The 288,358-nt window shown below is 37.7% G+C and overlaps 1 protein-coding gene, 2 long non-coding RNA genes, 1 other non-coding gene and 1 pseudogene across 12 annotated transcripts; 3 read left to right on the forward strand and 2 right to left on the reverse strand.

Annotated features, from left to right (window-relative positions):
* The first annotated feature begins 236 nt into the window (after positions 1-236).
* On the forward strand, positions 237-52,990 carry LOC143648579 (uncharacterized). Of its 2 annotated transcripts, XR_013158636.1 has the most exons (4): positions 237-389; positions 936-1,111; positions 50,513-50,938; positions 52,816-52,990. It is a non-coding gene; the product is annotated as an uncharacterized LOC143648579 (long non-coding RNA). The 2 variants fall into 2 exon arrangements; XR_013158637.1 differs by lacking the exons at positions 50,513-50,938; positions 52,816-52,990 and adding an exon at positions 2,291-2,481.
* A 40,097-nt stretch (positions 52,991-93,087) lies between these two features.
* On the forward strand, positions 93,088-185,956 carry BACH1 (BTB domain and CNC homolog 1). 8 transcript variants are annotated; one of them, XM_077118804.1, is made up of 7 exons: positions 93,088-93,171; positions 93,402-93,569; positions 114,212-114,375; positions 158,739-159,034; positions 162,110-163,444; positions 164,758-164,964; positions 182,401-185,956. In XM_077118804.1, exons 4-7 carry the CDS (start codon positions 158,801-158,803, stop codon positions 182,857-182,859), a joined length of 2,235 nt encoding a protein of 744 aa, XP_076974919.1. In that variant the 5' UTR covers positions 93,088-93,171; positions 93,402-93,569; positions 114,212-114,375; positions 158,739-158,800; the 3' UTR covers positions 182,860-185,956. The 8 variants fall into 8 exon arrangements, with proteins under 8 accessions (XP_076974919.1, XP_076974917.1, XP_076974914.1 ...); XM_077118800.1 differs by lacking the exons at positions 93,088-93,171; positions 93,402-93,569; positions 114,212-114,375 and adding exons at positions 135,440-135,460; positions 145,751-145,881; positions 155,743-155,787; XM_077118799.1 differs by lacking the exons at positions 93,088-93,171; positions 93,402-93,569; positions 114,212-114,375 and adding exons at positions 127,087-127,181; positions 155,743-155,787.
* On the reverse strand, positions 176,904-177,822 carry LOC143648577 (UDP-N-acetylglucosamine transporter pseudogene; annotated as a pseudogene).
* A 57,756-nt stretch (positions 185,957-243,712) lies between the features above and the next one.
* Positions 243,713-246,838, forward strand: LOC143648033 (uncharacterized). The gene is made up of 3 exons (XR_013158333.1): positions 243,713-243,798; positions 244,909-244,983; positions 246,774-246,838. It is a non-coding gene; the product is annotated as an uncharacterized LOC143648033 (long non-coding RNA).
* A 13,220-nt stretch (positions 246,839-260,058) lies between these two features.
* Positions 260,059-260,249, reverse strand: LOC143649014 (U2 spliceosomal RNA). Its single transcript, XR_013158896.1, has one exon. It is a non-coding gene; the product is annotated as a U2 spliceosomal RNA (small nuclear RNA).
* Between the last annotated feature and the right edge of the window lie 28,109 nt (positions 260,250-288,358).

The following is a 288,358-nucleotide window of genomic DNA, read 5'->3' on the forward strand; positions in this document are numbered from 1 at the left end:
GAATGAAAGAAACATGGGTACTGGTCTCAAAGAGTCCTTAGTCTAGTGGGAGAGTAGATATTTGCCTAATTAACCACACTGGATAATTTTAAAACATGCCCCCAAATTCCCTCAAAAGTTGGAGCCTTATTATTCTCTCCTTGATTATGGGTTGGACTTAAAGGTTTGTTTCTAACAAATGAAGCAGAAGTGACTTCAAGACAAGGTCATAAAAGGCATTGGAATCTTCTTCTCACCTATTCTCTCTTGGAACACTCACTCTGGGGTGAGCTGATTGCCATGTTGTGAAAAGACTCAAGCAGGCCATGGAGAGGCTCATCTGGTGAGGAACTGAGACCTTTGGCCAATGGCCACATGAATGAACTTGGAAGCAGATCCTCCAGTGCCAGGCAAGGCTTCAAATGACTGTAGACCTGGTTAAGACCTTGAGCGCATATTCATGAACATCCCTGAGCCAGAACCATCCCGCTAAGTCATTCCTGGTTCCTGATTCTCAGAATCTTTGTGCTAATAAAAGTTTGTTATTTGAAGCCAACAGGTTTTGAGATATTTCCTTATGCAGTAATAGATTTTAAAAAATACACCAAACAAGTGAAATAAGTGCCCAAACAAAAAGAAACATGGCTTATGAATTCACATAAAAAGAGGAATCTGACTGAGATGAGGAATCTGTGATGGCTTCCATAACGTGGTGACTGCTGAGCTAAGATCTGATGGACGAGCATCAGCTAAAGAGGCAAAGTGAGAAGGTGGAAGAAGATGATCTAGATAGAGCAAAAACATATATGTAAAGTTCCTGTGCCATGTTAAAAGACTCCATAGGAGGGCAGTGTGGCTGAGTATGAAGTGATAGGAGAATGTGGTAGACCCTGAGCTTGTAGAAGAAGGAAGGAACTAGAAGTTCATATTAGAAATTTGGGCCTTCATTTCAACAGTGATGGGAAGTCATTGAAGAAGTGTAAGCACAGGGGTAAGATGACCAGAACTGCATTTTGGAAAGACTACTCTGGAGGACGATAACACTAAGACTTCCAGTCCAGGTGACTGAAAAATGATTACGTCAAAAGAAGAAAAAGGGAAATCAGGAAAAGGAGCAAGTTTGGAGATAACGGTAATTAGTTTTTATATCTCTTTAATTGTCTGTCCATCTTTCTATCTATCCATTCAAAATGTCTTTATTTTGCACTCCATACATGCTCTTCTGTTAGATTCAATATATACGAGGATGAACATAACATGGTTCCTGCCTTCAAGAAATTTATAATATGTGGAGATATTTGTAACTAACTGTAATACAGTGTGGCATCACTGGGGTGTGACTAAGTGCCAAGGAAGGGTGGAGACCAGAGACTTTAAATTATGCCTGGGAGGCTCAGGGCCACTTTGGGGTGTTGGCAGGACTTCGAGATTCATTATTAGAGGCAACAGGATACATGACTCTAGGAGTCTGGGAGAGTGGCTGGAACTGAAGATATGGATTTGGAAGCCATTTTAAAAACTGTTTATTATGGAAAACTTCCAAACATAAAAGTAGAGAAAATAGCAAGATGAACCAGCTAAACTCATCATCCAGCTTCACCAACTCTCAACTCACAGCTAACCTTGTTTCATCTATCTATGCCCCAGAGACTCTTGCACCTTCTCTCTTTTTTATATCAGCTTTATTGAGATTTATTTCACATACCATAAAATGCATCTTTTTAAAGTATATACAATTCAGTGATTTTTAGTATATTCATGAGTTGTACAATCATCAATGCTATCATTTATATATTATGATTATATATCATTTATAATTTGCAATCACTTTAATAATTATAATTTATGATCATTATAATTTCAGAACATTTCCATAACTTCCACATGAAGCCCTGTGTCCACATTCTCCTGTTCCCCCCCATCCCCTAGCAACCACTAATCTATTCTCTATGGATTAGCCTATTCTGGAACATTTCTTATAAATGGAGTGGTATAATATGTGGCTTTTGTGACTGCCTTCTTTCACTTAGCGTAATGTTTTCAAGGTTTAACACATTGTAGAGTCTATCAGCACTTCATTCTTCTATATGGCTGAATAATATTCCATTGCAAAGATATTTCATATTTTGTTGATGGCACCCCACCTTTTTCTTTGAAATTATTTTTTTAAAGGAATTCTCAAAGTCAATTCTGCATTGTCTTGTAGAATGGCCCACATCCCAGATTTTCTGTTCCTCTGATGTTGTTTAACCTGGGTCTCTGTCCCCTGTATTTCCTTTAAACTGGTAGCTGAATCTCAACTCCTTTGCAGGTAGTGGTGTCTGCTTTGGAAGCCAGGTGAATTGCTGTCACATGAGAGTCAGGAGAGCGGATGGGGTTACCAAGGTGACACTGAACAGGGCGAAGAAGAGAGCATCTAAGGTAGAAGGTCGGCAGCTTACATTTAAGGCCAGAACATCAGCTCTGGGCTTGATGACTTTGAAACATGAGGCGAGGATTAGAGAACAGGTAGGTTATAGCAGTTTTTATGAGAAGGAAAACTGTGAGTGTCACCAAATTAAAGATGTTAATGAAAACAACAGAGCTGACCCAGTCTGCCTTTTATGCCACAGACAATTTGATACTGCTGAGGGTTTACTGATTCTATCAGGAGAAAAAATATTCATTAAAATGGTTCTGGGTGTGCCCTGGTGGCTCAGCAGGCAGAGTTCTCACCTGCCATGCCAGAGGCCTGGGTTTGATTCCTGGTGCCTGCCCATGCAAAAAAAAAAAAAAAAAAAATGGCTTTCCATGTGAAACACTCTATATAATTTAAGATAAATATAAATTATAAAAGGCTACTATTAAAACAATATTTTTTAATGCCTTGGATATTTTTAAAGAGTGGTAATAATCAGAAATGGGGACGCAGATCATGTCAAACACCAACGTAGAAAGGTAGACATACGAAGTCAGATCTTAACTCATGATGCTGACGGAACAAACATTCAGATTCTCTTCCAGCTTTAACATTCTATGTTTTCATTAACTGGGAATATGTTCTTACATTTCTCCCTGAAAGAAAAAATACATTCTAGCCAGGGGAATTTTAGGCTACAGTGTTAAACTCACACCCATTTCATTTTACCACTGGAAACTTGGACATTGCCAGGATTGAGTCCTTGTATGTGGACACTTCCCAGGCTGCTTTGAGGGCAGAGAGATAAAGGGGCAGTTTTTAAGAGTGTAGATTATTGAGGTTATGATAATGACCACGAGGTGGTGGCCTGAGTCACGCAAAGCTGAAAAGCAAGGTTTTTCCCTAAGGAGTTTTAAAAACCATTTATTGGCTGCCTTTGATCTCAGGAGTTTAGGGCGAGCATTCTGAGCAGAAGGGCTGAGTCAGTGTATGAAAGAGGAGCCACATTTTTTAACCGCCAAGAGAGGAGGAATTTGCAATTGCAAACTGCCGCACTCTATTTTATCTGTCACTGAACATGTTTGGGCAGTGGCTATTTTCTCACGTCTGAATCCTGAAAAGGGAAAGATAAGAGATAATGGAACATGGTAAAATGAAATATGAAACAGCTTTCCCCCCAGCTTCTTAATTGCCTGCTCACTTCTCATATGATCACTTCTCATAAACAGTAAATGCTGAACAAGCTTCCTTTCCCCCAACATTCCTGTAAATAAGGATATGACTCACAAACCCTGCAACCTCCCAAATGCCATAGACGGGATAGTAATATGACTACATAAAAATGGCTGGAAAAAAGAAAGAAATTGATGGTGCATGTTTTTTTTTTTTTAATTTTGTTTTCATTTAAATTGTGATTGTGTCTATTCCTAAGTATTCTGAGAAAATTTGGCTTGCCAATCAAATCTTCGAGATTGGTGATTTCTGGGAACTAACAGCATGAACACAGAGGTCAGATCCCAGATCCCTGGCAAGAAACAAGACTCAAGACTCATTATGGAATCACCATGGGCTGCGGGCAAATAGCTATTTGGTTGTTCTTTCTCTTTTTTGATAGAGTTGAGGGAGCTGAGCATTGGTGGCATCTCTGGCATCATCTGGCAAATCCGGGTTTGAGTTTGTGAGTTAGAATTAAGATCCAGGCACAGATTCTCCATTTCCCCTAATGGAGAAATTACCTTCTATTAGTTGAGATGCTGGTAGGAAACAGAAACACACTCAAAAGGGGGGAATTAAAGAGAGTTTAATGAAGAGACAAAGCTGGGCCAGAGTTACAGGAAACCAAAGGGGAAAGTGAAGCATTTTGGGAACAGTCACCTCAGGAAACCCTCCCCCAGGCCTTCGTGGATAAGGGAGGGAGAGAGGGAGGGTAGTTACTGGAACCTGGCCTGGGCTGGGGTGGTGTGAGAGGCTTCCCCAACGGCTGACCTTTGGTGGAGGACCCAACTCCTTACCCAGGGCTTGGTAAGGAGAAGGTAGGAGAATAAGCAAATAGCTCAGATTCTCTGTCTTTCCATCCTTGTATGTTCTGAATGGTTGACCATACCCAACTGCATGCCACAGAGCTGGGGACCCTGTTTGGTGCAGTCCATAGAGGCCAGTCTCCCAGGACACAGAGAGGTGGAGAAGGATAGAGAGTGGATCTAGAGGGACAAATGAAGAGTCACCAGCATAGACCACTAACCAGCAAAAGAGATGGGCATGCTTCAGAAGCTAATAAAGATATCAGGATGACCAGGCTTGTGCTTTTAATTCCGTGATTTTTGCCTACTAGTAAATCCCCATTAAATATCTAGAAGCCTGAAACAGGAGTACCAGCAACTCATCTTCCCTGGAGGTTGACCAGGTACAGAGTTGTCAGATAAAATACAAGATGTCCAGTTAAAATGGAATTTCAGATGGCAGATGTATATCTAATAATTTTTAAATATATGTCCCAAATGTGGAGTTTACTTTTGTTACATGAAACACAGATGGATCTCAAAAACCATTATGCTAAGTGAAAGAAACCAGGAACAAAATAGTATATACCATATACTTCTATTTATCTGAAATTCCAGAAAAGCAAATTGAAGCTGTAACAGAACACAGATCAATAGAAGGGAAGGGGACCAACCAGGATGAGGCGTGAGGGGACTTTTTAGAATTATGGAAATATTCAATATTTTGATTCTGGTGGTGATGATGTGGTCTATTCAATTGCCAAAAACTCATCAAATTGTACATTTTAAATGAGTGCATTTTATTTTACGCAAATTATTCCTCAATAAAGTTGACTTAATTTTTCTTAAAGTTATCTGACATTCAATTTTACCTAGGAGTGCTGTATTTTTTATTTGCTAAATCTGGCAAATCTTATCAGGGAGATGGTGTGGGAGAAAACTTTGCATGTTTGTCAGAATAAGCCACCCACTCCATGCCTTGATCTCCACTACAGTATGTTGGGTGGGAAGGAAAGTTCTCTGGAAGTAGAATATGGTACAGCATTTCTAAAACCATGAGCTTTTTTTTCTTTTCTTTTCTTTTTTTTTTTACATGGGCAGGCACCAGGAATCGAACCCGGGTCCTTGGGCATGGCAGGCAAGCACTCTTACCTGCTGAGGCACCATGGCCCACCCAATGATCTTTCAACTCTGGTGTTTGAAACATCAATAAGTATTCCTACAAAAAAGGAAAGAAAAAAAACAGTTGGTCATGTCAAATAAATTAGAGAAACACCTGGACCAAAAAAAAGTTAGAGATCTCTCAATTTAAAGATTTCCCTTGGCATTTAATGCTAACAGGCACTGTGATGCCATTAATAGTGTTTCCTTGCTTTATTTAAAAAGCACCACAACAAACAGGCTCCTAATATCCCTTTGTTCCACTGAGACCATAGTTTCTATTTAAATGCAGCATAAGTTTAACAGGCATTTTAGTGTTTATCATTTGAAATAGAATTTTATTTTTATCTCATAATCTTGCTTCAGGGCTTAATTTGCATTTATAAAGATGTTTTAAAGCTCCCCATGTAGGTTTGCAAAGTGATAGCGTTATATTTAATATGATTTTAGATTGTTCACTTCATAGTGGATAATTTTGCTCATCTTAATATGAGGAATCAATTTAAGACCAAATTATCATCCAAGCAGTGACAATCCCAGATTATTCAGAGAGAAAAAATTTGGATAAAACATCAGCTTTCTCTGCTTCACAAGGTTATTTTTAGAAACACATGATGTACTATTGTGAAAGGCTGTTCAAACCATTGCGGGCTGCACTAAAGTTTTAATATTGTTACCCTCACTGTAGCGTTGGTGAGTTACACAGGTCTTATGATTTTCTATATTTCTTATTTTAGTCAATTTGTTGCCTGATATGTAAATCTAACTGATAGTGTATAAAGGAAAAAAAAACGAGGTGTATCAATTAGGATTAGAATTAGCCATGAGGAGGAGAAAAATCCCAAAATAATAGTGATGTTTTAGTTGCTAAAGCTGCTGAAATGCAATATACCAGAAATGGATAGGCTTTTATAAAGGGGACTTATTAAGTTACAAGTTTAAGGTTCTAAGGCCATGAAAATGACTAAACTAAGGCATCCAGAGAAAGATACTTTGTCTTTGAAGAAAGGCCTGGATAGCATCTGGGTTTTATCTGTCACATGGGAAAGCATATAGTTGGCATCTTCTGGTCCTTTCTTAACTTCTCTGGGGTGAATGATGAATTTCTTTACTTCGCTTCCCTTGGCTCTCTCCAGGTTCTGGCTTTTCAGTTCTGTGAGTTCTTGTTTAGCATCTCATGGTAGGGCATATAGCAATGTTTGCTGGGCTTCTCTCCGAGCTTCTGGTTTTAAATGTCTCTTGCAGATCCTGTGGGTCTTTTTGGCATTTTCCTTGGCATCTCTACACATCTATGTCTATTTCAGTTCTCCAAGCATCTCCAAATGTCTGAACTTTCTTCAAAATGTTTACCCTTTGAAGGATTCCAAACTAATTAAGACCCATCTTGAATGGGTGAGATCACATCTCCATCTAATCAAAAGTTCACCCCATAATTGGGTGTGCCATATCTCCATGGAAACAACCTAATAGAAGAAGTCCCATCCTACAATACTGGATCAGGATTAAAAGAGCTAAGCTGCCCCTACAAGATTGGATTAGTATTAAAAGAGCATGGCTTTCTGTGGTACATAACAGTTTTACACTAGCACAAGTGGTTTAAACAAACTGGATTCTGCCATCACACATCAAAAGTGTGTGAGTCCTGGGCTGATGCTTAGGCTTATGAAGTCTTCAGGGCCTCAAACTTCTCTGCCATTATTGAAATATTGTCTTCATTCTCATGGTATAGGATGGTGGCTTCATGCCCCAGAGAGGAGAAGAAAGAGTCAAAGAAGAGGAGGGGGCCACAGAGTGGTCTGGCTCTCCTAGAAGCTGCTGCAAGATGCTTGCATGTATACCCTCTAGTATAGAACTTAGTACATAAGAAAGAGAGAGAGGACATGAGGTGAATTTCTTTTCTGCATCCGTTTTAATAATCATACAATTTTTCCTTTAATCAGTCAATATTATAATACTACTACACTTTTTTTTAAATTAAGAACAAACAAAAACATTAACATATAATTCTGTTCTACATATATATTCAGTAATTCTCAATATTATCACATAGTTACATATTCATCATTTCTCAGAACTTTTGCATCAATCCAGAAAAAGAAATAAAAAGACAATAGAAAAAAGAAATAAAACAATAATAGAAAAAAAAGATTATGCATACCATACCCCTCACCCCTCACTATATTTTTCCCACGCACTACTACACTTTTCTAATATCAAATCATTCTCATTTTCTTGGATAAATCCACATTTTCATAATATATATAACCCTTTTTCAAAAATATAAAACTGGGTTGGGACGATCATTTTGCTTACAATTTTTGCATCTTTGATCATGGTTGAGATTGACTATAATTATCCTTTCTCATATTGTCATTGCCTGGTTTTGTTACCAAGTTTAGCTTAGCCTCAGAATGAGATGAGATTGAAGTGTTTGAAGGTCTGTTACTTTAGTTGATTTCTTTGTCATGGTGGCTTATTTGACATATTGGTGAATTTTGATTTGGGGTTTGTTGGGATTTTACCCGTGGGGATTCTGGAATTCCTTAAGGCATGGATTTGAGGGTGCCCTCCTCCAGAAAGGAATTGTATTTACCTCAGCAAAGTGCACAGAGCACTGCAAATAAATTTTTCAGTTTGGGAGTTTGGTGGTCATGAAGCCAGTATGAATTCTCAGGTGAGATTTTTGTTTTTCTTCCCAGAGTCAATGCTGAAATAAAGACATTTCCTTGCTATTAGCTTTTGTAAGACTGATTCCTTTCTTTCTTTTTTTAACCAGGAATGTATTCTTTCAAGGAACTAATTTGAATTCATGTTCTCAGTGGGCCTAAGACATTGTCTCCAGTCCCCTACGCATGACATTTATTTTAACCTTGGCAAGTTCTACCCCAAATGTGACCTTGGGACCAACAACTTTGTCATCACCAAGGCACTTGTTAGAAATACCAATTTATGGGTCCCACTCCGACTTATTGAATCAGTATCTATGGGTTAGGGGCCCAGGAATATGTTTTAAATCAATCTTCAGGTGATTCTCTGTACAATAAAGCGTAAGAATCACTACTCGAGATCATTGCAGTTGGTAGATGATTTGGGTAGGGCTTCAATCCTTATGGATTCCTACTTGTGTGTCATTCCCAGAAGATTTTCCTTGTTTTCTTGCTTAATCAAACTTATAAAAAAAACTTTAAAAATATTGTATGTAGCAGTTTTATGTATTTGTAGCAGAATGGCTTAAGGATATTTGGTCTGCTTTAATGCCTGGAAAGGAAGTAAGGATGATTACTTTCGTATAGTAAGTAATAAACTCCCCAATTATTGGCATTTTCTTTTTCTTATACCAGGTCAATTTTGTCAAGGGTGAAGGATGACAAAGGGAGGTTATGACAATTATTTGGTTCCTAGATTGGAGATTTTGAAGTCACTTCATAGGCCAGGGGCAGAAAATATTACCCTATTGTAAGAGGTCTAGTCCTTGACTATAGAAGTCATTATCCAGTTCTTGTAAAAATCACCAATAGGAACTTGTCTCTCAAAATCCCCACAAAGATCAATTGCAAATAGCTCCTAAAAGTTATTGCTCAAAATCATTCCTTTCTTGTTTTCTTCCACGCATTGGAGAGAATGAGAGTGAGGACTCCCTATATAGTCTACTGGTCTTTCTTGGATTCCAATATTAGGCCATCAGACTAATCACTGAGCAGAAAGTTCTATAGACTTTTACCTTTAGCTTTTACTTGATTACTGGATTTAATACAAGCTTACTAAGCATCAGGAACAACTACATAATTTGCAGGTCCCAAAGAAAAATGAAAATTTACGGCCTCTTATTAAAAAAAATTATTAAGAATCTCAAAGTGGTGACTATAGAGCATTAAACCCAGTTCAGGGTCCTTCTGAGCTGGAATCCTGTGTGACCATGAAGCCTGCTCAGGTTAGGATATTACTTTGCACCAGCATGTCCTCACAAAAATCTCACCTAACCCCCTCCCACACACCCCAAGTCATTGACATTGGTTTCTTCCATAATCTTTATTTTTGTACAGCACTATGTGACATAACAGGGTCTGATAAGAAATAATAAATTGGCTTTAACCTAAGTTTTTTCTTAATTTATTTTTTATTCCTGATTAGTAGAGGTCATAATCATTTCCTTGTCTTCTAATATATTCTAGTAAAATTCAGTATTTTAGGTCAGCTTCATAGTTCTGTTTATACATGTGGTGAACATCTGTGTGACTATTTTTATGGGAATGACTACTATCAAACCGATTAGGAAAATTTTTCAAAGTGATCTGAAAGAATTGAAGTCATCCACATAGGATATTGTATTAGTCAGTGTTCTTCAGAGACACAGAATCAAGAGGATATATATGTAAATAGTATGAGATTTATTATAGGAATTGTCATATGCAACCGTGGAGATTGGCAGGTCTTGATTTTAAAGGACAGGTTTCAAGCTGCAAACTCTGATGAAGATTTTAATGAATTCCCCAATAGAAGCTGGCTGGCAGAAGTAGAGACAGACTTTTTGACTGCTGAAATTATTGGTTCTCTGTTTAAAGCCTTCAACTGATTAGATGAGGCTTGTTTCATTGATGAGGACAATCTCTTTTGTTGATTGTAGATGTAATCAGCCATTGGTGCAATCAATTGACTTAATCCATGTAATGCCCTCACAGTAACAACTGGGCCAGTGCTTGCTTGGCAAAGCAACTGGACACCATAACCTAGCCAAGTTGACATAAGAAATTAGGCATTACAGCTACAGAGTGAATTATTTAACCAAGGAGATGTGATATGCCCAGATCATGAAATATTTATAAGGCAAATTAAAGGCATGTATTGTAATGAAAGTAGCTTCTGATTGCCTTATTTCGTATATATACTGTCTTCACAAACTGCATATAACTTAAAATTCCTGCCTTCACACTTGGTACAGAAAGTTACCAATAGCTGACAATTTGCTCATTTCTATAAATGAAGATTCAGCTAGAAAAATGGTAAATTCTTATACTAACAATCTTACTGATTGATGACTTTGTCCTACAAAGATGACTGAAAAGATATGATTATTACAGAGGAAATTGATGAAGCAGCTTTATTCAATAGATTTTCCCTGAGACTTCCTTCCTTGGATTTTTATGCCTCTCACCAGAGATGTGATCTTTTTTCTCATGTTGGCTCTTTTAGGATTGGAATCCTACAAATATTATCATTACTACTATAGGATATGGTTTGGTTGTAGAGGAAATACAGAATGACAGGTGGTGGAATCACTCAAAGTTGATCAGAAAGTAGCTCTGGTCACAAACCATCAGTCTCAGGGAGCATTAAGAGTTGGAAAAAGTAGTTAGAGTGCTAAAAAAACGACTCTCTGATGGAACAGAGGGAGCAGTACTGAATGGGAGAGAGGCAAGTCTTGCTGAGACAGTAGGTCACATTCCACTCAACAATCTTATAAAGATACTTAGACTACTGAGAAGAGAAAAGAAACCAGCTCAGAGGTCAGAGAAGGCTGATGTAGTGAGGAAAAAAACAGCTATTATCACTTAACACCTTGAGGGTAAAAAAACTGTTAAGAAGAAACTGATGATATCAAAAGACAGTGGTCCTGCCCTTGTGCCCTGTGCATACAGCCACCCGTGTCCCACCCCCCTGCATACCCACACTCCCTGCCCTCATCCCCCTGAACCCCTTAGCCACCCTGTGCCCCACACACCTGCACAGCTCCCACAATCAGCCTCCCATCATGCCCTGCTTCCATGTCCACTGTGCTGTGACCTGCCCCACACATGAGGTCTACTTACTGTGCACCCTACCCCCATGCCCCTTTGTGCATCTCCCATGACCCCGTAATCTGCACCCCACACCCCTGATTGCCAGCTTGGCACTCCTGCCCCATACGTAACCCTGTATTACGCCCCACCAATGCACTGCTGTGCCCGCGCCTTGTCCTGCATCCTGCCTCATGCCTGTTCTGCAAATACAAAACCTTAGATAAATGAGGGAAATCAACTTCCAAAGTAACCCTATTGAGATAATTAAATGTCTCAAAGTCAACAGAAATTCACAAAGCATATGAAGTTGCAGACTTCATGTTAGCCCTGCCTAATGACCAAATTCAAACACTGGAGGAGACACAGATCTTGGAACAACTAATCAAAGATGTTTATACAGCTCTAGTAAATAAATCCAGTGGATTGGCTTATGAGATAAAGGATATCAAAAAGACACCAGAAGAGTGTAAAGAAGAATTTGAAAGTATAAGCAGAAAAATAGCAGATATAACAGAGATGAAAGATACTGTAAATCAAATGAAAAATATACTAGAGACACACAAAAGGAGATTTGAAGAGGCAAAAGAAAGAATAAGTGAACTAGAGGACAGATAATTGAATTTGAATACACAAAAGAACAAAGGGCAAAAAAAAGATGGAAAAATTTGAATTGGATATCAGGGAAATGATAGATAACATGAAGCGTGCAAAGTTAAGAATCATCACTGTCTCAGAAGGAGAAGAGAAGAGGGTTAGGAAGATTAGTTGATATAATGGGGGATAACTTCCTGACCCTTGTAAAAGATATAAATATGTAGATCAAAGAAACCCAACAAACCCCAAATAGAATAAATCCAAATAGGCCAACTCCAAGCCACATTCTAATCAGTCTGTTAAATATTGAAGAGAAGCAGAAGATCCTGAAAACATCAAGAGAAAAACAACTCACCATATACAATGGAAACTACATAAGACTGAGTTTGGACTACTCAACAGGCACCATAAAGGAAAGAGGGCAGTGGTATGATATATTTAAGACCCTGAAGAGAAAGACTCCCAGCCAAGAATTCTATATCCAGCCAGACTGTCCTTCAAAATTGATGTAGAGGTAAAAAATTTCACAGACAGAAGAAGGCTGAGAGAATTTGTCATAAGAGAATGGCTTTACAAGAAACACTAAAGGGAGTTCTGTTGGCCAAAAAAAAAAGGAGAAGGAGGTCTGCAGGAGGTCACAGAATTGAAGAATACCACTAAGGGTAACTTAATGGATAAAAAGAGAAAGAGGGAAAATAATATTTATATCTGTGGCTTACAAAGACTCATCTTAGACCCAAGGATATGAATATATTGAAAGCGAAAAGAATCAAGTATATAGGAGTACGCTTAACCAGGGTTGTAAAGGACCTATACACAGAAAACTATGTAACATTGCTAAAAGAAATCAAAGAATATATAAATAGGTGGAAAGATATTCCCTGCTCATGGATAGGAAGCTTAAATGTAGTTGAGATGTCAATTCTACCCAAATTGATCTACAGATTCATTCAATATATTGAATACCAATCAGAAATCCAACAGCCTATTCTGAAGAATTAGAAAAGCTAATTATCAAATTCATTTGGAAGGAAAAGAGACCTCAAATAGCCAAAAATATCTTAAGAAAGAAGAAATCAGAGGAATAACACTGATTTTAAAGCTTATGATAAAACCTCAGTGGTCAAAACAGCATGGTACTGGCACAAAGATAGAAGTGTTGATCAACAAAAACAAATCGAGAGTGCAGAAATAAATTATCAAATCTATGATCAGCTATTCTTCAACAAGGCCCACAAATCCAATGAACTGGGACAAAACAATCTTTTCAATAAATAGGCATGGAAGAACTGGATATCAATATCGAAAAGAATGAAAGAGAACCTTTACCTTACGCCCTATACAAAAGTTAAATCAAAGTGGATCGAAGACCTAAATCTAAGAGCCAGTACCATAAAACTCCTAGAAAATATAGGGAAACATCTTCAAGACCTAGTATAGGAAATAGCTTCTTAAACTTTCCACCCAAAGCACAAGCCACAAAAGAAAAAAAAAATAGATAAGTGGGAATGCCTCAAAGTCAAATACTGTGTTAATTTGCAAGTTGCTGAAATGAGATATACCAGAACTGCAACAGTTTTTAAAAGGGGAATTTAGTAAGTTACAAGTTTACAGTTTTAAGGAAGTGGAAGTGTCCAAATTAAGGCACCAATAAGAGGTTACCTTCATTTAAGAAAGGCCAATGAATCAGAAACACTTCTGTCAGCTGGGTAGTCACGTAGCTGGCATCTGCTGATCCTTTGCTCTTGGGCTCCACTGCTTTCACCCTCTGTTCCTGTGGGGGTTCCTCACTTTGCTTCTCCAGGGCTGGCTTTTATCTTTTGGCTTCCCTTGGCCCTCTCCAGGTTCTGGCTTTCTTAACATTTTGTTATGATGTCTGCTGGGCTCCAAGTATCTCCATACATCCGTGTCTCTGTTCTCTATGTCAGCTCTGCTGTGAAGTTTCTGTCAGCTCTGAGGCTTCTGTTGTTTCTGTAAGCCCTGTAGCTTCTGTCATTTTTTTTTTCTCTCCAAAATGTTTCCTCTTTCAAAGGATTCTGGTAAACTAATCTAGATGCACTTGGAATGGGTAGAGTCACGTCTCTACCTAATCAAAGGTCATACTCACAATTGGATGAGTCACATCTCTCTGGAGATAATCTAATCATGCTTTCAACCTACAATGCTGAATAGGGATTAAAAGAAATAGTTGCTCCCACAAGGTAGGTTCAGGATTATAACATGTCTTTTCTGGGGTACATAATACTTTCAAACCAGCACAAATGCTTCTGTATCTCAAAAGAGTTTGTCAAAAAGGTGAATAGGCAGTCAACTCAATGGGAGAAAATACTTGCAAATCATGTATTGGATAAAGGTTTGATGTCCTGTATACATAAAAAAAATCATACAACTCAACAACAATAAACAAACAACCCAATTAGAAAATGGGCAAAAGATATGAATAGACATTTTTTCTGAAGAGCAAATACAGATAACTAAAAAGCACATGAAGAGATGCTCATTTTCATTAGCTATAAGGGAAATGCAGATCAAGACTACAACGATATATCACCTCACACCTATAAGAATAACTGTTATTAAACAAATAGGAAACTACAAATTTGGAGAGGATGTGGAGAAATTGGAACACTTACATACTGCTGATGGGAACGTATAATGGTCCAGCTGGTACGGAAGACAGTTTGGCATTTCCTTAGAAAACTAAATATCAAGTTGTCCTGTGACCCAGCAATACCACTACTTGGCATATACCTGGAAGGGCTGAAAGCAGTGACTCCAGTAAGCATTTGCACACCAATGTTCATGGCAGTATTATCTACAATTGCCAAAAGATGGAAACAATCAAGTGCCCATCAACAGATGAGTGGATAAACAAAATGTGGTATATACATACAATGGACTATTATGTAGCAGTAAGACAAATTGATATCCTGAAGCACATGACAAGATGGATGAGTCTTGAGGACATAATGCTGAATGAAATAAGCCAGACACAGAAGGATAGATGCTGTATGACTCCATTTTTATGACCATGCTAAAGGTAAAATTAGAGGCTCATAATAGAGAAAATAGGGGAGTTAGAGATACAGAGAAGCTAGAGATGGGTGAACAGTTAGCTAATGAGGCTGAACTTTAAGGTATGGGAAGGTATAGAAGTGAAGGCAGATCATTAGTGGGTCTATAAGTAATATTGCCATGTTGAAGGTGAACATGATTGAAAGGGGTTGTATAGACCCATGTGTCCCACCGATTAACACTACAAATAAAATAAGTTATTGCATGAATTACTTCAACAGTATGAATCTTCTACAAAGAGTGTATAACATTAGAGTATAGAGGGAAAATTGCTAATGCATGCTATGATCTATATTTAACATAGCAGTACCAGGGGTAAATAATTGGGGCAGCGGGGAAGGACAAGAGTTAAGGATAGGTTTGATTTCCTGTTTGGTGAAGGTGTGTTTATCAGTTGTTTTTCCCTTGGGACCAATGAAAATTGTCTAAAATTGAGAGTGTTGATGACTATACAACTAAGTGAGGATAATGTGGGACATGGATTGTTAACTTTGGACATTATATGTGATGTTCAATGAACGGAGGTGACTGACGAATACACTGAGAAGTAGAATGGCAAGCTGTGATGTATACATATGATCGAACATTGTGCAGCTACAGAAAGGAATGACGTCATGGGGCATGTAACAAGGTGGATGAACCTGAGGATATTATGTGATGCAAAATAATCTAGAAACAAAAGAACACATATTGTATTGTCTCTTAGAAAATAACTAAGAGAAAATCGGGGTCTAGATTGTAAGCTCTTACACCAGTCACATTTAGTCCACAGCTGTTATTGTTATTTTCATATTTTGTGAGGCTGTGCTATATATGTATAACCTGCCCTCCCCTCTATGTGGAATGTGATGTACAGGGGTGAGAAGGAGCAGGGAGGGAGCAGGTACCATGGGATCAACAATGCCATCCTGACCAAATGAGGGAAAGGAACTGTAGTAAAATAAGGTATCAGTGTCCAAAAGAGTTCAAATAGTGTCTAGAGGCTATTCTGGAGGCTACTCTTACATGAGCTTCAGCTAGATATTGCTACTTACCATGGTTTGCCAACCCCCAACCAAAACCATTCATGTTAACCCTAAAGAACAACTAGGGCTCTATCTGAGATTCTACAAAATTTCCATGCACTATGATTACTTTCCAGAAACCTATAACCTCCAGATGGGTCTTAGGCCAGATAAGTCCTGAAACCCAGAGGGGCCAGCCTCTCTAGAATATCAAATAGTTCCATCCTCTCTTCCCATATTATCGACAGCCCTTTCTAACAAGAAAAACTTAGAATAGGCATAGCACAAATACCCCTAACGTTTGGGAGAAAGATCAAAGGAGAAGGAGGAGTTATAACAGAGAAGATAGGAGTTAACAAATGAGTATGACTACTGAAACATTCTATTAATATTTCTTTTAGTCTGCAGTTCTTGAACAGCTAGAAGGAAAAAACAAAATTGTGGAACAGTGACCCAGTGACCAGACTCTTAAATCTGTTCTATAACTGCTTGCTGCAATGTACTTTGAAATTTATTGCTTTTTTTGTAGATATGTTATATTTCACAATTAAAAAAATCAGAAAAAAAGACAGTGGCATCATTGGATCAAATAAGGTTGAACTAAATGAAAGAGTTTATTAATTAACTAAACATTTCTTGGACACTGACTATGTTTCAAGTACTATGGTAGATCCTGGGAAAATGAAGATGAATGAGGCAATATACTTTCTGGCTTCTGATTGCTACTCTAATCATATCACTGCTCCCCTCCTCTCCTGGAATTCTACACTCATAGTGCGAAGTGAGAATGTCATGTTCTCTCTTACTTTAAGATCTTATACATGCTGTTCTTGCTGCCTGGAATGTTTTCTCTCCCTGACATCACCTGGCTAACTCCTATTAATCATTTAGGTCTCAGTCCAGATGTTATTTCCTCCTAAAAGATTCCTTCGACCTGTGAAGATGGGTTTGGTGACTTTCCTCTGTGTTCTCAACTCACCCTATTTTAGAACTTATCCTCCTGAGTAACATTGCTTTCTGACATGCCTGTTTTCCAGAATGAGCTGGGAACTTCTTGATGACCATGGCTGTGTCTTGTCCATGAACCTATGTCAATATCCGGCACCTGGCAGGCACTGAATAACTATTTAGTATAAAAGAAGGAATAAAAGAATTAATAGGGCGGGCCATGGTGGCTCAGCAGGTAAGAATGCTTGCCTGCCAAGCCCGAGGACCTGGGTTCGATTCCCGGTGCCTGCCCATGTTAAAAAAAAAAAAAGAAAAAAGAATTAATGAAGATCCTGTATCTGTTCTCCTAAAACATTTATTGAAAATTAATGATGCATGGAACAATGTGCTGGGTGTTTAACAGTCGAGTGGAGGGAAGGGTCATGTGTGAGTTGTGGTGGCACAGAAAGGAAGTAGCCACTATTCATGGTCTCACAGAGCCTACAGTCTGCTAACACTTGTGACTAATGTAATATAAGACAAGTGGCATGAAGCTATGGCTTTAATCCAAGATGAGACAGTAGGGATTCCAGGTTTAACAAATAAAATAAAGGGCACCCAGTTAAATCCAAATTTCAGGTAAAAAACAAAATAGCATATATATGTCTCATGCAATAGTGGGGGCACACTTTTACTAAAGAATTATTTGCTGTTTATTAAAATTCAAATTTGACTGGGCATCTTGTATTTTAATTTGTATCCCTAAAAGAGAGGGATATGGACTAAAAGAGATTACTTGTTTTCTGAGGGATTCAGATATGGATATTAGAGAAAGGTAGATGATTTAGGGAAGAATTTCTGGAAAAGATAGGAACTGAATAGGTTCACAAAGGATGGGAAGACAAAAACATGAGGAAATGCAGTTTAGGTTATCAGAACCTCTCAGTGGTGGCAGATTCAGTGAGTAGAGTAAATCTGGTTTGGCCAGCAAGTAGAAGATATGAATGGGGGCGATAAGAAACTAAGTGATTGGGCAGAGTAACACCATATGTTCCAAAGTCTTAATCCTGTGAGTATTCCAACCCTTTCACCTTGGCCACACTTTGTAAACAGGCAGAAAAACCAGATCTCTTTGCCTGGGCAAATGTCTCATCCTCACATAGTTAAGCAGGCTTGGACATTAATCCCTTTCTGTAAATTGTGAAGATGAACATCAGAAACACTTTGCGAGGGTCATCAGTTCCTCAACTGCTTGCTTTTTCTCAAACATCTGTGTCAAAACAGCATCTCTAGCCAAGTCAAGGAAAAAGTGAGTACTAGTAGTGATGACTTTTCAAAATATTATTGTCTTTCTTTTTTTTTCACGTGGACAGGCACTGGGAATCGAACCCGGGTCCTCCGGCATGGCAGGCGAGCATTCTTGCTTGCTGAGCCACCGTGGCCCACCCAAAATATTATTAACTTTTATGGCATTTGTAATTTTTGTCTTTTCCAAATTTCTGGAAAAGGTAGGAACTGAATTGATTAATGCATGGAATATTAAATTTGTGATAAACAGATACAAATAACTGATTTATGATCTAGGAAAAGATGGCGAAGCTTCTATAAACTTTGTTGAGCACCTACTATGTTCCAGGAGGCAACATATGTAATTTCTCATAATCTTTATGAGACTACTATAATGTAAGAATTGTTATGTGCAACTTGCTGAGGCTCACAGAGTTTAAGTCACTTGTCTATGATCACACAACTAGCACGTGATTAGTTTGGAATTCAAATATGGCCTGATCCAACATCAATATTCTTTCCATTACACCCCTCCTACAGATACAGATCCATAGGTAACTAAAAATTATTGCACACCTACGGCAGATGCATTTTGGGAATCGAAAGGAAGGAGCATCTAATTCTGATTTGTGGGCATCAAGATGCTTCCTAGTGGAAGTGATGCTTGAGTGATGAATGACAAAATTATCTCATCTTTTAATGGGGTTGATAGCAGGCAATTTATGTAAAATATTCACAGGTAAAAGAAGCACTAATAGCCAAAAATACTGAATATTGTATTTCATCCTAAAAATCTCTTAGGTTTCTTTAAACTTTTATTAAATTTCTCACATTGATGACATACATTTAAATTCTCATACTTGCTCCCTTTATCATTAAACACCTACTAACATCAGTCATATTCATTAAATGGTTATTATTTATAATTTTTTACTACTTATATGATTATAAGAAACACTACACGTTCACATGGAATTGTGATTTAAACTTTATACGTCTATAACCAGCATGAATTGTTGAATACATTTGGGTTGACAAAATTCCTCCCACAAAATTATTTCAATCATGTAAAATGTTACTTACATAATTGAAATGGTATTATAGTTGTAAAATATTCAATTTTGTTATTATGTAAGATTAAAGTAAGTAAAAGAAGGACTTTAGCAGCATACTCCCTAGAGAAAAACTGAAACATTTCTGTTCATATAATTTTAAAATACAACTTTAATGAAAAAAGGAAGAACAAATGGTTTTACAATGCTTTGATTTCTTAAAGTACATTACACACATTTAAATTGAAAACATCAAAGAAGTTGTCTTGAATTTGCCCTTATAAAGTGAGCCAATATTCCTGCCCTTTCAATCCAGACCTAGCTTCTATAGCCTCTCTCTAGAAAGCTTTCTAGAAGGACCTTACCCTTTGGTTAATGCTTGCCTATTTTCTCTCAGCAATTATTTGTATGTTGCCTTAGATGTTTTGTAGTTTTACCTTATGTAAAAAAAGCCATTCAAAAATGCCCAGGGCACTGTCTTCACTCAGCAAGCTTATGCAGCCATCTTTGACTAACTGATTTTCTGACAATGACTATCCATTAGGCACGGAAAGAAAGATGTGATTCTGGCCTTGGGGAGAAAACCTGTGAAGGAAAGTGTTTTCATTTCCTAGCCTGCACAAGCAAATATGATAACATGGTTTGGGTTAAAAAATGGGAATTTATTTGCTTAAGTTTTGAGGCTGTGAAAAAGTCCGAATCAAGGCATCATCAAAGTGATGCTTTTTCCCTGAAGACTGTGGAGTTCTTGGGATGGCTGCTGGTGATCCTTTGTCCTTACTTGTCACGTGGCAAGGCACATGGTGGCATCTCCTAGTCTCTTCCTTCTCTTCGGGTCCTGTTAATCAGCTTCTTGTTTCTTATGGCTTTCTCTCTGTGTGACTTTCATTCCCCACTTATAAAGGACTCCAGTAATTGGATTAAGACCTATTCTGATTGAGGTGGGCCACACCTTCACAGAAGTACCCCCTCCAAACGTTCCTACTTACAATGGGTTCACCCCCATGGGAATGGAATAGGCTTAAGAACATGTTTCTCTGAGGGTACATACAGCTTCAAAACACCCCAGAAGGTAACATGTTTGAATTTCAGATCTATTCCTCAGTAAATCATAAAAGTTAATGCTTATATTTACTAAAGGATGAATTTTAAATGAGGATTAAATCATGGCTTTCATAGCTTATAAAGTGAGCACGTACTGATAATTAGAAAAATTTTAGCTACTATGACAAATTTAAAATAGAACCCCAATTTATAATCAAATAAGGAATGCAAAATGAACTTACAAACTGATACAAAACTGGCAAAATTGCTCAATATCTACATGGACACGATTTGCATTTTTCTTGCTGGGGATTATTTGCATTTTTAATTTTCTCCAGGTTAACTTCTATTTCTAGAGGGTTGTGAAAAGAGTATAGTTAGAGGCAAATAAAGGCTATATATAACCCAGATGGATGAGCTAGACAGGACATCCAGTAAATTTCAAAGTCTTTCACATTTTTTCCTTACTTATTCTTCCCTTCTTACAAAAGCATCCTTAAAGGGCATTTGACGTCTTTGTAATGATAATCAAGATCCAGGAATTAATTAATGAATAAAGTTAGTTGCTGTGGAAAAAACAGTCATATATAGGAATTTTGAAATATTTACAATTCATTTTGTATAAAAAGCATAAAAATCAAGGGTCTTTTTGAGGATCTGGCATTAATTAACCATTATTTGTCTTAAAAACTGAAATATCCTATTTTTCTGTACATATTCCATGACATAAATATAAGCACTCCAGATACTTTGGATTAGTTGTCCAGCTACCAACAATCTCGCTGTAACTCACAGAACTGCCTCTATGATAATACAATGATAACAATAGTTATAATAAAATCTGACAGCCAATATTTATTGATCTCTTACATGTGCTAGATACTGGGCTGGGTGTTTTTCCTATAATATTTTAAATGTAATTTTCATAGCACCAGTGCAATGGGTATAATTATCTTACTTTATGGAATAGCAATTTATGCCTTTCTTACCCTGTCCCTTTTTAATAAAGGAAAAGAAATTTTAACCAAATAACTCTCATTGAACAATTCTGAATTGTAATGTTTTAAAAGCAGCATAGTTTGGTTAACTAAACAGTCATCATCTGTTGGCTCCTGTTCCCTCAACAACTTGACTTCTTTCCCCTCAGTTTTGAGTTATGGAGAGCTTAATATAATTGCTGACGTTTAATCTCTGTGCAATGCTTTGAAAAATCTCTCAAGTTAAAAAAACCTCAGTTAACCATGAGTGGAGAGCCTTGAAAAGGATTTGAGTGTTTGCTTTCACAGACAGATTTAGGGTCTGTTAACTCTTGACTTCTGGCCATTTAGAAAGAAAACTTCTGACAGCGTAATGCAATGAAATTACAAAACAAACACTATTTGGGGACCTGAGATAGTATCTACCTACCTAGGAAAACTAATTTATGTTCACCCTTATCCTCTTCTGTGGACTCAATTCTTGCCTCTTTTCTTCTTTGTCCTTGTTCTCTTTATCTGCTTTGTATGTTTAAAGATTAATTTAGTACCTGACAGCACAAAAAAGATATATACTATTTGACTTTTTTTTTTTAACATACACAAGGGAACTAATTTTAGTATATATACTGCATTTGGTTTATTTTACAGATAAATCTTTCTTTTTGTCCTATAGTTACAGTTCTGAACTCACATGGCTACTCTCTGCATTTCTTTATTTACCAGTTTTGCTTTGTGGCAAAAAAGGAAATCAGAAAGCAATCACTGGGCAGGCCATGGTGGCTCAGCAGGCAAGAATGCTTGCCTCCCATGCCAGAGGACCTGGGTTCATTTCCCGGTGCCTGCCTATGAAAAAAAAGCAATCACTGCATCAAGGGCACCTCTAAATAAAAGATGGCTTCCTCCAGGCCTGACTTTCTTCACCCCACTAATGGAAAGGGTTAGGACAAGGAAGTTGTACGAGTCATTACCATTGCCACATCCCCAGGAAAACCCCTACTCAATCTTCCTTCTGTACTGTGTCGTCTCTCTCTCCAGCCAAGTTCCTGGGTTACAGGAGCTGTTTTCAGAACACACATTCAGTGTTTTTCTGTAGGAATGTCGCATCAATTGGATTAAAAACAGCAGAAAGAAAGCCAGATGCAAAAAAAATTTTTTTTGACAGACAGAAGAACAGATCCTGATCCAAACATTCATTTCCAAGCTGGTTGTTTGGAAGTGGGAATGCAGTTTCAATTTCTTAGCTATCCTCTGGTGCCCAAGCACATCCTACCACCAGCACAGCATTTGATGGCTGTCTTGGAAGCTGTCTTAGTTTCCCAGCTGCTAAGACAAATACCATGCAATGGGTTGGTTTAACAACAGGAATTTATTGGCTCGTGATTTCAGAGACTAGAACACTTGCTTCCACCCTGGGTGGGTAGCTTCTGGCCAGTGGGCACTCCTTGGGGTTCCTTAGCTTTTTTCTGCATCACATGGTGATGTTCTCTCCTTTCTCTTCTGGATTCTGTTGACTTCCAGCTTTCTGTTTCCCTGTGTTTTTGTTTTTCTCTGTGGCCTTCTCTATAAGTCCTCCAATAATAGGATTGATACTGTTCTAGCTTGCTAGCTGCCAGAATGCAATATACCAGAAATAGAATGACTTTTAATAAGTTGCTAGTTTACAGTGCTAGGGCCAGGAAAATGTCCCAATTGAAACAAATCTATAGAAATGTACAATTTAAGGCATCTGGGGAAAGATACCTTGGTTCAAGAAGGCCGACGACGTTCAATTTTTCTCTCTCAGCTGCAAGGCCACGTGGCAAACATGGCAGCATCTGCTGGCTTTCTTGTGGCTCTACCAAAAGGGACTCTCTCCAAAATGTTTCCTCTTTCAAAGGATTCCAGTAAGCAACTCCACCTTCAGTGGGTGGAGACACACCTCCATGGAAATCAAAAGTTACCACCCACAATTGGGTGGGTCATATCTTCATGGAAACAATCAAAATGCTCCCACCCAGCAATATTGAATGAGGATTAAGGGGCATGGCTTTTCTGGGGTCCACCACAGATTCAGACCAGCACAGATACCTATCCTGGTTCAGTTGGCCACACTTTGATAATAACATCTTCAAAAGGCCTTATTTATAATGGGTTACACCAGAAGAAATGGACTAAGATTAAGAACAATTTTTTCCTGGGGTACATAACTCAATCTAGCACAGAGGTCAAGCCATCTCCACATGTGATATTGACTACCTCAGACAGTCTTCCCCATCATACAACTGTGGTTTGAACAGCTGGTGGAAGACATCCCTCTAGCCACGGGAATGGGACTTTTCCTAGAGATGAAGACACCAGCCATAGAGAGGGGGCAAGAAAGGGGGACAGGAAGATGCTGAATCCTGTTGTGGGGGCCTTAGGTGATTTGGGGCACCTGACCATTTCTTCTCTGACACTAGGTGTTTTAGTTTGTTAAAGCTGCCAAAATAATATACCAGAAAAGGAATGACTTTTTAAAAGGGGATTTATTAAGTTGCAATTTTACAGTTCTAAGGCCATGAAAATAACCCAATTAAGGCATCAATAAGAGGTTACCTTCATTCAAGAAAGGCTGATAGGGCGGGCCACGGTGGCTCAGCAGGTAAGAGTGCTTGCCTGCCATGCCCAAGGACCCGGGTTCGCTTCCCGGTGCCTGCCCATGTTAAAAAAAAAAAAAAATGCTGATAACATCTGGAAAACCTCTGTTCAGCTGGAATGGCAAGTGGCTGGTCCCTATTGAGGTCTCTGGCTTGTGGACACCTCTCTCAGCTGGGAAGGCACCTGGTGATATCAGCTAGCTTTCTCTTCTCATTTCAGAAGGCTTCACCGGGGGTGTTTTCCTTATGCATCTACAAAGATCTCTGGTGTGCAGGCTCTGTTGGCACCAAAGCTTTTTCCAAAATGGCTCTCTCTTAAAAGACTCCAGTAAGCAACCCCACCATGAATGGGTGGAGATACATCTCCATGAATGTATCTCCAAAAGGTAACTTTTGATTACCACCCACAATTGGGTGAATCACATCTCTATGGAAACAATAAAAAAGATCCCAACCAGCAGTATTGAATGAGGATTAAAGAACATGGATTTTCTGGGGTACATGACAGTTTCACTCCAGCATACTAGGGATGGGGAAAGGAGGGGAGAGGCAGGGGGAAATATGGGATAGTGGAAGGGGTCGGTCTTGGGAAGGAACACAATGAAAGGTGTTCTAAAGCCCCACCATCTAGGAAAGTGGGGCCTGGCTTGGCAGTGGGTGCAGGAGAGAGGGATGAGGCTATTTATCTGAGGTCATTCTTGGTTTAGCCTTTAGAAATAGGGCAGCCTTGCACACTGTGTTTACTTATTACTTATTTAGCAAGCTCTTTGTCCTATATGTAAAAGAACCCGAGCATGTGGGGCATTTATTTATTTTACTCATATGTATGACATGCACCATGGTACCATGGCTTGCCTTTGGCCTCAGTATATAGTTCTACCTGGGTAACACTTAGTTTTCTAATTTTATAGTAAGGGAAGGGATGATTTGGAAAATGATCTTAAAGTTTCCTTCAAAATACAAACTTTGATTCTTATATATGTACATATAGTTTTTCAGTGACTAGATTGATATGATTTCAAGAAACTGAAGCTTTAGAGATTTTGCAATATATGTTACTATAGTTGTTTTTAACTGCAGCTCAGTGGCTATCATGGAAAGAAAATCTAGCTTAAAATAACCAAGTTGAGGGCTGTGAAGAAGGAGGCTGCATCTTTTTAAGTTTGTCTTTTTAAATAATTGTTTTATTGATATATAATTCACACACTATAAAATTCATCCTCTCAAAGTTGGCCTTGTTGAGTGGAAGTCCATGTTGCTGAGCCCATGCATAATGTCCATCCCTACAACCATGACTTCGTTGTTCATGAGCCCATTGGATAGTGACATGAGCGGCTGGGGAAAGAGGCTGACTGGTATCTACAGGCTGGATCATCTTATCTACTTGATTATTAAAACCTTCCTCTGCCAAAGACACTCTCTGTGTACATTCACATGGGACACAAATAACTTCATGTTTCTTGCCCACTCATAACGGTCTATCCAAATACCTCTTGCCCAGACCTCTTTGTCACAATCTTCTAATCATGCTCCTTCCAAGTCCCTGACCGCTCAGCCAAACCATTAGTAACAGCCCATGAGTCAGTATACTAATGCACTTCCTCCTAGTTCTCCTTCCAAGCAAACTGAGCAATCAGGTGTGCTGCTCAAAATTCTACCCACTGGGAGGATTTACTCTCACCACTGTCCTTCAGGGATATCCCAGAAAAGGGCTGCAGTGCTGCAGCTGTCCACTTCTGGTGGTACCTGCATATCATGCAAAATCATCTGTAAACCAGGCCTGAGTTTTTTCTTCCTTGGTCAACTGACTGTAAGGAACTCCCCAAGAGACCATAGCTCTGGACTGTGAAAGAGAAGGTAATGTGGCAGGAGTGGGGGCCATGGACATTTGGGCCACTTTCTCATATAACTTACTTGTGCCTTTAGGACCTGCACATTAGTATTAGTTCCAATACTAATTAGTTCTAATACTAATAGCATACCATTAGTATTAATTCCCAATACTAGTAGTATTAGTATTACAATATTAATAATAATTAGTATCACTATACTAATACTAAAGGATGATAGTGCTAGTCTCATAGATTTATTCCTCACAGGTCTGATAAAAGGTGTATCCTCTGGACATTCCTGGGGCTGTGTGAGCATGTCTCCCATGATAAAGCTACTGTGACATTCCAACCTATTTAAGCATTTGTATCCCCCCCATCTACATTATACCAGGGCAGTTCTGGCATTTCAACCTCAGATAATGTCAGCCACCTTTTGATCCATTTTTCAGCCAGCCACCCAAACTGTTAATGCCCTTTCTAACCCCTCAAGCTACAACATTGAATGCAGAATCTTTGCTTAGTGGGCCCATATCAATAAATTCAGCTTGGTCCAACTTTATATTCCTTCCACTGTTATCCCACACCCATAATATCAATTTCCACACATATTCTCCTGATCTCTGTCTATATATATCGGAAAACTCATGCTGTTCTTTGGTGGTATAGCGTACCTCCTCATGGGTCACGCTGTGTACTTCACCTTTTGGGGCCTGTTGGAACTTTAGTCTAGTTGTAGGCCTGGGAGAAAAAAGGAGGTGGGGGTGGGTCATGGAAAGAATTAGAAGTGTCTTTCAAGTCAATTACTTTAGGGCATTTCCTTGTAGCTTCATTTGGTGAAACAGGATTAATCTCTCCAGGCAGAAGAGTGAGGGCTGTTTTCCCAGGAGAGATGGTTATAGGTTTGGCATGCACTGAAGGGCTGCTCTCTTCAGGTGGATGTTGATGGCATACTCCTTAGGACTGTCAGAGGCCAGCAAGCTGTTTCCTCAAGGATGCCTGGGCATTGTCTGGTATCTGTCTCCTCAAGGCAGTCTGGAGATTGGATGGCTGCTTCTTCAGGACAGACCATTACAGCTTTATCTAGGAAAGACTCAGCAGAATCTTGAGTTTCCATGTCCCCATTGACATCAATCCATATGTCTCCATCCCAATTTTCAGTATCCCACTCCTTTCTGATCAATGCACTTGCTTTAAAAGCAGACACCCTGCAAGGTTGAGATTTCAGTTTACTGAAATCTGCTACTCAAACGATGAGAACCTAAGGGTTTTTCAGAGATCTCACATCTGCAGCCACAGAAAATAAGGTTTTCCTTCAGTGTACACATAGAAACTTTTACATCTTTCATGCAGTGCCTAAGCTGCAAATTTGATGTCTTCAATTCATCTCTTTCCCTCATAACTGTATCTGGCATAGCTAAGAACAACCAACCAATATCATTATACCTTTTAACTCCACAAAACTCTGTTAAAGTGTCAAAAATACTGTCATCCAGAGCCTTGCCTTATATCAATGTACAATTAGCAAAATCAAATGGAGATATTTTGTGTGCCTCTATTGCTAATTCATGCCATGGACTGCCAGTGCTATCTTTATTATTGTAAATGGAGTCATTAGCACCTTTGAATCTAATCAGAGTAGAAACCAATTATAAAAACACATTTTAGGATTCTGTTTCTCAAGAACCACTCCTGGTACCAAGCTGTATTAGTCAGGGTCCTCAGGGAAACAGAACCAACAAGAGATACCTATAAATAGGAGATTTATAAAAGTGTCTCATGCAACCCTAGGGATGGAAGAGTCCAAAATCTGCAGGACAGGCCATAAGCTGGCAACTTTGGTGAAGGTCTTCAAGGAACTCCCAGGAGAAGCTGACTGGCTGAATCAAAGAGAAAGAGATTCTCTCTTCTGTATTCTCCTTTAGAGCCTTTGGGTAATTAGATTAAGTTTCACTACTCTTAGCCAAATGCAGCTGTAATCAGCCATGGATACAACCAATGTGCTCATGATTTAAATCCACAAAATGTCCTCACAGTAACAGATAGTCCAGTGCTTGCTTGACAGATAACTGGGCACCATCGCCTGGCCAAGTTGACACATGAACCAAACCATCCACGTATATATCTTATACCTTTTTTCCCCCTCTAATTCTCCACTACTGCCTTCTTCTAGTATACTATTTTAATTTCCTTGTTGTTTGTGTTGCTTTTTATTTTTAGTGGTTGCCTTGGGAATTACAATTAACATCTTATCTTGAAACAATTCCATTTGTTAATTCAATGGTTAATTTCAATAGGGTACAAAAATCTGGGCTGAAATAGCTCTGTTTTGTCTTTCCTCTGTTGTCCTATTATTGTCTTACAAATTATATCTTGATACATTTCAAGCCCCTCAACAGTTTTATAATTATTGTTTTATGCAGTTACCTTTTAAATCAAATAGAAAAAAACTATAAACAAAAATATATTTCACTTTTTTAAAAATTTATCTCTGTAACTTGCTGGTGTGATGGTTTGAAGCTCCATGTATCCCAGAAAGACATGCTCTTAATTTTGATCCATTACTGTGGATGTAGACTTATATGTAGGATCTTTTGATGAGGTTACTTCAATTAGTGTGTGGCCCATCTCAATCAGGATGGGTCTTAATCTTCTTACTGGAGTCCTTTATAAACGGGATGAATACAGAGACTGTGTGAGAAAGCCTTGAAAGCAAGAATATGAAAGAAATGAAACCTAGAAAAGAAGGGAGACAACAACAGATGCCATGTGCCTTGCCATGTAACAGATGAGCCAAGGATCACTGGGTGGTCTTCAGGAAGAAGGCACTGCATTATTGATACCTTGATTTAGATATTTTTACAGGCTCAAAGCTGTAAGTTTGTAAGGTAATACATTCCCATTGTTTAAAGCCAACCCATTTAATAATATTTGCTTTGAGCAGCCTAGGAAACTGAACACATGGTAATGCAGGTTAATAGATTAAGACTGCTGTCTACTGTCCTGCCATTTTCAGCTTAAATTACTTTCTTTTGCATTTCTTGTAGAACTCTAATAGCAAACAATTATCCCAGGCTTTGTTTATCTTGGAATTTCTTGATTTCTTCTTCATGAAAGATAGTTTTGCCAAATGTAGAGTACTGGATTGGCAGATTTTTTCTTTCAACTCTATGAATATGTCATTCCACTGTCCTCTAGCCTCTATGATTTCTGATGTGATATCAGATGTTAATCTTATTGAAGATCATGTGTATGTAAAGAACCACTTCTCTCTTCCTTCATTCAAGATTCTTTCTTTTTCTTTGTTTTCTGACAGTTTAATTATAATGTGTCTTGATATAGTTTATGGTACTTGGAATTTATTGAGAATCTTAAATGTGCAGATTAATGTGCAGATTCATCTGATATGGGAAGTTTTCAGTCATTATGTCCTCAAATAGTCTTTCTGTCCTTTTATCTCTCTCCTCGCATCTAGGGCTCTCATTATGCATGTGTTGGTACCTTTATAGTATCCCACAGGTCTTTGAGGTTCGTTAGTTTTTTTCATTTTTTCTTTCTGTTCTCATTGGTTAATCTCAACTGATCTAGCTTCAGTTCTGCTAATTCTTTCTCCTGCCAGTTCGAATTTGTTAATAATACTCTCTAATAATTTTTTTATTTCAGTTATTGTACTTTTTTTACTCCGGATTTTCTCTCTATATATAATTTTTATATATTGCTATGTCTTTATTCATTTTCTCTATTTAGTGGAGACATTCTGGTACTTACATTCAATTCTTTAGACATGATTTTCTTTGGTTGATTAGGTGATTTAAAGTCTTTGTTTAGTAAATACAAAGTATGGGCTTTCCTCATGGCGTGTCAACTGCTTTTTGTCTTTGGGTGGGCCATGGGTTCTTATTTATTTGTGCGCCTTATAATTTTCAGTTTGAAACTGGGACATTTAAAATAATATAATGTAATCTGGTAATCAGCTTTGCCTCCCTTCTCAGGGTTTGTTGGTGTTGCTACTTTTGTTTTGTTTTGTTATTGTTGCAGCTGTTTGTTTGCTGACTCACTTCGCTGCATTAATTATAGGAAGTTTATATTATCTGTCATGTGCAACCACTGGGGTCTCTACTTGATTATTTTAGTGGTCAGCTAATGATTGGAAAATATTTCCTTAAATGCTTTGAACCAGTAAGTTCCCAATCCTTGCTGAGAGGTTCTATGTGTATATCAGGCATATCTCCAATGTTCCTGCGGGCAGTTTAAAACTCAATGCCACTGAAGGCTAAGAAAGTCTTAGTCTTCACTTTCAGCTTGTTCTGAGCCTCAAGGCCAGCCAGAAGAGAGAAGTTAATTTTGTCTTAGGTGTTTTCTGGTACTGCCTACAGGCCTGCAACCATGCGTAGCCTCCTCAATTCCTAGGAATATGGCAGAGTTTTTCAAAACCCCTTATAAATATCTCTTTCCTTAGTTTTTCTTTTTTAGTTTCTTTTGGTCATCCTTTTGATAACACTGTCTCAGTCAATGTTAAACATTTTCTACTGTTTTTTTTTTTTCCAACAAATGCCTTATAAATAGGGCTGTTTTCACAGGGCATGTTTTGAGTCAGGTCAAATAAAAACAAATCCCTGAGCATGTAACTTTTCAGTGAATTGCCAGACATGTCAAATTTTAAAATTTGGGAATTTGGGGGAAGCTCCAAAACCATCCTGATATGTCCAGTGGCTACTAAGCTGCTCTTTTTCAAAGGTGCCATACTAGTGAGTTGATTTTCAAGGCTACCACACAAGTGGGGAGAAGGGCATGGGATTAAAGCAAGTTAAAATGTCACAAAGCAGTTCACTATTCTTATCAGGTTTCAGCTATTTTTCTTGAATAAAAATTCCTTCAAATTTTTCAATCCTTTTGTTATTTTCCAGAATAATGAAAAAGTTAGTTTTTATAATTTTTTCCATTGTCCATTGCTTTTATGTAGAAGCAGATTTTTGAAAATGCTATTCTGCTATTTCAGAAGCACTCTCCATTTTAGGATGTTAAAGGACATCTAGATAGATATAGATATAAATAGACAACTGGAGACGCTGGAATAGTTTTATAAATAGATGCAAATTTGCTCAATATCTACATCATAATAATGAATTGTATCCCACTGGACACAATTTATTTTCATATCTTCCAGAATCATTTGCATTATTATCAGTTTTCTACAACATATAGTGTTGTAAAACAGTTTAAAGAAAACTAAACTCAGAGGTACACTGGAAAAGTACATAGAGAGGGCATAGGGATATTTTTTTGCTCATATCAAAGTCTTTTGAAATTTTCCTTACAAGGCAGCAATAAGTAGGAGAGTATAGGATGGGAGTATATAACATTTTGATAGATTAAACATGCCATTGAAATAGTAGAGGAGACCTAAACATGTTGCAGGGTTGGTACACAGGATTTATAGTTAAGGTACTGTTACTGTCCTCACTTTGAGCAATCAGTTTTCCTCTGTGCCTCAGAGTCTTTATCTGTAAGATAAGGGGGTTGGACCAGCTGGATCACTAGGGTTCCTTCCATTCCAGTAATGCTCCTCAAAGTGTTGTCCTTGGATCAGCAGCATTATCATCACGTGAGAACTTGTAAGATATGAAAACTCTCAGGCTCCAACACAGACTAATAAAACCATATGGGTAGGGCCAGCAATCTTTGTTTTGACAAATGCTCCAAGTATGATTCTGATGCAGCTAAACTTTGAGAAACACTATATCCCAGTTTCCAATGAGATGTAACTTTGATGCCAGTGAGACTCATTACCTATTGTGAGATCATTTTTGCCACCTCCTCCTATAATTTGAAGGCATAAAATTCTGCATACATATAAAAAAGAAAGTCTGTTTGGTTAAAGCTCTTTTCACTTTTTATATTAAAAGGAATGAGTTCATTGCTTACTCAGAAGTCACCCCATTAGAAGTGGCCCACTTGCTGTAGGCAAAACCTCAATCTTCTATTATTTCAACAAAAATTGTCCAAAAAGAGGCCATAGAAGGATTCCTTAAAGCTTCTGGTTTTCGCATATTTTATATGGTTAGAAGCCTCTCTCCCAGTCATCACAGTGGGCAAGAGTGAGATCAGACTTATTAAGTCTCATGTTGGAAAAATTTGTTCTTGCTCTTCATATGCAAAGGCAGTGATCACAAGGCACTGTGGAATTTGAACTGGAGGACTTCTGTATCAATCAGTCCCTGAGTTGGGCACATTTTACTTATAATGACCCATTCCATTTCTTTTTGATATACAGAAGAATGGTCTATATCAGGTTCTTATGGTTATGGCTAAGCTGAACCACTTGAAATGATGGTTTTCAAAATCCTTATTCTGTAAACTGTCTTTTGTGCATTATCAGTGTGATGCTCTTTCAGCCATTTTTGGTTCAACTTCCTGATCAACTAATGCAAAGGTAACTATTATTTCTAACTTGATGTCCTGCCTGTTTTCAAAACCGTCTTCTCAGTTAAGAGAGTTATACTTAAATATGTCACTGGTTTTACTAAAGTAGCATCTATGAAATTAAGAACAATGAAACCTTGTAAATAACTAGTATTTAAAACTATATTGTTCACAGATAATGGTGGCTTCTCCAGAAGATATTATTAGATTTCCATGAAAAAAAACTTATGTCTGCGGTCAAGTCTCCTTTTGAAGATTCACAATTACACTTGTGGTAAAGGCTCTATGAAGTCTTATAGTAAAGAAACATGTAACTGTATTAAATTTAACATTTTCCAAATGCTGAGCATGGAACAACTTTATCACTAGTATATTTAAAAACATCTACATTGGGAAAGATTTGAGATTATGTTCAGAACTTGTTGTAAGGTGAGTTTTTCTAAAAACCTGGGATTGTGGTGCAGTGTTGAATCCTTGAGAATCTAACATAGATGAAATAAGTATAGATGTTTCACTAAATTTTGTTCTATTCATCTGATGATCAAATGAAGTAAAATACGTGAGGGGAGTCCTAGGCTAGAAAGCCTCAAAGTAAAGTGATTATAATAATTCAGTCTATCACAGCCTAACTACTGAAAATGTGGCCCATGGGGTGTATGGGTAGTTCATACCTGCGAACTCTCATCTGCCATGCAGGAGCCTTGGGTTCAATTCCTGGCCCATGCACTCTCTCCCCATCCCAACAGAAAAAAGAGTCAACAAATGCAGTAAAAGGATATTTACATGGAAAAGAATGAAATGTGACCTTCCACCGCACAGCCTATGTTGCCCCGAAAAAAAAATGGGTCCATGGAAGTACAGATTTAGCATTACCTTGAAGCCTGTACAGAATCTTGGGCTCCAGTCCAGACTTATTTTATCAAAATCATCATTTTGGCAAGATATGATTCCTCTGCACTTTAAAGTTTGAGAAGCACTTATTACAGAACCCTACTCATCCTAAGAGGTCTTAGGCTCATTCCTGTTACCTCCTTTCTCTTACTGCTTACCCCATGTGGAATTTCCTACCATGTTCCCCTCATGGCAGTTCAAAATCTTTTACCGTCCATTTCAATCTGAACCTCTGTGTTCTAGTTTAATATGTGGTTTATTTTATAGTACTATTATGACTGGGTTTGGGAAAATTCTAAGAGGATGATAGACAACTTTAAAAAATCCCCTAAACTATTGAACACAGTCACTTAGTTTGTCAAAGTTAGTCTAAATCTTCAACTGTAGGAAGAGGAAGGTGTATCAATGATTGCCATTCATTCAGTGAAGGTTTTTTTTTCTTAAGTTTACACAGATTTAATAAATCATGCTTCCATGTGGTAATTGCATGTTTTCCTTAATAATATATATATATATATATATAAAGCAACAAATTTCAAAGCACAGCACAGCAATTAATTGGAGAAGAGATTTCAGAGATTGGTATGGGTTACCGTTCCGCAATTTTGGATTTTGACTTGAAGCTGCTCTAAGATACTGTAGACTAAAAGAAATATCGATATAATGATTCAGCAATCATACTCATTTATTAAACCCTACCTCAGTAAAGGTTTTTTTTCTTTTTAAGCTATTTTTTTATTAATTAAAAAAAATTAACTAACACAACATTTAGAAATCATTCCATTCTACATATGCAATCAGTAATTCTTAATATCATCACATAGATGTATGATCATCATTTCTTAGTACATTTGCATCGATTTAGGAAAAGAACTAGCAAAACAACAGAAAAATATATAGAATGATAATATAGAGAAAAAAATAAAAATAATAATAAAAATTAAAAATAAAAAATATATAAAAAAGAAAAAACAAAAAACACAAACAAACAAACAAACAAAAAACTATAGCTCAGATGCAGCTTCATTCAGTTTTTTAAGATAATTACATTACAATTAGGTAGTATTGTGCTGTCCATTTTTGAGTTTTTGTATCTAGTCCTGTTGAACAGTCTGTATCCCTTCAGCTCCAATTACCCATTATCTTACCCTGTTTCTAACTCCTGCTGGTCTCTGTTACCAATGACATATTCCAAGTTTATTCTCGAATGTCGGTTCACATCAGCGGGACCATACAGTATTTGTCCTTTAGTTTTTGGCTAGACTCACTCAGCATAATGTTCTCTAGGTCCATCCATGTTATTACATGCTTCATAAGTTTATCCTGTCTTAAAGCTGCATAATATTCCATCGTATGTATATACCACAGTTTGTTTAGCCATTCTTCTGTTGATGGACATTTTGGCTGTTTCCATCTCTTTGCAATTGTAAATAATGCTGCTATAAACATTGGTGTGCAAATGTCCGTTTGTGTCTTTGCCCTTAAGTCTTCTGAGTAGATACCTAGCAATGGTATTGCTGGGTCGTATGGCAATTCTATATTCAGTTTTTTGAGGAACTGCCAAACTGCCTTCCACAGTGGTTGCACCATTTGACATTCCCACCAACAGTGGATAAGTGTGCCTCTTTCTCTGCATCCTCTCCAACACTTGTCATTTTCTATTTTGTTGATAATGGCCATTCTGGTGGGTGTGAGATGATATCTCATTGTGGTTTTGATTTGCATTTCTCTAATGGCCAGGGACATTGAGCATCTCTTCATGTGCCTTTTGGCCATTTGTATTTCTTCTTCTGAGAGGTGTCTGTTCAAGTCTTTTTCCCATTTTGTAATTGGGCTGGCTGTCTTTTTGTTGTTGAGTTGAACAATCTCTTTATAAATTCTGGATACTAGACCTTTATCTGATATGTCGTCTCCAAATATTGTCTCCCATTGTGTAGGCTGTCCTTCTACTTTCTTGATGAAGTTCTTTGATGCACAAAAGTGTTTAATTTTGAGGAGCTCCCATTTCTTTCTTTCTTTCTTCAGTGCTCTTGCTTTAGGTTTAAGGTCCATAAAACCTCCTCCAATTGTAAGTTTCATAAGATATCTCCCTACATCTTCCTCTAACTGTTTTATGGTCTTAGACCTAATGTTTAGATCTTTGATCCATTTTGAGTTAACTTTTGTATAGGATGTGAGATACGGGCCCTCTTTCATTCTTTTGCATATGGATATCCAGTTCTCTAGGCACCATTTATTGAAGAGACTGTTCTGTCCCAGGTGAGTTGGCTTGACTGCCTTATCAAAGATCAAATGTCCATAGATGAGAGGGTCTATATCTGAGCACTCTATTCGATTCCATTTCGATATATCTATCTTTATGCCAATACCATGCTGTTTTGACCATTGTGGCTTCATAATATGCCTTAAAGTCTGGCAGCGTGAGACCTCCAGCTTCGTTATTTTTCCTCAAGATACTTTTAGCAATTCGGGGCACCCTGCCCTTCCAGATAAATTTGCTTATTGGTTTTTCTATTTCTGAAAAATAAGTTGTTGGGATTTTGATTGGTATTGTGTTGAATCTGTAAATCAATTTAGGTAGGATTGACATCTTAACTATATTTAGTCTTCCAATCCATGAACACGGTATGCCCTTCCATCTATTTAGGTCTTCTGTGATTTCTTTTAACAGTTTTTTGTAGTTTTCTTTGTATAGGTTTTTTGTCTCTTTAGTTAAATTTATTCCTAGGTATTTTATTCTTTTAGTTGCAATTGTAAATGGGATTCGTTTCTTGATTTCCCCCTCAGCTTGTTCATTGCTAGTGTATAGAAATGCTACAGATTTTTGAATGTTGATCTTGTAACCTGCTACTTTGCTGTACTCATTTATGAGCTCTCATAGTTTTGTTGTGGATTTTTCTGGGTTTTCGACGTATAGTATCATATCGTCTGCAAACAGTGATAGTTTTACTTCTTCCTTTCCAATTTTGATGCCTTGTATTTCTTTTTCTTGTCTAATTGCTCTGGCTAGAACTTCCAACACGATGTTGAATAATAGTGGTGATAATGGACATCCTTGTCTTGTTCCTGATCTTAGGAGGAAAGTTTTCAATTTTTCCCATTGAGGATGATATTAGCTGTGGGTTTTTCATATATTCCCTCTATCATTTTAAGGAAGTTCCCTTGTATTCCTATCTTTTGAAGTGTTTTCAACAGGAAAGGATGTTGAATCTTGTCAAATGCCTTCTCTGCATCAATTGAGATGATCATGTGATTTTTCTGCTTTGATTTGTTGATATGGTGTATTACATTAATTGATTTTCTTATGTTGAACCATCCTTGCATACCTGGGATGAATCCTACTTGGTCATGATGTATAATTCTTTTAATGTGTTGCTGGATTTGATTTGCTAGAATTTTGTTGAGGATTTTTGCATCTATATTCATTAGAGAGATTGGTCTGTAGTTTTCTTTTTTTGTAATATCTTTGCCTGGTTTTGGTATGAGGGTGATGTTGGCTTCATAGAATGAATTAGGTAGCTTTCCCTCCACTTCATTTTTTTTTTGAAGAGTTTGAGGAGAGTTGGTACTAATTCTTTCTGGAATGTTTGGTAGAATTCACACGTGAAGCCGTCTGGTCCTGGACTTTTCTTTTTGGGAAGCTTTTGAATGACTGATTCAATTTCTTTACTTGTGATTGGTTTGTTGAGGTCATCTATTTCTTCTTGAGTCAAAGTTGGTTGTTCATGCCTTTCCAGGAACCCATCCATTTCATCTAAATTGTTGTATTTATTAGTGTAAAGTTGTTCATAGTATCCTGTTATTACCTCCTTTATTTCTGTGAGGTCAGTGGTTATGTCTCCTCTTCCATTTCTGATCTTATTTATTTGCGTCCTCTCTCTTCTTTTTGTCAATCTTGATAAGGGCCCATCAATCTTATTGATTTTCTCATAGAAGCAACTTCTGGTCTTATTGATTTTCTCTATTGTTTTCATGTTTTCAATTTCATTTATTTCTGCTCTAATCTTTGTTATTTCTTTCCTTTTGCTTGCTTTGGGGTTAGTTTGCTGTTCTTTCTCCAGTTCTTCCAAGTGGACAATTAATTCCTGCATTTTTGCCTTTTCTTCTTCTCTGATATAGGCATTTAGGGCAATAAATTTCCCTCTTAGCACTGCCTTTGCTGTGTCCCATAGGTTTTGATATGTTGTGTTTTTGTTTTCATTCGCCTCGAGGTATTTACTAATTTCTCTTGCAATTTCTTCCTTGACCCACTCGTTGTTTAAGAGTGTGTTGTTGAGCCTCCATGTATTTGTGAATTTTCTGGCACTCCGCCTATTATTGATTTCCAACTTCATTCCTTTATGATCCGAGAAAGTGTTGTGTATGATTTCAATCTTTTTGAATTTGTTAAGACTTGCTTTGTGACCCAGCATATGGTCTTTCTTTGAGAATGATCCATGAGCACTTGAGAAAAAGGTGTATCCTGCTGTTGTGGGATGTAATGTCCTATAAATGTCTGTTAAGTCTAGCTCATTTATTGTAATATTCAGATTCTCTGTTTCTTTATTGATCCTCTGTCTAGATGTTCTGTCCATTGATGAGAGTGGTGAATTGAAGTCTCCAACTATTATGGTATATGTTTCTATTTCCCTTTTCAGTGATTGCAGTGTATTCCTCACGTATTTTGGGGCATTCTGGTTCAGTGCATAAATATTTATGATTGTTACGTCTTCTTGCTTAATTGTTCCTTTTAATAGTATAGTGTCCTTCTTTGTCTCTTTTAACTGTTTTACATTTGAAGTCTAATTTGTTGGATATTAGTATAGCCACTCCTGCTCTTTTCTGGTTGTTATTTGCATGAAATATCTTTTCCCAACCTTACACTTTCAACCTATGTTTATCTTTGGGTCTAAGATGTGTTTCCTGTAGACAGCATATAGAAGGATCCTGTTTTTTAATCCATTCTGCCAGTCTATGTCTTTTGATTGGGGAATTCAGTCCATTAACATTTAGTGTTATTACTGTTTGGATAATATTTTCCTCTACCATTTTGCCTTTTGTATTATATATATCATATCTGATTTTCCTTCTTTCTACACTCTTCTCCATACCTCTCTCTTCTGTCTTTTCGTATCTGACTCTAGTGCTCCTTTTAGTGTTTCTTGCAGAGCTGGTCTCTTGGTCACATATTCTCTCAGTGACTTTTTGTCTGAGAATGCTTTAATTTCTCCCTCATTTTTGAAGGACAATTTTGCTGGATATAGAAGTCTTGGTTGGCAGTTTTTCTGTTTTCATAATTTAAATATATCATCCCACTGTCTTCTAGCTTCCATGGTTTCTGCTGAGAAATCTACACATAGTCTTATTGGGTTTCCCTTGTATGTGATGGATTGTTTTTCTCTTGCTGCTTTCAAGATCCTCTCTTTCTCTTTGGCCTCTGACATTCTAACTAGTAAGTGTCTTGGAGAACGCCTATTTGGGTCTATTCTCTTTGGGGTGTGCTGCACTTCTTGGATCTGTAATTTTAGGTCTTTCATAAGAGTTGGGAAATTTTCAGTGATAATTTCTTCCATTAGTTTTTCTACTCCTTTTCCCTTCTCTTCTCCTTCTGGGACACCCACAACTCAGTAAAGGTTTTTAATAGTTAAAAATATAAGTTCTGCATATGTAAAAAGTAACCATGTATACAATTTCTTTTCAGAAATCTGTCAAAAATCCTTTACTGATGGCCACAGTAAAGATCACTCAAGGGTCTACATCAAATTCTCTAGCAATGTGGCTTCCCCACTGGCTTCACTGCTCCAGGTCAGGGTCAAGGTATTGCTCTGTGTTGGAGGTCATATTGCATGTAAGGGGACTATGGTCCTTCCAGTCTCCCTGTCCTTCACTGAAAGTTTAAAACAAGATCCTAAGAAGGATCTGTAGATTGAAAATAGACAGTGAACATTTCTTCACCAGATGTGTAACATGGTATTTGAAGATAAGAATGAAGCGGATCAGGTTGGGATTAAAGTATATCAGAACCCAGGGGTAAGGAAGACATTGTTATATTTTAGAACCACACCTACTCTTTAATGCCAAAAGAATAAAGATTTATTTTGTCTAGAACGTAAATTTTCTGTAGCATATAATCTAACTCAACCTGTCTGGATAGCTCATTTGAAAAATTGAAACACAGGAAACCCAGAATAGAAAAGAGATATTTTAACCCTGTATAGCTTAATGTAATGCCTGGATACATCCTAGAATATATTAAGCAGATAATCAAAAAGTATTGGCAAAGTCCCTTGTGGGATGGGAGAAAAAAATGTGAGCTATTAAACTTTACCATCAGAGAATCTCCTGATACTATGACAAACATTAGGGACAATACGCCAAACCCTTGATCCTGAGCTTACTCTTATGACACTTATGTAGGTAGTGGAGAAGCTTAACCTACCTATAGGCATGTGTAAGAGTTACTTCTGGAGGACTTCTTTTGTTGCTCAGATGTGGCCTCACTCTTTCTAAGCCCAACTCTGAAAGTGAAATCATTGCTTTCTCCCCTATGTGGGACATGACATCCAGGGGTGAAAATCTCCCTGGCAGCAATGGGAGAGGACTCTGAGGAATGGGTCCAGCCTCAACAATTCCATCCTGGCCAAAAGGGGGAAAAGAAGTGTAACTCATAAAGTGTCACTGGCTGAGAGAGTTCAAATAGAGTAGAGGGGCTACTCTGGAGGTCACTGTTATGCAAGCTTCAGTTAGACATTGCTACCTATCATAATGTGCCAACCCCCAACGAAAACAATTCAGGCCAATCCTCAAGAACATCTAGGGCAATATATAACACTCTACAAAGGTTCCATGCACTAAGGTAACTTTCCAGAAACCTACAACCTCCAAATGGGTCCCTGAACCAGATAAGTCCTGAAACCTAGAGGGCCCAGCTTCTCCAGAACATCAGATAGTTCTATCTCCCTACCCTTTATTATTATTATTATTTTCCACCATTATTTATTTATTTTTAATCCATATGTTTTACTCATCTGTTGATAAGGTAGATAAAAGGAGCATCACACACAAGGTTTTCACAACCACGCAGTCACATTGCAAAAGCTATATCATTATACAGTCATCTTCAAGAAACATGGCTACTGGAATACAGCTCTACATTTCCAGGCAGTTACCTCCAGCCTCTCCGTTACACCTTAACTAAAAAGGTGATATCTATATAATTCGTAAGAATAACCTCCAGGATAACCTCTCAACTCTGTTTGGAATCTCTCAGCCATTGATACTTTATTTTGTCACATTTTGTTCTTCCCCTTTTTGGTCAAGGAGGTTTTCTCAATTCCTTGATGTTGAGTCCCAGTTCATTCTAGGATTTCTGTCCCATGTTGCCAGCAAGGTCCACACCTTTGTAGAGATGGGGAGGGCAATGAGTTTTCTTGTCATGTTGGCTGAGAGAAAGAGGCCACATCTGAGCCATAAAAGACATCCTCTGGGGCCTACCTTATATTATTGACAGCCCTTTCCAACATGAAAAAGTTAGAATGCCCATAGCCTAAATACCCCTAAAGAGTGGGTTTAGAAAGATCAAAGACAATGGTGGAATTATACAGAGAATGTAGATTTAACATACAAATATGATTGTTGAAACATTAAATAGATATTTCTTTTAGTTTCCAGTATCTTAGAGCAGCTAGATGTAAAGATCTAAAATTGTAACCCATACTAAACTCTGAAATCTGTTCTCCAACTAATTTTTCTGCTGTGCTTTGAAATTTATTGCTTTTTTGTATATATGCAACTTTTCAAAAAAAGTTGATTTGTCCTGTAGCTACTTGTTGAAGACTGCTTTGAAAACTATTGCTTTTTTCTTTCTTCCCTTTGTATATATGCTATATTATACAATAAAAAAAGTTTTTTTAAAAAAAGGATTGATTTTGAAACCTTATAACAGCTCTTTCCAACAGAATTTTCTGCAGTGACAAAAATGTTCTATATCTATACTGTGCAATATAATAGCCACTTCCTACATGTGGCTACTGAGCACTTGAAACACAGCTAACTTGTCTAAGGAAGTGAATGTTTAATTTTATTTCATTAAAATTTAAATCTAAATACTATGTGTGACTAGTGGCTAAATTGCTGGTATCATTTTTATTTCTCCACGTTATTTTCTAGTTTAAATAAATAGACCAAAAACTCTTCGTATCGCAGATGTGAACAAATTAGGTTTTTCAAATGCTATTCTTTAGAGATATTCTCTTGGAAATAATTAAATAAGCAGTCTATTAGATGATGTTCCATGAGTCATATAAATTCTTGACATAAAGCTGAAGACACCATCACACATGTAGTCTTTGGAGAAGACTTTACTGCAATGGGGTTTGAATCAGGTCCCTCACAAAAGATATATCCAAGGCTTAGTCCATGGTCCTGTGGGTGTGAACTCATTTGCAGATGGGACCCTTGAAGATGCTATTGTTCATTAAGGCAAGAGCTCATTTCTGAATAAGATCTTTGAAGAACCTATTTAGATGAGGTCAAATGAAACCTGGGTGGGCCTTAATCCATATGACCAGAGTTCTTATAAGGCAGAGGAAATTGGGGCTCAGTCATTCAGAAGAAGCCAGAAGTCAGTACAAGCCAGAAGGGGAAGCGAGAGGAGAGAGAGATTTCCATGTGGTGGAGGCAGAGATGCTTCTACAAGTCAAGGAACATCAAGGAGTGCTGGCAAGCCAGCACCAGAACATTATAGACTCCAGAGGATGTATGGCTTGTGGATATCTTGATTCGGATTTCCAGATTTTCAACTCCCAACCAATACATTCCTCTTGTTTAAGGCAAGAAATATCTGAAATTTGTCACAGCAGCCCTGGCAAACTAACACAACAGGCCAACAAAAAAGGGATCAAGGAAAACATGTGCCAGGGATGCAGATGAAATTATTGCTGGTACCATAGCTCTACTATCTCGTGCTTCTATATGTATTACCTTTGATTGACTGCATCAAGCCCTTTGATTCGTTTGGGGATAAATAAAAGAATCTCATATTTAATCCTCCTTTGAAACATTTAAAACTAGAAAAGACTAAATACAGAGATTAGTTTTTAAATGCATGCACTGCTTATCTGCCACCATATGACTCATGAAGCCTTCAGATTATGATCTACCATGAGTAGTGACCTCCATGTATTGAGTGTTTTCCCTTATTTTAAATGTAATGCTAATCACGTTTCTTTTAAAGCATCATCTTGAATTCTCTGATCATGCCTTCAGAATTCATTTCTATGCCACATGAGGAAACCAATTTCAACAACTGATAATTATGCTTTGTACGTATCACCAGGTTTTGAATGGATTGGATTTATTAGGAGGTAAATCAGAAAGCAGTCTTATTCTTTCAGCCCTCCCACCCCTGTCAGATCTTCCCTTCCCACCACTGGTAAATATTTGACTTTCAGGTCTCATTTTCGAGTATGAAAAATCCAGCCCAGAGTAACATAAACCTTTCAATCACTCTACCAATTTAAACCTTCTTCCACCCTCCACAGCTTAGGTCTGTCTGGGCCTGGGAGCTTAGAATGGGGAAGTGGTGGGGAGAATGTGGTTAGCTTCTTTCCTCTTCCCCACTCTTTCTCACCAGCTACCTGGGGCTTCTCCTGCCTCCAGTAGGATGCAGGAGAGTGGGGAAGTGTGATGGTTAATTTTATGTGTCAATTTGCCCAAGCTAGGGTACCCCATTGTTTGATCAAATACTAATCTAAATGTTGCTGTGAAGGTATTTTGTACATGCAATTAGCATCATGATCAGTTGATTTTAAGTGAAGGAGATTGCCTTCAATAGTATAAGTGGTCTTTATTCAATTAGTTGAAGGCTTTAAGATAAAAAAGCTGAAGTTTCCTAGAGAAGAAAAAATTCTGTCTCAACTGCAATAAAACTGTTGCTGATATTTCCCATCTACTGGCATGTCCTACACATTTTAGATCTGTTAGTCCCCACAACTGCATGAACCAGTTCCTTAAAATGGCTGGCGGGTACTACTGCAATTTGATGTTTAGTGTCTTCTGGGTGCAGATGCCCAAATGTGTACTGCATGCTTTTTCTCATGAAGCAGTTTGTGAGAATGCCCAAAGGGCTCTCTCACTGCCTCATTCTCTGACTTTGAATATCAAAGACCTTCTGGTTATGAAGTAAGCTGTGTGCTCTAGCTGACTGCTTATGAACCCTGCTTAGCTCCTGTATTGGATGGAGCCCCTCCCACGGCTTCTTCTATAGGGGTTGGTTTGCCTTGTCAGGCAGACCCCTCTGATAGTGTCCTTTCAAGACTTCTCAAGAGGGCTATCTTCCACAGTGCTTATTTAACCCATGAAAAACTCAGCACCTGGCTCTAGATAGACTTAGAAAGTGTAGGTCACTCTTACCCTAAGCCCTCTCTCTTCATTTTGCTTAGGAGTGTGCCCCTGGGTGGGGGGGAGAGGGGTAGGAGTGGTGAGATGTGAGACTCCCCTTCTGCCAGTCGCTACAAGTGGTTCCCTTTAACCTCCACATGGTGTGGGAAAGAGAAGAGAAGCACTCCTCCCTCTCTCCTATGTGAAGGGAGAAATTCTTACTAATCTCTTTATCGCCCTGTATAGAAGCAGAAGGAAGGTGGGGTAGACGAGTTTTGAGACTCCTTTGTGAATCATGCACAATTATTAACACCTCTCTCTCTCTTTTTAATTTAAAAATAAATTTAATAGAGCTGTCACACTTGTGATAGATTGTCAAATCAATCAGTTACAATCTGCCTAATAGCATTCTGCTTGTCCTTTCTCAATTATTACAGACATGCACATCGAATGGGTGAAATGCACAATCTCAGGACTTAATGAATAAGATAGGACAAGGCATTCTATTTTAGGTCTCAAATAAACCAATTCAAATTCCTTTTTTAATGACTAAAATGGAAATCATCTTACTATTTTGACAGTTCTTACTGTTTTTTTTAAAGAATATTTTTTATCATGAAATTTATACAAAAAAGCAATAAGTTTCAAAGCACACTGCAACAATTACTTATAGAACATATCTCAGAATTTGGTATGGGTTACAGTTTTAGGTTTTTCCTTCTAGGTGCTCCAAGACAATGGAGACTAAAGGAAATATCAATATAATGATGCAGCTGTCAACTCACTTGTTAAATCCCATCTTCTCCATTATTACTCCTCCTTCTCTTTTGATCCTCCTCCCAATCTTTAGTAGTATTTGGGATCTGCCCTTTCTACCTTTTCCATGTGGGAAAGTGGTGTCAAATAATATAGGATAGGGGATGGAACTAGTTGATGTTCTTGGAGACTGGCCCCTCTGGGTTTCAGGACTCATCTGGCCTAGGAACCCATTTGGAGGTTGTAGGTTTCTGGAAAGCAATATTAGCATGTGGAACTTTTGTAAAATCTCAGATAGGGCTCTAAGAGTTCTGCAGGGTTGACAGGAATGGTTTTGGTTGGGGTTTGGCAACCCCCTAACATCTCTCTTTAAGTGTTGAAATATGATGCATTGTGATAACTCCCACTGAGCTGAGAGGAGTTAGGAGGTACACGATTTATAAAGAGCAAGGAGTAAAAATACATTTAAAAGTATTTTCCCTAAACTTCAAAGGATCATACTAAAATGGAAAACTACTAATATTCATCTCCTTGTGATCATGAAGCACCTCAGAACACCCCACTTTGTACATTGATATGTAGAAGTAACTTCACCAGATTTAGGATATATTTACTCTTTTTAGAATTAAGATTATTTTTAAAAAATGGCTAAGTATAAATGAGAATGTGGAAAAGCTTATCTCTGATACACTCTACCAACCAATTCTTTCCTCTTTCTGGTAATGTCCTACTTCCCTTCTCTCTGCAACCCATATATCCCCTCCTCCTTGCCACATGGATACTCAGAGAGAGACACAGACAAAACACACACATACACAGACACACACAGACACAACTCCTATGTATGGAAAAAAGAGCTCTCAGTCTTTATGCTTCCTATTTGTCCCTTGGCTGTCTTTCTACAACATATAATCCATATAAATCCTCATATGCAGTAAACTCTCAGTTACCACATGTATTCACCTGAACGTTAAAAGGCCTTCTGGAAATTTATTATGTTAATCTATAGTGGTGACCTTAGTAACTAGAATTTATGCATTATCGGAGCTGGTGGAAAAGACACTTTCAGAGCATGAGTGCTTGCTTCTTTCTCCTTCAATTCACACGATGTGGACAAGTTTACAAATAATTTCTCATCAGAGATTATTTAACAGCCATGTTTAACAACACTGTTGTTAAATGAGACAACAGAGAAAGGTTTATTTGATACCTTTTTGCATATTGTTTAAATTTTTATATTAATAAAAATATATTATATATATATATGTTTATATTTTTGCAAGTAGAAATATTGATTGACAAGGTCCAAGTAGCTTTTTCAAGATGAGCAGGTAGAGTTGAATGGAGAAGAAAGCATTTTTATACAAGTTTAATATTAAAGCTCTTCATTCTTTCCTTCCATTTCATTCATTACTGAGGTAGCCATTATCTCAGTAAAGATTATTATAGCAGGAATGCAATGTGAAAAGGGTCAGTTACTGGCTTTTGACTACCCAAATAGGCTTTTAAATTCTCAGTTTTCTTTTAGCTCTCTCATTGGCTAACTCCTACTCATTCTTTATCACTCATATCAGATCTCATCTCATCAGAAAACTTTCTGCGGTTTCCAATAAGTTCTCTTCCTATTTTGTCTTCATAATGTCAGCACTTTTCTCTATTCAGCACTTAACATATATCTCAAAATTATCTGTGTTACTGCTTTCATAACACGTAAAATGTGTTATGTATGTTCCTGCCCATACCTTGTTTGTCTTTGTACATGTTTGTTAATTAGTGACCTAAGATCTGAAGTCCAACCAAAGATGTTTCATTTACAACCAAGGGGCATCTTCCTCACTAAGAGATAGCAATTTAAATCTCACTGACTCTAATGTATTTTCAATGGCAAGATACAATTAATATCAGCTATTCAACACAATAATACATTCTCGAGAAAAATCTGTTCCCCTGGGGTCTCCCAGGACATCCAATCCAGGGAATGGATTTTTTAATGGACACAAGAGTTATGTACATGATAAAATCATAACATTGGCTTATTATTCCTGGATTTACATTAATCTGAGTACCTCTGAAGACAATGCCTATTCTCCTATCATTGCTTGACATTAATGATGTTCTCTGGTGGATCTGTCTCCTCACAATGCTCCATGTGGTCCAGGCTCAAGCTGGATCTTCCCTTACAAAGGTTTTCTTGTCAAAACTAAGACACAGGGGTGAGGGGAGGGCAGATGCTGTGATCTCTAAGGTCTCATCCACATCTCGTAAACTCAAGCTTATGAGTTCTTTCTACTCTTTAAATATCTTTCTTCCATCCCAGCCCAGCACTAGCCTAAATTTCAATGAGTTATTCCTTCTCTGAACTCCAATTGCCCTTTTAGGCAATAGCACATATGGAAGATCTATTTGTAATATTAATCTGGTGTTTTGGTTTGCTAAAGCTGCTGGAATGCAATACACCAGAAATGGATTGGCTTTTATAAAAAAGAGTAATTAAGTTACAAGTTACTATTCTAAGGCTATTCTTAATTTGAAAATGTCCAAATTAAGGCACCCACAAGAGGATACCTTCTCTCAAGAAAGGCTGATTGTATCTGGGGTTTCTCTGTCACATGGCAACATCTGCTGTCCCTCTCTCCAGGCTTCTGGGTTCAAATGGCTTTCTCAGCTTCTTGCATCTCCAGACATCTGTGTCTTGGTTTCATCTTTCTATTCTCTGTGTCAACTCTGAGTTCTCTCTCATAGAGGACTCCAGGAAAGGATTAAGACCCACCTTGAATGGTTATGGTCACATCTCCATGGAAACAACCTATTCAAAATGTCCCACCCAACAACAGATCTGGCCCCACCAAACTGGTTCAAAAGAACATGGCTTTCTGGAGTACACAACAGTCCCAAACCAGCACATCTGGTTTCCATGTATTTCCCTTTTCTTTCTACTCCCTTACTTTCCCTTGATCCCCGGAACACCTCTAGACTCTAATAAAGTACCTAAGAATGAGAGCTTATCTTTTAGATGCTTGTTTGCAAAGATTGCATAACCCTGGAGCAAGAGCTACAGGGAGAAAATTGCAGTAGGGTGATTGGAAAATAGAGGAAGGGTTGGAGGGAACAGAGTCCTCAAAATGGAACCAGGGAATAGAAGGAAAGACCAGGATGTGGAAGGTATTCAATGCTGTGCTTGAGATCCCTTCACTCTCAGCAATGCATTGCCCATGGGCAACCCACTGCCCAAAAGTGCTGGCAACCCCAGAAGTTGGAGGACTTGTTCACCTTATCAGGGCAGGAAGTATGAAAGGAAAAAACATGGCATCCTGACTTAGGCAGGACTAAACAGAATAGCTTGGAATTTCTTTGAGATGGAAAAACTGTGTTAAATATACTACTTAGCCCCTAACATAGTTTTATTTACTTGTTTGTTCATTTATTTATTTAGAGAAGTTATGGGTTTACAGAGCAATCACGTATAAAATACAGGATTTCCATACACTATACCACCACCAACACCTTGCACTGGTATGGAACACTTGTTACAATTGATGATAGCATATTTTTTGTAATTGTACTATTAACTAAAGTCCATGGTTTCGCTCAGGGTTCCCTGTTTGTGCAGAGTTGTTAATATCCCCTAACAATGAAGTTGGGAGAAGCTGTGCAGCTTCTGGGAGTCTCCTGATGCTGGCAGGGAAATCAAAGTTTGGAATACTGTTAAGTGTATTTAAAGGGTTGTTGAACCTTGAAATACCACTTGGAAGTAAAGACTACTGGAAAACTGTAAAAATCTCTCATCAGTCTCATTCTTCCATTCTTGTCTCCTTTCAATCATTATCCAATTACTGTCAAAGGGAACTTTTGAAAACAAATTAATTCATTATTTTCTTGGTTAAAACCCTTCGCTCTTCCCTTTGCTAGATGACACAGTTAAACTTTTAAGGATAGCATCCAAGATAGTACATGGCTTGCTCCTGTCTACCTCTCAGGACTTATCTCTTGATGCATCTTCCCCCTACCCCCTTTCCCCCACTTTCCCACCAATACACACAACCACCCTCCACAATCATACATTCCCCACCCCACATACCCCACTCTAGTCATATTGTGCTATGAGTGATTATATAAATGAACCATGTTCATTAGATCTAATTGTCGTTGTTCATCATCATTTGTTCTTTTGTTTTTGTTTCTATTCCTTTTACTTACCTTGATTTTTTTTTTTTTTGCATGCTATATGGCAGGGTCACATTTCATTCTTTTTCCATGTGAGTATCCCGTTATCGCAGCACCATTTGTTGAATTTTTTGTTTGTTTGTTTTTATTGGTTTCTTTGTTTGGGAAGTGCATGGGCCGGGAACTGAAACTGGGTCTCCCACATGGCAGGCAAGAATTCTACCACTGAACTACCCTTGCACCTCCTTACCTTGATTTTTAAAACCAGACTTATTTTATAGGCTTGTTCAGATCTATTACATCTAGTTTTTGCTATTTGAAATGTTCCATTTGTTACATTTATTGACTCTCAGAGTAGTTAGTTGTTTCCTCATGTGTGTGTGCATATGTGCGTGTGTATTTATATTTATTTAGTTTGTTGTGAGATCATCTTCAGCAATGATTGATTTTTTTTCCCATGAGAGTCCCATGTACCCTGGGTTGTGGAAATATCCCTTTTGCCAATTTCTTAGTGATTTAATGGATCCTGGGCCAACTTTATGCTAATGTTTTAGCTTGGGTTCTTACCCATTAGGATAATATAAATTGGGATCTTGCATGCATGTGTGCCTCAGCTTTGGGTTTGTTTTTTTTTTTTTTTCTCACACAGAAATCTAGGCAGATGACACATTTCCTTGCAATTTCTCTAGGCTGGTGGGTGGAGTATTATTTCTAGTTCATTTTTTGCAAATGGGTTTGGCTAAGTGCAGAGGTCTCTGTTCAAGCTCTTCATCTCACAAAGACTCAGTCTCCTTATCCTCTTCCTCCCTGAATATTAAAACTCAGCCTCCATTCTGAGGGGCTAAGAACACTTGGAAGGCTGCTTCATCAGCTTGATTTACTACTCTGTATTGGATTTTCCTCTTCATTTCTTGAACCTATGGGCTTATTCCCTTTTCCTTCTTTCAAGCTTGGCTATTTAGTTTCTAAAGTTTTTCTAATACGATTTGATCCAGCATGTGGGAGAATCTGTGTCAGCTTTGTTCATGTCGCTGGACAGCTTCTGCTCTACCTGCTGTGTTGTACTCAAGTCCTCTTTTGCATGTAACTCTCTGGCCCCAAACCAATCCGGATCAGGAGAATAACTACCATTTTTTCGGTATTCAGCTCAAGCATCCCTTCCTTAATGGAGATTTTCTTAGTGATCCTCCACTGTAGAATTCGTCTTCTCATCACTCTGTACCAAGCCACTGTGTACCTCCACTGGGGACCATTCATTCATCTACCTTATCACCTGTGGCATTGATGTACCTACCAGTGTACACGACTCACTCTCCCTCCTTGAAGATTATATTTTATTTATTTTTGTATCCTGAGACTCCTGTACTATAGAGAGTCCATAATAGGTGCATGATACATACTAAATGACCAAATTAAGGGATACATAAAGGAATGAATGAGTGAATACATAGAGAAAGAAGAAATAGTAATTCCTTTGTCTCTGCCTTTATGCCAAGTTTCCACAATAAACTATATCATAAAAACATTAAGATAGTCACATTTTTATAGAGAATTATCTTGATAAGAAGGAAAGTGTAGGACAGGCAATAAAAATAACAGCAGCACTCACACATAATGCTTACCGTGGGCCACGCACATAACATTAACACATTTACCTCTCACAATAACTTTTTTCTTTCTTTTTTTTTTCTTTTTTTTTTTTTTACATGGGCAGGCACCAGGAATCGAACCCGGGTTCTCTGGCATGGCAGGCAAGCATACTGCTGAGCCACGTGGCCTGCCCACTTTTTTTTTTTTAACATAGGCAGGCACTGGGAACTGAACCCGCCTCTGGCATGGCAGGTGAGAAGTTTGCCTGCTGAGCCACCGTGGCCCTCACAACAACTTTTGAAGGAGATACTATTAATATCTCTATTACACAGATGGGAAAACTCATCACAGGAAGCTTGAATAAATTGACCAAGCTCATGAATGACAGAGGTGGAATTTGAGTCCAGGTAACCTGGCTCCAGAGCCCATGCTTATGACCACCATATCAGACAGACTTTCAGTACTAGAATAGAAAGGTAGACATGTAGAAAGCTACCAAACTCACCCAACAAATCCCTTATTTAACAATTCAGTCTAGAAATCCTTCCCCAGAATTTAATCTCAGATGTTGCTTTTTTAAAATATGTCTTTGTTTTCCTTCCTTTTTCAGAGAAAAAATAAAGGACAGATGTGTAAACCTCCTCCTTGTGTTCCTGGAAATGAAATTTGAGGCTTAATTAAAAATTACTCAGTAGCACACCTTTCTTCTCTGGAATCCAGAAAGCACTTACCAACATTTGGATGTATTGAAATGAAGTCACGACGGCCCTTAACCCACTCATTCCCCATATCACTGACCAAGAAATGTGAAATAAAACACACTAGAATATTTGAACACCTATATTCATAAGCAATTACCAAAGGAAGGAAGCAACCCAAATGTCCATCAACTAGTCACTGGATAAATAAAATGCAGTATTTGCATGCAATGAAATATTTCATCTGTAAAAAGGAATGAAGTTCTGATACTTGCATGAACATGAATTAGACTTGAAGACATCATGTTAAATGAAGCAAGCCAAGCATAAAAGGACAAGTATGATCTCATTGATATGAAATAATTAGAATAAGAAATTCATAGAGTCAGAAACTAGGATATAGGTGGTGGGATGGGGAGGAATGAGGAGTTAAGGCTTAAAAGGTACAAAGTTTCTATTTGGGTTGATGGAAAAGTGTTGGTAATGGATCTCCATTGGTAGTGTAGCACAACATTGTAAAGTAATTAATGCACCAAATTACATATTTGAATGTATATGGATAAAGGGAGAAATTTTATGTTGTATATGTTCCTAGAATAAAAATTGAATGACAAAACAAACATAGGACTGTATAACACAGCATACTGCAATGTAAGTCATGCACTATAGCTAATAATAGTACAATTATAGCAAAGTCCTTTCATCAATTGTTACAATTATTCTACACTAATGAAAGTGTTAATAATAGGGTGGTCTATGGGAATGCTGTATTTAATACATGATTATTCTGTAAACCTACTACTTCTCTATTAAAAAAAAAGATAGACTGGAGCTAAGCAATGGGCTCTGCTGACAATCTGACCCTCCTACCAATTTCCAGTGGTTACCACAATGTTTATACTTGTGGATACAGATACTCAGTGCCTCCTACATTGCTAATGTATCACGCCTTTTCTAAAAGGCTTTAATGGAATTTTGTGGAAAAGAATAATAACCTCCTCTGAGCCTTCTTATGGGAAAAGGATGAGAAACACTCATTGACTGTGAGCAAAATGGCAATAAATTTTTAGGACAGCAGACGTTTCTTACTCAGGATTATTAAAGAATATGCTAAAGAAAGATAAGCAACTTGAGCAGTTACTAAATATACCAAGTATTCATGGGGCTGAGATATGTGGGGTTATGTGCAGCTGAACAAACAAAATGGCTATTTCTGTAGGGACCCTGAGTGTTTGGCGCTTTGGGTTTGATGACGTACCTTCCTATTTAAGAAGTGCTGGGGAATGATCCTATCTGAAGTCTAGAATAGATTTTTCTCTGTAAGGGAAATTAATTTTTAAATGTTTAAATGGCCCTTAAATAAAATGTGTCTATTATTTACAATGTCACCAAGATGACATAGCCTAAAACTGGGATGACATTAGAAGAAAATAGATACAATTGAGAAAGTACAAAGGACTTCATTTTTCTTTTGCAAAAAAGTGATTCATTGCAGTGATAGTGAATTTCAGAAAATAGACTCTTTTGAGATGAGATTACTTGTGCAGGAAAATGTAGATTATCCAGGTGAAACTTTTTTTGTCTTTTTAGGCCCAAACTATTATATTTAGGTTAATGCTTCAAACCCTGCCTTTATGAAGACCTGGGGGATTGGTACGATTTAGTGCCTCCTTTATGAAAGAAGAAAGCGAGCAAAGTAAATATCTAGTAGAAATTATTTAAAAGTATTAAATTTGAAATATTAGCACTTAATGATTAGCAACCTTGCTCAAAGCATCCTCCCCATGCTTAGAATAATAAGATGCTAAAGATGTTTAAGGTATAAAAAAGAAATTACAGTGAAAGACATTCTCTGATAAAGGGTTCAGGTGGCTTGAGTTCATGTTTTTTTTTTTTTTTTTTTTTTTAAAGGAAAGACAGAGAGAAGGAAGGAAGGAAGAAAGGGAAACATCTTTAAACATTTTCTTGTTTTATTGTATTTTTGTTCCTCTGTTTTTGTTACATGGGCTGGGGCCGGGAATCGAACCGAGGTCCTCCGGCATAGCAGGCAAGCACTTTGCCCGCTGAGCCACCGCGGCCCGCCCTTGAGTTCATGTTTAAACCAGTATCAGGCAACAGATTTATCGTTTTAGAAATTAGTCTCCCTGTAAAAGATATCTGAGTTGTTTATGAGCTACTGGCACTCTTATAAAGCTGCAGTTGTTGCTTTTCTCAGAGAACTGGGAAGTCCCTTTTGATTTTAATCATATCCTGAGGACAGCTCTCCAACCCGCGGGACTGGCTGATACATCTTTCAACTAAGGGAGAAAATATGGAGGAGAAAAGATGCCGAGTCACAGGAGCCATGACAAAAATCCTTCTCACCCCTGTGCTCTCCATGCCCCAAATTCCATTAGGTATAATTTTTTAGTTTAAGACTCTGATATTTGTTAACATATCAATCTAGTTTGACTTTGTAAGAAAAACACACTCTTTGACTTTGGAGGGACATATTTTTAGGATCAGATGATGTGAGAGAGGATCACACACTATCAGGATAGTTGAACTGAGTTGACCAAAAAAGCCAAAGCTAAACAAACAAAACAGTAGCTTATTTTAAAAAATAGCTAATGTTATCCAGAGAGAACCTAGAGAAGGGTCCTGAGATTGAAGCTAACATGACAGATCATAATTACAGCATAACTGTATTTTATACTTAGAGTACATCTCCATTTGGACTGGCCACATTTCAAGTGCTCATGTAGCCACATGTGGCCAATTGCTGCCATATTGGACCATATAGTGCAGATGATTCGTCACTATATTTGGGCACTGAATACTGCTATGCAGAAATCTGAGGTCTGTTTGATTTTTTCCCTGTTTTTAGGTGATTAGCTTTTCCTGGATGACTATATAATTATTTCTTCATTTTTAAAATAGAATAACTTACTAGGATATGTATTAATATGAGTAGCTATATATCTAATTTCATATTCATTCACTGGGCAGATTGAATTCTTCCTTTCAGATGTATTTTCTTATAATGTATTTATACATTTAATATTTTTTTTGACAAATCTTCACACACATGCAGTCCATACATGATGTACAATCAATGGCTCACAATATTGTCATTTATTTTTGAATACTTTTCTAGTTCTACGTGCTGAGTTCTTTTCTCCTAGGATACCAATAATGCATTTATTGGGTTGCCTAAATTTTTTGTCCTTCATACATGGTAGTTTCTTACTAATAGTTTAAATGCTCCATGTTCACTTTCATTGGGCGATTATTACAATACTTCTTTATATGTCAGTGTCTTGCTAGAGCTGCTATGACAAATACCACACAATGGATTGATTTAAATCATGAAATTTCTTTTTTGATTTATTGCTTTGGAGACTGAAAGTCCAAAATAAAGTTATCAACAGGCCATGCTTTCTCCTGGAGTCTGGAGTGTTCTGGTACTGGCTTACCACAACCTTTGGGGTTCCTTGGCTTGAATCTCTGCCTTTGATACATGGCTTCTCCTTCTGACTTCTACTTCTCCTGCTCAAGTAATCTGTATCTCTGTCTAGATTCCTTCTCCTTATAAGGACTTCATCCATATGAATTAAGACTCACTCTTATTCAATTTGGCTTCATCTAAATAGAATCTTCGCATATACTATTCATAAGTGAACCCACACCTTATCAGATAATAACATCTCCAAAGGTCCTATTACAAATGGGTTCACACCCACAGGAATGTGGATGAAAACTTGAACATGTCTTTTGTGGGTGACGTGGACCAATCCCCAACAGTCAGGAATTTGATTTTGTTTTCTACTCCTATCTTATTCATTTGTTTCTTGCTGTTTTAGACTTGTTTATTTCTTATGATGTTGTTTGAGTCCTCATCTTGCTTTTTGAGAATAGTATTCTCCCATTTCATCATATAGTGTTCTTTTGTATTGTAATATTTGAGCTCTTGTCTTGCTAAATTCAAGCAGTTGTTGTTAAATTGTCCTATCTCTCAAGCTCTTCTGGAAACTTTCCGTCTGTTTCTTGTTTGCTTTGTTTTCCTCTAGGTTAGGTTCTTTATTATTTACATATTATGACATTTTCTTTCTCCTTCCTTTTGTTCCTCAAAAAGAAACTTTAATTGATTCTCTAGGAAGTTTAGTTGATTCTCTAGGAAGAGCAAAGGGAGGTACTAGAAGCCACCCCACCTACTTGAAACCTTGGTTTCACATATGTGTTTTGCACTGTTGACAATCAGGAAACCATGCAAATGATAGGGAAACAAGTGGAAGTCACCTAAGCAGAGTCTGAATCGTTCTTGCCACTACTCAAATCTGGACCAGACTTTCTATCTAGCCTAGCTTAAGTTTGTTACACCATCCATCACTACCAAAAGCTAGCTTGCTAGTATTTTGTGTTTTGTTGACTCTCTTGTTGCCTGAAGGCATATTGTGTGTGTGTGTGTGTGTGTGTGTGTGTATGTGTGTGTCATTTTTGAGGCTCTATTTAATACCAGGTCCCTGGATTCTCACTACGTGGTAGGGGTTGTTTTCCATCTTTAGATCTTAGATTCATATGGTCCTCAATTCATGAGCATTTTTAGGGACTTGATTTCCTTCATAGAGAAAGAGCCATGTTTGTTTCTCTTGCTTTTCTTTATTGCATTGTTCACTCTTTCAGTCAGAAAAAGGAAAAGATAATATATACTCAGTTTGTTTCTTTTGAGATGTATGTGAGAGAATATTAAAATTCTCAGGTTTTGTTGACAAATCAGTGGGGCTTCTCAGGGAGTAAGTATAAATTTCAGAGTTGTGCCATGCTGTTCTGCTGTGTCACACAATCTTCTGCCTTCTTATATTTTTATTTATTTAAGTTAATGACATTGGGTTGTGTCTCTTATTCTGTTTGATAGCTGCTGGTAATTTCTTTCTTTTGTAGTTAAAAAAAGTTATTATTTTTCTCAGATATTAGGTGAAAGGTATAAGGCAGTTTCGTTCTTCCCACCTTACACAATAAACTCTTTTTCTCAAGTAATTATGTGTGTGTGAGCTCTAGAAGAAAACTTCTGAGATAGTTTCCAATCCAGATGTTATTCTCTTCCCTTCCCAAAAGTCAGAGAAATTTAAAATGCCTCTGTATTAGTTAGGGTTCTCTAGAGAAACAGAATCAATAGGAAACACTTGTAAATATAAAATTTATAAAAGTGTCTCAGGTAACTGTGGGAACACAGAGTCCAAAACCCACAGGGCTGGCTGGGAAGCTGATGATTCTGATGGAGGGTCTGGATGAACTCCACAGGAGAGGCTCGCCAGCCAAAGCAGGAAGAGAGCCTGTCTCTTCTGAATCCTTCTTAAAACTTCCAGTGATTAGATTAAGCATCACTCATTGCAGAAGACACTTCTCTTGGCTGATTACAAATGGAATCAGCTGTGGATACAGCTAATGTGATTATGATTTAATTCTATGAAATGTCCTCATCGCAACAGACAGGACAGCACTTGCTCAACCAGACAAAAAGATACCACCACTTGGCCAAGTTGACACATGAACCAGACCATGACAGCCTCTGAGAATATTAGTGCCACACAGCAGTGGGGAAAGTAGAGAAGTTGATTTTCAAGACCTGCAGTAGAAGAGAGTTGAAACTTCTAAACTTTGAGTATTGGTAGATATTTGTGCAGTTTCTGGAGCTATAGGCAAATGATATTACCCAACCTATTTTAAGGACTGAACTTCGTGCTATTTTCAAATAGAGACTTGGAAAGTTTTGTAGTTTGTAAATCAATGCAGAGTTAACCATTGTAAGTTAATATGGATGCCGAAATAAATCAAAGGGGAACATGAAACCAAACAAAAACAGAAATAAATGGCCTGAGCTTGCATAGAGTAGACCCAATACATATTTAGGAGTAAGATTCTGGTGATCAGTTAAGGAACACAACCTTTCTTAAAGAATGGGGCTCAATGAAGTCCAGTTCTTGTTTAGACCTGCATCTTTAATTTGATATCTTTTAAAATTAAAATAGATGCAATTACCAATCTCATACCTTATGCCTGAGAAAGCTTGACTATTCAATAAAGAAACCATATTGAAAAATTTTGCTCATTATTTAACTGAATCCTATAAAGTAAGTTTAAAATTCCTAGTTTACAAACAAGGAAACCAAGATGAAGTGCCCTTGAGCATGTCTTTTAGTTTTAGCACTTAACATTTTTTTAACTGACACACAATGAAATTGACTATGTTTTGGTGTACAGTTCCATAAGTTTTAATGCATATACGGATTCATGTAACTACCACCTCAAGTATACACAACAGTTTCATTATCTCCCCTCCAAACTTCCCAGTCCTATCCCATTGTAAGCACAGCCCGACTCCTAATCCCTGACAATCACTACTCTGTTCTCTGTCATTGTAATTTTATCTTTTTGATAAATGGAATCATATAGTGTTTAACCTTTTGAGACTGCCTTCTTTCACCCAGCATAATGCCATTGGGATTCATTCAAGTTGCTGTGTGTATCGATGTTGTGTTCCTTTTTTATTGCTAAATAGTGTTTCGTTATATGAATGAACCACAGTTTGTTTATTCACCCATTGAAAGACATTTGGGTTCTTTCCAGTTTTGGGCAAGTATGAATAGAGTAGTTATACACATTGGTACAAAGGTTTTTATGTAAACATACGTTTTCATTTCTGTAGGGTATTTATCTAAGAATAGGATTACTGGGTCATATTGTAAGTCTATGCTTAAATTTATAAGAAACTGCCAATTTGTTTTCCAGAGTGGCTATACCATTTTTGCATTCTCACCAGCAATATATGAGAATTTCAGTTGCTCTGAAGCCTAGTCAGCACTAGCTATTGTCAGTATTTTGCATTTTAGTCATTCTGATGGGTGTGTGATATTATCTTATCCTGGCTTTAATTTGCATTTCCCTAATGGCTAATAATGTTGAACATCTTTTCATGTGTTTACTTGACAGCATAGTATCCTCTTGCATGGAGTGCCCAAGTCTTTTCCCATGTTTAAATTGGGTTGTTTGATAGTCTATTGTTGAATTTTAAGAAATCTTAATATCTTCTGGATACAAGTCCTTTGTTGGATTTGTGATTTTAAAAGAATTTATACCACTCTGTAACTTGTATTTTCATTCTTTTGTCAGTATTTTTTTCAGAGTAACAGTTTTTAATTTTGATAGTCTAACTTGCCATTTTTTTCTTTAATGGATTGTGCTTTTGATATTATGTCCAAGAACTCTGCCTAGCTCTCATCCCAAAGATTTTTCTCCTGCATTTTCTTTTAAAAGTTTTATAGTTTTGTTTTAATTTTAGATCTTTGATCCATTTTGAGTTAATTTTGTTGTAAGATGTGAGGTTTAGGTTGAGGCTCACAGTTTTGCATATGGATGTGCAATTATTCTAATACCATTTGTTGAAAAGACCATCTTTCTGTATTAAAACGCTTTTTGGCCTTTGTAAAAAAGTCAGTTGGCCATATTTGTGTGGTTCTAATTGTTCTAATCACATTTGGCTAGAGTTTCCAGTATGATATTGAATTAGAATAGTGAGAATGGTCATCCTCGACTTGTTCCTAATTATAGGGGGAAACCATTTAGGTTTTCACCACTAAGTTCAATGTTACTTGAAGGTCTTTTGCAGATGTCCTTGTTAGGTTTAGGAAGTTCCCTTTTATTCCTTGTTTACAGAGAGTTTTTATCATGATTAATGTTGGATTTTGTCAAATGTTTTTCTGCATTTATTAAGAAGACCATTGGTTTTTCTTCTTTAGGCTCTTAATACAGTGCATTATATTGATTCAACCACAGTTACATTTCCAGGATAACCCCACATTCCCCAATCCTTGGTCATGGTTTATTAATGTTTTATATAATGTTGGGCTTGCTTTGCTAATATTTTGTTGAGATTTTTGTGTTTATGTTCACAGGGGATGTTGGTCTGTAGTTTTTTTTTTAATGTTTATGTCAGTTTTGGAATCACTATAATGCTGAACTGAGAAAATATATGGAAAAGATTGTGTAGAATTTGTGCAGTTTCTTCTTTAGAGGTTTGGTTGGATTGGCCAATGAGACTATATGTTCCTTTTTTTTTTTAATAGCTATCAAACTATTCTGGTTATTTATTTCATCTTAGGTGAGTTTTGTTAGTTTGTGCTTCTCAAGGAATTAGTACATTTCACCTAAGTTATCAAATCTATGTGTATGGAGTTATTTTGTAGCATTTCCTTATAACCTTTTCAATGGTTTTAGGGTCTGTAGTCATATCCCCTCCATTCTTTTTTTTAAAAAAATTTCATTAACCTTCACACATACATTCCATACATGGTGTACAATAAATGTTTCACAGTATCTTCACATAGTTTTGTATTCATCACCACCTTCCTTCACTTTTGATATTGATAAATCAAACCAGTTCCCTTAAAATAGGGCATTCCAGCTGATAGAATTCCAAGAAAACTAGACTTTATTTCAAAATTAAAAAATCCTACAAGACTTCTAAGTGTGGAAATAAAATTCACGTGCTTGGAATTTTATCAGCTAGAACTTGCTATTATTTGAGCTACCTTGATTTACTACTGAGTGATAATTGAAGTTCATAATGATAATCTTAGGTAGTGCTAAATCTCAAAGTGCCATATAAATCCTTTTCAAAAAATGCAAAATCAAAGCCAACAGGAGTCCTTTAAAGCTGTATATGTAGCAAGAAAAATGAGAAATAGAAGAAACTCTTATGATTTATAAGATCCCTTGCTGATGTAAATGATGTAGGATTTATGGTCTGCAATGTCATTACTTACAGAAGGTAATGTAATGAGGTATGGTTACCAGCTGAGAGAGAAATAAGAACTGTTCAAATGTTATTTTACTTCTATCTTCCAATTACAGTGAGTCCAGAATTCTCTCTCATATATGTGTATAATATATATGCATATATCCAAAACCAATTTCAGCATGCATCTTCCAAATCCCATCTTCCTTTATAGACTATTCCTTTGCACTTGGCATCATCCATTCCTCCCTCTCCCTAAGCTACCAACTGGCATCTGAGTTTTGACATTTTTACCTCATTAATATCTTTGGAATGCATTCCCTTTTCTCTAACCTATCAGCATTGCTTTTGTTCAGACTATGCTTAGTTCTCTCCAAGATTATTTCAGTAGCCTCCCAGCTGGCTTCACTGCCTATGGTCTTATCTCTTTTCTAAACTATTCTCGACATTGCAGCCAAGCCATATTTCTAAAGTGTGAATCTGAGCATATCATTACTCTCATGAAAATCTTTCAGAGATTTTCTGTAGCAAATAAATTCCCAGGCATGCCATTCCTGTTTTTTTTTCATTTTGTTTTGTTGTTGTGATCAGACCCTTGCTAGTATTGATCTTCAGAATTTGCTGCCCTCTAGTCCTTGTACTCCAACCATTCTGACCCATTTGTGGTTCTGGGCCTTTGCACGACCTTTATTCTCAGAGTGCTCTCCTTTGTCATGTCTCCTCTCCTGGCCAAGGTTATCTTCAAAGACTCAAGAGAAAACTCCTCTAGTGGCCTCCTTGACCTTTCCCATCTCAGCTCCTGTGTGCTCTCAAAGCAACCGTGGTATGTTGCTTGACATGTAATATATTTTACTTATCTAAACTCCTTTAAGGAGGCAATGTCTTTTTCATGTTTGCCTATTCAACATTTACCTTGAAACATAGTAAGTCCTCAATAATTATTAAGCAAATGAATGTAGTATCTTCATTAAGTGAAATAATATTCCAATTGGAAAAGGTAAGAACAATTACAAAACGAGAATTTTAACAACTGGCATTGATTTGGTTTGCGGGTATATTTTCATTTAATCCTTATAGTAACCCCGTGAAGCATATTTTCATTCAATCCTTATGGTAACCCTGTGAATTGAGGCATTCCCAATTTATAGGGAAACAAAATGGGGCTTGGAAAGGTTGGTAATTCATCCAAAGTCACATGCTAATAAGTGGCGGAGACAGGAGTTGGGTCAATGGCTGTTTGATGACAAAGGTGTTCTCTTTCTACTCTACCATCAAACCTTAAATTTGTGAGGAGAGAGTAAGAGACTCTCAAAAGATTTCAACTGTGAAAAAAAAAAAAGTTTGCAACTGTGGCCATGATTCCAGTATTAGCTAAGTTACCTCTCAGGGAATAAATGATTTTCTGGATATATTGACCAGTCACTGAAGAATTGGAGAGATAGAATAAGACTGGAAATATACAAATATTTTAAATATATATTCCTGAAAAATTATAGAATACTGTATTAGATAGATGGTTGAAGACACTTGGAACAGAAAGAGAGAGACACTCAATAGAGGCCAATATATGTTTACTAAGAATAATTTAGGCAAAATGAACTCTCATTTTCTTTTATCATTGACTTCCTAGATTGGATGATCATAAAATAGTAGACAAAAAAATAAAATAAAATAAATTAGTAGAAAAGTAAATCCGTCTTGGCTTTGGGATCCCTAGTTGTTACCACTGGACCAAACTCCATATGGGAAAACATAAAACTAACAAACAGTCTCAAATTAAAGCTAATTTTGATAAATTGTGATTGACTGAATTACGTATACCAATTTAAACACGTTCTTAGTATTTATTTATGTCCCTGTGGGAGTGAACCCATTGTAAATGGGACCTTTGAAGATGTTGCTTTTGGTTAAGGTATGGCAAACTGAATAAAGGTAGGTCTTAATCTAAGTTATTGGGGGCTGTATAAGGAGAAGGCAGGAAGTCAGCAGGAGCCACAAAGAGAGAGGACTTCACATGTGATGGGAAAGCTAAGAAACCCTAAGGATTGCCAGCCACAGCATTAAAATGCTTTAGTGTTTGGGGAGAAAGCAAGCTTTGCATCAAAACTGTGAACCAATAAATTCCTGTTGTTTAAGCCAACCAGTTGTGTGGCATTTGTGATAGTAGCTCTGGAAAACCAAGAAGTAGTAAAGGCTAACCTCAATACTGTCTAGAAGATGAATTTTCAGATCTCAGGTCAAAGCCCACAAAGACCTCATCTCCCGTGTCCCGAGTAGGTATTGTCCACCTTTATGGTGGGCAATTTTATAAAATGTTTCTACAGTGTTTCGGTTTGCTAAACTGCCAGAATGCAATATACTAGAAATGGATTGGCTTTTATAAAGGGAGTTTATTAAAGTTACAAGTTACAATTCTAAGGTCATAAAAATGTCCAAATTAAGGCACCATCAAGAAAATAACTTCACTCAAGAAAGGCTGATTGAGTCTGGGATTTCTCTGTCACATGGTGACATCTATTGTCCTTCTTTCTGGGTTTCTGGCTTCATACAGCTCTCTCTGCATCTTCAAGTGTCTGTGTGTGAGCTTTCTCCAAAATGTTCTCCTCTTAAAGGACTCCAGTAAGCTAATTAAGACCACCTTGAATGGGCGGGATCACATCTCCATGGAAATAATCTAATCAAAAGGTCCCGCTCATATTTAAGTGGGTTACATCTCCATGGAAAAACCTAATGAAAAGATCCTACCCACAGTAAGACTGTACCCACAAGATTGGATTAAAAGAGCAAGGCTATTCTGGTGTACCTAACAGTTTCAAACCAGCACAAGTGTATTTCTTACACACATCCTAAATTATTCCACAATATGACTAGGGGAGTGAAGAGAGATATTCCTAGAAGCACAGATTTCTGTACTCTCATGACCCTTTCTGGATGATTTGCTGGAAATAGTGGTATGTCCCAGTATCTGAATAACGTGCTTTCTTCACACACAGTTTCTGCTTTCATTTTTGTGACTGGTTTATCTTTTGGCTTTTTTGTTGATTTGAAACTTATGTACCCCAGAGAAGACTTTTTTTCGAATCCTGATTCAATATTGTAGGGTGGGACCTTTTGGTTAGGTGGTTTCCATTTCCATGGAGATGTGACACACCCAATTGTGGGTGTGACCTTTTGATTAGATTACTTCCATGGGGGTATGACATATCCAATTGTGGGTGTGACCATTTGATTAGATGGAGATGTGACTCTGCCCATTCAAGGCGGGTCTTGATGAGTTTACTGAAATCCTTAAAAGATCCAACACAGGGAAACATTCAGGAAAAAGTTTAGATGCAGATGTTTGGAAATGCAGAAGCCCCAGGAGATGCCAGGAGCTGAGAGAGCCAACAGAAGCAAGACAGGAACCAGAGTATAGGAGACGCTGCTATGTACCTTCCCATGAGATGCTAAGCTAAGAGATGAAACCCAGAGTTTTGCCCTGGAGCAGCTAAGTCAGGACGCACAGATGCTTAGAGAGGAGGCCACTGGAATCAGAAGCTGGAAGCAACAGAACCGGAAATAAAGACCACCTGACACAGAAAGCCATGTGCCCTCCAATGTGACAGACTTTGGCCTTTCTTAAGTCAAGTTATTTTCCTTTGGATGCCTTAGTTTGGACATTTTTAAGGCCTTAGAAATCTAAACTCGTAACTTAACAAATGCCCTTTATAAAAGCTGATCTACTTCTGGCATTTTGCATTTTGGCAGCTTTAGCAAACTAAAATAGCTCTCTTATTAGTTAACTGTGCAGTAACTTTTATTTTTCTTCTTTTCATAGAGGTACAATAGCTATAATAGCACAAATGAGTACTTGACAATTTTTATTATTGTACTGCATTGGATAAAGTCTATGTTAATAATTTTATGAACAAGATAGAAGCATGAGGGATGCCTAAGATTACAAAAAGGTGACTTTCCAGGTAATTGGACAATCCAATAAAGATGATGTAAATCAAAAGAGATCACCTGGAAGCAAATTTTTCCAGGTATGCCACAGTTCTTTGTTCTTGGACTTTTCCTGTGGAGAGTTTTATCGATGACTTGAACATAACATAGAAGCCATGTTTATCAAATTTCCAGTTACTACAAATCTGGAGATAAAAGATTAAAGCTTCTAAATGACTTCATCAGGCTGGGCAACTGACTCTGAAATAGCATGAAATATGTTAGTTTCTCTTGTCAGCTTCAAAAGATCAGTCGTACAATGATAAGTTATAAATTACAAAACCTGTCTTGACAACAGCTTCTGTGAAAACAAAAATAAAACATGGATAAGTCAATTAAATGTGCATTTACTGAGAGACCAAAATACCATATAGTTATCCAAACCTCAACAACTGTCTTATTCTGCAGAATAAGAATTGTGCCCAGATTGGAGTTCTAAGAAGCGTTTTATACTTCCTTATATCCCCCATGGTTTAGCTGATGTCTCTTTTTTTTTTTTTTACATGGGCAGGCACTGGGAATTGAACCCGGGTCCTCTGGCATGGCAGGCAAGCATTCTTGCTTGCTGAGCCACCATGGCCTGCCCCAGCTGAGTGTCTTGCATTTAATGGATTCTCAATTATTATTTGTTGAGTAACAGTGATAATGGTCAGGATATAGCTGGAGATTGCATTAAAATTTGACGATTTTATTATTGTACTTTATTATTGTACTTATTATTGTGCATTCCAGTTGAATAAGTTGGAGCGCACATCGATAATGATGATCAAACAGGGAAGGTCTGAAAACCATGAAGTATGAAGAATTAGGAGAAAGCCAAAGAGAAGATTAATGAGAAACAGGCTGATTATTTTGGCCCAGACTTGTTTTATCTTGTCCCAAGGGAAAAATTCTGATCAATGTCACAGGGAGGCAGCATTAAACTCTATAATTAATGACAGGAGCTCCTGCCTATAAAGGTAATTTCGAATGGATGGCCTTTTCAGCTCAAAGATTCTATATTAGCAGGAAGAGTTAGGCTAATTCTTTGGGAAAAATGGTAATATATATGTGGGCTGCACATATTTTCCCATTAACAGTAACACTTCATTGAAAGACCTTTTCTTTCCATGGATTGAGCCAAACAACAGAGTTTCTACTTCTTTCTTATTAGATTACAACTTTATTTTTCCTACAAGTCACAAGTTAGAGATCACTAGATATTTGTATTAATAATATCCATTATTTTGTCAAGATGCACCACTCTCTCTGTTGCTTTTTTAAGACCTTAGATATTTTCCTGAATTTAAGAAGGGACTAATATTCTTTCACTCAGATCACTGTGATTATTTGCAAGGCCAATAATATGTTTCTGTTTCTGTGTAATTTAGAGAATACTGAGAATTAAGTTGGTTTTGAAAATGTTAGTTTTTTTTTCACAAACTCAATGCATACATTTAATAGAGGTGTTACATCTAAAACCGACCATATATCTTCCACAAAAATTAACTTAAAATGAATCATAGAAGTAAACGTAAAATTTGAAACTATAACACTCCTAGAAGATAATATAAGAGGAAATCTAGGTGATTTCCTAAATTAGATTAGATTAAATCTTGGATTTGGCAGTGAGTTTGTGGATGCAACACAAAAGCATGATCCATGAAAGAAAAGCATGACATATTGAACTCATAATTGAATTTTTGTTGTTGTTCTTTTTTTTAATTTAAGAAAACAAACAATACACTTAGAACGACCAACAATGGATATCATAGCTTAGCCACAGGCATATTTAAATAAAGCATCCATATAATCATTGTAAAGCCTGTGTTTGCACAGTAAGTTTCATAAACCAATTTAAAACTAAGGCAATGAGGAAAAAAATCTACATTTTCAGATACCAAAGTTCTTAAATTCTAAGTATTAAACACTGACTTAGATACCATTTGATCAGAAAATGCTACTTTTTAATATACAGTCCCCCCAAATGATCTCAATAAATGAAAAGTTAGAGTAAGTATGTATCTAACCAATTGTCTGCCTGAGTAATGGTTGAATGTAACGTATTTCAGTTTGCTAGCAACACAAATCAGTTGAGTTTGGCATTCCGCCCACTTAGCACTATATCCATAATCTTATTTCACCCTTGACCACCCAGATATTGTGTGCTTCGATTTTCCTCTGCCTTTCTGGTTTCACAGTTGCCTCTCCTCGTCCTTAGTCTGGTGGTACCTCACCCAAATGAAGTTCTTACTCTTTTCACTTCGTGAGTTTCTGCTCAGAGGTCTCATCTACCTCCGTGCCTTATGGGGAGGAAGCCCAAGCTTCCCAGTGCCAGTCCTAAACTACCCCTACCTGGTCGGCAGGAGCTCTCCATTGGAGTTTACATTGCTAACAGTCAACTCTTTATCTTTTCTCTTAAAGCACAATTTTGCATTGTCTCTGTTTCTGTCAGTGATTCCACCTTTTACTCAGCCATTAAGACTTAGAAAATATCACAGCCTCTTTTCTTCCTGTTTGGGGAGCCAGTGTAGCGTAATTGTGGAGAGTACAACTTCTGACTCAGGCTACTTAGGCGCAAATCCTACTCCTGCCCTTTACCAGTTGTGCAACTTGGACAAGTTACTTCACCGTGTGGTATGAAATGGAGATGGTGGTAACAAACTGTGCCTGATCGGTGTCCACATAGTTGGACCAAAGATGATGAGTCTGACAGTCCAAACCCAAAGGATGACTGTGTCATTTCAGTTATTTGACCATGGCTCTGGTGAAATGTTAATTAACAAAGTACTAAACATGAGAGTCAGATTCTATTTAGTTTTTAAGTGACTCTGCAGTGGTGAATTATTTATTTACATTTGTTTGTGCTTTAGGGTGTACTTAAACTGTGGAGACCTACCTGAGGTGTCAAACTTTAAAAAATAATAATCCAGTATTGTTTTAAATTTGTTTTCTCTGTTAGTTCCCATGAGGTTCTTTAACAGAACCTGGGAAATCCAGGTAGTTTTTAAAGCAGTGTTTCATCGTTAATTTCCTGAGTAGAGGGAAATGAAACTCAAACTGGCCAATTTGGTTTCTCTGACAACAGCTTTGCTCACCCTTCTTGGGGAGTGTGATTTTGAAACTGCAGGCTTAAATTGGCCTTTGGATTATTTGTGAGCTGAGCTCTCTCTGTGACCCCAATCATGCTTTGTGAGCAACAGTTGTTTATAAATTTACTACTTTGGGCCAAGACCAAATTTCGGTTCTATTATCAGTCCTGAAAGAATGTTGCTCTGATGCATTACTGTGTGAAGTTTAAAAAACAACCCACTTAATATATTGCCTTTTTGAAGCAGTGGGATTTTACTTCCTTTAAGGACCAGGTTTGTGGTCTGGGGTGGGGCCCTGAGGTGGAGGGATGGAGGGGAGAGGGAAGGGAGTCCCCAAGGACATAATCATTTACTCCTAAAATGATTATGGGCTGAAGTGCCCTCTTGTGTCTGTTTTGCCTGCCTTTGCCTGGCCAAGGTTCATGTCATCATGTTGCCTACTTAGTTTCTCATTTTCTCTTAATTTTCAAGCAGATTTTAGTCCCTCAAATATACTCAGGAGACAAAAATCATTTTCAGAATGGCTCAGATGCCTGAGTGATTCTTTGAATGTGACCAAATTGATTCTTAAGCTCAACTGTTTGTTGGGGTTTTGTTAGAGGTCTGTAAGCTCTGAAAGTTCTTAGTTGTTTTCTGCAAAGAGAAACTCTGACTCCAGTAAGCAATAATACCAGTAGAGACGATCAAAAGAGGCTTGTCACTTTCAGCAAGTGCTAGGGAAACATTTCCTCCTGAGAAACTCCATAATTTGTGAAGGTCAAAGACAACCAAAATGATACAAAAAGGAACATCTTCCACTGGCAATATTTGTAAAATTAAGTGAATGTGCTTTTCTGATATTTGAAGATGTCTGCTTATGATCTCTGGTATTATATTTTGCTGAATGGATATTTAGAAATGGATTTGGGAAGAAATGGATGTATGAAAACTGGCAAGGGTGAAGGAAATGTGCAGAGATTTGCATTCTAATATTTTCAATATTCCTATTTTTCCATATTGCATTTTAAATATTTCTAAGATCTTTACATCAATTCAGTGTTTGAAAACAACTTTCAGACTATCCATGAGCGTTTTTTTCCTACATTTCTCATATGAAAACTTGATGTAGTTGCATCCACCAGACAGAGTTCTTAGTTTTCATTATTTGTCAGTATTGTTAAGCACTTCCTTCATCCTCCTTCCTCTTTGTTGGCCCCTCCCGCCCCACCCACCTGCCCTCCCTACTCCATCTCCAAATGCAGCTGATGCATTTTATACTTCACGGTTCTCATTAGGGAGGACTCTTAGAACTGTCAATGATTGTTGACTGGTGGAATTCTCAAATACAAGTGAAGATCAATCCCATGCTTTGATTTTTTTTTTCACACCCAGAGAATAACAGCGCAACAATGTTTTACTCAAGAGCTGTTTTTTTCAGGAAACTTTGAGAGGGAAAAGTTAATGTCTTGGACTTGATTACTTATCAATTGCAACAGTGTTTCAGATTTGTAAACCTTTCCTGTTATACTTGATGCCTTGTTTCTGCTGCTCTGGATTTGATTTTAGGGATTGTGACAAAGTCCTTACATTTATTTTAGAGTTAAGCCAGTGTGGTGGGGAAGGAAGAGCTTCTCACAGGCAGCCAGGAAATCTGATCTCCACCCTTGCCTCCTGCAGGCTCTCACTAGCTAGATGGCCTTGGGTGACTCATTTCTCCTCTCTGGGTTCGGGTTCCTCATCTGTAAAAGGAGACTGGCCTGACTGGAACTCTAACACCCTTTCCAACTTATGCTTGCTCTGTGATAGGACATCCTTGTTCAATGATCCTTGTTTTGCTCCCGATGAGCTCTGCTTTCTAATGAGCGCCTCTTTCTCATCTTTTCCCAGACTGCATAAACCTCAGAGGGTGAGTCAGTCTCCACAAGCTGGTCTAGCCAAAGAGTGAATCCTTTCTGCCACTCATCTTTTGAAGAATAACTCACATCTTAGACAGTAAATCTCATCTCCAGTTGAACCAGTCAGAGAATTGCTGACTGTCTCCATGAGGCACAGGTCTCACTACCAAAGCTAAGCTTGCCAAGGAGTCGGGGCGTAGCTCCCACAGCCATGCTGCAGGTTTCCCAGCCATCCATCCTTCCTGGATGAGGCAACAGCATTCTAGGAACAAGTCCCCTCTGCTCAGCCAGGTGTACCCTGCCATGCAAAGACTTTTCTGCACCTCACAGGTCTTGCCCTGCAAAGACTGAGTTTGTCAAGCCTCGTGAGTTCCTGTGGACTAGTCCAGGCGGTTAGGAACTGGGTTGTTCTTGGCTTCTTCTCCAGATATTTTTTATTGCTTTTAATTGATTTGAAAAACATGCTAACTTTGAGTTTTAAAGTATTTGTAATTGCACCCCCAGGTCACTGGCTTAGCAGTAGCATTGTCAGAAAGCCCATAAGTAAACAAATTAAAAGGAAGAGGTGGGGCCATAAAGGCAGTTGCAAAACTGGAAGCCAAGAGAAGTCTCTCTGTTTAGTAATTTTTATAGCCCAATGTTGAGCTTGTTTCATCCTGGGAATGAAGTATAAATCAATTTTCTATGATTCCAAGAAATGGATTACAGTGGGACAAACGTAACATTCTGTGCCCCACTCCTTCAAGGCTGATCTATTTCAGGGTCACTCTTAAAATAGGTGACTCTAGAACAGGTGAACTCCAGGATAACTATGGCTAACCTATAGCAAGCCAGCTCTTCCAGCAATTGTTCTTTTGACTCTGATTCCTTCAGACTACATATGAAATAGAGCTTGAATCCATTCTATCTAATGCTCTTGCACTCATCTTTAGAATAAAGTCTAAGCCCCTTAGGAGTTGGGATTCTCTTAGAGATGGGATGCTATTCCCAGTGCAGTTGTGTTACTACTTTGTGGTATGAGATGTATTAAGTCAGCTTAGGTACAGTAACAAATGTTCTCCAAATCCCAGACACTCACACCAACACAATTTTATTTCTTACTTGCAAATACATGTTGGTGGTTGTGGGTTAGCTGCTGCAACTCTGCTCCATTTTTTGCTTATTATTCCAGGACACAGCAAAGGTGCTGTGCTTATTTGGGACATGCTATTCTTGTGGCAAAAAGAAAATCAGAGAACTGGCTGAAAAATGTGATGCTTCAAAGTATGTGCTTGGGACTGATAAATTTTCACTTCTGTTCACATTTCATACAGCCGAGCAAACTTGTGTCTGTGGCAGAGAAGAATACTCCACCTACATGAGGCATTACTAGTCACCTAGCAATAAGCTGGGATACATAACCGTCTCACAAGGAATAGAGCCAATTTCAAGGAATAATAACACAATCCATCATATCAGACTGATATCCTAGACATGTAACTTCATGAGAAAAGTGAGGTGTCTGGACAGAAACCTTGAATCCATAAATATGTCTCTCCTACCCTTTAGTGCTGTCATACAAAGAAGTAAGGGGATAAGGTCCCTTTGGTTTTCAAGTTTGGGGTGTTCTGTACCAATGTCCCCCCCTTTTTTTAAAACTTTTTTTATTAATTAAAAAAAATTAACAAACAAAACATTTAAATATCATTCCATTCTACATATACAATCAGTAATTCTTAATATCATTACATAGTTGCATATTCATCATTTCTTAGTACATTTGCATCGATTTAGAAAAAGACAACAGAAAAAGAAATAAAATGATAATAGAGAAAAAAAAAACTATACGTACCATACCCCTTACCCCTTGCTTTCATTTACCACTATTTCAAACTGAATTTATTTTAAAATTTGTTCCCCCTATTATTTATTTTTATTCCATGTGTTCTACTCTTCTGTTGATATAGTAGCTAAAAGGAGCATCAGACATAAGGTTTTCACATTCACAGAGTCTCATTGTGAAAGCTGTATCATTGTTCAATCATCATCAAGAAACATGGCTACTGGAGCACAGCACTACATTTTCAGGCAGTTCCCTCCAGCCTCTCCACTACATCTTGAACAACAACATGGTATCTACTTAATGTGTAAGAATAACCTCCAGAATAACCTCTCAACTCTGTTTGGAATCTCTCAGCCATTGACACTTTGTCTCATTTTACTCTTCCCCCTTTTGGTCGAGAGGGTTCTCTCAATCCCTTGATGTTAATTCTTAGCTCATTCTAGGGTTTTTCTCAGTCCTTTGATGCTGAGTGTCAGCTCATTCCAGGATCTTTGTCCCTCGTTGCCAGGAAGGTCCACACCCCTGGGAGTCATGTCCCATGCAGAGAGGGGGAGGGTGGTGAGACTGCTCATCATATTGGCTGGAGAGAGAGGCCACATCTGAGCAACAAAAGAGGCTCTCTTGGGGGTGACTCTTAGGCCTAAATTTTAAGTAGACTTGACCTATCCTTTGTGGGGTTAAGTTTCACGTGAACAAACCCCAAGACTGGGGGCTCAGTCTATAGCTTTGGTTGTCCACACTGCTTGTGAGAATATCAAGAATTCAACTTGGGGAAGTTGAATTTCTCCCCACTCTCACCATTCCCCGAAGGGGGCTTGCAAATACTTTTCCAGTCACTGATCAAATCATTCTGGGATTCATCGGGGGATCACTCTGGACAAACCAACAAAATCTCATGTGCTACCTGAGATTCCAAGCACTTATGACATTCAATCAAACTATCTACATGCGTTATATTAGGAAATGCTCTAGTCAAAATCTAAATTTTGTAACAAATAAACATTTTTTGCTTTAGTCTCACACATAAGGTGATGAGAAGAGGTCTGGCTTTCTTTTAATTTCCCTGGGAAAGAAATTCTTCTTTCCTGCTTTAGCCCATATCTCCTTTTCTGTGAGCTGCTTCACTATGCTTGACTTCATCTTCTGATTGCATTTGGTGACTCTGGTCTTCAGAAATGTCCCTTTGCTCTCCTTTCCGTTGGGTCTGAAATGGTGTTCTTGAAGCTGCATAATCACTGTGGTTTGGAGCCATGCCAGGAGATGTAGGAATTGGCATAGTCAGAGGCCTGAGTTTCTTGGCTCCTAGACGGGTTCGAGAAGTACAAGACGACAGGAGAAAAGCTGTCCAGAATTCATACATCTATTTCCCTGATTTTACAGGGAATACGAAAACAAGCATTCCTGCTCACTCATCACAGGTGAATTGTTCTGGGCTATCTTGCTTGTTTAACAGTGAGTCTTTGTCCAGGGAAGAGGACAAAACTCAGAAGGTGAAGCTATTTTTCTTGGGGCCAATGAAAGTCTAAAATGTCACTGATGGCAACATTGAATTCTTATAAAATTTTGAAGCAGGAGAAAAATCTGATTTCAGTGTAGAACAATCAGAAATTTTCCTTTTCTTTCCAGGAATGAAAATGATCTCCAGTACATGTAAATATCTTTGCTAATAAAATTAAATAATCACCCTATAATTATTTACTTTTACTGATCTTTTTGAAATGCAATACATAGCTATTGCAATAAATAATATTGTTAAAAATGTTATTTTACATGCTGATTGGTGCCAAAAACAGTGGTCTTTTTATTAGAAATGGAACTGCATGGGACCATCCCTTTAAAAACATCTCCTTCACCATCTTGTATTGTCTATTGTCTTGTGTGATTCCCCTCCTGAATCCTGGGCCCTGAGAGAGTTTAGGCTCCCAGCTGTTTTCCATCTCCTCTCTCCATACTTAGCACAATGCCTGGCATTTTATTGAATAGAATGAATAACTAAGCAAAGGAGTGAACAAATTACATAGTCTTGTTACAGAAAAGAACAGAACACCCGATGCAGACCTGTCAATAGAGAACAGAATGGCAGCTCCAGGTTTCCCAACTCCTTCCCTGGGAGTGTTTGCCTTCCTTGCTGAGTTACCTTAGGGAACTGTTGCTAATGTACTAGAATCCGCTGCATTAGCCACTCCTTCTAATCTAAGCAGTGACAATATCACTTTTTCTTACTTCACACTGATACTGCTGAATAGAATGCAATGTTTACAAGGAATATCAAGAAAAAAATAAAAAAAGAAATGTAAGACCAACTCACACCTCCCATTTTACGGACTGTTTCTTTTGTACCAGACCCCATGCAAAAATGCTCTACAGATACAAGAAGAGGGACAGCTTTCTTCAGTTTGGAGATGTGGAGCTGAGGCCTGGAGAGGGTTAAAACTTGTCCAGTGCCCCATAGGTGGTACGTGGTGAAGCCTGAATGAGAATAATGGCTGTTTGATTCCACAATCCATGCTTTCGAAAGCAAATATGGCAAAGTAATATAATTCTAGTTTATGCAGCCAAGAGATTCATTTACCACAAAATTCCCCTTTCTTAAGATTCTGTGAACTGCCTCGCAGCCATTGTTGGGTTGGCATTTTTGCAGCCAAGTTCTCTGCCCACACTTCCAACAGCAGCTTCTTCTATCATCTACACACTGCTTTGTTTCAAAATGGACAAAGTCTGCTTCTTTATGATTTTTTTCAGTTTCCCTGAAACCCATTCCCCTCTCTGATCTAGGCTTTTCAAAAAAGTATGTCAGACAGGTGGAGTTTCCACAGAGCAGCGGTTACTGGTAGCATAGAAACCCAAAGCTTAGTTGGTCTTTCTTAAGTCACAATATCTTCTACTTTCTCAGTTTCTCTATGAATCACTTAGGTCCTTAGTGCATTTCTTCCATATTGTCAACCAGGAGAAAGTTTCTTAGAATTAGGGTTGTACAATATAAATATATGGACAATAACACACAATGAAGTTTTTCCCTAAAAAGAACTATACTAACATACTTCATATAATGAAATGTTTTTGTTCTTCACTGTCTACATCCTTTTCCAAAAATACACACTGTGCATTAGAGAATGGCCAGACCTACCTGAAAGCGAGAAAAACTTATTGTAAGTGCTGAAATCATGTCAAGAAATCATGAATTGTGGCTCTCTGTCAAAATGTGCTGTTTCTTTAGACATAGAGAAGATCAGAATAATTCACTGAGGTATCTTTGTTAAACACAAATATCTGACATAATTCCCAGATAACTTATGTGATGAAAGATTCTCATTATCTAACCCATCCTTAAGCAAGGGACACTGGGGATTTTAATGTCCAGATGAGTTACTTATTGCTTAGCTGACCAAATCAAGTTAATCCTCTTTCCATGTATGGCAATCTTTATCTTGGAATATTAACTGAATGCTATCTATGGGTCCGACGTTTTTCCATGTGCTGGGGATTAACCAGTGAACAAAACTGACACACACTCCTGCTGTTGGGAAGCTTACATTTTGGCATTAAGCATCAAAGCAGCATATTCTGAAATGGAGGTTGGTTATCTGTGAGGGTTTAATAGCTCAGAAGTATCAGAGTGCAGATTTATATAAATTAGGTATTTTTCAAAAGGCCTCAGGAATGATTTCTAGCTCTGTTTGCTTTCTAGTCTCCATTCAACAGGGTATCTGCAAAGTCTGGAATTACAGGCTAAAATAATTATTATTATTTTAAAAGTTGAAAACAGTATGTTAATCATGTTTTCAAATAATATGCTCAATACGTCTTCAGATAAGATGGGTTTGCACTGGATTTAAAGCCATGGGTCTAATTGCTAATTGGAAAAACTATAATAAAACACTACAGCCTGTGCAAATATTCTGGAAACACAGGGAAAATTGTGTATTCACTATTGAAGAAAGACAGATTGGGTATGGTTTGAAAATATAACTGACATACCATTGAAAAATGTGTTTATCCTATGTTTTCTGGCTTTGCACACACCCTGTGTTTTACCTTTATACCTACTGCAATAAGGAAGTAGCCACTTAAAGTATTAACTTTCTACAAGGACATATTTGTGATAGTTCAAGTATTTCCCTTGTTCTGTTCCCCCTTTATTCTTTCGACATTGTGAAACAGAGGCAGGGGTTGGATGCTGTAAACAAAACGGAGGAATGGAATGCAGATTTCCTTCACGGCCACCATTGACTTACTGGATTTAAGCAATGGAAGTATGGTTTAATAGAAAGAGACAGGTGATGTGTTTTCTGGTGCAATGTCAGTTACGAAGGGCTTCCTGACCTTACCCAAAGTGTTTCTCTTCGTGCTTTTATCTACAAAATGAGAAGTTTGGAGTAAATGGTTTCTGAAATCCCTGTTAGCTGTAACATGATATGATCCCAGTCCATGTGTCCTTTTGAATTTGGGGATGGGGTTCCATTTATCCCCATTCTTTGATATCTTTGCCCATATTTATTATCCCTTTGAAGGTTTGGATTTATCACTAAAGACTTCAATTCTTTCATACTTTATTAATAAAGGTTTAAAAAATCCAGTGACTCCTCTCTGAATTAGCTTAAAATTGTATGAAGTAATGAGCGAGGCACAACTTGTGGGGACAGTAAGGACAGGATCTTATTACTTGTTATTTAGGATTTTTTCCCATGTATTAATCTTGAATATTTTAAGTACTCAAAGAAATGTTAGCACTTTCAAGAAGGATGATTTCGAGAACTGAAAACCACATGCGAGTTCTTGCATTTTCATGGTTGAAAAAAACAAATCAATTTTGTTAGAGGTGATGCATTAAAGATTAGGTAGCAGAAGCCACATCGTTCCTTAGGAGCCTTTGAGTGGGTGTCTTGTAAATATAAAGGAGCTAAATTAGGAGCCCCCAAAGTAAGCCTGTGGTCCCAGTCTCTACACAAACCACAGCATATTGCACTGTTCTGATGCATACTCTATCCAGCCGGAAAGTTGAAAATATTATTTTCATAGTCACATGATCAAAATAGTCATGGTTTATTTACTCTCCCCAATTATGGTTAGAATTACACTAGATGAAAATTCAGGCAATGGAGTTTCTGTTTCCGATCTGCCAACTACTGTAAGTTGGTCTCTCTGTGTGCTCATCTGGCAAGCTCTTCCTCAGGCTCTTTACCAGAGAAACAGGAAACAATGATGACAGAGCCAGGGCAAGCCCAGACTCAACATAAGCCTTCTCTGTAATTTTGGATAGTTCTGGAAACTGGACCATCAGCCCTAATTACCTATGTCGGGAATCCTGAGGACACATTTGTCAACAGCTTGCCCGAGCCATGCCCCTAAAAACAGCTCAGACCTGCTCTACAGGAGCATTAATTTGAGCAGCAAAAGAGGATGAACTCTTTTGAGGCAAATGTAAACAACCGAAAGACCCACCATCCTAACCATAGGCCTTATCCAACTATGATGCTGCTGCAAATTGTCTCACTTTTGCAACTACCCAAAGAAGCTACACACTTTCACCTCATGTAGATCTTGGTCAGATAAACTTCAGTGAACTTCTAGCTCTCTTTGCACTCTACAGACACCATCACAGAAACCCCACCACCATCACCACCACCACGACAACAGAGCAAATTTTGGTGGTTAGATGCCATTCCCAAGCAGTTATTCAGAGCCATCCATTTATTTGATGGAACTAATGAACTGAGTGCCTTGTACTGTCAGCATCAATATCTGAGTTGTCAAATGGTGGGTATATTTTCCATTATCCTCCCACCACACTGGGAGATGAGTAGGTGCCATGATCACTGTTTTGCTGATAAGAAAGCCAAGGTTAAAACCAACTTTTCAAAGTTACAGCCTGCAGGGGCAAAGCTAGCCCTTGAATCCTTTACTCTTATCATTCCACTACAGTAAAAGCAAGCACCATGATGCATTTCTGCAGCTATTTATTTTCAACCTAGGATTTCAAGTTGTTTTGTAGATAGTAATTTGCTTAATTTTGTGGCAGGAATACTCCCACTATTCCAGGTAATATCATATATACTACATCTGAATGATAATATGAAATAAAAATATGATGATGCTGTGAACTTGTGACTTTGAGAAATATTCCATGAATATCCTACAATTCATGCTTTCTATCTAACTCAAAATTATATTCCAGAGAAATAGCTAAAGAAAGAATACCAGGCATTTTCATCTGATCCATTTAATTATTGTTGGTTAGAAGGAGAAATACCTAAAGAGAAGTTTATCTACTCCAACATAGGTGTCCAGATTGCCAGCAAAAGCAGACTTCACAGGGGCTCTGATGGAAAGATGGTTTACTCACATAGAAAAGAGATGGAGTAAGGTTAGCTTCACTGGTGGACTCGGTTCCCCACAGCCAGCAGGACTCAAATCATGGCCAGGTAGAGAGATGGTCTATGAGCAGCACCCATCTCTTGTGTCCATGTGCTGCTGCAATGGAGGAGCCCTGCTCCCTCCCCTTTAGGGGCCAACAACAATGTACCATCTGGTGTGACTCAGGAATCCTGAAGCATGGCCACAGAGTTAAAGTGTCTCCATTAAATGTTTACCTATGCTCAGGACAATAGGAGAAGGAGTGTTCCATTGTTTTAGCCCTCTAAGGCTGACAGACCTGGTCCTGAGCACAGGATGTATTTGTGGGACTCAACGAAAGGTGTCAGATGTTTCTGAGCACAGGATGTATTTGTGGGACATGTGCTAGGACTGCCCCCATCACAATTATTTTGAAGAAAAAACTGACAGAAAGAATGCGCAGACTTTATACTCTTTAATACATTTCAACAAACATTTATTAAAAACTAACCATATGGGGTGCATGGGTGGTCAGTGGTAGAATGCTTGCCTTTCACGCGGGAGACCCAGGTTCGATTCCCAGACCATGTACCCCCAAAAAACAAAAACAAAAACTAACCATATGGAAGCTCCTTCATTAGAATACTTGGTTACAAGACATTTTTGGGGGGGTGTGGGTGGTGGTTTGCATGGTCCGGGAATCGAACCCAGCTCTTCCACATGGAAGGCAGGCAAGACGTATTGTTTTATAGGTTTATCAAAAGGCATTATTATCTTGAGGTATTTAACGGGAGGAAAGAATTAGGCAACATAAAGCCAGGATGTAGAGCAACCTTTGGTTGAACTTGGATTTGTTAGAATAAGTGCCAGTGATGTCCACTGGGCCTCGTAAGATTGTGTGGCTGGATGATACCTGCTCATTTAACAGATGAAGCAAGAGACACGGAGTGAAGTTGTGTTGCTCAAGCTTCTGAAGGAGAGCAGAGTCTGAAATCCAGGTTTTGTTTTTAAATTTTAAGCCTTTTGCTGGTTTCAGTATATCACAGATTCTCTTCTAAAGCAAAAATTCCTCCACCTGGCAGTTTTGCAAAATTAAGGCAGAGGGATGAATTTGAGGTTGGCCACTGTCAAGGCAAGCTTCTGCCAGAAAGGACTTGAATGTGCTGGTAAAATATATTTTTTCCACCAGAAAATAGTTAACTGGGAACTACAGTCACTTTCACTTTTTTACATTTTAACTTGCATATACCAGGTGAAAAGTAGGAAATGTTTATTTGTCCTAAGAATGTTCATGTACTGATCTCTCATGCTTCATATTCTTATGAGAAAGTTGAGGAAATGTAGGCAATGAACTCTGATTTGACCTCTGGTAAGAATGTGAGTTTTGCCATTTTCCAAACCAGGAAAATTTAGTTTATGCCCTCTATCTCAATTTGCCATAACTCTACACTCTTTGAGTTAATTAAAAATAAAAACCATCCATGCTATTTCAAGTAGCACCCAATTAGCCATTTCCCCTTAACTATGTGATTGATGCTTGTTCACATATAGAAAGCAGTCATCAAAAGTGGAGTATATATTCTTGATTATTCTTTTCATTTGGAATTTTCATCTTTTAGTCATATGAACTCCTAGTCTGGGGACTCAGATAATTTTATTTAACGTATCTTCCTGACACTAGCAGAAATTAACCTTCCCAATTAAACATTTTATATTTTCAGCTTGTTCACTATTAGATCTAGTAACCCTGAATATTTATTCACAAGAGGAAGGACTTATTTCCCCAATTTCATTGTAGTTCCCAAAGTGCTTTTTTTTGAAAATTTCATTTCTTCTTCCAAGAAGAAAATTGGCTAACCTAAAAGTTGTAATACCATGAACAGCAAATGCAGATGATTTGTCTAGTCACAAATGAGAAACAGGATTTATTACAACACTGCTTTCGCTCTGTGCAAAGCTGTGTGGGTGGGAGTCGGTATTACTAAGGAAAAGACAAATGCTCCTTTGTCCTTTCCCTGCTCCAGATTCTAACAGTCTGGGGTTCCATCCAAATCCTTGAAATTGTGCAATTTATATAGGTTTCTCTTCTCTTGGTAAGAAGGCTGTCTACAGAGATTTCAGAACTGCACTTCCTGTTTAGTTTTAAGCTACGACTAAAATTTTTCTTTTTTTCATATTTAAAGTCAACACTTCTGGTTTTCAAGTTTTACCAATACTCTGACACTGTCCAATCAAGACCAAAACTAAGAAATCAGAACTTGTTTTTTCTTTTTTAAAGTACTAGAAATGTATATGTGCACTTTATAAAACATTCAATGATGACTAATAATTTCCACTTTTCAGATTTGCCTGTAATGTCAATTTTATTTCAGATTAAAGATGTTTGAAATTGTAGGTCATTTTAATATCTTACTATTTTTGGTATTCCCCACTGCTTTTAACTTTACTCAGACTTTCAAACTTTATCCAGAAAATCTTTAAATTCCTTCTTTGTACATTGAGGTTTTAAAAGTTTGAAAATCACTACTTTTTTCTGTTACAAAAGTACCACATGAGGGCGGGCCATGGTGGCTCAGCAGGCAGAGTTCTTGCCTGCCATGCCAGAGACCAGGTTCGATTCCCGGTCCCTGCCCATGGAAAAAAAAAAAAAAAGTACCACATGCTCATTAAATTTTTTTAGGAAATTCAGAAGAGTTAAAACATGTTTATATACAACCACTATTAATGTCTGGAGGTTTCCTTTTCCCTAGTTCTTCCTTCTGTGAATGCTTTTAAAACATTTTTTATAACACTGAGTATACAAATTTGCCATGCCTTTTTCATTTTTTTTTTTTTTTTTACATGGGCAGGCACCGGGAAACGAACCTGGGTCCTCTGGCATGGCAGGCAAGCATTCTTGCCTGCTGAGCCACCGTGGCCAACCCTTTGCCTTTTTCATTTAACAGTACATCATACGAATTTCTCATTTTATTACTACATTTCTGATAAACAACATTGAAGACAGCTTTTGACAATGTAACCTTTTATGTTACTTTTGTTATTATATGTCATATACAATGAAAATATACAGTCTCTACTCTGCTCTACCTATAGCTCCCTCCCTCATCACTTCCTAGAGATGATTACCATTAAGAGTCTCAGGTGTCCTAGAAATTTCCAGGCATATAGAAATGTACTTTTATGTAATGTGACATTTCCTATATTATATGATATCAGTGTGTTTGTGCATTCAAACACTGAGGGACTATTCATACTATTCCATGCCTTGCTTTTTTTTAAATTTAATAAAATGTCTTAGTGATATTTCTTTTGCAGAAGACCGTACAGATTTTTCTTATTTGTTTTATAGCTCAATCACATTCTATTGTGTCATGTACACTAATTTACTCTGTGGTCTTCTGATGAGCAATTACAAAACGTTGACACCCACGTTAGTGCCAAATCCTATGATACCTTCGGATGGATTAGAAAATTACATCCTTCGGTGTCATTTTGGGTTCCACTCTCCATGTTTCTCCACTTTGCTCTATTTAGAGAGGCTGACCTGCACATGGACCACTTCAATGCACTCCCTTGTTAGTTCAGCATTTGGTTGAGTTCAGCCAATAGTGAGCAGCTGTAGGAACCTGGGTGGAGTGAATAAGGAAGTTGGGGTATTTATGTCCCAGGCTTTTATTTTTCTTGCTGTCTGTGGGTTGGCTTCTTCCCTCAAGCTTTCTCTCTCTCTCAAGCTCCTTTCCGCCTCCTCTGATAATTGCTCCCCTTCTAGTTCCTTCTAACTTCACAACACTGCATCATTCCCTCTAGTTCCTCTACATCTTGCCCTAGCTTTGTAAATGGTCTTTTTATTACACTCTGCTCACATGAGCTGATTTGAGTGTGCCATCTGTTTCCAGTTAGGACTCTGACTGATACACCTTCTTCCCTAAAGAAACAGTCCCCCAAACCAAGGTGTTCAGATTGGTGATTGGACCTTTTGCTATAATTTAACCCTAATTCCTCTCACCTCCCCTCACCACTGCCTGCAACCCTGTCAGGGTGCCCTGTGCAAACCACAAGTTGGACCATACACGAAAGTTTTGGTTGCAACCAAAATGTTGTATCTATGTGTGTGTGTTGGAAAGAGAGAGACAGTGAGAGTGAGAGAGAGATGTTTGTGTCCTTGGGTGAATTCCAGAGGGTAAATTGCTAGCAGAGGAATTTTTTGGATCAAAGGTTATATATATTTTTAACTTTGAAAAAAGCTGTCCATTACACAAACATCCTTGAAAAGACAGGCAGTACTTCTGCTCACAAGATACGCAGAAATGAGAACCCATGAAAAATTGTCTCCCAACACTAGAGACCAGCAAAGACTATTTGTACTGCCTACTTACAAACATTCATTTATAACCTCTCAGCCTTCAGCTCTCTGCCATTAACTGCTCATCTGACCAGAACTGGAAATAATTTTCCCATCATTCTCTACATCCTTTTTCTATCCTCCCCCAATACACTTTTTTCTTTGGAGGGGGGTGCATGTTCCGGGAATTGAACCCAGGTCTCGCACTGAAGTGAGCATTCTGCCACTGAACCACCAGTGCAGATCCTCTCCTCCCCAACACACTTTTGACAGGTGGATACAGAGAGTTCTGCCTACAATTGGGAATCTAGTTCAAAGATGAAACTTTCTGATTTCTCTCACTATCTCTTTATGAGCAGACTAACATCTCCAAATTCTCTTACCTCATTTAAGGATTAAGAATGTGTAATTTATGTGGAATTGTCTTTGAAAGGAACTTGGCAAACATTACACATTCTATTTGCTGCAATAATTTTAAAACAACCCTTTTTAAATAATTTTAAAACAACCCTGCAAAAGGGTTGGAATCTAACCAAGTCAATCTCTAACAGGCACCATTTATTATTTTCATTTTTTTCCCTAAAAAGAAATGAACTTTTGAATGTAAGGTGGTTTTGTTTTCTTTTTAGAAGGGAATTTGGGTCTGTAAAAGAGGATTTAATCCACAGTCTCCCAGAAGATATCCTGCACTTGGGGCTGTTTTTTCGCTCTCCCAAATCTGGACCTTGGGCTATGCACTCCACAGCCCATGTATGTCCACCTTTTTGTTCATTCATTCAACAACTGTTAATTATATTACATGCAATTTCCTCCAGGCATTATACTAGGGATTAAGAATATAAAGGTAGATAAAATGTCTCTGACATCCATCGTGGATTTTAGATGAATAAGTAAGGAGACATGAAATATAATGCCAAAAAAGAGATGTTCCAAAAATACCAAGAATAATTTTTTCATAAAAGGATTGGCAAAAATTATTGCGCTTATGACATGGAACAAAGTACAGATGCTACATTATATACACATACAACTTCTATGCAGCATCTCGGTAATGTTGTACTGGTGCTAAGTGCCAATACCCTCTCAGTAGGGTGGTGGGAACTGGAATAATGTGGTGGTGATTTTGAGATACCATCACCTTGCTTCAGCCTTGTCTATCCATGTATTTCTCATCTACATCCTTCCTATCCGTACTGGATGGGCTACTTGCACTTTGACCAAGATACCGAGTTCTGTGTCTTCTCTGAAGATTTTATTTGTTCCCGTGGCTGTGGCATATCTTCCTGTTTATTAATATGGTTTGTGATTTTTTGCTGATGTCTGGGCATCTGATTACTTCAATGTGTTAACTCTGAAGGTTAGTTTCTCCCTTTTGTCTAGGGTTTTATTGTTGATTGGTCTTGTTTTAGTGCTCTTCTTTGATGCTTGGTGCAACCTATTCTGGACCTTCAGAGTAGCCTGTGTTTAACTGTGCAGATTTTCTCAGCTCTTCTTCATCTGATTCTTGCCCTGGATATATGGTACAATTTATAAGATTGCACGCTTTTTGTACAATTTTTACCTCCAGGAGAAAGCTTCCTCTCGTCTGTTCCTTCTCCAGAAGTCTTGATCTGTTTTATTTTTTGTACCAAATTTTCTCTCCAGCTCCTATGATTTGTTTAAATTCAGCCAAGATGCTACGTGCATCAATAGTTTGTTTTCTTTTTGGTGTTAGGTTGTATTCCAGAGTATGGATATACCACAATTTGCTTACATTCACCTGTTGAAAGATGTCTGGGCTGTTTCCCACTTTTAGCTACAAATAGAATTGCTATAAACATTCATGTAGAGGTTGAATGTGTGTGTGTGTGTGTGTGTGTGTGTGTGTGTGAATATATGTTTTCACTTCCCTGAGATAAATGCTCAAGAGTGCAATTGCTAGGCTTAATAGCTGTTTCTTGACTAGCTATTTAAGAAATTACCAAACTGTTTTCCTAAGTGGATATACCATTTTACCTTCCCACCAACAATTGCATAAATCATCCCAATATATTTACAAATCTGTCAACATTTTATGTTGTCATTATTTCTTATTTTAGCCAGCCTGATAAGTGTATATAATGTTTAGTGCATAGTGATTCAGATAAGTATGTAGTTCATTGTGGTTTTAATTTACAATTCTGTAATATGCTTGTGTGCCAGCTATGTATATCCTCTTTGGTGAAATGGCTGTTTGTGACTTTTGCTCATTTTCCAAATGGATTGTTTGCTATATATATATTTTTTTACTGTTGAATTTTGAAAGTTATTTATATATTCTGGATATTAGTCTTTCCTTAGATATGTGGTTTGCAAATATTTACCCCCAGTCTTGAGTTTGCTTCTTCATGCTCTTAACAGGGACTTTTGCAGAGCAAACCTTTTTTAATTTTAATGAAGTTTAATTTATCATTTTTTCTCCTTTAGTGAATTGTGCTTTTGGTGTCAACTCCAAGAACTCTTTGTCTAGCCCTACATCACTAAGATTTTCTCCTATGCTTTTCTAAAATTTTTATAGTTTTGCATGTACATTTATGACTGTGATCTATTTTAAGACAATTGTTAATATAAGGTGTGAGTTTAGGTCAAGGTTCTTTTTTTTTTCTTTCTTTTTTGCCTATGGATATCTAATTGTTCCAGTACCCATGTAGAAAAGGCTATTTTTCCTCTAGTGAATTCTATTACAGACCCTGCAGACATCTAAAGGATAGTAAAGAAATACTATGAAAACTCTAACATATAAATTTGATAACACAGATGAATGGACCAATTCTTTGAAAAACATAAGCCACCACAAATAGATAATTTGAATAGCACTTTAACTACTGAACTTGTAATTAAAAACCTCAGGTGGTCCAGGTGGTTTCAATGGAGAATTCTACCAAATATTTCCTGAATAATTAACACAAATTCTATATAATCTTTCCTAGAAAATAGAAGTGGAGGAAACACTTCTCAGGATATCAGGGTAATACTTTTCATAATACTTTTATGAAGTTATCAAAACCAGACAAAGACAGTAAAAAAAAGAAAACTCAGGCCAAAATTCCTTATGAATATAGAGACTAAAATACTGAAGAAAATATTAACAAAGTCCAGCAATATATGAAAGGAATTATACACCATGACTCAGAAGAATTCATTCCAAGGATGTAAGATTAGTTTAATATTTAAAAATCAATTACTGTGGGAAAAAGTATTTGACAAAATTCACAGCCATTCACGATAAAACTCCGCAAAGCAAAGCAAAGCAAAGAGGGGAACTTCTTCAAGTAAATATAAATTGTTCAATTTACATAAAATAATAACGAGGCTGTCATTATTGATATATTAGGGTCTGAGTATGTCAACTTATTTTACTTGCTCCCTTTACTTTTTGTTTCTGTTTTGTTTTTCCTGGCTTCGTGAGGTTTATCAGAAAAAGATGCTGAATTTTGTTGAATGCTTTTTCACCATCAATTGAGATGGTCATGTGATTTTTCCCTTTTGATTTGTTAATGTGCTGATTACATTAATTGGTTTTCTTGTGTTGAACCATCCTTGCATTCCTGGCATAAATCCCACTTGGTCATGGTGTATAATTCTTTTAATGTGTTCTTGGATTTGATTTGCTAATATTTTATTGAAAATTTTTACATCTATATTTATTAGGGAGATTGACCTGTAGTTTTCCTTTCTTATAGCATCTTTACTTGGTTTTCATCTTAAAATAATACTAGCTTCATAAAATGAGTTAGGTAGAATTCCTTTTTCTTCGATATTTTGGGAAAGTTTGAGCAGGATTGGTGTTAGTTCTGTTTGAAATGTTTGATAAAATTCACCTGTGAAGCCATCTGGCCCTGGACTTTTCTTTGTAGGAAAATTGTTGATAACTGATTAAATCTCTTTACTTGTGATTGGTTTGTTGAAATCTTCTATTTCTTCCTGAGTCAGTGTAGTTTGTTTGTGTGTCTCCAGGAGTTTGTCCATTTCATCCATTTGTTGGTGTATAATTCTTCATAGTATCCTCTTATAGTTTCTTTTATATCTTCAAGGTTTGTGGTAACGCACCTCTTCTCATTTCTGATTTTACTTATTTACATCCTCTCTCTTTTATTCTTTGTCAGTCTTGCCAGTGGCCCATCAATTTTACTGATTTTCTCAAAGAACCTATATTTGGTTTTATTGATTCTTTCTATTGCTCTTTTTTTCTCCCATTCATTTATCTCTGCTTTAATCTTTGTTATTTCTCTTCTTCTATTTGCTTTGGGGTTAGTTTGCTATTCTTTCTCGAGTTCTTTCAGGAGTGCTGTTAAGTCTTCGATTTTTGCTCTTTCTTGTTTTTTAATATAGGCATTTAGGGCAATAAATTTCCCTCTTAGCACAGCCTTTGCCACATCCCATAAGTTCTGATAAATTGTAGTCTCATTTTCGTTTATCTCCAGATAGCCACTGATTTTTCTAGCAATTTCTTCTTTGACCCACTGGTTGTTTAAGAGTATGCTACTTAATCTCCATATAGCTGTGAATGTTTTCATTCTTTGATGGTTTTTGAGATTCAGCTTCATCCCACTGTTATCAGAGAAAGTGCTTTGAATAATTTCAGTGTTTTTAAATGTATAAAGACCTGTTTTATGCCCCAGCATATGATCTGTCCTGGAGAATGTTCCATGAGCACTAGAGAAGAATGTATATCCTTGTACTTTGGGGTTCAATGACCTCTATATATCTGTTATCAAGCTATTTAACTTCTCTATTTCCTTGTTGATCTTCTGTCTTGTTGTTCTATCTAAAGAGGAGAGTGGTGTATTGAAGTCCCCTACTATTATTGTTGAAACATCTATCACTCCCTTCAGTTTTGTCAATGTCTGTCTCATGTACTTTGGAGCTCCTTGATTGGGAGCATAAACATTTATGATTGTCATATCTTCTTGGTGAATTGACCCTTTAATTAGTATATAGTGTCTTTCTTTGTCTCTTATGATGTCTTTACATTTAAAGTCTATTTTGTCTGATATTAGTATAGCTACTCCTGCTTTCTTTTGGTTACAATTTGCATGGAAAATCTTTTTCCATCCTTTCACTTTCAATCTATTTGTATCCTTGTGTCTAAGATGAGTCTCTTGCAAGCAGCATATAGCTGGATTATATTTCTTAATCCATTCTGCTAACCTGTATCTATTAATTTGCAAGTTTAGTCCATAAACTTTCAAAGTTATTACTGACAAAGGCTTTTCTTGATTCCACCATTTTATCTTTTTTATTTGTCAGATCTATATATTCTTTCCCCTTTTTGTCTTTGTGTTCTTTAAATTACCCTTAGTGGTACTCTTCAATACTGTGCCCTCCTCCAGACCTCTCTCTCCTTTTTTTTTTCAGCCAGCAGAACTCCTTTAGTATTTCTTATAGGACCAGTCTCTTGTTGACAAATTCTTTCAGGATTTCTTTGTTTCTCCCTCAGTTTTGAATGACAATTTGACTGGGTACAGAATTCTTGGCTGGAAGTCTCTCTTTCAGGATCTTGACTATATCATACACTGCCTTCTTGCCTCCAGGGTGCTAGTTGAGTAGTCTGAACTCAGTCTTATTTGGTTTCCCTTGTATGTAGTAGATTATTTTTCTCTTACTGCTTTCAGGATTTTCTGCTTCTTTTCAACATTTGACAGACTGATTGGTATGTGCCTTGGGGAAGGCCTATTTGGATATATTCTGTTTGGGATTCGTTGGGCTTCTTTGACTTGTATATTTATGTCCTTTATGAGGGTTGGGAGGTTTTCCCCCATTATATCCTCAACTACTCTTCCTAATCCTTTACTCCTCTCTTCTCCTTCTGGGACACCAATGATTCTTATATTTGTGTGCTTTGTTTTGTCTACTATTTCCCTGAGTTCAATTAATTTTTTTCCATCTTTTTTGCCATTTGCTGTTTTGAGTCTTCAAAGACATTTATCCTGTCCTCTATATCATTTATTCTTTCTTCTGTCTCTTCAAATCTGGTGTTGTGTGCTTCCAGTATTTTTTTAATTTGGCCAACAGTCTTTAAACCTCTGTGATATCCACTATTTTTTTATTTATTCTTTCAAATTCCTCTCTATGCCCTTCTACTGTCTTCTTGATCTTCTTTATGTCATTTGCTATCCCACTTATTTTATTAAGTAGTGTTGTATGAACATCTTTGATTAGTTGTTCCAATGTCTGTGTCTCCTCTGGTCTTTTAATTTGGTCCTTAGGCAGGGCTATATCTATCTGCATTGTGATATCTTAGTGATCTTCTGCTGTCTTCATGGCATGTAAATATCTTGGTTGATTTACTTTGGGAGTTGATTTCTTTCAGTAGTCTATGGCCTTGTGTTTGCAGGATGGTTGTACAGCAGGAAGCAGAGTATGGGGTGGGGTACTCAGAGTGGTGATTTGTTTCAGAGCAGGTATAGGCACAGGTGGGGGATGTTACAATGATGCTTGTGAATGCGGGTGCCCAGCAGCCAGGGAAGATGTAGCTGTGCAGGTGCACTGGTCTGGGGGGTGTAACCCTCGTGTGCACTGGTCTAAGGCATGGGGCCTTTTGTGCACATACATAGAACTGTGGCAGCAGGTCAGCATTATGCCTTCATAGATTGGGGATGGATGTGACCTGGCTGTACAGGTCAGCACTTTCTCAGAGCTGAGAACTGTGGCCAAGGACTATGTGCATGTGTGGTTCCAAGATTGCTGTAAAGTGCAGTTCCCAGAGCTGAATTACATGACTGGGGGGGGGGGGCCTGTGCACATGTGTGGGCCTGGGAGTGCCATAAACTGATGTGCAGAGCTCAGGGGGAGGAGAGGGAAGGCTACGCGATGCTACGGGCAGGGGGGCAGAGGTAGTCTAGGTATGGAGGTTAGTGCCTACAGCCTTTATGTTCTGGCAAATGCCTGCAGGGAACAGAGAGGGGGAGGTAGTGCTCAGGAGGGGTGCAGGAGAGGTGGGTTGTGCTGCACTTGGGATGGGGGTGTGAGGCAGTTGCGTGCACTGGGGGCTGGTGGGGTGGGGGTGCTTGGAGTGTGGAAAATGGGGATGGGTGATGGGGTTCAGATGTGTGGGGTGTGGGGTGAATCTCTGGTCACAAGGCTGCACTGGTGAGGGTAGTGCACCCAAGGAACGCAGCCTGGCTTACTTCCTAGACCCTGGCTCTCATCTGTGCACTCCTGCGGGCTCCATGCCTCTGCACCAGACTCTAGCCCTCTGCCTCTCATTTCCTCAGCTTCTGCAACCAGGGCTGCCCCATGTGGTACAGAAGGTTCTCCCACGTCAGCCACACTCCTGAATTGCTGCCTTAGTTGCCCTCCTGTCCTTCTCTATCTTTTCCGTGGAGTAGGGCTAATCTTGAGCTACTCTATTCAGCCATCTGCATGGAAGTCCTCATGAGTTTAGTTGAACATTTTTTAGAATTCTCTTTTGGTCAATCTATAGTGCATATGTGCACATGTGTGTTTATTTCTTTTTATAGCGTTTTAGAGTTGCTCTAGATATTACATTATATTTGCATAAGTTATCACAGTCTACTGATTTTGTGATTTTACTAATTAACAGGAAGTGTAGAAACCCTACCTTCCTTTAATCCGTCTACCCTCCCACATTTACAATTGTCTTAAATATTTCTACTGTAGACAGTAGAAACACATCAGACAGTGTTCTATTTTTCTTTCACATATAATTTAGAAAACCCAAAAGGAGAAGGATTTATTTGCCCATAATTTTATTCTTTGTATGATCTTTCTTCCAAAATTCCCTCTTTTAGCATTGCCTTTTTATTTACAGAACTTCCTTTAGATTCTTTTAAGATAGGTCACATGATGAAAAATTCTCTTAGCTTTTACATCATCTGAAAATGTTTTGATTTTCTCTTCATTCCTGAAGGATATTTTTACTTGAAATAGAATTTTGGATTGATACTCATTTTTTTTTTTCAGCAGTTGAAAAATGTTGTGTCCTTCTTTCTGGCTTCCATAGCTTCTGTTGAGAAATCTGCCCTCATACAAATTGCTTTACCCTGCAGGTAAGGCTTTGGTCATTTATCTCTAGCTGCTCTTAAGATTTTTTCTCTTTCTTTAGTTTTCAGAAGTTTGACTATAATGGGTCTTTGTGTGAATTTTTTTGGTAGTTATCCTGTTTGAGGTTCTCACAGCTTCTTCAATCTATAGGGCTACATCTTTTTCCAAATTTGGGAAGTTTCTGCCATTATTTCTTTGATTACTTTTTTAGCCCTGATCTCTTTCTCTTTTCTTTCCAGTATTCTGATGACATTAATGTTAGATCTCTTGTTATTGTCCCTCAGATCTTTGAGGCTCACCAAAGATTTTAATTTTGTTAATTTTGTCCTCATCTATTTTCCCTCTGTTGTTCAGACTGCATGATATCTACTGTTGTATCTTCAAATTCACTGATTCTTTTATCTGTCCCCTCCATTCTGTTGTTGAGCCAATCCATTAAGTTTTCTTTTTTTAAATTTTGGATATTGTGCTTTCAGTTCTAAAATTTACATTTGGTGTTCTTCCTTGTATGTTTTGCTTTTATGCAGAGATTTTCCCATTTGCTTCAGACTCATTTTTAATTTTGTTTCTTGGAACATTTTTGTGGTATCTTGCTTTAAAATGTTTGCCATAATTCTAACATCTCTGCCATCTTAATGTTTTCATCTTTTGATTGACTTTTTCAGTTCTGAGTCCTCCTGGTTCTTGATATGATGGGTGATTTCTTACTGAAACCCAGACACTTAAAAAACTTTCATTAAGCACACAAATTTCATTCCTTTTGCAGTTATTTTCCACTGCTTCCCCTGCCCCCAGGCAGCTGCTGATCTGCTTTCTGTCTCTATAATTTATCTTTTTCTAAAATTTTCATACAATGTATAGTCATGTATGTCTAACTTCTTTCATTTAGCATAATATTTTTAAAGTCCATCCATTTTTCTCATGTATCAGTTATTCATTTCTTTTATTGCTAAGTAGTATTCCATTAGATGAATGTACCAACTTTTGTTTATTCCTTCACCAACTGAAGGACATTTGGGCTGTTTGCAGTTTTTGGCTATTATGAACAGAACTGCTATGACCATTCACAGATGTATGGGCATATTCATTCATTTCTCCTGGGTAAATACTTTAAGGGTGGAATTATTTGGCCTATGGTAAGTGTATGATTAACTATTTTAGCAACTGCCAAAATGTTTTGTAAAATAGATGAACCACTCTATACTCCCACCAGCAATGTATGATGTTTTCATTTTCCCACATCCTCCAGAAATCTTTTAAGTTATAGGGACTGTGTCCCACAAGCAATTATCCCTCATCCTTTCCCTTCCTACCCTCACCCCCATGCCACTGGATGCACACATCACATTGAGTGTAGTTTAAATGTGCCATGTGACCCCTAACTGGAGTTTTCCTGTAGAAGGGGAATTCATGTCCCCTTGCATGAGTTATAGTTCTTCCCTCAGGCATGACTGAAATTGGTGTGGCTTATTATCTCCTTGATTCTGAGTTTTCTCATGTTCCCAGTTGCTATTCTTTTTGGTTTAGCACACTGTTTTTGTGGCCATCACACTTGGAAATCTTACAATGGTATTTGCAGTATTAGCCTATCTGTAAGAAAAATTCACAGCTTACTCTGCAGATAATACACAACTGTGAAAAAACTGACATGATTTATGATATTTAGATTGGCTGCCATTTTCTAATATGTGTAAACTCCCTTAAGTAAAGTCCAAAAACTGTATGCCTTTCTTACATATATACAGCATGCTCTTCTAAATTGGCTACAACATTTGCAATCTATTAGTTCTTGAATAAACCGTGTGGCTTATCTAAGAAGGCAGACCTGTGCAGACAGGAAAGGGGTTTAGTGCCACCCAAAATTCCATCTGCTTATAGTATCACCAGACTGTTGTCAAAGAAGGATCTGGTTTGAGTCGTATTTATGATCTCTAGAAAAAAGAGTGCAACAGATTGGAGCTACCAGCTCTAGGACAGGGTGGGCATATGTTCACTTTCTCCGTCGTTCTAGCTATAAAGACTGTTCAAAAGGATTTTCAATAAAATATATTATTTCAGGAAATAGCCATTCTTCTTCAAGTAGCATCTGCATTAGAAGTCCTGGACCATATACTAAAATATGGGGTTTGTATAAGTTCATTTTGTGATTTTGAGTGAGACACTTCCTTTCCTAAATCTAATTTTCCTTATTTGTGAAAGAGTGAATTATCCTAACACCTCACAGACTGTTTGGCAGGATTATGTATTAACAAGGTTTATAAAGAGATTAGTCAATAAAAACTCTATCAAAATCAATAAATTTTGTGGAGATAAGAGGTAAAACTATACTTAGTTATTACAAGTTTCAAAAAAAAATAAGAGTTTTCATCAGACAACCACGTGACAACAGGGCATCTTTGAATGATATACTCCTTGGTTTTGGCTTTCACATAGGTGTACAGACTCTTGTTTCTTCTTGTACATGATAAATTGTTAAAATGGTTATTGAGGATTCTCAATATGATAAGGTATAAACATAAAACTGTTGTTTCAATAACTTCATCCTCCTCAACTGCACTGTATTAACCATCCTTCCTTTCTTCCTGGGTATCTTACTCCTTAACAATATTTTGACTAGATTCTCAAACTTCCTGTCACTCTAGTTATTGGGTCTGACATACTCAGGCAGCTGCAAATTCTTTGAGACACTCCTACTTTTGACAAGTGTAGTTTCTACTCCCTCTCCATGAGTATGGGTGGACTTGGGATGCCTTTGATTATTGGAGAACTGCAAAAGTAATGCTCTTTGACTTCTGAGGTGAGGACAAAAAATGCTAGGTGACTTCTGCCTTGCTTGCTAAAATATTTGCTCTTGGAGTTCTGAATTATGCAATAAGTTCTACTAGCCTGAGTCTGCCATGCTGTGAGGAGCGTCAAGTAACATGGAGAAGTCACATTTAAGCACACTGGTGAACACCTGAACCTTCTGGTCATCCCAGGCACCAGACATAATGGTGAAAAAGCTCCCAGGTGATTCCAGCCTCCACCATTCCATTTTTCCCAGCTAATGCCCATGAGAACACAGTACAGAGAATCATTCCCCATTACACCTGTCTGAATTCCTGGCCTCCGAAGCAAGTATAATGAAATGGTTGTTATTTTATGCACTTGGTTGTTAATGGGTAAAATGGTTCCTAACTATGTCTCTAAATTTTGGGATGACTTGTTATAAAGCAGATAATTGGAATAGTATATAGAGTTAAGTCCTATTCATTTTAAAATGCCAAATTTGCTGGAAAGCTTACCTCACTCCTTCTCTCTGGCTCTGTATGTTTCTTGATAGCTTAAAGAATGGATGGAGACATGTTCTTCTCTCCACATATTTCCCCATTCCTCTTGCCCCCTGCTTCCCTTTGGTATTGACCAGCAACAAGGGCGAGAGAGGTGATTGTAGACCAGACCCTTGTTTGGCTGATTGCTATAGCTTCTCTGACCAACACTGACCAATCAGTTCTTCTCATACTGCCTTCCTCCTGATAGGCTAAGCACTCACTGGGCAGAGACTTCGTAACCATCACCATTTTCCCCATGGATTCTAGCCCAGAGATTCTCAACTTGTCACAGTAGAACCACTGAAGGGAGCTTTTAGTGCTCCCAATGCCCTGGCTCTGGGAATCTCTGAGGGTACACACAGGCATCAATATTTTTTAAAACCACTGAGCCAGAATACTGGGTTTTAAAATTGGCTGCCTATTAAAATCACCTGCAAGGCTTAAAAAGTACTGATTCCTCTTATGACTACTTATGAACACCTACGATCTGCTGAACACTATGCTCGGCTCTTTATCTCTATTATCTTATTTATCTTCACAAACAAATTCTATTACCTACATCTTTCAGAGCAGAACACAGATGGTTTGGGAAATTGAATAATTTGCAAAGGCTACATAGTTCAAGAATATTTACATATCGTTCTTAATGAAAAGTGTGTGTTTTTAAAGCATTGTTGTCTTAATTTATGACAAAAATCAGAGTTCCTGGGATTTTCCAAAGGAAATGACCTTCATAAATTGCTTCATATTTTGTCTTTTTTTCTTGGGATAAGTTTCTTTTAATCTTCTCTTTAATCCTCATGATGACCTTCTAATGTAGCAGGAAGAAAACAGCATGCTTTTTTTTTTCCCCCAATGATCTCAGCTCTAAAGGACTTTAGAATGCAATAAAGTAAAAGAGTGCAGACTTTGGAATCTGATAGAGATTCCAATCCTGACTTTGATGTTAAAGACCTGAATACTTTGGGAGAAGTTCCCAAGCACAGTCCCCTTCACTGAGAAATGGAGATAACATCGCCTTCCTTCATCGGTTATGGTAATTAAGATAATAAGATAACATATGAAGAGCATCTGACTCAGCGCTTAGTGTGTAGCAGATATTCAGTAAATGTTAATCCTTCCTCTTCTTTTCCCTTTGCAGCCATGACAATTTCATTAATGCTCAGATATTTAATTGAGATTGTGAAGGGACCGAATTATAAAGATCCTAAGAGCTAGTACTTTGAAGTAAACATGACTTTGTTTTTACTTTATTTTTCCTCACAGATGTGGGATATCCCAAATCAATATGATTGAGTGAATATTCAAAACACAAGACCAAAAGTTTAGGACCAAGGGGATATGAAGAGACATGGATGATAGAGCACAGGACAAACCTAGGACTCATGATTGATTGCTGGCATCCTGATTTCTGCTCGAATGAGCCAAGGAAAGGTAGGAGAAAATACATGTAATAGGAGGGGTTGGAATTTGGGTGTAGCCTCCTGGCAAATGTTCATCCTTTACTTCCAATTTCTGGAGGCTATGCCTACATGATTTTGCCTGTTGCATACCTTGAATCATTTCTGTTTTCTAAATTGTAGCCTGTTGTGCAATCTTTTCTTGTTTTTCTTAGGATTTCCTTAGCTGTATCTCTGGCAGGAAAAACTCATCTTTTGAAATTTCCCCTGGAACCTGAATTATTTGCAGTAAGCACAATGCAATGAATTCTTGAGGATTTTTTCCTGATTTATTTTCTATTTTTTCATTCCTAAGGGTAGTGCCTTTGATTTTGGTTGTTTCTTCTTGGGTGCCTTTTGAATTTTGTATCATCTGCAGCATCTATATCTTCTGTCTATGATCTCTCTAAGGTACATTATTTAAGAATATATCTTGCAATATATAATGTCATCATGCATAGAGTATTTGTATGTCATTCTTTTGTGTCTCATAGCTTTATAGCATAAGGTAATAATCTGCCACTTCTTGGTATCCCGACCACTGTCATCTTAGTTCAGACTGTTATAATCTCCCACTTGAATTATAACAGTTTCCTGTCTAGTTTCCCTGGTTCTGGACTTTCTCAGCTTTCATTCTTTAAACCCAGAAGCCACAGCGATCTTTTTCTGAACAGCAAATCTGACCAGATATGCTTAGCATCCCTCAAGGGCACCATTACACCTGGGGAAGCCTGCTCTGGCCCCTGCCTGGCCCTCTAGTACCTCTCATGCTCCTCCACCTCCTAGTCTATGTTCTGGTCGTTCTGCTGATTTGGGAGTTACATAAAGACTTTCTCTGAGTCTCTGACTCTCTCGCCTTTTGCATTTGTTATATTCTTTGGCTCAAAAGCTATCCTCACCCCACAGCTTATTTTTGCCTGGATAAAACTAGTAGCTTAGGTCCCAACTCACACAGTACTTTTCCTCCCTGGGATCTTCTCTGATGCCCCTAGGACTGGGTTATGTGCTCTTTTATCACTCCTATTTGCTGTGCCTATCATGCTTGCTTCAAATTATTTGGCTGCTCCACAGGGTAGGGGTAAAATAAATATTTGTTAAATGAGTAAGTAAATGAATCAACAAGTGTGAGTTCCTGCTGTTGCCTTGAGGCTGTGAGGCAAAATGGTTAAATGTGCTGGAGTCATATGGTCTGGGTTTGCATCCTGACTCTCTTCCTAATTAGCTGTGTGACTTCTGGCAAGTTACTTCACCTGTTTCTTAATGGGTTAAATGGAGATAATAAGTATCTCACAGGATTATTGTAATGATTAAATAAGCAAATAGATGTAAACAGTTAGAATGGTATTTGCATGTGATAAGGTTTCATTAAGTGTAGCTATTATTATTATCGCCTAAACTTTCATCTGGCAATTTAGAAACCACTGTAGAAGTCATATCTCTTAGGAGAATTAAAAAGAATTGATTTTTTAAATGCTGGGTTTCTATAACAATCTTACAAATTATTTTAGATATAACTTCTAATACAGGTATTATGTATTACAGTTTAATATTATAATTATGGAGAAGGTATCTCATAAATTTGCTTTAATTTTTTAATGTATGCTGGTTAAAGATGTTTTAAGGAGTCAGACCTATCGCAGGATGAATTTTCTGTAACTCAGTCTTTTTAAAAAATTTTTTTTTTTTACTGATAAATCTTCACATACATACAGTCCATCCAAAGAATAAAATCAATAGCTCACCGTTTCATCACATAGTGCATATTCATCACCATGATCATTTTTAGAACATTTGTATCACTTCACAAAAAGGAATAAAAAGAAAAAATTCATACATTCTATACCACTTACTCCTCCCTCTCATTGAACATTAATATTTCAATTTATACAATTTATTTTACCTCTTATCCCCTCTATTATTTATTTTTTCATCTATATATTTTTACTCATCTATCCACATCCTGGATAAAAGGAGTATTAGACACAACATTTTCACAATCACACAATGACATTGTAAAAGCTATATCATTATACAATCATCTCCAAGAATCAAGGCTACTGGAAGACAGCTCAATAGTTTCAGGTACTTCCCTCCAGCCACTTCAATGTAAATGTAAATCATTTACATTCATTCCAATGTAAATGAATCAGCAAGTGAATCAAAAGGGATATCTATATAATGCATAAGAATAACCTCAAGGATATTGGAATAACCTCTCGACTCTGTTCTATTCAGTTAGAATGTAAACCATTCTAACTGTTTACATCTATTTGCTTATTTAATCATTACAATAATCCTGTGAGATACTTATTATCTCCATTTTACCCATTAAGAAACAGGTGAAGTAACTTGCCAGAAGTCACACAGCTAATTAGGAAGAGAGTCAGGATACAAACCCAGACCATATGACTCCAGCACATTTAACCATTTTGCCTCACAGCCTCAAGGCAACAGCAGGAACTCACACTTGTTGATTCATTTTGTCTCACTTCTCTCTTTTCCCTTTTGGTCAAGAAGGCTTTCTCAATCCATGATCCTGGGTCCTGGCTCATCCTAGGAGCTCTCTCCCACCTTGCCAGGGAGATTTATATCCCTGGGAATCATGTCCCACATAGAGGGGAAGGGCAGTAAATTCACCTGCTAAATTGGCTTAGAGAAAGGCCATATCTGATCAACAAAAGAGGTCCTCTGGGTGTGACTGTTTGGCATAATTATAAATTGGCTTAGCCTATCCTTTGCAGGAATAAATTGCATAGGGGCAAACCCCAAATTTGAGGGCTCAGCCTATTGATTTGATTGTCCCCATTGCTTGCAAGAATATCAGGAATTCTCCAAATAGAGATACTTCTTTATTCATTGCCCAAATTACTCTTGGATATATTGGGACATCACACTAACCTGTATTAACCAATAAGATCTCATGCCCTATTCAAGATTCCAAGTAATAATGGTGTTCAAATAAACTGAACATACAAGTTAAATTAGATAATGCACTACCCGAAATATAAATTTTGCACCAAATAAACACCTTTCCCTTTGGTCTCACATAGAAGTTGAAGTTTAAAATATGGACCATATCATCCTTTACTTTGTATTCTGATCTGCCTGTTCAGATCAGCTTTGTTCATATCTCTAGTCAAAGTCTGATCCCTTTTTCAAATTTTTAAACAGTTCCTGTATGGAGTAGTGATGGCTTTCATAGCTTCAGTGCTCTAACTCTGTTTAACTCAGTCTTGATGACAGAAAGCAGTATATGTTTGAAATATTGTTCTGAAACTGGGTAGGAGAAGCTATAGATATTTTCAAATAGAAAATACTGATTAAAACTTAGAAGAAAACAGTTAAAAAGTTCATAAATTAGAGGAAGATCATGTTTCACTCAAGCCAACGGTACTGGTATGATTGGTACTTTGCTACTGGGTCTGAAAATGATAAGGAGAACAGGGAGAAAAACTTGGAAGGAATAACAATTTTTTAAATGATAAATTGTAGGCAATAGCTAGCTGAAAGTGCTTGCAGGGTATTGGACATAAAGATGCTGAGAACTCAGATCAACTCAATCCCCAAATTCAGAAATTAAGCATGAATTAGTGTTACTTAAAACAGGATTAGATTAAGTAGTAAATCAGAACTATTAGAGGTTAGTAACCGAGATCTCTATACCTAGGTAAAATACTATAAATGATATTTGATGTTTGAGTTAATCTTCTTTAATATCTACATTTTTGTTATTTGGGGGAAAAACATTAATGGAATGAAACTCATACTGTATCATTTTGACTTTGTTACTCTGTCTGTGGGAAACTGGTTTTCAGATTGTGAAGACATAACACAATCCAAGCCAGCCTAACACCAGTTTCCTGAATAAGCAAATAGAAGTTCCTGCCCTTGCCTTGAGGCAGTGTGGTAAAATTGCTTAGTGGGCTGAGTCAGATGGTCCAGTGGTAGGCTCTGGATCCTACTTCACATTAATAATTTAAAAGACACTCACAACTTCTCTAATGCCATATTTATAAAGTCAACTGATAACGTGAGAAAACATACTCAATTTAATACATATCACAATGAGTAATGGATCTCTTCATATCGAATAGGAGCTCAAAATGCATGTGGCTGTTTAGTTATTGTGTGATATGTGTGTGATACTTATAAGTCTATGTAGTTTCAGACCAGTCAGTAAGGTGGACACCTGACCTTGCCATGCCAAGGAGGCTAAAATAGCTTTATGTTAGTGCCATTCTCCTTTCCATTTCCTATTTTACAGGAAGGATTAAATTGTATTATAATTAAATGAAATGCTATATAAAAGAGCACTTAGCATGGTGCTTGGCACAAGGAAAACGACAATGGACATTTTCTGTCCTTACTATTGTTGTTAGGGGTAGGGTTATTGGTATTTAGTTTTCACAATATGCTGGGTGCTTTCTTGGAGTGTTTGCAATAATGATCATGTCTAATCCTCAAAGAACTCTAAGACATAAATGACCTCATTTCCATTTCTAAGTGAAGAAATAAAGGGCTCAGAGAAGTTTAGGATTTGTTCTAGGGATTGGGGGTGGGGTGGGGGCGGGGATGGGGGGTAGGCAGGGCAGCATTTAAATTGGGCCGGTCCAATGCCAAGGACCTTTTCTTTATACTGATCTACTGCTCTCCTGCTGATTTCTGAACCTCCTAATAAGAAGTCCAAGTACACTTTAGTATGAGGGGGCTGCAGGAAAGGTATTCTTCTGTTCATCCTCTAGTTATCAGGTTTTGGATTTGAATGACTTAATTAACAAGCAGGAGCATTCATATTAAATATATTTGTATGTATGTATCTTATTTGACCTACTAATGGTGAATATACATTATTATTAAAATGAATTCCCATATATCAAATTATATTTTCCTGCAGTTTTATCTTAACATTGGGAATTTGTTCATTAAATATTCTTTGATCACAAGACTTAAAATGTCTCATTTAAATAGCAGCAAACCTGTAAACAACTATTTAAGAAGTAACTTTAATGATTTTTGATGAAGATGGATTTAAAACCCAGTTTAAAATTCTAAAGCACTTTTCTAAATGGATTGCACATTAGAATTATAGGGGAAGTGGTAAAACAACAAGAACACAATGCCTGAAACCCAGCCTCAAAGACTGTGATCTAACTGGTTGGGAATTGGTGTTATTCGAAAGCTCTGCAGGTGATTCTAATGGCAGTCAAGATTGACAATCACTGGTATTAGGAAAGCAGAGGCAGATAATTAGACAGGACAACAAATACTGAAATGAATTAAGTATACAGGGTTAAAAAGTCAATGCCTTTACTTTAATGGATCGGTTCAGCATCCATTAAAGACTCTTCCTTCGCATTTTGAACCGTCCTCAGATGCTGTCTCCTTCCTTCAGAATTACTTGTCTCCAAAGAGTAGAGGCTGCTTAATGTTTCCATTCACTATCCTTTCGACCTGTCTGAAGTCAGCTGTCATGGTCTCCACCCTCTTGCAACTGCTCTCTCTAAGCCTCACTCAGTCTTTCATTTAGTATATTTTAATGTGGAATACATGATTAATCTATAATAGTAATATATATATTTAAGCCCTACCTGAAAACTGCTGTGGGCCATCAACAGAGCTGCTTAATTAGGAATAAACAAGGAATTGATAAGATTACAGAACTGATTGAGGTTTGGAGATTATCCTCTCCTGTGATGGTGGTTTTCCAGTTTATTTTTTATTGCAACACATCCTTTTGTCTGGATTCTTATTTAAAAGGTCAATATGTAATAAAAGAGAGGGAGGATCTACTTTGCTTGGGTGTTGGTGGTGCAGAATCCTGATTGCTCCCTTTTGTCTCCCTATCTGTCCACTTTCCCCTCAGAGACAGCCCTCAGAGATTCTCATGGACCCCCGGTGTCTCAGAGAAGCACAGTTTGAAACCCACTCATCTAGTCTTGATCCCTTCATTTTACAGAGGTTGGAGAATAGGATATGCCTACTGCCTAGAGGAAGTATCTAGATTTAAATAGAAATATCTATTTGTGTTTAAAATATGACAGCTCATGAGCTCACATTTATGTGCCAGGCACCTTTATGTGTATTAACTTATTTAGTCACAACAGTACTATAAATTAGGTTATCACCCCCATTGAAGATGTGAAAATGGAGGCAGGGAAACATTAGGTCTTGTGCCATAATCACATAGCTAGTAAGTGCACATTTGTGAGTTCACACTCTTAACCACTAATGCTCTGCCAGATATATACATGGTGTATTACTGGGAATCTATACCACAAACATATGATGCCTTTGTCATTTAACTAACACTTAACATTACTGGCTCATCATTGTGGACACTGTAGCTACAGAAGTGAATAAGAGAGAAAAGTTTCCTGCACTAACAGAGCTTGGTAGGGAGACAGACCATGAATTTGTATATATTACCTTTAAGGTAATAAGGTGATTCAGATAGGGAACAATGCTATTAATACAATAGCAGTAAGTAATGTGGTAGACTGAATCATGTACCCGAACAAAAAACATGTTCTTAATCTTAATCCTTATTCTTGTGGGTGTGAATCCTTTTGCAAATAGGACACTTTGAAGATGCATTCTCAGTTAAGGTGTGGACTTATTTATGAATAGGATCTTGGAAGATGCTAATTAGGTGTGACTAAACTGATGAAAGGTGGGCCTCCATCTAATTTACTAGAGGCCTTATAAAGAGAAGTTACAAGTCAGAGAAAGGCACAGGAAGAGACCAAGGATATTGCCATGTGTCAGAAGTAGAGACAAAAATCAAGGACCCCCAAGGATTGCAGCAAGCTCCCACTAGAAGCTACAGACTCAATCTGGTCTCTAAAGCTTGGAGGCAGTAAATACTTGTTATTAAGTCAATCCATTGTTTCATATTTGTCAGTCATAGCGTTCCGGAAAATTTAGACAGGACAGGAGTGAGTGCATGCAACTCAAGGCTTAACAGAAACCTTGCTGCTCAAACTGGTCAGCAGACCAGGAAAATCAACATCACTTCAGAGTTTGTTAGAAATGCAGTAAGTCAGAAGCCACTCCAAATCTAACAGAGAATTAGAATCTTCATTTTAACAGGCTTTCCAGGTATATTCATACATACATTAAAGTTAGAGGCCTTGAACTAAAAAGTTTTGGATGTTGGCAGACAATAATCATTTCCACTACCTTTCCATTCATATACCCATTTACACACACTGAATATATATGGATATAAAAGGTAAATATGGGCTGAAGAAAGCAGTGAGACAAGTGACGTCATCATCATGGCGACATAAGTCATCCCCAAGAAAAATCTTCCATCAGAATCAACTAATAAAAGGACAAATTCCAATTCGCTTAGAATGCTGAAGGATGATAGAGTGGAGAAGGACTCCACAAATGCCAAATTGAAGAAAAAGAAAAATAATCTCCAAGAACAGATAGGAAATTACCATCCTGGACATATCAGTTCATCCTCCTCCCCCTCACTTGGTCCTGTGCAGTTTGAGAGCTGCACAGAGGCAGCAGAGCCCAAGTCCTTCCACTGATACAGACTATAGGGGCATTGACAGCAGCAAATTAGAACCCCATACTTATCCAGGCACAGGGACCCAAGTCCTCAGAGATCTGCGGTGGAACACAAGTCACTGAGTTGTACTGCTGTTGGATTCAGAGGGGCCCCCAGAAGAAAGAATTGCAGAGAAAAAGAGAGCGAGAAAGAGAGAGACAGAGACAGAGAGAGACAAAGAGATAGACTGTGGGAAACTATTGACAAGAGATTTGTACACTCAGTCCAGTTTTTGTTGGCTGGAGCACCTAAACACAAAATAAATTTTTCTGGATTGATCCATGTATTAGCCAGGGTTCTCAGGGAAGCAGAACCCACGGGAGATATCTGTAAATATGAGATTTTATAAAAATGTCTCATGCAACTGTGGGGAAGCATGAGTCCAAATTCCATAGGGCAGGCTGTAAGCTTGTAACTGCAATGAAAGTCTTGAATGAATTCCCCAGAAGAGGTTGGTTGGCTGAACAATTCTCTCATTGAGGGAGAATGGTTGGGGGCACATATGACAGCAGAAAGAAAGACAGAGGATAAAGACTGAGATGGTATAACTTAGGAATGTCTAGAGTGGACAATGGTGGTGATTAAATGCACAAATATAAGAATGTTTTTGCATGAGGGGGAACAAATGAGTGTCAACACTGCAAGATGTTGAAATATATAAAGAATATAGTGGGACAAACATAAAGGGGGAGATAGAGAGATATGGGAGCAGAGCACATGTATGCTATTGAATATCAGTTTTTATGTTTTCAAATTAGCAGGCTATAGATGTAAGTTGTATAATATAAATCACAGAGTGATCATAAAGAAAGTATCTTAAAAATATACAGAAATGAGAAAGGAATCAGTCAGATACATCACAAAAGATCAACTATACAAAAAAGGAACTTGTAATAAAGGAAAAGAGAGACAAAAAGCATATGACATATGAGATAAAAACCAAAGGACCAAATGACTGAAGTAAGTACTGCCTTTACAGTAGTCATATAGAATGTTAGTGGATTCAGCTACCCATTCAAAAGATACAGATTGGCAGATTGGATAGATAAAAACAGCTTGAAACAATTAATATGCTTTTTTTTTTTACAAGAGACTCACCTTAGACCCAAAGACACAAATAGGTTGAAAGTAATAGGAGGGAAAAAGATATTCCATGAAAATAGTAACCAAAAAACAGCTGAGGTAGCTATACTAATATTGGACAAAAATTTAAGTCAAAAGCTGTTATAAGAGACATACAAGGACACTATATATTGATGAAAAGGGCAATCAACCAAGAAGAAATCAAAATAATACATATTTATGCACCAAACTACAGTGTCCCAAAATACATGAGGTAAGCACTGGAAAAATTGAAGGGAGAAATAGATACTTCTACAATAGCAGTTGGAAATTTCAATACACCAGTCTCATCAATATATAGTACATCTAGACAGAAGATCAATAAGGAAACAGGTAAATCAAATAATATGATAATGAACTAGATTGAACAGACATATACAGAACATTGTACTCCAAAATAGCAGGATATACATTCTTTTCAAGTGGACATGGATCATTCTCCAGGATAGACCACAAAACAATTCTCAATAAATTAAAAAATTGAAATTCTACAAAGCATCTTCTCTGATCATAAATGGAATGAAGCTATAAATCAATAACAGGCAGAAAACTGAAAAATCCATAAATATATGGAAGTTAAACAACACATTCTTAAACAATCAGTGGCTCGAAGAAGAAATTGCAAGGGAAGTCAGTAAATATCTTGGGATGAATGAAAACGAGAACACAACATATCTAAACTTATGGGATGCTGTGGAGGCAGTGTAGAGGGTAAAACTTATAGCCCCCAAAGCTAACATTAACAAAGAAGAAAGGGCTAAAATCAAAGATCTAAATGCACGCTTGGAGGAACTAAAAAAGAATAGCAAACTAATACCAAAGCAAGCACAAAGAAAGAAATAAAGATTAGAGCAGAAATAAATGAAATAGAAAAAAATAAAATAGAGAGAAATGATAATAAAATTTACAAACTTAGCTATTCTGACAAAGAGCAAAAATGAGAAGAAACAAATAAGTAAAATCAGAAATGAAAGGAGGATTCTCTGATTCCGCAGGAATAAAAAGGATCATAAAAGGATACTATGTACAACTGTATTCCAAAAAAGTAAACAATCTAGGTGGAAATGTCAAATTTCTAGAAACACACAAACAGCCTACACTGATTCTAAAAGAAATAGAAGATCTAAAAAAAAATCAATTACTAATAAAGAGATTGAATCAAAAAACTCCCAACAAAGAAAAATCTCGGACCAGATGGCTTCACAGGTGAATTCTACCAAACATCGCAAGAAGAATTCATACCAATAATGCTCAAACTCTCTAAAAAAATTGAATAGGAGGGAAGACTACCAAACCTAACTCATTCTATGAGGTCAATATCAATCTAATACCAAAGCAAGATAAAGATACTCTAAGAAAAGAAAATTATAGACCAATTTTTCTTTGAATACAGATGCAAAAATCCTCAACAAAATACTTCCAGATTGAATCCAACTGCACATTAAAAGAATTATACTCTATGATCAAGTGGGTTTTATCCTAGGTATGCAAGGGTAGTTTAACACAAGAAAATCAATTAATGTGATATACCACTTGTTCTAGTTTGCAAGCTGTGATATAGCAGAACTGGAACAGCTTTTGAAAAGGGGAATTTAATAAGTTACAAGTTTACAGTTCTAAGGAAGTGGAAGTGTACAAATTAAGGCACCAATAAAAGGTTACCTTCACTCAAAAAAGGTCAATGGGTCAGGAACACCTTTGTCAGCAAGGGTAGTCACGTGACTGGCATCTGCTGGTCCTTTGCTCCAGGACTCTGTTCTTTTCAGTCTCTGTCGATGTGGGGGACCCTCACTTTGCTTTTCTAGGGCTGGCTTCATCTCTTGGCTTCCCATGGGTCTCTCCAGGTTCTGACTTGTTTAACATCTCACAGCGATGTCCACAGGGTTTTCCAAGCATCTCCAAACATCTGTGTCACTGTTCTCCAAGGTTCAGCATCTGTGTTAGCTCTGCTCTGAAGTTTCTTGTGGCTCTATCATTTCTGACTCTCTCCAAAATGTTTCATCTTTTAAAGGATTCCAGTAAATTAATCAAGACTCACCTAGAACAGATGGAGTCACATCTCTATCTAATCAAAGGGTCACATCCACAATTGGGCATGCCACATCTCTATAGAGATAATCTAATCAAAAGTTTCTGCCCCACAGTATTCAATTAGGGTTAAAAGAAATAGCTGCCTCCACAAGATTGAATCAGGATTAAAACATGGCTTTTCTGGGGTACATAATTTTTCAAACTGGCACACCACTTTAACAAAATGAAGGGGAAAAAATACGTGGTTATCTCAGTTGACACAGAAAAGGCAATTGACAAAATCCAGCATCCTTTCTTGATAAAACGCACACACACACACACACACACACACACAAACCCCTTAGAAACATAGGAATAGAAGGAAACTTCCTCAACATAGTAACAGGTATATATGAAAAACCCACAGATAACATCATATTCAATGGTGAAAGGCTAAAAGCTCTAAGAGCTGGAACAAGACAAGGATGCGAACTGTCACCACAGTTATTCAGCATTGTGCTGGAAGTTCTACCCAGAGCAATCAGGCAAGAAAAATAAACAAAAGGCAACAAATTGAAAAGGAAAAGTAAAACTTTCCCAATTTACAGGTTACATGATCCTATATATAGAAAGTTCCCAAAACAACAAAGTTATGAACTGATAAATTCAGCCACATGGGTAGTTACCACATTAACATACAAATATCAGTATTGTTTCTATATAATAGTAATAAGCAATCTGAGGAGGAAATCAAGAAAAATATTTCATTACAATAGCAACTAAGGAATCAAATATCCATGAATAAATTTAACCAAGAATATAAAGGACTTGTATCCAGAAAATTACAAAACATAGTTAAAAGAAATAAAGAAGACCTAAATAAATGGAAGGGCATTCTGGGTTTATGGATTGGAAGACTATCATTAGGATGTCAGTTCTACCCCAAATCAGTCACAGATTCAATACAATCCCAATCAAGATTCCAACAGTTCACTTTGCAGAAATGAAAAAGCCAGTTATAAAATTTATTTGGAAGGGTAAGGGGCACCAAAGAACCAAAAATAACTAGGAAAAGAACAAAGTTGGAGGATTCATGGTTCCTGACTTCAAAGCTTATTAAAAATCTACAGTGGTCAAAACAGTATGATACTGCACAAGGATAGCTATACAGACCAATGGATTCAAACAGAGAGTTCAGAAATAGACCTTTACATCTATGGCAGTTTATTTCTGACAGGCTGCCAAGCCCACTCAATTGGAAAAGAATAGTCTCTTCAACAAATGCTGCTTGTTGAATTGGATATCCATATGCAAAAGAATTCAGGAGGGCCCCTATCTCACACCATATATAAAAATTAACTGAAATTGAACCAAAGACCTTAATATAAGAACCAGGACTATAAAACTTCTGAAAGAAAATGTAGGAAGGCATCTTCAGGATATTGTGGTAAGTCTGGTTTCTTAGACTATAAACCTAAAGCATAAGTAATGAAAGAAAAAATAGATAAATGGGAGCTCATCAATTACAAATTTTTGTGTATCAGAGGACTTTGTCATGACAGTGAAAAGAAAACCCACTCAATGGAGGAAATATTTGGAAACCATATATCCAATTAGGGTTTAATATCCAGAATATGTAAAGAAATCTTAAAAATCAACTTAATAAAAAGACAAAAAGCCAATTAAAAAATGGCCAAAAGATTTGAATAGACACCTTTCCAGAGAGGATAAAAAGCACATGAAAAGATGCTCAACATCACTAGCTATTATGGAAATGCAAATCAAAACCACAATGAGATATTATTTCACACCCACTAGAATGGCTACTATCAATAAAACAAAAAACTACAAGTGTTAGAGAGTATGTGTAGAAATAGGTACATCCTGGAAAAGGAGACACTCAAGCATATCAAGTTGATTATAGAAGCTACTAACCATTCCATTTTCACGATGCCTATCTGCCTGCCAGAGAGCCATAAGCTATAGCCATCTTGCCACTTGGCATGCAAGGGCATGAACCAAGATCGGCTGCCCACCGCTGATGTACCAGTATGGCTTTGCCTGACCCAACCGCATGAGCTATGATAACCTTCCAGTGCTGGGGTGCAACATCTAATTCCTGTTCATGGATTAGAACTGCAGTGAGGCCCCCACAGTGGCCCCCAGCCCCTTCCAGGCCAAGTCAATGCCTCCAGGCTTGCCAGGGTGATGGCTTCCAGGGGCAAGTGTGTCCCCAAGAGCTCTTTAGTGTGCAAGTGCCATGAAGCTTTCTTGCCCATCCTGAAGGAGTTGCACATGCTGTACGACTAAGTGTGGACGGGCCAGGTGTCCAACTGCACAATGCCTGCTACTAGCCATCCTTCAGCCCTAATGAGCACGTGTTTGCCACCTTCTGGATCGGCCAGTGGTCTGTGCTGTGCTTCATCTCCAACCTCTACCATGTGGCCAATTTCCTCATCCATATGGAGCACTTCCGCTATCCTGAGCTTCCCATCATTTTCCTGTCTGCTACACACAGGTAGCAGACAGGAAAATGATGGGCTTCCTGGTACACCTGGTCATGGGTCACGCCAGCATCAGCAGCAGCTGGTGGGAATGTAAAATGGTACAGCTGTTATGGCAGAGAGTTTGGTGGTTGCTCAGAAAGCTAAGTGTAGAGTTGCCCTACCATCAGACGATATAGCTATTCATTATATCCCCAGAAGAACTGGAAGCAGGGATGCAAACAGACATTTGCAGATTATATTCATATAGGCATTATACACAATTGCCAAAGGATGGAAATAATCAGTGTCCATCAACTAATGACTGGATAAACAAAATGTGGTATATATGTATGATGAAATATTATTCAGCTGTAAGAAGCAATGAAGTCCTGAAGCATGAAACAACATGGATGAATCTTGAGGACATTAAGTTTAATTAAATAAGTGAGACATAAAAGGACATTTATTGTTTGATCTCACTAAATTTAAACTCAAGGACATAGAATCTAGTATATAGGTTACCAGGAGATAGAATAATCATAGAAAATGGGGAGAGGTTGCTTGAGATGTTCAGAATTTTTAAATAAGTTGAATTTAAATTATTAGAAATGGATAGAGGTGATGTTAACATATTATTGTGAGTATAATTAACAGTGCTGAATTGTGTGTTTGTGTGGGTGATAAGGAACATTTAGAGTCACATATGTCACCTGAAGGTAAGCCAGCGGTTAAAACATGTGACTGTATAACTCATTAAACCTTGTGGTGGTTGATAGCACAAATATAAAAAATTTCTTCCATGAACTGGAACAGATTTACAAATCTATGACAAGGTGTTAATAATACAGGTGTGGGGAAAAAATACACCAATGTCAACGATGGACTAGAGTTAACGGTAATATCTTAATATTCTTTCATCAACAGTAACAAATGCACCACACTAATTCTAGGGATCAAATGATGGGGGTGATAAGAAATATGGGATGCTTGGGTTTTCCCTTTTTATTTTTATTTTTCTTGAGTAATGGAGATGTTCTATAATTGACTGTGGTAATGAATGCACAACTATGTGATAACAATATGAGCATTGATTAGATACTATGTATCTATTGCATGGTATGTGAATATATCTCAACAAACTTGTGTTGAAAAGAAAAGAAAAAGAAATAGAAACATCCATTCATTGTTGGTGGGAATGTAAAATGGTGCAGCTGTTGTGGAAGACAATTTGGTAGTTTCTCAGAAAGCTAAGTATAGAATTACCGTATGGCCTGGCAATCCCTCTTCTAGTTATATATCCAAAAGAAATGAAAGCAGGGACTCAAACAGATGTTTGCACACTGATGTTCATAGCAGCATTATTCACATTTGCCAAAAGCCAAAAGCAACCCAAGTGTCCATCAGCTGTAAAAGTGAATGCTGTCTTTGAGGAACCTGGAAGGCGTTAGGCTGAGTCAAATAAGCCAGAGAGAAAAGAATAATATTGTACAATCTCACTAATAGGAACTAATTAAAATAAGCAAACTCATAGAGTTAGACTCTAGAACAGGGGTTCTACCAGGGGCTGGGTTTGGGGTAGAAAATGGGGAGTTAATGCTTAATTTGCAAAGAATTTCTATTTAGGTTAATTGTAAATTTTAGAGTTGGATGGTGATGATGGTACCATAACATTGCGAGTGTAATTAACAGTACTGAATTATATATGTGAATGTGACTAAAAGTGGAAATTTTAGTTTGTATATATGTTACTAGAATAAACACTAAGTGATATAACATAGGACTGTATAACCTATTGTTGAAGGATGGACTGTAGTTAATAGTACAAGTATAAAAATGTTCTCCCGTGAACTATAAAAATGTACTACAGTAATGCAAGGTGGTAATGATAGGATGATATATGGGGAAAAATATACCTCATGTACATTATGGACCATAATAAATAGTACAATTTTAATATTATTATATCAGTTGTAACAAAGGTACCACACTAATGCAGTTTCAATAGTAGGAGAGTATATGGGAATGCTGTATTTTTTACTTGACTCTTCGTAAATCTAAAACTTCTATAATTAAAAAATATATATAAAAAGAAAGAACATTACTATTTTTATTTGCAGTGTATTTTCAGAAATGTCATTATTAAAAAATAGCATTTTGTTATAGCATGAATGATATAATTGGGAGTTATTTTGCTGATCAAAGAATCAACATAAGATTTAGCTAACTAAAAATATCCTAAAAGAAAAGCTGTAAGTAAAATTTATATATATATATTCTTAAAATATCAAATTTAATTCTTCAACACCAATAAAATGAACAAAAATGCACTGTAAAGTGAATTACATAAAGAACTTCAAGTCCCTACAAAAATACATGTGGTATATAAAAATGTGGCTCCAACATAAATTTGCTCTAAATCAATATGCCAATTATAAGCATTATTTCACTAATTCCTTAAATGATAGTGTTTGTGTTTTGAGGGGATGATTCAGAGTTGTCCAGTTCACTTTTTAAAACAATCCAAGTTTATTAAGTTTATATGAACTTTTTCTTTTATAACAAGCAACACGCAGAATCATTCCATTTACTTTAGAGTCTTAAGTAACTAGTACTCAGAATACTGAGGTTGCTGGAGAAGTCATAGAAACATACATGCTCAGAGGACATCTCCCAACCCTTACCAATTCCCATCTCCTTTTCTAATGTGCACAGATGTTTCAGTCTATTTTCATTTCACAACACAGGGGGATGTTATGTCTAATGAAAATGCCTGACCAGACCTTACACTGGGAAAATGGAAACAGGCAGCCTCATTGCTTATCAGGGCAGGAGTTCTTAGTGGCAGAGCCCATGCCACCTGGATTGGCTAAATACCCTATAGTAAAACAGTATAGGGTCTCTCCCTTCTGACACAAAGTGGGGCATGGGAGCTGCTATCTTCTGACCCTGACTCGAGAAGCTTGGCCTCCCTGGGAGACTGGCGCTGATGGGATCTCTTTCCCTGCTCTTTTGGATCCTTTCTGCTATGTAAGTAATAAAGTGGTCATTTGCTGAAAGTTTCTGTTATGCCTGAGCTGTAGCAACTTGCTCCACAGAAGCATTATTTCAACAAAGGCTTGTGGCATTTTTCTTACTAAAGATATTTAGAAACTTAAAAAGTCACCCAACATTTCAGCTTACCAACAATCTGTTTCCTTAGGTCTCTTACAAAGAAAAGGTCAAACAAAAATCACTGGGCAAAAAGTACATCACCCAGGTCCTTGGAAAGCCACCTCAACAATCATCAGTCATGAGAACCAATTTGTCCTGTTTATTCCAGGACTCTCCCCATCTTAGCACTGAAAGTTCTGGACATCAAGAACCCTCTTACTTCTGAGATACCTGGAATGCTTGGTAACCCTAGATTACTAATGATTTTAAAGGAAAGAGTTTCAACACAACTGTTACAGAGTTGTTGAGCCCAGGTATTATATCTTATTTTGCGACTTTCAGTGAAAACCTGGAAAGATAGTGTAAAATTCACTTATGGGTGTTAATTTAATAGTATCAAATAAATAGGAAGTGCATTTGGTAAAAAGTAAAACAGACTGCCATATTTGACTTCTTTTTCTCTATTTTGTGGTTTAGCCTATTCAGAGATTTTCTCTGTATTGTGGTTTAGCCTGTTCAAGAAAAAGAAAAGAAAGCAGAAAAGTAGACATTGCTTTTTTTAGTCATTAACCACTGAGCCTCTAAAATGGAGGTAGATGAAGCAAATATTGGTGTTTCTACTTTCATTTATTTAATTTTCCTAAAAATGTAAGAGCTCAACTAAGCTTTATTGCTATTTAATACACAGATTAATACTATTGCCTCCCCCATGGCAGTAAGTCAGGGAATGCATGCTCTTCAGAGAAAGGGCTGGGAGACCCATTCCACTGAACCTCTCACTGAAAGAGTCTTTCAGACTTTTAAAAAAAATTTTTAAATTTTGGGATGCATCATCAGTTATATGCTACAGGAAATCGTATTTGTGTTAGTTTATAAAAATAAGACATTCAATAGTGGAATGCATAATTATTTTAGATGGGGTGTATTAGTCAGGTTTTGTTGACTAACAAACTACTCTAAAACCTAGTGACTTAAAACAGCAACCCTTATTCTTTCTCAGGATTTTGTGTATAAGCGGAGTGGTTCTTCAGATCTGAGTTGGTTCAGTTAGGGCTAGGTGATCTAGGATGCTCTCACTTACAAGTCTGCCAGGTCGCTAACCAGTTGCTCCAGGAGGGCCTCAGCTTGGATGAATCCTTTGTTCTCCACATAGTTTCTCATCTCCCAACTGGCTTGTCTGGGTTTCTTCACATGGTGATCTTAGGGTTCCAAAGATCAGAGAGAGCATGTCCAACGCACAAACACTTTTTGAACCTTTTCAGGCATTCATTTTACAAATGTCTGATTAGCCAGAAAAAAGTCACACAACTAAACCCTAGATTCAAGGTTTGGAGAAATAGATTCCACCCCTTGATGGGAGGGGCTGCAGAGTCATTGCCTGGATGGACAGAATTTATGTTTATTTTGCAAGCCATCAGAGGGTGGAACTATTAAACTTCTAAAATCATCTGTAGCACAGAAATTTCTAGCTTAATTTCTGTTTTAAATGTATGTGGATGGGTGAAATGATGACATGTATAATACAGATGATCTAATTTTGCTGACTTTTTCTGTAAAAAAATGGCATTATGCATCTAGCAACCTTTCTGATAAGTATACACATTTAATTTGTTCCTTCAAAGTAAATATGACATTTTAACAGTGAATAGGAAAGTACTTTTGTTTCAAAAAACACTTGTAGTAGGAAAAAAAGCCTTTTGAAAAAAAGTGTTTGGAAATGTTTCCAACGTTACATTATTTAGTTCCAAATGGAGATTGAAACTGTGCAAGAAATTCTAAGACATACCTACCACTTATGACTGTGCTTCTTAAATTGAGGTGTAAAGACTTTGTGAATATGCCAGGGAGAATATGGATTAACACAAGACAAACATGTCACATATATTTGGGTTATCAACTGTACTCAAAGATCTGTATTAAAATATTTTATGTTAAAATAAATGGCTATATTTTGGAATAAAGATCAAATATTTAAAAACATTTTACTTCTTTCTTTATTCCTTTTATTTTTTTCTTGTCTTACTGAAATGACTATTATATCCAGTGATGTAAACTATAAAAATATTGCAGAGAAAAAGTGAAAGGTATCTAAATAAATGATGAAAAATACTATATGCATGCATTGGAGGATTCAAGATCATAAAGAAATCAATTTTTCCCACAAGAATGCTTTTTAGAAATTAGAAGCTGATTCTAAAATTTTATGGATTACGAAGGACTAGAATAGCAAAAGCATTCTGAAAAAGAAGAAAAATATTGGAGAATTTATATTCCTGATTTCAAGATATAATTACAATTATAGTAATGAGACAGAATGGTATTAGTGTAAGGCGAGACTGATAGATCACTAGACAAGAGTATAGAAATTATTCCATCCTTACCTAGTAATCAATTTTTGACAAAGTGCCAAGGTAACCCAATGGGAGAAAGAGCAAATTCAACAAATGGTGCTTGAACATTTGCATATCTATATGGGAAGAAAATAAACATTGATCTCTATCTCACACAATCCACAAAAGCCCATTTGAGATGGAAAATGGAACTAAATGCAAAAAGAAGAAAACGATAAAATCCCAAAAGATGCATGGGGAATATCTTCATGGTCTTGGTAGCAGCAGAGATTTATTAGATAGGCAAGAAAGCACTAACCAAAAAAAGAAGAAAAAAACCTAATAAGTGGGACTTCAGCAAAATACAGTATTAAGAACATTAAAAGGCAAGCCACAGACTACGCTAGGATAACATGTCCTCCATCCTTCCTTTTTCTCTCTGTCTCTGACTCTTTCTGTATGATTTGTAAGCATAATATATAAGAACTCAAAATCATAGTAAAATTTTAAAAAATCAATAAAATGGGCAAAGAATTGAATAGATGATTCATAAAACAAGATATAGGATAGGCCAATAAACATGTGAAATGGTGCTCAACATTATTTGTTATCAGGGAAATAATAATTAAAAATTTCAATAAGATACTACTTCAGGGCCACTGGGAAAGCTAACATTTAAAAGATTGGTATTATCAGGTAGGCAATGGTGGCTCAGTGGCAGAGTTCTCGCCTGCCATGCTGGAGACCCCAGTTTGATTCCTGGGGCCTATAGATATTGATAATATCTATATAGATAGATATTATCAAGCGTTGAAAGTTCATGTGGAGCAAATGGAATTCTCATACTGCAGATAGGAGTGTAAAATATTGAAAAAGCTTTGCAAAAACAGTTTGACATTTTCTTATAAATTATATATCACCCATCTTATGACCCAGCAATTCCACTTCTAGGTATTTACCCAAGGGAAATTAAAAAAATATATAGCCACAAACAAACTTGCAGAAGAATATTCATATCAGCTTACTCAAAATAGTTCAAAATTGGAAACAACCAAAACATCTTTCATCCTATAAATATTACATATTTATATCTACAAATAAGCATTAAAAAGGCCACATCCATGTAGTTTTCTTCCCTGGGAAGCCAAAGGAAGCATACCTTACATTTCTAGTATCTCCTATCATTGAATTTTGAGTGATTGGTGCTATTTTTTGAAGGGTTAGTTCTAATCCTCTTTTTATTTTTGATACTTTTTCATCTGCCCCAGATAACTACCTGATTGTAATACTGAACTTACACAAATGACTGCATAGCATCTATGGCTGAGAGCCTAGGGGCTAGCATCAGTCAGAGTTGGACTGGAGTCCTGGCTCAGGAACCAAAAAACAGCAACATTTCTTGATCTCTTACTACCTTGCCAGGCACTGTGTTAAGGGTTTTTACATGGACTATTTCACTTAATTCTTGTAACAACTCTAATTGCAACTTGCAGAATTTTTTCCTGGCCCCAATTTCAGGGAAATGATGATCACCACTGTTCTTAGCAGTCTCTTTCCATTTCTCCAAGTTCCTTTGGAGTTAATTTCCCACTATATTTTTTGAGAGTATCTCCTTGTCATCTTCAATGGTTTCCCTTCTGTCAGTTAAATTTAGTGATCCATTCCTGTCCAAATGGCGGTTTTTTTCTCTTTGACCTCCCTTAAACCTTGAATTGCCATCCTTCAGCCAGGCAGTCAGTGGTATGTACTTCTTGTACATATTTGCATTTTCTCAACATCTGATTGGTTGTGTCATGAAGTCATGAAATACTACTCAAACTGAAAACATTTTCAGTGCAGGAGGCAGGCACAGAGAAGTTGACATGTTTAATAACTGGCAAGACAAGATTTGAAGTTGGATCTCCTGGTCCTAGAGTTTGCCCTAATTCCTAATCATTTATTATGAAACAAGACAAAAAATATCTTCTTCTTGTCTTAGGTCACATTTCTCAGAAGCAGTCCCTGAATCAAGAATTCACATCCAAGACATTTATTGAGAAAGTGCTCCCAGAAGAAATCACGAAGGAAATGAAGGAAGGAGAGTAGGGAAGGAGAGGGAGCCCATACGAGGGTGCAATCTCAGGGAAAAAAGTCTCTCAGAAGGTAAGAGCAACCTGATTCCACAGTGTAAATTATATGGTGGAGTTGTCCCAACCCAACCCAAGGCAGGGAATTTGGCTTTCATATTCTAGTGCCTGTCAGCTAATGGCCACTTAGGGGGTGTAAAATTTGTAGGTGCTTTTGAGTCCAAATTTGCAGGAAAAGCAGCTTTAGTAGACTGAGGGATATATTCTAAAAAAGGGCCGCAGTACTGGCCATTAGGAAAAAAAACACACAGAAACCAAAGAGATGCACAAAAAATGGCCAAAGGGGGTCCAATGGGCCTCCGTGATGGCCAGTATTGTCCCAGACTCCCAACCTACTCCATGAGATGCTCTTTCCATGGTTTTGTTTTCACATTAGAAGATGCTCACTTCAAAGTAAAGCATGTATTCTCTATTCTGAAAACCAGCATAAAATTGGTTTATAACTGAGGTTTGAATTAGGGTTAAGGTCACTCTGGGTAGTTTCTCCACTAATAAATGATTAGCATTCTTATTACATAACTACAAAATAAAAAAAAAAAACTACATTATCTTCTTTTGTTTTCATACTATCTATTCCCTTCTCAGAACCCTCAAACTGGGGTTGAACTCTACTGTTCCATAGTTTTTGTCAATATGCCTAAAGTATAAAGAATTCTTGGTTTCTGTAATCATAAAGCTAACACAGTTTTTATTCTTACCACATGCTGGGCTCTTCTAAGTGGTCTTTGTATGTTAACTCTAATATTTACAACAACTCTGTGAGTAAGCTGCTATCATAATCCCCATTTTATGGTTGAAGAAGCAAGCACAAAATGATTAAGCAGTAGAACTGGGATTCAAGCCTTAGCTTATTGGCTTCAGAGACTACGCTTTTAGCCATTCTTCTGAAATGATGCTCCATAAAGACATAAGTCCCTCCAAAAGCAACTTAAGTTGGTTTGTGTACCATTCATTTTCTCATCAGTGACTTCCTGCTAACCTGAATTGGACTAATACTCAAGAGTAGTAAATATTTATATCTAAACCCGATTTTCAGATGGCAGGACACCCAACTTGGCTTCCTTGCAGCTTCTGTTCTAAGCCATCCCTGGCTTGTTTCATATTCCCACTCTGCAGGACTCCACAGAGGCCAGGATTCTTGCACTTTATGATCGTTATAATACTGTAATAGGGAGCTGGTAGACAACTTTTTAATAGAAATTATCACAAATCAGACTTAATAAAAAAAAGGATATAACTGTACAATGTGCAATATAAATCTTTTAAACTTTAAAATTTTTTATATTAATTAAATCAATGTAAGAGAACTGAGTTGGTAGACAACTTCTTAATAGAAATGATCACAGATCTGACGTAATAAAAAATAAACTATATAACTGCACAATGTGCAATATAAATCTTTTAATCTTTTACACTGATGTAAATCAATGTAAGAGGACAATATTGAAATCCATGGACTCAAGTTTATTTACCTGTGTTTATTTATGGAATCCTCATGGGAACTGTTTTGGATCCAGGGAAGAGTCTTGGTCAATGAGTCCAAAAAACTGCACTGCAACTTAGGGCTATCTCTGTGGCCTTAAAATTTAGCTTCTTTTTCTATAAAATGAATGACATTTCCTGTTTCATATAACTCAGAGGGTTATGTATCAAATGAAACAAAATCTATGAAAATGGTTTGTTAACTAGTATGAAATACTCAAGCATCTATTTAGTATATTGACTGATGGATAGATATACCTAAGTCTTCCCTGCTTTTAATACTTTCATGACATTGGCTGTGCTTCAGGATTTTCTACCTATCATGATAAAATTTTACTTTCTCGAGATCTTATTTCAATATCATACTGAAAACTGGATTTTTTTTAAATTTAAATTTTAATTTTTTTATTAATTGAAGAAAAAATAAATTAACACAACATTTAGAAATCATTCCATTCTACATATGCAATCAGTAATTCTTAACATCATCACATAGATGCATGATCATCGTTTCTTAGTACATTTGCATCGATTTAGGAAAAGAACTAGCAAAACAACAGAAAAAGATATAGAATGATAATATAGAGAAAAAATAAAAATAATAATAATAAAAAAGACACAAACAAACAAACAAAAAACTATAGCTCAGATGCAGCTTCATTCAGTGTTTTAACATGATTACATTACATTAGGTATTATTGTCCATTTTTGAGTTTTTGTATTTAGTCCTGTTGCACAGTCTGTATCCCTTTAGCTCCAGTTACCCATTATCTTACCCTGTTTCTAACTCCTGCTGGTCTCTGTTACCAATGACATATTCCAAGTTTATTCTTGAATGTCGGTTCACATCAGTGGGACCATACAGTATTTGTCCTTTAGTTTTTGGCTAGACTCACTCAGCATAATGTTCTCTAGGTCCATCCATGTTATTACATGCTTCATAAGTTTATTCTGTCTTAAAGCTGCATAATATTCCACCGTATGTATATACCACAGTTTGTTTAGCCACTCGTCTGTTGATGGACATTTTGACTGTTTCCATCTCTTTGCAATTGTAAATAATGCTGCTATAAACATTGGTGTGCAAATGTCCGTTTGTGTCTTTGCCCTTAAGTCTTTTGAGTAGATACCTAGCAATGGTATTGCTGGGCCATATGGCAATTCTATATTCAGTTTTTTGAGGAACCGCCAAACTGCCTTCCACAGTGGTTGCACCATTTGACATTCCTACCAACAGTGGATAAGTGTGCCTCTTTCTCTGCATCCTCTCCAGCACTTGTCATTTTCTGTTTTGTTGATAATGGCCATTCTGGTGGGTGTGAGATGATATCTCATTGTGGTTTTGATTTGCATTTCTCTAATGGCCAGGGACATTGAGCATCTCTTCATGTGCCTTTTGGCCATTTGTATTTCTTCTTCTGAGAGGTGTCTGTTCAAGTCTTTTTCCCATTTTGTAATTGGGTTGGCTGTCTTTCTGTTGTTGAGTTGAACAATCTCTTTATAAATTCTGGATACTAGACCTTTATCTGATATGTCATTTCCAAATATTGTCTCCCATTGTGTAGGCTGTCCTTCTACTTTCTTGATGAAGTTCTTTGATGCACAGAAGTGTTTAATTTTGAGGAGCTCCCATTTATTTCTTTCTTTCTTCAGTGCTCTTGCTTTAGGTTTAAGGTCCACAAAACCGCCTCCAACTGTAAGTTTCATAAGATATCTCCCTACATCTTCCTCTAACTGTTTTATGGTCTTAGACCTAATGTTTAGATCTTTGATCCATTTTGAGTTAACTTTTGTATAGGGTGTGAGATACGGGTCCCCTTTCATTCTTTTGCATATGGATATCCAGTTCTCTAGGCACCATTTATTGAAGAGACTGTTTTGTCCCAGGTGAGTTGGCTTGATTGCCTTATCAAAGATCAAATGTCCATAGATGAGAGGGTCTATATCTGAGCACTCTATTTGATTCCATTGGTCGATATATCTATCTTTATGCCAATACCATGCTGTTTTGACCACTGTGGCTTCATAATATGCCTTAAAGTCTGGCAGCGTGAGACCTCCAGCTTTGTTTTTTTTCCTCAAGATACTTTTAGCAATTCGGGGCACCCTGCCCTTCCAGATAAATTTGCTTATTGGTTTTTCTATTTCTGAAAAATAAGTTGTTGGGATTTTGATTGGTACTGTGTTGAATCTGTAAATCAATTTAGGTAGGATTGACATCTTAACTATATTTAGTCTTCCAATCCATGAACATGGTATGCCCTTCCATCTATTTAGGTCTTCTGTGATTTCTTTTAACAGTTTTTTGTAGTTTTCTTTGTATAGGTTTTATTGTCTCTTTAGTTAAATTTATTCCTAGGTATTTTATTCTTTTAGTTTCAATTGTAAATGGGATTCATTTCTTGATTTCCCCCTCCGCTTGTTCATTGCTAGTGTATAGAAATGCTACAGATTTTTGAATGTTGATCTTGTAACCTGGTACTTTGCTGTACTCATTTATTAGCTCTAGTAGTTTTGTTGTGGATTTTTCTGGGTTTTAGACGTATAATATATCGTCTGCAAACAGTGATAGTTTTACTTCTTCCTTTTCAATTTTGATGCCTTGTATTTCCTTTTCTTGTCTAATTGCTCTGGCTAGAACCTCCAACACGATGTTGAATAATAGTGGTGATAATGGACATCCTTGTCTTGTTCCTGATCTTAGGGGGAAAGTTTTCAATTTTTCCCCATTGAGGATATTAGCTGTGGGTTTTTCATATATTCCCTCTATCATTTTAAGGAAGTTCCCTTGTATTCCTATCTTTTGAAGTGTTTTCAACAGGAAAGGATGTTGAATCTTGTCGAATGCCTTCTCTGCATCAATTGAGATGATCATGTGATTTTTCTGGTTTGATTTGTTGATATGGTGTATTACATTAATTGATTTTCTTATGTTGAACCATCCTTGCATACCTGGGATGAATCCTACTTGGTCATGATGAATAATTCTTTTAATGTGTTGTTGGATTCAATTTGCTAGAATTTTGTTGAGGATTTTTGCATCTATATTCATTAGAGAGATTGGTCTGTAGTTTTCTTTTTTTGTAATATCTTTGCCTGGTTTTGGTATGAGGGTGATGTTGGCTTCATAGAATGAATTAGGTAGCTTTCCCTCCACTTCAATTTTTTTGAAGAGTTTGAGGAGAATTGGTACTAATTCCTTCTGGAATGTTTGGTAGAATTCACATGTGAAGCCATCTGGTCCTGGACTTTTCTTTTTAGGAAGCTTTTGAATGACTGATTCAATTTCTTTACTTGTGATTGCTTTGTTGAGGTCATCTATTTCTTCTTGAGTCAAAGTTGGTTGTTCATGTCTTTCCAGGAACCCGTCCATTTCATCTAAATTGTATTTATTAGCGTAAAGTTGTTCACAGTATCCTGTTATTACCTCCTTTATTTCTGTGAGGTCAGTGGTTATGTCTCCTCTTCCATTTCTGATCTTATTTATTTGCATCCTCTCTCTTCTTCTTTTTGTCAGTCTTGCTTAGGGCCCATCAATCTTATTGATTTTCTCATAGAACCAACTTCTGGTCTTATTGATTTTCTCTATTGTTTTTATGTTTTCAATTTCATTTATTTCTGCTCTAATCTTTGTTATTTCTTTCCTTTTGCTTGCTTTGGGGTTAGTTTGCTGTTCTTTCTCCAGTTCTTCCAAGTGGACAGTTAATTCCTGCATTTTTGCCTTTTCTTCTTCTCTGATATAGGCATTTAGGGCAATAAATTTCCCTCTTAGCACTGCCTTTGCTGTGTCCCATAGGTTTTGATATGTTGTGTTTTCATTTTCATTCGCCTTGAGATATTTACTAATTTCTCTTGCAATTTCTTCCTTGACCCACTCGTTGTTTAAGAGTGTGTTGTTGAGCCTCCACGTATTTGTGAATTTTCTGGCACTCCGCCTATTATTGATTTCCAACTTCATTCCTTTATGATCCGAGAAAGTGTTGTGTATGATTTCAATCTTTTTAAATTTGTTAAGACTTGCTTTGTGACCCAGCATATGTTCTATCTTTGAGAATGTTCCATGAGCACTTGAAAAAAGGTGTATCCTGCTGTTGTGGGATGTAATGTCCTATAAATGTCTGTCAAGTCAAGCTCATTTATAGTATTATTCAGATTCTCTATTTCTTTATTGATCCTCTGTCTAGATGTTCTGTCCATTGATGAGAGTGGTGAATTGAAGTCTCCAACTATTATGGTATATGAGTCTATTTCCCTTTTCAGTGTTTGCAGTGTATTCCTCATGTATTTTGGGGCATTCTGGTTCGGTGCATAAATATTTATGATTGTTACGTCTTCTTGCTTAATTGTTCCTTTTAATAGTATAGTGTCCTTCTTTGTCTCTTTTAACTGTTTTACATTTGAAGTCTAATTTGTTGGATATTAGTATAGCCACTCCTGCTCTTTTCTGGTTGTTATTTGCATGAAATATCTTTTCCCAACCTTTCACTTTCAACCTATGTTTATCTTTGGGTCTAAGATGTGTTTCCTGTAGACAGCATATAGAAGGATCCTGTTTTTTAATCCATTCTGCCAGTCTATGTCTTTTGATTGGGGAATTCAGTCCATTAACATTTAGTGTTATTACTGTTTGGATAATATTTTCCTCTACCATTTTGCCTTTTGTATTATATATATCATATCTGATTTTCCTTCTTTCTACACTCTTCTCCATACCTCTCTCTTCTGTCTTTTCGTATCTGACTCTAGTGCTCCCTTTAGTATTTCTTGCAGAGCTGGTCTCTTGGTCACAAATTCTCTCAGTGACTTTTTGTCTGAGAATGTTTTAATTTCTCCCTCATTTTTGAAGGATAATTTTGCTGGATATAGGAGTCTTGGTTGGCAGTTTTTCTCTTTTAGTAATTTAAATATATCATCCCACTGTCTTCTAGCTTCCATGGTTTCTGCTGAGGAATCTACATAGTCTTATTGGGTTTCCCTTGTATGTGATGGATTGTTTTTCTCTTGCTGCTTTCAAGATCCTCTCTTTCTCTTTGACCTCTGACATTCTAACTAGTAAGTGTCTTGGAGAACGCCTATTTGGGTCTATTCTCTTTGGGGTGCGCTGCACTTCTTGGATCTGTAATTTTAGGTCTTTCATAAGAGTTGGGAAATTTTCAGTGATAATTTCTTCCATTAGTTTTTCTCCTCCTTTTCTCTTCTCTTCTCCTTCTGGGACACCCACAACACGTATATTTGTGCGCTTCATATTGTCCTTGAGTTCCCTGATCCCCTGTTCAAATTTTTCCATTCTTTTCCCTATAGTTTCTGTTTCTTTTTGGAATTCAGATGTTCCATCCTCCAATTCACTAATTCTAGCTTCTGTCTCTTTAAATCTACCGTTGTAGGTATCCATTGTTTTTTCCAGCTTTTCTACTTTGTCCTTCACTCCCATAAGTTCTGTGGTTTGTTTTTTCAGTTTTTCTATTTCTTCTTTTTGTTCAGCCCATGTTTTCTTCATGTCCTCCCCCAATTTATCGATTTGGTTTTTCAAGAGGTTTTCCATTTCTGTTCATATATTCAGCATTAGTTGTCTCAGCTCCTGTATCTCATTTGAACTATTGGTTTGTTCCTTTGACTGGGCCATATCTTCAATTTTCCGAGCGTGATCCATTATCTTCTGCTGGCGTCTTCTGCTGGCATTTAATCAGATTTCCCTGGGTGTAAGACCCCGCAGGTTGAAAGATTTTTCTGTGAAATCTTTGGGCTCTGTTTTTCTTATCCTGCCCAGTAGGTGGCGCTCGTGGCGCTCATCTCTCTGCGGGTCACACCAGTAAAAGATGCTGTGGCTCCCTTAACTTTGGAAAATTCTCACTGTAGGGGAGGGTCGCCAGCCGAAGCGGCTTGGGGGAGTGCCAATCCGAATCTCCCAGCTGCCCAGGGATCCGCGCCTGGGGAGGGTCGCCGGCCTCCGCGGCTTGGGTGAGCGCCTGTCCAAATTTCCCAGCTGGCCCGGGGCGCCAAGCGTGGTGGGGGCCGCTGGCCTCCGCGGCTTGGGGGAGCGCTTTTCCAAATTTCCCAGCCAGCCCAGGGCGCCAAGTGTGGCGGGGGGGGCGCCGGCCATGGCGGCTTGGTGGAGTGCCTATCCACCGTTCCCAGCCGGACCAGGAAGCCACGTGTTTGGAAGGGACCCCGGTTGCCGTTCTCCGCGGCTTGGGGATCTCCGAGCCAATTCTCCCAGCTCGTCCGGGGGGCCGCGCGTGGGGGTGGGGGGCGCCAGCCGCCGCGGCTTGAGGGGACCGCCTGTCCAATTCTCCCAGCCGGTCCGGGAATGAGGGAGGGAGGGACTCCAGCTGCCTGCCGCCCCGGCCCGGGGAAGCCCGCACCCCTCGGCGATCTCACCGGAGCGGGTTCTCCCAGCCAGTCAGCCGTTCCAGAATGGGGTACGCTGTCTTCTTGGTCTCTGTCGTGGCTCCGGGAGCTGTTGTGTATCGTTTCTACTTCTCTAGTAGCTGTTCTGGAGGAGGAACTAAGACCTGCGCGTCTTACTAAGCCGCCATCTTCTCCGGAAGTCCTGAAATAGTTGAGCTGTGTTCCAGTCACCTTGATTCTTGAAGACAATTGTATAAAGATACAGCTTTTACAATGTGACTGCGTGATTGTGAAAATCTTGTGTCTGTTGCTCCTTTTATCGCGCACTCCGTGGGGGCTCCAGGTCGGGCACGTTGCGAGGGCTCCCAGGGAGGAGGCAAAACAAGGAAAGACAGGAACAGAAAGGAAGACCAAGTTCCGGTACCAGCGAGTCGCTCCGCGTTCTTAAAGACTCCAAAGCTGCCGCTGCCTCCGCCTTGGGCTTTATGGCCAAGACTCCCTGAAAACTGGATTTTTAATAAGATCTTTGAGTAAAGTACATTTGTTTCCCAAAACTGTTCCAATTCTTGGTGATGATTCTGAATTTGTGCCATACTATAGCCCTCCCCAGCATTTCAAGCTTCCCTAAGGCTCTCATAGCAACATGACTCCTAGGAATAGCCTCATGTTCTACACACTTCCTTCCACTTTCCCATAAAAATGCATCTGAATGTCATTTGCTGTATTTTAATAAACATATTCTTACTAGTAATTGTTCTTGATTGTGGCTTAATGTGTTTACCATATGAAAGAATTTGTATCTTAACAGAGAACTTCTGAACATGCAAAACCTTCACCCAAAATAATCAATCTCCAGGGGATTTCATGCACCAAGTAGAGAAGCAAGAAAAGCAAAACTTGGTATAACCTGATATATCTGGAAGTAAAACTTTTCACGGACAGAAACATAGACTTTTCATCTATTAAAAGTGATAAAAATGTTTACAACTGATTTTTTTTTTTATGCCACATGATGTGGGGCTTGCAAATGGTTTTATGCTTGACTTCTCTTGCTTAGGATAAAAATGCAAATTACATTAGAGATTGCTATTGGACCCCCAAGGGGGCAGATGTAGTTAATTAGGGAGATGCCCTTTGTTTTCTTTTTTTTGTTGACCCTAAGGGATATACCAAACATCTCTATAGTGTTTCTTTTGAAAATCTTATTTAGCTTACAGACAATTTTCTAGTATTCTAATCAATTTATAAATTGATGCTTTTAGAATTCTAAGCTTAATATTAATTCTAAAGCTTCCTTTTACTTATGTAAAATTCTCAAATTGTTAGTATAAAAAGATATTTTCTTTTCCTAGAAGGGATTCAACATGTCCTCATTCTTCTGGCTTCATTCCATAAAAATGGGGTTAACATATATTTTGTTTCCTATTCTGGCTGCTTTAAATGGATATGGCTATTTCAATTCATGTAGTCTGTTAACTGTGAGGCAGAGCTTTTATTATTCAGTTACAAAATGCACAAAAAAGAGAGAGTTTTAATGATCAGAATAATTCCATATAATTTATTATGCTTTTCTTAAGATTTTACAGAGCTTAAATTCATGAGATTGTTTTGAAAGGTATTAAGCCTCCCCTCCCCCCAACCTTTGGCAGTTGTTCCATATTTCAAAGGAGCCATTTTCTGGAAATTTATTGTATTGGCTTAACTGCATTTCTGGGTTTTATTTGTGATCCAGTTGTATCTAAGGGGAGGTGACAATCCTGCAGTCCATGTAATTATATTCTTTGTAATTTCACAATATCTATTTCTCACTCCTTTACTACTCTCAACATATGCTATTCATTTATATTCTTGCAGGGTCATAAGTATAGATTTAGTATTTTCATTAACAGTCCACTTACTCCCACACAACTTAGAATATATACATGACTTCAGGGTTCTCAGCACATGCATTTAGACAGAATGACATCAGAGACCTGTCAACAGAAGAGATTAAGAAGGGTGTCAGTTAAGACCGCATTTGGCTTCCTGTAACAAAAACTCAACTCTAGAAGCTTAACTAAACAGGGGTTTCTTTCTCTGGCTTGGAAAGTGTGAATTCAGGCAGCGGGACTGATCAGCTACTCAAGGAAGTCATCAAAGACCAGATTCCTGCTCTGCTATCCTTAGCAAGTGGTTTTCATCCTCAGTATTATAGGAAAAGAGCTCTACCTCCAGCCATTCAAAGGAGAGAGGGCAGAAGGCAAAAGTGCATACCAGCTGATTTGGTCTTGTGTTATCAGGAATAGTAACAGCTTTCCTGGAAGTTCCCAGGTCACATAGCCAAGGGAGTCTGGAACATGTGTTTAAGTGGGTACACTGCATATTTAATCAGGATTATGTTGGAAAGGAAAAAAGAAAAATGGATATTAGGAAGGCAATTAGCAGTGTGAACCACAACAATAATTTAGGAAAAGGGAAGTGAATAGGGAATAAAGCATCTCTGATCTAAAGATCAGTTCTGACACCACAAATGGTGAATAGAAAAGGTATCTGTGCACCCAGGAGTGAAAGTCTCTCTGCAAATATAGGATATGACTCCCAGGGTTGAACCTGGCCCTGGCACTGTGGGATGGACAATGTCTTCCTGATCAAAAGGAGGAAAAGAAGTGTAACAAATAAGGATCAGTGGCTGAGAGAGTTCAAATAGAGTCAAGAGGCTACTTTAGAGGCTGCTCTCATGCAAGCTTCAACTAGACTGCTATTTACCATGGTTTGGCAAACCCCAACCAAAACCATCCCTGCCAACCCTAAAAAGAACACCTAGAGTTTTATCTGAGATTCTACAAAGGTTCCATACATTATGATTACTTTATAGAAACCTACAACCTCCAATTGGGTTCCTAAGCCGGATAAGTACTGAAACCCAGAGAGGCCAGCTTCTCCAGAACATCAACTAGTTCCATCCCCCTATCCTAGCCTACTGACAGCCCTTTCCAACATGAAAAAGATAGAATGGGCATAGCCCAAATACCCCTAAAGATAGGTAGAAAGATCAAAAGAGAAGGTGGAGTTACAACAGAGAAGATAGGATTTAATAAATATTATTGCTAAATCATTATACTGATATTTTTTTTAGTCTCCAGTATCTTGAAGCAGCTAGAAGTAAAAACCTAAAATTGTAGAATTGCAACACATACCAAACTCTGAAATCTGTTTTACATCAAATTGTTGTGTGCTTTGAAATTTACTGCTTTTCTGTATATCTGTTATTCATATATGCTTTGAAATTTATTGTTTTTGTATATATGTTATCTACAATAAAAAAGAAAAGAATGGAAAAGAAAAAGAAAAGAAAAGAAGAGGTGTCTGTGAAATCGGTGCCACCTGAACCAGGGCACGGGGGATTGAGAGCTGGAAGTCAGGGAAGAGAAGGGCTCCTTGTTACCTTCACCATGATTCACTTAAAGATCCAGAAACCTGAACTGTTAGCCCCCCAGTGCTGACTGACCCATCTTTTGAAGGCACATGTTCCCAAAGCTGCAGAAGGGAAGGAAGAAAACCAGAATGATAATTTACTAATTTACCATGAGAGTATAGCTGGCAAGAGTATCAAGTACTGATGTTCAAGAACCAAGCAAACTCTCCTTGTAAGCAAATATACATGCAAAGTCAAATAATCTTAGAAAGAAATCAGATGGATGTGAGCAGAATGACCTTAATGGTTGATGTGGTGGAACCAAGTCTGGTAGCCTGAGGCTCCCATTTTGGTGTTGTCCTGAGGTAACAACATTCATGAATAAAACATTGTGTCCTTGGCCAACACACGCTTACCTCTAGGTGAGGATCTCTTGCTTTGTTTGTGCCTCTAGCTTTTCTTTGGCTTCAAGTTCTGATTAATTCCTCCTTCTGAAGGTCACATTCTTTCCTGAGATGTGTTAATATATTCAGTGCGGTTACCTTCAAGTCTTGACCAGGTGAAGCAGACATGGAACTGGCAAGAAATAGATGAGGTACTTGAGAGTTTAATAAAGTGACAACAGTGAAGGGAGGAAACCCACCAAGGGACACAGAAGCATCATGGGGCCAACCACAATGGGGAGGTATCACCAACTGTAAAATGACATTACTTTGGTTATAGCTCAGTGTTAAGGCTGCCTGACAGTAGCTGCAGCCACAGTCAAACCAGCGCCTGGCAGTAAGAGAGCTGAGCTCTGGTTTCCAAATATGCCAGGGAGTGAGGAGACAGGGGAGCCCATGGATTCCAATCCCAGAGGCTCTCCTCCAGGGCACAGAGCAGTGTGGAGAAGTCTGGAGAGGATATCTGAAGGGGCCAATGGTGAATATACAGCACCCCTACTGACCATTCTGGTTCACTATGATAATATGCTTATCTCTCCTTTGTACAACTAGGTCTTATGCCACAGCTTTTATAACTCAGAGAGCAACCATTCAACTCCATTTCCAAAGTACTTCTTATATTTGGCACTTTGGTCCAGAGTTTTTCCTTAAGAGTTCAGTACATCTCCCTCCCTCTGTGTCCACTACAATTCATGCCCCCCCTACCCCCCAAGGCCCAGATAGCTCATTAATGACTTGGGTTTCCCTTTTAACTTGGCTGATAGGAAGCTAGTGATAGCTTTGTGGTTCACTTTTATCAAAGATATGTATTTTGGTATGTACTTCTTAGCCTCTTTCCTACCTCCATTTTATTTCTTTCTCATGTATTTCCTTTCTTTTTTTACTCCCTGTGCTGATCTGAATCTATTATGTACCCGAGAAAAGCCTATGTTCTTTTAATGCAATCTTGTGGGGCAGACATATGGTTGGGTGGGAACTTTTGACTAGATAATTGTTTCCATGGAGATGTGACTCTGCCCATTCAAGGTAGGTCTTAATCTGCTTACTGGATTCCTTTAAGAGAGAGACATTTTTTGGAGAGAGTTCAGAGCTGAGAGAAGTTAAGATAGACAGAAAACCCCTGGGAGAAACAAGCAAGGACCCACAGAAAACCAGGTACATCTTGGAGTGAAGACCAAGAAAACATTGCCATGTTCCTTTCCATGTGACAGAGGAACCCTGGATGTGGGCAGCCTTTCCTGCCAGAAGGTATCTTTCTCTTGATGTCTTAATTTGGCCATTTCCATAGCCTTAGAACTGTAAATGTACAATCTAATAAATTTCTATTGAAAAAGTCAACCCGCTTCTGGAAGACTGCATTCCAGCAACTTTAGCAAACCGAAAAACTCCCTTTTTAAATTTACACACATTCCTCACGTTACGGAATGGGTATCTCTAGGTTAGGGATTCACAATGTTGATCTTATTGACAATTTGGACCAGATAATTTTTTGTTGTGAATGGGGAAATGAGGCACCCTTGTTTATATACTATTTTATCCATGGTTTACTTCCCCGTGCACTGTGTAGAATGTTTAGCAGCATCCCTAATCTTTATCCACAAGATGCTAGTAGCATCCGCCCTAGACTGGCTTGCAATCCTGACCTTACCAATTGCTTCCTAGGGAACATAATTGCCCCCAGTTGAGAACTTTGCCATAGGTATATGCTAGGGGTTAAGTAAAACTGTGGTTTAAGATATGGCATGCCTAATTACCGTGTCAATTTTACTAAAACATAATTATTTGCAGTATACTTTTATTAAAACAGATATACTATGGAACAGATTTTGAAACTTGCATGAATTTTAAGTATAAAAGGTCAAGAGCCCCAGGCTACAATCCTTGGTGTAAATATCAACAAATACATGTAACAAAGTCATCAGGTCAGATTTTTGTTTCTTGCAGATATGTGGCTCTGGTTGAAGACTGTGTTAATGTGCTGTCTCTGACAGCTCCAGTAACAAATGTTACCCCTTCCACAATCAGGCACTCATATCAAACTTTCAGTAACTTTACCATGGGTTTGAGAGTTATGAGGGGTTATGCTCAAGTTTTGTGCAGTCTTCTGTCATCTTGCTGGCTCCAACTCCACTCTCTTCTCTCATACCTCCCTAGCTGGGTACAGAAGTCATGTTAAACACCTAGCATTCTGAGAGTCTCGCTTTCTACTCCAAACATCTAATCATGATACATTTATTTATCATATGTACATACATTGTGTGCATGTTTATATATATATGTACAATTCTTTTTCTAAGAGGATCTTTGACATTAGCTTCTGGGAGAGTAAGAATTTCTCTACCTCATTGAAAGAATATATGCAATAGAGTGAGAGAAATTTAGGGCACCTAAAGTGTAATCTCAGGTCAATGAGCTTGATTAGGTTTCATATTAAACAATCTCTTCTATATATTTTGTTTTATCTCAACTTTCCTCTAAGTCTTGATCTTTGGGGTTATAGTTCTTAAAAATTAACTGTTTTAATGCTCTTCTCCATCATCGGATATTTTCTTTAACCTACATTTTGGTTATCAATTGTTGTATAACTACCTCAAAACTTAGTGGCTTAAACCAATAGTCATTTTGTTATCTCTCATATTTTTCTGAGTTTACTGGGCTCAGCTGGGAGGTTCTTTTGGCTGGGGTTGCAGTCCTGTATAAACTGGACCAGATCAAAACATCCAAAACTGCTCATTCAAATGACTGGTATTTGATGCAGACTACTGGCTGGTTACTTAGCTGGAACTGTTGATTGGAGAGGTTACACTTAGCTCATGCTTGGCTCTCACAGCTTGGTGGCTTGTGCTGAGACTGAGCATCCTAAGAGAGATCATTTCAAAAAGGAGGAAGTGGAAGCTGCCAGTCCTTAAAGGCTAGACTTAGAAATGACAGTCACTTTTGCTGTGTTCTGTTGTTTATGCAGTTGCTGAGCCAACCCAGATTCAAGGGGATGGAATATAATCTTCCCCTCTTGATGGGGAGTGAGAAACATTTTTCAGTTATCTTTGGTATACCACAGCCTATTTTCTAAAAACAATACTTTATTGTTTTAGAGCAGTTTTAGATATATAGAAAAACTGCACAGAAAATAGAGTTCCTATATACTCCTTCCTTCCCTACCTCCCAGTTTTTCTATTAACATCCTGCATTAGAGTAGTACATTTGTTACAATTGGTTAACCAGTACAGACACAATATTAGTAAATAAAGCCCATGATTTACATTTGAGTTTACTGTTGTGTGGGTTTTGACACATGCATCATGTCATGTGTCCACCATTACAGTATCGTATAGAAGAGTTTCAGTGCTAAAAAAGTCTCTGTGTTCCACCTACTCTAGAGATGGTTAAGTTCATGTGTTAACTTGGCCAGGTTATGGTGTCCAGTTTCCGTTTTTGGTCAAGGAAGCACTGGCCTGATTCGTCACTCTGAAGATATTTCACGGATTTCAATTATTAGTCAGTTGACTGCTTCTGCTGGGGAAGTCACAGACACACCTAGTGGCCATCTCCCAACAGTAATCTACTCCCACCTCCTTTTCTACTGTGTGCAGATACTTCAGTAAATTTTCCTTCTGCAGGCCCCAGGAGATATTTAAGATGTTTAAGGAAATGGCCTGACTAGGCCTTTAAACTCGGAAACCACAGCAGACCCAGCTACTTATCAGGGTGAGAACTCTTAGGGGCATGGCCCCCTCTCTGAGAGTTGTATAAATACCCCACCCTCAGACAGTTAAGGTGTCTCTCTCCTCTGATGCCAAGAGAAGTGTGTGGAGCTGCCATCCACTCCACAAGTAGTTTGGCTTCCTCGGGAGACTAGTAATAGGATCTCTTCCTCTACTCTTTTGGACTCTGTGCTATGTAAGTATTAAAGCAGTCATTTGAAAGTTTCGATTATGCCTGAGCCTGTGTTCCTATGACACACCATGTAGCAACTTGCTTTACAGCATCCATGGCTGATTACATCTAACAACAACAAAGGAGATTGCCTTCAGCAATTAGAGAAGTTTCATCCAATCAGTCGAAGGCCTTAAAAGGAGAACTGATGATTTCAGCAGTCAGATGAGAGAGAATTTCTATCTCTATTTCAGCCAGCCAGCTTCTCCTGGGGAAGTCACAGAAACCTTCATCAGAGTTCCCAATTTGTAGCCTGCCATTTGGAATTCAGACTTGCCAATCCCCATAGTCATGTGAGCCAATTCCTATAATAAATCTCATTAAAATAACACACACACAGACTTCTGCTTCTGGAGAACTTTAACACACCCCTTTCCCTCCAAACCCTTGGCAACCACTTATCTTCATACTATCTTTATAGTTCTGCCTTTTCCAGAATGTCATATAATTAGAATTAGTGCAGATTTTATAGACTTGTTTCTTTGACTTATTAGCATTATGCATTCAAGTTTCCTTCACGGTTTTTTATGGCTTGATAGCTCATTTCCATCACTGAATAATATTATATTTTATGGATATACTACATTTTGTTTACCATTCACCATTGATGGACATCATAGTTGCTTCCAAAATTTTGGTAACTATGAATAAAGCTGCTACGAGCATATTTTTGTGTGAACATCAATATTCATTTGGGTAAATACCTATGAAAATGATTGCTGGGTTATATGGTAAGTCCATGCTTAGCTTTGGAATAAACTGCCAGACTGTCTTCCGAAGTGCATAAACCATTTTTTTTCCCAACCAGTAACGAATAAGAATTCCTGTTGCTCCACACCCTTGTCAGCATTTGGCGCTGTGCTTTGAATTTTAGCCATTCAAACTTGTGTGTAGTGGTATTGCATTGTTTTAATGTGCACTTCTTCCTGCTTTTAACTTTTGGAGGCACAAGATTTTTTTCCTGTTTGGGCTCTATATTGGTCCATTTTGTTAGTCATGAAATCTGTTATATGAGCAACACCTCCTTCATGAAGATGGCTCCTGTCCTACTGCATTCTTCTGCCCCAAAATTGTCTCCTTTCTTTCCTTCTTTCTGTCTTTTCTTGATCTAGATTTTGCGGACATCTCAAACCTAGACTACATCTTCACAAGCATGTGAAAATCAGTCATCTTGCTCCAGAACATTTTCATTTTCTTATAATAAGATATGTCCATTTTCCACAAAATCTCCCAACTTGGGGGTGTGTATCACTTTAATCCATAATTGAAAAGGTGTCAAATAGCAATTTTTCAATTTGGGCCGACAATTTTGACAAATTCCACAGTTTAGAGTCTACTTTTTTTTTTTTTGCCCAAAGGTTGTTAACTGATTTAGTGAATGAATATTTAAAGACGAAAAGAGCTAGGCCAAGCCAACAGAAATGGAATTAAAGACATTCTGAGGAGGCTCTAGGGATGTAATGATGGGTGGGGTGCAGATGTCATGTTGCATCTGTGGAAATGAGGGTTAAAGCTGAAGGTACAAGGGAATACATATGGATATGCAGATCTTCTCTGAGGTTGGGAAGGAGGTTCAAGGGTTACAATGACCACATCAAAACTCCCAGGATGTACATTATGTGTTATTGTCTAAACATTATGCTTTATTGTCCCTTATGGCCATCAATATGTCCCCTGGTCTTTTCACAAATGACTCATATGCAAGTGGTTTGGCCTTCTCGTTTTCGAGAGCCAGGTAATGACAGACAAGCCTGTCACTGAAGGTGAAAATGACGTTGTATATTTCTAGATTTTTTTTTTAAGAAGAATTCTTTGGCCTGTGACTCAGTATTACTTGAATGGTTTTCAAAGCTAATTTATAATAAGAATTTATTTTAGTAATAAAATTAGTACAATGGCTAGAAAGAGAATATGTTTAGGAAAACTCTGAAAAGGGAATATTCTTGAAAGAAAGGTGGTGCTCTAGTTCACTAGCTGCTGGAATGCGATATACCAGACACAGACGGCTTTTAAAAAGGGAAATTATAAAGTTGCGAGTTTAGAGTTCTAAGGCCATGAAAATGTCCCAATTAAAGCAAGGATATAGAAATGTCCAATCTAAGACATCCAGGGAAAGACACCTTGGTTCAAGAAGGCAGATGAAATTCAGGGTTTCTCTCTCAATTGGGAAGACACATGGTGAACATGGCAATATCTGCTAGCTTTCTCTCCATGCTTTTTGTTTCATGACGCTCCTCTAGGGGCATTTTCGTTCTTCATCTCCAAAGGTCTCTGGCTGCTTGGGCTCTCGTGGCATGGCTCTAAAAAGGGACTCTCTCCAAAATGTTTCCTCTTTTAAAGGATTCCTGTAAACTAATCAAGACCCACCTGGAATGGGTGGAGTCACATCTCCCAGGATTCAAAAGTTAATACCCACAATTGGGCAAGCCACATCTCCATGAAGATAAGCTAATCAAAATATTCCACCCAGCAATAATGAATAAGGATTAAAGGATCTGACTTTTCTGGGGTACACTACATATCCAAACCCGCACAGGTGGAAATGCACATATATAGCATTTTGTGATCAGTATAGAAAAAAGAAAAACATTTCGCAACAGAAAAATTTGCCATCTTTCTCTTAGTCAGTGGGAAGGGTAAGTTAAGGGAACATCAATAAGCTGTGATATCCACAATTCATGAAGAAATCCTCCTAAAGTATGATGCTCTAAAAACAGAACTATGGGACAAAGAAGCACTAATTGCAAATCGCTGTAAAAACAACAGCACTATGCCACCAAGCTAATTTTCCCAGTTTCAAAACTATTATCAACACCAATTAGAAGGAATCATAAAACAAAACCAAACCGTTTTTTTTTTTTTTTTTTTTGCTATGGAATCTTTCTTCCCCTATAGGAATTGGGCTGAGGCACCATCATTAATTATACCAACGAACCACATAAAAATTGTTTTAAAAAGTTTTAGTAAGATATTTTAACACATATGAGTGTTGGTGTGAAACCTCTTGAGCCTGAGAATCTTAAAAGTGACCAATTGAGTAGACTGTTGTTCTAAGTACAACAAGATTACTAAAGGTTTTGTTGGTCTGGCAACTGATGTCAGTTCTAACTCTGGAAGTCCAGAAAGGATAGGTCAGATCATAAAAGTTACATGTGGATATGTACACTGGTATACAGGCCTTGAAAGAGGCTTTAAAGTATTTACTTTTCAAAGCAAGAGAAAACTGAAAATAAAAATTGCCACCTCACTTGAGTATTTTGCTGCATCAGTATCATTCATTCATTCAATCTGCCATCTGTCTCCCCTTCCCCACTCTTATCCTTCTCATTGCCTCTAGAATCAGCTTTTTAAAAAATTGCATGACTCTAGTTTAAAGACCTCTACTTACTCCCTCCAGCCCAGGGGATCGAGGCCTGAGGCCTCTCCCATTCCGACTTAGTTTTCTTTCATTTGCTGGTTTCATTTTTTCAACCTGCCTCTACTACATACCATAAACTCTGAGTCAAGACTTCTCAACTGGATGGAAGATCATCCGCATCAGTATGGAAGATGCAGATCCCAGGACTCCACCCAGACCTACTAAATCAGAATCTTTAGGGACAGGGCCCAGGAATCTGTATTTTAAGAAGTACCAGAGAGATTCATATGTACATTGAAGTCTGAGAATCACTACCCACCACTTTACTAAATCTCAACACCTTGGTTTACCGCTGTAGGATTTTTCAAATTATTAAACACCACATATTATGTCAAAATTTTCAGGCTAGAAAATAACATTACCTACAGTAAAGAATGGGTTCCTCCCAAAGAAGAGTGTCTGTTCTTCCTCCAGTGGAAACTGCACAGGTGAGGAAGGAAGAATGTAATCACATTGGCTCAGGGTGAAAGGGGGTTAAAGCCTCAAAAATTTTTCCATGTCTATAAAAGAGGATTTTCCCAAACCTCCTTTCATGATCTACTCCCAAGTTATCATTTCCAATAAATATCTACATCTCTACTATGAACTTAGGTAGACCAAAATGCCACCTACCTTATACCTTTGGACTTTTGCATACATCCTTCCCAATTAAGACCCAATGTAAAAGTTACTTTCTCTAGGAAACCTTCCTGGGTCCTAGGCCATAGTGAATCTCTTCACCCCATGCTCTTATTTCATTTTCTCATGCCAATTTCACAATTTCTCATGAAATTTTCGCTTGTGAAAACTTCAATTTTCACAAAATATTTTCTCATGTATTTTGGATGTAACCCAAATGTCCCTAGGCCTTATAGCCTGTGGTTACAAATGCAGTCATGTTGGTGATAGTACCTGAATTCATTAACTTGGTAACCTCTTTAGCCCTGTGAGCTCAAGGGTTGTTTTCTTGTGTTCAAGAACCGAGTCCACACACCTGGGGCTGTAGCCTTCCCGCCACCAATCTCTCTGCCTCTACCTCCACCTGAATTCAAAAGCCAACAACAAAATCCCCTCACACAAATCAGGTTTCGGGTCTGGCGCCATCTGCCCAGTAAGTCCAGAGTCAGATCAGCTGACACAGCTCCAGGGTGCTCGCATCTCCCTCTGATAAGCACAAACTTCGCCATCTGCACACCTCAGAGAGACGGTACTTTGAGCTCCAGAGGCACTTTGAACGTTTGGCAAATGGCTTGAGAACAAAATTTTTAACCTCACAACCGGGATAAACACTAGAAAAAGCACCAGAGGAGGAAAGCGCGACCAGGGCTTGAGAGAACCTGGTCCCAAGTCTCCTGGCTATGAGTGGACGCCGTTTTCATTGTGAGACTGAAGTAGGGTTGCCAGATGCTTTCTACAAAATCCCTCGGATGCGCTGGGTACATCCTTATCAGGAGGTTCAAATACCGTGTGAACCCGGGCACCGTGCCACCCCCCGGGGAAGCGAGAGGAGCTCTAACCATGGGGCGTCAAGAAGCGGCTCCTCTGGGCCTGTGGAGTGGGACGTGGGGCCAGGGCTGTTTTCCGCGGGCAACTGGAGTTGGAGACGACTTTGCTGGATTCCGGGTGTCCAGAAACGCGTGGGACGGGAAGGCCGTCAGCATTTTCCTTACAGCCCAGGTGGGGGAGGATGAGGTGGTCTTCCGGTGGTCTGTCCGTCGGGAGGGGGGGCAAGCGCGGAGGCTGGAGCTGCCCGCTGCTAAGCGCCTCCCTGAAGCTTGCCGCGCCTTGCGCGGGCTCCCCACGGGAGTTCCCGGCCACCGCGGACCCCGGCGTGTACCCGCCATCCCGCGCGGATTTAGGCGCCGCGGGCGGCAGGGCGGGGCCTCGGCGAGGGGCGGGGCTTGGAGGGGGCGGGGCGGCGTTGGGAAGGCGGGCGTGTGGAGGAGGGGAGGGGAGGGAAGGGAAGAGAGGGAGGGAAGGGGAGGGGAGAGAACCGGAGGGGAGGGGGCGGCCGGCCGCCGGGAGTGAGTCACCTGACCGCTGCCCCAGCCGCTCGCCGGGCTGCTAGCCGCCGTCAGTCGGGCCGCGCGGCGCCTCGGCTCTGGTGAGTGCTTCGGCGGTCCCGCCCGCCCTTCCCGGGCAGGGTCTGCACAGCGCCGCGCGGGATCGAAGCGGACGGCCCGTGAGGGGTAGAGCGGCGAGGGGGCCCTGGCGGGCAACTCTCTGGGTGGGGGCGCTTCGTGGGGCCGCCGGTGGGGTGGCTGCGGCCCCTGTTCCTGGAAGTGGCCGCGTCGGCCGGAAAGGGCGATCTGTCGGCGCGCCGTGGCTCCCTGCGCGTGGCCAGCGCGGTTGTTTACGGTCGGCGTTGTACTTTACCCCCGGCCGGGCGCGGCGGGCGGGGGCGGGGGTGAGCCAGGGGCGGCGGGGTCCGGGACACCTCTCCTCCCTGTGGGTCCCTTGGGGTCCTGCCCCGGCCCCCCTCCCCGCACCCTCCAGTCCGCGGGCCGCCCGGGCTGTGACACATCAGCACCGCCCGCGCGGCCGGGCCAAGGGCCGCTTATTGTCCTCCCGCCCCCACCCAGCGCCCTCCGCAGCCGCGGCGTCCAGCGAGCTGTTTGCCTGAGCTCTTGGCCCTGGTGTGTGTGTGTCGCCCGTGTCATCACGTGAGAAAGGCCAAGTTGGCGGCTGGTGCAAAAATGCCACATTCTCGGGCTGCATTTTAAGAAGAGTGGTTTGGGGGACTGGAGATCCCAGGTCTCCCTTTGTTGGAGTTTTGCCCACACGTTGTAATTGAGACTCTCACAGTATGGTGAGAGTGGGTGTTGCTTATCGAGACACCAGCTTTGTGCTCGTCTAATGTAACATGAGTGCCATTGCTTTCTCGTAACCCAGCGGTTTCATGTCATTGAGTGGAATTGTGCAGAATGTTTTTATGCCGTGAGCCTTATGGTTTAAGCGGGGTGATTCAAGGTATGGTGTAGTAGTAAATGTAGAACAACGTGTGCGAAAACAAGCTACAATGTCATGCGTGAAGGAACAAAGACTTCTATAGGGATGCTGATCTTTTTTGAATTGTCCGTGTTGGGACTGTTATCCATGACCCAGGTCTTTGTTCACAGATTTTAACACTCCTTAAACCCCGGAGGGTTTGCATTTAAGGCGGTTGCAGAAAGATAAAAGGGTGGAATTACTCGACAGGTTCGTGGTGGAGCATTTGGGTGCTTCACATGGTCAAGCAAAGAAATGGAATGCTTCTTCCTGGTCTTGGGCAGTGGTGCAACGACTGGGCTGGGCTTGACGGCACTTGCCACTTTTGCCTTTGGACCCCTTAAGGAAGACTAGGGGGAAAAGGCTTTTGGTGAGTCAGACTTGTGCCAGCTTGGAGTTGGTTGGCTTTTGGTGCTGACTGCATCGTGTGTTGTTGTTTAACCTATACCTGTGTCAAGTGGTTTACCATTGTTTAATATGTTGGTTGGATAACAAGGTGAAAAGTGGGGTTGCTGAGTCATTCCCCCTAGCCTGAGAGGTAATTAGAAACAGCTGGTGTAGATACTGTCATCACATGCCTCCACTATAAAATGCCAAGAAACACTCCGGAGGGGTTGCTTCATGAGGCCGAAGGGGACCCAGTGGGGTTGTCTGTTTAGATGCAGGTAGTTTGTGGGTTAAGTGCAAGCACACTTTTAGGAAGTGTACCCTTGAGGTGGTGTTTAAACAGAGCAGGCTGGTGACCTACTGCCTGAGAATAAATCTGTGCTTGAGAAAGCTAAAGCTGGGGAAGAAATTTGCAGCTAGGAGTAGAAGTAACCCAATAATTGTAATGAAAATATTTACTACTTTTACAGCTGCCCCTTCCCCCATCGGTGGTCTATATATTTCAAAAAGTGAACTTAATTTGTTTTTCAAGTGTCGTTATAAGAACACTGAAAGGGCCTTCCTCTTAAGTTTTAATGCTCCCTCAACCCCCCACAATTTTTCATGCCTACTCTGATAGTCTCTGGTGGCAGGTTTCATTGGGTCAAGTCTAGAAAGAGCCATCTAATGAAAGGCGAGCCATATGTGTCTGGTCTCTTGGTATAGTGTGCTTAGTTTCCTGTTACATCTTGTGTTATTATTCTAGATGCTTTAAAAATGAGTGCACAACACAGTATACCAGGCTCCATTGCCAACAGTGCAAAAATGGATAACATGAGGGAGGTGATACGGATTTTAGCCTGTATATTTTTGATGGCAATTCACCTAAAACATTTTATGTTAGAAAAAACGATTACTTTTGTTATTTTAAATTTGGGACGAAAAGAGATTAGAAATCATGAATGTTTTAGGATTGGGGTCTCCAGGGTAGGATGCAGGATGACTCATTGGGAAAGAAAATATTAAAACTTTTATTATTAAAATTGAACTTTTATGTAAAACAAGAATTTAAATCCAAAGTACAGATGAACTGTAGTACATGCACATTATATAATGTGGGTTCATGTCCCCCTCTTTAGAGAGGAACTTAAGAGTTTGTTATTGACTGCCTGGTAATATTCTTTTAGCACTGGAATGCTTTTTTTTTTTTTAAACTTTAACTTGCTTATGAGTGATCATTCTTCCAAGATGTTCTTAACATTTCATTTAATTCTTATTTCATATATATATTATATATATATATTATAAAAGTATACTTTAAAGGTTAGATGTGTGTGTATAAATTTATTGGTACATTTCTGATGTTCAGGATGGAGATAGGAAAAGTTGCCCATTACATTTGATACCATTATATTTTGAATTTGGAGGCAAGTCAAGTGTTTACGTTGTTTAATGTATATTATTACCACCTGAAAATAATCTAAACATTGGAGAGTAATATGTATATAATATATATATATTATGTAACAAATTCTTTTCAAAAACTACCCTGTACTCCTACTCCCTGAAGTGGACATATATGTTTTTATTGTTGTTTTGCCATGTTTACACTCGTCCTTGATGAAGATCAGTAAAAAATTCAGCAGATCCCTAAAGCATTCCCCCCACTTTAGGAGAAGGTGACTTATTCAGAAAAGCAACCTTTAAGACATGTGATTTGGAGTGGGGGTGGGTGTGTGGTTAGTGTTTACCATTCAGTTAAATCTCATGCCGTATGCCTTCTACACCCCTGTGCTGTGAGAAGTATGCTCAGAATAACAATTGCAGAGCCCTTGAAAATTACTAGTTGTCAGAGATTCTCTTCACTATGCTGTTTTTGCCAAGACTAATGTTTTAGGAATCCCGCTTCAGTTTTGTGACAGATGCTGTGCTATGGAAGATTTATTTTAACCCTTAAACCTGCATTTCCTGAGGGTTCTACTTAGTGGAGGGCCAATTTTATATACTAGAACAGATGACTTATGAGATTATTTTGATTTTTAAAAAGATGCCAAACAAGGTAATCTCCAGATGCCCAGGGTGTGGGTAATTTGAGAGGTATTCACCAGAATTCAGGCCCCTTGGAGGGAATAAACATTTCAGGACCATAGATAAAACATAGGCTGGCACCACCATGAAATGAGGGCTGCTGGCTTGCTTTGTGTGCAGTGTGAATGAAACTTGAATTGTCAGTTTGATCACAGTATAGTTGACAGAAAAGCAGTAAGCAAAGTGGTGAAAAATGGGGCAAATGGAGCCAGACTGGCAAATGGAGCCAGCTCTGCCATTTACCAGCTCTGAAGCCTTGAGTAAGGTACTTCACCGAGGTGTACCTCATCTGCAAAATGGGGATGGTGCCAATAGAATCCACATCATAGATATCGTTGTAAGGATTAAATGTGTAATCTGGTTTTAAGTGGTAAGAACTGTGCTGGCCACCTATTAAATGTCAATAAGTATTAGCTGTTATTTTCTGTTATCCAAAATCAGGAAAGTACTTGGTGGCATACATAGCCACATATTGCAGCCTCTCTGAGCCAAATGATAGCCATTGATCTTGAGGAGAGTCAGGAAGGCATGTGGGTGAGGAGCAGGCTACCACCACAGGGAAAACAACTCAAGTGGACACTGACAATAAGTCAGTAGCATCATCTCAAATACCTAGCTTCTACGGACAAGGTACAGAGGACATAGCTTTTACTGAAAGGAAAACAATTTGCAGCTAAGTGCTCTGGAGACATTCACTTGTCAGTTGACTGGTTGGCTGTTGAAGAAATAAAAACACTTGCCTTATTTCATGTAGTCTCTTTTCCTTGTTAAATCTGAGGATGTTGTGGCCCAGCAGGTTTGGTAACCTGGCCACTCTCTCCCTGCTTATTAGTATTAGGACAGAACTTGGGTGTCACGGTTCTCATTCCAGTGCCCCATCCAGTTTCTTGGAAACATTTGGAATGTAAATTAACTTGCCCATTACTTCTTATAAATATTGTATTTTCTTTAGATGACATGCTTATGCTAATGTAGAGGAAGTACCCAAAAGAACAGAAGATATGATTATCAGATGGCCTCTAAACATGGTCATGTACCTATTAATATTTCAGAAAGGTTGTGTCAAACATTTGACCATCCCTTCAACCAAAGCGTTTGTTTCTTGATGGTGAAGAGCTGTGTCTTCTGATCTGTGTGCCCTGGCCGTGCTTGCTCCATAAGTTAGTAGTGACTGCACTGAGTTGAGTAATATGGGTTACTCGTACACTGAGTGGAGTAATATGGGTTAGTTCTGTGGGGTTTGAAACTTGAGAATTTTTAACTGATTGAAGGAGAGAACATTATGCATTGTGTATCTTAAGTATATACCCAGGACTAAAAGAGTTTAAACTCTTTTGACCTTTTAGAGTTCTGCTTTCTGTTTTCATCACTGGTGTGATTATGGAGGAAGCAGCTGGATTTAAATCATTCTTCTATTTCATCTCCTGAGATAGAGAAAAAAATCGTGATTTCTTTTTACCTATAATCGCCTTAAACTTGAATTGAGCAAAATTTAATTCAGGTCATCTAGATGTTAAACCTATTAAAATCTAATACTTTTTCTTTAGTATCATTACCCTTCTTAGACGAGATTCTTTGTTTTATTCAGGATCAGAGGCAGTTTAGAAAATATTAAATAAAATAATAAAAACTGTCCCAAGCAACTGCAGATACAAAGGAATAGGGGTTGCCTTGCCAAGATCTTGGTGGTTAATTACTGTTGTATGAGCACAGTGGGCATGCAGTAAAGTTGGCTGGCTGCTGGGAGTTCCTTTCTCAGCAGTGGCACAATTTTGAACACATTCTCTTAATGCAGCTGAAACCGAGTGCAAATTTTTAAAAAATAAATTTTAATGTCTTAGGTAATTCATTATGCAAAAGAATATTTTTGGTAATAAAATAATTATTTCCAGCTTCTATTTAGTAAATATAGTTTCATTTCTTTATTCACTTCTTAGATTGGATCTATAATAGTGGACAGTTGTACTCTACTCCCCCATTAAAGTGGGATACAGTAAACAGTATTCGTATGATAGGGTCATCTTGTGAATTTCTCTGTAGCCTGAACATTAGGACTATCCCACCGCCAATGCTATCGAACAAATGGTAGTGTGAGGAAAACAGCTTTGGTTCTTTTCTCCTCTCATACCCTTTTTTCTGTTGATCTTTTCTTTGTACTTACTTTCCTGCCTCCGGGACTTTCAAGGGAGATGTCTTTGATTTAAGGAGATGAACTCTTCAGAGCCCTGCTGAAGAAGCTAGGAGAACCACCCACTCAGCTCCCTGTGGATGGTTTTTACGCTTTTCCCTTCATCTTCCTGGTATCTTTGTATGCTTAAAGCCATATGTGCCATCGGTTTTTTGGAAGTCAGTTAAATCAGTGGAGAGGGTTACTCATCCATCAGTTTGTTATAAAATGTTTAACTATAAAAAGATTTATTAGTTTGTAATTTATTATGTTGTTTTCGAGTAGGTGGATTTTGGTAAGATCAGTAATTTTATCAGTGTGCCTTTTGCATTTAAATATTTTTTAAAAAAAGTAAAGTGATTATCAGATCATGGCCCAGGACTCATCATTTTCCAAGAACCTAATGTCTCTTTATGTACTCTGTTTTTTTTATTTTATTTTATTTTTTACATGGGCAGGCACCGGGAATCGAACCCAGGTCCTCCGGCATGGCAGGCAAGCATTCTTGCCTGCTGAGCCACCATGGCCCGCTCTATGTACTCTGTTTTCATCTGAGGAATAGTCCCAACATGGCTCAGCATTCTCCCCAAGAAAGAATTCAACACATACTCAAATTAGAAGGAGAAATAAGAGATAGCGTCACTGGTTCTTTTAATCATATTTTCTACATTGATGAAAAAGCATTTGCCTGGCTCAGTAGAGTTCTTTGCATACATATCTTCAGTCCTAGCTGTCATCCAGAGAAATCAAAGGAAATGTCAGGTAGAGGTGAGTAGCTGCTATCGGCTTTCCTTACCTAATGTTCCTGGTAAAGGACTTTCACAAGTACTGATCAAACTCTATATTTCTCTGGATTTTTTTAAAAATGTGGTTTGTTTCTGAGAGTGTATCTGTTGTCACTGGCCTCATTCATCTCTTTCACTGGGCTGCCTCATTCATCTCTTTCACTGGGCTTCAGGAGAGTTTTGTCTTTGGTTATTTTCTGTAATGGTTGCGAGATGGCTGCTGCAAGTTCAAGTGTCACAGGTAGATAGGATTAAGTTTCCTGGAAGAAGAGAGACTCTTTTCTGGGGTCTCTGTTAGTGAGAAAAACCCTTCCCAAAGCCTCCTTGTAGATGCTACCCTATCCCTCTCCGATCTGGATCTGTTACTGGGCTAACATTGCATACGAGCTTCTGCCTTAGCCAGTGTCAAAGGAAATGGGTCCACTGTAATTGGCTTAAATTGATTATGATTCATCTTGGGTTGGCTCCCCAGATATGCACAGCCTCAGGGAGTACGTACAGATGTGAACACCATTAGCGCGGTTAGAAAATGAGGAAATGAGTGGTTGCTGGGTGGTTGGTCTGCAGTGTCATCTTTGTGTTTACACCACTGCCATCGCACCCATATAAACACACAGATGTGCACTCCTGAGTAGAAAAAGAAAATGCTATTGTCTTTGGATGTGGAATTTTAGGTGTTTTTTTCTCCCTTTCATGGGTTATATTTTCTGCTCTGATCAAGTATTACTTTTGCAAACAGATCAAATAGGTATTTTAATTTTTCAATTTAAAATTTTAAATGACCATTTTACCAAAAATGTATATGTAAAAGAAATGATATATACAGTACTTTAAACAGCTCTAAAGTTCTGTTGTTCTCTTAATGTTTTCAGGGGAAGAAGAGCCCTCGGTACCAGGAGGGCTGCTGGGTCTCTCCATCTGAAGGGCATGTCCACCTGCAATATACCTGTGGCTTTCCCTGGGTGGTGAGCTTAGCCTGGCTCCTATAGAATGGCTGATTCGGTGGCCAGAGAAATCAGGGTTCTTTGGAATGCAAATGCTTGAATCAGGGATACAGGCAGGATCATCCCTCCCTCTGTGTTTACTTGCATCATTCCCTTCCTAAGAAGGAAAGCTGTCCTCTTGGTTAGTCTAGTTCACTCTTTCTTTCAGACTTCAAGAGTAATGGCACCTTAAGTTTATATAGTGTTCTTTTCGCACCCGTAAACTTTTCAGAGCACTTTTATATGTTCAGAGCACCACTGTGTGTTTCAGTCTTGTCTGGTCCTCCAGCCCATATTTTATGTGAAATTTTATTCATAAAGAATGAATAGCGTAGAGTCACAAAATAAAAATTGATTATGATTTGTTTTTCCCATTTGAAAGTAGCTGATAGACTATGAAAAATGGTCAGAGTACGCTTCTGAGAACTTAGCACTTCTTTGGATAGAATTTAGAAAGACTTACTCATTCTGCTGACATAGTTTTTGTCTCAGATAAAATGAAATAGTATTTACCTACTCAGTGTTTACTCAAATAACATTTAAACAGATATTTCAGTTTTTTCTTTTTATATAGCCCCCAAATCTTAGTTTTGACTAAATCTTGTGATTATCATATATTGAAAAGTAGCTCTTGTGGGCTAGAATGGAAAATGTAGAGTGGTTAGAAGCTCTCATTTCCAAGATCATTATTTTGATTTCCAAATTAAACATAAATTACAAAAAAAAAGATTTAAAAATTATAGTGTCAGTTTAAGTATACTGAGATATTGTAGCGCAGTGGTGGCTGTGAGAAATGAGGCTATTTTTAAATAAATCTTTTAAACTGAGTACCTTTACTTGAATTAAAAAGTTATAAGTCTGTGATTCATTTGAAATACTAATTGCTCTGTTGTAACTGCTGCCTTATTTAATTCAAATTATTTGTTTTACTCTTAGTCCTTTACTTTTCATTCAAGTTTACTGTGAGTTGCAGCTAAGTGGTATTTAAGGAATGGCTGGGAATTTGAAGAGCACGTCTTTTTGTTGTTGTTGCTCTGTCTTGGTTTTTCACTTACTGTGGATATAAATGCGTAGACCTACACAGGGTCGTTTTAACTTTGAATTAATTTTAGGGCTTTGACTGCCAGACAGCTAGAAATAAATAATTTGGATCATTGTTATAATTTTTACAGTTTGAAAACAAAATGACATGGAATCTTTAATATTTTATTATGAATTTAGAGCATAGATAATACTTCTCTATTGAAAGTAGCTTTTAATAAAATATCTCCTAGCTTTCTTTCCTTTTTGAATTTTCCAAATGCAGTTGTGTGTAACTATAGACTTAGATTTAATTTCAGCATAGTTTAGTGTCAGATCCCTTTTAATAATATATAAAATTGGTATATAATCCAAGAAATGTTAATCAGAAATTAATTAATCAAATATTGACTATAAGGGACATTTTTCTATAAAATGTCTATTTAATCTGTTTGTATTACATTATTTATTCTCATAGGAACTTAGTTTTTTTTGGTATGCTGTATGGCGGAGTCACATTTCATTCTTTTTCCATGTGAATATCCTGTATTGCAGCATCAATTGTTGAATTTTTTCTTGTTTGTTTGTTTTTGTCAGGTTTGTCTGTTTGGAAAGTGTATGGGCCAGGAACCAAACCCCTTGTACTTACTTTTATCTTACTTCCTGTTACTCTTTGTTCTTCGGTCTTTTCCCCCATTTTAGCCCCTCCTTTCCATCATGCCACTTAGGCCACGCGACATTGATTGCAATGTATTATTTGGACCTGTGGGTAACAACCTTTCTGACCTTGTTTAAGTTAATGAACCTCTCAGAGCATCAGTTTTCTCATCTGTAACATAATTAGGTCAGATAGATGAATGTACATTTTTAGTTAGAAATTCTTAACTCTATGAAATTAGCAATTATGTATCTTAGGCAGACTTGTGCAGTTTTTAATACATTCCTTTTACTTTGTTGAGATCTTTATTAGACACTGAATTTTTATTGAAAACAGTCAAGGATCTTTGGATATTGTAACTTAATTCTTGGATTTGTAGAATTATTTCCAGTATAGTTTTCTTTTGTCACTTGCATAATGGCAATAGTAATGATAAAATATTAATGATCTTTTGCCAAGTACTGTGCTATTCATTTTAAATGTATTTAATCCTTAATATTAAGTGTTGATGTTCATGGGAAAGTTGGGTAATTTGCAGAAGATCACACCGCAGGTTAAATCTGTAGAGGCTTGATTTTATTCCAGTACTCCTGTTCTTTCAGATATGATCCTGCTGAAAGTGTTGAAATAACACTTGATTGTGCATATTTGTTTAGCACTTTATATTTTATGAAGGGCTTTTATGTGAAGGAATTTTGTGAGATAAGCAGGGCATAGGAAATTAAGTTGTTCGGATGGGAAGACCTTCTGACTTGTGGGTGTTTTCTTCCTTATTTGATTTTAACAGGATTATTTGTTTCCACATCAAACTACTTTTTCATTTTGGATTTCAGTGAAATTTAATTTATTATATAGTGATTATTGCAAAGTATCAGTTTAGGCTACTGAGTTTAAAATTTTCCCATGAATTTTCAGTATAGTGACAAACTAATATCTGCTGATGATGGGAGGAAATATCTTATAAAAAGGAAAAAAATAAGTGGCATTCCTTAGAGACTCTAAGACAGTGGAAGTACATGTGAACTGCATTTTTAACAAAGGCATTTTTTTTTGTAGCTGTTTATCTACTGGTTTTCAGATTTTAAAGTAATGTGTGTTTATTGTTAAGAAACAAAAGAAGAAAATAAAAATTTGTACATGTAATCATGTTAATATTTTGATATATATCCTAACTGGGAGAGGAAGGAAGCAAGATTTCTCAGGCGTGCCTAGTAATGAGTACTCAGTACGAGTGGTTGGATACATGATGTGTTGAAGTTCAGGGGAGAAAGTTGCGGGGCTAGACCATAAACATGGGCCAAGTCCGTGTAGTGATCATGGCCCACCTGTGCCTCTGCAGAAGTTCTCCGAGGGACATTTGGAGACAAAAGAAAGGAAAGATCTGGGGACCAAGCCCTAGGCCCTCAGCATTTGGAGGTTTAGAAGAGAAGGAAAATCCAGCAAAGGAATTGACAAGTAACTGCCATTGAGGTCAGTGGGCAATCAAGTTTGTGGTATCCTATCCTGTAAGTGAAGAAAGGCTTTCAGGAAGGTAATGATCATCAAGAGACTTCAAAAGAAGAGGACTGAAAATCTGCCATTTGGCAATGTGGAGGTCCTTGATCATCCTCAAAAAAGTGCTTTTTGTAGAGTGGAGGGAAAAAGGCCTGATATTAGTAGGCTCAAGTGAGATTGGGAGGAGAGGGAAGTGGAAGACAGTGTGAATTTAAGTGGCTCATTTTGGGAGTTTTGCTTGTGAAGGGATCAGAGAATAGTTGGTAAAAGAGGAGGGGGGAGGATCGAGGAATTGGTGGAGCCATTACAGCCTGTTTTGTCTATGTAGGAATGTTGTATATTCATATTTTCCACCTTTTTTTCTTTAGTCTTTGCAGAAGTTAGTTTTGTTGGTCTTTTTAATTAGTCTTAGCTCTTGGTTTACTTCATCAGTTCTACTAAAAAGCAAAAGTAAAATTTTATTGTCTGAGTACCTTTTTTTGTGGAGGATCAATAGATTTCATTAGATTCTGAAAGATTTAGAAGTTCACCACTCATTTCTCTAGGTTACCTTTAAATTTTTTAAGATCCTATATGAATTAGTATCTCTATCAATATAAAATATTAAGCAGTATGTGAAACATTTTTCCCAAACAAGAAGACATTTTGTATTTTTTATACCATCACTATTTCCTGGTTTAATCAAAATAATCTAAAATTTTAGTTCAAGATTATTTTCTCTGTATCAAAATACGTTTTCTATTTGAAGAATCATAATATTTCATTAACACAGTAAGTTATCAACTTAGACTTAGCTGGGATTTACATTATTGTTTACTCTCTACTTAAACATTTTAAAAATTGAGGTTTTTAATCTAATAGATGTTCTTACTTAAAAAAATACAGAGATTTATCTTGGAAAACAACCTCATCTCCTATACCCCACCTTATTCCTAGTTCTGTTTTATAGATATTTGCGTATTTACTCATTTCTGCCTTTTTTTGCGGGTGGTTGTCTCTGTGTCTTGGTTTGTTTATTAACTTAAGAAAGAGGCTATCTGTTGACTTCCTGTTATGATGTATTGTGATTTTGTTTGCTTATACCATCTCTCCACCTACATTTATAATTATGTCATTAATTTCTGCTATTGGTCACTTCTGCAACTCCAAACATTTTTGGTTATTTCATTACTCTAAGACAGTATCTCCTGAATCTGCATGTTATATGTCATATAGAAATACTCTCCTTCTTTTCAGTTCTCTCTAATTCCATCTCCCAGCCTGTCGCTTTACTTCTCTTTTGTCAAGGTTAATAATATTTACATTCTGTTTTATAACCATAATTAAATCTTCCATTATTTGTCTATTCTGAAAGTTGAAAACCAATTAACAGTGTTTGTGTTGTTACAACTATGTCAATATTGGATACTGTGACGCTAAATAGTGTGCTTTAGACTTCATTGCTGCTGCCTTGTGCTACTAAAACATTTCTAGCATCAAATTCATATAATAGCTAATGATTATTGAACGCTCACTATGTGCAGACACTGTCTTAAGAGCATGATGTATACTATTTCCTTTGATCCTCCCAACAATCGTGTAGAGTAAATACTGTCATTGTCCCTACTTTTTTTTAAAAAAATGTATTTTATCATTGATAGAGATGTAACTTAACTTGCCCAACTGGCAGGCTGTAAAATTTTGTTTTGCGCTATCCAGCCTGCAGTGATGGCTAGAGCAGCTAGCTGTTTGTTTGTGAGGTTCTGATAGTGTCCTTAAATCCTTAGATGTACTCTCTGGTAGTGACTCTGGCTTTCCCATCTTCAGCCCTGAATTTGGGGTCTTAGGGAATTAAGTAGTATAGAAATGCACTCTTTTGGGAGAATTTTTGAATTTTTGGGAATTTTCATTCTTTACTTTTTTTTCCCTTTTCTGAGCTTTTGTAGTAGTCTTAAGTTAACTGGGATAGTAAATATTGCACTCCCCTCTCTGCTCATCAGTTGTTCATATAGAGAAATGTACCACTAACATCAAATGTAATAATAGGTGTTGAGCACTTTCTAAGGCAGTAAGGCAAGGATGCCCACTTCACCATTTTGATCCAGTCATTGCATTGCAATAAGGCAAGAAAAAGATATAAAGGGCATAAATATGGGAAAGAAAACTGTCTTTCTTTATAGATGATATGATGGTATACATAGCAAATCCTAAGGAATCTATAGAACAACTACCAGAACTAATAAGGGAATTAATCAGAGTTACAGAATTCAAGGTTAATATTTTAAAAATCGAACTATGCTTATTTAGTAGCAGGAAACAAATTAGAAAATTAAATTTAAAAAACAAGTCCATTTATTCCATTTACTGTAACTCTAAAAAACACAAAGTACTTAGGAAGTGAGTATAATAAAAGATGTATAAGACTTCTTTACAAAAACATTAGAATAATGCTGAGAAATATTAAAGATACTAAATAAATAGAGAGACGTGCTGTATTGATGCGTTGGGAGACTCGATCTAATAGTTGTCAGTTCTCCTCAAACTGATCTATAGATTCAGTACAATCCTAATCAAAATTTTATGAGTTCTTCAACTCAATAATGATAAAAAAAAGCCCAATAAAAAAATGGGCAAGAATTGAACAGATATTTCAAAAAAGGAGATACACCAGATATTCAAATAAACATGTGTGAAGATGCTCCACATCAGGGAAATGCAAATAAAACCATAGTTAGATAGCACTGGGCATTTATTAGAATAACTGATTAAAAAATCTGACCACGTTAAGTGTTTGTGAAGATATGGAGCAACTGAAATTGTTGAACACTGCTGGTATCAATATAAAATGATACCACCACTTCACAAAAATTTTAACAATTTCTAAAACATTAAACATATGATTCAGCTCTTCTATTCTTAGATATTTATTTACCCAAGAGAAATGAAAATATATATCCATGTATTGAAACTTTATTACGGAAGCCCTAAACTGTAAACAATGCAAATGTGCATCTTTATTACAGTAGTATATCAACAGTTGAATGGGTAAACAACTTGTGGTGTATCTGTACAAACGGAGTACCACTTAGCAATAAAAAGGAACAAATGCCTGATGTGTACAACAGCATGTGGCTAAGTTGTTAACGCTGAATGAAAAAAGCCAGAAACAAGTATATAATGTATGATTCCATTTATATAAAGATCACAGGAAATGCACACTCATCTATAGTGATAAAAAGCAGATCTAGGTTACCCACAGCCAGGGCACAAGGAGGTGTGGTTTGGAGCTGTATGTACCCCAGAGTAACATATTCTTAAACTTAATCCACATCTGTAGGTGTGAACCCATTGTAAGTAGGTCTTTTTTGATGAGGTTACTTCAGTTAAGGTATGATCCTTAACTGAAGGGTGGGTATTTATCCTATTCCTGGAGCCCTTTGGTCACTGAATGAAATTCAGATAGAAAGCCAAGGGAAGCCAGAAAAAGATGGAGAGACCAAGAAAGGCTGCCATGTGTATTGTTATGTGACTTGAGCCAAGCACCAAGGATCCCAGCCAGCCAACCAGCCACAGGGCACCAGTCTTTGGGAAGAAAGTGTCATCTTAATGACACCTTGATTTGGACTATTTGTAGCCTCAAAACCATGAGCTAATGAATTCCCCTTGTTTAAACCCAACTGATCGTGTGGTATTTGCTTGAACGACCATGTAAACTGCAATAAGTGGGACGGACTTCAAAGGGCTATGTGAAATTTTGAGTGATGGAAATTTCTCTGTCTTGATTGTGGTGGTTGTTGGTGGTTTCATGCATCTATACAGGTGTCAAAACCCATTGAACTGTGTACTGTAAACAGATGCAGTACATTGTATGAAAATCATACCTCAAAGTTGATTTAAAACAGTGTAGTGACTGATAAGAGCATGATACAAGATTTGTATACAGTAAATAAGCTTTGTTGATAGGGAGCAATTCTAGTTGCTAGTTCACATTTTCATAACAGTCATATTCCATTGAGATATAACAGTTCTGTTAGGAATTAACTGGCTGCCAAATGTGTTAAACAAATAAAAGACTTCATTGTTTCTTAAATTCTTTGCAGTAAGAAGGTATAACACTGCAATTCTATTACTTTTCTTCTGGTTCTGGAACTTGGAATTCCTGTCTTCCCTTTTCTTCTTTTATTCTCTTCCAAGTTATTCTAAATTTATTTCCAGAATTATCAGATTAGATTTTTTAGTTGGGGAGATGGAAAAAAAAACGGCCTTCTGTTTCTGATCTTTTAGGAGGCTAATCTGTAAACAACTGTCCTCAGACTTCTCTAACTATTCAAACTCCCCTCTCTCAAGCACAGCTTTGGTTTCAAATATGGAATTATTAGATCTAGCAAATTTGCCAAAGTTCTGTGATTTAAATTTGTTTTATTTTTTGGCATGTGCAGGCTTCAGGAATTGAATTAGGTCTTCTGCGTGGCAGGCGAGAATTCTACTACCGAGCTATCCTCCCACCACCCTAAATAGTTTTTAATATTAGGAAAACTAAATGGAAGAAAGTCCCCAGCTTTCCCTTGAAGGGACCTCACATAGTGTTGTAATAGTCCTGAGCTGCAAAAATTATAGGTTTTTTCTTTCCTTTTTTTTTTTGGTTATTTAAAAAAAAACAATGGCATTTTTAACCATATAATTTTTTTTCAAGGTTGAATTAAACCATAAAATTTTAACATAAACTGCCGGGACATTTTCCCATCTAGCATTATAAATTTCTAAAAAGCTTAGGGGATGTCATTTTGGGAGCTGCTGTAGGCATTTCTGTTACAAACTTTAGTTCAAACTTTTCTGCTTGTTTTCATTCAGGTTTTCTGGTTATATTTAACCATGTACCTTTATTCAGTTACACTTCCTTCCTTTTCTTTAAGGCTGATAAAAATGAATTTTTTAAATTTATCAGATACAGATATTTAAACAAGTGGGATAATTAAGACCTGCAAAAGATTAAAGAATATAGCAAATCTTGGGTCACTAATTTATTCTTACTGGTCTTCCTGGCAGGCCCCATCTCACTAATTAGTGTGTAAGTCAGATTTTAGGAGCTTGGGAAGAATATTGGCTGAAATTACTGTCTTTGATTTAAGATCCCAGAAATGTTTTGATGTTGAAGTTATTTTGAAATTAAGAGCAGAAAAAATGTTTTGATGTTAAAGTTATTTTGAAGTTAAGAGCAGGAAAAAAATGTGGCTTAAAAAATACTCCTTGCTATAGGCATTTATTTTCCCCTTAAATTTTAAATAATCTTTCAAGAAAGACCCTTAGAGGAAAGACAAAGGCTGAAGGGTGTACAAACATGATACTCTTGGGTCTTAACCATTCACTTGCAGAATTGAAGATAAGGACCACCTAATTTCAGAAATACTCTTTCAGACTCTTGGGGTATATTATAACAGAAACTGGCCTTAGTGGATTTTGAAACTTAGGAGAAAACAAAGAAGGATGGAATGTTAAGAATAATGGCCTTAATTTTAGGCCATTGGAGATTCTGCCTTTAAATTGAGTGAGGCAAAAATAATTGACAGGGTGATGGAGGTGGTATTAGTCAGAAGCAGTAAGGAGGGGGAGATGGAAATCTAAATGACCCCAGAAGAAAAGGCACATTCTGAAGAACTGGGCCTGGGCTGAGGTCCAGGCTGCTGCTTTTATGTAAACCCCGAGACACTTGCCCGTATGTGCCATTTCTGATGTTCATACGTTCCTAACCACATACCCACTAATCCTTGCCTTCAGATCTATTTTCGAAATAGTTGTTCTTGTCAAGTGAATGTTACAGTTACATGAGAACTGACCAGAAAGTAGTTTTTGTTTGAAGACTTATTGCACACTGAATGCCTATTTTCCTGTGTAAATAGAGGATAATGATCATGGTTATCTCTTTCTTTCTCCCTGAAGCTTTGTTCTCATTGATATTTCTAAGACATCTTCTTGAATGCAGGACCTGTATTTTCATGGCCCCCAGGACAGTGGGTGGCACATGTGAACACTTGTAGAAAGAGCATTCTTCCTTCTTCAGTGAAGATAAAAAATGTTTGGATGATAGATAACCTTTTTTTTTTTTTAAAGTGAATCCTTGAGGTTAGGATTATTTTGTGTACTCTTCTACGTTGAGAATTCAGAAACAGCATAATCCTGAGATTTTTGTAAATCATATTCACTCTTTCGTACATATGCAACTTTGTGCTCATGTGTTATCATGTGAATTTCTATTAAATGACATGTTGAAAACCTGACTATGATCAGATATTCACCTTAAGTTGCTTTGTAAATGTAAATTATCCTTTAAGTTATTAAAATGTAATAAGGCCACAGCATCTTACTTTCTTTATCATTTTGAAATGGTAACTGTATTAAAACTTCAGATATGTATATTGAGTAGAGAGCAGAAGTTATTTCCAAATAGAGGTACAGGAAGCTTGAAAGTGCCTGTTCATCCATTATCAGCATTTCAGAATGAATCAGCGATTTGCTAAGGTCAACAAATCTTTATTTTGAATTATAACAAGACTATACATTTCTAAGAATGTAGAAAAGTTGGTGTGTAACATAGGAATCTACATTTGGTGTTAATAAATTATTGGAATTTTTGATCTGTAAGGTACCTTATATTTTACTTTCTAGATTTGAAAAATGTTAGAAGGTGACTGACAAATATTAGAAGGACATGCACCATTGCAACCTGGTTTAGTCATTATGTAATTAAGCTGTTGGGTAAAAATGAATTACTGACTACTCAGTGAAATGATTTTCAGAATTAGGAAAATTGATTTTTAAAACAACTCTTGGTAGTTCCCCATGCTGGTAAGGCCAGGGCTAGGATGTCTTCATTCATGCAAGTCAGTTGTATTGGCTGTGCTGAGAGTTGCCAATACTTGTTCTTCTTGGGCTAGTTGTCTTGCAGGTGTGTTTTTAGTGCCCTGTTCCATATTCTAGGGCTCTCTGCTCCCCTTGCAGCTGCTGGAAAAGCCAGCCAAGGGTTTTCCGTGAATGCTTGGCTCAGTGGTGTTTCCATGTGTATTGAAATGACTGACTGGGTTGAGTTTGGAAAAACATCTAGATACATGAGTTTTGGATTTATATCCAAAAGCCAAGTCATTCAGCATGTGCCTGCAATGGCAAGATACTCTCTTATATGCTGGCATTATGGCAGAGAACAAGTCAGATAAGGTTGAGACATTTAAGCTGAGACCTGAAGTGAAAAGTTAGGTAGCTAGAGAATAGGAAAATTCGTCCAACTATCAGGCATAGTATGTGCAAAGGCCCTGAGATAAAAGTTTGGCACATATGGGACTGTAAGGAAGAATGGTGAGACTGTAGAATAGCAAGAGAGGGAGAGAATGACTCTAGATAAGACTGGATTATAATGAATGGAAGCCCATCTGTGTAGGTCTGTGGAAATGTGTTAGGGATTTAAAATTGGTAATAAGAGAAGTTGGCAGACATGGTAATTTTCCACAAGGACGAAGTCACTTTGACTGATATGGTCAGCATGAATTGGAAGGGACTGTATTAGTTTGCTAAATCTGCTGGAATGCAATATACCAGAAACGGGACAGCTTTTAAAGAGGGAATTTATTGCATTACAAGTTTACAGTTTTAAGGCCATGAAAATGTCCAAATTAAGGTATCAACTAGAGGTTACCTTCACTCAAGAAAGGCTGATGCTGTTCTGAACACCTCTGTCAGCTGGGAAGGCACATGGGGACATCTGCTAACTTTCTCTCTCATCTTCTCCCCCGGGGGCATTTTCCTTCTCATTTCCAAAGGTCTCTGGCTATGTGGGCTCTAAAACTTTTTCCAAAATGGTTCCCACTTAAAGGACTCCAGTAAGTGACCCACCTTAAATGGGTGCAGACACTTCTCCATGGAAACCACCTAATCAAAACGTCACACCCATAACTGGGTGGGTCACATCTCCATGGAAACAACTTTATCAAAAAGATCCCACTCAACAATATTGAATTAGGATTTACATGACTTTTCCGGGGTACACAACAGTTTCAAACCTCACAGGGACCAAGAGGAAATTAGGCTTTTGTTAATATTATTATCATCATTCAGAGCAGCTAACACTTATTTGCTTGCTATGGGCCAGGCACTGTGTTAAACCTTTTACCCTACTCATCTCATGTAGACCTCACAACCCAGTGAGATAATGTTATTCCTTTTCACAGTGAGAAAGCTAAAACACTGTAAGGTTAAGCAATTTGCCAAACGTCATACAACAAGGAAGTGGTAGAGCTGGGATTTGAATCCAGACAATGTATGACTCTGCACCGTGTGCTGTTAACCACTGGGCCTGTTCTTTTCAGTGCAAGGGGTGATCCATTAGTGGGTTATAAAATTGAGTGGATTGCTACTGGGATTTTTTTCTTTTTCATCTATGGAATTAAAAGTATCAGAATAAGGTACCTGTAATAAGGATATAATATTGATATGTGAAATTGTTCCATTTTTTATTTTATATAGTTATATTTGTATGTGTGTGAGCTTGTGAGAAGGCTAAACTACATTTATCCAGGCAAGAGCTAATGATGGTTTGGATTGGAATTGGTGGCAGTGAAGATGGAGAGAAGCAGATCTCAGTGTTAAGAGGTAGAGGCAGCAGGATTCAGCAAGAGACTAGATAGAGGGGCCTGAAATAAGGGAAATATCAGGACTCCCAGATTTCTGATGGAAGCAGCATCAGGCGAGGTGTGTGTTGTACTTCAGTCCACTGTAGGAAAGATAGCCCATCTTAGAGGGGCCTTCCTGGTCGCTGTTTGTTTTACTAGTGGATTCTCTAGTTCTTGTGGTTACAGCTAATGGCACATGGGGTTGGCATCTTGCCCAAAGGCAGCAGTTGGCCACGAATCTGCCCATAAAAATTCCGCCTAAATAGAGGGGTAGAACTCAGGATGAATTCTCTCTGGAAATAAAGGTGGGTAGTGAGCCAACTGGTGGCAGGATGAGAGTAAAAGTAGGCAAATTGTTTTTTGCTGGAGCTACTGTGGGTTCCAAAGAACCTTTAGTTTCCAGTGTTCAAGACCCAGAGTCCTCCTCTTTCTGAAGTTCAGGTCCCATTTGATTGTTCCTGTCTTCCTGTGAAGTTCCTTATTCTCACACATAACCTTGCAGAATACCCCCTTTCCCCGACATACACATTAGTGCAGTGTCTCTGCATTCAACAAATACTGACTGGAGACAGAATAATGGGGTAGTCAAATGATTGTGTGAGTTCCCCTTCCCCATCTTATTCGTCTTTTGAACTTGGCCAAGATGATTATCTCTGAGCCTCAGTTTCTGTATCTGTAAAACTGGGATGATAAGAGCTACCTCATAGGATTGTTATAAAAGTAAGTTAGGCAAGCAATGTTTAGCACTTACACTTAGCACATTGCCTGGTGCAGAATTAGAGCTTAATGAATTTATTTTAAATAAAAATAAATGTACTGTTTCTAGTTAGTATTATTAAGACTTGAACATGTGTACGGACAACGCCTACGGGAAAAAGCCACATAGAAGAGGGTGGGCATATGTGAGAGAGGGTGTCAAGAGAAGGTTTAGAATCCAGAGAAACTGGGATGGTACGGGGTCAGAAACGCATGTGCATGGTTTTCAACCGGTGGGGGAGCCTGTTGGAGGTGGGAGGGAGGGTTGGATCTCAGCTATGGTGGTCTACTGGGGAAGACACAGATTGAGGAGAAAGATGGCAACTTGAAAAGCTGCTGTGGAACACAGGTGATAGAGACAAATAAAATAATAGTTAAATAAGGCTGAGAGCCTGTGATTGCACACAGTGTATTTATAGTGACACCAGTCTTCATGTTTTTACAGTTTTTCCTGGTTGTCCTGTGTTCAGCAGAATAATGAGCTGCATAGGTAAGACTTGTAGCTTTAAGGGTTTGCAGGGCTGGGTCTAGTGGCCAGCTGTCCTAGTTTGCTAGCTGCCGGAATGCAGTATACCAGAAATGGAATGGCTTTTAAAAAGGGAAATTTAATAAGTTGCTAGTTAACAGTTCCAAGGCCGAGAAAATGTCCCAATTAAAGCAGGTCCATAGAAATGTCCAATCAAAGGCTCATCCAGAGAAAGGTACCTTGGTTCAAGAAGGCGGAAGAAGTTCAGGGTTTCTCTTTCAAGTGAGAAGGTACATGGCCAACACAGTCAGAGTTCCTCTCTCATCTGGAAAGGCACATGGTGAACACAGTCAGGGTTTCTCTTTCATCTGGCAGAGCACATGGTGAACATGGTATCATCTGCTAGCTTTTTCTCCTGGCTTCCTGTTTCCTGAAGCTCCCTGGGAGACATTTTCTTTCTTCATCTCCAAAGGTCGCTGGCTGGTAGACTCTGCTTCTTGTGGCTATGTTGTTCTGCTCTGCTCTCTCTGAATCTCTCATTCTCCAAAATGTTTCCTCTTTTATAGGACTTCAGAAGCTAATCAAGACCCACCCAAATGGGTGGAGACATGTTGTCACCTAATCCAGTTTAGCAACCACTCTTGATTACATCACGTTTCCAGGGAGATGATCTAATTACAGTTTCAAACATACAATATTGAATAGGGATTAGAAGAAACAGCTGCCTTTACAAAATGGGATTAGGATTAAAACATAGCTTTTCTAGGGTACATACATCATTTCAAATCAGCACACCAGCTGTTAGTCTGGTTTGACTGGTGATGCCAATGTGCTTTGGGGCTGAGGATACGTTTTGGAGAATATGGAAAGCAGTCAGTTGTCTGTGTGATACTGCACACAAAAAATGCATAATATATTTGAATGATGGTTCCTCCCTTCTATTCCTAACACTTAATTCTTTGTTTTGATAACTGAAATAATAAGACCAATTACCAAAAGGAATTTACTGCTCTTTTATGGATACAACCCCAAAGCTGAGTTAGTTCTAGTATTTAATTTTGCCCTTACCAATGATATCATGTGGTAAGCTGAACCAGTAAATTATGGGTTGTGATCCTTAACAACTTGGGTAAAGTTTAACCACATAATAACAGAGAGCTCTTGTTTTCATTGACTACTTCTGAGAAACTTAACATTTCAGCTATTTGGGGGACTTTAAAAATAAGCACACACGCAGAAGAGAATTTATAGGCACATCTCATTTCATTTGTATCAAAAAAAAAAACAACCTGTCTTTGGTTGGAATTTTACCCATGATCTGGGTCTCGGCTATCTGAACTTTAGTAGTTTTTTTCCCTCTTTCAGTTTTATTTAGAATATAGCAAATCTGAAAACAGTAATATTTGTTCATTCGCTGAACATTTGAGGACATTCCATGTGTCAGCAGTGCTAAAGCGTCACGAGAGGAAAACTGTCCAGGGATGGTGCCCGTGAGGAGCTGATAGTCGCCACTGCATGACTTTCCCGTGGAAGGCCTGCGCAGGCCATTGGGGGCAGGAAAAAATATTGGAACTTCTCTTTTAACCTTTTATTTTCAGTTTCTGCATGTTTTAGAACATGTATGTTAGAAATACATGTGTTACAGCACATGTTCTGTAATATATAAACATACATATATTATGTACCCTTTTTCTGCTAGTAAGGGTGTGTGTAATTTAAAGTGTGATGACTACTACTTATTAGCTTGTATTTTTAACAAGCCATACATTTTGATAACTCTATGTAAATATGTTAACATTTTGAGAAAACCAAGAGTTTCTGTAAAATGTGATAATCCATGTTCTTAAGATGAAGTAGTTTTATTTGTTGCTTACCCTCTAGGGTAAGGTCAGACTTGAGCTACGTAAAAACACTCATGGCCTGACAAATCTGAGTCATTTTCCTCCTTACGTTGGAGAAACTTTTCCCTTTATGGAATGGTGTCCCTTTGTTATGAAGCTCCAAACCCTCTGACCATCTGTCAGATTTGAGGGAATTGGTGCTTGGAGAACAGTTGAATACCGTCCTCTTCTTTAGTTCTGCACAAAGTGTGAACCCTGGTGCCATCCATCCCCCCCTCACCCCCCCTCACCCCCCCTCACCCCCCCTCACCCCCCCTCACCCCCCTCACCCTCCCAGATGCACATTAACTATCTTCAAGCAACAGGGATGGCTGCTTAGCTCAGATGCAGCCCAGGAGTTTCCAAGCCCCATCCATTTGCTCATGGTTGGATTTCTCCTAGTATGTAAAGGCTGGCTCTCAAAGAGCTGAGAAATCCTTGGTTCAAAAAGTTCCTCCCTCCCTCACCCCAAGAACTATCTTTTTTCTCAAAATTAATGAGGAAAAACTGTTAACAAGAACTGAGGTATGTACAGAGTAAATCTAGGTAGTTTCCCTAGAGGCTTTTATTTTCATTTTTGTTTTAGCAATTGTATCAGTGAAGATTCTCCAGAGAAGCAGAACCAAAAGGATATATATATGAGGGAGAGGGAGAGAGAATAATATTTATTTTAAGGAATTGGCTCATGCAATTTGGGAGACAGACTGGAAACTCCGCACAAGTTGGTGCTGCAGTCTTAAATCCGAAATCAGTAGGGCAGGCCGGCATGCTGGAAACTCAGACTGGAGTTAATGTTTGGTCTTGAGGCAGTGAGGCAAAATTTCTTCTCCTGGAAATCTCGTTTTTTTTGCTCTCAATTCCTTCACCTGATTGGATGAGGCCCACCCACATAAACGAAGGTAACAGTATTCCTTTAGAGCAGTGTCTGAACTCCCGTTTGACCAAACAACTGGGTAACTTAGCTTAGTCAGGTTGACACATAGCATCAACCATCACAGTCATAAGATGTATTTCCATTTGTATTTGACAGTTGGTCTTCTTAAGATATTTTTGACAGCGTTTTATTTATTTGAAATCTTGCATGTTTCTTTGCAGGTTTGATGACGATTAGAAGCAATGCTTTCCGCTGAACCTCCCACCGGTGTTTGTTATGCAGCATGTCTCTGAGTGAGAACACGTTTTTTGCCTACGAATCTTCGGTGCACAGCACTAACGTCTTGCTTAGCCTCAACGACCAGCGGAAGAAAGACGTGCTGTGTGACGTCACTGTCTTCGTGGAGGGTCAGCGATTCCGTGCCCACCGGTCCCTGCTGGCAGCATGCAGCAGCTATTTCCACTCGAGAATTGTAGGCCAGGCCGACGCAGAACTTAACATAACTCTACCAGAAGAGGTGAGAGAGCCGTGTTTCTGGAGATCACAAGGGTCATAATAGAATTTAACTTCATCTTAGGTTCATAAAATTAAAAGTAAACATCAGTCAGGCAGCTGAGGAGCAGTTCCCACGTTCTGCACCAGTCCTTTTCTTTAGGTTTTTTCATAGAAATTGTAACATTTTAAATATAAAATCATCATTAGTTTTGGATGTTAGTCAACAATATTTATTGCAGATTTGAAAAACTGACCCACTGTTAAATTGTTCTTGATAAAATGACCAAAGCAGGGTGTACCGGGTAGACTGTGGACATTTGGGGAAGTCCTGGATCACTGTGGGCTGTTCTCTCTCTGGAGCTTGTCCTGTTGTGGGAAGCTAATCCTAGGTTTGAGGTTCCCTAAGTCATGGAAGTCATTTTATGCTTTTCACAAAAACTAGGTGCTCCTTACCTGTTAGTTCCCTTTCTCTTTCTTTTCTTTTTTCATGAGATTATCTTTATGCATTGGTGGAAAAAGAGCTAATTTTTGTGTCATATTTATAATGCCTTGTTTTCATGTACATCTTTTTCCTACTAGCCTGTTGTGGGACTCAAGCTCCTAAATACTGGGGCCCTTGTTTGTTAGCTTACTGCCTCTAAAGACTTCTCCCTTTGGCTCAGTAGCATTTGCTACACTAACTAGCTAGCTTTATTTAGTTAAATAACTGCTATTAGGAGAGTGCTGAGCCTTGTGAAAGACACAAATCAGAAGTTGGGAATTTGGAGGAAGTATGTAGAACTTTTTGGGTGTGAGGAGTCTGCTCTTTGATGGATACAAAGTCTACAGTTTAGCTTGTTGCCGGCCTTGCATACCTCCATGAACTTGTAGCTACACTTTGAGCAATAGACAAGTTGTCTGTCAGTTCTATGGAAGAGATCAGAGAGAAAGATGCAAAACCAAGAAAATGACATGAAAGATCGACTATAAATTAGCCCTTACTTATTAAACAGTAACAGCACATATCATAATGGAGGGATACGTATTAATTTCGAGGACTTCCCAAATGCAGCATAGTTTTGTTTCATGGGTTTGGGAGGAAAGATATATGTATACACATATGTATGTGCATAAGTATGCATATTGTCATTCTTATTTGAAGAGTAAATAAAACATTTGCAAACGTGAACCATTTCACTATAGTGACATTGAAAATATTGTATAATTTCACTGACTTAAAAAATCTTTTGATTATTTTAATTTGAAAATTTTCTTAATTGAAAATTTCATCGAGGTGATTGGAGATTCACATGTAATTTTAAGAAATAATACAGAGAGATCCCTTTTATACTTTTTCCGGTTTCCCCAAATGGTAACATTTTGTAAAATTGCAAGTTACAGTCAGGATATTGACATTGATATGATCCACCCAACTTATTCAGATAGAGTATTTAACTTATAGTCATTTGTGTGCGTGTACTGAGTTATATTCAGTTTTATCACCTGTGTAGGTTTGTGTATCTACCACCACAGTCAAGAAATACTGAACAATTTCATCACCATAAGAATCTTTTTGTTGCATTCACCTTTTTTCCATCCTCCACCTTCTTCCAACTCTAACTGCTATCAACCAACCATCTGTCCTGCATTTCTAAATTTCTTTCATTTCAAAACTTTTATATAAATGGAATTAGAGTGTGCGACCTTTTGAGAATGGTTAATTCCCTTGAGAGTCATCCAAATGTGTATCAATTATTTTGTTCCCTTTTATTGCTATATTTTTATATAGTTTGTTAAACCATAGTTTATATAGCTGACCCATAGTTTGTTTAACCATTCACCTGTTGAGGCACATCAGGCTGATTACAGATTTTGACTTTTACAAATAAAGTCTCTGTGAACACTTGTATAAATGTTTTCATGTGAATTTAAGTTTTCATTTCTTTGGGAGGAGAATCCAGAAATGTAATTGCTGGGTCTTGTGGTAGTTGCATGTTTACTTTTTTTTTTTTTCTGATGGGCAGACACTGGGAATTGAACTCAGGTCTCCAGCATGGCGGCCGAAAACTCTGCCACTGAGCCACTGTTGCCTGCCCTGCATGTTTACTTTTGTTTGAAACTGCCAAACTGTTTTCCAGTGTGGTTGTACTATTTTACATTCCTACTAAGTGAATGAGTAATCCAGTTTCTCCACACTATCACCCACCAGCATTTGGTTTTATTACTATTTTTTATTTTAGCCATTTAAAGGTTAATAAAGTGTTCACTATTAGCATGCTTTTAAGAAGACCACAGTAATAATGTCTTTATCACTTTTATGTGAACTCACTGTTTTAAAATTAATTTTGTGTTTTTCACCTGGGACAAGGCTTTTCTCTATACTTTAGTGGGTTTCATTGGCATTTTGCAGAGGCTGACCCAGTGTAAATGTACAGGTTGTTGCTTAAAGGTTTTATTATGTAGAGTTTGAGAGTCTTTGCTAAAACAGAGTGGGCATGATTTTTAGTACTCTAATTAGATCACTACTTTTCAATCTTAGTCTTTACAAATTGTATTAGAGACTTTAGGCATAAGATAAAGATAAGAGTTGCCATTTATTAAGCACTTACCAGGCATCAGGACTACTTGTAATGTTTTACATATATTGTTTTTTTCCCTTAAAAATTGTATTTTAGTTGGTTATAGCATTTGGAATTGTTTGGAGTGACTGCATGGAGCTGTCTGGCAGCAGACATGTGGCACTTTTTGCATGTATTGTGTGTGTTGCAAGTAGTGTCCTATCCTGCTTTATTTCATGAATGATTCATTTTAGCAAATGTGGGAAAATTGTGGTAATACCTTAGGCCTTTATCTCATTTGCGTAGACCATAATGCATGTGTAGTAAGAGTGGAGTCAATAAGTGGAGGGTTAGGTCTCAATGAATAGGTTTGATAAGCATGCTCTTCAGACTCTCCCTTACTTTATATTTCCTGGAAATGTTTTTCTTCCCAAGTTGAAATAATCTATTTTTTAATGATCACAAATAAGATATTCATCTCTCTCTCCTGCTTCCTTCAAATTTATTGACTAGAACACTTTGAAATGATATGTTTGTTATTTTATTTTTTATATCAACAGGTGACAGTTAAAGGATTTGAACCTTTAATTCAGTTTGCCTACACTGCTAAACTGATTTTAAGTAAGGACAATGTGGATGAAGTATGCAAATGTGTGGACTTTTTAGGTGTACATAATATCGAGGAATCCTGCTTTCAGTTTCTCAAATTTAAGTTTTCGGACTCCACTGCAGACCAGCAAGAATGCCAGAGGAAAAAATGCTTTCCAACACACTGTCAGAAAACAGACCTTAAATTTTCACTTTTGGACCAGAGGGATCTAGAAATTGATGAAGTGGAGGAATTTCTAGAAAATGAAAATGTTCAGACTCCTCAGTGTAAACTCAGTAGGTGTCAAGAAAATGCAAAAGCATCACCTCCCCGACAGGACAGTGCCAGTCAGACATGCGAGTCCATGTGTTTAGAAAAAGATGGTGCCCTAGCTTTGCCATCTTTATGCCCCAAATACAGAAAATTCCAAAAAGCATTTGGAACTGACAGAGTCCGTACTGTGGAATCCAGTGTCAAGGACATTCAGACTTCTGTTCAGCCAAATGAAGCATCTGAAAACGAATGCCCAGGAAGAGTCCAGAACTGTGCAAATGTACAGACTTTAAAATGTGAAGAAGGTAAACTAACAATGGAACATGAAGAAATAAAGCAGAAAGATCCCGCCACTCAGTGTCCATCAGTAAAAGCAGAAGTGACTCCTTTCTCCCACAACCCTACTGACCCTCATGGCCTCTATTCTCTGTCTCTTTTACACACGTACGACCAATATGGTGACTTGAGTTTTGCTGGCTTGCAGAACACAACAGTGTTAACAGAAAAGCCTTTGTCAGGTACAGATATTGCAGAAGAGAAAACATTTGGTGAAAGTCAAGATTTGCATTTGAAATCTGACCCTGGCCCCAGGGAAGATAACCTTACATCTAGCGATCGGAGCAGTGTGGAACGAGAAGTGGCAGAACACCTAGCCAAAGGTTTCTGGAGTGACATCTGCAGCACAGACTCTCCTTGCCAAATGCAGTTATCACCTGCCGTGGCCAAAGATGCTTCAGAACAAGTCTATCCACAGAAACGCTCCGAGTGTCCCTGGTTAGGTATCAGGATCAGCGAAAGCCCAGAACCAGGGCAAAGGACTTTCACAACATTAAGTTCTGTCAACTGTCCTTTTATAAGTACTCTGAGTACTGAAGGATGTTCAAGCAGTTTGGAAATTGGAAATGATGATTATGTTCCAGAACAACCACAGGAACCTTGTCCATATGCGTGCGTGATTAGCTTGGGAGATGACTCTGAGACAGATACAGAAGGAGACAGTGAATCCTGTTCAGCCAGAGAACAAGAATGTGAGGTGAGGGGAAAAAGAGTCTGTTGTTAGCTCATCGTTCTAACAACCTTTAATTGGGTTTTGCTCAGTGTCTGCTCCTGTCTGCACTACTAGAGATGTGAGCATCAGGGAGGGAGAAGGAAATTCATACACAGTTAATTATAAAACCCTGTGATTAATACCAGAATAGGGAGAGGAAGTTTGAAAGGCTTTCTGTTCAGATATTTTAAGCAGGTGTGTTCACATTAACCGTGGAGTAGATTTACATGTGGCTATTTGAGCCCAATGCCATGTCCCAAGAGGAAAAAGAATAATGATTCTTTGAGCATTATATCTTAAAATGTAGCATGAGTTAAAAGTAGCTGGCAAGATATTAATCCTATCAGGTTTGATCTGTGCACTCTGTGGGCAAAAGCTTGCATTTGTTAGCTGCACTTTGTAAAACATTACTGTAATTCCAGTAATAATAAGGGTTTATTAGTTCTTTAGCATTTCCTTTGATTTTATAGCTATTGAATGACATGTATTTGAAAGAGGCTATTTTCCCCTTGGCTTTGGAAGGAGATGATTGATGATTTAAGAAGTAATACTTAAAACATTTTCTGTAATTGATTTCTTTAAGCTTGAAAGACAAGCTAAGTAGGTCACCAGAACAACTGACCAGTGTTCTATTTGCATCTTTGGTAATTAACAGAACTAAACTTTCCCATAGTTTTATTTAAAAAATATATGTAAATCTTTTTCCAGATTTATGTATGTTGAAAAGGACTTTAAAATATTCATAAAGGTTTTTTTAAAGACTTTTCTGCATTGGCAAGTGAAGTGTTCAACTTCTATAATGACTTATGTGAAGCTTCCATTTCTTTGACAGAAAATAAATTTTCTCATGTGCCTTAGAAACTGTTAGAATAATTATGCCAAATATTAAATCCATGCCATACTGATTTAATACAAAATCATTCAAAGAATAAAATATGTTATTTTTATTTGAGTTAAAACACTTTAGAAAGAGGCTTGCATGTATCTGTTGCATATTAAAATGTCCTAGTAAGAAAACTTTTTATTTCCTATCTTTTTATTTAAAAATAATACTAGTGTTAGTAATGTTTGATTTACTGGAAAAAAATTTGCTTCTTAATTTATTTATCTTCCAAATACTCTTTAAAATAGATTAGAAATATCAGTTGAATGATCAGTCTTTATTATAGGGGAATCTACAGAAATTGAGACTAGAGGTCTGGTTTTTTTTTAAGCGTAAATGAAGTTCTTTCTCTTCATTCTTCCAGATATAACTACAAAATATAGCAAAAAATACTCATATTTATTTCACATTCTAGGTAAAACTGCCATTTAATGCACAACGAATAATTTCACTCTCTCGAAATGATTTTCAATCTTTGTTGAAAATGCACAAACTGACTCCAGAGCAGCTGGATTGTATCCACGATATTCGAAGAAGAAGTAAAAACAGAATTGCTGCACAGCGCTGTCGCAAGAGAAAACTTGACTGTATACAGAATCTTGAATCCGAAATTGAGAAGCTGGTAAGTAGAGCAAATTTCCTATTATTTAAATTCTGCCACATTCTTTCTTTTGCATATATTTGTGCTTATAACAGAAATAGCCATTTAAATTTCTAAGTCAGGTATAATGCTCAAATTGTATGTTAATTTAAAAAAATTGCCGTTTTAAATTAAATTACATTTCTCCTGCCATGCTGGAGATCCAGGTTCAATTCCCTGTGCCTGCCCATGTTAAAAAAAAAAAATTATATAAAATAAATTATATTGCATTTTCAAAAAGCTTAGGAGGTAAAAAAAATGTTGAGGGTTTTCATAGACTGTTTTGCTTGTGTAAGTATTCTATATGTTTAGTATGATATACTATGATGCATAAGTTGAGAACTATTCCTGGGTGCTTTTTAAAACAAAAATGATGTAAAAATTAAGGATAATTTTCCAGTTTACCTAATTATCTAGTGATTGAGTAAAGATTTAAAAAATTATAAAATACTTTAATCTCTTCATAGTATGTTTTTTTTTAAATTTTTTTATTAATCAAAAAAAAGAAAAGAAATTAACACAACATTTAGAAATCATTCCATTCTACAAATGCACTCAGTAATTCTTAGTATCATCACAGATGTATGATCATCATTTCTTAGTACATTTGCATCGATTTAGGAAAAGAACTAGCAAAACAGCAGAAAAAGATATAGAATGTTAATATAGAGAAGAGAATTAAAATAATAATACTAATAAAAATATATATATATAAAAAGGAAAAAGAAAAGAACAAAAACAAAAGATACAAATACACAAACAAACAAACAAAAAACCATATTTCAGGTGCAGCTTCATTCAGTGTTCCAACCTAGTTACATTACACTTAGGTATTATTGTGCTGTCCATTTTTGAGTTTTGTATCTAGTCCTGTTGCACAGTCTGTATCCCTTCAGCTCCAATTACCCATTATCTTACCCTGTTTCTAACTCCTGCTGGTCTCTGTTACCAATGATATATTCCAAGCTGATTCTCGAATGTCGGTTCACATCAGTGGGACCATACAGTATTTGTCCTTTAGTTTTGGGCTAGACTCACTCAGCATAATGTTCTCTAGGTCCATCCATGTTATTACATGCTTCATAAGTTTAGTCTGTCTTAAAGCTGCATAATATTCCATTGTAGGTATACGCCACAGTTTGTTTAGCCACTCTTCTGTTGATGGACATTTTGGCTGTTTCCATCTCTTTGCAATTGTAGATAATGCTGCTATAAACACTGGTGTGCAAATGTCCGTCTGTGTCTTTGCCCTTAAGTCCTTCGAGTAGACACCTAGCAGTGGTATTGCTGGGTCGTAATCCATTCTGCCATTCTATGTCTTTTGATTGGGAAATTCAGTCCATTAACTTTTAGTGTTATTACAGTTTGGATAATATTTTCCTCTACCATTTTGGCTTTTGTATTATATATATCATATCTGATTTTCCTTCTTTCTACACTTTACTCCATACCTCTCTCTTCTGTCTTTTCGTATCTGACTCTAGTGCTCCCTTTAGTATTTCTTGCAGAGCTGGTCTCTTGGTCACAAATTCTCTCAGTGACTTTTTGTCTATAAATGTTTTAATTTCTCCTTCATTTTTGAAGGACAATTTTGCTGGATATAGGAGTCTTGGTTGGCAGTTTTTCTCTTTTAGTAATTTAAATATATCATCCCACTGTCTTCTAGCTTCCATGGTTTCTGCTGAGAAATCTACACATAGTCTTATTGGGTTTCCCTTGTATGTGACAGATTGTTTTTCTCTTGCTGCTTTCAAGATCCTCTCTTTCTCTTTGACCTCTGACATTCTAACTAGTAAATGTCTTGGAGAATGCCTATTTGGGTCTATTCTCTTTGGGGTGCGCTGCACTTCTTGGATCTGTATATTTAGGTCTTTCATAAGAGTTGGGAAATTTTCAGTGATAATTTCTTCCTTTAGTTTTTCTCCTCCTTTTCCCTTCTCTTCTCCTTCTGGGACACCCACAACACGTATATTTGTGCGCTTCATATTGTCATTCAGTTCCCTGATTCCCTGCTCAAGTTTTTCCATTCTTTTCCCTATAGTTTCTGTTTCTTTTTGGAATTCAGATGTTCCATCCTCCAGTTCACTAATTTTAGCTTCTGTCTCTTTAGATCTACCATTGTAGGTATCCATTGTTTTTTCCATTTTTTCTTCTTTGTCCTTCACTCCCATAAGTTCTGTGATTTGTTTTTTCAGATTTTCTATTTCTTCTTTTTGTTCAGCCCATGTCTTCTTCATGTCCTCCCTCAATTTATTGATTTGGTTTTTGAAGAGTTTTTCCATTTCTGTTCGTATATTCAGCATTAGTTGTCTCAGCTCCTGTATCTCATTTGAACTATTGGTTTGTTCCTTTGACTGGGCCATATCTTCAATTTTCCGAGCATCATCCATTATTTTCTGCTGGTGTCTGGGCATTTGATCAGATTTCCCTGGGTGTGGGACCCAGCTGGTTGAAAGGTTTTTCTGTGAAATCTCTGGGCTCTGTTTTTCTTTTCCTGCCCAGTAGGTGGCGCTTGTGGCGGTCGTCTGTCGGCCCGGGAAACCGCGCGTGGAGGCGGGGGTCGCCGGCCGCCGCGGCTTGGGGGAGTGCGGGTCCAAATTGCCCAGCTGGCCTTAGACGCCAAGCGTGACGGGAGGGCCCCGCTATCCAACGTTCCCAGTCAGACCGGGGAGCCACGTGCGTGGAGGGGACCCCAGTCGCCAGCCGCCCCGGCCGGGAAAACATGCGCCCCTCGGGTATCTCACCACAGCGGATTCTCCCTGCCCGTTCAGCCGTTCCAGAATGGGGTACGCTGTCTTTTTGGTCTCTGTCGTGACTCCGGGAGCTGTTTCGTATTGTTTCTGTTTCTTTAGTTGCTTTTCTGGAGGAGGAACTAAGACCCGCGCGTCTTACTAAGCCGCCATCTTCTCCGGAAGTGTTTCTGTTTCTTTAGTTGCTTTTCTGGAGGAGGAACTAAGACCCGCGCGTCTTACTAAGCCGCCATCTTCTCCGGAAGTCCATAGTATGTTTTGTGTCTATAAAAGCTAATGCATGAGTTGTTAGTTGAACTGTTGACACGAATAACTTGTTTAGATTCATACCAAAAACAAATAAAAACACCAGGATCTTTCATTTAATGGAAAAATTTATATGGTGATATGAATAGAAGTGAGATCCTAAGTGAGAAGAGTACTTGCTTATTGAATCTTATTTATTTTTTTTAATTTTTAATTTTTAAAAAAAAATATGACAAGAAAGAAACACAAACATCTGAACATATGATCATTCCATTCTACATATATAATCAACAATTCACAGTATCATCACATAGTTGCATATTCATCATCATGATCATTTCTTAGAACATTTGCATCAATTCAGAAAAAGAAATAAAAAGACAACAGAAAAAAATTTATACATACCATACCCCTTACCCTTCCCTTTCATTGATCACTAGCATTTCAATCTAAGTTAATTTTAACATTTGTTCCCCCTATTATTTATTTTTATTCCATATGTTTTACTCGTCTGTTGATAAGGTAGATAAAAGTATCAGACACAAGGTTTTCACAGTCACACAGTCACATTGTGAAAGCTGTATCATTATACAATCATCTTCAAGAAACATGGCTACTGGAACGCAGCTCTACATTTTCAGGCAGTTCCCTCCAGCCTCTCCATTACATCTTGACTAACAAGGTGATATCTATTTAATGCATAAGAATAACCTCCAGGATAACCTCTCGGCTCTGTTTGGAATCTCTCAACCATCGACACTTTATTTTGTCTCATTTTGCTCTTCCCCCTTTTGGTCGAGAAGGATTTCTCAATCCCTTGATCCTAAGTCTCAGCTCATTCTAGGATTTCTGTCCCACGTTGTCAGGAAGGTCCACACCCCTGGTAGTCATGTCCCATGTAGACAGGGGGAGGGCAGTGAGTTTGCTTATTGTGTTGGCTGGAGAGAGAGAGGCCACATCTGTGAAACAAAAGAGGTTCTCTTGGGGGTGACTCTTAGGCCTAATTTTAAGTAGGCTTGACCTATCCTTTGTGGGGTTAAGTTTCATATGAACAAACCCCGAGATTGGGGGCTCAGCCTATAGCTTTGGTTGTCCACACTGTTTGTGAGAATATCAAGAATTCAACTTCAGGAAGTTCAATTTCTCCCTTTCCCACCATTCCCTGAAGGGGACTTTGCAAATACTTTTTTATTCACTGTTCAAATCACTCTAGGATTTATCAGGGTATCACTCTGGACAAACCAACAAAATATCATACCCTACTCAAGGTTCCATGTACTTATGGTGTTCAATTAAGCTGTCTACGTCTACATAAGTTATATTTTGTACCAAATAAACATGAATCTTATTTTTAATTTAACAATCAAATGCAAATTAGCTGAAAAATGGATTAATTTGCCCCTACCTGAGCATTGTATGAAAGAGGACAAATGTAATAATTCATGCCAGCTAAAGCTAAAAATATGGTTAGAGACAGCCATATTTATATTAAAGTATAAATAATATTAAAGTATTAATATTATTAATTAAATAATTAAATAATATTAAAGTATTAAAAACACCCCTTATATTGAGTTTTGTGTCTTTGTTAATCATTGGTGAAAGTTGAAAACTGTGATTGTATCTAGGCTCTAAGCATGAACATTTTAAAAAAAAATTGCTATGAATAGTAAGTAGCAACAATTTTTTAAAATTTTGCTTTTATATGCCTTCTAAGAAAATAAAAATTTATTACATATTATGCCTATACTGTAATTATACAAAAAGATTAGGAGGTATAACTGTATAAAAAGATGTGGGAGAAACTTGATGTTTCACAAATGCAGGCATGAGAGGTATAAAACCTATATATGATATTGCTGGATGATGAAAGTCAGGACAAAGAAGAAAAGTTACTTACCCCGATACTTTAGGAATATGTGTCAGTCCATACCTTTAAACATTAACATTCTTTCTTGTTATCCAACTTTGAATTAAACATTTATCTGCCTTTAGACATAACATAGCAAGTTTGATAAATTATCATTTTGAACTTTAGTTATTGTTCTGTACTGTGATACAGAGATGTTTTTGAAGTCACAGGGTTGTGTGTTCTATTTGAGTCTAAATAAAATTGACCTGTAGTATTGTACTACTAGAGCTCTCAGTTTTACATTTTATGGTTCTGCTGTCTTCCTGTTGGCTAGTTGTGATTTCATAGCTGTCAGTAGACTTAATCTAGTTTTCCTGTTCACCTAAAAACAAAAAGTGAAAATAAAATAAAATCATAAAACCCTTTAGCTGATCAAGTTTGTTTTACAATTTTATTTTATTCATGACTACTTAACACATACATTTGAGAGTAGCTTCTACCCTTAAGAACTATTCTATTTTCTGGTTCAAATTTATATTTTTTGCTTGAGGTCAGAGACTGGATTATGAAATAATTGATATTTTTACTGAATTCTGATATCCTGGATGTAGACAACTTTGCTACTTTATTTGGCTTCCAGCCCACTCTGCCTTTGGTTTGACAGACAAAGGTGGGAGATATTAGTGGTTAAAAGTGTGAAATTTTGAATCAGATTTCTACCTGTGACACTAAGTATCCTTGTGGAGAATATTTAATTTTTCTTTGGCAGGTTTCTCATCTGTGAAATGGGCTAATACTCATTCCTACTTTATAAAGTTAGGTGCTCATTAATGGAAATTAAATGTCTTAATACATGTAAAGAAGATAAAACAGTACCTGGTACATTGTAAGCACCTAATAAGTATTACCTATTTATTATTTTTTTATTATCATTTATCAGCTTTCAATTTTCTGTCTGTTAATTGGTTTTCTTCCTGATGTCTCACCTAAACTGTGAACTTTGGATTGGACTTATTCTTTTATTGTCTCTCTCATCATCTAGTAAGGTTCCTTTCAAATGGCCAGTGTAATAACTTTTGGTTAGTTTCCAATAAAAGGAATATTTGGTTTCCCAAAAGTTTTTAAGAAAGTAAAAATCAGTGTGGTCAGTACTATTGTTTACCTGCTGTATTAATTTGGATTCGTTAGCTGTAAGAAACAGAAGCCATCTGAAGCATGAACGAATGAATTCATGGATTTTATGTGAATGAATGAATGAATTGATATTCTGTATGGTTATCGGTGACATAGAAGCCAAAGAATGGAGCCAGGCCTCATAAATGACATGGGGCCAGAAAGTGGATGACTGCCAGGACCCCAGGGAATATCCTCTCTCAGCTCCTCTCTGTGTACCTGCTTCATCTTTCAGATACCACAGAATGGCTTGTGTGCTGCTAAGTGTGTAGGCAAAGAGTGGCTGCAGCACAGTTCCTGAGTGTTTCCTTCTACTTCAGGGGCCAGACCAGGTTGAGACTAAAACTTTAGTCAGTTCTAAATGCCCATGGAGGAGTGGATGTGATTAGCCTGTTTCAGCTCAGGTATAGCCTTCTGTGACTGGTGGACAGGGGAGAGAGAGCAGAAGCATGGCTGCCCAGAGCTCACCCCGCTGGGCTGGCCAAGCAGACAGCCCACAGGGGTCTGCCGCACCCCGATGTGGGGCAGTGAGAGCTTGTTGTTCTGCCTTTGATGTCTTATAACCCCAAGAAGATGCTCCCGAGTTTTTATGTCACAGTGACTTGCTTTATGTTTCAGCCTCCTTCACCTCTCTTCAGACAACTCTCAGATCTAGTGATTCTACTTGCAGACTCCAGTTGCCAAGTTTAAGGGGTGCATTATAAATCCAGTCCTACCACAGATGCCTTTCTCGGACAAAAAAAAAAAAAGTGCTATTTAGTACCTAATAAGAATAAGAAAGCTGGTTCTTTTCTTAGAAGGAAAAGGATTTGATGCTTTTTGAATGTTTATGATATTAAGAAGCTTACTTAAGTTTATTAAGAAGTTTATTGAGCCATCCTGCGAATCTTGTTCTTTTGTAGAGAGGGAAGAACCAACAGAAGTTACACCACCCTTCTCTCACAGGTCTGTGTTTAGTTTTGTGGAATGTTGAGAATACAGAGAAATGTGAACAGATATTGTTCTTTTTAATCAAGGGAGCACTTTTTTGAAACATGACCTGTGGACAAACCATGTTCCCAATCTTCATAGTCTGGATGGGATTTTAACAAACCTTTTGAAGGGAAATTACTTGTTTCACAATTAATTAGCCATTTTCATACAGCAAATGACTGATTGCACATATAAATAAATTCAATGTCTATTGCCCTGATATGGTAATGTTCAGATGATGGGCCCCCTATTTTATAAGCTTTGGTCTTTGGATTTTGGCTGTAAAGAGAGATATTTTATAACTTTATGCAGTTGTCATATGGGTCACAGTATGCTAGACGGTGGGCAGGTCAGTACCTGAAAAGACTGTTTGATGGCCATAAGAAGCATCATTTTAACGGGATGTTTACAGGGTTGGTCAGTCATATAATCATGTTTAAAGGATGCTTTTATACTCTATGTGCTGGGAAAATCAAAGGGAAAAATGTTAGTTCCTATTCAAGAAATTATTAATGAGTTGTGTTTCTCAACAAATTTTGTCAGTCTGATAAAACTTTTGAAGAAAAGTATATTTATTTGATGAACAAATTGATGTTCACCATCAATTGATGTTGCCTTTTAACCTATATTTGGAATGTTCTGTACGTTAGGGGTTAGGCATTAATTCAACATTGCTTTTACTCTTAAGCATTGAATACACATAGTACATAAACCAACAACATGACTTTTCTACCAATAAATAGAAGGTCTTTGAACAAAGTTGAAGAATCATTGAATTTCTGTTACTGTGTTTAGTGTGCAAGACCCTTGTCTTTATAGAATTTTTGACAAGTCCAAGTTTGTTTTTTCTGGGGATTAGAAGGATTAACCCAAAAGTTAGAAAATGTACATAGTTCTGATACCACTTTCACCTCAAATAAAGGTAACCCTGAAATTAAGGTAACCCTGAAATTAAGGGAACCTTAGTTTTTTTTTTTTTTTTTTTTTGGGATTAAAAAGCAGTTTAACAAAAGACCATCAGTTTATACATTCCTTTCAATTATGTCCAAAAGAATTTTAAATATACAAATCACATTCCAAAACCCAAAAGAATTTTTTGAAACAAATGAAATAACATAGACAAATTCAGGATCCAAATCATTAAAAAGAAATTTTGTTTTAAATCACAAGAACTTATATTTTGTAACAAGAAATAAAACAACAAAAAATAGCTATATACAGTAAAGTTTCAAAACCCCCCCAATGATGGAACAGTGGCACCACATTTTATTTAAATGTACTGTTCAATAATGTTTGTATAATATACATATTTTAATTTTCTGTTAAATAATAGATTTAAAGAACAAATGTTAAAAATCCAAAAATTGAATTGTAGTTATTCTTAAAACTTACTAATTTTGACCATGTGTCCAGAGTTGTAAATTACAGTAACAGCCTTCAGAAAGTGCAGGGGTGGAGCAAAGCATACAGGACCACATTTTGATAATGGTACTTTTTCTTTGGTCCTATTACTTGACATATGCTACATATCCTAGAGATTCTTAAGATGACTTTCAATACAAAATAAATAACTTATGTAAATATTCTTTGACATAAGCATACATCTATATGTAATTAAATAGTATCACAACAGTGAAAGTATAAATAAAATGAGGAATACCAAACCGTGTTTAAAAAAAAAAAAAGCAAAACTCAGTTGTCTGACTATACAATGACATTTTAAAAGTCCAGTAATTTGATATGTAGGAAAAGTGTATAAATTCTTAAGAAGTCAGTATTAAGTGTACTAATGAGCATAAAGTCAAAGTTCTTTTTAGATTCTTAACTCCTTAGAATCTAGGTTAAATATCAAATTTTACCTTTCCTTCAATGAAATTCTGTGACATTCAAAATAAATTTTGCATCTCTAAGCTGTTTTCCACAATAAAATAGCCTACAACTTCTCTATAATTACTATTAAAGAATTGATATTACTGTTGAAACATCTACGTGTTGTATTTCAAACTTTTCTTCCCAAATACCATGTTCTTAATTTTCATTAGGACTATCAATCAGTACATTTTCACCAAGAACAAAATAGATGGGAGATAAACTTGTAAAAAGCACAGTAACTTAAATAATCAAGGATTCATCATTATAAAAGATTGAATCAGTAAGGCCTTTGGAGGTCAGAAAGGTCATTAAGACACACCACACACATAAGAAAATGGTATCAACTGTATATATGACATGATCCAAGCCACAGGTCCACCTTCCCAAATGTATTTATTTCCTCATGAATTAAAAATTATGAACTACACAGCCCAACTTTTAATAACATTTTCAAACCTACTAAAAGATTTTATCATTTCTCACAACTCTTGATTTTTATAAACTTTGGTAGGAATCCAAAACTGTTACATTTAATAAAAGCATATTATTTATCACTGTAATTAGCATATATAGTATCCAATAATTTACTTGTCCCATGTTTAAGAAATGTTAAAATGAAGGACAGACTAACCCTGAATCAACAATTAATTTGAATGGTTGCAGAGCAACCAACCAGTACTCTGATGTGGTTGAATGTAAATCTTTATATTTAGTTGTGATTTCTATGCACTTACAGGATTTAGATTTTACATGGAATTTGAAGTAGGTAATATGATATGAAAGTTTGAGTTTGTTGCAGTCCAAAATTACCATGTTCAAAATATGGTAAAAATTATTAAACAAATACTCCAGTTGGAGATTGTTGAAAATCTGGCAACCAGAAAGTTTGCTTGGTGTGCCAGTTTGGAGTCACCAGCAAATTGATTTAAAATGTTTTGTACTTTTAAACACTTAGAATTCTGGATGAAATAGATTAAGTATTGTAGAGGCTAGGTTTTTATCAGCCAGGTAGCATATTTCTAATTAGCCAAGAGTGCTCAGCAGTTTGTTAAATAATATTTTTGAGCCAATTTCTGTTTAACAGAATCCATTAGAATTATATAAAAATAGTTGATTTTTTACAGTTTTAAGATCAGGAGACTTTAAAATATATATACTGTATAAATCAAAATATTCCTTATACTAAATAGGTAATTCTACCTATACTCAATAATTAAATTTAAAACCCAAATTCCAATTTTAGAAAGCATTTTTGCCCACTAATTCATTTTACCATTTCTGATATATTCTTTTTCCCACTAACTTATTAAATAACTCATAATTTACAACCTTAACTCCAGTGTTAATCAAACAAGAAATGAAACAACAACAGAATAGCTATATACAATAAAGTTACAAAAACTTCAATGATGGAGCAGTGGCACCACATCTTATTTAAAGGTACTTTTCATTAATGTTTTTATAATATCCTTGTTTTAATATTCTGTTAAATTTAACTTGTTTAAAAGAAACCACTATTTTAAAGCAAAGTGGTGGCTCCTTCCCAATAGCTCTTGTTGAGCTACAGAAAGAGAACTCAGCATTCATCTGTCCCTCCTAGATATGTGATAAAGCATTCTTGGGGCATTGGCTTTATGAGATGTCTCAAAAGTTCTACTGAGTAGCCTTAAATTTAAAGGTATGTGCCATTTTAAATAATGAAATACCATGGCAACCTGGACTGTCTGCAAGAAAAGTCATTTTGGTCTCAATTCACAGACATCTATACTATTTTTGTTGTTTTTGTTATTGTTAATAGTTGTAGATTAAAGGAAAGTTTTTAGAGATCAATGAGCCAAATTTTCACTTTAACATATCCTAGTAGTACACTATATGCTTAATACTCCAAAATTCTTCAAATGGAGATATTATAAACATAAAAAATACTATTTTAAATCATTAAATGAGCTTCTAAGTCCTTTAAATTACGTTTTAAAACTTTAATGGAAATTAACATATACAAATTTAATTTAATATTAAGAATTTATCTGATTTACAGAAAAAATACAATTAGGAGATTAAGGGCAAAACTCCATTAGTGTAAAGGTCATTGACTCCTATTTAACACAGGAGCAACTGGATTGTTTTCAGCTATTTGAAGCAACAGAAGGTATTAAAACATATATGGAGAAACAGATGTGTGTATCTCTCTACACTAAATTTAAATATGAATTTTATTCTCTGGTAAATTGAACCAGAATGTTACTCTATCAATTCTTATGTAGTTTAACAAATAACATTTACAGTCCTTTGTTTAGTAATTCTTTTTACAAATATAAAAATCTTAGATATGTGTAAAAGTTTTTTCAAATCATATATACTTCTATTTCTTCACAACTTTATATGTAATTACAATGTTCAAATCTTAAATATTCTGTGTAATTTGATATATCTGTACAAGAAGATATATCAGATTATATATACTCTGTACAAGAAGAGTAAGATTAAAAATATTTAATAAGATTAAATAGATCTGATTTGCAAAAATTGATATCTCACATTTGTGTGCTATTGCAAAGAGTGCATAGGACATTTCTGCAGCAATCAAAAAGGTAAAGTATTTTTAAACGCACAGATTTCAAGTTTTCTGAAATTAAAGTCTTCTAATCCCTGGAAATTCTTTCAAGTTTTAATTTCAATTGCAATAGGTATTTTTATATATATATATATATAATATATATATATATATATATATTATATATATATATACATTTTTTCCTTAAATTTTTATTATTTCAAACCATTTGAATAATATAATCAGATTCAGCATGATATCTTCACATAATCTGTTTGAAGTCCTCTGTGCAGGATTAATGTTGCAATTTCCAGTGCACCATCTTGAAAAACCAGTTTTTAAGATAGTATACTGCTATGCTTTAGTGGGATTTCCTGTAGGTTTAGGATCATAACCATATAGGAAAGTAGCTGTTATTACAAGGATGGCTCCAAGGAAGAATACACTGGTTGGCACAAAATCTTGTAGCCAAAAATAGGATATCAGTGTTGATAATATTATGGATAAAGAAGTTGCAAATCCTTTTAAAATATTGTCTGCATACTTAATAACAGCAGCTATTACAAGCCCTCCAAGTGCCTGAAGAATAACTACTATCCAGGTCAGTCGATTATATCCCTGAAAAAAATCCATTCTTTGATACCAATTCTCCATCATAAATGTATACACCCATTAATCCAAATATACTCCCAAAGAAACCGAGCTGAATGTTTCTTATCCAAACGGACTGTTTGGTTTCTTTTAAAATTTTCTCAAAGTAAACCCCAGCAAAGCCACTTGAAAAACATGCTGTAAGAACTGCCATGAGTCCTACAAATTGAGAGCCAGCTGAAAGTTCCTTAGAATCAAGTTCTTGAGAATCTGAGGGCCACTGAACAAAAGCAACTCCTGTCATCAAAATTACTAGGGAGAGCCACTGGTACACACCTAATTTTTTACTAAGCATAGACACAGAAAATAATGCTGTTGTAAGAATTTTCAACTGATACGTGACCTGATAAGTAGCTGCATCTAGATTTGACAGTGCCACATAGAGTAAATTATTCTGAAGCGTATATATCCCTGATGAAATAGCAAGTTTAAGCGTTTCCATAGGTTTATTAAGAATTTCATCATGTAGTATTCGATTCAGTGCTCTTAGACTACATTCTACTGCTATCTTTGTAGACTAGAAAAATGCAGGCCATTATCTTCAAAAGTTCAGCAATAACCACTGCAGTAGAAGATAGATAACGAGGTCCCTCCTCTTTTAAAGTCCTAGAATAACGCATTGTTAGAACCAAACTGGTAGTCTGAAAGACCAGAATTCCCAAGGAAAGATATTTTAGGTTGGTGGGCATTTTCTTATCTTCATTTGCCTTTCCAGCAGCTGGGCCGGCTGCACGCACTGGGGGCCGCCGCTCAGCTGCGCCCGGCGCCCCAGGCTGCCGAACCCGCCGGGTGCCCCGCGACCGCTGAGCCGCCCACTCCCGCCGCCTCCCGGAACCTTAGTTTTTAAAGAAAACATTTTTAATTACCAAAATGTATTTCTCTTAGAAAGTATCAGCTATTGGTGATTGATGACAAGTTATAATAAAAGATCAGAGATCAGAATATTCACAAACCTCTTGAGCTCATTGTTGAGGTGCTCAGACACTGTTTTGTTTCACCCTTATCCATTATGATCGTATAGGAGTCAAATGACCTTCATGCTTAGTGTTTTGCACTTTGTGGCAAAGATTGTATTATTATATCATAAATAGAGCTGTTCTCTATATGATCAGGCAAACTCTACTGGCTGCCTCACCTCCTACTCACTGTTGTCCCTCAGTACACCCTGGAGGGTCCTACAGTAATCTGCCCTCTATCACTCTGATTTATGTGAACATCAAAGGTATATGGGGGAGCCCTTAAAGATGCACATTCCATGGTCCTGTCACATGTCTGTGGGCGGGGCCATGGAACAAGCATAACAGTTTCCCAGGTAATTAATTCTTAGGCACATTAAACTTTTGAATCCATTAGAGCAGAGGCCAGAGAGGGCTTTGAAATCACATGGCTAGAAATCCTACCATTGCATTCCCCAGCACATGTTTTAGTGCTCAATAAATATTAGTGGTTAGATTGTAATGAAATGTGATTCTCTGTTGTTTCTATAAGCATCTGTTGGTCAGCATATGTTAAATGTTATGCTAAGTATAGGAAATCAAAGATGAGTAAGACATAGTCTTTGTTAATAAAATATTCATAGTCTTGTAGGAAGCCTGGTTTGTGTGTTTTTCAGATTTTCTTGACATTTGCTCTTCTCCCCTCCTTTTTTCCTAAAAAGATTCAAGTTTTTAGAAAAGTTAAATGAATGGTGCAATAAATAACCATGAACTTCCTATTTAGATTCAACAATTATTGACATTTTGCCATATTTACTTTTTCTGTCTCTCAGTCTTGGTCTCTTTCTCTCTTTTTGCCCCTCTCTCTCGGCCCAGCTTGTCTGCCTACTTCCTGTCCTGGTTGGTCTTTGTCTCTCTTTCTCTCTCTCAGGTCTTTGCCTCTTTCTAACCCCAGTTGGCTCATCTTGGTCTCTCAACCCTTGGTCTCATTGTCTTTCCTGGGTCATGTTCTCTTTTTATTTTCCCCATCATTTGAAAGTTACCCCATTGTGATACTTCATCTCTAAATGCTTAAGCAATATACCTCCTAAAAATAGACATTTTCACAGACGATCGGTACCTTGCACACCTGAGAAAATAAGCAAATCCTCAATATTATATATAGTCCACATTTAAATTGCTCTAATCATTCCCAAAGTTTTTCATAGATGCTTCTTTTTTTTTTTTCAAACTGTCCATAATCACATAATGTGGTTTGTTAATGTCGTTTTAGTCTTTTAATCTAGAATAAGTCCTCCATTTTTTTCCCCTGGCAATAACTTTGAAGAGTCCAGATTTCTTATAAAACGTCCTACTTTTAATATTTTTCTATTTCCTTATGGTGTTATTTAAGTCATTGTTCCATTCCCTGTATTTTATATAAATGGGGAGAGTTTGAGTTCAGATGGAGATTAAACATTCTTCAGTGGTGTTGTGTCCTTATTGCATCGCACTGGAGAGGCACACAGTGTGGGTGGGGTCCTACCTGGGTAAGTATGAATCGCCAGATTGCTTCATTTTCAAAGTTACGTTTTCACCTTTAATTTTTCAGTAAACTGGGAGTGTTTCTTAAGTAGTTTGTGAATATCGTGTCCCCTAGTATGGATTTTACCATGGAGATTACAAAATAGTATTTTTTCTAAAACTGTCTGCCCTTATTATTGACTGGCGTTCTTCTTTATAAAGAACTTTCCCTCCCTTCTCTTTCTCCTTCCTCCTGCCCCCTGTTAGTATCACTGTGGACTCATGGATTAAGTTTTTTTTAATTTGATTTGTTAGAATCAATAATAGTCATTTGTCTTTTTGATGACGTTTTTTCAGATTTGGCAAAGGAGAGCGCTTTCAAGCCTTCTGCTGTGTTGTTTTATCATGACCCCATTTTTGAGTCTGTGCCTTCTAGCATGTCACAAGGAGTCACCTTCTATCTCTCCTGGCCCAAGATTTGGAATCACGCGTTTCTCTGAAGAGCCTTGTTTTCTTTTAGGGGGGGACATTGTTATGCTACAATGAGTAACTTTGTACATGTTTAAGGAAAATGATCTTTAGGATAGATTACTAGAAGTATGATTATTTGATCAAGGGTAAAGACAGTAATTTTATTAGGTATTAAAGGATTTCCTCCATGGTCTTGAACTATTTCGCCTTCCCACCAGCAGTTGACAAATGTCTGTTTCCCCACAGCCTCAGCAAAGAGTTTGTTGTCAGCTTCTGGAGTTTTTCTATTCTGATTGGGTGAGAATTGGTATCTCATGGCAGCCTTCATTTTTATTTCTTGTATGAATGAAATTGAGCATTTGAATTCATATTTTTAGGGGCCATTTGTACATCTCTTTCTCTTAACTTCACCGTTAAGAGGTTTTAAATTGTAAGGAACTCTTAGTGACCATTTCCACTAAGGTGGAAATAAATTGTGGTATAAATTGTCACTGTCATCTGACCCTTCCAGTGCCAAATTCTTCTACTTGTCTTTATTGGGTGAGATATAGATATATATGTATATGTATATATATAAATATGTTTTTTAATTTTATTTGAATGGATATTGTATGCTAGCAGTTGAAAATCTGGATTTCAGTGTAAGTGGTAGTGTTGGCAGAAATTGCAGAATGGTGCCAGAACACTAATTTTATTCATTTTTATAACTTCTGTGAGTAAAGCCATAGCACTTCAAACTTACGACTTATGCAATATTTATTGCAGAAATAAAAAAAATAAAATTTATTGCAGAAATAGGTAGCAGGACAATGCTAGTGAGTATATTTGGAAAGTATCTTTTAGTAATGATACAATGAAATAATTAAGCTGAATTATTTTTATTTATTTAACTACCATTTATTAAACTGATTGCTATCATAGTACGTTTGTTTTTAAAAATAAGAGTGAAATGGAAAAATCAGCTAACTGCTTGGAACTTTAGCTTGTAGTAGTTATGTTACCAAGTGCAGAGGTACAGATGGTAGCATTTAATTTATAGAATTATTCCTATTAGAGTTCCAGGGCTGTACCTACTGGTTTTAACTATTGTAGCGAATCAAGCTGTCTTGCGTGGTACATATTTAAAGGACATAATAATGACATCTCATTTTTGGTGGTGAGAGAGTAGTGAGAATATTTAAAGATCATATGGATGTTTATATAAAAATGCAGAAGTTCTAAAATATTTGTCATCTTCATAGTATCTGTAAGTTAAGCAGTGGTTACTAAATTCTGGAAGGAGGCTCAAATATTTAACAAGATTTAATTGCAAAGATGAATCAGCAGTTGCAATTTTGTCTATTGCTATTTAGAACAGAGCATCATCTCAACTTTGATCGGTGCATCCATGATTGAATATTGTTCCTGAGGGAAAGATATTTCTTACTTTTCTTCTAAAAGCTTTGTTTCTGTTCTCATTTGAATTGGCTTCTGAGAGGCCATGAAAACAAGTGGGTGCTGATTGTATTAATGTGTTCCTTCTTTGGACAAGTACACTGTTCTAGGCACCTGCAGGCTCATTTTTTAGAATAACAACTGGCAAATTTTCTGTAAGAAAAATGTACCTGCTGAACAGTGATCTTCCTTCTTAAGTAAATATAGCATAACCACTCAGACCCAAATCTTTTCAAGAGTCTACTAATTGACAGACATTTGGTGAGCGCACACACACACACACACACACACACACACACCCTGTCTTGACATACACCTATTTTTCTCCCTGCAAAAATCATTGCATAAAAGTTAAATAAATTGGGGAATATTTTATAATAAAAAATTTGGTACTTTGTAGCATGTTTCTCAAAATATTAGATAGCCTTAAAATAGTTAGAAACAAATTACCAGTAAAATTGGATTAACACACAGTTTTGTAGGAATACTTTTTGTAATTCTTTCTAAAATCTTAAATCTGCATTCCTTTATCTGCCTTCCCTGAATCCAAAAAGCTCTGAAAACTGGATAAGGTTGCCACCAACTCTTTTGGCCAAAAAAACCTGATCTAAACTAACATTAGACTGCTTAGAGTCTTCACTTATCTTTGTGCATTATTTGATATTTTTAATACGTATTTGCACAGCAATGCAGAGGTGTTTGATTGTGAGGTGCTGGCCCAGACCCTGCTAGGGGGATTATGTGTGCACCCACGTTATCTTTCTAAAAGTCTGAGTATTTCTAAATTCCAAGATGCAGTCTAGTACAGAGGTTTTGGATGAGGGCTGTGGATTTGTGGTGTACTTACTATGTGTTTAAATAGAATTGAAAAGAAAAAATTCTGTTTGATCTTACTTAATGAGAAAATGCTGTAGATGTGAACGTTTGAATAGGTTAGAAATGCTGATTGGGTGCTGAGCAAATAAACACAAGTCATTGTGCTCTCTTTCTCTGCCCCCTTCATAGCAAAATGAGAAGGAGAGCTTGCTGAAGGAGAGAGATCACATTTTGTCAACTCTGGGTGAGACAAAGCAGAACCTGACTGGACTTTGCCAGCAAGTCTGTAAAGAAGCAGCTCTAAGTCAAGAACAAATACAGATCCTCGCCAAATATTCAGCCTCGGATTGCCCACTTTCATTTTTAATTTCCGAAAAAGAAAAATGTACTCCTGATGGCGAACTAGCATTACCATCAATTTTTAGCTTACCAGATGCACTTCCAGCTGTGCTGCCCACCGGTGACCAGAGCCCTTGCTATCCCAGTGGGAGAGGAAATGGCAGGTGTGACTATGAGCGCGGCCAGGAGGCTCATCAGACCCCCACTGCCGCCTCTGAGCAAGTTGGGCTCGTGGAACAGTGTCGTCAGAGTGGCGGGATCTCAGATTTCTGTCAGCAGATGACTGATAAATGTACTACTGATGAATAAACTTGCATTCGCTCTCTTCAAGCCACCTGATTTTCTACTGAAGTTCTGGCATTGTCTTCAAAGCCCAATGCAATCGTCTGTCTCTTAAGGATATTGCGTTTTGTTTGTTTGTTTTTCTAACCAGTACTTTGTTGTTAACAGAATTTCTCATAAGTCAACTCTGATTTTCACAAGAAATTATTTATTTATCTCCTGGATACTAAAGAATCACGTGAAAATGTGGTAAACCACTAATACTTATGTTTTAAAGAAGAATAATTGTTAGTAATAACTCCTCCCAGTATACAAATTAAATATGAGAGTAAACTGTAACACATCAGCCTGCCACATCTGCAGATAGTTCCTACTAAAGAATTAGCCTGCAGAACGTTAGTAGTCTGATCTTTTTTGCAATATCCTGGTTTTAAAGGTTATCTTCCTTGAGCAATGCTGATAGAGTTCTGTTCTGAGAGTCAGGTGTTGGCCACTGGGAATATTTGTATAAAACTGCAGTGTGAAAAGCAAAAGCATCATCTTGCTTGAAACTCGAGCTTTACTCTTCAGCTTCTCCTAAAACCTGAGGTTGGTTGGGCTTCGTTGTGACTTTTAAACTACATTGGGAATGGGTGGTTGGTCTAAGATGGAAGCGTCTGCTCCTTCTATCAACTTTAGAAATTTAGAAATTCTGCCTGCACAGTAGATAAGTAGTATTGTCCTTCTTTACTTTTCCCTCTACCACGTCTGGTTCCATCATAAGCTTTCCGTTTCCTGACATTGTTGCCCTTTGGAAGAAGAAAGGACTCGGGATACAGGGCCACGAGTAAATGCATTGTCTCATCTTAGCCTTCCTAGAATCCTGGAGCACTTTCCAAAATACGAGGCTCTTTATTGTTCCACCGATGCAAGAAAACCAGACATCAGGGGAAAGAAAATTGCTTACATTTGCTGGAAGTTCATTCATTATTTTCATCCAATTTTGAAGTCCCGTGGTTTACTGGTGAAAAACATTACTGTAGGTAAAGATGTCTTTACACTTTCACAGGTTTGTGAAATTGGATGAAATATGAGGAAAAGAAGATCTTGTTCCATTGTGGATTTGAATTTGTAAATTAGATTTAATCTTTGCTCCCTTCCCCCAATCTGATGTGGTATAAGGGCACAAAAATTGTTTTGACTTGGTCGTTTTTAAATCAGTCTTCATGTTTATCCAATCCTGTAACAAAATGTAGTTTCTGTAATCTGAGCACCTACCCCAGAACATCCTGCAGTGTGGCTCTTCGCTGTTTTGGTGTTATAGACAAAAAAAAAAACAAAAACAAAAAAAACAGCTATGGAACTTCTCAACTATTTAAAAAAAAATCCTATATACATACTCACAGAAACATTTACAGAACCCAGTTTTAAAGGTTCAAAAGAAGTAGCCTTTGAATTAGAAAGTACTTCATTTCACCAAGATTGGACATCTGAAAGAGGCACTTCTATAGACTACATCCTGGGTCTAGGGGGCTCTGTGTGGCCAAAGTGAGAGGTATCAACCCGCCATGTGTGAATGAGTCTGAAACAGCTAGACATTTGCCATGAGAGTACATTGGGACCAGTCTTAGTATTTCAGAGTTATTTGTCAAACATTAACCTTTTTGATGGGTGGGGAAGAGCTTTGGAGGGAAGGATATTTCTAGTATATTTTTAGTGGTTTGTATGTTATCTCTGTTATTGACTTAGTTGTGCTAAGAGGAAACTAGTTGAGCTTTTTTATTTTCTAGAGATTTTCATAAATACACTCAATAATTTGTCAGGGAGAATGGATAATTCTATGGTAAATGTGTATCATACTATAAAAGAATTGTATATAAATATCCCCATGTAGCTATTTCTCTGATAGTTTTAATTTTGATTTTCCAGCTTCACAATATAAAATAATATAAAAACTTTTCTGGTTTACAAAATGTAAAATCTACACAAGCCAATGGAATCCTTAATTTCCTACCTCATTGTACACTCAACTGTTTGTCATATCAGTTTATGTATGTGCAGATGTCAAATAATTTTTTGCTGTAAAAATCTGCTTGGAAAGGTTACTTACTATTTTATGATGAAACCTAGGTGTCTCTAGAGTTTAAGTATAATTTTAAGGCACTTGGTTTAAATTTCTCTCCATCTATAAACAGTTTAGTATTAAAGGGATTTGTTTTAATGATATTCTGATTATTGGCCAAGTGTAATATTTCTTAAAATACAGCATTACTTTTAATAGCCAGCATGTGTAATACAAGTAACTACACTACCTCATACCCACATGCTTTTCAAGTTGTAATACAGATGGACAGAGAGAGAAAATATTTTATCTTTGTCTTTTGGCCATAAGGTGGGAAGTTTTCTATATATTGCATAGCATTACACATTTCTGCCTACTTTAACATTAACTTCTAAGGAAGTTTTTTCTAAGAAAATTTGTTTCCAGTTGATATTTTCTTTTGGGGCTGCCAAAGACAAATGACAGGATTTTGGGTATACAGTGTATACCTTTTCCTTCATGCAAAATTTTGAGAAGACTATTTTCAGTTTGTACATTGCATATTTACATGATCATTGTTCCTTATTTTATGAACTGGCCTTCTCAATGCTTGATGATTTTTAAAAAGCTGTTATTGTCTAACTCAGTAAAATAACATTACCTTTAAATATATTTTCCCCCTTATTTAAATTCTATAGCTGTGGCAAATAATAATTTGTTAAATTGCTACATCCAAAACCAATGTGGATATAATCTCCGTTCTCCATCTGTAAATTTCATAATTTACTATAGCTTAACCCTTAACCAGTTTGCAAATAAGCAATTAAATATATTTAATGCAATAGACAATGCAGGTTGCATGTGGACACTCAGCCACATTAACAACTTGGGAAAAAAGAATCAATCAAATGGCAATGTTATAATGAATTCTCAGGTGAACATTTTTCAGTTATGAAACGTCTATTTTGAATTTGTAAATATTTTAAATGTTTTATTAAGGCATGTAATAAACTATACTTTGAAACTTGTTGGGCAAAATGAAAATTTAAAGCCATAATGGTAAAATGGCATTATGATCATAAAATAAAGAAAAATAATAACATCCATTGGTTTTTTGTATCTTTCATACCATGATTTTCTAACAATGCAATAAAACCAGTAACCTGTTATATCCATGTCCTAGGACCATGCTTCACAAAAAGAATACTTTCATAATATTAAATTAAAATTTTTTTCCTAATGTGCTTACTCAAATGTAGCAAAACTATGTTAGATGTTGGTGAAAAATTGACAGTTAAATAAAATTCTCTAAGATTACTCCTCATTGAATAGAGTTGCACATCCATTCTCATTTTCTCTTGTGAATGACCTGCTTTTAGTTTAATGAGTGTGATCATAGTATATGTATGAGGGAATCATTCATTCATTGATTATCATGCCCAGCACTCGTCCATTTAAGAAAGCACAGATTTTCAGCCTTCTGATTTAATTTCAGTCTTCACATAGAGATGCAGGAATGTTTTAATAGGTACTATATTAGTCATTAATTTTTAAAATGTTATCTGTTGAATGAGCGCTACTATGTTACATTCACTTTCTAACCAGGCCTCTATTCAGTTTCTGAGAGAGCTCTTTGCAATCCATAGCATGATCTTCGTCCTCACTTTTCTGGTGTACTAATAATGATTCTCATTTGGGAGTTATTTTGCCACCTAGGGGTCATTAGGCAATGCCTGGAGACAAACAGGGTGGGCAGGATATAGGATGTGGCTTCTACTGGGTACAGACCAGGGATGCTGCCAAAGGCCCTACAATGCACAGCGTAGCCCCCACAACAGCGTTGTCCACCCAAAGTGTCTGTCATACCGAGGTTGAGAAACTCTGAATAGACTGGCAATGGAATCAAGACCACGTGTAAGAACATGCTCAATTATGATGAGGCAGTGTGAAAACTACAAGAGTTTGTCCTTTGCACAAGAGTTCAAAGGAGAGGGAGTAAGAAACATGCAATTTCACCAGGCTTTGAAAGATTTTAATCTGAATTGCTAAGGGCGTGGTCTCTGGGGAGAGGAGGATCCCAGCTCAGGTCAGCATGATTTGTTACAGGAATTAAGGGTGGGTGTGTTTTAGTGGGGGGACAAGGCACAACGTAGACTAAGTTCCATGAGGCAGGACCACCCTGTGAGTGTCCTGTTATCACTGCAACGCCAGCAACTTGCCCAGCGTCCTGCATGTTCGTCTGAATCATTGAAGGCCTGGAGTCAGAGCATAACAGCTATAACAACAGAGGTGTAAGTAGTAGAGTTCAGTCTTCTGAGGGTCCCCTATAAATAGCACTCTCTTTCCCCTCACCTGACTTTCAAATCCTTTACGAAATGAAAGGTCTACATTGCTGATAGAGGCCAAGTTGGAGGATGTGGTTTTCTAGCTGTTTAGCCAGAAAATTTCCTAAAAGTGAACTCTGGAATGATGCAGATTTATCTACCTAATCACCCCAGCCCACCTCAAAAGAACAGAGTACCTACCTGGAGGAGTAGGAAAATATGCTGTCTCACAAGTGGGCAAGTCCTGGGAGTAGGAGGATGAGGTGGGCCAAGTGTACTTAGAATTTCAACGAGAAGATTCCCATAAGAGAATGCACAAAAGATAGTCCTAATATTACCTCAAACGTAATGTTACCCCAAATTTGAATATAAATTACCTCCCATTATATAACTTTTAGGAGAAACAACAGTTCCAAGACTAAGTGCTGTGGGAAGTTAATATCCAAAGACACAAAAATCCAAGGGAATTAAGTAGCTAAGTAAAATTTTCTTGCCCTCACAAATTCAAAGTACACAATTTTTAAGTAAAAATAAACCAAAAAACTATACTCCCAATTTTCTGATTTGGAACATTCTTAGCCAAAAGAGTTATCGACGCCTGGTGGGGTTGAGTTTCTTCCAGAAGCTGTAGCTGGGACTTTCTCAGGGGACGATAGTTCCTTCAGGCTCCCAGAAGGACTAGGTTCAAGGCAGGGTCTAGGATATGCTTACTTTTACATAGTCTGAAGAGTTATCACTAAATTATCACAGCACTGACTCCACACCCACACCGTTTCAAAACAAACCAGTCCCCAGCCACCACAGCAGTTATCCCAGACACAATTATGTTCCCAGAATCCAGTCCTCAGTGCTGCCAAAGACCACAGTAGCAACTAAGTGGTATCTCAAAAAAGAGAAACATCCATTTCAGCTTCCCAGATTGCTGATTGTCTGGAATTCACAACCTTCGATCTCAAATTTAATTGGAAAGATTCTTCATAATGTCTTAATTTACCTTTTTCCTTCAAACAAGGTATTTCTGGCACCAGGGCGATTAAGCTGGGAGTGGGTCAGGTCTACATTCCTGTGTTCAGGCATTTACAGACCTGGGCCACAGGAATATTTGGTCCGTCTCTTGCAATAAAATGTTTAGATCTAGAGATGACTTCTACTTTATGTGGACTTAAAAAATCGAGAGCCAACTATGGACAAGCCATGTGGCTCCAAGCCCAGTCTCTCTGTTCCTTCCTTGGTTCTGAACGCAGAATGGAAATTGGAGCCACTAATCTAGCTCTGCCTCTTATCAATTAAATGCTAGACCCAGGCTAGCCCTCTGTAGTGCGTTGAAGTTTAGCTGCCTTGAAAACAGTTGAAAATCAGAACATATTCTTTCCAGTGAGGCCAAAAAGGCCTGTAAAATCTTTCTTCCCTGTAATCTAATCTCTGCTTCTATAAACTGCTGCAGTGGCACCTTGAGGCTGCCTGCCCCTGCTGAGGACATTTGCTTGAAAGGCTGGTGGGCTCCTGATGTTGAAGAGGAAACCCACATGCCTATTGACTATTATTTAATTTTGTCTCATTGTGCCCATTTTCTAAGTCCTCTTACAGTCCACCAAATTTGGGGAGGGGAGGGAGACACCTTGTGGGGAGATTTCTGCTGAGTTTAAGATCACAGATAGTATATTCAAGATCCAGAACATAGGCATTGACAGGCTTTAGGGGGAAGCTGATACAAGGATTTTCTCCTTCCACTTTCCTTCCCTTGGATACCCCTGAGTGTCTGCAGGTCAAGTTCTCCTGTCAACTTGGCTAGGTCATAGTGTCCAGTTGTTTGGTCAAGAGAGCTGGCTGATTGTTACTGTGAGGGTATTTCATGGGTAGATTTGCATCTATAATCAGCTGATTGCATCTATAATCAACAAAAAAATCTCTTCAGAAATGTGAAAAATCACCTTATCTAATCAGCTGAGATCTTAAAAGGCAGAATTGAGGATTTTAGAAAAGAATTTCTATTCTACTTCAGCAGCCAGTTTTCCCTGGGGAATTTAACTTAATCCATTTTAGTTTCCAGCTTGTGGCCTACCTTATGGTGGTTGGATTTGTCAATCCCCATAGTCAATTCTTATTATAAATCTCTTTCTCTTTCATCATATATTACTGCTGAATAAAATTCCATTGTATGTATATCATATATCTAGATCACATTTTGTTTATCCATTCATCTGTTGATGGACACGGGTTGTTCCTATCTTTTGGCAATTGTGAATAATGCCGCTATGAACGTTGGTGTTCAGAATTTCCCAGTATATCCTGAGTAGCGAGATTGTGAGTCGTAAGACAATTCTATACTTAGCTTCCTGAGGACTGCCAAGATGTCCTCCACAGTGACTACCATTTTACATTCCCACCAGCAGTGAATAAGTGAACTGATTTTTCCACATCCTCTCCAACACTTGGAGTTGCCTGTCTATTTAATAGCGGCCATTCTAATAGGTGTGAGATAATATCTCATTGTAATTTTGATTTGCATCTCTCTAATAGCTAGTGAAGCAGAGCATCTCTTCATGTGATTCTTAGCCATCTGTATTTCCTTTTTGGAGAAACGTCTATTCATGTCCTTTGCCCATTTTTAAAATTGGGTTGTTTGTTTTTTTTATTGTTGAGTTGCAGGATATCTTTATATATACTATGTATCAAACCCTTATCAAATATGTGATTTCCAAATATTTTCTACCTTTGAGTTGGTTGCCTTTTCATCCTTTTGATAAAGTCCTTTGAACCACTGAAGTGTCCGATTTTGAGGAGTTGCCATTTCTCTAATTTTTCTTACATTGCTTGTACTTTGGTTCTAAAGTCTAAGACACTACCACCAATTACTAGATCTTGAAGATGTTTCCTTATATTTTCTTCTAGGATTTTTATGGCAGTGGTCTTTATATTTAGGCCTTTGATTCTTTTTGAGTTAATTTTTGAACAGGACGCAGGGCACACATATGCTTTACTCCCCAATTCCTCTTCTGATTTTGATTTTTCAGTGTTTATAACCAATGCACCAAATGTTGGGTTTCCAAAGAAGCATCCCTTTTTCTCTGGGTTCTGAGAATAGAGAAATAAAACAAAGCAATGGTAGGTGGAAAACCAAAAGATAACCTCAATAACTGATAAGGAAATGTTGAAGATGTAGCATAGAGTGGTGTGTCTAATGTGAACTCCAGAATTAGGCAATCTCACCCTATCAGTTTATTTCCTGTTGTTAGAGGGAAGGAACTTTTCCTGACTTCTGCTTTCCATGAAGAGAGATTTTCATCTAAGCAGCCTAGCACCTCCTACACTGCCTCAACTCTCAGCAGCAGGAGGCATGGAGGGGCAGAGTGCAACTCGGGCTGTTTGGAGACAGACACAGCCCAAGAGGAAGTGCTAAGCCAAGAACAACCGATTTAACAATCAGCTAGGTCACTTCACTCTCCAGGGACTGAGTGAGTAAAAAAGATCCAGAAGCCAGACGGAGGTCAAGGAGACTGTGTGGAGACAGCGAGGGTGGGGCTCTGACACATTTGCAAGGAAAGAAACAGCAGGATACTGAGAAGAGGGGCAGACCCCAGGAGAGTCGTGAATTCACTCCCACTCTGCCTACCTGGCTCAGGTTTGAAAACAAAGTACTACCCTGTGCTGAACCACAAGTACTTCTTTTTCCATTCCCTCACTAATATTATCTTCATTGTTCTTGAAGTGTAGATTAAAAAACTAATGGATATAAAAAATTGAGTACAGTGCTTTTTTTTTTCATTTAAAAATAGCCATCTTGTCAGCTGACAGTTTCCTTCTCCTCTTTTAATTTGCATTTAGTCACTGTCCAGAAAGTCAGCTGTTTCCTAAACATTTAATTTCCTTGTTTCAGGCCACTAGACCTAGGGATACTGTCTTGATATACAGATTTCTGATACGATATTAATCTATTGCAAGGAAGTCCTTTTAATAACATCCAAAGCACTATTAAATATGAAAATAGCCATTATAATTTAATCCTTTTAAAATAATACCTCTTCAATTTGTCTCAGAAACTCACAGTCTTTTTGCTTTCAGATATTAATCTTAAAGAATCTTTCTTTGCCAAATAAGCACATTTATGTTTTGCTTGCTTTGGGTTAAATGATAGCTTTAAATATTGGGTCTAGGACTACTGTTTAATGGTAAAAAAGCAATTTTTCTGAAGAGTTTCCCCACTCCATTTTCTTTAAATACCATATTTTGATTTTGTCTGAGCTTTTTATCTGGTTTTTAGAAGAGCTCAACACCCAGCATATGACATTTCAGGGATCCTGTTTCAGGGGCTATGGAAGATTGGCAAAATCGAATTGTTCAAGAACTCTTTTGTACCATTCCTAACAGTTTGTGTATCTGCTCAGAAAGTTCTGTTTTGGCTAAACAGATAAGTGAGTGGCATCTGGGAGAGTGGTTTAATTTAGAATAAAGCATCAGATTTGAAATTTAGAGTAATGAGGATTGGTGCACATAAAAAATCAGGAGATTCAGCTGTGAAGATGAGAGGAGGAGAATATTTCTAGTTAGGAGCACTTAATAGACTGGTCTTGTGTGTTTCCTGGGGTCTGGGAGGAGAGCAGATAGCTGCAAGCATGCTTAAAATAAAAGTATGCACTTAAGAACAAATGGAATTGAATAAATTTCAGCAGTGACTCAAGCACAAATCTGAGCCCTTTCAGTAAGGGGACTGTACGGAAAAAGCACAAACCTACAGTTAAGACAGGTCTGGTTTTGAAGCCTGTTTTTAGCCAAATAATCATTGTATAATCATAGGAAAATTACGTTATTTTCTCTCAGACTTTAGTTTCCTTATCTGTATGTTTCCAATATTTGGTCTTCTGACCCTTGAGACCAAAGTAAGATTGACCCAAATTTCCATTCACACCCTGTGAAAATCCAAATTAACAATTCAACACATTATTGAATCCTCTCCTCAGTTTGGGGGAGGTTCTGGAATGTGAATGCGGATTTTAGCGGGATGGCTGACTTAGCGCATCATGGGTACCCCATCTAAGGTGCCTGCTTCCATCAAATTATTTCAATTTATCTGTTGTTTTGTACTGTTAATTTATCTGTTTTTACTTTGTTGATGGAAATATTAAATATTAAATACAACCACTCCTAGTTCCTCAAAACAATAAAAAAATCATTCATATACCCGTGGCACCAAACTTTATGAATAGAGTAAATTTTCTTGGAAATTTGGGAAATATTGTATTTGCATAACAGCAATACAGAAAAAGCTTCAAAGCCAACACTGTTAGATAACCCTTTTAAAATCTTCCCACTTCCACTCCCATTGGGTATTGTCAAAGGCCACCCAATGTCATGCTGTATTTCAGCCCAGTGTCATTTCACTCACTTTTCTCTCTTCCCTTTGGCTCTCTGATTGTTTCCAGAGATCCCACATTCTTCTCTTTGGGCTCTTTGGAGCATTTCAGCCCTCCCAAGTCTCAGTTCTCAAGGTCCTCTCTAGACCGTTCTCACTTATAAGTGATTAGATTCTCACTTACACAGTACTGAAATGCACAGAAAGAGCATTTCATGGAGATGCTACCCCATCTAGAAGGAAACTTGTTCATTCATTGAGTGAGAATCTAATCAAAGCCCCAGGGGGTGTCATACACTGTTCTGGGTGCTGGGGATACATTAGAGAAAGAGACAAAACACTTTTCCCTCGCTGAGTTTACATTCTAGTGGGAATCATGGGCAATAAACAAAATCATAAAGCCTATGCTCTATTAGATGGTGAAACATAAGAAAAAACAAACAAGCAGGGAGGGAGTATAGGAAATTGTCCAGGAGTTGCAATTTTAAATAGGGTGGTAATGGAATGTCTCACTGAGAAGATGACCTGTGAATAAAGAACAGAAAAGAAGTGAAGTAAGTTTTAGTTGATTAAATATTGCAAATTATTTTTGGCTTTAGTTATATGTAAAAAATGAGAAAAATACCAATCTTACATGGGTATTGTAAGGATTAAATGAAACAATACATGGGAAAGCTTCTATCACAAGGCTCAATTGGTGCAATAGGTTTTAGTCTTCTTACATAGAATGGTGCCATCTAACACAGTAACTAATAGCAACATGTGGATATTTCAAGTTTTTTATTTTTTTCAATGAGGATAGTATACCTTTATTAAGAGTCTTTTAGATATAAGAAATGAACACTGGGGCTTTTATTCTGAGATTTCATGGATGCTTTGGGATTTCATTCATGAGCACATTGATAAAAAAATAAAAAGAAAAACTTTGATCAGTGAAATAGCAACTGCACTTATTAGTGAGGAGATAGAAATTGTTCCAGGATTTGCCTATTTTTTAAATAAAATCATGCTATGGGCTTTAAAATTTGTAAAATTCAAAGATGTCTATGACATCAAAGTTTTACTTTGGTAAGGGAAATAGAATTTTTCTACAAAATTCAGACTATTATAAAATTAGAGCTATAATAGTTTTACAATTTAAGAACCAAATGGTAAGACAGAGTTCATAAAGAGAATGTTGATATTTTATATAGTGACCATCATAGTTTCCTGACTATATGACAGACAGATGCCACACAGTGGTTGGCTTAAGTGACAGGAATTATTGTTTTATGGTTTCTGAGGCTGACAATCTTGCTTCCTCCCGGTATCTGTAGTGCTCTGGTGGACCAGTAATCCTTTAGTTCCTTGGCTTTCCCATCACATAGTGACATCCTCTCCTTTCTCTTCTGGATTCTGTTAACCTCCTCCATGTGGTCTCAGACATCGTGGAACAGAGAGACAAGTCATCCTTATCCTTGAAACTCTGTATTCATGGGCAGTAGAAAAATTGCTGTGATTTATGCTACTAAGTTTTGGGAATGGTTTGGTACCTCTCAATAAGTAATTGGAATATCCGAACTCTAGACTCCAACTGCCCACTTGATATCTCTACTTGGATGTTTAATAAGCATATCCAACAATTTATCCAAAATAGACTTAATTCCTCTTGCTTGGCTCAAATCCTGCTTCCTTTCCAGTTGTTTTCCTTTCAGTAAATTACGCGATTATCCACCCCATTGCTTGAGACAAAAAATCCTTGCAATCAACCCCCATTTATCCCTTTGCTTCAGTTCTCACATGCAATGTACCAATATTGCTTGTTTGCTCTACCACCAAAACATACCTTTAATCCATCAAGTGGTCTCCATATATGATACGACTACTCTCATCCAAGCCATGTCCATCTCTCCACTGAGTCCCTGAGATGTCTATTAACTAGTCTGTGCACATCCCCTTATATTCCTTTCTACACAAAGGAAAGAGAAAGACATAAAATCTGATCAGGTCATGTTTCTCCACTTCTCCCACCACATCAACTGTTTTCCTTCTCTTTTAACCAGGCTTCAATACTTTTTTTCCCAATAATTACACTTCATACAATCCCCTTCTTTTTTTACCTTTCACTGAGAGAGATCTCCCCTCTGTTGTTCCTCCAACTTGTTAAAGTTCACCTCCATCACCCCTATTGAAAGGAAGCTGCCAAGAACTGGTTTGGGAATCAGCTGACTACCGAACTCCAGCGTACAAAAGAGGTTAACGAAGCTGAGAAGAATTTGTGGGAGGAGATAGAAAAATTCTTTAGAAAAAGTTGTTGTAGTGCTGGCTCTATTCCCTTCTTATGCTTTGTGAGAAGGGTTTTGAAAGGCCATGTATTTATTAGTCAGGGTTCTCTAGGGAAACAGCACCAACAGGAGATATCTGTAAATATTATGAGATCTTTATAAGAATTGTCTCACGTGACTGTGGGGATGGACAAGTCCAAATTCCATAAGGCAGGCTTCTATGGGAACTCTGATGAAGCTGGGAACTCTGAAGAAGGTATTCAATGAATTTCCCAGGAGAAGCTGGTGGCTGAAGGAGAGTTGAAAATTCTCTCTTCTGACTGCTAAAATCACTTCTCTTTTTAAAGTCTTCAACTGATTGGATGAGATATCTCTATTGTGGAAGGCAATCTCTTCAGTTGATTGTAGATGTAATCAGCCATAGATGCAATCAATTTACAGATGATTCAAGTCAACAAAATGTCTTCACAGTAACAATCAGGTCTGTGTTTGCCTGACCAAACAACTGGACACAAAAACCTGGGCAAGTTGGTACATGAATTTAACCATCAACAGTTCAACCCTTGTCAACTTGGCAGCCATGCACATCTTTTAAAACCATACCCAATCTCAAAATGAAAACAATAAATCATTTTTCACCTAACAATACTTAACTGTCGTGCATACAGCTGGAAATACAGTAACTCTCCCCAGAATAGGGTACAAGTCCTTGGGTAATAGTCCCTCTTAAACTTGATATCCTATAACTTAAATACTACAACATTGAATACAACAACTTATGACTATTTATGTCATATAATAAGGGGATAAGATAAGGAAGAAAACAGATATATTTTCTTTAAGTACATATACTCATAACAAAACAAGAAGAAAATATTCATAACTGTTGTAGTCCACATAACTGAGCATGTGGTCATAGCTCATATTTTAAAATACCTTCTTCTACTATCCATTTCATATTCCTTTACCTTCAGCAAGCACCTCAGCTGGCCATTGGGTCTTTTCCCTGTAAGGTGACCTAAACCTTCATTCCTGAAGTTTCTGGGCCATTGGTTGTCCTGCCTGGGTTGGGTTGTTGCAGTTTTCCATTGACTTTATTCACTGGGCATGGTAGTACTAAGAGATACCCTACGGCATCTCCTGTATCCCCAGAAAACTCTTCTCTAACTCCATTTTATAGTTGCAGTTCTATTTCCCCTTAATAGTCAAGATCAATCACCCAAGCCAATACAGTAATTCCCTTCTTTGCCTGTTGATTCAGAGGCATGAGGACCTCAAAGTAGTCAGGTGGCAGTCTTAATTTCTAATTCGATGCTATCATTGTATCTCCTGGTGGAAGCACATCTACTTTTGGAACTAAGATCTGTAGACCAGAAGATCTTGAGGTTTGCAGGTACAGGAAGCAAAATTTTTCTAGTGGATCACTAGGGGTATTAATTTACAGCCCCTAATTCCTGGATCCATGAATCTTGGTATGGGAGAAGGCGCACCATAGAGAGGGTGCTGATTTAGAGCATACACAGCCTCCTGGAGAACAATACCCCAGCCCTGCAAGGTATTGCCACCTAGTTAGAACTATAATTGAGTCTACAAAAGGCCATTCCACTGTTCTATCAATCCATCTGCTTCAGGGTGATGGAGAATATGGTTAAGACCAGTGAATTCCTTGGGTATGTGCCCATTCCATGCTCATTTGCTGTGAAGTGGGGAAGCAATGCTGTGTGAAATACCATGACAGAGGATGAGATGTTCTGTAAGTACATGGATGGTAGTTTTGGCAGAAGAATTGCATGCAAGAAGGCAAGTCCATACCATAATGCGTGCCTATTCCAATTAGAACAAAACATTACTGCTTTTCTGATGGAAGTAGCCATTAGGTAGCTGTCTGGAGAGTTGGTATACTCCTCATGTAGGAGAGTGAAGGTGTCTTGCTGGTTTTGCCAGCTGACAGCAAACTGTTTCTGGAGGTCTTTACTAATAGCAATTGAGAAAATAGCATTTGCTATTGAGTCAGTGTCTAAAAATCCCTTAAATGTCTTATCATTTCCTTCTCCCCAGTGCACAGTTACACTGGTAAAAGGCCATAGGTATCTTTGAGGAAGGCTGGGAATAAGATTAACAGTATAAATTTTTGGCAGTGTAACAAGTTCCTTCCCCAAGGGGACCCACCCTTCCCTGCATTCAAGGGGCTTTGGGTCTTTAAACTGTCCCAAGTCTAGGAATTGATTAAGGGGCCATGACTCTCTCTTTTTGTCATTCAAGTTAGACATTTGTACACTTGACCTAGACTTGTTCTGCTTATACAGCAAGTATGAATTTAGTAGATTGCCCATGTATTTTACTTCAAATAACCCCTGATCTACTAGCCAATATCACAGGTCTTTGTGAGTCAGACTATTTTGATAACTACTTTGCATCCGCTGTCCACATGGTAGCCACACCCACCTTGTTTTGGTGATTAATTGCTGCCACTTGGCTTCTTCCAACCTGGGATCTGCTTATTACCATTGTTTAAGGATCCAAGTTCTGTGACAGTGGTTCCCCCAGTAATATCTGATCCACAGAGAAGAACAACAATAGACCTCTTCGTGGATATTGGAGTTAGTCTTAAATTTATTCTTCACAGTTCTTGTGAAAGGTGTGTCTCTGGACATTGTTGGGGTGGATGAGCAGGTCTTACATGATAAATTCACTGTAACATTCCAATTTGCCTGAGCCTTTGGATACCCTCATCAGTCTCAGGTAATTTAGGCTACCTTTTGGTCCATATTTCAACCAATCACTTGAACAAAGTGTAAAGCCCTTTCTAACCCCTCAAGCTACAACACTGAATCCAGAACCTCTGCTTAGTGGGTCCATACTAATAAATTCAGCCTGTCCAACTTCATATATCTTCCACTGTTATTCTACACCCTTGATATCCATTCCCACACATATTCCCCTGATTTCTAGGTATATAAATTGAAACAATCATGCAGTTCTCTTGGAGTACAGCACTTCTCCTCATGGGTCATACTTTTTACCTCACCTTTTAGGACCTATTGCAACTTCAGTCTAGTTATAGGTGGTAGAGGTGGGTCATAAGAAGAATTACAAGTGTGTTGCAAGCCAACTATGTCAGGGCATTCCATTATAGTTTCTTCTGTTGAAATAGGATTAATCTTTTCAGAGGAGTAAGGGCTTTTTTCTCAGGGAGTGTGGTTATAGGTTAATCTCTTCAGGTGGAAGTTGGAAGGCAGATTCCTCAGGACAGATCATTACAGGTTCATCTGGCAATGAAACAGCTGGATCTAGGGTTTCAATATTCCCACTGCCATCATTATCCATCATATGTCCCCATTCTAATTTTCAGGATCCCATTCCTTTCTAATCAATATCCTCACTTTAACTGCAGATACCCTACAAGGATAGGAATTCAATCACATCATAATTCAGTCACTTGTGGAATGAAACTTAGGGTCTGGTTGTCAAAAATCCCAAGTGTGTGGCTACGTGAATAAAGTTTTTTTTTCCAAGCACACATAGAAACTTTCATGTCCTTTATATAGTCTTAAGTTTCAAATTTAAAGTCCTGAGCACTTCCCTTTCTGTTAAAACTGTATCCAGAGTGTTTAGGAACAGGCAACCAACGTCATCATCCCTTTTTACTCCACAAATCTCTGTTAAGGTGTCAATAGCACGCTCACCTGGACCCTTGCCTCTTATAAGCATTTGAGTAACCATATACAGTGTGTTCTAGGTTGCTAGCTGCCAGAATGCCATATACCAGAAACAGAATGGCTTTTAAAAGGGGGAATTTAATAAGTTGCTAGTTTACAGTTCTAAGACGGAGAAAATGTCCCAATTAAAGCAAGTCCATAGAAATGTCCAATCAAAGGCATCCACCCAGGGAAAGATACCTTGGTTCAAGAAGGCTGATGAAGTTCAGGGTTTCTCTCTTAAGTGAGAAGGCACATGGTGAACACAGTAAGGGCTTCTCTCTCAGCTAGAAGGGCACGTGGTGAACATGACATCATCTGCTAGCTTTCTCTCCTGGCTTCCGGTTTCATGAAGCTCCCTGAGAAGCATTTTCCTTCTTCATCTCCAACGGTGGCTGGCTCGTGGACTCTCTGCTTCATGGTGCTCTCTGCTCTCTCCAAATGTCCCATTCTCCAAAATGTTTCTTCTTTTATAGGACTCCAGAAACTTGTCAAGACCCACCCGAATGGGTGGAGTCACGTCTCCATGTAATCCAGTTTAACAACCACTCTTGACTGAGTCACATCTCCAGGGAGATGATCTGATTACAGTTTCAAACATACAATACTGAATAGAGATTAGAAGAAGCGGCTGCCTTTAGAAAATGGGATTAGGATTAAAACATGGCTTTTCTAGGGTCCATACATCATTTCAAACCAGCACACAGTAGTAATATTTTGTTTATCTCTATTGCAAACTCATATCATGGACCATCAGTGCCATCTTGATCATTAGAAATAGAGTCATTAGTGACTTTGAATTTAATCAGACTCGACAACCAAGTCCCTAAACCCCAGAGCCAATCAGAAATCTCATTCTTAAGATTCTTTTTTTCAAGAGCCACCCCTAGTACCAGAGCTGTTATTACTCAGTGTCCTCTAGGGAAACAGAACAGGAAAGAGATATCTGTAAATATTATGAGATCTTTATAAGAATTGTCTCACATAACAGGTAGGATGGGTAAGTCCAAATTCCATGGGGCAGGCCTTAAACTGGGAAATCTCATGAATTTTTCCAGTGAATTCCCCCGGAGAAGCTGTCTGGCTGAAGTAGAGATGGAAATTCTCTCTTCTAACTGAGAAATCATCATCTCTTCTCTTTCTAAAATCTCCAATTGATTGAATGAGACTTCTCTTATTGTTTAGGCAAGCTCCTCAGCTGATTGTAGATGTAATGAGCTACAGATGCAATCAACTTACTGATGATTTAAGTCAACCCAGTGTCCTCACAGTAACAGACAAGTGCTTCATTGACCAAACAACCAGGCATTATAACCTAACCAAGTTGACACATGAACTTAACCATCATTGGCCCCTAAGGAATGCTTTTACATGAGTCACCTGGAGTTTGTGTGATGCAGAGAACTGGTACTTTACTCAAGATGAAAAAAGCCTTAGGTAGTTTATTCAAGATGAAAAATAAGAAAAAAGCTGGATGAAGCATCTGTGGGAGAAGAGTATAGACTAGTATTTGAAGGGAAAGGGACTTGCACTGTTGTGTGTCAAATGTATAGAATTCCAGCCACCTAATGTGGAGTCTAAGAGAAGACTATCTATCTGGGGTCACTTTCAAAAGGGTCCTATACACAAGAGCTCCTGCCTGGGGCCAAGGAAGTTAGAAAGAAAGAGATTTGATCTACTTTCAGGTCCTGAAACTGAGGAGAGATTGTAGATAGCCAAGCAATCAAGATCTGAAAGATGAGCAGCTCTAAGCCTAAGCAATTGCATATGCTGAGAGATGAGAAACAGTCTGATTTTTGTTTGTTGGTGGTTCTGGATTGGAGAAGCAATGCATGATGAGCCAGGAAAGTGGTGAGCAGAGTCCAAATCATAAAGAGCCTTCTTATGGAGTTTGGACTTTATCTTAAGAGTAAAGGGAAACTTTTGAAAGATGTGATATGATGAGTGTTGTATTTCAGGAAGTTTGCTTTGGCTGCAGTGAGGAAAGCTGATGGTAGAGAGAAAGGGTGGAATTAAAGAGACCAGTAAAGAAGCTATGACTCTAATCAGACAAGCAAAGGTGGTGAGCTGGACTAAGGAAGTGCTTGTGGGAAAGCAAAATTCATGAAACATGTAAAAGGTGACAACTGAACTGGGAAGAAAGCTGGTAAGAAAGATAGAAGAATCATGGATAAAAATTCCTAGGTTTCTTTCTTGAATAACAGAGTGGAAGATGTTGCTATTCAATGAGGTTTTAAACAGAGTCCAGAGCAATCTCGAAGAGCCAGATGATGAATTCACTGAAGAATGTACACAGCATGTGAGGCATGATGTGTGATGTCTACATGGAGATGTATATTTAGAAGCTGATATGTAAGACCCATGATTAGGAGGAAGATTTTGGTCAAAGGTTTACATTTATGCCATTAACACATGGTCCATTTTTGAAACCAGGTAGGTAGATGAACTTGCCTAAGAAGAAAATGGCTCAGGACAGATCTCCAAGGATTACTGATGATTAGGAAACAGGTAGAGGAAGAGAACTCACAAAAGAGATGAGAAGGAGCAATGGGGGAAAGGAAAATAAAAACGCAAGGATAACATAGAAGTGTGAGTTTCAGAGAGGTTGGTAAGATAAGGACTAAAGCATCTCCATGGACAACATGGTGGGCATGGTGAACTTTTTGGATTTGAGGGGCAGAAGAATTGATAAGCTAAAGGTGGAAAAGCAGACACTGTGTGTATCAGGAAACTTGGCCTGTAACAAAATAAGTGAAAAGATCTTTAAACTCAACTAATAACCAAAGAAATGGAAATGAAACTTAAGTTTAATAGGCAAAGATTTAAAAGACTGTCAAAACTTAATGTTAAGAAGTATGTGAACAAATGGACACTATCAATTAAGAGGTAAATTGGTATAAACTTTGTGGTGATGGTTTAACAACATCTAAAGATTCATTCACAAGATTGTTCGAGATCCATGACCTAGTTTAAGACATATGACTACTGTATTTGATGGTGGTATTTTGATAGGATGCCAAAAGGCTTGGGGCAGGGAACTACTTGTATATTGCAATAGGGTTTTAAAATAATAATTGTCCTAGTTTGAATTACTTTAAAAATTAGGGGATATTGTGTTAACTAATATGTGTAAAAACCAATGTGTGTTTAATAAGGAATTATAGGCAAAGTCCAAATAAATTAAATTTTAGGAGGCAGACTATTGGATGTTGATGAATACATTTAATGAATATAAAGTATGTAGTTGAGGTAAAATAAGAAGAAAAAACCTTTGCATGTTTCTCCATTGACTCCTGTATTGCTATGTAGCATTATCCATTTACTCCTGCATTTTTTTTTTTAGGAGAAGGATTTATGCCCACTTTTAGATTTCTCAATTAATGCAAGTCTGGAGAAGTCTCATAGACGGCTATTGTAATTGCTTCTCTCCATGAAAACACCTCCTCACCAGGAAATAGTGATGTTTGATGAAAGAAGACTACTGAATGACTCTAGGCAGTGAGCATTATACATACAAGGATAGGGCATCCCATTGTTGAGAAATGAGGGAATTAGGAGGTGGTTTCTGGAGATTTGATGGAATGCCCCACATCATCACAGGAGAAAGTGACTGAGCTTAGACCACTTGATCTGGTACAGTAATTGCTGAAATTTCTAGAAAATTCCCTTTATAGGGATAAATAAATTGAATAGTTGTGAACCCCAGCTTGTAGGAAAAACTGTTTTTGCAGATAACTGAGTAGAGTGTGTATCTGCCATGACTTCTTTTTGGGTTACAATTCTGAGTCTAGCTTTTTGCCTGTAATTCAAGATAACTAAATATCCCCTAAGAAGATACTGTAGTCCTTTCCTTTGAGAGGTCGACATCTTTAAGACATGTTGGTTAAAGAAAATAATAGCATATTTTATAAAGAATCTGTGTCCTTTTTATGAGGATATGTGAAAGAAATTTCTTTTCAGTAGTCAGAAAGTCTTTAGAAGTAGGAAAAATAACTTAACAGCAGCAACTAATTATAGTAACTTAGAACTGATTGTGTTTCCTTCTGTGTTTTTTTTTGGCTTGGAAGTAAGCAGAGAAAATTTGAGTTCCCCTTCTACTACATACAGCCTTATAGAATAAAGTGTCTTAACATTATTTCTTGCTTTATTTTATTTTTCAGTTCCTCTTTAGCTTTTATATTAAGTTATCACATTTAATAGTTCAATGAAGTGGCAGTTTTTCTATGTATCAGTAATAATTAATTAGAAAATAACCTGATTCCAAAAAAGAGATCTCATATATAATGATAAAAGCAAAACAGCCATTTCTAGGAATAATTCTAGTGGGAAATGGCTGGAACATACTTAAATTCGAAAACTACTTTTGTGAGATGAAAAAGAAAACTTCAGTAAATGGAGTCAGAAGAAAGGATACCATAAGATGTTGGCTCTAGCCAAACACAAGAATTTCCAATTAAAATACTATTAAGATGTTTGTGGGGGGTGGAGGGGATGGTGGAAGGGGGTCAGAGAACATGAAAAAAGACTCTTTCCTTTGTCTGAAAGGATAAATTTTCCAATATAGTAAAGTATATTCAGGGGGAGGGAGGATTAAGGGCAGTTTGGGAGATTATCTATACCACGCATTGAAAAATATTAAGTTAGATCATTGAAAACAGTGTGTAGCTGGGTTAAGGTCAGCTATCTGGATAGAACAGAATAACAATCCCAGTATATTCACTTTTAAATAAAAACTTTAACATAGAATAAAATCATTAAATCTTTAGGAAAGTTTTTATTTGATTAGTGTAGTGATACAGGTTGCTGGAACAAATGAGAAACCTGGAAAGAAATTCCTTACTTCACATAATAGTCTAAAACAAATTCCAGGTATATATATAATTAAATAATTAAAAAATAAACCATGAGACTATTAAATATAAATGAATCTTTACCAGACCTCTGAAGGTGCCACTACTTTTTTTTTTTTTTTTTTTTTAAAGGAAAGACCGAGAGAAGGAAGGAAGGATAGAAGGAAGGAAGAGAGGAAGAAAGGGAAACATTTTTTAAACATTTTCTTGCTTTATTGTACTTTGTTTCTCCGTTTTCGTTACATGGGCTGGGGCCGGGAATCGAACCGAGGTCCTCCGGCATAGCAGGCAAGCACTTTGCCCGCTGAGCCACCGCGGCCCGCCCGCCACTACTTTTTAAACCCAGAAGTAATGGAAGTAAAATGTTATAAGATGATAGATTTTAGTAGATAAAAGTAAAACTTTCTGTATATTTAAGAAAAAAAATAAAAAATATTTGTCATCTAAATGAAAGATATCATGAATGGCATATGGGGAAATGTATTGATTTATACTCAAAGCTCCCCTTCTATTGGCTGGATACCATGTTATGACTTCCACTCTTTCTCCCTGCATTATATAAAATATATATGTGGAGAAATAGAAAAGTAATGTGTGTGTGTTTATGTGTATCAAGAATGTCTGTGCAGTGTGTGTGTGTGTGTGTGTGTCTGTATGCTGATATCTGGTATATCTGTGTGAATGTGTATGTATATGTGTGTGTGCTGGGGGTGTCATTTGCTTTTTTTTTGCATGGGCAGGCACCAGGAACCAAACACATCATTTGCTTTTAAAACAGTGTAATCATATAATTTTCCCCCAACAAAGCTGTTTCCAGGATTTCCATGTCTTACGTATTGTGGACTGCTGGGCTGAGGTCATAACCTCAGGTGGGATATGATCCCAGTGTCCTCTAATCATTCTTTTAGGTATATACCTAGAAGTGGCATTCCCAGGTCGTATGGTGTAGCTGCTATGGAAGACAGTTTGGCAGTTCCTCCAAAAGCTAAATACAGAAATAACTAATATTTTAAATCCTTGAAACAATCATGTGGGGTAGATGCTGTCATTATTACTATCAGTGTCCCTATTTTACAGACAAGGGAACTAAGATATAGAAAGATAAAGAAACTTGCCCAAAGATGTACAGGAAATAAGTGGAGAAGCCAAAACTTTAACCCATGCAGTCTGGGTTGGAATCAGTATGATCCTTCTCTCTCTCCACCTCTCACTCCCACAGCGCCTACAGGATGTTAAAAGTTGTGGGAGTGCAGGCAGGCCCTGTCACAAAGACCTGTGCATTTGTCTGCTGGAGTGACTGGCCTGGCCACCTGGGTTGATATTCTTTCTTGGACACTGCAGGAGAGGGAGGACATTCACCACTGTGCTCCTATGGCTTCTTCTGCCCTTTCTTCCATGGATGGTGGCAGGAAGGGTGCTCTGGGCTGGTGGCAATGAAATGTAGAAGTGAAAGCTAACTTGGCAAACTTGAAAATAGAAAGCACAGTCCCCAAACAGTAGTCAAAAGCCTAATAGCTTTGGTATGTAAACATCTGCCACAACTCAGTATAAAGATCACCAATCTATAAAAGATGAATAAGCAGTAGATATGAATGGCCATTGACAAAAAAGAAAACAGATATTCTCAGTAATCATAAATTCAAGACTTTGGAGCCAGACTGCATGGGTTAAAGTTTTGGCTTCTCCACTTATTACCTGTACATCTTTGGGCAAGTTTCTTTATCTTTCTATATCTTAGTTCCCTTGTCTGTAAAATAGAGACACTGATAGTAATAATGACAGCATCTACCTCACATGATTGTTTCAAGGATTTAAAATATTAGTTATTTCTGTATTTAGCTTTTGGAGGAACTGCCAAACTGTCTTTCATAGCAGCTACACCATACGACCTGGCTACACCATACGACCAGCTACACCATCCCACTTCTAGGTGTATACCTAAAAGAATTGAAAGCAGGAGCTCAAATAGATATTTGCATACCAATGTTCATAGTATCACTGTTAACAATTGCCAAAAGATGGCAAGTGTCCATCAACTGATAAATGGATAAACAAAATGTGGTATGTCACACAATGGAATGTTATCCAGCTGTAAAAAGGAATGAAGTTCTGCTACACGTATGTGAAAACATGGAGAAACATGGAAAACATCATACTGAGTGAAAAAAGCCAAACACAAAAAGCTTGGTTTGCAAGCTGCCAGATTGTGATATACCAGAAATGGAATGGCTTATTTTTTTTTTGGAATGGGTAGGCACCGGGAATCAAAACCGAGCCTCTGGTATGGCAGGCATGAACACTGCCCACCCTAGAATGGCTTCTAAAATGGGAATTTAATAAATTACAAGTTTACAGTTCTAAGCCTATGGAAATGTCCAAACTAAGGCATCCAGGGAAAGATACCTTAATTCAAGGTTGATGCATCTGGAACACCTCAGTCAGTTGGGAAGGCACACTGGTCCCTTCCTGGTCTCCTGCTCCTGGGCTCTGTTGCTTTCAGCCTCTGTTCCTGTGGGGGCTTCTCATTTTGCTTCTCTGAAGCTGGCTTTCATTTCTTGTCTGCCCTTGGCTCCCTCCAGATGTTAAGATGGCTTAACATCTCATGGTGACGTCTGCTGAGCTCCAAGCATCTCCAAGATCTGTGTCTCTTGTTCTCCAAATGTTGGCATCTGTGTCAGTTCTGCTCTGAAGTTTCTGTTGGCTTTCTCTTTATTGGCTCTGAGGTTTCTGTTGTTTCTCTTTCTCTCCCTCCAAAATGTTTCCTCTTTTAAAGAATTCTGGTAAACTAATCAAAAGCCACCTGGAATGGGTGGAGTCACATCTTCATCAAATCAAAGGTCACACCCATAATTGGGTGCATCACATCTTTGTGGATATAATCTAATCCAAAAATTACTAAAAAATCAAGATTAAAAACAATGGCTGCTCCCACAAGATTGGGTCAGGATTAAAATGTGGCTTTTCTGGGGTTCACAATACTTTCAAACTGGCACAATCTCACTGATGTGAAACAATTAAAATAAGCAAACTCATAGAGTCAAAATCTAGAATATAGGATACCAGGGGATGGTTTGGGGCTAGGGAATGGGAAATTAAGGTTTAAAATGTACAGGATTCCTGTTTGCAATGATGGAAACATTTTAATAATGGATGGTGTGATGGTAGCACTACATTGTGAATACAATTAAGAGCATGAAATATATATCTGAACATGATTAAAAAGGGAAATACTAGAATGTATATTTGTAACAAAATAAATTTTGACCTACACCATATACACAGTGAGCTGTAAGTTAAACTGTGGACTTTAATTAATAGTACCAATATAAAATGCACTATCATGACACCTTCAAAGGTCCTATTTGCAAATGAGTTCATACCCACTGGGCCAGCGGTTGGGCCTGGAACATGCTTTTGTGGGAGGCATAATTCAATATCCAACGCCTTTCAACACATTTAAAATTGGCTTATTTATTTTGTCTAGTGTTTGTCATCTGTTTCATTCCAGTGGAATGTAAGCATCCTGCAGACAGGAGATTTATTTGTTCCATCTCAAGTATCTAAGACGATGCCTGGAACAAGGAGGAATTCCAAGAATGTTTGTTGAGGGTTACTGATGATGTTGTCCTAGAGAACAGCAATGGACCAAATAGTGAAAAAAAAAAAAATTCCCGAGGGAAATTCTTTTTTTGGGGGGGGATGAACTTTTCTTTTTTAAATACTTTTATTGATAAAACTTAACATACAAACATTCCATACATAGTGTACAATCAGTGGCTCACAATATCATCACATTGTGAGTTTTCATTACCATGATCATTTTTTTGAACATTTGCATCACTCCAGAAAAAGAAAGAAAAAACAAAAAAGAAAAAATTCATACATACCATACCCTTTACCCCTCCCTTTCATTGACCACTAGTATTTCCATCTACTCAATTTATTTTAACCTTTGTTCCCCCTATTATTTATTTTTATCCATATTTTTTATTCATCTGTGCATAGTCTAGATAAAAGGAGCATCAGACACAAGGTTTTCACAATCACACAGTCACATTGTAAAAGCTATATCATTATACAATAATCTTCAGCACATAAGACTACTGGAACACACTACAGTTTCAGGTACTTCCCTCTAGCCACTCTAATGCATTATAAACCCAAAACGGGATATTATACAATGTGTAAGAATAACTTCCAAGATAACCTCTCGACTCTGTTTGAAATCTTTCAGCCACTGACACTTTATTTTTTCTCATTGTTCTCTTCCCCATTTTGGTCAAGAAGATTTTCTCAATCCCTTGATGCCAGGTCCCAGCTCATCCTGGGATTTCTGTCCCGTGTTGCCGAGGAGATTTACACTCCTGGGAGTTATATCCCATTAGCGGGAGAGGGCAGTGAGTTCACATGCCATATCAGCTCAAAAAGATAAGCTGCATCTGAGCACAAAAGAGGTTCTTTGGGTGTGACTCTTAGGCCTAATTGTAAGTAGGCTTAGCCTATCCTTTGCAGGAATAAGCTTCATAGGGACGAACCCCAAGATCGAGGGCTCTGCTTTTTGATTTGGTTGTCTCCACTGCTTGTGAGAATATCAGAAATTCTCCAAATGGGGAAGTTGAATATTTCCCCCTTTCTCTCCATTCCCCCAAGGGGACTTTGCAAGTACTTCTTTATTCACTGTCTGAGGGGAATTTTTGACAAATGCAAGCTGTGGCTTACTTGGAAAATTATGATAGTGTATTTTGTACCATTTGAATTACTAATTGGCTTTATTGCATCTGCCCCATTAAGAATAATTGGTTTAAGTTTTACAACTGTGATGTCATATCGACCACTTTATGGCTTATTTTGCTTGTAAGTCAATCAGTGTCTTAATATTTTTAACATGGGAAAGGTCCATAGTAGTATATCCCGGTATGTATTTTGTTCTAACTCTTTCTCCTCCAGTGTAACTTTTTTCTATAGTTGTGACTTTGTCCAAACCTGCTACATATGATCTGTTTTTCTTTCCAGCTATAGATGGCAGTACACCACTGCCTACAGTCAAATAAGCAGGCCTGGTTTGTTAAGTCAGAGCCCTTGGTCAGGAGACAGCAGCTAATGAGTAATCAGTCCAAGTTAAATGGCAAATTAATGTCTTCATTAAGTGAACAAACTAGCTTCTCTTATAAACAAGGTCAGAGTATTTATAACCTAGTGCATTTAATAAGGGAAAATCCATTTACATTTATGTAACTTCACTGTGTAACCCGTCATTTATCTGCATGAAGCATAGGCAAAAGTGCACTTGGAAACCACCTTTAATCAGGACCAGTACCTTGTGATGTAATTATTAATAAAAGTCACCTTTGCTAGGTAGCCTCATTTTTCTTATACAAGGTAAGTTGGAAAAGTGATTACCTTAAACCAAAGCCACCCTTACAAGATCGTATTAGATGGCCTGTTCCAATCTAATCCTTAGTAACAAAAAGCAGTGTGACCCTTATGTATCAAATATGTCTGCCACTTGTGATAAATGAAAACTTATTTAACAAGAATAGTTTTGCAAGGGTATAAGAATAGATTGCAAGGGTATAAAGTGTGATATTTACTATCTACCATGTCACATTTTAAGTCACTTTGAATGCTTACTTTTACCATTATCATCGGAGAACAAAGTGAAACATTCAGAAACTCTTCTCACAAGAAGCCAAATGTCAGGGACCTGATGGATTTCTGGTTTCGATCAGTGCAATACAATAGAAATATAAAGCAAGTCTCAAAAGTGTGTCAATATATAATTTTAAATGTTCTAGTAGCCACATTAACAAGGTAAAAAGAGGCAATATTAATCTTAATAATGTAATACATTTTATTTAATCCTATTATCCATATTATCATCTTAGCATATAATCATATAATAATTATTCATGAGATATTCTTTTTTTTGTATGAAATTTTTGAAATCTGCTGTGCAATTTACACTTACAGCACATATCAGTCCAAATCAGCCACATCTCAAGTGCTCAACATCCATGCCTGGCCAGTGGTTTGCTCAGCTTCAAAGAGTTAATACTCTTAGTTGGGAGCTAGCACTTTGTTTAACTCTACACCATTGTAGTTTTCCTTTTCTTGCCTTGAATCTCTTCCCTTCCTTTCCCTGCTCTTTCTCCTCTGGCCATTCTGTCACTCAACCTTCCAACGCCCTCTTATGGTGTACATTCAAGCAAGGAGTTTTCACTGCAGTTAGCCTGGAATGCTTCATGGTGTAAAGGGGGAACTATTGCCTGCCTACCTGTTCCACCAGAGTGCTGTTGAGTGAACTGATGTAGAAAGTGCTTTGAAAACCATAAATAAGTGCATAGTTAAGAATGAATGTTTTGTTATCTGGCCCATAGTGAGCACTCAAAGATAGAATGAAATGTTTCCCAAATTCCTTTGCTTTCTTTTCCCTGTGATTATCTGGGTGTCCCATTTCACAATAAAAAATGTATGAAAGGAATAGCATTCTACCGCTTTCTTGCCATTTGAAAGTAGTGGACTTCCATCCATCACCTCCTCAGCATGAATTATACCCTTATCCAGGAAAGGCAGAAGCAGCCCCCACACTGGTAAACCGTGTGTTATGTGTGACATGGATCCCACCCCCATGTCTAGAAATGGGTACCAAATAGGGTCAATGTGTTATGTAACTCCAAGGGGTATGATTTGTATCATAGTCTATGTGAATAGTGAACTTGGAGTTGTGAAGTGCACAACATTCTCAGCCATGCATGATAGCTACAGCCCTGCAGTCAGGTCATACAGGAAATTCCCCCTCCCTGGCAATAGTAATAGACACAAGCAGGATGGACAAGAAAATCACTCATGTCCATGTCAGAGCTGTGAAGAGATATTTTCTAAGGTTATTGTGAGAGAAGACACTTCTTTCCAAAGGGCCCACTGAGAAATAGCATTCTGCGTATGACATGAAGATGTAAATCTTGTGTATTGTACTCCTGAGCGACATTGCCTGGACCTTATGAAAAGCCATCTGGTAGAGCCTGAGGATAAAAGGAACAGAGACTCTAGAGAGCCAGGGCTTGTGCTTGTGCCTCCAGATCAAGCCTTACCTGAAGTACATATTTACTCAGTTACATGAACCAATATATTTGCTTTATTGAGATAATTTGAGTTGAATTTTCTGTCCCTTGTTGCCCTCAAAATTCTAACTGCCACACCTGGATTTGGGGCTAAATAGAAGAGAGAGATAGAGACCTGTTTCTGGCTTACAATAAGTGAAGGTTAAGTTCTTGAGAAGCAAAATCTTAAACATGGGTTTTTACAATTGGTTTTCTACTCAGACTAGACTCAGAGGCACTAATGACTCTAATTCCAATAAGCAATATGGCACTGACCATCCATGCAGTGTGTTGGCAAAAGACGTACTTAAAATATCACCATTAGATTCTGCTAATTGTATGCCTATATGAGGCAAGGCTCTGGGTGAGAATTTTTTTGATACCTTTATGTAGTTTTGTGAAATTAAGAAGTATTATGATGTTGGCAGGTTGTTGTTAGATAAACTGGATACAGTGATGAGATAAAGGGATGAGTTGAAGGCTTCAAATTTGGACCTTAAGCACTATATGAATGATGTAAAAGTTTCCATGTGTGCTCTGAAAAAAATCTTATTTCCTGTGGTCACAGACTTGAGATCTCTGAAAACCAGACACAGCCTCATCGTGCAAGTAGCAGATTTACAATGTAAACTAAAATCTCAACCTTTCAGGGTGTCTGCTGTTAAAGTAATGGCTTTTGTTGGGAAAAAAAACAGGATCCTGAAACATGGTATGGTGATATATGGCTTGATAATGATGGCACTGGAGAGACAGGCTCCCTGGAATCTACTGAACCTTTGCTAGGTAGACCTATAATGGGCTGCCCTGAGGAAAGAGCTTCCCAAACTCCAGTCTGCCTTGAAGAAGCAGCTTCCCAGCCTCCAGTTTCCCCAAAGGAGTCAGCCATCCAACCTCTCCCTAATGAGATTAACCCTTTAGTGCCTGCTAACCCTATAACCACCTCCCCTGGGGGAAATAGCCCTCACTCTTCTGTCTGGAGCTACTGATCCTGTTTCACCAGATGAAGCTGCAACGGAATGTCCTGAGGTGATTGGCTTGAAAGACACTTCTATTTCTTTTCATGACCCACCCCCACCACCCCTCTTTTCTTCCAGGCCTAACTAGACTAAAATCCCGATAAGTCCCAAAAGGTGAGGTACAAAGTATGACCCATGAGGAGGTATGCTATACTCCAAAAGAACTGCATGAATTTTCTAATTTATATAGACAGAAATCAGGGGGAATATGTGTGGGGATGGATATTAAGGGTGTGGGATGATGGAGGGAATATAAAATCAGATCAAGCTGAATTTATTGACATGGGCCCACCAAGAAAGGCCACTTAGAAAGGGCATTAACAGTTTGTTTGGATGGTTGGCTGAAACATGGATCAAAAGGTGACCAATATCACCCGAGTCTTAAAAACCAGAACTTCCCTGGTATAATGTAGATGAGGGGATCCAGAGGCTTAGAGAATTTTCCTAGTTCCAGAATGCATACTTGGAATTGACATACACAGTAACTGCCAGAATCCCCATATTTGTTCTCTGACTCATAGAGCAAGGGCTTTTATGGTAGAAAAGGCCAAATGACAGCCACTAGAACTTACCCTATCTAGCAAAATAGTGAATCAGAAGCAATACCATATTCCTAGAAGGATTGCAGAGATTAATGCCACTCCTAAGGACTTGAAGGGTGCAAGGGTGGTGATTCGCACCACATCTCCATTCAAATCTCCTATTTTGGCCTGTGCAGAAAACAGATGGGACATGGAGGATGACAGAAAATTGCTGTAAACTTAACCAAGTGATGACTCGAATTGAAGCTGCTATTCCAGATGTGGTATTGCTTGTGCAAATCAGCACATCACTTGGTACCTGGTATGCAGCTACTAATCTGGTAAATGCTTTTTTTCTCAATAGCTGTCAGTAAGGACCACCAGAAATAGTTTGCATTCAGCAGGCAAAGCCAGCAGTATACCTTCTCTGGCCTGCCTCAGGATTATGTCAACTCTCCAGCCCTATGTCAGAGTCTTGTTCACAGGAAACTAGATCATTTTTCCCTCCCATAAAACATCACACTGGTCCATTTTATTGACAATATCATGCTGATTGGATTCAGTGAGCAAGAAATAGCAAGTACTCCAGACTTATTGATAAGGCATCTGCAGGTCAGGAGATGGGAGATACATACGAAAATACAGGGGCCTTCCACCTCAGTGAAATTTCCAGATGTCCAGTGGTGTGGGACATATCAAGATATCCCTTCTAAAGTGAAGGATAAGCTGTTGCATCTGGCCCCTCCTATGATCAAAAAAGAGGCACAATGCCTAGTTGGCCTCTTTGGATTTTGGAGACAACATGTTCATCATTTGGGTGTACTACTCTGGCCCATTCACCTAGTAATCAGAGAAGCTGCTAGTTTTGAGTGGGGACTGGAAGAAGAGGAGGCTCTGCGACATGTGCAAGCTACTTTGCCACTTTAGGCATAAGATCCAGCAGATCCAATGATGCTGGAAGCATCAGTGGCAAATAAGGAGGCTGTCTGGAGCCTTTGGCAGAACTCTGTAGGAGAATCACAATGCAGACCCTTATGATTTTGGAGAAAAGCCTTACCATCTGCTGCAGATAAGTATTCTTCTTTTGAGAAACAGCTTTTAGCCTATTACTGGTCCTTGGTAGAGACTGAATGCTTAACCATTGGCCTACAAGTTACCATGGGACCTGAGTTGCCTATTATGAGCTTGGTTTTGTCTGACCCACCATGCCATAAATTTGGGAGTGCACAGTAGCACTCCATCATAAAATGGGAATGGTATATTAGAGATAGGGCACGAATAGGTCATAAAGGCACAAGTAATTTACATGAGGAAGTGGCCCAAATGCTCATGGCCCTGACTCCTACCATATTACCTTCTCTTTCCCAGGTCAGAACTCTGCCCTCTTGGGGAGTTCCTTACAGTCCATTGACTGATGAAGAGAAATCTTAGGCCTGGCTTACAAGTGGTTCTGCATGATATGCATGGACCACCCAGAAATGGACAGCTACAGCACTACAACCCCATGCTGGGATATCCTTAATGGACAATGGTAAGAGGAAATGCTCCCAGTGGGCAGATTTTGAGCAGTTCACCTGGGTGTTCATTTTACTAGGTAGAACTGGCCAGAGGTGCGTTTGTATACTGATTCATGGACTGTTGCTAATGGTTTGGCTGGATGGTCAGGGTCTTGGAAGGAGCATGATTGGAAAATTTGTGACAAAGAGGTCTGGGGAAAAGGATGTCAATAGACCTTTCTGAATGGGCAAAGAACTTGAAGATTTTGTGTCCCATGTGAATGCTCACCAGAGGGAGTCTTCAATAGAGGAAGGTTTTAATAATCAACTAGTTAAGATGACCCATCATGTGGATATAAACCATACTGTTTCCCCAGCCACTGCTGCTACTGCCCATGGACTCATGAATAAAGTGGACATGATGGTAGGGATGGAGGTTAAGCATGGGCTCAGGACTTACTTACTCATGGACTTCCATCAGTAAGGCCGGCTGGGCTATGGCCACTGCAGAGTGCCCAATCGGCCAGCAGTAGAGACCCACACTCAATTCCTGTGCTGGTTTGAAGCTATTATGTATCCCAGAAAAGCCATGGCCTTAAATCCTCATTCAGTATTGCTGGGTGGAATCTTTTTATTGTTTCTATGGAGATATGACCCACCCAATTGTGGGTGGTAACTTTTGATTAGATGGTTTCCATGGAGATATATTTTCACCTATTCAAGGTGGGGTTGCTTACTGGAGCCCTTTAAGAAGGAACCATTTTGGAAAAAGCTTTAAAGCAAACATAACCAACAGAATCCACACAGCCAGAGACCTTTGGAAATGAAGAAGAAAATACCCCCACAGGAGCTTCATGAAACAAGAAGCTGGGAGAGAAAGCTAGAAGACGTCACCATGTGTCTTCCAGCTGACAGAGGGGTTTTAAACCTATTGGCCTTCTTGAGTAAGGTCTCTTTCCCTGGATGCCTTAATTTTGACATTCTTATAGTCTTGCCTTAATTTAGACATTTTCGTGGCCTTAGAACCTTAAATTTGCAACATACAAATTCCCCTTTATAAAAGCTGTTCCAGTTCTGATATATTGCATTCTGGCAGCTTTTAAACTAGAACAGTCCTGATATGGTGCCATTCCCCAAGGTGATCAGCCTTCTACCTGGTGGCAAGTTGATTACATTGGGCCACTTCCAACATGGAGGGGGCAGCAATTCGTTCTAACTGGAATAGACATACTCTGGATATCAGTTTGCATTCCCTGCATGCAGTGTTTCCTCAAAAACTACCATCTGTGGACTTATAGAATACCTTATCAACCATCATGGTTTTCCACACAGCATTGCTTTTGATCAAGGAACCCACATCACAGCAAATGAAGGGTGGGAATGGGGACAGGCTCATGGAATTCTCTGGTCTTACTGTGTTCCCCATCATCCAGAGACAAGTGGGTTGATAGAATGGTGGAATGGCCTTTTGAAGACCCAATTATAGTGCCAACTAGGTAGCACTTTCTTGTAGGGCTGGGGCAGTGTTCTCCAGGATGCTGTGTATGCTCTGAATCAGTGCCACTATATGGTGCTGTTTCTCCCATAGCTAGGATTCATGGGTCCAGGAATCAAGAGGTGGAAGTGGGAGTGGCACCCCTCACTGTTACCCCTAGTGATCCACTAGGAAAATTTTTGCTTTCTGTCCCTGAAACCCTAAGCTCTGGTCTACAGGTCTTAGTTCTAAAAGGATAAGCACTTTTACCAGGAGGTAATCCAATCAGTTGAATGCTTCTAAGGAAAAGAGACTCTTTCACTGCTTCTTTGGCCAGTAAGCCTCTCCTGCCCAGAACCCAGGTTTTCAGTAGCAAATAATCTAACTCAACTTATCTGAATAGATCATTTAAACAATCCAAACACAAGGAGTCCAGAAAAAGAATGAGAGCCTTTAATCCGGTATAGTTTAATGTAATGCCTGGATGCATCCCAGAGTACATTAAGCAGATAGTCAAAACATGTTGGCAAAGTTCCTTGAGGGATGGGAGAAAAATTATGAAACTATTAAACTTTACCACCAGGGAAACCCTAGCTACTGTGCCAAACATTAGGTATACCCAAATCAATAGGCCAAGCCCTTGATCTTATGGCTTGCTCATGTGAAGCTTATGTATGTAGCAGAGAAGCTCAACCTACCTATAGGTATGCCTAAAAGTCACCTCTGGGGGACTTCTTTTGTTGCTCAGATGTGACCTTTCTCCCTCAAAGCTCAACTCTGCAAGTGTAACCATTGCCCTCCCCACTCTGTGAGACATGACATCCAGGGTTGAAAGTCTCCCTGACAGCATGGGAGATGACCTCCAGAAATGAGCCTGGCCCTGGCATCATGGTATTGACAATACCATCCTCACCAAAAGTGGGGAAAGAAGTGTAACAAATAAAGTATCAGTGGCTGAGAGAGTTCAAATGGAGGTTGCTCTTACACAAACTTCAGTTAGACATTGCTACTTATCATAACTTGCCAAACCCCAAACAAAACCATTTCAGCCAATACTAAAGAACATCAAGGGCAATATTTAAGATTCTACAAAAGTTCCAAACACCAGGATCAGTCTCCAAAACCTATAACCTCCAGATGGGTCCCTGGACCAGAAAGTCCTGAAATGCCGAGGACCCAGCCTTTCCAGAACATCATTTAGTGCCATCCCTCTATTCCATGTCATTGACAGCCCCTTCCAAAATGAAAAAGTTAGAATGGAAATAGACCAAATACCCCTAAAGAGTGGAAGAAAGATCAAAGGTGATGGTGGAGTTATACAGAAAAGGTCAGGTTTAACAAATGAATTTGAGTGCTAAATCATCAAACTGATATTTCTTTTAGTCTCCAGTACCTTAGAGCAACTAGAAATAAAAACCTAAAACTGTGGAATTGTAACCCATACCAAACTCTGAAATCTATTCTACAACTAATTGCTGTGATGTGCTTTGAAATTTATTGTTTTTATGTATATATGTTATTTAAAGAGAAGGAGGGGTATAACAAAGAAGATAGGATTTAATAAATGAGTACGACTGCTGAATCATTATATTGTTATTTCTGTTGGTCTCCAGCTTCTTGTAGCAGCTAGAAGAAAAATGAAAAAGTCATGGAACTGTAATCCATACCAGACTTTAAAATCTGTTCTGTACCTACTTGTTAAAATGTACTTTTATTTTACGTAAAATTTATTACTTTTTGTTTGTATGTTATGTTTCACAATTATAAAATGTTAAAACATGAAAAAGATATAATGATTTTGGATGGTTGTTTCTAAATATGCTTATATTTAGTTATATTACAGTTATAAAAGAAAGGGATGAGCTCAAGTGTTCAAATTTGCAAATTAAGCACTGCATGAAAAACATGAAAGTTTCAATGTGTGCCTGGAAAGAAAATCTTATTTCATGTAGCTGCAGAATTGAGATTTCTGCAAACCAGACCTTAAATCTCATTATGTGAGTGGCTGAATTATGTTGTAACTAAATTCCTATCCTTGAAGGGTGTTTGCAGTTAAAGTGAAGACATTAATTAGAAAGGAATGGGATCCTGAAAATTGGAATGAGGACGTATGATTGATAATGATAGCAGTAGGGACACTGAAACCCTAGATCTTGCTGAGTCTTTGCTAGATGAACTTTTAATGTTCTGCCTTGAGGAACCAGCCACCCCACCTGCAGTCTGACTTGAGGAAACAGCCTCCAGACCTCCAGTATGCCCAGAGTAATCTGCCATCCAACCTCCACCTGAGGAGATTAACCATACCTAATAAATCTGTAACCACTTCCTTGAGCACAAAGTCCTCTCTTCTGTCTGAATAGATCAATCCTATTTCACCAGATGAAACTGCGGTGGAATGCTCTGGGGTAGTTGGCTTTCAACACACATCTAATTCTTCTGATGACTCATCTCACCACCTCTCTTGTTCCAGAACTATAACTATATGGAAATTCTGTCATGCCCCAAAAGCGTGACCCATGGGGAGATGCACTATACTTCACAAGAACTACATGAATTTTCGAATTTATATAGACAAAAGTCAAGGGAATATGTGTGGGAATGGATGTCAAGGGTGTAGGATAACGGCGGGAGGAATACAAAGCTGGATTAGGTTGAGTTTATTGATATGGGCCCACTAAATAGATGTTCTGTTTTCAATACTATAGCTTGAGAGGTTAGAAAGGGTGGTTGCCTGAATCATGGACCAAAAGATGGCCTACACTACATGAGGTCAAAATGCTGTAATTGTTATAATGTAGATGAAGAGATCCAAGGGCTTAGAAAGATTGGAGTGTTAGAGTATATTTATCATGTAAGACCTACTCATCCACCACAGTGATGTCCAAAGGACACACTTTTCAACAGAACTATAAAGAATAAATTTGTGAGGCAACTCCATTATCCATAAATGGTTCTGTGGTTGATCTTCTCTGTAGGTTAGATACTACTGTGGGAACTACTGTCACAGAACTTGGCTCCTTAAACACAATGGGGATGATAAGATCCCAGGTTGGCAGAAGCCAAGTGGTAGCAATTAATTGCCAAAACAAGGTGGGCATAGCTACTGTAATGGACAGGAAACTCAATGCAGCAATCAAAATAGTCTGACTTGCAGAGACCTATGGTATTGACTAATAGAACATGGAGTACCTTAAAGTAAAATAGATGGGACAGTCTACTAAATTCTTACTTGATCTGTATAAGCACAAGTGTTCTAGGTCAAGTGATCAAAAATCTAAATCTGATAACAAAAAGAGGGAGTTACAGTCACTTAACCGATTCCTAGACTTGAGACTTTTCAGACCCAGAGCCCCTTGATGCACGGAAGGCTGTGTTACATTGGAGAAGGAATCTGATACACTGCCAAAAATTTATGCTGTTAATCTTATTCCTAGTCTTCCCCAAGGGCCTATGGCCTTTTACCAGGGCAACTACGCATTGGGAAAAAGGAAATGATCACACATTCCAGGGATCACTAGAACTGGCTCAGAAGTGACGTTAATTACAGGACACTAAAAATGTCACTGTGGTCCACCAGTCAGAGTAGGGTCTTATAGAGATCAGGTGATCAAAGGCATTTTAGCTCAGGTCCATCTCCCAGTGGGTCTATTATGTCCATGGATCCGTATGTGTCAATTTCTCCCATTATGGAATGCCTAATTGTAATATACCTACTAGCTGCTGGCAGAATCCCCACATTGGTTTCCTCATTTGTGGAATGAAGTCTATTATGATGGCAGAGATATTTCAGGGATTAGTGCCACCATGAAAGTCTTGAAGGATGCAGTGGTGGTGATTCCCACCACATCCCCATGCTATTATTATATTTGGGCTGTGAAGAAAAGGGATAGATCTTAGAGGATAACAGTGGAAAGAGATAGATCTTAGAGGATGACAGTATCATAAACTTAACCATGTGGTGACTCTAATTGCAGCTGCTATTCCAGATGTGGTATTGCTTGAGCAAACAGTATATTTTGTGATATCAGGTATGCAGCTATTAATCTGGAAAATGCTTATTTCTCAATAGTTATTAGTAAATATGTCCAAAAGAGTTTGCTTTAAGCTGACAAGGCCAGCAATACACCTTTACTCTCATACCTCGTGTATCTCTCCCTCCCACATGAAGTCACATTGGTTCATTATATTGATAATATCATGTTGATTGGCCCTAGTAAACAAGAAATTGCAACTACTCTAGACTTATTTGTAAAGCATTTGTATGTCAGAAGATAGGAGATAAATCCAACAAATACAGGAGCTTAACATCGCAGTGAAATTTCCAGGTGTCCACTAGTATGGGGTATGTTGAGATATATCTTATACAGTGAAGGATAAGCTGTTACATCTGGCTCTTCCAATGACTAAAACAGAGGCACAATGCCTAGTTGGCAATTTGAATTTTGGAGACAAACTATTCCACATTTGATGTGCTATTCCAGCCCAGTTACTGAGTGACCCTGAAAGCTGCTAGTCTTGAGTGGGGGTCAGAATAAGAGGAGGACCTGCAACAGGTACAGACAGCTGTGCAGGCTGCTTTGCCACTTGGCCCATGTGATCCAGCATATACAATTATGCGGGAAATATCAGTGGCAAATAGAGATGCTGTCTGGAGCCTTTGGCGCGACTTTATAGGAGAATCACAACACAGACCATTAGGATTTTGGAGCAAAGGCTTACCATTCTCTGAAAATAACTATTCTCCTTTTGAGAAACAGCTTTTAGCCTACTACTGAGCCTTAGTAGAGATTTAGGTCTGCTTAACCATGGGCCACCAAGTTACCATGAGACCTGAGTTGCCTATCATGAGCTAGGTGTTGACTGACCCACCAAACCATAAAGCTGGGCATGCACAGTAGCACTCTATCATAAAATGGAAGTGGTATATATATATAAAAGAGGGTTCAGGTTGGTTCTGAAGTTACAAGTAAGTTACTTGTAACAAGTAAGTTACATGAAGAAGTGGCCCAAATACCTGTGGCACCTACTCCTGTCACATTACCTTCTTTCACCCAGCCTACAGCTATGGCCTCTTGGGCAGTTCCTTAAAATCCCTTGACTGAAACACCTCTAGATTGAGAAACATCAAGAAAACTCAGGCCTGGTTAGAGATGTTTCTGCACAGCACGCAGGTATCCAGAAATTGACAGCTATAGCTCTATAACCCTTTCTGGGACATCCTCGAAGAACAGTTTTGAAAGAAATCCTCCCAGGTGGTAGCACTGAAAGTAGTATACTGATTCGTGGGCTGTCTCCAATGGTTTGGTTGGATCAACAGGGACTTGGAAGGACATAATTGGAAAACTGATGACAGCACAGCCTGGGTTACAGGTATATGGATAGACTTCTAAATGGAAAAAGCTTATAAAGATAATTGGGTTCCACATGAATGTTCCCTAGAGGGTGACTTAATTAGAGGAAGATTTTAATATTCAAGTGGATAAGATGACCTGTTCTGTGAATACCAGTTGGCCTCTTTCCCCAGTCACTCCTGCCATCTCCCAATGGGTTCATGGACAAAGTGGTCATGGTGTTAGGGACTGAGGTTATGCATGGGCTCACAACACGGGCTTCTATTCACCAAGGCTGACCTGGCTACACCAATGCTGAGTGCCCATTCCTCCAGCAGGAGTGACCAACACCCAGTCCCTGATGTGGCACCATTCCCCAGGGGATCAAACTGCTACCTGGTGGCAGGTTAATTGCATTGGACCACTTCCATCAGAGAAAGGGCAGCATTTTGTTGTAACTGGAATAGAACATACTCTGGATATGAATTTGCCTTCCTTGCTCACAATGCTTCTGTCAAAACTATCATCTATGGACTTATAGGATGCCTCATCCATCATCATGGTATTCCACACAGCATTGATTCTGGGATCAAGGAACCTCCTTCATAGAGAATAAAGTGTGCAAATGGGCACATGCTTGTGGAATTCACTGGTCTTACCATATCCCCATCATCTTGAAGCAGCTGGATTCATAGAATGATGGAGTGGCCTTTTGGGTTCAAAGTTATGGTGCCAACAAGATGACAAAGCCTTGCATGGATGGGCCAGGGTTCTCCAGGAAGTTGTGTATATTCTAAATCAGTGTCCACTGTATAGTGCTGTTACTGTAATAGCCAAGGTTCATAGCCCAGGAACTGGAGACTGTATATGACTATAGTACCATTCACTTTTACCCCTAGATATCCACTAGAAAAGTTTTGCCTCTCTTCCCTACAACCTTTACCTTTTCTTGCATATAGGTCTTAGTTGAAAAAGGGGGAATGCTTTCATAAGGAGACACAATAATTTCATTGAATTGGAAGTTAAGATTGCCACCTGACCACTTCTGGCTCCTCATACCTCTGAATCAACAGGCATAGAAGGTAATTACTGTACTGGCTGGGCTGATTGATCCTTGCTAGTAAGGAAAAATAGCACCACAATAAACAGTGGAGGTAAAGAAGAGTTTTCTAGGAATACAGGAGATCCCCTAGGGCATCTCTTCATACTAACATGCCCTGTGATTCAAGTCAATGGAAAACTGCAACAGCCCAATCCAGGAAGGACAACCAATGGCTCAGAAACTTCAAGAATGTAGGTTTGGGTCACCCCACTGGGTAAAGACCCATGGCCAGCTGAGGTGCTTGCTGAGGGTAAAGGAATATAAAATGGGTAGTAGAAGAAGGTAATTATAAATATTATCTATGATCACAAGATAAGTTACAGAAATGAATACTGTTATGGTCATGAATATCTTTGTTTTCTTCCCCCTCTTATTTGAAATTTTGATGATGTTGTCTGTGGATGAAAATGTCTTTCCATGAGGAATAGAGTAGTGGGGGAATGTACTCTGAGGATTGGGCACTCATGGATTTAGGTGGGTTTGGGTGAGGCCAAGGAGAGAGGAAACCAGTGGAGGGTTATGGCTGGTGGGCTGTATGAGCAGGAATGTTCATATCCAGTGCTGTTTTCCTCCCATTATAATACTTGTTACTGTCAAGCTTCAGTAAGTTGTCTTAAGTGCTCATCCAAGTATTTGCTGTACTTTGGGGGTTTAAAGGGAAGACCTGCAAATATTCTCGGATATAGAAGAGACTAACTTACAAGGAAAATTGATGAGAAAATGTGTCATGGTGGTTGGAGGGGTCATCCCTGGAACAGCAGTCTGGAGTGAGAGGTAATTTGTGAACCCCAAAAGAATTCCATTGGGATGGCAGATCGTATTTCTGCTTTGCCAAATATTTTTCCTCTATCTTATGCTTCCTTTCAGGACAGGCCATTTGACTTTCTGGCCAATGAAATATGGACAGGAGAAACATGTATTCTTTTTGGACAGAAGCATTAAGAAACAGTACGTGGTTGTCCAGGTTTCTCTTCCATCAGAACTGGGCTTGGTAGCATTCCACCTGGATGTTGCTACATCTATGTGAATACAGGAATGAAGATGAGGGAGCCTAATGCTTCACCCTTCTGTTAGTTGACAAGTTGTGTAGGCAAGATGCAAACTTTTGTGGTTCTAAGCCACTGAAGACTTTGTGGTTATTTGTTACTGCACCATAACTTGACTTATCCTAGCTTATACAATGGAAGTTTTTCACAAACAAAAAGGAAATAGAATATAGAAAACTGAACTTCCTTCTGCCCTCCAGTAGAGGAAATTGATTTGTATAATTGCATATCTGTAGACTGAAGACCCATGAGTCCTTTATGTTACTCTTTGACTTGTATTTGCACTTTACTTTCATATTGGGGCCAAGGAGTATATATTTCTCTAAAATGTCTTTTCTTCCATATAAATGGTATATGTTGTTATTTCTTTCACCAGCCCCAGTCTCAATTGTTGCCTCTAATCTTTCCCCATTATATGTTCAGGGAGTCTAGTAATAGCTATCTAGTGAACACTGTACTCAAACTAATTCAGGGGATGTATTTGATGAACTTTGGTGTGTTTTGTACATACTTTTCAAAACTATGTTTAAGAAAACAACTGGACCCTTGACAAAACCTGAAAGTTTCTCTCTTAACACTTCCCAAATTTGTGAACATGGAAGCTAATCTGAGTATTATGTTTTCAAATGAAAGGATTTGATTTTAGGTGGATAATTTCAAATATGTTTAAAAACAATCCAGCCAATTGCACAAGAACAGAATCTGGGTTAATTAGAGGACTCATTGGTTTCCAGTGGAGAGGAAGTGATAGGAACATTCCTCCAACAGCAACTGGATGGAGGGGCTGAAAGCTTTCCTTAATAGGTGGCCCCTTCCAATACTTTAATCTCTCACTCATCTGGCCAGATGTCCCTTGATAGAGGCAAGTAGAGGAACCAAAGCAATTACCCAGACAATTAACGAAAAACAAACTTATGTATGGTAGGGAACTTGGGGCGCTTGTTCTAAATTTTCTAGGCAATCGTTTTAATTCTTTGCTCTCCTCTTGTCATTAGGAATCTGATCTGGTTCACAAGAACTACTTTGACAATTATCAGTTGGTAAATATTTCTCCATAGGAACTCCCCTATTCATCAGTGTAGAGTCTGAAATAGTTTTGTGAGATCTAAGAGCTGTGTCATACCCACTGATTCATAGAAAACCCCCAATAACTGCTGTGAAAATGTTAGGCTAAACATTTTTTTTAGCACTTTTTTTTTTGAAGTGTCACATTTTTGTGACACTTCAGAAAGCAGCTCCTAGTAATTCATCTTATGATTCTGAGGTGAGATGAGAACTGCAGCCTCACAAACTGAATAAACAAGATTCCAGTCATGGATGAAGGCCAGGAGAATGGATTTACTATATGTCAACCTCTATATGAGGCATTTTCTGTACCTTACCTCCAATTCACCAATAATTCAAATCTTTCTACCATTCCTTATGAATGAGAAAATGGAATCTCAATATGGCACACAGCTTGTGAGTAGCAAAACTAGGATTTGGATTGAAATTCATTTGATTTTAAAGTTCTTTCCACTAACCTAGTAGCTCTCAGAGTGAGGCTGGAACAGCTATATCCTTTAAAAGCTTCTTGATTGTTTCTAGCTCCATGTTGTCAACTGTGTTGAGAGTCTATGCATTAAGGCATGCTAAAGCTTCAACTTTAGCATGCACTGAGATCACTTGGAAGGCTTATAAAAACAAAAATTGCTGGTTCCAGATTCAGAGTTTTTGATTCATAGGTCTGGAGTGGAGCCCAATAATTCATATTTTTAATAAGTTTCCAGATGATGCTGATGCTATCGTTCCAGAAACCACACTTTGAGACCCACTGCATTCAGAGAGCTGAGATTGAGATTTTAAAAAATCAACATCATTGAGAAAGAGATCAGATATCTGCAAAGTCACCTTAAATAGAGAGAATGGTTGAGAATCAGTATAAATAATAATAAAGCCAACATATCTAACAAGAATGTCTATCAGAAGTAGGTGTACAGAATGGAAATATTCAAAAATGCAGCAGAAAATATATCCACTACTATCCATTTAGAAGGCAGAAGTGAACCATGGGGGACATAAGTGAGCTGATGACTAGGAAGGAATGCTTCCTGCAATCCCCTTTCCCTGGGCATAAGGGTTTCTACCTTTCCCCCTGATTCCTGGACACCAAGCAAGTTTATGAGCATGAATTTGATTTCCCAGGTATCTGATAATTGAAGGATGATATCCGAAATCAAACATGACTATTTTTCAGAACCACCACTTTGCATAATTCCTGAGGGTGCCACTTATATTTAATTCCATATAAATGGTGCCTCTTAGAGGGCCTGAGTGGAAAAGAACATCATCTATTATAAATAAATGACCTAGCATTGTTGTTTATACATGATTTGTTGGCCCCAGGGAGACTACTCCACTTTCATTAAACCAGCAAAACTGAGAACAAATCCCTGGGAACCATGATAAGACTAACTTTGAGAGCCTTGCCCTTGAAAAATGTTTTCCTAGGTAATACTCCAATTGATCCAATATCTTCACTTCTCAAAACAAGTGAAAATGGTAAGGGAAAGGTGATAAGCAAATCCATATGCTATCTGTGCATATGTGCAGCTTCCTTCACAGTTTTATAGGGTAAATTTATCTTGAGTAGGTATTTAGACACTTATTAGTATTCCATCTTGTCTAGAGAGTGGGACAGCCCCTACCCTTATCTAGAAGCAAGAGCCTTCCAAAGGTCTCTCATTCATCAGGGTTCACAGACAGCCCAGTGGCCCAACAGGGAAGCCTCAATGGATAGATGTATGTCTTTATGTCAACTCCCTAAGTCTTTTGATTTGAACCCCTTGGTCTAGAAGAGTGGTTCTCTCCCAAGAGCACAAAGCCTCAGAGAAGCTCTGCATTGAACCTACCAACAATTCATGTTTCATCCTACCTATTTCTCCCCTCTATTGGAATATCATACTTATCTTTTGCATCCATGATTCTCTCTGACCTGCAAGTTTTCCAAGAACACCTGTATTCATAGAGCAACTCCACCACTTAACAGCTACATGATCTTACTTAACTTCTCCAGGCTTCAGTTTCCTTATTTAAGAGAAGGTGATGATGATGGTACCTATCTCATAGGTTTGCTGTAAGTATTACAAACATAGAGAAAAATAGTGAGATATATATACAAAAAAGCAACAAATTTCCAAATGCATTTTAACGAGTAGTTATAGACAGATTTTAAAGTTTGGTATGGGTTACAGTTCCATGATTTTTCATTTTTTCTTCTAGCTGCTCCAAGCTAGATATTTCTTTTGGAGACCAAAAGAAATATCAATATAACAATTCAGCAGTAATACACATTTGTTAAATCCTATCTTTCTGTTATATGCCTTCTTCTCTTTTTTCTTCATTTTTTTGTGTGGAAAAAAATAGCATATATACAAAAAAGCAATAAATTTCAAAGTACATCGCAACAATTAGTTGTAAAATAGATTTCAGAGTTTGGTATGGGTTACAATTCCACACACATTCTTGATTATATAAACGTTACCTGTTTTTATTATTCAGACATGATTGCTAAAAACATCCTGGGGACAATTTGTACATGCTGGGTATTGGGGGATTTGGGAAATATTTAATTAATGGAATTAGTGTTGAAGAGTCCAACCTGCATACAATGGGTAGAACTAGAAAGGCATCAAGGGTAGTTAGACAAGAGAGCCAGTAGGGAGATTTGAACTCCAGTGCATATAACTCATCTGGCAAGTGGGATTATGATTCCAGCCAGATGGTAAAGTGGGCTGTGGAGGTGGGAGCTGAATTTCAGAGAGAAGATAATGTTGTCCATGCTTGTAAAACCCAAGCTATCCTCTCCCTCTTAAGGATCATCTCCTTCAAATGAGAGTTGTTTATACTGTAAGTCATAGACTATGAGGTTCCAGAAATCAATTTATATGGGCTGTAAAAGCATTAAAACAACAGAACAAATATAGGATGTCAGCATGCATTGCACATAGTAAATATTGTTTTATGAAAATTTCATCAGTTATGCATACTCATGTGCATATGGTCATAATGTTAATTTTTTTAATTTTATTTTTACTGTGGGTTTGGTACAAGAAATTTTAAAGCCACTGTTTTAGTGTATATACTTGGGACGGGAATAGGGTGGGGAGTTTTCTCATGTTAGTCCTTGCATAGTCCAGTTTACTGATTTTCTGGTTTACTGTATATTTGTAGAGTTGAAGTTTGAAGAAGAGGCCCATCCATGATGAAGAATGTGGCCCTGTGGTTAGGGAAACACAGTGATAAAATAGGCATATCAGAGGGTAACTTCCTAGTTTTGGCAGAAGCACTGTGTGAAGGGCAGGCAAACCATGTCCAGAGTATGTTTCTATTCCAATAAGAACAACAATGCTGTCCCCTCCATGATAGAAATAGTTCAATGTAATTAACCTACCACTAGCTAGCAGGCTTATCACCTCAGGGGATGGTGCCACATTGGGAGCTGAGTGTTGGTCTCTGCTGCTTGCCAATTGGGCACTCAGAAGTGGCTATCGCCAGGTCAGCCTTGATGAGTGTAAGTCCATGTTGCTGAGCCTGTGCATAACCTCCATCTCTAACCCATGATCACTTTGTTCCATTTGCTCCACTGGACAATGACAGGAGTGATTGCAGAAAGAGACTGACTGGTATCCACAATATGGGTCATCCTATCCACAGAGCTTTCCTGTATAGCTGCATTTCCAATTCTGACTTCCACAAAAAGAGCTGACTGGTTCCATGCTCAGTTAAACACTTACACAGAGCCCTACTTTCCAGGGACTTGCTTTTAGAAGCTCAGGAAGTTCCCTGATTGAGCTTCTTCTTCTCCAGCCTCAGAGCACACTATCTGGATAGGTTCAGAATTTTCCAAACCACCAACTTCCATTTCCGTTGTGGTTAGGAGTTCAGTTTTCAGCTTTTCCCTTTTCTTTCATATGTAACTATAAGCTGCAAGGAGAAACCAGTCTGCGCCTTCCAAACTTAGTTAGAAAACTTCTTAGCTAAATAGCCAAGTTCGTAGCTTTCCATTCTGCCTTCTGTCTGTCAAGTTCTTTGCCCCTTTAAAACAGGATCACCTTTCCTCCATTTTCCAATATCACACTCCCATCATTTTCTTCTAATGCCTCATTGAAGTACCTTTAGCATCTATATATTTACCAACAGTCTCAAGCAATCTGGTCTTTTTATATCAAGCACTTCACAATTATTCCAGTCTCTATCCACTACCCAATTCCAAAGCCATTTCCACATTTTTGCTATTTGCAATAGCAGCAGCCAAGGAAACTAAAATGAAAGGAGAAACTAAAAATGGCCAAAAAGAGAGTAGGAAACCTTAGTTTCCCCTAAATGAGGAAAGATATCTTGGTTTATAATGCATTTTCATTAATTAGACAAACTGGAAAAACTGTTCATATTTCACTTACTGGGTAAGGGCTTTATTTTCCAAAATTCCAGAATTTATGAGATTTCTAACACTGATGATAAAAAAAGGTATTTTAAAGCTGCATATATATTATTTAGTTAGTTTAGTAAATAATTTACCATACTTGTGCATCATGTGACTATTTGAAGGACTTTTCCCAATTGCATCTGTTAATTTACCTTCACAGAAAGAGATTAAGCTATTATAAAAATACACTTGACAAAAAAGGTACATCAAATGCCCTGCCAAAATTACCCCACCCCCAACTTTTTTTTTTTTTTTAACTGGAGGTAGTTGCTAACCTGAAAAGGTGAAGGTGTGAGTTACCATATAAAATAAAGACAAGGTCTTAGCTCTGAACACCATCCATAAATACTACTGGAACCTCCACCAACACGTCTTTTTGCAGGGGCTGGGTGGTAGCTCTCCCATTATCATTGGCTGGCTTTGCTCATTTGTGTTACCTTGGGTTTCTGAAAGGCATTGGCTTGTGTCATCTGGTCTGGGAAGAAGAGACACTGTTCTCAAACCTTTCTCTTTGGGCCAATCTCTTTCTAGGGACTAGTAGTTCCAATTTGCTTCTTAACATGTTCTCTCAGGATGTATCCAATTGTACAAGTCCTCATGCAAAGAGACACTCTGGTTGCTAGGCTTAAACTCCCATAATGGTAGGCACCCAATTATATCCCCTCTTGCATCTGACTCGTACCAATAAAATTCATTATACATTACATTATAATTGATTTGGAAGTAAATTCAGTTCTTACTATTTAGATAATGCCTTCAGTAAAATGGAGAAATATAGTATGGAGGAAAAACAAGAGTCTTTTGGATACTGTAAGTATTTGCAGGTAGGTATGATTCCCTTTAGAATATTTCAAATTTCCTCCATAGGGCACTTTCAATTTTTCTTGTAACCACAGAAGTGTGTCATAAAATTCACCGTGCTTTAAATGTTGAAATTCAATACTTTCAAACTGAAAACTTTTGAAGCTTAAGGCAGCTATTTCTGCCAAATATGGCTTCTAGGTTTATTAATTTAAAAGAGTGCAGGGAGCATTTGAAATATTATCATTTGAGTGACTTTATTCTGCATTTATAAATACTCTACAGTCTCACCATAATTAAGATAAAGTGAAAAACTGAAATATGGTGATGGCTTAAAATGTGAAGATGATTCTTTGTAGCATGAATAATTATTCCACCAGTTTTATAACCTAATAAAAAGCAAAGTAAAAGAAAAGCCCTGGGCATTTTAATTATGAGAAATCGTATGTATAACTGAGAAATTAGAGGTGTTGCCCACACATTTATACTTCAGAACTCTATTCTAGAAGTTCTTTTTTTTTTTTGGAAATTGTTATAGGTTGAATTGTTCCCCCAAAAAAGCTATGTTCATTTCCGAAACCCCAAGTCCTGTGAATTTGACCTTATTCGGAAATAGGGTCTTTGAAGATGTGATTAGTTTGGTTGAAGTCAAAGTGGATTCGGGTATGTCCTCGTCCAGTATGACTGGTGTCCTTATAAGAAAAGTAAAATTTGGACACCGGGGAGAAGGCTAAGTGAACACAGAGGCAGAAATTGGAATGATGCTGCAACATGCCAAGGACTGTCAGAACCATCAGAAGCTATCAGAGGCAAGGAGAGTCTCCCCGATAGGTTTCAGGGGCAGCATGAGCTTTCTGCTCCTTGATTTCAGACTTCCAGTCTCCAGAACTGTGAGGCAATAAATTTCTGTTGTTTTTAAGCCACATTGTTTGTGCTAACTTGTTAAAAAATAGTCCTAGGAAACCAAGACAAAGATGTTCCAGAGAGGTGGACCCCATGGGCAACCTTTTCAAACAGCTCAGTGAGGCATTCCTGGTTTTGAATCCAAATTCAGCAACGGTTTACCCCACATTTGAACCGAGAACTAGAATAGAAATACATAGTCTTTGAACATTGTTTTTCCATTTGCTCCTTTAAAAATACAGATTTTTATTATTCTTTAGACACAGAGGCAGAGAGGAAAATATTCTTGAAGCTCTGTCACATTTGCTGACATTCTAGGGATCACTTTAGAGTTTGCTATTGTATCAATTGTATGTGCACGCTATTCATGTTGTGATTTTAATATCGTAAATCATTCAGGGAATTCTCCCAGTACTCTTTTTTTTGGTGTCTCTGTTATATCGAAGGTGCTCAGCTAACATTTACTGGCAAATTATTGAATATGAACCAATTTTAGTATTAGACTAAATTTGGAAGATGAGCGTGATAAAATGATACATCATTTACCACTTATTTTGTATTTTCTTGCCTGTTCCTCCTTACCTTTCTATGTTCAATTTACACTGACTATATACCTTATGACGTCTTATTTCCTTTCTCTTTGGTGGAAAATAAGAATGTATTACACCCACCCAGTGCTACGTGTTTTTTTCAAAGTAGTTTTATTAAGATGTACTCACATACCACACAATCCATCCAAAAAGTACAGTCAATGGCTTTTAGTATAATCATAGAGTTGTGCATAAATCACCATAATCAATTTTAGAACATTTTCATTACCCCAAAAAGAAAAACCCCACACCCCTTAGCAGTCACCTCTTAATCCCTTTATCTTTCCCCAGCCCTACATAACCACTAACATAATTTTTTCTTTATAAATTTATCTATATTTACATTTTTTATAAATGGACTCAGACAGTGCATTGTGTTTGATTTCTTTCACTTAGCATAATCTTTTCTTTAATCATTATTTTTTTAAATTAGAGAAGCTGTAGTTGATAGAAAAGTCAGGTAAAAAATGCAACATTCCCATATACACCCTTATTGTTGACACTTTGCATTAATGTGGTATCTTTGATAATAGAATATTAAATTAAAATATTACTGTTAACCATAGCCCATGGTTAACATTAGGCGTATTTTCCCCATACACCATCTTATTAGTAACATCTCGTAATAGTGTCATAAATTTACTATAACTCGTAGAAGAGCATTCCTATATTTGTACTATTAACCCCAGTCCATCATCCACAGTAAGGGTCACTGTGTTATACAGTCCCATGTTTTATCTTCTAACTTCCCTTCTGGCAACATGTACAGACCAAAAACTTCCCTTTCAACAACATTCACACCCATAATTCAGCGCTGTTAATTACACTCACAATTTTGTACTACCAGCACCACTATCCATTTCCAATCCTTTACAGTCAACCTAAATAGATATTCTGTGCAAATTAAGCATCCAGTCCTAGGTTTTTAAGGATTAGAAAGAACTGCAGTGCTCACAAAAATCTACCCTTCCTCTGTAGCTTCAGTCTCCTTTACTTTTCCTATTTTACAGCACGGTGGTTCTCAGATTTCAGCGTGCATCAGAATCACTCTAACAGTTTATTCAAACAGTTCCTGATTTGGTAGGCCTGGGATGGGTCCCAGGAATTTACATTTCTAACGAGTTCCCAGGTGATCTTAGGACCATACTTTGAGAACCGCTGCTAATTGCAAGGCAGCCTGCGGATGTGCATATGTGTGTGTGAGTGTGTGTGAGTGTGTGTGTGTGTGTGTGTGTGTGTGGTGGCAGCTGTAGTGGTCGTGGCGGTAGTGGTATGATTTGACAAGAGCAAGAGTTGGATATAGAAAAACTTGACAAGGTGGATCATTGTGGAAAAGCCACGGAGATTCTGGGATGCTTCCAGGTCCCAACGGTATGAGTGAGAGAGGAAGGGAGAAAGAAAAACCTGATGTGTTTCTGACAGCTGGATGATTTTCTCATTTCGATTTCACTGAAATGAAGCACTTAGCTGATATAAGCACTCCGTAGGGGCTGTTAAATTGTCACGTCTCAAACTCACATACGATAGTGGTATCTGCATTGTATGCTCCCAGACTACCCGTTAAAACTGTGTGCACTAGTGGAGTAGGCTAGGTAAATATTTGCACATTTGACTACACACAGCTACTACTTATGTTTCCTTGTTCTTCTGCTTTGTCTTAAGGAGTGTGTGTGAATTAGCTGGAGAAATTGCTGGCTCTGATTTTATTCCCACTATAGCCATTTCCTACTTAAAGACTGGGGTGGGTACTTAAGTGAGTCTAGTAACTTATTTGTTTCTCTGCCAAATGGCAAAGACAAGAAGCTCTTCCCAGGTTGCTGGATGACTTGAGTCATTATAAATTCCTATAAATATGTTGCAGACATCAGTTCAATAGAACATGCAAATGTCAGTTTAATAGAATAGCAATGCACGTTGGTTTTGGATCATTCTTGCATAATATAGAATGGTAGATGATTTAAGATTTTGGAAGGGATTTATAAACCCTAGGTCTCAAGGCTCTTGGATTTCAACGGCACAGTTACTTTTTCATTTAAACTTTCTTGGGTTTCAATGGCACAGTTATTTTTTCATGTAAACTTTCTTTTTAATTTTTTATTATGAACAAACATATCCCAAATTAGAAAAAATAGTGTATTGAAACTTGATGATACCATCACCCAGACCCAGTAATTTTCAATATTTGGACAGTTATGTTCAACCAATTCTCATTCCTGGACCATAATGATTTTTTAATATATTTATATAATTTTTAATACTATTTATTTGTAAATAATTCAGTGTGAATTTCTAACAGATAAAGACTTTTTAAAAATAACCACAATGTTATCATACTTAACAAATATACTATTTGTTGTCATTCCAGTTCATATTTTAATTTTGCTGATTGTCTCAAAATTTTTTTTTGAATTGTTCAACTCAGACTCCAAATAAGGTCCTTTATTGAATTTGACTGATACACTTCTCAAACCTCCATTAATATTTAACAGTTTTCCCTCCTCTTTTTTTCATGTCATTTATTTGTTGAAGAGGTGAGTAATTTCTCCTGTAAAACTTCCCACATCCTGGATTTGTTTGAATGCATCCCATGGTATTGTTTAACTTGCTTCTATGTACCCCAAATTTCTTGTAAACTGGTAGTTAAGTCTAGAAGCTTAATTAAATTTAGGTTTAATTATTTTGGGGGGTCAGGAATATATCATAGTTAGTACTGAAATACTATGTGATGTAATAGGAATAGTTGCATTAGGAATGTTATAGTTATCATCTGAAAGCTTTTATTTCACTTAAGTATGAGGCAAGGTCAATAGCTGAGTGAGGGTGAAAGAGGGAAGGATTTGGGTTGTTTGAGGAAAACAGGAAATAATCATTCTAGGGAAATAATAAAAGAGTTTCTGGGCTATAGTGGGTGGTTTTGAGGCTTTAGATCACCAAATTAAAGTAGTCATTCAGTTAGAAGTCCTCTAGTAATAGTCAGCCCTCAGGCACAGGCACTGAGAAGACGGAAGGTTGAGGTTCGCCAAGCAAATGAGATGAGGGTGAGAGGTAAGGAGTTGAGAGTACTTTTGAGAGAATGAGTAAGCATATTTTAGTTATGGTTAAGAAAAAAATAACTAAAAATTATATGAAAGCAATTATATACATTACATGTGATGTAATTACATCACCTTAGAAGGTACATAATGTCTGTCTGTCTGACTTTTAGTGATGTTAAGATTAATTAGTGGATTTAGGTGTTGTCAACCTGATCTGTCATTATCAAATTTCCTATCCACATTTTACCTAATGGTTTTAGTACCTATTGATTATTATTGCCTACATATATTATTTCATTGTGGGTTGCAAAAACATGATTTTCTAATTCAGTCATTCTTTTTGAATTTATTAGTTGAAATTCTTCTATGGAGAAGAACATTCCCTTATATCTAGTTGGTTCCTTAAAGCACAATTTGTAGAGGCGAGGCAAGATAAATACTTGATTCTGCACCTGCACTTATCTAATTTCAGAATAATGAACTGGTACCCTAGAAGCTTCCTAAATGTGACCAATAGGGTTTAAATTTTTGAAATATCATTATGAACTTAGGGATATATATTTTATATATGTATTTATAAGTACTTAATGTATTTTGTTTATTATATATCTTAAATATTTAATAAATTTTATTTATTTAATTTATTTTTACATTTCAGTTTATACAATGGACTGCAATGTATACTAAAAAATTGTCTCACCTCAGTTTTAAAAGAATTAATCTTAAATTCAGTATATAATTGCTTTCATACAATTTTTGTTTGTTTTTTTCCAGTCCCTACAATTGTTCTCTGGAGCTAGTGTTCTTTGACCCTGAAAAACACTTCACAATGATTATCACCTCTGTCTCCTTTTAGCACCCTCTCCCTGTCCTCTACTGGATTATTTCTGTAAACATGTTCTAATTTTCCTACTCTATCTTAAAAATAACACCATTTACAAACATAAATAGTTCCTTGATTCCATAAGTCCCTGAAGGTACCACCCATTTCTGTATTACCCTTCATAGCCAAACGTCTAAAGAGTTGTTAAGTACATTATCTCCATTTCTTAACTCCTATCTTCCCCAATCTATTCTAATTTTGTTTCTCTCCTTCCCTACACTACACTGAAATGTCTTCTCTCATGATCATCAACAATCTCTACATCGTCACACACAATGAACACTTCTCAGTATGCTTCCTAACTTTTCAGCGGCATTTGGCAGAGTTTGCTATTCTTGAAACACTTCTCTTCTTTTGGCTATCATTAAGCCACTATCTCCTAGTTTTCCAAACTCACTTGCCTCTCCCTATCATTTTCCTTTCCCAGCTGGCTCCCATTCCTCTTAAGTGTTGGCATTTCTCTGGGCCCTCTTCTCTTTTCCTTTTATCTTTTCTCTCTGGGTAATTCAATTAATTCCCAGCCTTTTAAATATCATTATAATTCAGGGCTCCAAAGTTTATACCTCCAGCTCAGATAATTCTTCTGAGAACCATATCCAACTGTGCTCAACTGACAGCTCAACCTGGATGTCTTAAAGACATCTCAAATTACATGTCCAAGATAGAACTCATTTTCCTTCCATGAATGAGTTCCTTTTATCCTAATAAAGGCACCATTATCTACTAGTTGCTCAATCCAGGAACCTAAGAGTCAGTCCTGATTTTCTATTTCCCAATAACCCCTATAACCTGAGGTATCAGAAACTTCATGGAGTAAATCCCCCAAATATCTTGATTGTCAGATTTTCTCCATCTCCATGCTAGCACTCCGCCCATGGCCCATCCTTCACCTGGACTATGTCAACACCTTTTGGAGGGGTCGCTCTGCTTCCACATTTGTTCTCCTACCATCCATTGTCCACATTATAAACAAGAGTGATTATCTTCTAGAATATAAACCAAACTTTACTTAAAAGCCTTTTGTGGCTTTTCATTGTGTTGAACAAATCCAAACTCATCACCAGGGTTTGTTGACTCTACAGATGTACATGATCTCATCTCTGCTGATGTCTTCAACCTCAGGCTATGCTTTTCCCTCATTGCACTAAAGTCACTCTTTTTCGAACACACCTAACTCTTTCCTGCTTCAAGATCTTCATGCGTGCTGTACCTGATGCTTAAAATACTTTTCTCCCCATTATTGGCACATATGATTCTTTATCCATTAGAAATATGCTTAAATATTGCCATATTGAGGTCTCTTCTGATCAGTCTAATTAAAGTGGGTCTCACAGTTATTTTCTATACATCTTCTTGATGATTATGTTAATAACTATTTTCACATTTTATAAATGTCTGTATACTTTGTTTTTCTTTCTTGTCTTCCTCACTGAATGTAATCTTCATGAGAATAGGGAATATCTAGCTCACTTTTGAATCCCAGTGCTTGGCTAAATGCCTGAGACACAGTCGGTGCTCAATAAATATATATATTTTTTGCATGAGCCAAAGAATTCTTATGCATCATTGTCTTTAATGGGTCATAATTTTTGTGGTACTTATACCTGTTAGAAGGTATGGATGTATATACAGGCAAATACAATACAAAGTTTTTGCAAAATATAATTCAATATCATACAATATGACTGATGCTATTATAGAAAAAGCATACTTCTGGATGAAGTAAATGGGATACCTAATCCAGATTCAGGGGCTGACGGTTATTTTAATAAATCACTCTTATTTGACAGGTAGTTTCCAATTTTCACTATTTTACACATCCTTGTAAATATATAACATGTACATTCTATACTTATTCCCTAGAATTAAAGGCAAATGGGAGTCAAATAATTTTGCAATTTTGGATTTAATTACCAAATTGCTCTTTCACCAAAATTATGTGGGATCTCCCACTGCAAAATATTTTTGCTATCATTGGTATTATGGTATTTGAAATTCTGATATAAGAAAAATGGTGTCTCATTATTTTAATTTTAACAGCATTGACTATTTGTGAAATAATAGCTTTTCTCAACCTATATTTGCCATTAGCACTTTATTTTTATTTTTATTACTTATTTTTATTTTCATTACTTTTAGGCTCCTAACTCATCTCTATATTGCGATGCTTGAATATCAGAAATTTTAAATGGTTCAATTTATTATAAATCTGATTTTTTTTATTAATCTGATTTATATATGAGAAAATTGAGATTTGGAGATGTTGCATACCTCATTCCAGACCATAAAACTAGCAAGAGGCAGGCTGAGGTCTGAACCCAAATATGTCTGGTTCTAAAGTTAGTTCATTCTGTTGCACGTGCTGCTTCTATATACATCACTTTGCAGTTGCATATGCAAATGATTTAGGCAAATGACAAAGAGGTCATGATCTTTCATGAGGCAGCACAGCAGAATGGAAAGGAAACAGGAATATGAGGCATTTATATATATTTGTCAAATAACTCTTTATCTCTTACTATTTGTGTGACCTTGAGACCCAATTAACTCATCTCTAAAATTGGGTTATTAATATTTAACTTGCAGTACTTGTGTAAGGACTAAGTGGAATAACTCTCTCTCAAGCTCCTGTCCAGTCCTTTCCTGTTGTCTGTTATATGGTGCTGAATAGCCTTGATGCATTCATTCTCTCACTCTCCTAGAGCAGGGGTACAAACTTTTCCTGTAAAGGGCCAACAGTAAATATTATAGACTGTGTGGGCCAAGATGCAATGTCCTCAACTCTTCAATCTTGTTTTCTAATAGTTTTTCTTACATATTATGTTTAATGATATAAAAACCTTTCTTGCAGGGTGGACAAATAATGGACTATAGGTCATAGTTTGCTGCCCCCTGCATAATAACTGACAATTATGTAGTTTCTCCTTTATTCTCAAGTCACTAATGGCTTCTCCCTCATCATCTCTCTCAGTGATAACATCTCTTCTTTCATTGAGAAAATAGAAGCGATCAGAAAGACCTCCCACAAGTTCCTCTGCCATATTTCTCTTCATTGTACCCACATTCTCTTCCTTGTCTCTGGTTACAGCTGATAAGCTGTCTGGGTTCCCAACACAAGCTAGCCCCTTTACTTGTGAACTACAGTTAATTGCCTTCCACCTACTCAAGAACATTGCTCCAACATTTCTCCCTATCTCCTTTAAAACTTCAAAGTTCTTTTCTCCTTTGGATCTTTCCCATCATAATGTAATCATGCTGTGATTTCTCCCATCTTCAAATTTCTCTCCCTTGACTCCACTTACTTCCTCATCTATCTCTGTGTTATAGCAAAACTGAAATGAATGAACTGTATATGCTAACTCTAATTTCTCTCTTTCCACTACCTCTTGAGCCCTCCCACTCAGGTTTTTCCTCTCTCACCTCAACAAAATCACTACTGATCTCCAAGTTGCTCAAAACAACCCGTCAGTTCTAACTGCTCATCTTAACTGATTTATAAGCAGAATTTACCACATTGCATCATTCTCTTCTCCCTGAAATCCTTTCTTTTCTTGCCTTCCAGGATATCAGGCTGAACTGCTTCTCTTCGTTAATCAGTCTGCTCCTTCTCAGATTCCTTTGCTATTTTCTCCTGATCTTCACTGTTTTTAAATGATTAAACGTCCCATAGATTAGTCCTTGCATGTATTCTATTCCAAAATTGTGGTAGTTAGGTTCAGGCATCAACTTGGCCAGGTGAAGGTGCCTAGTTCTGTTGCTGTGGACATGAGCTAATGTTACGGGAACCTCATCTGTTACTCATTACATCTGTAGTTGGCTAGGAGGCGTACCTGCTGCAATGAATGATGTTTGACTTCATTGGCTGGTGCTTAAATGAGATAGTTCAATGTAGCACAGCCCAAGCAGCCCAGCATACCTCATCTCAGCACTCGCAGCTCAGCCCAGGCCTTTGGAGATACAGAAAGAAATCACCCTGGAGAAAATTGTTGGAACCCAGAGGCCTGGAGAGAAGGCCAGCAGAGACCATCCTGTGCCTTCCCACATAAGAAAGAACCTCAGTTGAAAGTTAGCTGCCTTTCCTCTGAAGAACTAATGAAATAAATCCCCTTTTATTAAAAGCCAACCCGTCTCTGGTGTGTTGGATTGTGGCAGCTAACAAACTAGAACACATATTCACGCTATTTGTGATCTTATCCAAGCTTACAGCTTTAAATACTAAATGGTGATCAACATTCATATTTATATCTCTAGCTTGGCCAATATACTACACTCCAGATTTACCTATCTAACTGTCCCTCCACCCATCATCTCTACTTTGATGTCTAATAGGGCTTTCAAATTTAGCATCTCCATAGCTGAACTTCTGATATTTCCACACCAACAAAAATGGCTTCTCTTATTGCCTTCCTTGTGTATATAAATTGCAACTTGAATCTTCCAGTTACTCAGGCCAGAATCTCTGTCTTCATCTTTCTTTTAATTTTGTTTTATCAACTTTTAAGCATATAATTATGTCCAATAAACTGAATCCATTTAAAGTATACAATTAATGAATTTTGACAGTTGTTTACACCCATGAAAACACTGCCACAATCAATTTATAGAACATTTCTGTTACCCCCTGTCACCCATTCCTCCCTCTACTTCTGTTCCAGGAGATCAGTAATCTGCTCTTTTGTGACTACAGGGTTAGTTTATATTTTGTGATATTTTCTATAAATGGAATTATAAGATCACTTCTCTTTTTTGCCTGCTTATTATTATTATTGTTATTAATTAATTTTTTTTTACATAGAATAAAGTTTTGAGAGTCATTCCTGTTGCTCTGGGTAGTGGTAATGAATCTTTTTTTTTGTGATTATTATTCCATTATATGGATATAGCAAAATTTATTTATCCATTTACTAGGTGATTGACATTTGGGTTGCCTCCAGGTTTTGGCTATTATGAACTAAGCTACGTGAATATTCAGCAGGAGTCTTTGGATAGATGTTTGATTTCATTTCTCTTGGGTAGATCACCTAGGAATGGAATATCTAGGTTACCAGGTATTGTCGGTAAATTGTATAACTTTTTAAGAAACTGTCAATCAGTTTTCTGCAGTAGTTGTACTATTTTACGTTCCTATTAGCAGTATATTAAAGTTCCAGCTCTTCCTCAACCTCACCTGACTACATCTTTAACTGATTTCTTTTTCTTACATCCAACATCCATTCAACAGCAAATCCTATTGCTGCCACCTTCAAAATAGATCTAGAATCGTACTCCTTCTCATCCCACTACTGCTATCTTTTTGGTCCAAGGCATGCTTATCTTCATTTGGATTTTTTCAATAGTATCCTACTTGTGACCTGTTTCTCTTCAGCATGATCTTAACAGCAGTTGAAATAAATCTACTAGTACAAGACAATTTCTGTCCTCGGTGGCTCCCAGTTTTACTCAGGGTAAATGCCAAGGTCCTCAGAGTGGCAATACTGTCCCTTCCTGATCTGGCTACCCCAACCCCTCTTGCCTTTCTTACCTTTCCTTCTACTACCAGTAGATACTGCCACATGCCTTGCCATATAGCAGAGGACCCAAGGATCACCAAGAGTGAGTCTTTGGGAAGAAAGCATCACCTTGATGATTCCTTGATTTGGACTATCTCACAGCCTCAAAACTGTAAGCTTGTAAACTAATAAATTCCCATTGTTAAAGCCAACCCATTTTATGGTATCTGCTTTCAGCAGCTTAGTAAACTGAAACACATCCTCACTTCCTTTAGATTTTTACTCTTTATCGACACTTTCTATATGAGACTTTCCTTGATTATTCCACTTAAAATTGCACTCCTGAATGGGTATAAACAAAATAGAAAAGCATTAGAGAAAATCAACTAAACCAAAAATTGTCTTGGAAAATATCAATATAATTGACAAAACTTTAGTAAAATTGACTAAGAAAAAAAGAGAGAAGACCCAGATTACTAAAATCCAAAATGAAAGCAGGGACACTACTACTGACCTTACAAAAATAAAAAGGATTATGAGAGGATATTCTGAACAATTGTACGTTAACAAACTAGATGACATAGAAAGTGGACAAATCACTAGAAACACATAAGCTGTGTTAGCAAACTGACTCAAGAAGAAATAGGAAAATGAACAGACCTCTAACAAGCAAGAGATTAAATCAGCAATCACAAACCTTCGGGACCATACAACTTCATTGGTGAATTCTCTCAATCATTTAAGGAAGAATTAACATCAATCCTTCTCAAATTCTTCCCCATAACTGAAGAGGGACCCATTCCGAAGTCATCTGTGAGGCCAGCATCACCCTGACAGCAAAGCCAGAAAAGACTTCACATACACAAGAAGAAAACTAGAGACCAATATCCCTTACGACCATAGATGCAAAATCCTCAACAAATGCTAGCAAACCAAATTCAACAGCTTTTTAAAAGAAATATACAGCATGACTAAGTATATATCCCAGAAATGCAAGTGTGGATAAGAAAATCAATCATCGTGATACACAACAATAATAGAAGGAAGGAACAAAGCCATATAGTCATCTCTATTGATGCAAAAATGGTAACTGACAAAATCCTGCACACTGTCATGATAACGCATTTTAAAAAAAACTGCTACTAGAAGGGGGCTTCCCCATCCTGACAAATGGTATTTATGAAAAAATACCACAGTTAACATCCTATTCAATGGTGAAAATCTGAGAGCCTGCCCCCTGAGGTCAGAAAAAAGACAAGGATTCCTGCTTTCATCACTGCTATTCAATATTGTACTGGAAGTTCTAGCCAGGCAAGGAAAAAAAAAAAATAGAAGGTAGCCAAATTAGAAAGGAAGAAGCAAAACTACCTATTTGCATATTATGATGATATGATTTTATATCTAAAAATTCTAAGGAGTCCACAAAAAGCTATTAGAGCTAATAAATAAATTCATCAAAGTTTCAGTATACAAGATCAACAATATATATATTTCTATACACTAGCAATGAACAATCTGGAAAGGAAACTAAGCAACCAATTCTGTTAATATAAAACATAAAATACATAGGAAGAGATTTAAGCAAGAAAGTGCAAGATTTGTACAATGAAAACTACAAAACATTGCTAAAAGAAATTAAGGAAGACCCAAATAAATAGAAAGGCATTCTATATTAATGGATTGGAAAACTTAATATTTTTAAAATGTCAGTACTACCCAAAGATATCTACAGATTCAATGCAGTATCTGTCAAAATTCCAATAGCATTTTTGTTTCTCAGAAATGGAAAAGTTAATCCTCAAATCTGTATGGATTTACAAGGGGCCCTGAATAGCTAATGCAATCTTGGTATAGAAGAACAAACTTGGAGGACTCACACTTCCTGATTTTAAAATGTACTATAAAGCTACAGTACTCACAACTGGGTGGTAGTGGCACATGGATAGATATATAGACAAATGGAATAGAATTGAGTATTCAGAAATAAACCCCTACATCTTTGGTCAATTGATTTTCAACAAGGATCTCAAGCCCATTCAAGGGGGAAAGAACAGACGCAACAAAGGGTGTTGGGATAATTCCTCACTACCCCTAACCCCTGGAAAACACCGATCCATTTTCTATCTCTATTGGGTTTATTTATTTTGGATATTTCATATAAATCAATATGCAACCTTTTGTGTCTGGATTGTTTCACTTAGCATAATGCTTACGAAAGAATGGAGTTGGACTCCTACCTCACACAATAGACAAAAATTGACTAGAAATGGATCAACAGCCTTGTTGAATAGCTAAAACTCTAAAACTCATTAAAAAAAAACATGAGGACAAACCTTGATGAGCCTGGATTTGGCAATGCATTCTTAGATATGACACCAAAAACACAAACAACAAAACAAAAAAATAGACAAAATAGATTTCATCAAAAGTAAAAACTTTTGTGCATCAAAGGGCACTATCAAGAAAGTGAAAAGACAACCTACAGAACGGGAGAAAATAGTTCCCATTTTCTCCTAGAGAATGACTACAATCAGAATGACAGACAATAGCAAGTGTTGGAGAGGATATGGAGAAATTGGAGCCCTTGTACTTTGCTTCTGCAAATATAAAATGATGTAGTTCCTGCAGACAAGTTTGATTAAACATAAAATTACCGTATGATCCAACAGTTCCACTCCTAGATATATACACAAAATAATTGAAAAACATTACTCAAACAAATACTGGTACACAAATGTTCATAGCAGCATCTTCGCAATAACCAAAAAGTGGAAACAACCAAAATGCCTATCAACTGATGAATGGATAAACAATAGTGCTAAATCCATATGTTGGAATATTACTCAACCATAAAAAAGGAAAAAAGTACTGATAAATGCCATAATGTGAATGAGCTTTGAAAACATTATACTAAGTGGAAAAAAACAGATATAAAAGGTTACATATTGTATGATTTCATTTATATGAAATATCCGTAATAGGTAAACCCATAGAGAAAGAAAGTTGATTGGTGGTGGCAAGGGAAGGGAGGAATGGGGAGTTATTGCTTAAAGGATACAGGGTTTTCTTTTGGCTTGATGAAAATATTTTGGAACTCAATACAGGTGGTGGTTGTAGAACATTGTGACTATAGTAAATGACACTGATTGGCACTTTAAAATGGTTAATAATATATTATATGGATTTCACTGCAATAGAGTGATGTACCTTCCACTCCCTATTCCATTTCTATTTTGACAATAGTACTTACCTCCATTCAATAATTAATCAATATATATTTGTTGATCCTCCACTATATGTTAAGCACCATTCTAGGCACTTGGGATGCAGCATTAAATGAAGAAGAGAAAAATCCCCACCCTCAGGGAGCTTATGGATATTTTACTTCTTTATCTTATTTATTGTCTCTCAAACACTAGAATAAATGCTCTGTGATAATAGGGTTTTTGTCTGTTTTCTTCAGAGCTGTATCACTTCTAGTTCCTAGAAGAATGCCTGGCAAATAGTAGGAGCTCAACAAATAACAGTTGTCCCTTCCTTCTTTTCTTCCCTCCTCTCTTTTCTTTTTCTCTTTTCTGTCTTCTCTTGTTTTCTTTGCAAATGAAAATGCAGCCTTTCTCCCAGCTTCCTCAGTGTAAAATAGATTCCTGTAGTGCCCTCCTTTGGATATTGAGGGAAGCAGCAGCTGGTGAAAATTGAAAGTCACAATTGAATTTCCAATTAAAAATGGAACCAGTTCTAGTCTATGACCCTTTAAGAAGGGGATTTAAACTGTGAAGTAGTATTAATTTAACTTTTCTAAGTACTTGTCAAGAAAACTCCCGCTCTCTGCAGATGGCATCTTCCAAGTCCTTTGGATTGGAAAGCAGTCTTGAGAGATGAGGCCAGCTGCTCCACCGATTGCCCAGTTGTTCTGTGGTGTGTCTTGTAACACTACTCTTTAGATCAGTTTCCCAAAATGAGACCTCTTGACCATCTACATTAGCATTGATCAACTTGAACCACTGAATCAAATTCTCTGGAGGGATATTGTAAAGAACAAAAGTTTCATTCTTTACAAGTTCTTGAAGTGGTTGCTTAGAGCTTGAAGTTTGTAACTATTTGCTCTAATATTTGTCTGACAGGACAGCTGAATCTAGGAGTATTGAATTACTACACTCGAAAGCAGTATGACACGGATCCTCAGCAGGTGGACTGACATGTCTAGGTGAGGATTAGGAACTTTGATTAAAGGTCAGTCCCCATGAATAGAAAAACGAACTTACTTATGGAGATGCATTCGTACAATGGAACACCATATAGCAATAAAAATGAACTAGAGCCAAAGGTCAGGGGCTGGTATCTTTGGCTATGCCCTTCTCCTTTAGGTTGCACAAATAACTGATGATATTGTTGGGATTGGAATGTAGGTGAAAAAAGTAGAGACAAGAGTGATGAGTTCAGGGACTTCTAAAACTCAGAGAATTTTAAATTTCCCTGGAGGTTAGACATTAGACCAGTGGAAGAATAGGAAATCCAGAAATAGATATACACCTACATGAAAGTGGATGTATGGCAGAAATAGTCTTATAGATAAGTGGGAAAGAGGTAGATTAGTTCAGCAATAGTAGTGGAAAGCTGGTTATCCATATGCAAAGGTGACATTAGATCTCTCCCTCATGCCGTATTAATAATAATGTTATTATTGTTCATATTAATAATAATAGTAAACATTTCCATAAAACTTAGTAGGTACTGTTCTAAGGAGCTTTTATATATACTTTACACACTTACTACTTGCCTTATGTCTCAGAAATTTCACTCCTAAGAATATACCCGGGAACAACTTGTCCATATAAACAAGGAGACATAGCCAAACATTTGCACAGCTTCATAGTTTGTAATAGCCACAATTTAGAAACAACCTCAGTCCCCATGAATAGAAAAGTGAACTTACTCATGGAGATGCATTCGTACAATGGAATACCATATAGCAATAAAAATGAACTAGAGCCAAATACAGTCATGAAAGAATCTCATAATGTTGCTTGAGCATAGGTACCTGTGTTATTCTTTGTTTCCATGTCTATGTCTTAAATATCACAAAATAGAATTTTTTAAAAGGAAAGAAACTGGCAGCTTTTGAGAGTTGGACAAAGTAAATGGATTATTGGAATGTCAACTTCTGTTGGGTTATAAGGTGCGAAGGGCAAAGGGGCAGGAAGCAGCCACTATCTTTACTCCCTCTGACTTCTTTTCATTCCCCTTTATGTATTCATAAATAACCATGGGAATAGAGAACTGCTTAAGAATCTTTTTTTCTTTTTCTGGGGTCTAGGTTCTTCATTCTCAGGATCTGCTCTTCCCCGCAGTTCTGATCAGCCACTATTGGAGCAGCCTGGTTCCTCTCAGAGTGAGTATTTGGTTTTGCAAAGTGGATACAGTTTCTAGTCTTCATGTTTGCCAAGACATTTTTTATTTGTTTCCTAGTGTGCCTTTTATTAACACGCTTTTGGGGTGCACATTCTCTCAGAGATAGGGTGTGACTGACATACATCTAATATTCCTCCTGCATGCAACTGAAGGGTCTGGTAGACACGTAATAAATAAGAATCAATGAGCTTGGTGTCTGGTGTCCCTGGAGTGGCTTACAGCACATCTCTGGAACCTATTTGTAAAGAGGGAGATGTTTTCCACCCAAGTTAATAAACACTCCTGCCTTTGCTGATGCTTTTATGTACACCAATGTCAACAGAAAATATCACTCTGGTTGTGGATGTTGTCACTTAATACTTTGCCACAGTGAGGTTCACCCAGTGATCCGAATAAATCAAATAATACTATTTCTGTCTTATTTCGATGATGCTGTCCTCTTAACATCATCCTGTTTATCAGATTCATTAATTCATTAAGAAGGACTCTGAAGGAGAGGAGGAAGAGTGTGAAGCAGTTTCCACTCTTGTTTACTTGAGTTTAGTAGGATACAACAAAGAAAGACATTTTGAAGACTGAAAACATGCTTTTTCTCCCCTGAAAATCTTTATTAGAATCCTTATTTTGATCACATTGACAGAAGAAAGACTTCCTAGGAATTTAATGTTTTTCATTGCTGTGGTTTTGCTTGTTTGATTTTGTGGATTATTGGTCATTTAAATTTGGATCTTCTACTGAAATTGAATGTGGGAGCTGAAGAATTCAGACCCCATGGATCTTTATAGTAATTGTAAACTACAAGGCTTTCCACAGGAGAAATAAGAGGGAGGTATTACCTGGATATGGTTAAGATTTGGGTCAAGGGAAAAGATAAAATATGAGTACTGTCCTGGCTGTCTATAAGGCCATTTCTCTATAAAAATTGTGTTTAGGTGGGGCATATGTGTGTTTGTGTGTGGGGGGGGTGGACTTGCTACTGTTTATTTCACAAATGAAAATACACCAGCTGGGGTGCAAGGGTAGTTAAGTGGTAGAATTCTCACCCGCCATGCAGGAGACTTAGGTTCAATTCCCAGCCTGTGTACTTCCAAAGGAAAAAAAAGTTCCAACAAATGGTGCTATAATAAAAGGACAGTCACATGGGAAAAAAATGAAATGTGACCCCCACCATACAGCCAAAAAAAAAAAAAAGCATCAGACACCATTTAAAGCCTTTGTATGCTTATCAAAATATTGTGATGCCAGGATGATAAATTATTACTCAGTTTCCAATTTTCTAACAAGCCCCCAACACTTTACCAGAATATGACTGGATTTCTTCAGTAAACAATTTGCACCTTGCAGTCATCTGAAACAGAAGAATTTTCCTATAGTATTATTTACTGCCTAAAGGGACATTTATTTTCCTGGATCAATTGCATTTTTCTACTTAGCCTTCTTCAGGCTCTGACATTCAGTCTGTAAAGATAGACATATCTAACCTGTTCATGCTCTATTCTATTTTTTATTTTTTTGCATGGGCAGGCACCTGGAATTGAATTTGGGTCTTCGGCATGACAGGCAAGAATTCTGCCACAGATCCACTGTTGCACTGCCCCATGCTCTATTTTAAATCTGTAGAATAATGCCTGCCATATAACATATACTCATTCACCATTGAAAGAAAGCAAGCTTTAATGAATGAATAGATGAAAGATTGAACATGGAATGTTAACTATTATATCCTTCCTATTCCTTTGCCTTAAACTCAGAATACCATTTTTCTACTAGGGCTACCGAAGAGCTGGAGGAAGCGCCTAGAAAATAGAAAAGCAGAAAGCAGCTGGGGAGCACAGGCAGGTTAGGGACTGCTAATCATTTTCTGTTTTATATACACAAAGATTAAAGATTCCTTTCCCTCTGCGTTTTGATTAAGGATGCACAGTTACAAGTTTAAATACCGGTAAGCCAAATTAGAAAAGGTTTAACTCCAATCTCAGAATTCATCAAAGCTCCCCCTGCTGTTCCCTCCCTCACATTGAGCTGGCTTTACAGGATGGGATTAGAGCAACCCATCTAAGACTTCATGCCCGTAGGCTCCCTGTTACCTTTTCTACACAGTCCTTATTCAGATCACAAACAATTCCCTTGTCAAGAATCAAAGCTCATTTCTCCTTGAAGTTTCTGTTTATACCCATGACTGAATTCATTCCCGTGCCTCTACACACATTTATTTATTTTGGCGACCTGCAGGATGCTGCATCAGGTAAAACATGCACTCTTATCTTATGCACTGTCACGAAACATATTAAAATTTAGCATACTTGCCTGTTTTGGAAAACACCTCCTTAATCATTCCAGTAATTATGCAAACATTTCCATGGGGCCAACCATAAACATGTTCTTTTCTTCCTAAGAAGCCTTCTGACCCTCTCTCCTTCAAAGCCTCAGTAAAGAATGTGAGCAGAACAGGCAATTAATAACTCAGCTGAGGAGAGGTTAATATCATCAGGCATCTGAGAAATAAAGCTGCCATGGCTTTATTAAAGATTGTAATTCAAGCACAAGCATTCATGGTAATGATAAAACAATTTTTAATAAGTGAAAGAACCAGGAAGAAAAAGTTGATTCTAACTAGACTGGATTCTAGATTCTGTAAATGTATTTTTTTATCTATAAAGAATGGGATCCATTGTCACTTAAAAGTGTCATTTGTTGCAAGAAGATGTGTAAAAGCCCAAAGGGAACTCTATGGAGACTTTTCAACATGAGACTCAATAACCAACCCAATAGTTTCCTAAAAAACATTGACCTCTTGAGGGTCCTTATTTCATGCAACCCCATCAGTTTACAGTTCTAAGGCTGAGATAATGTCCTGACTAAAACAATCTATAGAAATGTCCAATCTAAGGCATCCAGGAAAAGATACCTTGGTTCAAGAAAGCCAATGACATTCAATTTTTCTCTCTCGGCTGGAAGGGCACGTAGCAAAATCTGTTAGCTTTATCTTTCGGCTTCTTGTTTCATGACGTTCCCTCGGAGGTGTTTTCCTTCTTCATCTCCAAAAGTCACTGGCTAGTGGAATCTCTGCTTTGTGGTTCTAAGGCATTCTGCTCTCTTGGAATCTCTGAAGGTCACTGGCTGGGGGACTCTGTTTCTTTTGGCCTCATGGCTTTGTCCAGCTCTGCTGTGGCTTTCTTGTTGTTCTCAAAAGGAACTCCCTACTTCATGATTCTGCAGCGTTCTGAAACTTTCTCCAAAATGCTTCTTCTTTGAAAGGATTCCAGGGAAACTGTGCTGGTTTGAGGGGAAGTATGCCCCCTAAGAAAAGCCGTGTTTTAATATAAATCTCATTTCTTGAGGGTAGAGTAATCCCTATTCAATACTGTATATTTGAAACTGTAATGAGATCATCTCCCTGGTTGATGTGATTTAGTTAAGAATGGTTGTTGAACTGGATTGGGGGGTGACATGTCTCCACCCATTTGAGTGGGTCTTGATTAGTTTCTGAAGCCCTATAAAAGAGGAAACATTTCGGAGAAAGAGATTCAGAGAGAGCAGAGAATGCTGCAGCACCATGAAGCAGAGAGTCCACCAGCCAGTGACCTTTGGAGATGAAGAAGGAAAACGCCTCCCAGGGAGCTTCATGAAATAGGAAGCCAGGAGAGAAAACTAGCAGATGACGCTGTATTTGCCATGTGCCCTTCCAGCTGAGAGAGAAGCCCTGACTGTGTTCGCCATGTGCCGTCTCACTTGAGAGAGAGACCCTGAACTTCATCGGCCTTCTTGAACCAAGGTATCTTTCCCTGGATTCCTTTGATTGGACATTTCTATAGACTTGTTTTAATTGGGACATTTTCTCGGCCTTAGATCTGTAACCTAGCAACTCATTAAATTCCCCTTTTTAAAAGCCATTCCATTTCTGGTATATTGCATTCCAGCAGCTAGCAAACTAGAACAGAAACCAATCAAGACCCACCTGGAATGGGTGGAGACATGACTCCACCTAATCAAGTTTAATACCCACACTTGATTGAGTCACTTCTCCATGGAGATAAGCTAATTAAAGTTCCAACACACTGAATAAGGATTAGAAGAAACCATTGCTCCCACAAGGTTGATTAGGATTAAAACATGGCTTTTCTAGGGTACATAAACCTTTTCAAACTGGCACAGATTTCTATACAACTTTCAAATATATGAAACGGAAGTCATGATCAGGCTCTGATGTACAATGTCTCAAAATGGGAAATGTCAAGATATAAAGATACTGAAACTCCATTTATTGGTGACATAAACTCTTTAAGAAAATTGAGACAAGGGAGAGCATAGACTTCTTATATCTGGCATACAACACTGGTAGTTAATAGTTGAGTGAGGGGGTAGATGCTTTAGTTTACCTGACCTGTGCCACTGAGACATATTCTTCATTTCAAACACCTCTTTAGAGCATGATGGGAGGAACCTGGGAAACTAATATGATAACCCTGCCATCCCCCTAAGATTGGGATGTAGTTTCCTTGGGACAGAAGGATCATCAGATGTCTGGAGGTCAGAGTTCATGAGAAAGGCCTTTAGAGTCAAGTAGACTCTATCATTTATACTTTATCATTTAGACTGCAGAGTCAATGGAGAAATTAGGATAGATGAATAAGGGTATAGAAGAAGTATCTGAGAATATGAATCTGGTGACAGGTTACAGAATAAACTGGAGAATTTCTGGGAAGAAGGTAAGTTCAGAACTGTTAAAAAAAATAATCTGTGCCTAAGAAAATGAAGTGCTGTTCTCCAGAGAAACAGAAACAACAAGATATAGGTATGTAAGTAGTGTGTATGTAAGGAGTAGTATGTATGTCTGCGATTAAGTTCATTGTGATTGGGCAAGTCTAAAATTTGTAGGGAGGCATAGACTAAAAATTTCACCAAAGTTGATGTTGTAGTCTTGAGATGGAATTTCTTGTACCTCTGGAACCTGCTCTTTGCTCTTAAGGCTTTCAACTGATCGGATGAGGCCTACTCACATAATTTGGGGTAATCTCTTTGATTTAAAGTCAAGGAATATAGCTGCTAATCTCAAATATGAAATATCTCCGCTGCAACATATGGACCAGTGTTTCATCAAACACTGGACACCATAACCTAACCAAGTTAACACACAAACTTAACCATCACAATGATAATGCTGGTGATGCAGAAAAGAAATTTAGTTTTTCTGTATGGTCCCAGAAGATGGAATCAGGACCACTGCTTGAGAGACTAGAACTAACTGAGTCTTGGTGATTGCTTATCACTTCAAGGCAGGATATTGAAAAGGATTCCAGAAAAGGGTGGGAAGAGGGTACCTGTAAGATGACTGTCAACCCCAGGATTTACCAATTCATAATGGGGAGGATAGGAGGTATTAGGTGAAGGTGAGTAGATTAGTCAGGGTTTAATAGTAAAATAGAACCAATAGGATATATATATATATGCAGGTAAATATTAAGAGATATTATAGAAATTGGCTCATGCAACAGTGGGAACTGGTAAGCCTGAATTCCATAGGGAAGGCCCCAAGTTGAGAACTTCAATGAAGGTTTTGATGAATTCTCCAGGAGAAGCTGGCAGGCTTAAGTGGAGATAGAAATTCTTCTTTCTGACTGCTGAATCAGCAGTTGTTCCTTATGGCCTTTGACTGATTGAATGAGAGCTCTTTTATGACAGGAAACAATCTCCTTTTTTGGTTGTAGATAAAATCAGCCATAGTTGCAGTCAACTGACTAATGATTTAAATCCATGAAGTATGCTGTTCTAGTTTGCTAGCTGCCGGAATGCAACACACCAGAGACGGATTGGCTTTTAATAAAAGGGGATTTATTTTGTTGGTTCTTCAGAGGAAAGGCAGCTAACTTTCCACTGAGGCTCTTTTCTTACGTGGAAGGCACAGGATGGTCTCTGCTGGTCTTCTCTCCAGGCCCCTGGGTTCCAGCAACTTTCCCCGGGGTGACTTCTCCAAAGGCCTGGGCTGAGCTGCAAGTGCTGTGATGAGGAATGCTGAGCTGCTAGACTGTGCTACATTGCATTCTCTCATTTAAGCACAAGCCAATTAAGTTAAACGTCACTCATTGCAGCAGACAGGCCTCCTAGCCGACTGCGGATGTAATTAGCAACAGATGAGATTCACCTACCATTGGCTCATGTCCACAGCAACAGAACTAGGTGCTTTCACCTGGCCAAGTTGACAACTGAATCTAACTACCACATGTCCACCCCTTGTCAACTTGGCAGCTACTCACATCACCTTAAACGGGTGCAAAATATTCTCTTCTGGCTGTGGACCTGTGAATCTCAAAATAAGTCCCGTGCCAATATGCAAAGGAGGATAGTCAAAGGATACAGACTTTCATTTCCATAGGGAGAAATTGGAAGGAAGATCTGCAGGCAAACACCATTGGATTTCCAAGTCTGAAAGTCATTTATCCTTCGGCTGTAGAAAGCGGCAGTCCCACACCTTCCAAGGGCCTATGCAGTGGCCGGCCTCTTTCCAAATCAACCTCGGGGAACATCGAGGAGACCACCTCTGGGCTCCACTCTCTCCAGGTATCAGGGCCACCACTGGGCTCTCTGCCATTTCTGGGGCGCACGCTCAACCCCTCCACATGGTGGCAGCCAGGCTCTCCCAGTCCCCCAAGGAGCGTGCTACGCCTTTTCCAAGGCCCGAGGCTGCACAACTATTCCACTGCAATGAGAGGGGAGACTCATCCTCGCCCTTCAGGGTAAACTCACCCTCTCCACACATACAGGTGGGTCCACTCTCCTGGCCGAGGTTTCTTGGCTTCAGACCCGAACTTCCACGGTTCTCACTCTGCAAACTCCAATCTCTCCCTTTTGTGTCCTCCTTTGTCAAGATTGGCGGTGGTTCCATTTACACCAACAGTCTCTTCAAGCCCTCCAGGACTTCTCCATCAATCTCTTCACAGTTCCTCCAAAGTCTTCCCCTTAGCCATCCAAAACACAGTTCCAACAGATCTGGCATTTGCAAACCGCAGCAGCACCCCACTCTCCGGTACCAACTCTGTTCTAGTTTGCTAGCTGCCGGAATGCAACACACCAGAGACGGATTGGCTTTTAATAAAAGGGGATTTATTTTGTTGGTTCTTCAGAGGAAAGGCAGCTAACTTTCCACTGAGGCTCTTTTCTTACGTGGAAGGCACAGGATGGTCTCTGCTGGTCTTCTCTCCAGGCCCCTGGGTTCCAGCAACTTTCCCCGGGGTGACTTCTCCAAAGGCCTGGGCTGAGCTGCAAGTGCTGTGATGAGGAATGCTGAGCTGCTAGACTGTGCTACATTGCATTCTCTCATTTAAGCACAAGCCAATTAAGTTAAACGTCACTCATTGCAGCAGACAGGCCTCCTAGCCGACTGCGGATGTAATTAGCAACAGATGAGATTCACCTACCATTGGCTCATGTCCACAGCAACAGAACTAGGTGCTTTCACCTGGCCAAGTTGACAACTGAATCTAACTACCACATATGCTCACCGCAATAATCAGACCAATGCTTGCTGAACAAACAACTGTACACCATAGACTAGCCATTCTTTCTTAACTTTCTAAATTGTATAATATAACATATATACAAAGCAAAGAAAGAAAAAGCAACAGTTTTCAAAGTACTCTTCAACAAGTAGTTACAGGACAGATTCCAGTGTTTATCATACCATGCCATTCTCTCAGATTTTTCCTTCTAGTGATTCCAGAATTTAGGAAGCTAGAAGGAATAACTATTTTTTTTTTATCATTACAATTGACTTTTTTTTCTTTTTTGTGATAAATAACATACATACAAAAAAGCAGTGAATTTCAAAGCATAACAATTAGTTGTAGAACAGATTTCAGAGTATGGTATAGGTTACAATTCCACAATTTTAGGTTTTTACTTCTAGTTGTTTTAAGATACTAGAAATTAAAAGAAATATCAATTTAATGATTCAGCAATCATATTCATTTGTTAAACCCTATCTTCTCTGTATAGCTCCACCATCATCTTTGATCTTTCTATCCCACTCTTTAGGGATATTTGGGCTATGGCCATTTTTACTTTTTCATATCGGAAATGTTGGAAATCACTAATATGGGGTAGGGAGATGGAACTAGCTGATGTTCTGGAGAGGCTAGACCCTCTAGGGTTCAGGGCTTATCTGGTCTAGGACCCATCTGGAGGTTGTAGGTTTCTGGAAAGTTACCCTAGTGCATGAAACCTTTTTAGAACCTAACATATTGCCCTAGGTGTTCTTTAGGATTGGCTGGAGTGGTTTTGGTTGGGGGTTGGCAAGTTATGATAGGTAGTAATGTCTAACTGAAGCTTGCGTAAGAGTAATCTCCAGAGTATTCTCTCAACTCTATTTGAATTCTCTCAGCTACTAATATTTTGTTACACTTCTTTTCCCCCTTCTGGTCAGGATGGAATTGTTGATCTCACAGTGCCAGGGCTGGACTTATTCCTGAGAGTCATCTCCCACATTGCCAGGGAGACCCTCACCCTTGGATGTCATGTCCCATGTAGGGGGTGGGCAATGATTTCAATTACAGAGTTGGGCTTAGAGAGAGTGAGGCCACATCTGAGCAACAAAAGAGGTCCTCCAGAAGTAACTCCTAGGCATACCCATAGGTAAGCTAAGCTTCTCTGCTGCCTAAATAAGTTTTGCAAGAGTAAGCCTCAAGATCAAGTGCTTGGCCTATTTATTTGGGTGACCCCAATGTTTGACACAATATTGGGGGATTTCCTGATGGTAAAGTTTATAGTTCCATATTTTTTTTCCCATCACTCAAGGGCTTTGCTAATACCTTTTGATTATCTGCTAACTATATTTTAAGATGTACTCAGGCATTACAATAAACTGTTTAGGATTAAAGGCCCTTATTCTTATTCTGAGCTCTCTGTGCTTCAGTTGTTCAAATGAGCTATTCAGACAGGTTGAGTTAGATATGCTATAGAAAATTTAGGTTGCAGACAAAATAAACTTTTCTTCCTTTGGTCTCAAAGAGTAGGTGCGGTCCTAAAATACAGACAATCATAGATTAACCAATCTGACACCTGAAATTAACCATTGCAGTGAGGATATGAATCAGTAGCTTTGAAAGATTCAGAATAACCAGGTTTAGTTCTGGAGGGAAGGGTGTAGCACTGGTTTAATGGCACCACATTCTTGGACACCTCTGCACTGAAATAATAACAGGCAGGATTTTCCATTAAATGTCAGTTGGATTAAGGGTATTTTTCTTTATTTGTCCTCATGTGTGTATTTTTCTCTTTCACATTCATGTCACTCAAGATTTTAAAAATGAGACAAAATAAGCAATTTGAGTTTCAATTCAGTTCTCTATTCCTTTTGATTGTGCATCTATCTTAAAATTCCAATTTAGAAGCATTTGTTTCATGACTTAAAATAATTCAGGATTATTTTAGTTAAAAATGTGAAACCAATGCCTTTTTTATGAATAGAGATTTTACATATGAATAATAAATAGGCTGTTCTTTGTTTACATAGATAGCTGGAGAAAATAATAAAGCCCACTTATCTCTTGTCATTAGACTCATCCTGGAGATGTGCAGTCTATTTTTAAAAATACTTACAAAAATAAGTTCATGAATGCAAATTATTCCAAGAGAAAAGATTAAGTATTAAATATACAGAGTATGAATATATTATTAGTTATATATGAACACTAAGGAAGCTGTCAGGGGAAGCATATAATGGAGCACAGCTTCATAGTAATTACCAAATATAAGAAACTTCAATAAAAACCTTAACTAGTATGTTTATCTCAGGTTAATTTACCAGTTACTGTGGTCAGTCTTCCTCTGCTGGTCATAATGGATGATTTATGTTATGCATGGTAAGTAGTACATGTTTTCTGATTGCTACTTTAATGAAGTAGGGGAATATGCTCCAATAAAATCAACACCATTGCTTTAAAATTAGTATATCTAATTTAAATGAAATAGCTATGGTATTTGGCAATGTTATGTAACCACTGTTACACTGGTTTTACTTGTAATTGTAATTGTTATTTTAGCTTATTCCCAGTTCTTTACTTGTTATTTACTTATGCTAACTTATGTTAACTGAGTGATTTTTAACATTGATATAACTAAATGCTTACCCTTCTTTACAGTTTACATCTCATTTGTTTAGCTTATTTACATTCCTTTGATTTGTAAACAGATGCTTACCCTTTTTTACAGCTTACAGCCCATTTGTTCTTACTCCAGCTAGCTTTCTCCATCGCTTTTCAAGGGCTTCTCAGTATGCTTGCATACTCACTATTAACTGTAACCAAAATATTAAATAATATCACTATCTCTACCTCCCTTGCCTGGATCCTATAAAAACCCTAAACTCTTTAAACTGGGGAAGACAGGTCTGAGCAGTGACTCCTGTTTCCGTGCTGCTCAACCTTACATTCAAACTCTTTCTTTTCTCAAAATCCAGATGTCATAACATTGACTTCTGTGCATATTAGGCAGTGATTCCTTGCTTGGTAACAATTTGGTGATCCAGGTGGGACTCAAAGGTCCCCAGGTCCTTTCCTGCCTGAGATACTGCAATCCCTGGTGGCTTGTGGGCCCCCTCACTGATCCTGAGCGGCCACCTAGACCAGTTTTGTCTAGAGGCCTGACAATTGGTGTATCCTCCCCTCTAGCCAGCGCTCCAGGTCTTTTGGTGCTTCCTGCTATTTTGAGGAAAGAAATAGTTCTGGAACCAAAGTCTTCTGGTTGAGTAACCTCACATGAGCACCTATTCTCTTGTTAAAGCTTGATTGCTAGGATTATGGGTTTGAGTCCTACCCTAAACTCTGTTACCGGGAACAAGCCCCAAGACTTATGAGAATTTAGTCATGTAGTGTGTTCACAGTTTCTGGTACCGGCTCTGGGTAAGCTTCTAAGGGTTAGAAGTCATGTTGGAATCCTGCCAGGCAGATCTAACCCTGGGAAATGTTCTGTTGGTGCCAGATAATTGTAACCATGGGAAATGTTAATAGTACACTGACTGCAGTCCTTTGAAAGTTATTTTGGGTAGTTTTCTATGTTTGTTTATAAATCAATGAAAAGGGAAAAAATGTTATTGTTTTATAATTTAGGCTGGCCCCAATATAACCTAGAATCTGAGGAATAATGGCCAGATAACTGATCTCATAACTGTAAGACTGTATTACAATTAGGTTTGTATTGTAAAAGAGAAGAAAAGTAAAACTGAATCCTATATGTTCCCTTATGTTCAGTCTTTTTTGTCTATATCTAAGAATTTGTAGAAAAGGTGCAAAATTTTGGTCGAGTTTTATATTTCTGGGTTTCTGTGTTTTTATGTCTGACTTTTTATTTGTATCTGTTTGTTTGATGTATATTTTCCTAGCTCCAGATGGTAATAATAAAAAATTAACAAATAAAAATAAACAAAGAATTCTTAGGGGAGCTCTATTCAAATTGCTCAGAGAGAAATATATGCTTATATAGAAATTAGTACCCTTGAGTCCAAAAATTGGGGAAGTTGAACTTCTAGTTCTTTTTGAACAAGTCCTTTCTTTCCCCTTTGTATCCTGACTTAGATTAGCTCCCCTACTACAGTGGTGAGATTTCCCAAACCTTACTGAAGACTCAGTGGGTTTTGAAAAAAAAAAATCAGTCTTATCATTTTAGACATATTAGCCTGGTCATCCTTAAGCAAATGTGGAGGAAAATACAGCTAACCACGAGACAAATACAGAAGCAAAAAGTGCAGTGACAAATTCTAGTCCTGTTCCCATTTCTATGATGACTTTTGAATCAAATAATTCTATTTGAAAAACTTTTTTTTTTTAAAGAAAAATGCTTGCCTGCTTCTATAAGCCTGCAATTGAATCATGGCTTTAAACCAGTCCTCCCTTGCCTTCAGAAAGCTGTTTTGGTAGATATTGATAATATAGATCACTGGAATACTGATAGATGGTAAAGTGAGGACAGAAATATTTCTAGAAATCATTCTTTAAAATATCTATATTCTCTGAACTATTGCATTTGTTAAATGCAATACAAGCATACAATTTTATTCTACTTGAGAATCTTCCTAAAATTATACAAGTTTCTGATAAAATAAGCTAGCATTGTATTTATTAGATTTAAGATGATGAAAAATGTAAAGTTGTGTTTAACAAAATTGAGTTATTATTTTGACAAGCTTTTTTTTTTAAGAATAATTGTATTTTATAAGATGTTTTAATAGTTTCAAAGACCTTTTTGGTAGGTGTGCTAGATTGGAAGTTTGAAACATGACCCAGAAAAGCCATGTTCTCTAATACAGACTCAATATTGTAGGGTGGAAACCCTTTTGGATTAGATTATCTCCATGAAGAAGGTGGCACCCAATTGTGGGTGTGGCCTTTTAATTAGATGGAGATGTGCCTCTGCCCATATAAGCTGAGTCTTGATTAATTTATTGGAGTCCTTTAAAAAGGGAAGAATTTTGAAGGAACCTGAGATTCAGACTCTTGGAGAACAGGTGCTTCAGAGCTGACAGAGATATGGATGCTTGGAAATGCTTGGAGTGCTGACAAAGAGAACAGATGCCTAGACATGGGCATAGCCTCGCAGATGTTGTTGTGTGCTTTCCCATGAGATGCTAAGCAAGCCAGAAACCAGAATTATGTCCTGGAGGAACTAAGTGAAGGCCCACAGATGCTTAAAGGAGAAACCACTGGCATTGCTTCCAGAAGCTGGAAGCAATGGAATCAGGAACAAGGACCAGCAGATGCCAGTTACATGCCTTCCCATGTGACAGAGATCAGCTTTTCCTGAGCCAAGTTATCTTTTCCTGGATGCCTTAGTTTAAAGATTTTTCTGGCCTTAGAGTTGTAAACTTGTAATAAGTTCCTTCTACAAAAGTGGTTTCATTTCTGGTATATGGTTCCAGCAGCTTTAGCAAACCAGTACAGTAACTTAAGATATGCAGATATGTAAAGTATGCAGATATGCATGGTTAAGGAAAAAATATAGTTTTATTATAAAATAAAATGACTGATTTTTCACATAATTAGAAGCAAGAGTATGTAGGACAGAGATTGGATGGATAGGGGAAGTTGTGGAGGGTTTGTGGAAATGAATTTCAGTTTGTTAAGATCAACACTGAATTATAAACCTATTTATATATTGATAAGCTTATTTATAATTTTTTGAGCTTTTGTATCAAACTGTGCATTCATGCAAAGCTGGAATTTCATTTTCTCTCTGTTAAAATAATGGCATTTTCTCAATATACTGATCTGCTTTTAATAAGAAGTTATACAGAGTTTTTCTTAACCATCTATGTATTCTGCCTAGAAGACAAAGATTCTATGTCATATCAGAATAATATCCTCATTAGTGTTTATATTAACCATATCATCCTTTATTAATTTTGCAAGGAAACTCTTGTCACTTTCAAAGAAACTAATTTTTTTTCCTTACAATCATATTAACTCGTATTTTACACTTTTATCACTTTGATTATATAGGGAACCAAATATTGTGTCATAGTGACCCATTTTCCTGTTTAACATAATGTTCAAACATGACAACTTTTGACATCTTGTCTTCCCCAAATCAAACTCAAAAAATATCTTTTTATTTCCAACTGTTACAAAGGATTTGCTCTTTCATCTTGCAAAAATGAGATGCTAAAATAGTTAGGTCCATTTGATGTGTTATAAGTTACATGAGAAGTGTTATAAAATTAAAAAAATGATTTTCCAAACTTCTGTTATTTAGATTTGTATGGTAAAATGTTCATATAAATTTTTAAAAATTATATAAAATTCCTAGAGATTTGACAATGTTCTCACTGTTCAAATTATGTTCTGATATTAATCTGCATGATATTAAACAACATTACAATGTCGTTGGTCATAGTTTTAATTATTTTTGAAAAGTTACACATCACTAAAGCAATCACATTTTCTTGTCAGTTACATTGTTTTACTCTGATGCTTCTCTAAAAGTGCATATTTTCAGCTACAGGTCAGAACTTCATCTTCAATGAGAGGAGACTTAAAAAAGAAAAGCAAGTATATGCATTATGTTCTACCTGTTAATTAATATAATCCTGATAAAAGTATAAAGGCAAGACAGAAAAATGTCTGCTGTGGTCTATGGTTAATGACCTCCATACAAGTTCAGTATCAAATTTTTTATCCCTGAAAATATTTCATTTGGAAAATGCTCATAAGGAGATTAGGACCTATACTGTAAGCTCTTGCGACAGACAGATTTGTTCCTGGGCTTTAACTGTTATTTCTAAATTTTAAGATACTTCGTTCTTTGTGTGTGTACTTCCATGAGATTTTAGGTGTCTATGCACATCCAAGTCTCATAGTTGGAGTTTTCTACCTCTGGAGGTATTGAAGAAACAACATTAATTCTAAAAGGGGGCTCCATACAACAACTGTTGAAGAAGCTGAAGCAGGGCTCAGACCTCAATTGAGAAGGTGAATGGGGCTGATCTGGTTATAACTAAGATCAGAATACAGGTTAGAGGGTGATATTGTCTGTACTTTGAGGCATTAATTTCTATGTGTGATCAATGGAGGAGAGATTTATTTTATCCAGAATTTAAATTTTTATGTGGCCTGAGAGGAAGCGGTGACTCAAGAGTGCCATCTGATGGGAAGAAATGGAAAGTGGAGTCTTATAAGTTGCCTATCTGCCTAGTTTTTATTTTTAATTTTAAAAAATTTTTAAGTCCCTACCAGAACAAGCAAAGCCACTCCCCCAGTGCCTCAGTAACAGGGATAAGAGAAAACAGAAACAGTGATTTCAGTTAGCAGGGGTAAGAAGTAATAAAAACAGTAGTTCAGTTAGTAGCTTAGAGAGCCAGCTGTAACGGCCGGCTGCTGCCAGGCAAAAAGAGCGGGAGAAAACCAATAAAGAGTGGGAGAAAACCAAGCGTATACACAGCACAGGAAAGCCTAACACCATCAATAGGACAGCTGGGAATAGAAAAACAGATTAGGACCAAAAAAAAAGGAAGAGACAACACCAACTATAAGTAAACCTAATCTTTTGAACCAATGCATGTTTCCCCCGCAGGAGGTGCACCGTTCCTGGAGGTACTGCAATACCAGGTTGATGTGCGGAGTGGACAGAGCAAGATCCTATTCCAACTCCCTGCTCCAAAAATCCGTTTAATATATTGTCCTCGGATAGAGAATGTATCAGATATTAAACTGATAAGAACAGATACTGCACTTGCTCTTAGCCAAAAGGCCAAGAAGCAATCTCTGCCTAGCTTTTAACAGAGCTTTAAGGAGAATTGCAATCCCCACATGAGCTCTGAGACTTGGTATGGGTGGGGGGTGGGGGGAAGACTGACAGATCAAGTCAAAAAGCACACTTTCAATGTAAATCCAAACACAAAACCATAGATGTATGAAAGAAGTTAACTTACAAAATAACCTTATTACAGCATTTAGATGCCCCATGTGCAATAGAAAATCATAAAGCACATTAAGACATATAGATATGGCCCAGTCAAATGAGCTAACTAAATCACCAGAGGGGACACAAAATCTAGAACAACTAATCAACAATATTCATAATAACATAAAAGATATTAAAAAGACACCAGAAGATCATAAAGAAGAATTTGAAAGAATAAATAGAAAAATGGCAGGTTGCACAGAGATGAAAGATACTATAGGTCAAATTAAAAGCATACTAGAGACACACAACAGTAGATTTGAAGAGACAGAAGAAAGCAGAAGTGAATTAGAAGGTGGGACAATTGCAATTGAAAACATAAAAGAACAAATGGCAAAAAAGATGGGAAAAAATGGATCTAGATTTCAGAGGAATGATAGGTAATGCAAAATGCACAAATATAAGAATTATCAGTGTCCTAGAAGGAGAAGAGTAAAAGGGATGGGAAGGCTAGTTGAAGAGATAATGGGAGAAAACTTCCCAACTCTTGGAAAAGTCATAAATATGCAAATCAAAGAAGTCCAATAAATCCTAAATAGAATAAATCCAAATAGCCCTACTCCAAGACACATACTGATCAGAAAGTCAAATATTGAAGAGAAGCAAAAAGTCAGAAAAGCAACAAGAGAATAAATTCTGGATTATATGAGCTTTGTATCAAAAAGGGAACTATGCTAATTATCCAAGCCCCAATCTTGAGACTTGCACTTATAAAACTTATTTCTGTAATGATAAAACCAAGTCTAATTGTAAGTAATGCATGAGACCCTCTGAGTTCACCTTGGCTCCATGCATCAACAAGAGAAAGGACTTAAAAAAGGCATGGACAACAGAAAACATTGTTGTTGATCAGATGTGATCTCTCTCTCTACCCCTCCTCTCTCTCTCAGCCAAACTCTGCAAATAAACTTACTACATTGTTCTCTGTGTGGGACATGAGTCTTGGTCATGAAATTCCCTGGCACCGAGGGTTTTATCAGTGCTTTTGGAGAAGATGGTTCTAGAGAAGATCTCGATCAGAAAAAAAGGGAAATGTTAAAGGAAATAAAGCAAAATAGTTTCTTTGGCTAAGAGATATCAAATAGAGTCTGAAAGTCATTCTGGAAGTTACTCTTAGCCAGTCTCAGCCAGATCTCATAAACTGCCATTTTATACAAACCCTTGAGCAACAGTACTCTTAAAAACACTGGGGATGGTATATATGAAAACCCACAGTTCACACCATCTTCAATGGGGAAAGACTGAAAGCTTTCACTCTAAGATCAGGAACAAGACAAGGATGCCCACTGTCACCATTGTTATTCAAGATTGTGTTGGAAGTTCTAGCCAGAGCAATTAGACAAGAAAAAGAAATAAAAGGAATCTAAATTGGAAAGGAAGAATAAAACTCTCACTATTTGCAGATGACTTGATATCATATGTCAAAAAACCCCCAAAAATCTACAACAAAACTACTAGAGCTAATAAATGAGTACAACACAGTGGCAGGGAACAAATCAATGACCACAAATCAGTAGCATTTCTATAGAGCAATATTAGGAATAAAATAAGAAAAAAATTCCATTTACAATAGAAACCAAAAGAATAACATATTTGGGAATAAATTTAAGTAAGGATACAAAAGACCTAAACACAGAAAGCTTTAAGAAATTGCTAAAATAAATCATGGAAGACTCAGATAAATGGAAGGGCATACTGCATTCATGGATTGGAAGACTAAGTATAGTTAAGTTGTCAATTCTACCCAAATTAATTTATAGATTCAATGCAATACCATTTAAAAGCCCAACAGCTTACTTGGCAGAAATAGAAAAACCAATAAAAATCTGTTTGGAGGGGCAGGGTGCCCCAAATAGCTAAAAATATTTTGAGAAAGAAAAATGAGTGGGTGGTCTCACACTACCTGATTTTAAAGCATATTACAAATATACAATGGTCAGAAGAGCCTGGTACTGGCATAAAGATATGTGAAACCAGAAGGAAAGATAGATGATAAAGACTGAGATGTTATAATTTAGGAATGTCTAGAGTGTACAATGATAGTGACTAAATGTAAAAATTAAAAAATGTTTTTGCATGAGGAAGAACAAAGGAATGTCAATATTGCAAGGTGTTGAAAATAGATGGTCATTCATATTTTAAAACTTCAACTTCTGTGTAAGACTAAAGCAAGAAATGTTTATTTGCTGCAAAATTTATATTTTAACAAGTTCATTTCCTAATGTAACTTATATGGACAGTTTCATTGAACACCATAAGTATGTGGAAACTTGAATAGGGCATGAAATTTTGTAGGTTTGTCCACATTAGCGTGAAGCTCTGATAAATCCTAGAGTGATTTGAACAGTGAATAAAGAAGCATTTGCAAAGTTCCCTTGGAGCAATCAGGAGAAAGGGGGAAAAATTAAACTTCCCCATTACAAAAAAAATGGGCAAAAGACATGACCAGACACTTTTCAGAAGAGGAAATATGATTGTCAAGAGATGGAAATGAACCAAATGTCCATCAACAGATGAGTGGCTAAACAAGCTATAGTATGTTTATATGTGGTATATATGATGGAATATTATGCAGCTTTAAGACAGACAGTTTTAAGTCATGAAGGATATAGCAATGTGGATGAACCTTGAGAATATTATGCAGAGTGAAATTAGCCAGAAACGAAAGGACAAGTACTGTATGGTCTTACTGATATGAACTAACATTAATGAGTGAACTTTGAGAGTTAAAGTTAAGAATACAGGTTATCAGGAGATAGAAATAGGGTAGAGATTGTGCATTTGGTGCTGAAAGAATCCAGATTGTGCAACAGGGCTGATTGTCGAAATTTAGAAACGGATAGTACAATGCTACCTAACTGTAATGCAATAATGTTTCTTTTATCCAGGGTCTGAACAGATGAGTTAAAAAAAATAAGGATAAAAATAAATAAATAACAGGGAAGGAGAAAGGGTAAAAAATTGGGTGGATTGAAATACTAGTGGTCAATGAAAGGGAGAAGTAAGGGTTATGGAATGCATGAGTTTTTTTTTCTTTTTTCTTCTTTTTTTTCTGGATTGTTGCAAATGTTCTGAAAATGATCATGGTGGTGATGATATTGTGAGCTGTTGATTGTATAGCATATATGGACAGTATATGTATGAAGATTTCTCAATAAAAATATATTTTTAAAAGTACATTGATTGTGAAGGAGTGCACAGAAAAGGTGAAAAATATCCAAAGGGACTTGAGTGGAAGTTTATTAGTGACAACTAGACTGACTTGTATGTGATTACTCGCCAAAATGTCCCTTGGTTAATTAGATATGATTATACTGTGTATATCTATTTTATATGTGTTTATGCATGTGTGTATTTGCTTAAATTTAGAATGATTTATCAACTGACAATTTGGAATGTAGTAAAGTAATAATAAAGCCCTGGCCTCTCTTCTAAAATGCACACACAGACACACACACAACACTGGGGACATCCAAATGCCATAAACAAGCCACATAGCTATATAGAATCGACACTTCCTCAGCAGTCTCTATCTGGGAAATTTAGAAAGCTATTTCTCCAATTTAGCATAATTTTATTCACTTGTAGGTCCCATAATCATGATTCTTCTACTTCTTTTATTTGAGCATTTACTTATTAAGCTTGTTTCTCTGAGATTTAAAACTTCTGGATTGTTCCTATGCTGTTTGAGCCCTGAAAGCCAGGGGTACCAGTCCTCACAGAACAAGAACCAGGAACCTGTGGGGAGCTGCAGCTTCAAGCAAAACAATCCCATTCTCCGCCCCATAATATCTCCATTCCTTCTCAGCCTGAAGTAGCCAGACTGGTCATCATCACAAATTCCTTAAGATTGAGGAATGAACAAAAATAAGGGGGGATTGGAACTGCTGCTTCTGTGGTTTTACCTGTAATTGTAATTGTTATTTTAGCTTATTCCCATTTCTTTACGTGTTACTGTGGTTATTACCCTATCAGTTAATTGAGTGACCTGTAATATTGATATAGCCAAATACTTACCCTTCTTTACATCTACATCGCATTTATTTATCATATTTAAATTCCTTTGACTTGTAACAATGCTGTAAACAGATGCTCACCCTTCTTTACAGCTTACAAATGGTTTGTCCTTCCTTCAGCTAGCTTGTATCACTTTTCAAGGGCTTCTCAGGTCCACAATTGTACCTTCCCTATTTACTGTAACCAAAACATTAATTAACATCACTCTATCCACCTCCATTTACTTGAATTCCATAAAAATCCTAAACTCTTTATACTTAGGGAGACAGATCTGGGTGGTGGCTTCCTGTCTCCATGCTGACAAACCTTGCATTATAGCTCTTTCTTTTCTCAAAATCCCAATGCCATGGCATTGACTTTTGTGTGTGTTGGGTAGAGAGCCCTTGCTCGATAATATTATTAATTTGAGCTTGTGGTAGCTTAAAAACAAATATCTCACACAATGTAGAGCCCTTATAGTCAACATGGGATTCAGCTTAGTTTTTATTTTTGAGAAATAGTTGATTGTCTTGGGGGAAAATATTTCTACACTTTCCTTTGAGGAACAACTTTTAGCTCATTAATTTTAGGAGAATACAAACAGCACCCATTGTAAAGGATTGTCTTTCTGGTAGAGCAAAGAAATAGAATTTGGGGAGCTAATTATAAAATTAAAGTGTGCTTATTTTAGCAACTAAGTAGAAAAAAGGCAGAACATTTAAGTCATGCTTGATTATGCTACTCAGGCATAATTGCTATTACACCAATAGAGATGTAGTTCTTTCCAGCCACTTTTGGGGGATGATATGTAAGTATACATAGATTTTGTGCATATATAGTCAGTATCCTGTTTATGATATGACATTTTGTTGTTATTAAATGTTCTTTTTCACACTATTTTTATTTTGAAATAATTATATATTCACAGATAATAGAAATTAGTATCATGTATCCTTCACCCATATCCCTCCAGTGATTATGTCTCACATAACTATAGAACAATATTGTGCCAGTTTGAATCTGTGGTGTACCCCAGAAAAGCCAAGTTCTTTAATCCTCATTCAGTATTGCTGGGTGGGAGCTTCTTGATGGTTTCTATGGAGATGTGACCCACCCAATTGTGGGTGGTAACTTTTGATAAAATGATTTCCATGGACATGTGTCTCCACCCATTCAAAGTGGGGCTGCTTCCTGGGGCCCTTTAAGAGGGAACCATTTTGGAAAAAGCTTTAGAGCCACCACAGCCACAAGAGCCACCAGAACTGAAAGAGACAACAGAGTGGACAGAGCCCCAGGAAACTGCTGAAGAGAAAGCTAGCAGATCTCATCATGTGTCTTTCCAGCTGAGAGAGAAACCCTGAACATAATTGGCCTTCTTGAACCAAGATATCTTTCCCTGGAAGGCTTAGATTATACACTCTTTTAGTCTTGTCTTAATTTGGAGATTTTCATGGCCTTAGAACTGTAAACTTGCAACTTAATAAATTCCCCCTTTTAAAAGCCATTCTGTTTCAGGTATATCACATTCTAGCCGCAAACAACTAGAAAAATATCAAAACTAGGAAATTGATATTGCTAAAATGTGTTTTTGTGTCATTTTATCACATATCTCTATTATATGACCACAAATGAGAAACAAATATTTTGCCACTATAAATACCTCCCTCATGCTACCCCTTTACAGTCACTCCTATCCCTCTGCTCCTACCATCCCCAACTCCTGGCAACCACTAATTTGTATTCCATCTCTATCATTTTGTCATTTTGAGAATGTATATAAGTGTAATCTGACAGTATATGACCTTTCTGAGATTGGCTTTTTTTCACTAGGTAAAATCCCCTTGAGATATGTCCAAATGGTTGCATGTATCTATATGTTTTAATTGCTAAAGCTGCCAGAATGTGATATACCAGAAATGGGTTGGTTTTTATAGAGGATTTACTAGGTTGCAAGTTAACAATTTTAACTTCATAAAAATGTCCAAACTAAGCATCCAGATAAGGATGCCTTGACTCTGAAGAAAAGCCTGATGGCATTCAGGGTTTTTCTGTTATATGGGAAGGCACGTGATGACATCTGTTGGATTCCTCTCCTGGCTTTTGGTTTCAAACAGCTTCCCTGCGTGAATTTTCTTTCCGCACCTCCAAATATCTCTGTTTGTGTCCTCTCTGAGCTTTTTACAAAAATGATTCCCTTTTTAAAGCACTCAGGAAGTAGATTAAGACCCACTTTGAATGGCCTGAAACACATCTCCATGAAGCCACTTAATGAAAAAGATTCCACCCACAATTGGATACAGCTCCATGGAAATAACCTCATCAAAAGGTCTCACCGTAAACAATAGATCTGCCCTCAACAAGACTGGATTGGGAAAAAGAGTATCACTTTTCTGGGGGTACAGAACAGTTTCAAACCCCACAATGCAGTTTGATCCTTTTTATTGCTGAGTAGTAGTCCATGGTATGGCTATAGTACAATTTGTTTAGATATTCACCCATTGAAGGACTTCTGGGTTGTTTCATTTTCACTATTGCACATAAAGCTGCTATGAACAATCTTCTACAGGATTTGTTGTGAATGTGTTTCCATTTCTCTGGGGTAAATTCTCAGGAGTGTGACTATTGGGTAATACAGTAAACACATGTTTAGGCTCTTTAAAGAGACTACCAATCTATTTTCTAGGATGGGTATACCATTCTGCATTTCCACAAGAAAGGCATGAGAAATCCAGGTTCTCCCCATCTTCATCATCATTTAGAATTGTCACTGTTTTATTTTTTTCTGTTCTGATATGTGTCTAGTGATCACTCATGCAGTCTTATAAATATTATTTTAAAATGTTATTTTCATAGCTAGCATCATATTCCATCAGCATTTTAAAATCTACATAGGTGAAATTTTTCCATGTCATAACAAATAGCAGTTAGAAACTGTGAAGAGTCTTTCTCCACCAATTCCATTTTCACTCTACTCACTTCTGAGCTATTAACTTACCAGAGAAAATAGCCAACAGGTTGTCTCATTACTTAAAATAAATCATCTTTTGCCTTTACCTTATCTAGTCTCTCACAGGCTTTTGGAGGGAGAAGGAGAGAGACTCCTGATTTAGACTGAGTTTGCCTGATGCTGCTGCATAGAGAGACCCAGGCTTTGAGATAATTGTGTTGATTTTTGCCTGGTTTATATCATCTGGAGGCATTTTAAAGCTCAGGGATTCTATTAACATAAATATTCTTCACTGCCCTGTACAATGAATTCTATAATCATTCACCAGAAGACAACTGCGGAGCCTACCTATGCCCTTCAAGAGGCTACAGCTCATGGTGGTTCCATTCATTGCCATCTGGAGAGGGCATCAGAGAAGAGGGACACAAATGCTGGGCTTCATGAAGAGGTGGGTTTATGTGGATGATTAATGCAGGTACATAAAAAGTGTCTCTAAGGGGACAAAGTGCTACTCTGAAGACAAGATTGAAGAAGAGCTTTCTTAAATGCATTAGGCAAGAGCAAAGTAATAGATATATTTGCAGAACTTCCCTCCTAGGAAAGAAACAGCTCCCTCAAACCTTAAAACTAGTAGCATGATAGTCAATTTAAAAATGAACTTTAGACTGAAAGAAAATGTGATGCCCATTAAAATTGTAGGGATTGCAAAAGAGAGGTACATAATTGTAGCATAAATCTTCCAGTTGCCACAGCATGCAGTCCTGGGAAGATGGATTTACAAGCCTAATGCTGAACTCTGCAGCTGGGCCAGGCAGGTACACCTCATGTTGCTGTCATGGCAGATAATCCTCCTGGGATGTGGGATCTTAAAGGATGATTTCACCAAGGCTAGATTTGAGACTTAAAATATTCATTAATCCCAGGAGACAGTTTTTCTAATTGACTACTTAGTCACACCATTTATTGATGATGAGCTGAATTCATAGAAATCAGTTACTAATTAGTGACACAAATAAGAAAATGATACAGCCAATGTCCAGGTTGCAGGAAAAGCTACAAGGAAAAAAAGGCAGGCACAGCTATCAATAGAGAAAGCAATTGAAAGGCAAACAAAACCTGAATTAAAAGCAATTCAATCATAGAAAAACTCCCTATGTCTGAAAGTAGGAGGCCTAGAATCTAGTTCTGACGCCTACGTAAACTGTCCTTACTCTCTTCCATGGTATAAGGTTACCTGGGCAAAACCAAGTGAGCTGGGAGAGTCTGAGGTCGTTGCTCTCATTCTTTTTTTTTTTTAGTTCATTAAATAATTTTTTTTTGTTAGAGTAGTTATAAGTTTACAGAATTATAATGCATAAAGTATATAAAATTCAGAGTTCCCACATACCACCCTATTATTAACACTTGCCTTAGTGAGATACATTTGTTATAATTCATAGAACATTTTCGTAACTATACTATTAACTATAGTCCATCATTTACAATAAGATTCATTATGTTGAACAGTCCTATGATTTTTACTTTTTTTATTTTAGCAGCAAACATAGGTCATAAAATTTCTTCTTTTAACCGTATTTACATGTAGAATTCAGTGCTGTTAATTACAATCACAATGTTGTGTCACCATCTCCACCACCCATAACCGAAACTTTACAATCAACTCCAATAGACATTCGATACATTTTAAGCCATATCTCCCCATTCCCTACCCCCAGCCTAGCTCCTTGTAAACTACATTCTAGATTTTGACCCTATGTATGAGTTTGCTTTTTCTAATTCTTTCATATCAGTGGGATCATACGATATATGTCCCTTTGTGTTTCACTTATTTCATTCAACATACTGTCTTCATGGTTCATCCATGTCACATTAATCAGACCTTCATTCCTTTTTAATGCTGAATAATATTCCATTGTAGGTGCATACTACATTTTGTTTATCCATTCACCAGTTGATGGGCACTAAGGTTGCTTCCATCTTTTGGCAATTGGGAATAACCCTGCTTGAATATTGGTATGCAAATATCCATTCAGCTCCCTGCTTTCTATTCTTTTGGATGTATTTCTAGTAGTGGGATTTCCTGGCCATGTGGTAACTGTATATTTAGTATTCTGAGGAACCGCCAAATTGTCTTCCATATAAACTGCACCAGGAGTCCTCCTTCATTTCTTTGCATTTGGATATCCAGCTCTCACAGAATCATATGCTGAAGAGACTATTCTTTCCCAGTTGAGTGGATGTTGCAGCCTTGTCAAAAATCAATTGACCGTAGATGTGGATGTGTATTTCTGAACTCTCAATTTGATTTCGTTGTTCAATGTACTTATCCAAGCTGTTTTGATCACTGTCATGTAAAACATTTTTTTTTTAAACATAGGCAGGCACCGGGAAGTGAACCCGGGTCTCTGGCATGGCAGGCGAGAACTCTGCCAGTGAGCCACCATGGCCCATCCTGTGTAATACATTTTAAAGTCAGGAAGTATGATTCTTCCAACTTCCTTATTTTTCAAGATGTTTTTGACTATCCAGAGCCCGTTATCCTAGCAAATATATTTCATGATTTTCTTTTCAATATCTGCAAGGAGGTTGTTGGAATTGGTATTGCATTGAATGTATGAATGATTTGGAATTGACATCAATGTAGAATTGACATCTTGATAATGTTTAGCCTTCTAATTCATGGCGTGGAATGTACTTCTATTTACTTAGATCTTCTTTGAATTCTTTTAACAAAGTTTTGTAGTTTTCCATGTATAAATCCTTTACATCCTTGATTAAGTTTATTTCAAGATAATCGCTTATTTTAGTTGTTATTGTAAATGGATTTTTTTCCTTGATATCCTCCCCACATTTTGCATTACTAGTGTATAGAAACTGATTTTTGCATTGTTAATCTTGTATCCCATCACTTTTTTGGATTCATTTATTAGTTCTAGCAGTTTTGTTGTAGATTTTTTTGGGCTTTCTATATATAAGATTATGTCATCTGCAAATAGTGAAAGTTTTACTTTTTCCTTTCCAGTTTGGATGTCTTTTATTTATTTTTCATGTTTTTCAGATAACTGAAAAATAAACAAATATAAGGGAGACAATAACACATTCTTAAACAATGAATGAGTCAAAGAAGAAATTACAAGGGAAATCAGTAAATATTTTGAGACAAATGAAAACAAGAACACAACTAGAGTTTAAGTCCCCTGACTAGAATTTCTAGTACAATGTTGAATAACAATGCTGACAGTGGGCATCCTTGTCTTTTTTGAGATATTACAGGGAAAGCTTTCAGTCTTTTACCATTGAGCCTAATATTAGCAGTGGGATTTTCATATATGTCTTTTTTTTATGTTGAAGAAGTTTCCTTCTATTCCTATTTTCTAAGTGTGTTTATCAAGAAAGGATGGCGGATTTTGTCAAATACCTTTTCTATGCTAGTTGAGAAGATCATGTGTTTTTTTCCCCTTCCTTTTTAAAATGTAGTGTATTTCATTAAATGATTTTTTTGGTATTGAACCACCCTTGCTTACCTAAGATGAATCTCATTTGATCATGGTGTATAATTATTTTAATGTGCTATCGAATTTGATTTGCTAGTATTATATTGAGGAGTTTTGCAACTATATTCATAAGAGAAGTTGGCTTGTAATTTTCTTTTCTGGTGGTATTTTTATTAGGTTTTATTTAGTATTACAATGATATTTGCCTCATAGAATGAGTTAAGTAGCGTACCCTTCTCTTTACCTTTTTGGAAGAGTTTGAATAGGATTGTATTAATTCTTCTTGAATGTTTGGTAGAATTCTTCTGTGTAACCATCTAGTCCTGGGCTTTTCTTTGATTGGGTGTTTTTATGACCAATTCATGCTCTTTACTTGTAACTGGTATGTTGAGAGCTCCTATTTCTTCTAGCGTCAGTGAAGGCTGTCATATATGAAATTTGGCCATTTCATCCAGGTTGTCTGCTTTGTTGGCATACAGTTGTTCACGGTATCCTCTTATGATCATTTTTATTTCTGTGGGGTCAGTAATAATGGCCCTTTTCATTTTTGATTTTTGTTTTTTTATTTTCATCTCTCTTTTTTTCTTTTTCAGTCTAGCTGAAGGTTTGTCAATATTATTGATCTTTAAAAAGAACCAGCTTTTAGTTTTGTGAATGCTTTCTACTGACTTTTTAAATTCTCAATTACATTTATTTATGCTCTAATCTTACTTATGTCTTTCTTTCTGCTTGCTTTGTGTTTAGTTTGCCTTTATTTTCTGCATGGGCAGGCACCGGGAATTGAACCCAGGTCTTTGGCATTGCAGGTGAGAACTCTGCCTGCTGGCCCGCCCCAGTTTTCTGTTCTTTCTCTAATCACTGCATATGTGTTGTTAGGTCTTTGATTTTAGCTCTTTTTTTTTCCATGGGCAGGCACGGGGAATCAAACCCGGGTCTCAGGGATGACAGGTGGTTACCTTCGCAGTGCCCAGTCTTTTTTAATGTAAGCATTTAGGACTATAAATTTCCCTCTCAGCCCTGCCTCACTGCAGGGCTCATAAGTTTTGATATGTTGTGTTCTTGTTTTCATTTGTCTCAAAATATTTACTGATTTCCCTTGTAATTTCTTCTTTGACTCATTCATTGTTTGAGAATGTGTTATTGTCTCCCTTTTATTTGTTGATTTTTCAGTTATCTACCTGTTATTGATTTCCAGCTTCATTCTATTTTGGTCAGTGAAAATGCTTCATATATTTTCAGTCTTTTAAAATTTATTGAGACTTGTTTTGTGATCCAACTTGTGGTCGGTCCTGGAGAATGATCTGTGTGCACTTGAGAAGAATGCTGTTTTGTGGTGCAGTGTGGTATTTATCTGTCGTTTATCCTATTATTCAATTTCTCTCTCTCCTTATTGATCTGTCTAGATGATTATTGTTATGAGTAGTATATTGAAGTCTCCAACAATTATTGTAGACATGTCTATTTCTCCCTTCAGTTTTTCAGTGCTTTTCTCATGTATTTTGGGGCACCATAGTTACGTGTATAAATATTTGGTTGTTATTTCTTTTTTGGTGGGTTCACTTTTTAAATAATATACAGTGTTTTCATTTGCTAAAGCTGATGAAATGCAATAAAGAAGAAATGCATCAGCTTTTACAAAGAGGATTTATTAACTTACAAGTTTACAGCTTTGAGGCTGTGAAAAATGTCCAAAGCAAGGTATCAGCAGGATAGCTTTTTCCTAAAGAAAGGCTGCTGGTGGTCTGGTACTCCTCTGTCACGTGGGAAGGCATATCGAGGCATTTGCTGGTCGTTCTCCTCTGGGTTTCATTGCTTTCAGCCTCTGATTTCAGTGGCTTCCTCTCTTTGTTTATGTGTGTGCCCTAACTCTCAGCTTTTCTGGATCTCTTATCTTCTCTGGGGCTTTTTCCTGTGTATTCGTTTTGTCTTTTAACCTTTTATAAAGGACTCCAGAAGAGGACTAAGACTTACCTTGAATGAAGTCAATTGAAATAACCTAATCAAAAGGTTTAACAATAGGCCCACACCCACAGGAATGGATTAAAGTGAAGAACATGATGTTTTCTGGAGGCATACAGCTTCCAACCACCAGATACAGTCCCCTTCTATTCTCTTGTAAGAGGTTTTGAATGTAAGTCTATTTTGCCTGGTATTAATATAGCTATCTGAGCTCTCTTTTGGTTACTGTTTACATGGAAAATCTTTTTCCATCCTTTCACTTTCAACCAATTTTTGTTTTTGAGTTTAAATTGAATCTCCTTTAAAGAACATGTGAATGAATCATGCTTTTTAAAAACTATTCCTCCAATTTGTGTCTTTTGATTGGGGTGTTTAATAAATTAATATTCAGTATTATTGTAAAGGCAGTATGTATCTCAACAATTTTGTCCTTTGTTTTTTATAAGCCGTATCTTTTTGTCTCTACCTTTGTTGCAGGCTCTTTTTCAGTATAGTTGATCTTTTGTGTATCTGTCTGAACCCTTTCTCATTTTTTGTTTCTGTATGTTTTTAAAATATTTTCTTGTAGTTACCCTGTGGTTTTTATTACACAACCTACATTTATAGCCCACTAATTTAAAAAGATACCAGTTTGGCTTCAATAGTGTACAAGTTCTTTGCTCCCGTATATCTCTGTTACCCCTCTTTCTACTATTATTTTTTTTGCCCCCACATTCCCTCTCTATGTTTTTGTGTCCATTATCAGGAAATATCACTTTTTCCTGTTCAATTATATTCTGACTCTTATAAGAATTAAAAAGTATTGTTATATATTGAGTTAAAGTACTATGGGATTTTGTATTTACCCTTTTAGTTATCTTTGCTGAAGATCTTCACTTCTTCTCACTATGTCAAACCACTCTTTCCTTTCTTTTCCTATCAGTCTGAAGAATTCCCTTTAGTTACTCTTGTAGGGAAGGTCTTTTATTTGACAAACTCAATTTCTGTTTATCTGTGAATATTTTAAAATCCCCCTTATTTTTGAAGGAGAGTTTTGTTAGATAAAGAATCTTTGTCTGGCAGTTTTTCTCTTTCAGCATCATTCGACACCTTCATGCTTTCCAGTGAGAAATTTGCATTTAGTCTTATTGGGGGTCACTTGTATGTGACAAATTGCTTTTCTCTTGATGGTTTCAGAATTCTTTCTCTATCTTTGGCATTTGACATCTAATTAGCATGTGTTTTAGAATAGGACAATTAGAGTTTATTCTGTTTGGAGTACAGCATACTTCTTTCTTAAGGGTTGGGAAATTTTCAGACATTATTGCTTCAACTATTCTTTCTGCTCCTTTACCCTTCTCTTCTTCTGAGACACCCGTGATGTGTATATCTGTATGCTTCATGCTGTCACTCACATCCCTGTGACAGTGTTAAATTTATTCTTTTGTTTCCTCTGTCTGCTCTTTTGATTGTACAATTTCAATTGTCCTGTCTTCTTGTTCACTGATTCTTTCTTCTGCCCATTCAGATCTGCTGTTGTACGTCTCAGGTGTACTTTTAATCTCCATTATTGTTCTTATAATTCTCACAGTTTCTTTTATTCTTCTTTTTAAATATTCAGATTCTTCATTTTCACATATTGTCTTCTTAATATCCTTCAGCTCTCTATCCACCATTAGTTTATTGCTATCCATGTTTTCCTTCTTCTCTTTGAATTAATTTAGGGGATTTGTTTGAACTTATTTGATTGATTGTTCCAAATTCTGTGCCTCTTATGAAGTTTTAATTTGTTCCCTTGCCTGAGTCATACATTCCTCTTTGTTATTAAGTCTTATAATTTTTTGCTTATGTCTGGAGATTTGATTATTTTGATGTATTAACTCTCAAGGTCAATTTCTCCTTCTTGCCTATGGTTTTATTGTTGATTAGTTTTGTGTTATGGCTCTTCTTTGATGCTTGGCCCAACTTATTCTGGACATTTAGAGTAGCCTGTGTTTGACTGTTCAGATTTTCTCAGCTCTGCTGCATGTGTTTCTACCCCTGAATATGTAGTATAAAATTTAAGATTGCCATTTTTGCATGCAATTGTTTCGCCTCGAGGAAAAAGCTTCCTTTCCTCTGTTCCTTCTCCAGGAATCTTGATCTGTTCTATTTGTTTTTGTGCAGACTTTTCTCCCCAGTTTCTGTGATTTATTTTAAAAATTCTCTCCCTTACCCACTCTTGCTTTTTCATTACACTTTTCAGTTCTGGGTCCCATCCTGTCTTATGACAGTTCAGTTATCCATCCCCACCCCCCCCACCCCCACCCCCCACACACACATACAACTTTTTTTTTTTACTTGAGACTTTTCTGCTTTTAGTTTCTTTCCCATTAGGGTATTCCACCCTGGGGAGTCAGATTGGGTCAATTCAGAAAGTCCATTTTGCATTTAGGTGGCCCAGCAAACAGACTGGGTTGAGTGTGTATGCCAACAATTCTGCTGTGGTCTCTTTTTTCCCCTGGGGGCACTTTTGCATGTGGCATTCCTCTGCTGCTTGTGTTGCACCCTGGTCTCTGTAGGCCTGGGTCCCTGTGACTGGAAATGCATGGAATTCTAACTCACTAGTGTGAGCGCCTGTATGGTCTGCATCAATCTGTCACAGGAAGGACCTGGGCTGTGCTGCCTGTGTGTGACTCTCAAGCTCCATGGTCTCCAATGAGGAGGAGGGTTTGGACTGGTGGATCCATAACACAAATTTTCTACTTGCTTTTGGTGTTTTTTTTTTCTTTTATTCAGCATTTTTAGAGTACTATTCCAGTCTCTATTATTTTCCAGAGATCCAAGCAAGTGTGGAATTTTCCCCTTTATTTGTTGATTCTGAGGGAGATTTTCTCCAGAGAATGTCTTAACATCATCACATTGATGATACCACTCATTCTTTCTTATAATTAATTAATTTGGTTTAGTTATTAGATGCCCCATATCTGCATCAGGTATTGGCCAGGCCTGGGGATACAAGGACAAACAAGAAATTGCTTTGCTCACATGAATTTCATGTGGGAATGGTGCAGATACAAATATTTTGACAGTGGCTCTTCCAAGGGGATAGGACAAAATAAGAGTTCATGGTAAGGACAGCCAGAAGTTCTAGGTGATATCTGGGAGAAGCAGAACAGAAATGTCTAGTAGTATAGAGGAGAACAGGTTTGAAATAGGCTGGATCAGGTTCTCATTTTGCAAGCCAAAAAGAGGAAAGGAAGTGGGAAAAAAAATCAATGGAGAAATTAGTAGAGAAAAGTGAGAAAGTGACACAGAGAAAATAAGGAAAAACCTATTTTTAGTTGTAGTTGTTCTAAATTAATAATGCATGATAAATTCATTTTATATTATTTCTTCTCAATACGTGGAAGAATCTCTACTTGTTCCTGAAAAAAAATCGATCCCTCATCCCTGAGTAATGAGTTCAGGGTACTGGATCCTCTTTAAAAAAAATTGTTGAGTTATCTTCATGCATATACAGTCCATCCAAAGTATACAATCAGTGGCTCCCAATATCATCACATAGTTGTGTATTCATCACCATGATCATTCTTAGAACATTTGCATCACTGCAGAACAAGAAATAAAAGGAAAAAGAAAAAAAACTCATATATCCCATACCCCTTACCCCTCACTCTTATTGATCCACAGGATTTCAATCTATCCATTTTTTTTACCCTACATCCCCCCAGTATTTATTTGTTTATTTATTGTCTTTAGTTTTTAACTCATTTATCTATACCATGGATAAAAGGAGCATTAAACACAAGGTTTTCACAATCACACAGTCACATTGTAAAAGCTATGTATTTATACAATCTTCTTCAAGAATCAAGGCTAGTGGAACGCAGTTCAGCAGTTTCAGGTACTTCCCTGTAGCCATTCCAATACACCATAAACTATAAAGTGGTATCTATATAATGCATAAGAATAACCTCAAGGATAATCTCTCGACTCTGTTTGAAATCTCTCCACTACTGAAACTTTATTTTGTCTCATTTCTCTCTTCCCCCTTTTGGTCAAGAAGTCTTTCTCAATCTCATGATGCCAGGTTCTGGCTCATCACCAAGAGTCCTGTCCCATGTTGCCAGGAGATTTACACCCTTGGGAGTCATGTCTCACATAGGGGGAAGGGCAGTGAGTCCGCCTGCTGAGTTGGCTTACATAGAGAGGCCAAATCTGAGCAACAAAAGAGATTCTCTGGGGGTGACATAATTATAAGCAGGTTTAACTTCTCCATTGAAGAAATAAGTTTTATAGGGGTAAACCTCAAGATTGAGGGCTCAGCCTATTAAATTAAATTTGTTGTCCACTTTACTTGTGAGAATATCAGGAATTCCCCAGATAAAGAAGTTCAATGTTTCCTCCTTTCTCCTCAGTATCCCAAGGGGACTTTGCAAATACTTTTTTATTCTCTGCCCAAATTACTTTGGGATGTATTGGGGCATCACACTAATCTGTACAAACCAACAAGATCTCACACCCTATTCAAGATTCCATGTACCTTATGGTGTTTAAATAAACTGATCATACAACTAAACTTATATAATGTGCTACTTGAAATATAAATTTTGCACTAAATAAACATCTCTCCCTTTGGTCTCACACAGAAGTTCAAGTTTTAAAATATGGATGATATCATCCTCTATCCTGTATTCTGATTTACTTTAGTCCTATCCAGATCAGCTTCATCCATAACTGGATCCTCTTTTACTGAGAATAATAGTATTTTATGACTGGAAGGAACCTACATGGAAATTTTGACTAACTCAATTTACAGCGGAGGAGAGAATAAAGGCTAAAACTAAGTGATTTTACCAGTTATTAGGTAACAGAAATGTGGGACTGGAAAGTAGATCTCATATTTTTTTATTTCAGGGCTCTTGCCCTTACATGCTTTCCTTTAGAAAAATGAAATTGCTCAACAGAAAGTTCCAACACTGGTACACACACTTTCTTACCCAAATTAGAGGTGAATTCATAGTGTTTAAATACCCTGAATTTGACCAAAATAAGGAGCTATGAATAAAAGAGGAAGAAAAGAACAGTTGAGGGGGACAGAGAAGAAAGGAATAGAACAAAGATAAGAAAGAAGCAGTGGGAGAGAGTGAAAGAAGGATCGAAAGAACATTCATGCTTTTTGATCCTTCACTTAAAAGGGAATGTTGCCAAGTCTGTGAGGTCAAAAAATGAGTGCTGGACTACTTGGAAATTCCAGACAGTCTGAGGATTACTAGAAATAACATCAGTTTAAGGAGAGAGATAAAAATTCTAGCTGTCACCTTCAGAGGAAATTTCAAGTATGAAGTCATGGTTTTGAGTTTAGTGAACTCTCAGATTTTCCCAAATTGGACCTTGCTTCTCCTTGTTGCTTTTTCCATATTGTCCTAGCTGTTTGAACATGAGAACAGCTTGCGTTCTACTTGGAAAGTTGCTGGTAAGCTTATCTACCTTTTCTGGTCTGTTATGAATCCTGTGAAGTGTACTCTCCCCAATGCCATTGATGACTCTAAGAAAAAGCCTGGAGCGGGGTTAAAAGTTGACCTTTCTGTCCTTTTACCCTGTCTCCCTTCTCCTTCATCTTCACTCTCTCCAGGCCTCTCTACCTCTACTCCAGTCCCCTTGCTTTGTTTTAACAGTGGAATAAGATTGTCTGCATACCTCCTCACTTGTCTAATAGCATGAAAATTCACCCTTTTGTTGAATAATGTTTTCAGTTTCTTTACATCTTTTCTCTCTCCCCACCAGATAGAGTTTTTTTTTTTTTTTTTTTGATGGTCAGGCAACGGGTATCGAACCCAGGTCTCCTGAATGGCAAGTGAGAACTCTGCCATTGAGCCACCGTGGCCTATCCCAGATGGAGTTTTAGCTACACTGAGATGAGGGATGGTAAGGTATAGCTGATGGTAACAGGGAAAAAGAAACTGATTTTAAATTGAAAGCTAAAATTGTCTACATAGTTTGTTTTGTATAAGTTCTTATTACCTCTTTGGTCTAAGGAATGTTGCTGTCCAGCAGTTTGCATGAGGAGAGGCATGAAGCAGTGGATCCAGGGAAAATAATTACTTAATAATTCACAACATCATCCCAGCATATACATGATATATTTAATTTTCTAATGGAATGGTGAATGCATTCAGTATTGGGCTTCAAATTACTTTTTAAACACTTTGCCTATTTCAAATTTGTTCAAAGTGCAATCTTATATAATTCCTTTTCCTGTTGAGTTTACTGATGGTTTCAAACCTTTGGTTTGACCATATTAAGATAATCTTCCTTTCCTCAATCCCTGATTCCAAATACATTTATCTCCATTAGAAACTGAAACAGAGTGGTGGAATGGTATGGCAAGAGAGTGATGGCAGAGGCAAAGTCTGAAGGGAGGTTTACAAAAATAAGAGCTGATGGACTTAGGATCAATGCTATGAGACCCTAGAAATGGTTGTTAATCTCTAATCTTAAAGCTTTATGGAGGGCTTCCTGGAGGAAATGACATTGAACATGAGTTTATGGAGGATCACGAGGAGCAGCATAATCTGACATTATACTGGGGAAACTAACTTTAGCTGTGGTCAAGGCAACTTTGGGATGGCTCTTGCTTGGGCTTGCTGATCAGCTTTTTTCTTTTTCTAGGAACACACCTTGATCCATGGAGAAAGTTTTTACAGTAGTGTAAACATACACGGTAGCATGCATGGTCTACTTTGGGACTGTAACTGGACACAGGAGTCAAGCCGTGACTCAGGCTGAGCCCTTCTGGTCCTGGCTTCCTGAAATTTCGTGGTTTGAACTAATACATGATGTATCAATCAGGGTTATCCAGAGAAACTGACAGGATATATAGGTTATATGCAATATATATATATATATTAAAAGATTTTAAAGAATTATAATTGGCAGTGACAAGTCTGATTTCTGTAATAGGATAGATTACAGGCTGAGAACTCTGGTAAGGGTGATGCTGAAGTCCTGAGTCAGAATTGCCCAAGAGAAGCTGTCAAGTTGGAAAATCTGACTAGAGCCACTGTTGGAGTCTTGAGGCAGAAATTATTTTCATCTCTGGGACCCTCATTTCTTGCTAAGACATACAATGGATTTCACGAGGTCCCAGTCACATTGCTGAGGGTTATTTCCTTTATTTAAGGTCTGCTGATTGTAGATGCTAATCACATGCATGAAATACCTCCATAATAACAACTGCTCCAGTGATTGACCAACTGGATACCATAATGTAGCTAAGCCGACTCATAAAATTAACAACCAGACATAGTAACTGGGCAGATGGAAGCCAGGTTGGCTATGGCTGTGCTCTAGGGAAGCTTCTGGAAGAGGAACACGGGAGTGGGTGTGGGGGTTAAAAACTGCCTGAGCTGTCTGGACAGCGACATGACAAGGGTTGACTGTTAAGGTCCTTGAAGTTGGTAGTCCCTGCCAGCATTCTCCAATAAATAAGCTTTTGTGGTTTTTAAAAATGATTTCCAATTGGTTTATTTTTGTTATAACCAAAATACCTAAACCAATTAATTGCCCACAAATTTGCCTTTCAAAAATATTTCATGCGTTGTCAATACTGTGCTTCTTTCCCTTCAATTAAGGAAGTAGTTATCAAATTTAGACAGTCACCCTTGGAGGGCTTTTGAAAACATGGGTTGCTAGGACCCACTCCCAGAGGTTCTGATTTTATAGGTCTGGGGTTGAACCTGAGGATTTGCATTTTTGGTAAGATCCCAAATGATGCTGAGTCTGCTGGTTCTCAACATCCTTTCAAAACCACTGAATTGTAAAATAACATTTTTATACAGGAGAATTATGTACAAATAAAAATACATCATGAGATGCATAACACAAGCTTTTATGTTCATATGGTGTAAACATCCAACATCCAGCTGTTTATACCTTAGCATACCATGAGATAATATTCATTCTCAACTGGAAGCAAGATGGTTTGGGTATAGTTTTGGTGATCATATACACTAGTTTATGCTGGATATATCAATTTCAAGTAATTTTATTCCTTTCAATAAATGTTGGCTATTATATATATATAATATATAAATAATATATTTATATATTATATATTTATATATATATAATATAAGTAATATATATTTAAACAGAATTTAACATTTATACTTAGACTTGATCTTTCATTTAAAAACATTCACAGAGCAATAAAAAAATTTATTGTTAGACCACAGGTCTCAATTTTCTGTTCAGAGAAGACATTATCATGGTATAAAAGTAAAAATTGAGAAAGGAGAATGGGAAGTTGTAACTGAAAAATTAGGATTTAAGGAATGATTTTCACTACTGAATCATATTGCTGTTCATTTTTGCTTTCTTGTATATTGGAGTAGATAAAGGGAATATCTGAAATCTCTGAGTTGTAATCCAGCTGAATTGATCTCTGGTAATGATTGCATAGCCTTTATCTTTTGCCCCATGATTGTAAAAATCTTGTGACTAACCTTCATTTGTATCTGTTTTATCCAGTTTTTGAACTTTTAGAGTCTTGTAATGTTTATTAATGAAGGGTCTTGGGTCAGCCCAGAACTAAGTCACCCCAAGTCCAAAGTCATCTTGATAAATGAGACCGGACCTAACCAAAAGAGGCCTGGCTGACAGGTGCAGTTGCTTAGACTTTAACCTACAAGTTACTTATGTCTCATAATACTAAAAATCATACCTACCATCATATTAAGGCTGATGTTTTCTTACATTTGTTCTACGAGTAAGCATGTAATCAATCTGTGTATGCTCAATACTTAGTTCACTTCTAATTGCATCACCTGGGGCCACTGTGCTCATTACCCTAAACCCTGCTGTGCTCATTACCCTAAATCCTGCCCAACTTTTTCTCTAATAAAACTATTAGGATAACTGCAGTTTGGGGATACAGACTTTGGATTGATAGGCCATCTGATCTCCTGCTATGCACCTAGTAATGAACTTTTTCTCTCTTTGAAACCTCAGTATCTCAGGAATTGGTCATTTGAGCACATTGAGCAAAAGAATTGACAGCCTTTGTCTGGTAACAATTCGGTGACCAAGATGGGACAGATGCCTGAGGCTCTGGAGCCCCAGAATAGCAGGTAAGCCAGGTAATCAAGCCTTTTGTGACTGCTGGAATGAATTTACTCTAAAGCTCAGCAACCAGGGTTTCTCTGTTTTGCTGGCACTTTATCACCTTAAAAAGCTTCAAGGAGAGAAATGGTTTTCTGTTCCTTATCTGGATATCTGGCTTGGTGAGTGAGTCAACAGCAGTAAAAGTGGACCAGGGAGTAAATATGGTAGTTTGAGTACCAATGGACTTGACTTTAAGGCCTGGTTCTGCTTCCAGAACAATTCTCTCACTGTGAATTGTACACCTTTCTATTTTCTGGATACCATGCTGTATGGGGTTTGAAACCCTGTCCTAAATTTTTCTGTTGAGTATACTCATAAAAAATGAGTAACCAACAATTAATTCATATCTAATAAAATGAAATAATTCTGTTTAAGTGCTAGCTGGTGTGCTACCTAGGTATCATAAGAGTTTAATGCTTGTTTAATTTTAATCAGTGTTAAGCATTTAATGCTTATTTAATTGTTGGTTGGTGTAATCGGTCTAGTTATTAAATGGTGTGGTACTTAAATATAATAAGTGTTAAGTGTCTGTTTAAATTTTTTGGTTGGTATGTTCCTGCATTTGCATTGGTCAAATGTTACTAATTGCTTACTGATTATGAAAATTCTTTAAAAAGGGAACATTTGGGCTGTGCTTAAAATTGAAAAGATTTTAGTTAAGAATATAAAAAAGGGTTTATTTTTGTAAACCTTAAAATGGCCTTAAAATGATTTAAAATGAAAATACTACCGTTACAATTAAAATGAAAGATATTACAATTAAAATTGTTCTGCAAAAAATAAAAATGGGATGAGATAATATATTCAGTCCTTTATTTGTCCCATTAAAACTATTTCTGTGTTTCTGTTTCTGTATAACTTTTTATTTGTGTTTGTTTGCATGTTCAATGTATATTTTAATACCTCTGCATGGTAATAGAAAATTAATAAGAAAATTATTAAACAGCTCTATTTGAACTGCCTAGAAATAATTAGACTATATATATATAAATATATATATATTTCTAAATTGGTACTTCTGAAATAAAGATGAAAAACTCTGAACAGCAAGATTCAAAAGCATTCATTTTTTGAATTGATTACTGTAAACAAATCTGGACATTAGAAGGAATCCACCCCTAGAATTTCCCTAAGGGAGCAGAAATCTGCCAAAGAACAACTTCTGGGAAAAAGCAGAAATATTTCCAATTGTCCTGGTTATAGCTTTTAATAAAATAGATTTAATAATTGGAAATAGTTAGGAACTCTCAAAATTCTATGGCCCTGGAAAGTTCTGGGAAGATGGTGGAATAGGACAGATCGAGTTCAACCCTGCCCCAAGGAACAGTTAGAGAAGGGATAGGAGTGTGATTGAGAAGGCAATTCCAGGGTATAAGTGACCCGGGCGAGTCTTCTGTACCACATAGGGCAGCACTGGTTGCAAAAGTTGAGGAACTGAGAACCAGAGAACCAGAGACTGTCTGACTGGTGCAAACAGCCTAATATGAAAGCCCATAGCCCTCAAGAATGCATGGATGGGGAGACTGGGAGCAGGAAGTAAGCCAAGCTACATTCCTTGAATACACTACCCTCACCAGTACAGCCCCATGAACCATGACTCACCCCACACCAACACACTTGAGCCCCATCACCTGCCCCCAATCCCTTGTACTCCAAGTGCCCATACCCCACCAACTCCTTACATACATACTCACCCCACACCCCCACCTGAAGTGCATGCATGCCTGCCCCAGCCCAACCCACCTCTCCTATGCAAGTGCAGTCTTGACCTGCCCCTCCCGAGCCCTACCTCCTAGTCTCTGCCACCTCCAGGCAGTCAGCAGTGCATAAAAGCTGCAGGAGCTTACCTCCATACCCAGGCTACATCTGCCCCCAGGTGTTTAGCACCCCTCCCCCTAGCTCTGCACATGTCTGCATCAGTTTATAGCACCCACAGATCCATGCATGTGCATGGCCCCCAATCACACACCCAAGCTCTGGGCAGGTGCTAACCTCTGCAGCCAGTTCACATCTGCCCCCAGCCCACACATGTGCAATGTTGACCTGCTGCCCTAGCTCTGCACATGCACACAAAGGGCGCCACACCCTAGATCAGCGTACACCAGGGTCCCATCTCCCAGACCCATGCACCTACACAACCACATCTTCTCCCACCGCTAGTGACCTATATTCATAGGCACCAGTGTAGCATCCTTAACGTGCACCTATACCTGTGCTGCCACACATCAACACACTGTTGTGCTCTGCCCCATGCCCTTCATCCTGCTCACATCCATCCCACAAATACAAAGCTTTAGACTTCTGAAGGAAATCAAGTTCCAAAGTAAACCAACCAAGATATTTACATGCCACAAAGACAGGAGAAGATCACCAAATATATCTTGATGCACACAGATACAACTCAGCCTAACAACCAAATTAAAACACCAGAGGAGACACAGATGTTAGAGCAACTAATCAAAGACGTTCATATAATTCTACTAAATAAAATAAATGAGATGGTGTCCCAGTTTGAATCTGTGATGGACCCTAGAAAAGCCATGTTCTTTAAACCTCATTCAATATTGCTGGCTGGGAGCATTTTGATTGTTCCCCTGAAGATGTGACCCACTCCAATTGTGGGTGGTAACTTTTGATCAGATAGCTTCCATGGAGTTGTGACTACACCAATTAATCCTTTAAAGGAGGAAACATTTTGAAGAGAGTCCCTTTTTAGAGTCACAAGAAAGCCACAGCAGAGCTGAGCAGAGCCGTGAGGCTGAGAGAAACACAGTGACCTTTGGAGATGAAGGAGAATGCCCCTGGGGGAGCTTCATGAAACAAGAAGCTGGGAGAGATGCTAGCAGACTGTCACCATGTTCACCATGTGCCTTCCCAGTTGAGAGAGAAAAACGTTGAACTTATCAGCCTTTCTTGAGTGAAGGTAACCTCTTCTTGGTGACTTAATTTGGACATTTTTAGAGGCTTGCTTTAATTGAGACATTTTCCCCATCTTAGAATTGTAAACTAGCAACTTATTACATTCCCCTTTTTAAAAGCCATTCCATTTCTGGTAAATTGCATTCTGGCAGCTAGCAAACTAGAACAGATGGCTAATGACATAAAGGAGATCAAGAAGACACTAGAAGAGCATAAAGAGGAATTTCAAAGAATAAATAGAAAACTGGCAGGTATCACAAAGATTAAAGATGCTGTAGACCAAATTAAGAACATACTAAAAACACACAACAGCAGATTTTAAGAGGTATAATGACAGGACAATAGATATCAAACACTCAAAACAGCAAATGGCAAAAAAAGTGGAAAAATTTGAATTGGATCTCAGGGAAATGATGGACAAAATAAAGTCCACAAGCATAAGAATCGCTGGTGTCCCAGAAGGAGAAGAGAAGAGTAAAAGGCTAGGAAGATTAGTTGAGGATATACTGGGGGAAAACTTCCCAACCCTTATAAAGGACATAAATATACAAGTCAAAGACGCTCAGTGAACTCCAAATAGAATAAATACAAATAGGCTTTTCCCAAGAAACATACTGATCCGCCTGTCAAATGTTGAAGAGAAGCAGAAAATCCTGAAAGCATCTAGAGAAAAAAAATCTACTACATGCAAGGGAGACCACATAAGACTGAATTCAGACTACTCAACTGGTATGATGGAGGCAAGAAGGCAGTGGTATGATATATTTAAGGTCCTGAAAGAGAAAGACTTCCAGTCAAAAATTCTGTACCCTACCAAATTGTCCTTCAAAACTGAGGGAGAAATTAAAATTTTCACAGACAAACAAATCCTGAAATAATTTGTCAACAAGAGACTGGTCCTACAAGAAATACTAAAGGGGGTTCTGCCAGTTGAAAGAAAAAGACAGGTGAAGGAGGTCTGGAGGAGGGCATAAAATTGAAGAGTACCAATAAGGGTAACTTATAGGATAAAAAGAGAAAGAGGGAAAAGAATATGTAGATCTGAGAAATAAAATCCAAAAATTAAGATGGTGGATTCATGAAATACCCTTTCAATAGCAACTTTGAATGTTAGCAGACTAAAGTTACCAATTAAAAGACGCAATTTTGCAGAATGGATTAAGAAATATAATCCAGCTATATGCTGCTTACAAGGACTCATCTTAGACACAGGATACAAATAGATTGAAAGTGAAAGCATGGGAAAAGATGTTCCATGCAAGTTATAACCAAAAGAAAGCAATAGTAGCTATACTAATATTGGACAAAATAGACTTTAAATGCAAAGACACTCTGAGAGACAAAGAAGGACACTATATATTAATAAAAGGGACAATTCACCAGGAAGAAATAACAATCATAAATGTTTATGCTCCCAATCAAGGAGCTCCAAAGTACAAGACAGACATTGGCAAAACTGAAGGGAGTGATAGATGTTTCAACAATAATAGTAGGAGACTTCAATACACTGCTCTCTCCTATAGATAGAACAACCAGACAGAAGATCAACAAGGGCATAGAGAACTTAAACAACTTGATAAATGAATTAGATCTAACAGACATATATAGGTTATTACACCCCAAACACCAGGATATACATTATTCTCTAGTGCTTATTGAACATTCTCCAGGATAGATCATATTCTTGGCACAGGTCTATATAAGTTTAAATGGTTTATTTGTATATAAGTTTAAAAACATTGAACTTATTTGAAGCAATTCTCTGGTCGCAATGGAATGAAGCTGGATATCAATAACCACCAAAGAATGAGAACACTCACAAATACGTGGAGATTAAATAACATACTCTTAAGTGGGTCAAATAAGAAGTTGCTAGGGAAATCATTAGCTATCTGGAGATGAATGAAAATGAAAATAGAACATATCAAAACTTATGGGATGTGGCAAAGGCTGTGATGAGAGGGAAATTTATTGCCCTAAAGGCCTATAAAACACAAGGAAGAGCAAAAATTGAGGACTTAACTGCTCACCTGGAGGAACTTGAGAAAGAACAGCAAACTAACCCCAAGGCAATTAGAAGAAGAGAAATAACAAAGATTGAGGCAGAGTAAATGAATGGGAGAACAAAAGAACAATAGAAGGAATCAATAAAACCAAAAGTTGGTTCTTTGAGAAAATCAATAAAATACATGGGTCACTAGCAAGACTGACAAAGTAAAAAAAGAGAGAGGATGCAAATAAACAAAATCAGAAATGAGAAGGGATGTATTACCACAGACCCTGAAGAAATAAAAGAAATCATAATGGGATATATGACCAACTATGTGCAAGCAAAGTAGACAACTTAGAAGAAATAGACAAATTCCTGGAAACATACAAGCAAGCTACACTGACTTAGGAAGATATAGAAGATCTCAATAAACCAATCACAAGTAAAGAGTTTCAAACAGTCATTAAAAATCTTCGTGAAAAGAAAAGCCCATGGCCAGATGGGGAAATTTTATGAAACATTCCAAAAAGAACTAACACCAATTCTACTCAAATTTTTCCAAAAAACTGAGGGAAAAGTAACACTACCTAACACATTTTATGAATTTAATATCATTTTAATACCAAAACTGGGTAAAGATGCTATAAGAAAGGAAAACTACAGGTCAATCTCTCTAATGAACATAGATGCAAATTTTCTCAACAAAATACTAGAAAATCAGATCTGACCACACATTAAAGAATTATATACCTTGACCAAGTGGGATGTATACCAGGAATGCAAGGATGGTTCAACACAAGAAAATCAATTAATGTAATACAGAACATTAACAAATTGAAAGGGAAAAATTACATGATCATTTTGATGGATACTGAAAAAAACATTTGACAACATTCAACATCTTTTTCTGATAAAGACACCTCAAAAGATAATCAAAGGTAACTTCCTCAATATAATAAGGGGCATATATGAAAAACCAATAGCCAGCATTGTACTCAGTGGAGAGAAACTGAAAGCTTTCCCCCTAAGATCAGAAACAAGATAAGGATGCCCTCTGTCACTAGAAGTTCTAGCTAGAGCAATCAGGAAGGACAAAGAAATAACAGGCATCCAAATTGGAAAGGGAGAAGTAAAACTTTCATTATATGCAGATGACATGATACCATACTTGGAAAATCATGAGAAATCTACAAGAAAGTTACTGAGCTAATAAGCAAATTCAGCAAGGTGGTGGGCAATAAAATTAATGTGCTAAAATCAGTGACATTTCTATACACAAGCAATGACCTAACTGAGGAGTCAGTTCAGTAAAAAATAGCAACTAAAAGAATCAAGTACTTAGGAATGAACTTAACTAGGCATATGAAGGATGTGTACACAGAAAACTACATAACATTGCTAAAAGAAATCAAAGAAGATCTAAATAGGTGAAAAGACTTTCCCTCCTCATGGATAGGAAGGTTAAAAATAGTTAGGA

The sequence above is a fragment of the Tamandua tetradactyla genome, chromosome 10 (genome assembly GCF_023851605.1).
Source record: "Tamandua tetradactyla isolate mTamTet1 chromosome 10, mTamTet1.pri, whole genome shotgun sequence".
Taxonomy (NCBI): domain Eukaryota; kingdom Metazoa; phylum Chordata; class Mammalia; order Pilosa; family Myrmecophagidae; genus Tamandua; species Tamandua tetradactyla.

Bases quoted from the DNA above. Each gene is read 5' to 3' on its own strand.
- BACH1 (XM_077118804.1), top strand. From the start codon at position 158,801: ATGTCTCTGAGTGAGAACACGTTTTTTGCCTACGAATCTTCGGTGCAC. The intron at 159,035-162,109 runs GTGAGAGAGCCG...TTATATCAACAG, and splicing joins ACATAACTCTACCAGAAGAG to GTGACAGTTAAAGGATTTGA. The intron at 164,965-182,400 runs GTAAGTAGAGCA...CCCCCTTCATAG, and splicing joins AATCCGAAATTGAGAAGCTG to CAAAATGAGAAGGAGAGCTT.